Below are 256,315 nucleotides of genomic sequence, written 5' to 3' on the forward strand. Positions count from 1 at the left end.
AGTGTTTTACATAATATTATATAGAATATAGGAACAAGACTTTCAGTACAAGTTTATCTAATGCGGTTGCTGGTTTAAAACGAAGATACACACAAAATGCTCGAGAGTTACTCGCTGAGTTACTCCAGCATTTTGTGCCTATCTTAAGTTTATCTAATACTTAGACTTCACCTAAGCTTCTTCCAAAATAAAAACAGAAAATGTTGGAAATACCCTGCAGGTCAGTCCGCATCTGCAGGAAGAAAAACAGAGTTAACACTTAGAACTGGGAAGGAGAGAAAACAAAAGTGTTAACCTGCAGGGAGGGGGGCGGGGAGGGAATATCTCCGACAGGGTAAAGCTAATGGGACCATGGGAAAAAGGTGTAAATAAGGTTTCTGGTCAATAAGTGAATGGGTGCAGTTAGCGAATCAGAACCTAGACAAAATAATGTGGGAGTCGCAAAATGCAGAGCAGGAAGACATGCCTGGCAGGTCAGGCAGGGTGCTCACTCCAGTCACAGAGGTAAAAAATAAAAACAATGTCTATTAATTTTTTTCTCTGTATAAATTTTATTTTCTCTGTATTAGTCATCCATCTGTGATTTCGACTTAGCTTATTTGTTTCCTTTCCCTTTTTGTTCTTCTCAGCTGATCGACGGACACCCAAGTTTTACTCCATCAGAGGTAGCCCCTTCCCCACCCACCCTGCAGCTGAACAAGTTTCTTTACTCTCTTTCCCGGTTCTGATGAAGGGTCTTCGACCCAAACTGTTAACGCTGATTCTCTTCCTACATGCACGACTTAATTAGCTAAATATTTCCTGCATTTTCTGTTTTGTTTTAGATTTCCAGTATCTATGGCTTTTTCTTTCCATCTTTTATCTCCAACTCTAAAAGCACAATCGCCTTTCTCCTTCCCCCTTATCAAATATCCCTTTAAATGCATCCATTCTATTCCGCTCAACTACTCCCCATGGAAGAAAGTCAAGCAAGTACTAATGCTGTTAATCTGAAATAAAAGTAGAAAGTAGAATGTTCAGCAAGTCAGGCAGCATCTGTGGAGAGAGATGCGTGTTACATCAAAATTGTTTCTCTTACCATAGATATGCCCAGACCTGTTGAGTATTCCCAGCATTTCTTGTTTTCTCTCTCTGTAATAAAGAAATCCACATTCTCAACATTCTCTGGTAAAGTGTTTATATCTGAATTCCATCCTTTCTTAAAAACTGCAGCAAGACACCTTTTACTCTATGAAAACCTTGTACATTTTTCTATGTCTCTAGTCTGTTACCCCTCAGGCTTACTTTCCTAATGAAAAGAGAACCAACCTGCTCAATATTTCTCCATAAGCATACTCTCGCAGATCTGGTTTCACAATATGTGGATTAGTTTTTGAAACCTAGGTTTGATTAGTTTAACATTACATTTAACTTCTATTCCTCTAGAAAAAAGGATAATACAGGTAGTTCTGCTAGAATGAGATAGTTGTGATCCTAAGAAACCTCGCGCTATAGAAAAACACTTTATATAAACAATTGTGTCAATTGGGAAAAGGGGTTTACGGGAGGGAAAGTTTTAGACTTGCAATAACAGTTATTTTTTTCTGCAGGATTTTCATAATTAAATGGCTTTTTAATAGCTTGATTCTATTTTGGCAATACTAAAGGATGTATGTTACATTCTTTAATAGAGTATCACTGCATAATTGTCAATGGAAATGATCATTTGTCAATTTCAATTGGCCGCCCCTGGTGTAGGTAATAGCTGTGTTCTTAAGAAACAATAGGGACAATATTTACAACAGGGAAGCTACATAGAAACAGTCCCCCCCCCCCCCCCCCCCCCCCAAGACAGCTGCCAATTTATAAAGTATGTGGTTCTCTAGTTCCCAATGAAATTGCATTATAACAAATTTGGCTCATTTAATCCAAAAAGTGCTCCCTAATTCATCAATTGCCTTATATCCAATTTGCTTCATAGAAACACATGCCATAGCAGAACTACTTGTCATGAGATCCAAATATTGTTTACTAGAGTGTATGCGTTGAACATTGTAACAACATAAGTTGACAAGCAACAACTGGTAAGGTGAGCTGACTGTCTCAAATAAGAGTATGACAGTAATGCTAAAAATAATACAAAATTCAGATGTTTTTGGTGAAGGAGAGGGTAGATCCGTTGATGCCCAGCAAACTGTCCAAGCTCGCCAATCTCCTTTTTCTTGGGTATTTTCTCAGAATTACGAGCGACTTGCTTCCAGTCTAGTTTTGTGGGCTCTCAGGTGGCTGATGAGGTCAAATGTAGGAACCACATTCTCTTCCACATATGAGGCAGGTGGTGGCTGATGTACAATTGAGTGAGCAGTTTGTGAGGTCATAGAGTCTTACAGTGTGGAAACAGGCCCATCGGCCCGACTTTCCCACACCGGCCAACATGTCCCAACTACATGCGTTTGGCCAATATCCTTCTAAACCTGCCCTCTCCATGTAGGTGCTTGACTCTTTCTACCACATACGCAGGGTTTCTATGTGCTCTCAAGCTAAAGGAAAAAGCTGGAGGGGGGAGAGGCTGGAAATCCGAAGTTAAAGAAAACTAGAGAGACTGGATGACTGAGATTGGTTGAGATCAGAAGGGCTTCCTTACCCATCTGGGAACTGGTTTAATGGTTCCTCACTGTATCTAATGTATGGATCATGATAACGATGAGACACTAGTAACATTCAGTTTCTCGAGCCAATGCAAGTCTGCAGGTTAAAGTATAAGATTATTCACGTAATTAAATCACGTAAGTATAAGACAATTCACGTAATTAAATTCAGCTTCGCAAAACCAGATGGGCCACCCACCATCCAGCAGACTAGCTGCTCCAACTCATGTCAACACAGCCTGGATTATCCATAGCAGAACATGGAAATTACACAACCTCTACTACTACTAGCTCTATGGAGGCTGCAATGAGATCTCCAGAGAAATGGCAAGAGATGGGAAAACAGCCACAGGCGCATTTACCACTGTTAACAGAACCAACTTTCAGAAGCGGAGTGAACACAAGATTAAGCATTTAGCGCATGCAATTGAGAGTGAATTTTAGTCTTCACATGTTCTATTTTCAACAGTCTGCCACATTTCTTACTTAAAATATCAACATCAGTTGTTGACAACAGCTATTCTCAATGGCAAAGGTTTAGGAAGTTCTCAGGGGAAGAATTTATGAAAAGCACGATCTGTTCCTACAGCATTAAATCTTTGGAAATTGCTACTTTTCAGTTCCAAGGCTGGATTTGGTCCAAACTGTGTTTTTTTGTTAATGGTCGCAACACCGACCTAGGTTCCGAACCAAACAAGGTTCAGTTTGGTTCCAAAAATAAAAGTAGCATTATCTCACCCGATCTTACTGGATGTAACACCGACCAAATATGGTGCCCATCCGGAGCTACATCTGTAGAGATTGAACATTACCTTTGTGTATTAAGGAAGGGAACATGATTGATTCAGCATTTCCTTAGAGTACTAGACCCATGGAGTTCTAGTATTGTAGAGCACAAAAATGAGTTTTGTATCCATGCTGATTTTTTTGCTCGTCTACTACAATCCCATTAGCTTTCAGTAGGTCCATCCCATTCCGTGCATTACTCTCGGTGTAAGAAACTTTGCTTTTGAATTTCCTTTAAAACTTGTTCCTCTCACATTAAACCTATGCCTTCTTGTTGTTGATATTCCTATGGGATAAAGATTCTGACTATCTACCCCATCTATGCCTCTTATATGCTTCTGGCTAGTCCAGAGAAAATAAGCCCAATTTATCCAAGTTCTCCCCGTCACTAAAGTCTACCAATCCAGGCAACATCCTGGTGAATCTCATCTGCACTAACCATATAACAATTACAGCACGGAAACAGGCCATCTCGGCCCTACAAGTCCGTGCCGTGTCCTGCACTCTCTGCAGGACAACAACATCCTTCTGACGATGGGACAACTAGAACTGTACTCAATACTCCAGGTACAGTCTAACCAGTATTTTGTAATGTTGCAAGATAACATCCCAAACATCTGAATTCTCTGGGGTGGAACCCTCTCCAAGACAGACGTGAAGCTCACCGTTTGACCTGTTTATACAAAATGTTAAATGGTCAGCTCGACATAGATTACAAGACCTACACCAAACCCAAACCAATTAGGAGCAGACGAGGGCATTCGATCCAATTTGTGATCCCAGCTACAAAGACAGATGTGTACAACAATTCGTTCTTCCCCCGCACAATTAAAGCATGGAATAATCTCCACCCTACTATAGTTACCCAACCAGATGCAACTAAATTTAAAGTAGCTCTTTCTTCTCAATAACCCTTTCTGGCTTAAGTCCTCCCTCCACCACCTCCAGTTTAAATTCCATTTGGAATATTTTGGAGGACCAAGAAACCAAGAACCAAGAACTTCTATATTCCTGGGATTCTTCACTACCCTATCTAACGGTGTTGCAACATTCAGGAAACTATAGATTTGAACCCGAAGATCACCCTGTTATTTACTGTATGTGTCCTATCCCGATTTGACTTCCCAAAATTCTCACTTCATATTGTTGGGGTTAATTTCCATTAGCCAACGCGCCACTCAACTTTCCATCTGACCTATATCCTGTTGTTGCCATATGCAACATTTCTTTTACTATCCACAACACCATCATTTTTTGGGTCATTAGCAAACTTACTCATCATGCCTATTACGGTCACAACCATGTTATGAATATATATGAAAAAAAGAAAGGTTTCTAGCACCAATCCCTGCGGTACACCACTGGTCATAGACTTGCAACCAGAAAAGCATTCTGCTACCACTATCCTCTGCCTTATATCCAATTTCGGATCCAATTACCCAGAGCATCCCATGTGTCTTAATGTTCTACCTACCATGCCTACCATGTAGGACTTTGTTAAATGCAGGAAGTCCAGAAAGACAATGTCAACAGCCCTGCCTTATGAGTCACCTCATCAATAAAAGTCAATCACAGTTGTGAGGCAGGATTTACCCTACACAAAGCCTGATCAACCTCCACTTTTCGAAATGTGTATGAATGCCATCCCTTGGGATTTTCTATAATAATTCCCCTACCACTGATGTCTTATCAGCCTGCGGTCTGGCTTATCTCTGCTGCTCTTCTGAAATAAAGGAACAACATTAACTATCCTTCAGACTTTTGCCACTTCAACTGTTGTGACCAAGGTGCCCGAGTGCAGTTCAGAGCCAGGTGCAGGCCAGAGTCCAAACATACTGAACTAAGGGGCCAGATACATATCGCTCTCTTGTCGTCACATCAAGTATGGGTGTGATTTGTAGCACAATTCCATTCCTTTATTCCTTTATTGCTTGAAGAAATATGACCGATAATGTGATTTGCTTTTATTTTACTCAGTCCAAGTGTTTGTAGTTCCTTTTGCATTTGAATGTGCTTTGAAATGCACTTACATAGAAACATAGAAGGTAGATGCAGGAATACTTGTTACTGTTTTCAAACATTTTAAATTATTTAAATATTTTTGTACTGTTTTTAATGACAGTTCATCAGAGGCATATAAAAGCAACACTAATGCTTTTGAAATCTACAATCTATCAAAAGCCCATCAGGTGGTTTGTAGGCAGGACATCAGGCCTCACAACCAATGAAAGTTCATTTATCTGAAATATTAACTCTGTTCCTCTCTCTACAGATGTTGCCTGACCTGTTGATTATCTCCAGAGATTTTGTTGATTAATAAAGAAGGAATATTAGATTGGTGAAAGGCTGGGTAAGGACAGCTCTTTGCAAACCATAAGAAGATTTTATGAACAGTTTCCTTGTGTGCTTATTTGGTTGTCTATATTTGGACCATTCAAAGGCCATCATCCAAGTAGGCTGATGTTTTAAGGAGTTCAAATGACTTGAGTTTGCACATTTACTATCCACAAGAGATCTTGCCGCTGCCGGGAACATTAACAGGAGCTCAGATTGAAGTGAAGGACAGTAACAGCTATTTGGATTTACTTGATGCTATCCATATGGAAATATAATTGAGCATGCTCTAAATAATTGAGTTGGGCCCTGAAGAATTTGAAATATAAATGATCCTTCCTAGCGTTTGTCTGTGCTAGGTTAACACACCTTCATAAGGGCAGTGTAAGTGCACCACAGTGGATATCAGTATCCTTCAACTGACGCATTAGAGCAAGAACCTTCATGCTGCTCATCCAGTACACTATAAAAAATCACATCAACGTGTGTCTTTATTTAGTTGTGGAATTTGGGATTGTTGCAGCCAAGCCCAGCATTTATTGCCCATACATAATTGCTACCTTTTGTGAACCAGGAGACTCCCATGTGACTGCTGCATATCCCAAGCAAGCTTTGCATTGATATCTTCTCTGGTCAATATTCAAGGCTCTGACATAGAGAATGTCCACTTGATAAAGGTACTGGAGACACATTTGAAAAACTGTTCATAGAATGATAAGGCATGAAACAGGCCCTTCAGCCTACTGAGTCTGCACTCACCAGCACTCACCAGCAATAATCCCATATGATGCTCCCCACATTCCATTCAACTCTCCTCAGATTCTATCACTTGCACACACAAAGTGACAAGCTACAATGGCCACTTTATCTAACAACCTGCATTTCTTTGAATGTGTTACAGAAATCAAAACACCCAGAGGAAGACCATGTAATCACAGGGAGAACATGCAAACTCCAGACTGAAAGCAATGGAGAATGATATAGAGAGCTAGAGTAACATAGCGGTTAAGGCAGCATTTCTGAAGAAAGTGGATATGTGACATTTCAGGACGGGACCCTTCTTCAGAGGTCTCAAGGTGAATATGCAAATTCCGTACAGACAGCACTGATGGTCAGAATTAGGGGCTGAACCTGAATCGGACCTGAGTCACTGGAAATGTGCACGCAAACTGCTGTGCTACCCGACAAGTAATGAGAGAGTAATTGTCATTATAGAATGAGATAATTAAGAAATATGAAAAAAAATAATCAGAGGTATTATTTTATTTTGATTAGCACTGAAGTAGCTTTCAATATCCCAAAATGTTAAATTGAATAGATTATGGCTCTGAAACTCTTGGAGTGCAACTCCAATGTACAAAGCTCTTAGATAGACACAAAATGCTGGCGTAACTCAGCAGGACGGGCAGCTTCTCTGGAGAGATGGAACAGGTGACATTTCGGGTCGAGACCCTTCTCGACCCGAAACGTCACCCGTTCCTTCTCTTTAGAGATGCTGCCTGTCTCGCTGAGTTAATCCAGCATTTTGTGTCTATCTTCAGCCGTTCCTTCCTGTACAAAGCTCTTAGTTGCACACATCTTAGGTATGTCACATCCCAAGGTGGGAGGCATTTGCTTTATCAAAAGGGCTGCTTGCCACTAAAAGTGGTGCCTTTGCTAAAATGCATGTTGGAATAACAGAGTTGGACCATTCCACACCATTGACAAATAGGTCTGAGGGTCTGTGCCACTCCATTGGTTCTAAGGGATTCAGTTACTTGAATGACGGAGTAGTCATTGGGACCCCCATGACAGAGCAGGGACATACCAGGGGCTCAAAAATACTCCTAAGTCTGCAATTTCAGCCGCCGATTTGAAGACTCCAATTTGAGCCTATAATTCTGCTACTGGGATTAGGCAGGCTGGTTTAATGCCTTAAATCACAGAAAGCCAGTCACGAATACCAGTTTCCTAGAAATCGACAAGCAAGCATTAGTTTATGAACCCCAATTAACCTATACTCTCCACAACTGTCTCTTAAACTGCTTCAGGTCTGTTTGCATCCATCAACCTCTCTGGAAGGCCACTGCAAAGCTTAATTGTACATTTCTGCTTCTCGGTAATGTTGATTTTGGAAGGTATCCAAAAGTATGTTGTAATGAGGAGGGTATTGTATAAGAGATTTTTTTCTCCCTGCAGTGGTGAGAGAGACATAAACAGTGTGTGTTAAAGGGCTTTGTGTACCATCAGGGGCCACGTAAGAAGAAGGTGTTGTAATTCCCCAGAAACTGAGAGAGACATAAGCCGTGTGTTTTTGCAACAGATGGAATGATGTGTGAAGGATTGTGACTATCTATACTGAGTTCCTGTTCCATGATAATATCAGTAGAAATGAAAGATCTTGCAATACTCAATTGTCTGCTCGGCCAGCTTTGAAAACCATTGATTTTAGTTATGGTAACAGCAGTTTTACTGAGCTTCTGAAGTACGGAAGTACCCCGAAGCCTCAATAAAATGGTTTACACATCTGAGTACAAGTTGTACAGAGGAAGTGAGTAAAAAAGAAGGGTCTACTCAATTACCCAAATATCACAGTAAAATCATACCATTGTAAAAATATTTAGACATTCTGATGTAGGAATGTTTTCCTGAGGTTTTATTTTACTCCAGTGGAAATGACTGTTTTTACTGGAAGGAAAACAATTATATGAATAGGGTTTTAGCACAGTTTTGGAATGCACGTTTTCCTTAAGGGTTTAATTTCTACTGCTTAACAAGATTGAGTAAAATACCTTTGTGTGCTTATTTAACAGTTGTTATCCCATTTATTTTCAAATAGCTGGCAACTCCTTTAAAATTGTGCATGGGGGAATATTTGACTAAATTCATCAATCACAACCACTGAATAAGAAGAGCCCTCAAACCCCATTTTGTTGCAACTGTTTCGTAGTTTACAAACATCCCCCAGACTTTCAATTGCTCTAATCTTTTCTGCCACCAATCTTTCAGACATATTTTTTCTCTCTTGGGGAACAAGTCCAAAGGAAAAGAGACAAAGTAAATTGGTTGATGAAGATTCCACTTGCACTTTTTCTTCTTAATGTGTAGAATTTATAAATATAGGTTTTGGATAAAACTGAACTAGGAGAAAGAACAGATTGTGGCTCAAAGCGCAATTACACAGCACTCTCAAACTCTTGAATAAACATTCGAGATTTGGATTACCTATAGCATGCTTCTCAAAACACCTCCAATGCCGTCCCTGCTAAATCCTCCAGATTCACTGGATGGATGCAGATTGGTTATTTCCTACTAACCAATTGTAGTGCTTGTTAGTAGTTGCTCCGCCTAATATGTGATTCATATTACCAAGAGCTTGCTTACGTAAGTCAGTCTGAGTAGCTGCTAGTTACTGTAATGTCCTGCAGACCGATGCTGTAAGTGGACTTTAATAAACATGTGTTGTATCTTGATGTATGTCTGACTCGACTCATTACATGGTGTCAGAAGTGGAATCAATAGCAATGTGGTACTTGAGGGGCAGCTTGCCAAGCTCGTTGTTAAATAGTTCTCTGTATTGAGAAAGTATTTGCTGAGTGGGGCCCTCAGCGAGAAAGAGTTGATGGACTGCGCGGCCAAAATATACTAGGCCCAGATCGTGGCATGCATTGATACCGAGCACAATCTCAGAATCCCCCTTGATGATATAAAACTTTAGGGATGAGACTGCAAGTCGATGGTGCAGTTTAAATCAGTCTGTCCGAGGGGGTGTAGAACATCTCCCCTATAGGCCCGAAGCGTGGCTGAGGCCTTTTCAACATGTTCAGCATTATTAATTTTTTTAAACTCAGATAACGAGATGACGTTGCATTTCGCGCCCGTATCAACCTTTGCGATCACAGGCTTGTTATTCACAAACATGGTTACCTCAGGGTCAAGTTGCTCATTAGAGGAAGGGAGGAGAGAGTGGATGGCTGAACTGTTATCTGTACTTTCAGAGAGGTGAGCGGAGGATTTATTTTTGCGGAGTCTGTGATTATAGAAACAGACCACTGGTCACTATCTTGAATAAACCCATTCACGCTGCTCCGGCCCGCCCTCAACGGATGATGATGCAGCTGGCAAGGACATGCACATAGCTGACACGCTATCAAGGGCCCCACGCAAAACCAGCGAACAACAACTCTCTGAATAGGACCAGTTCTCAATAATGAAGGTATCGTATGTTCATACTGATTGCCTAAGCAGCCTGGCAGAGCACACGGCTGCTGATGAGATTTTACAATTGCTGTCCGCAGTCTGGCATGGCTGGCCGGATAAACAACACAACACCCCGCTCGCAATCCGCCCATACTTCCTGGTTCACGACGAACTGGTGTTACAAGACAGGATTATAGTCAAGGGCCACAAGGCAGTTGTCCCAGCTGTCCTCACGGTAACAAATACTTCGACACCGTCCACAGGGGCCACCCCGGTGTGGAGGCAACTTTACAACGGGCACAAAGCATGTTTTACTGGCCTGGTATGACCAAGTACATACGTGACAAAACTGAAGTCTGCACCATCTGCAAAAGCCTGACGCCACATCAGCAGAAGCAGGCCTTACTGTCACACCCGGTTCCTCCACTACCATGGTCCACGGTAGCCACCGACATATTTGAATGGCATGGGAAGCACTATCTGGTTCTTGTCGACTCTTATTTGGGCTGGTTTGACATCGATCTACTCCAAATCATCACATCGGAAGCAGTTATCCAGAAATTGCAGCACCATTTCTCCAAACCCGTGCTCCCCTGCCTGTTTCCCAGCAGCTCTTGCAGCCACAAGTTCGTTCTCTGTCTGTGGTCCGGAAACAACTACAATTCAAGCGCGATACACAAAAACGTTTTTTCGACAAATCCAGTAAGCCACTTAAACCTCTCACCAGTGGGCAGGTGGTTCGTCTCCAGACCAACAAGGGCTATGACCATCTGGGTCACATCTACAGCCCTGCCAAAGAACCGCGCTCCTATCTGGTTAACGCGGACGGAGCCATTTATAGACGCAACCATCAACATCTCCTACCAGTGAAGGAACCTCGTCCTGCACCTCCACATCCAGAGGTTTCACGTTTTGTATACCCACCCACTGCCGGACCGGCTGCTCCACTATCAGAGACTGTATCCCCCGCGGCCTCCCCGCGACGTTCGGCGCCTAGCTCGCCTACTTCACCACCTCCCCTCCCCGGCGGGTCCCCGGTGACATCCCCGGTTCCCTCCCTGGTAACTTCTCCGGTAAAAGGAGGAGATGCGGACTCAAAACCGCACGTGCTGGGCGGGTTAGCAGGCCATCCATTATACACAGTGATTTTGTGTAACTATCTATACTTCCCCATATGCGTTATTAACATTCCGGCTCCTATATTGTGTAGCCATTATGTTCCCACGTATCTATGTTTTCTTTTGTTTCTACAAGGAAAGATGTAGATTGGTTATTTCCTACTAACCAATTGTAGTGCTTGTTAGTAGTTGCTCCGCCTAATATGCGATTCATATTACCAAGAGCTTGCTTACATAAGTCAGTCTGAGTAGCTGCTAGTTACTGTAATGTCCTGCAGACCGACACTGTAAGTGGACTTTAATAAATATGTGTTGTATCTTGATGTGTGTCCGACTCGACTCATTACAATGGATAAACAAATTAACGTCAGTGCCCTCTCCCAGGTCAGTATTGAGGCCAAAGTTACATTCAGTTGGCCATGCTAGGCTGGCAATTTATCTCCTATAGTGGATAGCGGATTCTCAAAAGAGACACTCTAGTCTGAGTTCTGTCATGACTCATGGGTAAAGTGCACCAGGCAGACAGAGAGAAAGATGCAAGGTTGTGTTCAAGACTTTCTTGAAGAAACACAGCATCTGTGGCACTTGACAGCTTAAAATGGAGGAGCATTTGCAATGGTATTGAGAAGTTTGAGGGCATGCATCAGATGCAGAGACCTTGCATAAACAGTAAAAGGAGCAGACCATCTACCAAACCTCACTGGTCACCATTTGCCACAGCAGCCAAAGACGCTGCAATTGCCAGACTGGCCTCATGAGAATGCACAAATACTTCATCCTCGACCCTAACGGATTACCTCGCTAGAAGAAAAAGAAAATCACACTGCAGCAAATAACTGACCTACTTGTTCTGCTTTTAAAAACAGTAATGGTCCACAAACACTTCTGTGTAATAATCCACATTCAGACATCGTCTCATATCCTGCCAAAACAGTGCCACAGTACATCAATTCACAGCTCATTTACTAAATCCTGTTCTTGTAGAGCACTGGTGCTGAGACTCAGTGGCTAAATGTACAGCAATCTGAGTGACTAGCTCCAGAGAACTTATTAATGGGGGAAAAGGCGACACAAATATTTTGGACAGTGATGTCTTTGCAAATGGAATCTGTGGGGGTGTGGAGGAAAGGGGTAGAAATGTTTTGGGCTAACATTATATTTTCACGCATCCCACGTTCATCATATACTTCTTGGTCATTCATGTTCCCAACTACAATCCCTGAATTAACCCATTTTCTAACACAAATCTTTCATGACCAACGATAGACACAAAAAGCTGGAGTAACTCGGCGGGCCAGGCAGCGTCTCTGGAGAAAAGGAATAGATGACGTTTCGGGTCGAAATCATTCTTCAGACTCTGGAGCTCTCCAGAGGTGTTGCCTGACCCGCTGAGTTACTCCAGCATTTTGTGTCTCTCTTCGGTGTAAACCAGCATCTGTAGTTCCTTCCTACACACTCTATAATAACTGCCCCTCCAAATCATGAACCCCCATAATTTTAATGTCCTACCCTTATTGCTAAGAGCCTCAGGAACTTCCTTTAAACCCAGGAGGAAGGGTTGGGAATTCTGACAGCCAAAACCAAATGCTAGCATCTTTCTCGCCTGGTACACAACAGTTTTGGCTGTCACCTTCGACATGGCTAAAGTTCCTGCTCACGGATGGCACAGTGGCGCAGCAGTAGAGCTGCTGCCTTACAGTGCCAGAGACCTGGATTCGATCCTGACCATGGGTGCTGTCTGTACGGAGTTTGCCCATTCTCCCTGTGACCATGTTGCTCTGGTTTCCTCCCACATTACAAAAACGTGCAGGTTTGTAGGTTAATTGGCATCTGTAAATTGTCCCTAGGGTACAATAGGATAGAACTCGTTTATGGGTGAATGCAGTTGGCGCAAACTGGGTGGGCCAAAGGGCCTGTTTCCACGCTGTATTTCTAAACTAAACTAAATTATGCCATCCCAGCCTCGCCTGATGGCCAAGTTGTATCTGATGGGGTTTTTTTCACTCATTCAAAAGACTAGATCAGAAATGCATCCCTTGGGTGGGCAGCAAGATCAAGTAATGAAGTAGCATGATAGCAATGTGGTTCAATTGAATTAGATTGAATGGCAGAGTGTACATGATGGCCTAATTCTGTTCCTATAACTTATGAACATGAACTTATTGTTTTTTAACGGCCTACTCAAATCAGAGCCATTAGGAATGGGCAATGCATTGCCAATGATATCCACATCCTGAGAATAAATAAATGAGAGAAACAATCCCGGGAGTAAGTCTCTTTGGCCTTTCTTAAGAGATTATGTACTCGATACTGCTGGGCAAGTGTGTCAATATTTGACTTTCAGTTTTAAATCATGGTAGCATAATTAATCCAATTATTGAGATAAGTATTTCAAACTCTCGTCTGTTGGATAAAACATCTTTCCCTTTGTTTCAGCAAATATTTATGTTGCAACACTGGGAAAAACATCAAATCCCATTGTTGGGAAAATACTTGTTCTCCTGTAGGTTTCAGTCCACGGGGAATTTATATCAACAATGATCAAGGAACTTGTTATAATTTGAAATCGTAATAATCATTGGAGAAATAATTTCCAATAAATATCATCAGCTTGAATAAAAGGGTTTATAATGGCACTCACAGTTTTTAGCATTTAAGAACAAATTAAAGGAAGCAACAAAATCCACATGGCAAAAAAATATACATCCATTGGAAAATCAAGACAAGAAATGCTGCTACATTAACTCTGCACTCAGAATTGTGGCCACAGTGATGCATTTTTGAAGAAATACAAAAAGTTAAAAAATGACCAAGTGCTGAAAATACTGTACATTTTCAGTGGGATACAAAATTACCTCAGATGTGCATGAACATAAAATCACGCCAATCTTCTGAAGCCAACACAATCATGGGAATGAACACAATCTTGAGGTAGCACAGTAGCACAGCAGAAGACTTGCTGCCTTACAGCATCAAAGACCCAGGTTCGATCCTGACCAAGGGTGCTATCTGTATGGAGTTTGTATGTTCTCCCTGTGACCGCATGGGTTTTCTCCAGGTGCACCAGTTTGCTACGACACTCCAAAGATGTACAGGTTTGTAGGTTAATTGGCGTTGGCAAAAAAATATTATTTCTCCCTAGTGTGTCGGATAGTGTTAGTGTACGGGGTGATCGCTGGTCGGAAAGGACAAAGGGCCTGTTTCGTCGCTATATCTCTAAAATAAAGAGGTTTATCCAGATCTGTTCATATCTCATAAAATAAATAAAAACAATAGGGAATTCAGGAAAAGTGTCCTCAATCAGATTGTGGTTAGGACGTGGAATTTCTAATCACATTGAGGTGAATAAGATGGAGGTGACCTCTGCGCAGAGAAAGTACTATGTTCTCTCCACAGATATTGCCTGTGACATGTTGAATATTTGTAGCTTTAGACTTTAGAGGTACAGCATGGAAACAGGCCAGCAATACTGCCCAACTTCGATTTGCAGTCGACAATAGCATGCAAACCTTGCTACAATCGATGGGTTAGTCTAGAACTCTAGCTTAGTCTGGTACTGTCTCTTGGCATCGCCAAAGGCCTTATGAAGCGCATACAGGTCAGTGTCACCTGACTTGAATGTCTCAGACTTGGACTTCAACAGAGAGTGGAGTTCACGGTTTATCCATGGTTTCACGTTGGGGGCCAACTTGGATTTACTTCTTTGTCATGCAGTCCTCTATACACTTGCTGATCAATTCTGTGATGGTAGTAGCATATTCATTCAAGCTGGCCACTGTGTCCTTGAATATAGACTAATGCACTGACTCAAAGCAGTTATGTAGAAATCAGTTAAGTAGGAGCACAGGAAGGATGCGGAGATTTTGGAGAGGGTGAAAAATGGGTCCACCAGCATATTTCCTGGATTAGAGAGTATTAACTATAAGGAAGAAGTTGGACAAACTTGAAATGTTTTCTCTGGAGTGTCAGAGGCTGAGGGCAGACCTAATAGAAGCTTATAAAATTGAGATTTAATATTTTTCCCTTGTTGCCTTATTATTTATTTTAAAGATTCTGACTCTTCCTTTTTATTGGCGAAATAATCTCCATAACCTTTCATAAGAACTTCGTTAACATTTTTTGTCAAGAGTTCTTTGTGGAAACATGCATCCAGTTGTTTTGTGACACCAAATACAAAGGATTGGCAGTGTAGAGTGCCTTAAATTTTATTGCCCATGAGTTAGTTATGAGCCCTTGTACTCATGCTTATTTTCTATTCTCTGGTTTGAATGTGAATGTCGAAGTTTGAACCATAGAAACATAGAAACATAGAAATTAGGTGCAGGAGTAGGCCATTCGGCCCTTCGAGCCTGCACCGCCATTCAATATGATCATGGCTGATCATCCAACTCAGTATCCTGTACCTGCCTTCTCTCCATACCCTCTGATCCCCTTAGCCACAAGGGCCACATCTAACTCCCTCTTAAATATAGCCAATGAACTGGCCTTGACTACCCTCTGTGGCAGAGTTCCAGAGATTCACCACTCTCTGTGTGAAAAAAGTTCTTCTCATCTCGGTTTTAAAGGATTTCCCCCTTATCCTTAAGCTGTGACCCCTTGTCCTGGACTTCCCCAACATCGGGAGCAATCTTCCTGCATCTAGCCTGTCCAACCCCTTAAGAATTTTGTAAGTTTCTATAAGATCCCCTCTCAATCTCCTAAATTCTAGAGAGTATAAACCAAGTCTATCCAGTCTTTCTTCATAAGACAGTCCTGACATCCCAGGAATCAGTCTGGTGAACCTTTTCTGCACTCCCTCTATGGCAATAATGTCCTTCCTCAGATTTGGAGACCAAAACTGTACGCAATACTCCAGGTGTGGTCTCACCAAGACCCTGTACAACTGCAGTAGAACCTCCCTGCTCCTATACTCAAATCCTTTTGCTATGAAAGCTAACTCTCTTTAACTTCAAACTTTCACACTGTTCATTGCCAGTGGTTTCTACTTCTTTCAAACATATTCATCTACAGAACACTACTTCCGTATGGTCCTTTGTCATACACCTCAGTCCTCCCACCATCTCTACTTTGGAAAGTCATGCCACTTCCCTCTTCCTAAAGTTCTGAGGAAAAGTCCCTGACCCAAAAGTCAACTGGTTATTCTTTCCACAGATGCGGCTTGACTGGCTGAGTTTTCCAGCATTTCCGCCTTTGCTTATGCCACCTGTGCTTCACTAACAGACAAATCAAAATGCAAATAAATTGGAATTAATTTTTTCCTTTGGCCATTGTAATGCAGCTTTATAAGCCAAAAATTATTGTGCACTTGATGAGGGAACTGAACTTTCCATTGTAGCTCTTCTCAGTTCAACAACACTAGTATCAACATGACTGAAAACCCATAGCCCATATGAATTATAATAATATTTGGAAAGTAAAGCTTTCATTTTTGCAAATAAAATACATATATCCATCCCCCCCACATCAAAATCACTCATTTTTCTGAAGAATATATTTAATTTCCTCGTGATCGCTCCCTGATTCTATTACTTCATCCTACTTAATTACTACATTATAATCTTAATTTATTTCACTGAGATTTACAGATTGCTTGAAGGTAGTTTTATTTTCACTGAATATTTTACTCAAATACCAATGAATTAATGCATGACCTACAGAATATAAAGTGGTGATTCATCAGATGTAAACTGCTAAAAATGTTTTCATTGTCTTTTGTTCTATTCTTCTTCCTTTTACCAAAATTCACCACACTGCTGATTTCATAAAACACTTAATACTATTGTCAATCCAAAAATATGGTTAAAAAAAAAATTTGCTGTATTTATCTTTGAGTGCTCATGACTTACCGCAACACCTTCTCAATTGTTGGATAAAATGTTGTGTATTTGATCAAAATAATTCATTAAGAAATCAATGTAATTGGTTAACAGAAGACTTTCCCAGATTCTGCTGTTCAATAATCAATGCTTACAACTTTACTCTTATGTAATTTGGGCCTCTAATCCTGTCCTACAATCACAGTTCACTTGCTACCCCTAGTGGTAAAACAAGATGAAAATTCAGGCTTTCTTTCCTTTCCTGCATGGGATTTTTGTACAGTAATTTTTTCAGTTCGATATAATTTTGTCAGTGATAGGATGGAGACTAAAAGACAATGCTGAAAGATGTTGGTGAAGACTTGTTAATTGTAAATGATCTGGCTCGATGAAATGTATCTGAAAGGGCATGATCAAGGACAGAGGAGAGCGACAAAAGACAAACCGAGACAAAGAACAAAGAGATACAGGCACTCCCTGACTTACGTAATAGGTAATTTACGTAAACCATACCTACATAAACAATTTTTAAGACCGCTGATTTATTTCTGAGTGGCGCGTCTTGGTAGTCAATGTAACAGTGCGTTACTGCAGTCACATGCAGTTTCTGCATGCCAGCCAGTTGTTCTCACCGGTGCACCACATGGTGTCCGCATGGGAGCTCCCACGTGGTCCTCCGACGTACGTAACATGTGACTTACGCAAGGGTACAAGGGACATAACCCTTACATAAGTCGGGGAGTGTCAGTGTAGAATGTAACACTTGCTTGGTATTAAGTAATTCATTCTTCAACTAATACTAAATTACCATATCATAACCAGCATGATGACATCTATCATGCACAGAATATCTATTGAGTTTAGTTTAGAGATAAAGCACGGAAACAGGCACTTCAGCCTACCGTTTCCTCGCTGACTAGTGATCCCCATACACTAGCACTATACTACACACTAAGGGACAATTTACAATTTTTCTTTACCAAAGCCAAATTAACCTACAAACCTCAAAGGTTCAAAGGTTCAAAGGTTATTTTATTGGTCACATACACCTAGGTGTAGTGAAATGCTTCTTGCCAATGCAGCACATAAAGAAAGAATACAGACATAATAGTAATAAAGACATTTAAACATAAAAACATCCACCCACAATGGTTCCCAATATGAGGGAAGGCACAATGTCCAGTCCCCATCCCATGTACATCTGTGGAGTGTGGGAGGAAGCTGGAGAACCCTGGGAAAACCCATACAGTCACAAGGAGATCATACAAACTCTGTACAGACAGCACCGTAGTCAGGATTGAACCCGGGTCTCTGGTGCTGTAAGGCAGCAACTCTACCGCTGCACCACTGTGCCATCCCTGTTGCATTAAAATACATAATAACAAATCCTGAACTTGAAAAGTAATTCATTGTCTATAAAGCACTTTGTGATTGTTCTTGATAAAGATCATTTCATCACTACATTTCAACAAATTCATACATGAAATTGGACACTCGAGAGTTTGTAGATGCTGGGATCTTGAGCAGAAAAACAGACTGAAGTTCAGGCTGAATCTGTGGAGTGAAAAGGATTGACAACATTTCAGGTCGGGTGCCTACTTCGGACTAATGAAATGTCCAGCTGCAAAACATAATCTGTATATTTACTTTGGTATGCTGCCTGACCCACTGAGCTCCAATAGTTTGTTTTTTGATTAAATTGCACAAATCTGTTTCTCTTCTTTGTGGTCTTAAGACTGTGGTTTCACACATGCTGACATACAAAACACAGAAACGCTGGCAACACAAAAAGGCACTTGCGTCAGAGCCTGATTGTAAGCTTTGGTCAAGGCCACTATTTTAAAGAGAGGCATAAGAGACTGCAGGAGGAACTCAACAGGTCAGGCAGGCAGTGTCTGTGGAGATGTTCCTCCAATTTGCATTTGACCTCACTCTGACAGTGAAGCAGGCCCAGGACAGAAAGGTCAGTATGGGAATGGAAGGATGAGTTGATGTGTTTAGCAACTGGGAGATTGCGTATGCCCAGGTAGGTGGACTGAGCGAAGGTGTTCAGCGAAAGGCTTGGTCTCGCCGATATATCGGAGTCCACACCTGGAACAGCAGATACTGTAGATGTGGTTGGAGGAGGTGCAAGTGAACCTCTGCCTCAAAGCAGATTAGGTTCAAAAGTCTACCTCAGCAGCACTTATTTTAATCCTTGTTTAAAGCTACTAAACTTTTCGATCAATTATTTAATTATCATCGCTTTCATTGGCTTGTGGCTAATGTTTCTCTTCTGGGAGACATTTGAAGGATTTTAATAAACATTATTCTAATTTACTGCTTAAAAATGGAGGACATGAGATATTTTCCTTGTAATTGCCAGTGATTAATTAAAAATATGATTAATAATGATACTTTTCTTTTTCTCTGCAGGATTGCTAAAATAAACGCAGTATTCTCAGTATCAGAAGCTATTCTCAGTAGAATCATTTCTGTTCTCAGAAGGCAGACATAGTATAACAGTGAAACGTTCCAGGTCCGTGGATGTGATATGTGTAGGAAATATTTCACTTAATGAAATCCAGCAGGACAGTATTTTATGATCTGCATTCAGTCTTAAGAAATCCAGTGAAACAGGAACCATTAATCTCAGATACATCCCACTACTTCACATTATTCTATTTTTACTAAATGTTACCATTTGAAGTGAGACATACTCAACCATTTATAGACAATAGAATCTTTGCAATTTAGTTTTATTCAAATTAAACCCTGAGATCCGTACTGAGTATTATAGTGACCCAGTACAGAATAAATTACATATTAAACCTGTCGGATTTTAGTGAAATACAAAGCTTCAAGTTAATATTTATTAGATTTATGAGAAAAAAAAATCGATTGTGCTAAAGTAAACAAAACTCAATTGGAATTTCTACATGTAAAGGTAAATTCACCTGGAATCTCCACACATCAATGATTTATCATGCCATGAAGTTACAAGTGGCTGGTTAACTTTTTACGTTGAGTATCAGATTTCATCCCTTTTCTCCTAATCTTTCAAGACAATGGAAATGTTTGGTGACCAAAGCAAGCAATGTATTGAAGCACAAAGAGACACTCAAGAAGACGCAAAGTGATGAAGTAACTCAGCAGGTCAAGCAGCATCTCTGGAGAACACGGATAGGTGACATTTTGGGTCGGGACCCCTCTTCAGTTGTCGGGGGGGGGGGAGGGGGGCGAGGAAGGGGTGGGGTTGGAAGAAAGCTGAGGAGAGGTGGGGAAAAACAAGGCCTGGCAGGTAATAGGTTGATACAGATGAGAAGGGCTTTTTGATAAGCTAATGGTTGTACAGAGCACAAAGATAAAAAGACATAAGGTGTGAGACAAAAGGATTGAAAAGTTGCAAATTGTGAAGCTAGAAGAAGGAATGTAATTAGAGGGGGAGGGGAAATAGGTTAATGTCCAGGTGGGGCACAGGGAAGGGAGGGGGAGTGAAGAGGGGGAAGTGGAGAGAGGTTATATGGGAGAAAAAGTGAGAAGGAGGGGGTTATATAGATACCTAAAATTGGAGAATTCATCGATCATACCATTGGGTTGTAGGCGACTTATGCAGAATATAAGCGTAACCAGCCCCTTCCAAACCCTCTTCCTGCTTTTCATTAATAAGGCTACTTAAAAGCTTAGCTTGCAATCTTAGAGAAAATATGTAAATAAAAGTTCCTCTGCTTACTTCTATCATTTCATTTCAAAGTCACAGATGCACAAATTAGGATGTCACTACCCATTGTGCTTGAGTCGTTATTATATTTCATAATAAACAATCATTACCTTTCTTGTCAGGAAGGATCCTTGGAGTATTGTGCAGGAAGCAACTGCAGATGCTGGTTTAAACCGAAGATAGACACAAAATGTTGGAGTAACTCAGCAGAACAGGCAGCATCTTTGGAGAGAAGGAATGGGTCTGAAGAAGGGTCTCGACCCGAAACGTCACCCATTCTTCCTCTCCAGAGATGCTCCCTGTCCTGCTGAGTTACTCCAGCATTCTGAGTCTATCATTGGAGTATTGTTTTAGTTTAGTTATTTAGTTTAGAAATACAGCATGGAAATAGGTCCTTTGGTCCACTACTATCGGGAAGAAGGTACAGGAGCCTGAAAACTGTAACGTCCAGGCTTAGGAACAGCTTCTTCCCTACAGCCATCAGGTTATTAAACATAACAACAAATAAGCTCTGAACTGCAACAGACTTTTACTATTATTGCACTATATTTGTTTATTTATTGAGTATGTGTGTGTATGTGTATATATACACACTGAACTTTTTTCTTTTTTTCTCCCGTTACGTACTATGTTTACATATTCTGTTGTGCTGCAGCAAGTAAGAATTTCATTGTCCTATCTGGGACATATGACAATATAACACTCTTGACTCTTGGTCCACCGAGTCCAAGCCGAATATCCATCACTCCTTCGTATTAGTACTATGTTATCCTATATATCATCCACTCCCTAAACTTTAGAGGCAATTTACAGAGCCCGATTAATTTACAAACCACGTGTGCCTTAACGATGTGGGAGGAAACCGGAGTGCCTGGAGGAATCACAGATGTGGTAGTAATTCCGGACCTCATATTTTGCTTGGGAAGTTTACAACCCAGCGGTATGAATATTGATTTCTCGAACTTCAAGTAACCCTTGCACCCCCTTCCTCTCTGTCCTACCCCCACCCAAGTCATTGTACTAGTTTCAAAATTGTCCTGTTGAGTCTCATGGTCTTTAATTCATATTCACCTAGCCCACAGCTTACAATGGCCTGTTTCCTTTATCGTCGTTACTTTTTTGCGTTCATTTGTTCTATATCTCTCTATATCACTGTCTATATCTCTTGATTCCCTTTCCTCCTATTCTCCACAGATGCTGTCTGACCCACTGAGTTACTCCAGCTTTTTGTGTCTACCTGGAGGAAACCCGCACGGTCATGAAGAGAATGTGCAAACTCCACATAGACAGCACCCAAGTTCAGGATCAAACCCGGGTCTCTGGCACTTTGAGGCAGCAGCTCTACCAGCTGCGCCACTGTGATGCCCCATTGTTTGTATTTTAAAATGTGATTTTGATTTGAATATGATGCGTACTCATTTGTATTTGCAAAGATGTGAAATGGATTTTATCTTAATAAAAATCCACAGGCAGTGGAGAGATGGAAATAGAAACTTGTAAAACTATAAACTGGCAACAAAAGCTTTTCACCTCGGTACATGTGACAATAAACTAAACTGAACTGAACTGAACTTCCAACTTTTCCAGCCAGTTTACAATTGGTCATAACTTGCAGCCTATTCTTTTTAAGACTCATGAATGTGAACTGAAGAAACAGCAGACAGTTGGTAGCTGTGAAGAATGTGGGAAGGATTATGACAAATTTGGTGTTTTGAGGGGAGACTGCTCATTTCCCACCAACAGTAAATTTTGTGTAATAGAACAGGTATTTGGGGTATAAAACAGGCATCTACGTTCATTGAGGTATCTTTTGATGGCATGGCCTTCATTTCAGGCTGGTCTCTTTTGTGTCACTGATTTCATCGTCAAATAAACAAAGTGATAGAAGAACAATCTTTACTAAAGTCAGTAACTCACAGCTAAACTGCAATGTCTGGGTACAAGAAGAATTATAGCACATGTTATGTACTATTTGAGGGTACACAATAACATACTTTTGCTTTAGAAAGTAAACAAATCCATACAATTAAACTAAGTATGCATATAAAAATATAACATTGGATACTGTGTATATTAAAAAGTTATAATTTCATACAATCATAACTTAATTCTATGTGTTGGTCTCCCCTCAAAACACCAAACTCTTTCAATAGACAATAGACAATAGGCGCAGGAGTAGGCCATTTGGCCCTTCGAGCCAGCACCGCCATTCAATGTGATCATGGCTGATCATCCTCAATCAGTACCCCATTCCTGCCTTCTCCCCATATCCCCTGGCTCCGCTATCTTTAAGAGCCCTATCTAGCTCTCTCTTGAAAGTGTCCAGAGAACCTGCCTCCACCTCCCTCTGAGGCAGAGAATTCCACAGACTCACAACTCTCTGTGAGAAAAAGTGTTTCCTCGTCTGTTCTAAATGGCTTACCTTATTCTTAAACTGTGGCCCCTGGTTCTGGACTCCCCCAACATCGGGAACATGTTTCCTGCCTCTAGCGTGTCTTAACCCTTAATAATCTTATGTGTTTCAATAAGATCCCCTCTCATGCTTCTAAACTCCAGAGTATACAAGACCAGCCACTCCATTCTCTCAGCATATGACAGTCCCGCCATCCTGGGAATTAACCATGTAAACCTACGCTGCACTCCCTCCATAGCAAGAATGTCCTTCCTCAAATTAGGGGACCAAAACTGCACACAATACTCCAGGTGCGGTCTCGCTAGGGCCCAATACAATTGCAGAAGGACCTCTTTGCCCCTATACTCAACTCCTCTTGTTACAAAGACCAACATGCCATTCGCTTTCTTCACTGCCTGCTGTACCTGCATGCTTACTTTCATTGACTGATGAACAAGGAACCCAAGATCCCGTTGGACTTCCCCTTTTCCCAACTTGACACCATTTAGATAGTAATCTGCCATCCTGTTTTTGCTACCAAAGTGGATAACTTCACATTTATCCACATTAAACTGCATATGTCATGCATCTGCCCACTCACCCAACCTGTCCAAGTCACCCTGCATTCTCATAGCATCCTCCTCACAGTTAACACTGCCACCTAGCTTTGTGTCATCTGCAATTTTGCTCATGTTACTTTGAATCCCTTCATCTAAATCATTGTAAATAGCTGCGGTCCCAGCACCAAGCCTTGCAGTAACCCACTAGTCACTGCAAGCTACACGACCTCTGAAGTATTCTTTCCAGACACTATTAATTTAAATGAATTACTTTCCCAAAGGCACGGTTTTTAAATCTTAAGCATCCTAAACTGAGTGAAATTATACAAGGCTCTGGTGAATCTGTATCATTTTCTTCTTAGTGTCATTGGTTTTTCCTACACTGTCCACATAAAACTTAACACAGACTCTAATAAGTCTTAACAGTAGGGGGAGACATAATTGTAACCATTGCAACAATAACTACAGCAGTTGCAATTATGCTTTATGAAGAAGTGTGAGAAAATATCAATTATGTATGATTTTTGACCTGAAATTTTAAACTATTTTCTCCCTCCACACTGCAGTTTTCAAACACTTTCAAAAAAAGAATGGGCTTCATGGTAGGAAGAGCAGAGTGTTGGTGAAAAGTTGTTTATCGATCTGGAGGCCTGTGACTGTTGGGGTACCTCGAGGAATCGGTGCTGGACCCATTGCTGTCTACAATCTATATCAGCGGTTTGGATGAGTATTTACATGATCAGGGCGTTTGAGGATGACACTAAAATAGGTGCTATCAAAGATGGTGAGGATGGTTATCACGAATTACAGCGGGATCAAGGACCAGAAGACATAGGTTTAAGGTGAAGGGGAAAAGATTTCATAGGAATCTGAGGAGTAACGTTTTCACACAAAGGGTGGTGGGTATATGGAACAAGCTGCCAGAGGAGGTAGTTGAGGCAATAAACAATAGACAATAGACAATAGGTGCAGGACCTGTCCAAGTCACCCTGCATTCTCAGAGCATCCTCCTCACAGTTCACACTTGCACCCAGCCCTAATGTGCCCTAATTTTGCCCACTAATCTCCTATGTGGGACCTTATCAAATGCTTTCTGGAAGTCCAGGTACACTACATCCACTGACTCTCCCTTGTCCATTTTCCTAGTTACATCTTCAAAAAATTCCAGAAGATTAGTCAAGCATGATTTCCCCTTTGTAAATCCATGCTGACTCAGACCGATCCTGTTACTGCTATCCAAATGTTCGGCTATCTCATCTTTTATAATGGACTCCAACATCTTCCCCACCACCGATGTCAGGCTAACTGGTCTATAATTCCCTGTTTTCTCTCTCCCGCCTTTCTTAAAAAGTGGAATAACATTAACTACCCTCCAATCCACAGGAACAGATCCTGAGTCTATAGAACATTGGAAAATTATCACCAATGCATCCACGATTTCTAGAGCCACTTCCTTAAGTACCCTGGGATGTAGACCATCAGGCCCTGGGGATTTATCAGCCTTCAGTCCCATCAGTCTATCCAACACCATTTCCTGCCTAATGTAGATTTCCTTCAGTTCCTCCGTCATCGCAGATCATCTGGTCACTACTATATCAGGAAGATTGTTTGTGTCCTCCTTAGTGAAGACAGATCCAAAGTACCTGTTCAACCCATCTGCCATTTCCTTGTTCCCCATAATAAATAAGAGGCAGGGACTATCCCGACTGGTGGCCGACTAGGAAAAGGGGAGATGCAGCGAGACCTGGGTGTCATGGTACACCAGTCATTGAAAGTGGGCATGCAGGTGCAGCAAGCAGTGAAGAAGGCGAATGGTATGTTAGCTTTCATAGCAAAAGGATTTGAGTATAGGAGCAGGGAGGTTCTACTGCAGTTGTACAGGGTCTTGGTGAGACCACACCTGGAGTATTGCGTACAGTTTTGGTCTCCAAATCTGAGGAAGGACATTATTGCCATAGAGGGAGTGCAGAGAAGGTTCACCAGACTGATTCCTGGAATGTCAGGACTGTCTTATGAAGAAAGACTGGATAGACTTGGTTTATACTCTCTAGAATTTAGGAGATTGAGAGGGGATCTTATAGAAACTTACAAAATTCTTAAGGGGTTGGACAGGCTAGATGCAGGAAGATTGCTCCCGATGTTGGGGAAGTCCAGGACAAGGGGTCACAGCTTAAGGATAAGGGGGAAATCCTTTAAAACCGAGATGAGAAGAACTTTTTTCACACAGAGAGTGGTGAATCTCTGGAACTCCCTTAAGTACCCTGGGATGTAGACCATCAGGCCCTGGGGATTTATCAGCCTTCAGTCCCATCAGTCTATCCAACACCATTTCCTGCCTAATGTGGATTTCCTTCAGTTCCTCCGTCATCGCAGATCCTCTGGTCACTACTATATCAGGAAGATTGTTTGTGTCCTCCTTAGTGAAGACAGATCCAAAGTACCTGTTCAACCCATCTGCCATTTCCTTGTTCCCCATAATAAATAAGAGGCAGGGACTATCCCAACATTTAAGAATGTTAGACAGGTGCATGGTTAGGCAGGTGTGGAGGCATATGGACCAAACGTGGGCAGGTGGGACTAGTGCAGCTGGGATATGTTGGGCAATGTGTGGGCAAGTTGATACCAAAGTGCTTGTTTACATGCTGTATCTCACTTGACATATTCTGTTGTGCTGCTGCAAGTAAGAATTTCATTGTTCTATCTGGGACATATGACAATAAAACACGCTTGAATCTATCAGCTGGGCCGAGGAATGGCAAATGGAGTTTAATTCAGGTAACTCAAATTTTACTGTACCTTAATTGGTTAAATGGCAATAAACGCAAACTTGAACGTGAAGTGTGAATATGATAAGAAAACTTGAATAGCATAAGAAAATATTAATCATGTAGGATCCTTGACTTGAAATGTCAAACATGTTTCTCTCTCTCTGCTGCACCCTCTGTGATTCAAACACAACCCTCCATTCACAATCCCAACACCTGCTTGGACGGTCCACAGCGCGCATGCGCCAAGGCTGTCCCGCCACGAGGAGGTGGGGTCTCGGCGCCGCACATGCGCACTAACTCGGCGGGAACTGTTGGGACGCGAGCTGGCGCCAAATTTTAGAACTTTCCGCCGTCAGCGGATGAGGCGCCTGAGGGGGAGAGAGACTTCAATTGTTGAATCATTTAATAAATGGAACAGTAGAGGATAGTTAGTGATTATTAAATAACTTGCAGTTGAGGCGCCTGAAAGTTGCCGCCGTGCTCCTGTGTCGGAGCTACTTTCCATCCCCGTCCGTTCCCCCTTCACAAGATGTCAGCTGAGCAAGTGGCCGGCTACTCGCCCAGCTTTAGGAAGCCGTCCGAGGTGCTGAGGTTGAGGAGGAAACGAGCCCGCAGCGCGGCCGGGCAGCTTCCATCGGGCGGCTTCAGCTTGCCCGAGCAGCCGACCATCGCCACGGTTTCCCCGGCCGACAAGGATGAGCACGGCGGCCCGAGGCAGCGGCCGCAGCAGCAGCAGCAACAACAACAGCGTAAGAAGTGCAGGAGGAACCCGTTCGCCGATGTCGCCAACACCCGCGGGCTGTCGGCGGAGAGTTCGTCTCCTGCAGCCGAGGAGAAGCCGCAGAGCGAAGGGGACCCTCAGGTACGTGCGCCTTGCAACCCCCTCTGTGTAGGAAGGAACTGTAGATAGAGTCGTACAGCGTGGACACAGGCCCTTCTGGTTTGTCAAATTGTCAAAGATCGGGGTTGTCAAAATAAAACCTTGATTTGTCATTAATAGTTCGATGATCACTGTGGAGCCAGTGACCTGGCTTAAAAAACACAGAAATACCCCTAGATCTGAGTTAGATTTATGTAATTTATTTGTATACAAGCCTCTATTTGTCACCCGATTGTGTGTTTTTAATGTCACTTAAGGTTTTATTTTTCTAATATTACCTATGTATTTCTAGGTGTCATCTAAAGGAGGTGAAGATTCCATTTGGGAAGGAAAGTTTATTTCCCACGAACTGCCATTTCCTGTGCCAGTTAAAGTAAGATTTTTTTGCAAAAAGCAGAATTACATATCTCTTTGATTTCATCTTGCAGCATCATATTACTTTATGAACAAATAAATTCCAAAGGGAGTAATGAAGGCTGATAAAAACTTGACTGTTTAGAAATAACAGGCATCTATGAGGTACAACCATTACAACCTGTAATTTATTGGCCCAGTATATCCCTTGCTCTTCCATTACTATCGTCAGGGAGGTCAACTTTGGTTCAGTGAGGAGTGCAGAAGGACATGCTGCAAGCAGCAACAGGCATGTCTTAAAACGGTTCCAGCCTAGTAAAGCTGCATCACAGGACCATGTGACTGAATCCTATGCAATACAGATACCTAAATGATCTCACAATTAACTGATCAGATTGAAATTCTGGAGTCCTATAACATCTAGTTATGAACAAGGGGACCATTAAATGGCTAATTGTAAGTGAGAGCCCAATACAGGTAGCATTACTTAATGTATTTTCCTGCATAGTTCACTGGATAGCTAACAATACTGTACCAGGCAAGCTATTCCTTTCAAGGGTGCCCCCTCAGTACCCTGCAGCTCTGCCCTTGCTCTCCGTCTTCGTCGCAACAGGGACAGAGTCCCCCTAGTTCTTGCCTTTCACCTCATCAGCTGTCGCATACAACACATAATCCTCCAACATTTTTGCCACCTCCAATGGGATCCCACCATTAGTCATATCTTCCCATCTCCATCCCTTTCCGCCTTCCGAGGAGACCGTTCCCTCTGCAACTCCCTGGTTAACTCATCCCTTCCCACCCAAACCACTCCAGATACCTTCCCCTACAATCGCAGGAGATGCAACACCAGACTCTGCCCAGGGATCCCAACAGTCCTTTCAGGTCAGGCAGAGGTTCACTTGCACCTCCTCCAACCTCATGTACTATCCATCGTTCAAGATGTGGACTCTCATACATCGGCGAGACCAAATGTAGATTGGACGATCGTTTTGCTGAACACCTTAGCTAAGCTGCTTGGACCTACCTGATCTCCCGGTTGCCAAACACTTTAATTCCCATTCCCACACTGACCTTTCCGTCCTAGGCCTCCTCCATTGTCAGAGTGAGGCTAAACACATTGGAGGAACAGCCTCTCATATCTCGCTTGGGCAGCTTACAACCCAGTGGTGTGAGTTGTGATTTCTCTAACTCAGTAATTCCTGCATTCCCCTTTCTCTCTCCACCCCTCTCCCACCCAAGTTGCACCAGCTTTTTGTTCTCACCTAGCAAATGGCTAACAATGGCCTGTTTCCTTTATCATCGTTAGTTTTTTTGCATATCATCCATTCAATTGTTCTATATCTCTCTACATCACCGTCCATATCTCTTGTTTCCCTTTCCCCTGACACTAGTCTGAAGAAGAGTCTCGACCCAAAACATCACCTGTTCCTTCTCTCCAGAGATGGAATAGGAATACTTTATTGACACGTGACTAGGCACAGTGAGATTCTTTGCTTGCATACACAATTGCGTACAAATAGCAGCCACCTACGGCGCTGACAAAGTTACAAAGCAGGCCGGCTTCTCGTTCAGTCCACCACCACCACCCCCACCCCAACAGTTCCCCGGGCCCTTTGTCCATTGTTCTCCCTCACGGCGGTCCCCCCACGCCAGGTCCTCCATAGTTCTTCCGCAGCCCCCCCCCGATGCTTTCAAGAGAGAGCAGGATAGGGCTCTGAAAAATAGCGGAGTCAGGGGATATAGGGAGAAGGCAGGAACGGGGTACATTGAATGGCGGTGCTGGCTCAAAGGGCCGAAAGGCCTACTCCTGCACCTATTGTCTATGCCAGGTCCTCCATTGCTCTTACTGTCCCACTGAGTTACTCCAGCATTTTGTGTCTATCTTCGGTTTAAACCTGCATCTGCAATTACTTCCTACACAAGCTTTTTTTTTCATTTCACATGACATTACCAAGACTAATTGTTACACGCTAACAAGTAGGTAATTTAGCACCAATTTAGGAATTGAACTTCAAATATTCAGATTTATGTGTTACTGCATTAAGCTCTTTATCTAGCCAACTGGGACCCATTTGATGAAACAAACATTGAGTATCGTAGAATGATTTTCTTTCCAATTTCTCTCAGCAGATCTACTTCAGGGTGCAAAAAGGGGAACCTACAGTTTTAACACTTTTTTGAAAGTTCTTTAATTTTTCTGATTTTGTTTTTGCAGAATTTACAGTACTCTGGAGCACTGCCTGAATTCACTTCTTTGCCTGCAGACTTCCCTGCTGACTGGAGTGTCAAAACATGGGTTCTTTTCACGTCCCCTCGTCCTTTTACTTGGACAGGTCAGCTAAAAGCATCAGAAGAAGCCAAAGGATTAATTCAACACTGTCGTTCCTCAGTAGTTGATTTCCCTTTGTACATAGAGGTATTTGATTAGTTTAAAAAGTATCTTACATTTTCATAGTGAAATTGGAATTCTTAAACATTTAAAGATGATAAAATTTGGTATTCAGTTTGAAGCTAATCATGTTTCTTCTCCTTGATGTAGCGGGTGGGAAGAACAACTCAGTCAGATTTTACGTTTGAGAGATGAAATTGATTGTTCAAGTGTTCAAGTTCAATTGAGTTTATTGTCATGTGTCCCTGTATAGGACAATGAAATTCTTGCTTTGCTTAAGCACACAGAAAATAGTAGGCATTTACTACAAAAGAGATAAATGCGTCCATATACCATGATATAAATATATACACACATGAATAAATAAACTGGTAAAGTGCAAATAACAGAAAGTGGTTATTAATAATCAGAGTTTTGTCCGAGCCAGGTTTAATAGCCTGATGGCTGTGGGGAAGTAGCTATTCCTGAACCTGGTTGTTGCAGTCTTCAGGCTCCTGTACCTTCTACCTGAAGGTAGCGGGGAGATGAGTGTGTGGCCAGGATGGTATGGGTCCTTGATGATGCTGCCAGCCTTTTTAAGGCAGCGACTGCGATAAATCCCCTCGATGGAAGGAAAGTCAGAGCCGATGATGGACTGGGCAGTGTTTACTACTTTTTGTAGTCTTTTCCTCTCCAGGGCGCTCAAATTGCCGAACCAAGCCACGATGCAACCGGTCAGTATGCTCTCGACTGTGCACCTGTAGAAGTTAGAGAGAGTCTTCCTTGACAATCCGACTCTCCGTAATCTTCTCAGGAAGTAGAGGCGCTGATGAGCTTTTTTGATAATTGCGTTAGTGTTCTCGGACCAGGAAAGATCTTCAGAGATGTGCACGCCCAGGAATTTGAAGTTCTTGACCCTTTCAACCATCGACCCGTTGATATAAATGGGGCTGTGGGTCCCCCTCCTACTCCTTCCAAAGTCCACAATCAGTTCCTTGGTTTTGCTGGTGTTGAGGGCCAGGTTATTGCGCTGGCACCATATGGACAGTTGCTCGATCTCTCTTCTGTATTCTGACTCATCCCCATCAGTGATACGCCCCACAATAGTGGTGTCGTCAGCGAACTTGATGATAGAGTTCGCACTGTGGTTCGCTACGCAGTCATGGGTATAGAGTGAGTACAGCAGGGGGCTGAGCACGCAGCCTTGAGCTGCTCCCGTGCTGATTGTTATCGAGGCTGACACATTTCCACCAATACGAACAGTCTGTGGATGAGGAAGTCGAGGATCCAGTTGCAGAAGGATGCGCAGAGACCCAGTTCTGCGAGTTTGGTAACCATTTTGGAGGGGATGATTGTGTTAAATGCTGAGCTGTAATCAATGAATAACAGCCTGACATATGAGTTTTTGTTGTCCAAGTGGTCCAGTGCGGAGTGGAGGGCCAATGAGATAGCATCCACCGTTGATCTGTTGTGGCTGTACGCGAACTGCAGTGGGTCCAGGTTTTTGTCGAGGTAGGAGTTGATTTGCTCCATGATCAACCTCTCAAAGCACTTCATCACCACCGGCGTTAGTGCCACTGGTCGATAGTCATTGAGGCACGTCACCGTACTCTTCTTGGGCACCGATATAATTGATGCCCTTTTAAAGCAGGTGGGGACCTCAGACCTCAGAAGTGAGAGGTTGAAAATGTCCGTAAAAACTCCCGCCAGTTGGTCCGCACAGGTTTTTAGAACACGACCGGGTATACCATCAGGACCAGGTGCTTTTCGGGGGTTCACCCTCTGAAAGATTTCCTGACATCGGCCTCTGTGACTGAGACTGAAATGCCATCACAGCGAATGGGGGATCGGGAAGGCACATCAGTATTCTCCCTGTCAAAGCGTGCGTAAAACGCATTGAGCTCATCAGGGAGTGATGTTACACCGACATTCGAGCTGCCTCCTGGTTTTGCCTTGTAGGAGGTGATTGCATTCAGGCCCTGCCACAGCTGCCGAACATCTGTCTTGTCCTCCAGTTTGGAGCAGAAGTCCCTTTTGGCCTTTTTGATGGCCTTACCAAGGTCGTATCTGGTCTTCATGTAGGCCACTGTATCATTGGAGGTGAATGCCCTGTGTCTGGACTTCAGGAGAGTGCGGATCTCAAAGTTCATCCAAGGTTTCTGATTGGGAAACACTCGGAAGGTTTTTGTAGGGATGCAGTCCTCCACACATTTCTTTATGAAGTCTGTAACGACTGTGGCATATTCGTTCAAGTCCGTTGCCGAGTCCTTGAACATTGACCAGTCTACAGACTCCAAGCAATCCTGGAGTTCTTCTGCGCCCCCCAACCAGCTCTGTACTGTCCTCATTTCTTGGGGTGCGCTCTTTAATTGTTGCCTGTAGGCAGGAAGAAGCAGCACCGCGGTATGGTCGGACTTACCGAAGTGAGGGCGAGGGATAGAACGATAGGCATTCTTAATGGTGGTGTAGCAGTGGTCGAGGGTGTTAGGTCCTCTGATGCAGCAGGAAACATGTTGGTGGAAGTTGGGGAGTGATTTCTTGAGGTTCGCCTTATTGAAGTCCCCAGCAATGGTGGTAAATGCCTCGGGGTAAGACGTCTGGTGTTTGTTGACCACGGCGTGCAGCTCCTCCAGTGCCAGACGGACGTCTGTCTGGGGTGGGATGTAGACCGCGGTCAGGATAACGGAGGTGAATTCTCTCGGGAGGTAGAAGGGACGGCACTTCACTGCCAGATGTTCGAGGTGTGGAGAGCTGGAGTTGGACAGAACTGCCACGTCTGAACACCACGCAGAGTTGACCATGAGGCAGACGCCCCCTCCTCTCCCTTTCCCAGATGCCAGGGTACGGTCCATGCGGTGGATGGAGAACCCTTCAGGCTGGACCGCTGAGTCTGGGGAGCTGGGGGTGAGCCATGTCTCTGAAACAGAGCACAGAGCATTCCCTCAGCTCCCTTTGATAAAGCAGTCTTGCCCTTAAGTCCTCCACTTTGTTTTCAAGGGACTGTACATTAGCCAATAGGATAGTAGGGAGAGGGGGCCGAAGGCCCCTGCGCTTCATTCTGACCTGAAGTCCTGCCCGACGGCCACGTTTCCGGACACAATGGAGGCTTCCCCTTTGTTTCCAGGTACTGTACTTGCTGTACCTGCTGTTTCTGCGGACCTGCGCTGAAACGGGGATTCCCTCACAGACGGCAGCTCCAGCTCCGTAACGAACGGGTTCCCTCAAAGTCGGCAGCTCCAGCTCCGTTGTTCCTGGAAGATCCAGCCCGTCGGCTCTGGGGGTCATCCCGGGGTTTCAAGGTACAGTACCTGTGATCCACAGTCGGGTCGGGAGTTCCACAGCCAGCGTGGAAAAATTTAAAGTCCGGGGTTCCCGCAGCGGGAGATCGCGAAATTGCGAGAGCCTTGAGGTGCTCCAGCAGCTTGTCCGAAACGGCACCGATTTCTGCTGTTTTTCTGATCCAGGTAAGTTGTTGGAAGTTGTAGTTGAGCCTTTTCTTTTCCGGAGCTCCGCAAAAGTCGCCGCAGGCAGGCGCCATCTTGCTTTGTTGTGATAATTTGTGTAAAATCAAGTCAATTTGCCAACATTCTTTGTAGGCAATAATCACTTCAGATAAAATGTAATGGGGCAAATGTTGACCTGAACTTTACACATTTTTTAAAAAATGGATTAAAGGATTAGAGTGGGAAATCCATGGAATAACATATCATTGAATTGGGCTAATTCAATGATAGGGTGTTTCATAGATTCTTAAAGTTAAGGTGTTGAGCATGATCTAATTCCTCAATGACAATACAAAACTTTTATTTTCTGTAGGATCCAATATCGTGTACAGATTTACGCTGTGCCTTCCAGCAGAATCTTGTATACTGGCTTCATCCTTCGCTGCCATGGCTATCACTGTTCCCTCGTATAGGTGCAGAACGGAAAATGGCTGGCAAAAATAATCCATGGGCACAAGATGAAGAGCTCCAACAAGTGCTAATGGGTGAATGGTATATTCCTTATTTTTTGTTTTCACCTTTTTACAAAAAACTTAGTTGATCAAGGATTAAGATGCAAATGATAGAAATTTTCCCATCAATTTGGTAAAATATGAATTGCTTTTATTGCACTTCATATGCAAGACAATACTTTCATTATTTGCCCAGTTTTCCATTTTTAAAAGGCACAATCTTTTAGAAATTACATTTCAATGCTGAATGATATTATCTTCAGTACTGAAGAGGTACACTGTTTTTGTGAGTTTTTAAACATGATTGTGTTTGTGGAAACCATGACTCAGGATAAAAAATTCTATCTTGGTCAACATCATTCTTTCCACATTAACAAAATAAAATGTTATCTTGATCTTTTGATTATTTGCTACCTGTAAGATTTGTCCAAATTAACAGCACTGTTTAGGTAATGCCATTGTAAGCTTGTGCTTGACTGTCTTTTGAAGTAATGCTATATGAATCCAACTCCTAGAAAATTTGAACTCTGCTTTAGTGTTTTCAGCAAACGCTAAGATGTTCACACAATGTAACAATGCAGCTCGCTTCAAATGATTATTTTTTTTGTTGATTCTTTTCCAGGTCACTCAGTTTTAGTTCTCTGTATAATTTATTGCGAGCCAAACTTTGCCCTTATTTCTACTTCTGCACATATCAATTCACTGTGCTGTTCCGGGCAGCTGGAATAGCAGGAAGTGATGTCCCTACAGCTGTTATTTCCCCAACGACAAGGGGTCTTCGAGAAGCCATGAAAGATGAAGGTAAATTATTTCATACATTTTTTAATTTAATATTGCCATCATGAGGATGGTTGTCAGAAGCAGGGAATTTGTAGTAATACAGATTTGACCTACTGCTTGCAAAAAAAGAATCAAAAATGTTTTGCATCGGGATGTATTAGGTGATTTTTAACAGACCCAATATTACTTTATGTTGCTTCTGTCTGCCAGTCCTTGTACAACTTGATCCTAAGTCTATTTTCTTATTGATTCAGTTATTCTATCATAATGCAGAACGTATAACCTGTCTGAATAAAAATGTTGGCATTTTCATTAGATTCCTGTTTTTGGTGGTATCCTTGTGGTAATGATAATTTTATCTTTGTACAGGGATTACATTTTCCATGCCCTTACTGGAAGATGGTAGAAATGGAGAGACCAAAAAAAGTGAGACTACAGATGTGGGCACGCACATTCCAAATGTTGAAGCACAGGAGAAAAACTCAGATGTTCAGAAGTAAGTCTGCTTTATGAGAAGAATACTATGTGGATATTTTGGGGAAAGTGGGTTTTGTGAAACCAGGAGAACTTAATGCTTCCTTTCAAATAAAGCCATGGGATTTTTTTTAATTATTAAAGGGCACCCATGGCATGGATGCTCTTGACATTAACATGGGATCAAAAGGGTATTAATTAGGTGCAGAAAAAGGCATTTTTGAGGCAAAAATTCTGAGTTATTACTCAGTCCCTTAGTTTATTTTTGCATGCAAATTATTAGAACTTTAATATGCCTTTATAATTGCTTCAGTCGAAACATTTACGTTAACTAACTAATTTAACAAAATGGCTAGAGAAAATGGATCTGCAGAGGCTCAAAAAAAAAAGAACAATTGCAAATAGGGAGTCCAGCCATATGAATGCAGATGCATAAAAAACCTTATTAACACCAATATTTGTATTTATTTTCATCGTAAATGAAAACCGAAAAACAGTTTAATTCTATGAAAGTAATCTTATTTATAATTCCATATATTTTACCATCATGAATGGTTAACAGAAAACAAACCATTTTTTAACATAGAGAACATGCTGGCAGTAGTGAAGAGGATGACGACGATGATGATGATGGGGCCTCCTGGCTGAAATATATGGGTGTACAGGACAACGTTCGAAAACTTAACTCTATGTCCATTAAACTGTATCCTTTTAAAACCAGTTTTATGATGAATGAAGAAGTAACAGATTCAGGTTAAGCGATTGAATGATGGCATAGCTATTTCGTTTTCATTTTTGTTAGTTCCTTCTGAATTGTTAGCTAAATGTCCATCGTGTTATTGTAGCAATTACGTCGTCTGCCCTAAATGAACACTTTGGTTTCTAAAGAGGTAGCAGGGAAAGGTTTGTGACTTAATTTTCCATGTGTTATATTTATAGGAGAAAAGTGCATTACTGCTTTAGAGTAATGCTGACACCCACTTTAATTGCATTGCTATTTTCACATCCTTGATTTTTATTAGGCAGTTTAGGCTAGTGACCTTCTATGTATAAATGAGATCTATTCTAGAGGAGAAAAAAGGTTAACTTTGTGTTAGCAGATACATCAAATACTACCGAAAAGGCTGAGTGTTTATTTCAGACATAGTCATTTATTTTAGTGCAGATTAGTTTGTGCACTAGTAATGGCCTACAGAATTTCATTATACAAATAGTTGGATCCCTGATAAGTACACAAACAGCAATGTTGCAGGGGAATGTTGAGTTGTGAATTATCTAAGAGTTGGGTCCATAACATTTAAGATGGGATTGTCATGCACTATGTTATAGTATTGGTGTACAAAAATTCACTTAATTTCCAGTGTTTTGAATAGGCAACAGATGGCCATAGGAGAGTGGCATAGGTAAATATTTGGAAATGTACCATCCTCCTCCATCTCATATAACCTCAAAAGTAGTTGAGGCAGGAACTATCTAAACAGTTAAGAAACAATTAGACAGGTACATGGATAGAACTGGTTTGGAGGGATATGGACCAAACGTGGGCAGGTGAGACTAGTGTAGCTGGGATATGTGGGCCTGTGTGAGCAAGTTGGGCCGAAGGGCCTGTTTCCACACTGAATCACTCTAAATTTTCTAACTAATGCCATGGAGGAGGGAATATTAACGCCCAAAGGAAGGATGTAAAACGGATTTATATCTGGAGGGTGAAAACTGAAGAGACTGTCAGGATGCCTAGATAATAATAATAATAATAATAATACATTTTATTTATGGGCGCCTTTCAAGAGTCTCAAGGTCACCTTACAAAAATTTAGCAAGTAGAGGAAAAACATGTAAGCGGAATGAAATAAATAGTAGAGACATGACTAGTACACAAATTAAAGACAGAATTCAGTTCAAAACACAATATGAGGCAATTCAAGCACAGATGAAAAGGGAGATCAAAGAAGAATTGAGGAAATGGACCAGAAACGGGAGAGGTGGCAGGGGTAGAGGGATAGTGATAGTCCTTTTATATAAATTTGCATTGTGCCAATGCACTCTGCCTTTACTATATGAATATCTCTCAATATTGAAAGGAATGTTAATGTAACTTACAGATTGTACTTTTGCCACAAAAAAAAAGCATAATGTACAGGTGTCAAATGAAATACGATATGGAAAGGTTTTAAGTGCTAAAAATTATTAGTTATAAATTTAATTGTAGTTATTTGTAGAGATTTGTTGAAAGATACTACAGATAATTTGAAATGGGTTTTCCTTCATGCTAAAATCCAGTCGTAAGGAACACAACCTTGTGCAAATGGACCATAAGCCTGAATCAGCTGTGCTAGTGAAAGGCCTGCACACATTTACTTTGCTGAACTTCCTTATGAACAATAAGAGCATAGTAGCTGTAGCTGGACCACAAGCAGGACTCCCACCTACACTTTTGGCACCTGTTGCATTCAGAGGAGCCTCGATGCAGACGTTAAAGGTGAGGTTTAATGTACTAAAATGTATTTTTCTAAAACCACAGGAAACTATGTATGTTATGAAATATGTTGTAAAGCTTGCTTTCTATTTGGCCAATTTAGATTTACTTTTTAGCTTGTTTATTTATCACACTTTATGTCCCGTGTTATAATCGGTTTGCCTGTAGTTGTCCAAGAAAACATTTTTTTGTTTATCTTCAGAACTTTACCTGTCTATTATCAAATTATTAATCAAAATGGACTCCTTTGGCATTCTTAAATCTGCTACCTGTCATTGCCTCGAATGTAAAATGACCCATTATTATTCTTTTGGTTTCTGTATTTTTTATCTCGTTACCCATCTTGTGTGGGGCCTATGTAAAAATGACTCTGGAATTTCTATGTAGTATCTTGTGATTTCCTTAATTTCAATTAAATTAGCCTTGCAGGACCTGCTGGTTTAATGATATTTTGCTTAATCAAGTTTGTCTCAATCGATGCCTTGTGAAAATGTAATAACTATGCCACGAAACAGGTAGATAATTTAGTTTGAGAAAATAGTGAAAACAAATATAACCAATAACAATGTTAAAATAAAAAGACTAGCAAATGTGCAGAGTCCATATTGCCAGTTGCATGAGAAATTATTATAGGAAATGTTATGTCAAAGAAAGATAACTTGTTAAACCACACAGTAGAAGACACAATATAGTACAAATTAATATGAATCAGATCTTGTGATAGTAAATATAAAATTATATAATTAGAGGAAATACAGGAAATTAAGAGAATAAAAGTTTGACAAGTCCCCCTGTCATACCCTGCATCATAAGTCGGCTGCAGTCAAACCCTCTGCAACCCAGAGGATTCTAGTTATTGTATTTAACACTGCAACTTGAAGGAAGAGTGGACAAAATAGGAAAATGTGCAATTAGTTTGTCATCTGGTTAGATTGCTAGGAAGAACTATCACGCCCCACAAAAACTTTTATTTTAATTGGAAAAATCTAGGCAGCTCATACCAGTGTATGTTATACCTTCCTCCTTGGAGCTCAATTTACCACAAAACCAAATGATTTCCATGCTTGGAGATATTGCATCTTTTTTAAAATATGTAACTTGAATATATTGGATCCGCTGCTGATTCTGGGATGCAGAAACTAGATTTAGTACCAGGCCCTTTGGCCCACCAAGTCCATGCTGACCAGCGATCACCCATACACTAGTTCTACACACCTACATACTAGGGACCATTTACGGAAGCCAATTAACCTACAAACCTACACGTCTTTGGAATATGGGAGGAAACCGGAGCACCCAGAGAAAACCCACGTGATCACAAGGAGAATGTATAAACTCTGTACAGACAGCACCCGTAATCAGGCTCAAGCCTGGGAATCGGGCTGTAAGGCAGCACCTCTACCCCTGCGTCACTGTGCTGCCGTGCCAGTGGTAGATATGCAAGTAAAGCCAGCAACTACAAAGTCATTGTATATATTGTACTTTATTACATGGGTTTACAATAGTGAGGCAGCCTTGCTGAGGTTGCATAGGGATTTGAGATTATGCAAATAATCTGAAAGTATTGGATGAAAAGTACAATGGATAAAGCTTTCCCCTTTTGCTTTATCCCAGCTTTACAATTTACACTAAAACCAATGGAATCTTGTATCCTGTGCCATGTGTAATCTGGCACCAGGGCAGTTATAGTCATAGTCATGTAGCCTCTCGACCCAACTTGCCCATGCTGACCAAGATGCCTCATCTACACTAGTTGCAGCTGCCCACATTTGGCTCGTATCCCTCTAAACCTTTCCTATCCGTGTACCTGTCCAAATGTCTTTTAAATATCCCCACAAGTTTCCTCATGTTATTGGAGAGTCCGGTGGCAGAATGAGCTGACATATAGAATGTTGAATCTGCTAGCAAGTCTGGGGCTTGTACATTTGGAACGACATGTCTGAACCTCTGTTTCAGTGGCTGAACCTTCATGGTTCCATTCAGAATTTGTGGCAATATGCAATGAGAGGCGGTCTGTTGTATTTTCTTTGGAGATTGTGTAATTCAATTCGGGGTGAGGAAAAAATTTATATTAAGAATAAAATGCAGAAAATGCCAGTTCAAGCCAAACCTATGGAGATGGAAATATTTAATGGTTCCATTTGATGACTTTTCTGAAGGGTCAGCAATGTGAAATATCACATTTTTCTCTCCAGTTACTGCTGGACCTACCAGGCATGTAGCGGTTTTCTTTCATCAGATTACCAGTAAATGTAATATTTTGCCTTCATGGAGTTTTGTACACGAGTAATCATTTGCATCATTTATTCAGGCAAGAAGTATTAACATAAAGGCACATCATCCCTCTGGGATGAAGGAATCTCACAGCCTTGAGATCACTGGTCCTATCATGCCTCACACCATCCACAGCCTGACACTGATGCTGAAATCGGCTCAGAAAGGAAACTTTGCAGCCAACTTTCACACGCATGAACCAACATCAGTGTTTAACATACCCCTCAAACTGGAACATCAGGAAGATAAGGTAAAGTAGGACAAATTTATACCATCAAAATTTAAGTTTTTCTGAGTGGATGGGTTTCTGAAGTCTGAATGCAAACAGTATTTGGGGGGAAAGATGTATTGTTGTAACATTGCACAGGATATGAGAACAGTTAATGAGCAAAGCTGGTATTCTGGCTTGTCATTAAATTCCAGGTTGAAGTCCCACCCTGTGACAAAACTAAATCTGAATATCTACGATAAAATAAAATTATGACATTTATCACTGGAATAATTGACATATTACATTCCTGGAGATCCCAATTCTTTAAACGAGATGCTAAGCTAATATTTTTTCCCTCAGCTGCGGATGAAAGAGCTAACATTTTGTAACACACAATAGTTCTCGGCAGTGTTAGGCTCAATGCTTGTGTTTTATTTCAACGCATATAATTGAAAGAGTTTGTGTTCAAGAAGGAACTGCAGATGCTGGAAGATCGAAGGTACACAAAAATGCTGTAGAAACTCAGCGGGTGCAGCAGCATCTATGGAGCGAAGGAAATAGGCGACGTTTCGGGCCGAAACCCTTCTTCAAACCCTAATTGAAAGAGTTTTTCTGGTAGTATCATATTCTATGATTGGGGAGGAGGGGGAGCATGAAATCTTCCCTATACTGCAATGGTCAAAAGTTCCAAATATACTGGAAAGCATGATGTCCTGAAGTCCAGAGTATAATTAATAGAACGGAGTCAAATTTAGCCAATACTTTTAATGAGGAGAGAAAACTGAATATTGAGAAAAGCTAAGGGAGGAACTCCATTGCCAGAGTGAAGCCACATGCAAACAGTGGAGAGGATGTTTCCACTAGTGGGAGATTCTAGGACTCGAGGTCATAGCCTCAGAATTAAAGGACATTCTTTTGGGGAGGAGATGAGGAATTTCTTTATTCAGATGGTGGTGAATGTGTGGAATTCTTTACCACAGACGGCTGTGGAGGCCAGGTTGGTGGATATATTTAAGGCAGAGATAGATAGATTCTTGATTAGGATGCGTGTTGGAGGTAATGGGGAGAAAGCAGAAGAATTGGGTTAGGGGGGGGATAGATTAGCTGTTGGCCTAATTCTGCTCCTATCACATGATCTTATGAACAGCACCTCGTATTCTGTTTGGGTAGATTACAACCTAGTGGTATGAACATCGAATTCTCTCATTTTTGGTAACTGACCTAGAGGTAGCAGGGTGAAGGCCACGGTCGCCTACAGAATTAACAAACATATCGGGAGCAACATTGATTAACAAGCCTAATTTCTACCCTTCACTCGCACCTTTGGCCTTTATCCAATCTGTCCATCAAAACCTCCACTCACCTGTATTTATCTACATCACCAGGCTTTGTCCTCCCCTCTCTTCCAGCTATTCCACCCCCCCCCCCCCACCCAATATCACAATCGGTCTGAAGAAAGGTCCTGACCCAACACATCCATGTTCTCCGGAACCGGACCTGCTGAGCAGCATTGGCTACTCGCCAATCTTCAAGGACCTCATCCGTGGCTGCAGAGGATAAAAAGATTGAGGCCTCAGTAATCTCCCTTCTTGCATCTCTATAATCTGGGATAGACACTGGGGCCCAATGGATTTATTTCCCATCAAGAGACACAACACCACTACCACTTGATTCAAAATGCCCGGTTGGTATACCCCAGATCTCACCTCTTCCATGTGCTTCGTGAATACCCATGCAAAGGACTAGTTTGGTGCCTCGTCTGCATTTGACTCCTAGCATAAATTTCCTCCTTTATCTTTGATTGGTCCCATCTCTCCCTAGTTACCCTCGTTTTTAATTTGTGTATAAAAAGCATTGGAAATGTTTTAAATCCAATTAGCCAGTGACATTTTATGACCCTTCTAATTTCCTGCTTGAGTTCTGCCTACTTTCTTTGTTTCCAATGGCCCGGTCTGGCTTCATCTTGGTGATAGTAATGCTGTTGAATGTCACGGTGGGTGTTTACTCTTATTGGAGATGGTCATTGGCTGCCACGTTTACACAAAGTGGCACTTCCGACCGACATCCACTATAAACCCACTGACTCCCATGGCTATCTAGACTATACTTCTTCCCACCCTGCTTCCTATAAGGACTCCATCCCCTACTCCCAATTCCACCTTCTACGTCGCATCTGCTCCCAGGATGAGGTGTTCCACACCAGGGAATCGGAAATGTCCTAATTCTTCAGGTAACTGGTTCCCCTCCCCTACTATAGATGAGGCTCTCACCAGGGTCTCTTCAATACCCCGCAACACTGCTCTCTCTCTTCCCCCCCCCCCCCCCATTCAGAACAAGGGCAGAGTCCCCCTGGTCCTCACCTTCCACCCCACTAGCCTTCACATACAACAAATAGCCCTCCATCATTGTCGCCACCTCCAACGTGACCCCCATCACTCGCCACATCTTCCGTCTCCCCCCCCCCCCCCCCCGTCTGCTTTCCGCAAAGACCGCTCCCTCCGTAACTCCCTGGTCAATTCTTCCCTTCCCACCCACACCACCCCCTCCCCGGGCACTTTCCCTTGCAACCGCAGGAGTTGCTACACTTGTCGCTTTACTTCCCCCCTCGACTCCATTCAAGGACCCAAGCAGTTGTTCCAGGTGCGACAGAGGTTCACCTGCACTTCCTCCAACCTCATCTATTGCATCCGCTGCTCTAGATGTCAGCTGATCTGCATCGGTGAGACCAAGCGTGGGCTTGGCGATCGTTTCGCTGAGCTCGGTCCGCATTAACCAACCTGTTCTCCCTGTGGCTCAGCACTTCAACTCCCCCTCCCATTCCGAATCCGACCTTTCTGTCCTGGGCCTCCTCCATGGCCAGAGTGAGCACCACCGGAAATTGGAGGAGCAGCACCTCCTCCGCTTGGGCAGTCTGCACCCCAGCGACTTGAACATTGACTTCTCCAATTTCCGGTCGCCCTTGCTGTCTCCTCAGCTCTCCCTCAGCCCTCTGGCTCCTCCTCTTCATTTCTTCTTCCTCTCCACCCTACATCAGTCTGAAGAAGGGTTTCGGCCCGAAACGTTGCCTATTTCCTTCGCTCCATAGATGCTGCCTCGCCCGCTGAGTTTCTCCAGCACTTGTCTACCTTCGATTTTCCAGCATCTGCAGTTCCTTCTTGAACACTTTGGCACAAATGCTCCTTTCCACAAATAAGCCCAGGCCTGAATGTTATCTGTGTCATACTGCGTGTGGCACGGGCTGCTCTTTGCTGAGGAAATGGGAATGAAGTTGAACATGGTACAATCATCAACCTATATATCCCAGGTTATAAGAGGGACAGAGCATCAGCAGTTGGCATTTATAAAACATCCTTGTATAAAGTTGCCATATGCATTTCACGGAACTCGTTGGAGCTTTGTAGTTATAATTAACAGAACCACATACAGTGTCCCAGCTGTGAAATGTTCCCTGGACTGAATCACGAAGAAACATACACAACTGTAAGCAGGTGGAGGAAGATACTACATCTAATGTTTTCATTTTGGTGTAATTCACATGCTGAACATTCAAATTCCTTTTCATTTAAAACAGGATCACTCTTCAGGTGAGCTGTCTAATTATGGTCTACACCCAGAAACACTGACTCAACTAATGCAACAGCCAACCATTGGAAAATCCTCCATAAAGCATATAGAAATGGACAACTATAAATATACATGGAAGTTGTGATTGCTGAAATTCAGTAGATGCTATGATTTACTTTTAAAAAGTTTTAAGTATTCACATATTGTAGATGTTGAATGAAATGCAACTGAATTCTGGGGAAAACTAGATAGTTTTTTTAACAATGAACATTAATTAAAGTAATTAGAGGCCAAATAACATTAGACATTAAGTGACTAAATACCCATGCTTTTAAGTTAATATTCTACATTAGTATTACCAATATTATTTGAAATTGGGTTTATTTTAAATGCATATGATAAATGCATTTCATATTTTAATCATGTGAAGATGAGTCGGTAGGAGCTACTTGAAAAATCCATTTAATCATTTTGTCTAAAGGAATTATTTTGTCTGCTGACCCACTCTATGATCTTTGCTCTTGAAAGACACAGACCGGGCAGTGAATGCCATGCAATGTCACCCAGCGCAGCAAGTGAGGCCATGTCCTGCTCCTGGCGGCAGTCGGAATTTAAGGGTTTGCAGGAAGCGGCTGACATGAGCGAGGCCAGCGAGCGGCAGGAGAGAGGTGTTCAGCAGAGAGCACTGCCAGAGGAGAGTGGGCCGGCAGAAGGCGCTGAGGTGGTTGCCGGTTCCGCTGTCCGGTCCCGGTGGCTACTTCCCTCCCCGGCCACAATGCGGTGGCTCTGCACCCAGAGCGCCACGGCAGCGGTGAGTGAGTTGCTGGCATGATCCCCAACCCCCTTCTTCTCAATGCTCCAGCCCGTGCTGACGCGGGCCAGACTCTCCATATGCTGTGAAAGGAACTCTTCCCCCTGCCCCAGCGGCGCTGTACTTTTACAACCGCTTTCCATCAGCTGCCAGCAATGAGGGATAGACTTGGCTATCCCTCAGTACAACATCATTCTTGATGTTGCTGTACTGAGGGATAGCCAAGTCTATCTTTCTTGGCTAACAACCTAACCTTTGGCCTCCAAGTTGCAGGTAAATTTTCGCACCTTATTTTTGGGTGAAAAATAGCGTCTTCGTTGCTGAGAAATATGGTAGTTCTGTACCCACATCTACCTGCTACTGTGCATTCTGCCATCTATTTGCATGGGGTCCTTCAGAGGGTTATGCTAGTCAAAAAATATAACTTTACTATTAATATGTAGAAATCAACTTTATCAAATAATGAAACTGATACAATACAATTTGTAGATCAACTCCATAGTTTACTGGAATATTCGTGCTCTCCAATTCACTATCAATGACAATGTTTAGTGTTTATACATCAGGATGTACTATAGGGGAATTGTAGTTGTGTTATGTTACTTGACCTGGCACAGCAATGTCTGAAAATGTAAATAAACTCTCGAGCAACAGTTAAGGTGGTTTTAGGTTTGTGTTACTCTAATTAGAAATGTGTTTTATCTAAATTTTAGCTGTGATAAATACGACGTCCCAGACCTATGAGAATGAACTAGATACGACCTATTAACTGATAAAGCATAAGACATGGGCACATTTTAGTTTGTAGTTATCTGCCTTTGGTTTAACCATCAAACCATTTACAGAAGAAAAAAGTAAAGCCATTGTAAATCTCAATGTAGTAAAAGATGTATTTTATCAGATTTTATTTTGCCAGTCTACATTCAACATTGGACAGATATTTTGTTCAGAAGCTCTAAGATTTATAGGCAAAGTATTAGCTTCAGAATAAATCATTTTGTTATTGCACTTTCAGTATTCACTGCCATTTGAATGTCTGATATGACTATTTATTAAGTATTAAATATACCAGTTGAGCCTTGTTCGAGTCTTTTCTTCAACTTGCACATTTCGGCACTTTCTCACCTTGTTTCTACTTATTCAATTCAATTCAACTTTAATGTCATTGCACAAATACTGAGTATGGGTACAACGAAATGCAGTTTTGCGTCAGTCCGTAGTAGTGCAATATAGAAATTTTAAAAAAAAGAGGATACAGAATAATAAAAAATACAGAATAATTAAACAATGGGGACGGAGGGACCGGAGGAATCTATCGGCGGGACTCCGAGTTCAGCAATGCGACGGTATGATTGTAGAAGCTGTTCCTCATCCTACTGGTATGAGGTATCATCCAAATGTACAAGCTAGTTATTTCCATTTCAACTGAACACATGTTTTGAATTTTATTTTTCTCATTGCTTTCACTGGCCAAGTGCTAAATGTGCATTGTTGTGAGCTGAGGTGGGTGGTTTAAGGTTTGGTTATGGTTGTAGCTGAGAGATAACAATGAGTTAACAGTAGCAGTAAGAATCTGAGATTTAGAAATGCCGCACTTAAATGTCTACCCACATCTTGTATGTTACTGAATGCACACCTGTTCACCACTCACAAAGAAAGATGAAATGCCAACCTAGCTTCCAACAATTTGGTTTCTGTTTTTTTTTTTTTTTCCCCATTTTATATTAATCGAATGGAGGTCATGTGCAATAAATCCTGTCACTTTTCCACTGCCACTGCATAAATAGACGGGTGCAATATTTCGCATAACTGAGCCCCGGCTGATGATACAGCAAATACCAGCCCTTCTAGTCATTTGTGTGAGAAAACATTTTCTATTATGTGTACACCTTGATATCAGAGTTTATAAACCCAGATTCTATCGTGGATTTTGGTGCCTGTGACTAGACAATCAACTATGGTAAAAAACTCTTTAGGGGAGTGAACAAAACCAGAGAGTAAGTGTGCAGGAAAGAACTGCAGATGCTAGCTTATATCGAAGGAAGACACAAAATGCTGGAGTGACTCAGCAAGACAGGCAGCATCTCTGGAGAAAAGGAATGGGTGAGATTTCGGGTTGAGACCCTTCTTCGGACAGAAGCAGGGACTCGACCTAAAACGTCACCCATTCCTTCTCTCCCGAGATGCTGCCTGTCCAGCTGAGTTATTCCAGCATTTTGTGTCTACCAAAAAGTAAGTATTGGATATCGTTCATAAAACTTCAATAATTCAGTAGTCATTTTCAAAATAATTTGCAAGGAAATGCTAATATAATACATCTTTATTTACAGAATCATTGAACAATTTTACAGTAGTGGGAGGTCATTTATGTGGTGGCATCTGAGGCATTCTTAAAATTTGTGGTTGAAATAACACTCTCCTTTGGAACAAGTCCTAGGGCCTGCAGAGCAGTAGTAGCTGCTGAGGCCTTAGCATGCTTCTTGTTGGGACTGGCGTGGTTGGGCTTGTACTCTGTACCATTGATCAGCACCTGTCACAGAAATGTACATCTAAGTGAGATGGTCGGAACTTTTAACAATTTACTTTAATGTAATATTTGAGCATTAAACATTAATCACTATACAAAATTACTAAACCTATCAATGAGTAACACTTACACATTTGTCTGCAACGATGACATTGTTGACACTTGTTAAAAAATTAAATACCATTATGAACTTGAATGAAGCAAGGTAGTATTCATTCTACAAGTGAGAAGTCACTATCATTGTAGAGAGCTGATCTATAATTAAAGAAGACATCAACGTGTTTTTGTCTATAAAATTGTTAATGGAATTATCTATTTTTTCCAGGAGGCTAGTTTTGAATTCCATTTTCACTGTTCCTGGATTTTATTTAAATACATTTATAGAAAGTGAGTCCAGACAATTGTGTCTAGTTTGATGTTACTTCATTCTTGCTAACTACCCAGTACAGTCAATAGCTATTTGGGGTCAAATGTCAAATGTGTGCATTCTATTATGTGCATATCAAGAAATTAAGGAGCTCATTATTTTTCATTTACAAAGTCACATTTTAATTCGCTGGAATTTATTTCTACATTAAATTAAAGGAAAACACAATTTACGGAGAAAATTACAGATGTATGTCAAGGCAATATTACTTTTGCCAATTACATATTTAAGTTACCACATTTAATTTTGTTTGATCATTCCTGAACATGACTGCGTAAACATTTCGACTGATTTCTATTTAATTTTGGCTGAACTTAACCATGTTCCTATAGTATACAAGGATCGAAACCATTTAATGGCACCCTAATTCAAAAATTCTCCCATTAGGTAATTGCTGGCAATCTATTGTTCTATAGGCATGTATTTGTGTCTCGCACTGATTTGATTGTATAAACAAGAAATATTAACAGACTTGTGAAAATATTGCTAACAATGACCTTGAGTTAAATAACGACTGCATTAATATACTCACCTTAAATAGAAAATGTTTGCAATGATCTGGGCCACTGTCACGAATCATCAAAAAATCAGGTGGGGCCCATTTTCTCTTGTTACAAATTTCCATTAAAGCAGAAACTGGGTGTTTTCCTAAGGATTATACAAACAAAAGAATAGCATTGAATCATCCAATCGTAATATTTGTAATTAAAGTATTACCTTCTTTAAATTCAAAAGATTGTTTATAACCATGCTACGTATGGGGTGGGGGTAAAATTCAGAATGTCAACACTAGCAATATGTGATTTTTAGAAAATACATTGACTACTAAGGAAATTGCATTTGTATTATAGTATCCCTGTTTGAGTAACTACTACTTAAATTCAGCAGCAAAATATAAAGATGGGTGTATTTATACCTGATAAGTCCTTCAGTGCTGGGAAATTTCCAGATTTCTTCTGTGCTTTCTCTCCTTCTGCTACCAGACCTAAATGGCAATAATGTTTGCTGTAAATTTGTGAAAGGAATAAACAGCTTACTTTAATATAAACCAGAAGATGCCATTACTTTTTTCTCTGAACTTGCCCAAGTATTTGTGATGTTAAAATGGAGACACAAGGAACTGTAGATGTTACAATATTAAGATGAGTTCTAATAAAACAGCAACACTGCGTGTTCACGCGAATGATCATGTGTAGCCCTAAGAGACCAAGGAGATCTATCTCTGATTAATAGCATTTAAGAAAGGTTGCAGCATACAGGAAGCCATTTGATCTATCAAGCCAGTGACAACACTGCAAGAGTAAACCAGCCAGTCAGTCTACCATCCCGAGTTTAGAATGTTCTTCTCACCCAAGTCTCTTGCCCTGCAATCCAAAACCAAGATTTCTCATTCTAAAAAACATAGCCACATCCAGTCTGCCTCGACCTGTCACAATGTAAATTTTAATTAGATTTCCCCCCCTCCCCTCGTTCTCCTTGGCACTGATGAATACAAACTTAGTTAAATTAATCTCTTACATTGGTGGGGCCAAGTTTAGACCAGGCATCTATTTTGTTGAACACTTGCATGTGGTCCATCAAGACCTGCTGGATCCTCTGGTTATTAACTACTTTCACTCCTATTCCTATACTGACCTTTCTGTCCTGTGCCTCCTCCATTGCCAGAGTGAGACCACATGCAATCTGGAGGAACAGCACCTCATATTCCACTTAGGTGGCTTACAACCTAACAGCATGAACATTGAATTCTCCAATTTCAGGTAACTAACCCACAAACAATGCATCCCACCCTCCTTTTTCCCCCCGTTTCTTCCCTCTGCCCCACTTGGATTTGACTCAATTTCTCCCCTCCCTGTTACCTTCTGCCTAAATAGAAACATAGAAATTAGGTGCAGGAGTAGGCCATTCGGCCCTTCGAGCCTGCACCGCCATTCAATATGATCATGGCTGATCATCCAACTCAGTATCCCGTACCTGCCTTCTCTCCATACCCTCTGATCCCCTTAGCCACAAGGGCCACATCTAACTCCCTCTTAAATATAGCCAATGAACTGGCCTCGACTACCCTCTGTGGCAGAGAGTTCCAGAGATTCACCACGCTCTGTGTGAAAAAAGTTCTTCTCATCTCGGTTTTAAAGGATTTCCCCCTTATCCTTAAGCTGTGACCCCTTGTCCTGGACTTCCCCAACATCGGGAGCAATCTTCCTGCATCTAGCCTGTCCAACCCCTTAAGAATTTTGTAAGTTTCTATAAGATCCCCTCTCAATCTCCTAAATTCTAGAGAGTATAAACCAAGTCTATCCAGTCTTTCTTCATAAGACAGTCCTGACATCCCAGGAATCAGTCTGGTGAACCTTCTCTGCACTCCCTCTATGGCAATAATGTCCTTCCTCAGATTTGGAGACCAAAACTGCACGCAATACTCCAGGTGTGGTCTCACCAAGACCCTGTACAACAGCAGTCGAACCTCCCTGCTCCTATACTGAAATCCTTTTGCTATGAAAGCTAACATACCATTCGCTGCCTGCTGCACCTGCATGCCTACTTTCAATGACTGGTGTACCAACTCTTTTATCCTATTTCTCTTTTTTTTGTCTTTTCATCTCTGGGCCTTCACCAACCATCCTCCAATCAACCCCCCTTGCCTATATCCACCTATTACTTGCCAGGCTTTGTCCTACTTCCAGCTTTATCTCCATACACCTGAATCAGCCTGAGGAAGGGTCTTGACCCAAAATGTCACCCATCCATGTACTTTAGAGATACTGTCTGACCTGCTGAGTTACTCCAGCACTTTGTGTCTTTTTTCTCAACCCGGGTGAATCTTTGTTGCACTCCTTCTTTGCAAGTCTATCCTTTCCAAGTAAAGAGATTAAAACTGCACATAATTCTCTAAGCATGGCCTCATCAAGGCCCTGTACTCTAACCCTCTTGCTAAGAATTGCCTTCTTAATTGTTTTCAGTAACTGATGTGCAACTATATCCATTTGTAACTGATGTGCAACAAGTCCATTTGTAAATCAGCACAACTAAATCTACCATTGTTTAATTAAAACACAGCTTTTCTGGTTTTTCTACTGAAGTGGATAACCACATGTATTCACATTATACTGCAGCTGCCATGCTTTTTCCCACTCATTCAATCTAAATCACCTTGAAACCTCTTTCCATCCACCTCACAATTCATAATCACACCGAGTTTTGTGTCATCTGCTGTCTTTAGACAATAGGTGCCGGTGTAGGCCCTTCGAGCCAGCACTGCCATTCACTGTGATCATGGCTGATCATCCACAATCAATACCCCGTTCCCGCCTTCTCCCCATATCCCTTGATTCTGCTATCTTTAAGAGCTCTATTTAACTCTCTTGAAAGCGTCCTGAGAATTGGCCTCCACTGCCTTCTGAGGCAGAGAATTCCACAGATCTGGGTGAAAGAGGTTTTCCTCATCTCTGTTCTAAATGGCCTACCCCTTATTCTTAAACTGTGTACCATGGTTCTGGACTCCCCCAACATCAGGAACATGTTTCCTGCCTCTAGCGTGTCCAATCCCTTAATAATCTTATATGTTTCAATAAGATTCCCTCTCATCCTTCTAAATTTCAATGTATTCAAGCCCAGTCGCTCCATTCTTTCAACATATGACAGTCCAGCCATCCTGGGAATTAACCTCGCGAACCTACGCTGCACTCTCTCAATAGCAAGAATGTCCTTCCTCAAATTGGGAGACCAAAACTGCACACAATACTCCGTGGTCACACTAGGGCCCTGTACAACTGCGCAACTCTTTGCTCCTATACTCAACTCCTCTTGTTATGAAGGCCAAAATGCCATTTGAAATATATCAAAGGTAAACAAAAATGCTGGAGAAACTCAGCGGGTGCGGCAGCATCTATGGAGCGAAGGAAATAGCCAACGTTTCGGGCCGAAACCCTTCTTCAGACTGATGCAGGGTGGGAAGAAGAAAGAAAGAGGAGGAGCCAGAGGGCTGAGGGAGAGCTGAGACGGGGCGAAGTCAATGTTCAGGCCACTGGGGTGCAGACTGCCCAAGCGGAATATGAGGTGCTGCTCCTCTAATTTCCGGTGGTGCTCACTCTGGCAATGGAGGAAGCCCAGGACAGAAAGGTCAGATTCGGAATGGGAGGGGGAGTTGAAATGTTGAGCCACAGGGAGATCATGTTGGTTAATGCGGACTGAGCGGAGGTGTTCGGCAAAACGATTGCCAAGCCTACGCTTGGTCTCACCGATGTAGATCAGTTGACATCTAGAACAACGGATGCAATAGATGAGGTTGGAGGAGATGCAGGTGAATCTCTGTTGCACCTGGAATGACTGCTTGGGTCCTTGAATGGAGTCGAGGGGGGGAGGTAAAGCGACACGTGTGGCATCTCTTGCGGTTGCAAGGGAAAGTGCCTGGGGAGGGGGTGGGAAGGGAAGAATTGACCAGGGAGTTACGGAGGGAGTGGTCTTTGCGGAAAGCAGACGGGGGGAGATGGGAAGATGTGGCGAGTGGTGGGGTCACGTTGGAGGTGGCGAAAATGATGGAGGACTATTTGTTGTATGTGACGGCAAGTGGGGTGGAAGGTGAGGACTAGGACTCTGCCCTTGTTCCGAGTGGGGGGGATGGGGAGAGAGAGCAGTGTTGCGGGGTATTAAAGAGACCTTGGTGAGAGCCTCATCTATGGTAGGGGAGGGGAACCCCCATTCCTTGAAGAATGAGGACAATTCCGATGCCCTGGTGTGGAACACCTCATCCTGGGAGCAGATGCGGCATAGACGGAGGAATTGGGAGTAGGGGATGGAGTCCTTACAGGAAGCAGGGTGGGAAGAAGTGTAGACTAGATAGCCATGGGAGTCAGTGGGTTTATTGTGGATGTCGGTCGTAAGTCTGTCCCCTGCGATGGAGATAATGAGGTCAAGAAATGGTAGGGAAGTGTCGGAAATGGTCCAGGTGTATTTGAGTGCCGGATGGAAGTTAGGGAAGTCTCCTCCCTGTCTAAGTTCTCCCTCAGCCCTCTGGCTCCTCCTCTTCCTTTTTTCTTCCCACCCCCTCACCCGGCATCAGTCTAAAGAAGGGTTTTGGCCCGAAACGTTGCCTATTTCCTTCGCTACATACATGCTGTCGCACCCGCTGAGTTTCTCCAGCATTTTTGTCGACCTTTGATTTTCCAGCATCTTCAATTCCTTCTTGAACATTTGAAATATACCACTAGGTTCCCCCATTCAAAGCACTGATATATGTTACGAATTGCTGTTTGAATAAAGACATGAAATACACATTTTTATATTACCAATATATCTCTAAGTAACTGGGATAATAACCTAAGAGATTCAGAATGGCATTCACTCCATTGAGCAGGAATGATTGGAAATTAAACTGTTAAGTACTAGATAAAGAGTTATAGAGTTAACTAGCAAATAAGAGTTACCTTGAGTACACCAGACTATACGTTTTTTTTTAAATGTTTTGGCTTCTACAGATTAGTGCACATTACTGAGCAGGAATGAGTGGAAATATGATGTGAAGAGGACATTGTGATTCTGAAGCACGATATAGACAGATTGAATGATTGGGTGAAAACGTGGCAAGTGGCAGTTTAACATGGAGAAGTGACAAGTCAAGCACTTCGGTAAGAGAAATCAAAAGGCAAATTATTTAAATGGAAACACAAGCAAATTAGTGAAATTCAGTGCATGAATTACAAAAGGTTGTCAGGCAGGTTCAACAAGTATTGAAGTTTAAGAATATGTTATATTGTGTGAGGCCACACCTAGAATACTATGCAGTTTTGGGTCTTAAAAAAATATTTTTGTATGTTCGTGTGTTACGCCCTTGTGAGGCATGTTTGCTGATCATTTCCCTTCCCCCACCAACATGCACAATCTGAACACCACTCCCCACCAACAACAATCTTACCCAAAACCACCACTAGTTACATTTTCAGTATTCCCATTGCAACGCGCTCTCTGTAGCAGCCACACACATAGGAGAACAAATTATAAACTGACCACACATTTCTACCTATTTTTGGTGATAGATGAAAAATTGTGGACACCTGATTTATTTATCAACCTTTTGGCTTCAATCTTCATGATTAGAATAGAAAACTAACATTAACTTTCTCAGAGAGATTATCACTTTTTTGATTCTGCTATATTAATGAGAAAAAGCCAAAAGGTAATGAGCATCTTCACCTTTACGGTCAGTCTTGAAGTCAACAACTATAGGCTCTACCGTTCCATTTTTGTTTTTTCCCAGTCCTTCTCCTTCTCTCCATCCCATTTTTTGCATCAATTGTGCTCCCATTCCTCCAGTTAAAGGGGCAGCTTTCAGGAACTGATCCTGTTCGTAAGCAGACAGGTTTAATGAAAACAAATCTTCCAAGATGTCAATGTCATCTTTACAGCTATACAGATCTGAATTTTCTGAATGCATCATTACACAACACATCTTAAATATGAATCAAATAATCCAAATTAAAAATGTAAATAATTAAATCACTGTTTAAAGAGCTTTCGGGAAACATGCTTCAAAAAGACAGTGTAGTTGTGATCATAAATGGAAATGAGCAGAAGGGCCTTGAGCAGGATGTAAATTTAGTCAGAGTGGGAATAAGTAGTAGATAAGTTGGTTTGAAAATTACATTAACTTAATATTTAGTATTTAACTTGAAATATTATTAAAGTAAAAGACAATGTAAACTTGGCAACAATTAACCAAATGGCCTGGCAGAATAGTTGCGACTAAAGGGACACACAGTGGCTGAAAAGGAACAAATTAAAATAAGTAGGAAGCTAGGTTAATACTTGTAACTTGGATGCATATAAAGAGTTTAAAAGCAGTTTCTGCTGACAGACTGGTCATAAATGGAGTGCATCGTAAAGGGTGCAAAACTGAACATTTGGTGAGTGTGAATCAAATGCAATAGAAAGCTGCAGAAAGTGAAGCTGGCATAATTCATCTAAGCTTAGGCCGTCCGTAATTTCAATACTATCCGGTGATTTAGCCCTTAATCCATGCTCTGTAACAAAAAAAAAAATCCTTTCACTGGTAAAACAAAATATAGAAATAATATTATCTAAGATATGCAAAGTAAGCTGTGTAGATTGCAGTAGGTAGGACTTTGTGGAGAAAAACATTATTTAGTGTAGATATGTATGTTTCAAATCTCCCTGCCTCAGCATCATTCTCAAATAAAAATTTGTGATATTCCAACATGGGAGGATTGGGGAGGATTACCTGGACTGTTTGCTCCAGACTTCATTCATACAGAGATGCACAATCATAACAGGCTTGGTATAGAGTATAGGAAAATGGGAAGACATTTTTGATAGAAATTCTGCAAAGATCCATCCCATGAAACAAAAGTGAATTACTTACTACCTGTGACAGTTTAAATTGTATTCTACAAATAACAATTGACCTTCAATCAAATGTTAATTATAAATATGGGGGAAAAGGCCGATATATGGAGTTTGAATACATTGCAAACGGTTGAAGAGGGCTAGCGTATAATTTGCTATGCCTGCTGTTTAGATATTTGGAGTGCAGATGAAAGCTATGCATTTGAAAGCCAAGGAAAAAGTGTACACAGCTAGGCCTCCATTGAGACTGCACACGGCAACAAGGCAGCTAAAAGGATTTAACTAGTCTACGGAGAAGGGGAAGTTTTCAGCTCAGTTATGAACCATCGCTTCCCTTTGTCCCTCCTCACTCTCTCTGCCAACTCAACACCAGCCATTGTTGAATATCATAGCTCAACAAAATGTCAAATTTTGTAGGGATAAGTGACTATTAATACCCTATGGGGAAACCCGATCCAGCAGTCAAATGCTAATAGTTATACGATTTGCATGGTCAATTTAATAGTTAATGGTTATTAAAGTGTGATAATGAGGCAAACCATGTAATATTACAGGCAATATAAGTTTCATTATATTGCATCCACTTAAAAAAAAAAAGGGGAAGATAATTGTACCATTGACCTGAATATCGAGGTGCTACTCTGGACTATTATTAAAAGGTATTTTGCTCATGAATATATTAAATATCTGTAGTTAGTAATCCACCCAGAATTAAATAAATCATCATAGCTAAAGTGGCAAAAAAAAGCTATTTTAACTTTTAATCAGCAGCCGTGTTCAGCTGTAAAGAAACCCCAGAGTTTTGAGGTTACCCACTGACAAAATGTGATATCACAGTAAACACATTTACTGTTAGGCTTTATTTTTGGAAAAAGTAAAACTATAAAATCTAATTAAAATGTTAAACCATGCAAATACAAGTTATTTTAGTACAGTCATTGTTTTTAAATTTAAAACAACTCATGCATGAGCGCCAAATGTATGTTGAATCGTGAATATAAAGCATCAGATTCATAAAGGACTGAGATTAAGAAAATTATAGTTAATATATAGAATTCAATTAGTTTAGTAGGTTATTTAATTAAGACTTTAACTGTTTTCATACTGCTGTCTTCAATTATTGTTTTAAGCAAACCATAGAATTCAAAGTTCATTACAATTAATCAGAAACATCTTTGAAACTTAAAAGTTTTCTTTCTTTAACGACGTACTGGAACACATGCAGAAACTGTCTAAACAGCATAGAGTAACGCTTCAAATAAACCAATGATGTGGAATACCAGGAGACTCATCCCAAAAACCTGGATGGTTTTTACTTACTTCCGTTTCCTTCTTACCCTGTTTTTCGAGGAACCTCAGAAAAGAAAGAGGCAACCATGCAGAGAATGATACAAACCCCAGCCAATGTCGCCCAGGGTTCCGTCCTGCTTTTGCACCTGCTTTGCAATGATAGAATTTTTTTATCATCAACATCTGTTTCAGTATCTCCAATATGTATTCAGTTCACAAATCCAATTTCACTACGTTATTAACTGCACACAATTTACATAGAAAAGAGACATAAAACAAATAATTTATTACAAAGTATTTTCTTTCCATATGTTCTACTATAAAGGTCTGGAATGCATTAACTCCGTATATAATTACTAATATACTAAGTGACACAAAATCTTGTTCATGCTTCTTTCTCAATCAAATTTGTGCATTGAAAACAAGAAGGTTCTGTAGTAAAATGAAAGACCCTGTTGTTCAAAACTAATGTCTTTGGGGAAAGAACACTTAACAATAATATCCTCTGAGAAAGTCATACTTAGTATTCAGTAACTTCCAAATTTTTGAAATATATAAATAATATTCATCATATTGCATTCTGAAGATTTAGGCGGACACAAAAGGGCATTAAATAATTATTTTTTAAATCAGACATGGGGAGCTGGACAATTTTAATTTATGCTTTAAAATTTATGTTTGATAGATAAAGAAAAGCTTACAAGAAATTTATGTAAGGATAGCAGATATGCTTGTTGAGTTTGCTTTATCAGCTTGGTTTATAGAGCTAGATAATATCCCAGTGCATTCTACTGGGCTGGAAGGAAAGGGGGATGTGCTTTTAAAGAAGAACCCTAAATGTCAAGGAGACTGATTGTTTGAATCAGTAAAGTAAGCAGCCAGGAAGATTCTTGCCATTTTACCCAACCCTTACCACTACTGTAGATGGAACTTGGAAAGAATGTAAAATATAGATATTAAAACAGGAAAATTATGCAAGTGGGATAAGTAGAGCAGCAGGCAAGACGCAAATTACCATATATTTGTAGGAGTTATGCCATTATGCGGTAGGACTGTATTGTAGAATACTACCTCTGCAATAGAACGGTATGGACCACTTAGCGCACTATTATGGACTTGTTTTCTAATAGCAATTTGCACTAATCTGTTTTATGCACACTTTTACTGTCTTGCAGAATTTATCTTGTGTGCTGGTTGAGGCTATGTGCCTGTGATGCTGCTGCAAGCAGGATTTTCATTGCATCTGTTTCTCACCATACGATATGACAATAAACTCGACTTGAAATTCAGAGCAGAGTTTGTTAAGAGCAGAAGGGAAATAAAATACTTAATTTTCAATGAACACCAAATGTATGAAAGATTTATGTCAAATCAAATTGTATGACTTTGAAAGACAAAAGCTTTTGATGGTACACATAATATAAAAGATATATGAAACAATTGTTTTTGTACCAATTTTAATTTGGGCTCCAGTTAAATTCTCTTTGCAAAACTGCATATTTTATTTGTGAACTGGATACACCACTGAACATGAACTGAAACAGACATTAGTTTTATTTTGTTCCTCAAATAGATTGACTATAGAAATGAAGCACCAACCATGTAACATTCAACAGTTTGTAAAAAGAAATATAAAAACACAAAGCATTACTTTTCCTTTTATTATTTCTTTCTTGTTTAAACTGAAAGCAGCTTGCAATGCCAGTTGAAAATATTGTGACAACTGCTACAATTTATGTAAATATATAGCACTTGGTTAGGCTAAAGACAGCTTTAAAACATTACAATTTTATGAAAGGCCCATTAAATATGATTTAAAAAACAGTTTTTGCAATGTCTATGTACAGTTACACTGAATATCTATATGGTTCTTATTAATATCAGTTTGAAGCACCGAGTGATATAAGAATCAAGGAAAATGCTGTTTCCTATTTTTCCCTTCTGAGGATTCTTATCCAAACCCTTAGAGGCCTTGACTATTGTAATGAAACATTTTGTCCAGGACTCATTTATGCTGTCTTCCATTGTTTTCACCCATTTCTGTCCAATCTTGAATCAGAGCATTTGACTTACATGATATCCTAGAATATATGTAAGAATTAAATGCAGTGGCACCAAGTGCTCTAGCCCAGTCCAAGAGCTCTTACATTGATTAGACTATGAGCGTAGATAGATGCTTTCTAGAATGCTGCTAGGAGTGGAAAGCATCTATTTTCTCTTCTATCCTTACCGTAACTTTATGTAAGAGCAAATGAAATCAATAAAAAGATAAACACGTCTACAGAGAGTATCACCAGCTCGGTCTGATGGTCACACTCAATGTCGGATGTACATATATGATGGCACCACATAATGCAGAAAGTCAATCAACATAAAACAAGCAGGAAGATCTCTTCTTTTTCAAGTACTTGAAATTTGATTGAGATTATCAGCCAATTAGAAAAGAACAATCAAGTCAGAGAAATATGCTTGTTTTTGCAGAGAAAGATGAAACGGACTCTGTTGATAAGACATCCTTCTGGACTTCATCCTTACTGACCCATAACACATTCTTAGCTTGTCTCATGCTTTTAAAGATGGTAACAGAAATTAGTCCATAAATATGTCCATTACCTTCCTGATCCAGGCTTGAGGACCACTATGTGTTAATTCCTCATAGGTCAAGACTTGAGCTCCAGTACTACCTGTGAACTGACCAGGCAGAGAGTTTGCCTGAGCCCACACATCAATCTGATGGAAAGAGAATATATTGGAACCATGTTAGCTGTTATCAGGCAACTGAACCATCCTACCAACAACTAGCGAGCAGTCCTGAGCTACTATCTACCTCATTGGAGACCCCCAGACTATCTTTAATCAGACTTTACTGAACTTTATCTTGCACTAAACGTTATTCACGTTATTCCCTTTATCATAATGACTCGATTGTAATCATGTATTGTCTTTATGCTAACTGGTTAGCACGCAACAAAAGCTTTTCATTGTACCTCGGTACATGTGACAATAAGCTAAACTAAAACAAACTAAAAAAACTTTACAAAACTAAACCATTCAAACTATTGAATATTTGATGTAAATCCAATTAAATAAAAATCACTTGAAGAAGGGAGACAAAGTGAATGCACAGAGTCAACTAGCGAGCATGGGTTTAAGAGGGGAAAGGTTTAATAGAACCCTGTGGAGGAACTTTGTCACGCAGAGGGTGATGTGTATATGGAACAAGCTGCCAGAGGATACGAGAGAGGCAGGTAAAATAACAACATGTAAAAGCCATTTGGATAGATACATGGATAGGAAGTTTTGTAAGCACATGTGCCAAATGCAGACAGATGGGATTAGCAAGATGGGGCATCTTGAAAGTCATGGACGAGTTGGGTTGATGGGCCTGATTCTGAACTATAAAACACTTTGAGTATGGAAAAATCCCAAATTTGTCAATCTTTCGTCCAACGGATCTGCAGGTTAACAATGATACATTTATCCGTACTGAGAAAGCCTGATCAATCATGAATAATGCCCTTGCAACAACAAGCATGAGTTTCAGCTCTTCCTTTAAAGATCTACCAAGGCAAATGCAATGTTAGCATTTATTTCGAGAGGACAAGAACATATAAACAGGGATGCAATGCTGAGGCTTTATAAGGCACTGGTCAGATCGCATTTGGAGTATTGTGAGCCATTTTGGGCCCCATATCTGAGGAAGGATGTGCTGGCGTTGGAGAGGGTCCAGAGGAGGTTTATGAGAATGATCCCAGGGATGACTGGGTTAACATATGATGAACGTTTGATGGCACTGGGCCTGTATTCACTGGAGCTTAGCAGGATGAGGGGGAATCTAATTGAAACTTACCAAATAGTGAAAGGCCTGAATAGAGTGGATCTGGAGAGGAAGTTTCCACTAGTAGGAAAATCTAGAATCAGAGGACATAGCCTCAGAATAAAAAGATGTACCTTTAGAAAGGAGATAAGGAGGAATTTATTTCATCAGAGGGTGGTAAATCTGTGGAATTCATTGCCACAGACGGCTGTGGAGGTCATGTCATTAAGTATCTTTAAAGCGGAGATGGACTGATAACTCGATTGGTAAGGTTGTCAAGGGTTATGGGGAGTAGGCAGGAGAATGGGGTTGTGAGGGAAAGATAGATCAGCCATGAATGAATAGCAGAGTAGACTTGATGGGCCAATGGCCTACTTCTGCTCCTGTGACTCATGAACTTATGAACCCCCGACTCCTTCTGATCCTCCCAGCGTGCTCTTGATTTTCTATTCCCTTTCAAATGCCCACCACCTGCACTCCATCACCCGCTTTTGCCCCCTCCTCTTTCTGTCTCCATCCACCTACATTTCACACAGAGGTTCTCCCCCTCAATCTGGTTCGAATTCTAGTTCCATCGGCCATTCACCTCTTCCCTAATGACTCCCATTTTCAGCTTCCTAACTTAGATTCCAGCATTGGCAGTCTTTGTGTTCGTGCTTATTACCTTTCAACAGCTGTCCCCACCTTCACAAACCACTCCCCCTACCTGGCTCCATCTGCCTTCTTTTATTTTCTTCTATTTTTCCCTTTTTCTTCCATTTTTCTCCTGTATGCCTCCATCCGTCATTTTCCTGCCTCTACTTCCCACTTCAATCCCTCCCCCTCTCTTACTTGGCTCCATATGTCCTTCATCCTCCATCAATCACCTCTTGTTTCTGACCCAACACCGCCCCTACTCCCCACCTCCTCGTTATACTGACTATCTCCTCCCTCCGCTTTGATGCAGGGTCTTGACCCAAAACGTCAACCATTAATTTCCATCCATAGATGCTGTACGACCCGCCGAGGTCCTCTAGCAGATTGTTCGTTGCTTCACATTCCAGCATCGGCATTCTTTTATGTCTCTATTTTATAACTAGCACAGGTAAACTATTTGACAACTTATGCTGTAAAGAACTGAGTACATTAAATTTGTTTGGAGATGCAGCTTGGAAACAGGCCCTTCGGCCCACCAAGTCCACGTCGATCATCGATCCCCCATTCACCCAGGTTCTATGTTATCCCACTTTCCCATCCACTTCCTACACACTATGGTGAATTTTATAGAGGCCAACCTACAAATTCGCACATCTTTGGGGTGTGGAAGGAAACCAGAGCACTTGGAGGACACCCACACAGTCATATGGCGAACGTGCACACTCCGCACAGACTGCACCCGAGATCAGGATCGAACCCCAGTCTCTGGCGCTGTGAAGCAGCAGCTCTACCAGCTGCACCACTGTGCTGCCCTAAGTAGGTCCTAAGGATGACTAGCAAACATGGAGCATTCCTCAGAGGAGATAGAATCAGAAAAGGGGAATTTAGTAGACAGAAAATAAACTGGTTTTAAAACAGGCCCTTCGGCCCATCGAGTCCACGCTGACCAGCAATCACTAACACAATCCTACATATAGGGACAATTTTTTTACAACTTACCAAAGCCAATTAACCTACAAATCTATACATCTTTGGAGTATTCGAGGAAACTGGAGCACACGCAGAAAACCCACGCAGTCACAGGGAGAACATACAAACTCCATACAGACAGTACATATCGCCGACGAAACCAGGTCTCAGGCGCTGTGAGGCAGCAACTCTAACGTGGCGCCACTGTGTCGCCCCTTAAGCTAGAAATAGCTTTACAGAAAGCAAATGGAGAAACTAGTTGCCATTACACTGGAGTTTAAAAAAAAACTAACTGCTGGAGGAACTCAGTGGACCAAGCAGCATCTTTGGCGTGAAATGAACCGATGATGTTTTGGATCAAGGCCCTTCCACACTCTGGAATTTCCAGGAACTGCAATCCCTTGTGTCCACATCAAGTAAGTAACCTGGGATTCGTCTTACACACGACAAGGACCTCAATGCGATGGTGTTGGATCAGTGACCTGCTCGTGAAATAATTGCTGCCATTCTTCCAACTGTGGCATGGAGAGCATTTCTGATGATCTGCACTGCGATATTCTGCCTTCACTGGAATATATTGCCCAGAGTTGGGATGAACCCCCAGCCTCCACAATATTCCCAATCTTTCATTTCTGAAAGAGGACACAGTCATGAATCTATTTTTCCATTGAGTCAGGCCTAGCCGATGACCATATCCCACATACCTGTTCCTGTGTCCTGAGTATCATTGACATTGCCTCCACATCGTATGGATTCTTAACAAGGCGTTTCTGTGCTGTTGACCTCTCAGTCATTGTTGTAGAGATATCCACGGCCTAGAACACAAGAAGCTAACATTGCCATATGGAGAGATATAACTGCAGATTTTTTTCTTCTCTGCAATTTTAGGCTGGGTTTCCTGAACCCTTGGCTCATGTTGAGAGCTCACATTCTGTGATTTGATGATGGCACCACAGTGTATATCACAAGAAATGGACTAATAATCCAGAGTTGGACACAAAGTGCTGAATGGTATAACTCAGCGGGTCAGGCAGTATCGCTGGAGAAAAAGGATGGATGGCTTTAAAGGGTCAGGACCCTTCTTTAGTGTGTTCAGAATGTACCATGTATGGGGGACTTGAACATCTATCACTCAGAGTGGCTTGGTAGCATTGCCGTGGACTGAGCTAGCTGCGTTCTGAAGGACATCTGCAGCATGTAATGAATAGGTGGGATTAACTTACTTGACTTCACCCTCATCCAATCCATCTGTGGCAGCTGCATCTGTCTATAACAGCATGATCATGATGGCCATCTCACGAGCTCTTTTGGTGACAAAGCCTCATCTTCATATGGTGGACACCCTACACAGTGTTGAGTGGTCCTACTAAGCACTAAATGGGACTCAGGACCTATCTGACAGTTGAGAAAGTATATTAGTGAGGCTCTCTGCACTATTAATAGCAGCAGAAATAAATACTGACATAATATTTAGCTTGTGTACGAAAGAACTGCAGATGCTGGTTTAAATCGAAGATAGCCACAAAATGTTGGCGTAACTCTGCAGGACAGACTGCATCTCGCCTGTCCCGCTGAGTTGCCCCAGCATTTTGTGTCTCTCACCTTTAGCTTCATGGCCTAGCATATTCCTCACTCTATCATTACTACACAATCAGTGGATCAATCCTCTTCACTGAGAAGTGCAAGAAGATCTTCCTTGGGGTTAGCACCAAGCATACCTAAACACGATGAGCTAACAGCTATTCACTGGCGTTTAGAAGGATGAGGGGGTACCCTATAGAAACATATAAAATTATAAAAGGACTGGACAAGCTGGATGCAGGAAACATATTCCCAATGTTGGGCGAGTCCAGAACCAGGGGCCACAGTCTTAGAATAAAGGGGAGGTCATTTAAGACTGAGGTGAGAAAACACTTTTTCACCCAGAGAGTTGTGAATTTATGGAATTCCCTGCCACAGAGGGCAGTGGAGGCCAAGTCACTGGATGGATTTAAGAGAGAGTTAGATAGAGCTCTAGTGGCTAGTGGAGTCAAGGGATATGGGGAGAAGGCAGGCACGGGTTATTGATAGGGGACAATCAGCCATGATCACCATGAAGGGCCGAATGGCCTCCTCCTGCGCCTATTTTCTATGTTTCTATGTAACAGCCCACTGAAGCAACACAGGACTACTTCTGTAATAAAACGCAAACACAGCTAACAATGGACGAAGCAAAGCAATCTAACAACCATCAGATTAGTTCGAAGCCTTGCAGCCCGTCATATCACTGTATGGCTGGTGGTGGCCAAGTAAACAGGAGGAGCATCCCCATCCTCAACTACGGCGGGGCCCAGCACGTGAAAGCTAAATAAAAGGTTGAAGCATTCAGCACCAGGTTCAGCCTGAAGTGCCAAACAGATGACCAAGTCTGTCTCCCTCCTGAGATTCCCACCATCACAGAAGTCAGTCTCCAGCCAATTTGATTTCATCTTCGTGACAGCAAGAAAACTGTTGACATCACTGCACACAAAAAAGGCTATGTTCAGTCAAAATCCCAGTGGTAGTAATCTGCAGTATCTTTTTTAATAAAATAAAATTTCTACCAGCTCGTTGGGCTGGGTCTGTTGGATAGTGTTTTACAGTGACTTGAGACCCATAAAAAACAAATGAAGAATGCAAACTCGGCAATGCACTGTAAATATGCAATGGCACAATTCTCACCTCAGTACAGACATCTGGAAAGACATCATCATCAGTGGTTTCTTTACTACTTTTTTCCACAGGAACCCATTGTCCATAAACATTCAGCACCTCCTTCTTCCTGTGCTGTGAACCAGAGGAAACTGGAAACTCCTTAGTCAAAGCCACCTGGGTTTTTGCAGCTGGTTTCACTGTGGCATTCTGGTAATAAAGGGACAGTCAGCACTCACTTAAACATTACTGCTAACAATCTTCTTCTAAACAGAGGTACTTTGCTGTAGATCGTGACGGTATCTCCATTTTAGCAGGATTGAACAGCTAAATGTAACCCTACCTTGCAGGACAACTATCAGGGAATTAAACTGTGATGCCAAATTGTGATATTCTCAGATTACCATCCTCCAAGGATTAAGAAATACTGCAACGGACAGATAGATGTTCATGTGAAAGTGTGTTTTAATTAAAATGTGTTTAATATAAAACAAAACCAAAAAAATGTAATATTTAGCAGATCAGGCACCACCTGCTGAGAGAGAGAGAAAGAGAGAGAGAATAGGGGAGAGAGAGAGAGAATACCTTCTATCATAACTGGAAAATATTAATTTGTTTTCTCCCTATCTAACAATTAACAGTATGTTTTGCTTCCATTTCAGTTTTCAGCATCTGCAGTATCTTATCTTTCTAGTATAATTAGGGTATTGCAGAAGTGCTTCATCGTTTCTTTCAGTAGAATAACCAACAGTTAACTTTCAAATACAGATCGAAGCCTAACATCAAATTCTGTTTATGTAACCACAAAAATAGATGCACCCTTTTGCTAAAATTGATTAATATTAAAGTAATGGAGTCACTGAGTTGGACAGCACAGAAACAGACCTTTCAGCCCACTGCATCTATGCCGATCACCATGCCTATCTATACTGATCCCATTTGCCTGCATTAATCCCATTTCCCTCCATGCCCTGCTCTTTCAGGTAACTGTCCAGATGCCTCTTAAATGTTATTGATCCTCACCACCTCCACTGGCAGCTCATTCCAGATACCAACGACTCTTTGTGTGGAATATTTATCCCTCAGAACCCCTTTAAAACTCCTCCCTCTCACCTTAAACGTATGCCCTTGAAAAATAAACTCTGACCAGCTATCCTCTATACCCTATTTATATTTTACAGCTTAGCAATTAAAAAATGTCAGTGAATAATTCCTCATCTGTTCGTCAGAATTGAAAAAATAGTTGTTATAGTAAGCATAACATATTAGCTTTTTAGAATTATCTAGTTTACAATTTTGAACTTAATTCCAGTATGCATAGAACAGGGACATATAAACCCCTGGTCTTAGTTGCAAAAAATTTGGATTGTCACCTATCATAGATTTTAAAAAATGATAAAGGACCAAATGCAAAGAAAAGATAAAACTGCTTTTAGCCAAGCGAAATGAGATCTATTCTATGACCAAAACACATTAGAGCCCTTTCCTTCTCAGCCTAAGACAAACTATTGAGAAACTTTGCATTTGCTTTGCTTCACAGTCGCCAGGTTCCTTTTCAAATGCAGCGCGTGGCATGAAGTTCCTCTTCTTGCATTGTAATTACAGGCTAAACTCACGGCCAGAAGCTGTCAAGTCATTTCAAGTCCTTTTAATGGCATGCTGTTTTAATTACTGTCTGTCAATCCTAGTAAACTAGGAGTAAACTATCTATTATAAATTTTAGACAATTTTCTTTTAAATTTTAAGTTTTATAGTAATGTTTATAACATAGATTTTTCTTACTGTTGTTTGCTCACTCTTAATCCAGTCTATTTGTCCCTTATTTTAGTTTGCTTTCTGTACATGCTTTGAAATTGAATCAACTAAACTATTTTGCTTTTTCTTTCTTCAGGCTCTTGTCGCTCATTAACATTTCTTCTCTTTTCTTGGTAGTGGAGACTCTACAGCATAGAGTGCCAGTAAAAGAACATGGCTTTGGAATTGCACAGTACACAGAAATGCAGCCTGATGTCGGTGGGATAGCAAAATGGAGGGGTGCAAAAGAGATAGGGAAAGAAGGTGGAAATGTTTAGGTCCGGTAGTAAGCAAATAGGATTTGAGGCTTGGGTAGATTGTTTGGAATGGGGCTAAGACTAATTGGTGGGAGGAGGTAATACCATTGGGAGAGGATGAGGAAATCAAAGGTAAAATGTGGATACAAAGCATAGTTGAAGCTGCACAGTGAAAACACATTAACATGAAACACATGCCCCATGAAGGACAATCCTGGGAAAAAGTGGACATATTTATCCCCACAACAGTTTAAAAGGGGTATCGTACAGTGATATATGAACATAACATTCAACTTTAATTTGATGCTGAAATTGTATCTAATTTGCAGACACCACGCATTGCTCAGTCAAATTGCAGTGCAAAAAGGGATCTTCTCACATTTCACTCTGAGGTATGAATATTTTCACTTTGATAACGTTTAAATAAATGGAGCCACATTCACATTTCTAGGCTGTTAGCACCTGACTCTCGCTACAGTTCTTGGTTGTCCTGTAGAGGGAGCTGCATAGCGTCCATCTTGTACTAACTATAATCTACTGTGCATTAACCCATGGAAATAGAACAGCCAAGGACGTGTCCAACAGAGGGCATCTGCAATAAATGCTGGCCCATTGTTAAAACACTTTTGATGAAGATTTCATAGAAGCATGAGGAGAAGGCAGCAGAATGGGGTTAGGAGGGAGATGGATCAGCCATGATTGAATGATGGAGTAGATTTGATGGGCCGAATGGCCTAATTCTACACTTATCACTTATGACCTTAAGTAAGAATTGAGGATGTAAGCGATGTTGCCTCTCAAGTTTTTCCACTGTTCAATAAAATTATGACTAATCTTTTACTTTACAATCCCAAATTAAATGTAATCAATGTTTGCTATGCCCATTGTGTAGTTTCTTAATTTGTATGGATAATGAGACTGCTGATCAATTACTGGTAACAACATACCGTTCCATCCCCATTCATTCTCACTCCTCTCCGTACATTCCTTTTAAGAGTGGCCATTATGATTTACAATGGCACCATGGAATATTGTCACAAAAATGCCCTTTAAACCATGTTAACCAATGATTGGGGACAAATATTCAGAATCAGAGGGCGTTTGATTACAGGGTTTATTCTTTGCCTTCAAATAGACAACTGATCAATGCTGCAGATTAAAAATCGTATTTGTTCTCATTTCCCAACTATTCCGGGTACTATCACGTCATTCTCTTCTGAAAAAGAGCAACTTCTCTTTCTCTAGACCATTTAATGTGGCAGAGTGTCTCAAGGCATTTCATATGAGTGTTAGGAGATAAGTCAAATGTGGGAGGTAAACACAAAACGCTATGGTAACTCAGTGGTTCAGGCAGCATCCCTGGAGAACATGGATAGACGAAGTTTCGGGCTGGAACCCTTCTAAAGACTTGAGTTACCTGCATTTTGTGTCTACCTTTGGTACTAACCAGCCTCTGCAGTTCCTTGTTATCTCCAAAGTGTGAGGTATTGAGAAGAAAGCAAGTTAGTTGACTAAGAATTAGGGAACAAATTCCAGAAGTAGGGACCTTCTCAGCTAAAACAAAAACTGACCAATTTCAAGGATGAACAAGTTAGCATATTTGGAGTGCAGATGTACAGGGCAGTTGTAGATCTGGAAGAGATGACAGCGATAGGGAGGACTAAGAACAGAAGGATTTGAAAGAACCTTTGATTAATAAAATCAAACCTTGGCGTAAACATGAGACAATGTGAGTTTTACAGGGTTGGGTGAGCAGGATGCGCAAAATGAAGAAAATAATTTTGGATGAAATGCATGGTGGGTTGAATAAGGGAGACCAAGCAGAAATGCAGTTAAGTCCAAAGGTAACAATGTGTTTCCGCAACAGATAAACAAAGGCATTAAACATGGAACTAGGACATGCCTTAGTGATGCTGCAGGTTGTGCTCTGAAGTCTATACAGAGGTCAAATATGGCAAGTGGCTATAATTTGGTCCAGTTACACGGTTGCCAAGGAGGTTGACTGAGATAGGAGTTAATGAATTGAGTAGGTGGCAGGGTCCGATGCAATACAAAGTGATCAAAAAGATCTGGAGTAAATTGGGAGAGAACGGAGAAAGGGAGAAAGCAAGGAGTAAAACCATGAAACACAAACAACCATGGCTAAACATCAAAAATATAGACTATGAATTTCATTATTTTATATTAGCTGTAATTTAATTTGGAGATGAGTGTGAATATTATTTTAAAAATTTTAAAGGCAAGAGCATCCTATTTTGCCAAATGGAAGAAAATAAACCCCCCCTGTGTACTGAACCACATATTTCAAGTCCTGGTTATATGCCAGAGCTCAGATTAAAACAGAAACATTGCAGATCCAAAGGAAATTACAGAAATAGCAATGGGCAAGACATCTGATAGCAATAGATATGGATGTCATGGATGAGAATTAAATAATGATATTGAAGTAAAAGGAAGCACTCTGAGATGCAGTTGATTGAGATTAACAAAGAGAGAACGTGCATTTAAACAGTGCCTTTAATGATCATTTTACATCTCATAAATTTTCATATTGAAGTGTAATGACTGGTAGCTTACGTAAATCAAGCAGCTAATTACTACATGTGTTTAACAGCATTGAACGAACAGCAAATTACAAAAATGAACTGGTTAATCTCTTTGATTGCGATGGATGATGGATAAATTTTAACCAGGAACCAGGGGATATTCCCCTTTCTTCATAGTACCATGGAATCATTTTCCTCCATCAGAACACATTGACTCATGGTTTCATGTTTTATTCAAAAGATTCACCTCCAATAACGCAGCAAACTCAGCTGTGCTGCAACACCACCTTAGATTACCGGCACAAATTCAGGAACAAGGCTTGAATCCAAAGTTTTTTAAGAAATTCACATCACCATAAATGGATATACAGTGCAGACATGACAGGGTGGAATTGAGGGTGAAAACTAAAACAGTATTGCAGATGATGACCTGGTGTGGACAAAGTAGTAAATTTAATCTGCATCCGAGAGGTTCTGATTGCATCATGTTTTGATGCCATTTTGCTAGGTTTCAACTTGTTACAATAATCAAGGTGTGGCTGACTTGTTAACTGCAGTTTATACACCACCTCCATTAATTCCTATTCTACTATTGCACCAATGCAAGTAAACTTTGTATTGATTGCTGAAGCAGAGCAATAATGGTATTCATTGCTGACTGATACAAGTTGAAAAACATGCTGAATCAATTAGTCCTTAACCATTCCAATAATTTGAATCTCTAAACTGTTCAAAGATACATTTATACCCATTTACAATAACATTCAACTGTCCTTTCCTTTTTTTTTTTTTAAAAGCCATTTCAGTCTGTACTGATTCCTTCCATCATCTCTCCCTGTTTAGGTAACATTTGCAAAATTGCTTTAAAAAAAATCAAATTCATTGATACAAATTAGAAAAAAGTATCCACACATCTTTCCTCCAAACCCGAAGAAAATATCTAATTTTCACCTACCCACCAATATTATTTGCTTACTGTCATAACGGATAACTTATAAATAATTCCAGTTAGTTCTCTGCAGCCAGGAGACAGTTGTTATATATACCTCGGACAATGTAATTAACAACAGAGATTAGTGGAAACGGTAAAAGTTAGGAAATGCTATTTAACCTGCCTGATACAAGTGCAGAGAGAAATCAAGTTAATGTTTCAGCTCTTACGAAAGGTAACATGAAACAAGTTTGCTTTTCTCTGCATGGGCTATTTCACCTGCCAAACATTTGCAGTAATTTGTTTATACTTCAGATTTACGCATTATTCAACATGTGTATTAACTGTTTGCTAATGTGTTTGATTTTATTGCAATATCCATTACATGAAGTGAATTTCTTTTGCAGATTATCAATATTTAAATATACCAAAAGTAATGCAAATATATATTTTCAATGAAAGAATAGTTCAAATGTGAAATACAATAAATTGGCACGTTTACAATAACTGAAAATTTGTGCAGGGTCTATGTAACATTTAAGCAAAAGTGCAATCAACTAATTTTTTCAACATACTGTTAAATTATTGTTGAAAAGTATATTTGACAGGTTAGTGCGCTAAATATATGTGTAGCACTTTTAAACCTTTTAATTCAGGTCATGCTTCATTCATAGTTTGCATTAGCTCACTCAACATCAACAAGACCAAGGAACTAATCGTGACTTCGGAAAGGGGAAGTTGGGAGACCATGCACCAGTTTTCATCAGCGGGTTGCTGGTAGAGAGTTAGCTGCTTTAGTTGCCTGGTTATTAATATCGCCAATGACCTGTCCTGGGCCCAGCACATGTGTGATCATGAAGGTGATGCACCAGTGCCTCTACTTTCTTAGAAGTTTAAAGAGATTTGGTGTGTCTCCAAATGCTCTAACAAACCTCCACAGATGCACTAGAAATATCCTGACAAGTTGCATATCGGCTTCATGTGGCAATTTCACTGCACAGAAACTCCAACGGCTGCAGACTGGTATACTGAACTTGGTGCATCACAGGTACAACCCCCCCCCCCCCCATGAAAAGCACTTCAAGATAGCATCTATCGTCAAGGACTCCCAATATCTGGGCCATGTCCTCTTCACAGAGATACCAACAGGCAAGAGGGTCAAAAGCCCAACGTTGTACACCAGTACACCATGTTCAGGAACAGCTACTTTCCTACAGCTATCGGGTTCTTGAACCAACTCGCACAACCCTACAACAACCTCAACAACAGAGCACTACAGAATATCTCATGCGCTACAATGGACTTGGGTTTTTTTCTGATTATGTTGTGCACTCTTCTCCCCACCCCCATCTTCTTTCTTTTATAAATGGTGTGATTTATGTACAATTTGTTTGTGTTTGCCAATGTGCCTTTGATGATACTGCAAGCATGATTTTCACTGTACCTGTACCTCACCGTACCTGTGCACATGACAATAAACTCTACTTGACCTGAATTGTATTGAAATTATCTCAGACATGCAAGAAGTAAAAGGCTATGTATAATTTTATTCTTTCCAAACCAGAATTTTATAAAAAAAACAAAAAAGGATCTGAATAGGAAAATAACAAATACAGATGCCAGAAATCTGAGATAAACACAAAGTGTTGGATATACTCAGGAGTTCAGTCAGCATCTGTGGAAAAAGAAAATGCATTAATGATTCGTCAATAATCATTTATCAGAATTTCATCAGTTTTGATGAAAAATCATCAATCTGAAACTTTAAATTTATTTCCTTACGGATGATGAAGGAGGGTTTTTATTCAGTTCCCTGCTCGGTCAAATTTGTTGAAAAGGTCAAAAACTGTGGGAATAGAATCAAACTTGCCATAGATGCGTTTCATGCTCAAATGGAATATTGCATTTAGCATTCAGACATGGAATGCCACAAAATTCAGCCAAAATAGTCTGGTCTCAGACACATTTGAATGAAGGAACAATAACATGCTGGAACTGCTCTGGTCGGGCAACATCTATGCACAGGGAACAGTACACATCTCACGTTGAAGGCAATTCATAGATCTGAAGCATTAACTTGTTTTGCTCTCCAGATGCCACATAACCCATTGTAAATTTCCAGCATTTTCTGTTTATAATTCTAGATTGCCAACATTTTGTTTTTCACACATGTTTAAGTGCGTTGGTACATTTAGAATACGTTTATATGTATCAGGTAGATGGACATCAACGTCATTAAAAATTGTAATTCTTTCAAAGTGAATTAATACTTTGATAACCACTCGTCGCATTTATCTCTTCTCTACCCCAAAGAGAATGATGCCAGCTGAAGTTGACGTTCTATGAACATATTGATAAGATGACCCAAATTAGAATATGCTTACTGATTTATGAAGCTTAAAATTGTAAGCCCAAGAAAACTTGAATCATTCACATAAGACAAGATGTAAAGGGTTTCTCAGGTGGGAAATCGACTGACACAAAGAATGGAATGGGTAGGGAAGAGTTTAATATATGCTTGGATTTCATGCACATAATCATATCTAAATGCCCAGATGAGATTTTTCTAGCAATTGATTGTAAAATATTGGGGGGGAAAAAGTTCATCAGTTTGAAATTGTGGCAGATATTCTGTAACTGATCTGAAATACAAAATATGACCACATTCTTCAACTTCTGAAATTGAATAGTCCAAGCTCTGGTGATTTATTTATGAGGAACATTTGTTGATATGGCATTCAGCAGGATGTTGATGTGGTACACAGCAGGATGTTCCACAGACACACCCTAGATTTTAGTTAATCCTACAATAAAATGACAAAAGTGGCATAACAATTGGCAATTACCTCAGCAAAGCCATGGTCCACTACTGACTATTGTCCGTGCACTTTAAATCATGCTATGGGTAAAGCATTGGACTTATAAGCAGAGGCAGCAATATGGTGAAGATCATGCCTAGGTTTAGAATGTGGAGCTATGGCACAACAGGAGTCAGGCTTTTATTTATTTATTTTTTTAAAGGAGTTAAGGGGAATTTTTTAAATGGGGCAAAGAAAGAGTGTTATTTTAATGAATATTACTTTATAGAATTAATAACTGCTTTATGTAGATTTCTACTGTGTAAACCAAACATACTTCAAAGGAACTCAATCATACCCCTTGGTGCACAATGAAAGCATGATACTAAAGCCACTTTTTAAAAAAGATCAAAGGAAATACAAATTTTGCAAAGCGCAGCAGATTAAAAATAATATCTTAAAAAGGAATACAGTCTACAATTTAAAATTCTTTATTACTAAATAACGTGGTATATTTCTGAAACAGTTTGAAGAGGGTAGCATTGTTTAAATACAACTTCAGACTCTCATAGTTGAGTAAGTGCTTGATATGGTATATTTTATTGAAGGTAGATTAACTGCAAAAGTGGCTGGGTCAAAAAAGTGAATCTCAACAAAAGGAAGGTGATGTTTTAGTCTTAACAAAATAAAAAGTGGGCAAACGTGGACATTGGTCAAACAAACAAGAAACCCCACTGTAGATTTGATCTTCATACGTGCTCTACACTGAATTGACAAATCTTAGCTGGAACAAAATAGGGTCTAGCATTTCTAGACTCCTCACAGATAATTCTAGACTCTATACAGATTGGGATTGGGCTGTGGAACACCAATGGCCTTTTCTGGTCTCAAATTTATATATACCCATGACTGCTGACTTGTGGACCATATACCAACCTGGAATAGCACTTTTGAAGAGGTGGGGTAGGAGTGATGAGAAAATTAAAACTATATTCACAAGATATTAGTGTAATAATTTTATTACAGAGATGACAGCAAATGATGTTCTGGAATGAAAGACACACAAAACTAAAAACTAGCAGTATCAAACAATCACTAAAATGTATTACATATTGAAGAATATGCAAAAATTATTTTTTTCCTCCAGCAGCAGGAATAAAGCACAAACACACACCTGGAAACTATAGATCATATCATGTAATGTTTCTAGCTGAAGCAATATGTCTTTATCAGAAACATGAAATTAATTCTTCTGATGTTAGCTGAACTGCAATGCCACGTTTTCTGCATCAACATTGGTGAGCAATGCAGAGTCTTACAAACAGGGAGGAATCTACACCGATCCTTCCTGGGAAACGGGGCAACTTCAACTGTTGTGCTTGGAATAAGCTACTTCTACTTATTCCATTCTAAATGGGAAGTAATGAATAAACATCTGAAGAAGGGTTCAGTTTTGGACGATTTTTCCGACCTTGAGGGAAACATGCCTGAAGTAGTCGATCCATTGCTCCGTCATAATAGAAGGAGTACTTTCAGAAATGTAAATAACGAGTATCAGGTGCTTCAGGTGGACTTCTCTGAAACTACACACCCCAGTATCAAAATGAATTTCAATGTGCTCACTGGAACCAAGCTTGGACCACAATCTTCATTGCTGCAGACATAGCACCTGCAAAAGGTTTCTACTGTGGGTAGCTGGACAATGGTTTAAATACTGGAGTCTGGGGGATGGCAGAAAAACATATTAAGAAACAATTTTGATTCAAGATTACACGTTTTATTCCTCCCACCATTATTATCCCAGAGCTAACATAATTTTCAGTCCTAGTATTTTCATCTAAATGACAAATCTGTACAGGTATCCAGGAGGAGGAATCTCATTGATAACCTGCCTCAAAACAACATTCACACTTTCCAGTTGTCCCAAGCCCGTAAAGTGTGATGAACAGGTTTCCTTCCTTATCCCAGGAATTATGAGCTGTTACATATATCCCACTGCTATTCAAACTCAAAACAGCTAATTTACCAGGGGACTGGAAATCAGCCATGATCTTCCTGGTCCATATGGATCTTTAAGCAATAACTGATTATAAATCCTAAAAAACATTGTTAAAATCTTCAGTTACTGTTTAACTCCTCCCTCCCCTCCACCCTCACTGGAAACCAGTCCATGAGAAAATAGAAATGCAACACAAGTGTTTGTGTGAATTGATAGACTGCACGTAATGCAGTTTATCTGAGTAGCTGTAATTCTGGAGAATCCAAGCTTGCTCAACTGGATATGGACCAGCTCTAGAACATATAGATGGGAAGCAACACTAAGAAAGCAAAAGGAAGTCTTGATAACTAACTGGCAATTATTAGTGTTGAAGCTCATCCAGCTCACAAGCCTTCGTAGCCAAGTGAGATTGTGCTAGGTAGACTCAAGTTGAAACCCCAATCCAGCAGGCTCGTGGAATGGAGCGCTGAAGAAAATGGGTCGGAGAGCAAAGATGTAGAGCGGGAGGAGGTCATTAAGGAGGAATCATCTTAACAACACATCACAACATTTCCGACTTTAAATCTGTTATCAGTTATTTAATTACTGAATGCTAATTAAAACTTGGGGAATAAGTAGCATTTGAACTAGTTGGCAAGAATCCTTCCACCAAGTGACAACATTAAGCAGGCTGATCTAATTTTAAATATGTTGTAGGATTTTGTAATGGAAGTGACAAGTGTGACAAAACCATAACAGGAAGTCAAGAGTATATAAAGAAGTGAATGCAGACATAAAATTGACATATAACCAATCTTAAAGAATTGTTCTGTTTTCCTTGGAAAGGATTCAACACCATCAGATCAATGTTTTTTTGTTTTTTTGGAAAATTTCTTGCATAGCTAACTGAACTTCATGTATTGAATCCTATTTGTGTACCATCTGCCACAACCTCAATAATTGTCACAGTTCAGTGTGTATTGGCCTCCAACAGCAGTTTTGGAAAAGTTAGAATACACTAATGCAAAAAAATGTACACGTAGCAAACGTAGGGTGCATTTAACAGAGGGTAAAGAGGGGTCAGGAGAAGGAAAAAGAGGCCACATATCCTGGACTGGAATACAGACACTAGTTCATGTTTGTAAAAGGACACTTATTCTGCTCATTTACTGAGTCTTTCTGAAACAATAACCAAATCACTCTTCAGACCAGCCATATCATAAATACACCCTCATGCTACTCCTTCTTTACACTTATCTTTGTTGACCAAGTAGCTTCTAATGCCCTGGAACCATTATTGCCACAGCAAAGTGCAATGAGGTGCAATAAGCAGCAACAAGGTTTAAGGCTGTGGAATGTCCTGATAATCTTTGATAGCTTATGCTGTCACGTCTTTCCCATCTCTAAATATCTTTGACGAACCGGGACGTTCAGAAAACAGTTCAAATACATTTAATTGAAAAATTGTCCACATTTAATTAAAATCAATATTAATTAAAATAACAGATCATAAACAAACCACTTTACCATTTGCCTCACTTACCATTTTAAAGCAAATCTATGTTTCTCGTCAAATAAACACCCATTTTGTAAAAGTTAGGGGCCAGATAGAAAGGGCATCTAGTTCCTTAGCTCAGTTTAATTAAAACTACTCCTGGACACAGTCCAGGGAAGGAGCACAAATTTGGATATGAGCATATCTGACTTCCAGCACATGCCATACTTCAGTGATGCAGTGTGCAAGAACAGGTCAGAATTTGTTGACAGTGTGCAGTAGCTGGGCAATGAGTCCCTATAAAACTATCAGTCACCATCAGTGCAGTCTAGCCCATTATTCTTAGAAATAACAAGGAAATAGGACACATTGTCATATTTAGTAATGAACCACGGTTAGTTCGCAGTCTAAAATATATTGCTAACATTTCCCCAATTACAATCTTAATACAAGGCAGAGTCTGAATGGAAACACACAGCAACAGCTAAGATTTTAGAATTGGTTGAGGCCGACAATGTGATGACACAAAGGTAATGGCAATCTGGAGGAATTTGTGCATGGTTAAAGCCACAGCAGAACAGTTGGGGGTATTAAAAAAAATAACATAATACACAACCAGCTTACACCCTAAAAAGAAGGAAGTGTTCTATTTCAAAATGAAGCAATGGACAATGAAAGGGGCAAAAGACAAATAAACTAAAATTAAAGAGTTAAAAAGACAGTAACTAGCACAGATCCATAAGATAGGGATATGCATATTGAACAGCAAAGGTTGACAAAGCAGATAATAAGAACTACCAAAAATGTATTAAAAGAAACAGGCAAGGTAAATCAACTACAAATTTAGATGGTTATGAGGCGATTCAATTAACATTTTCAAGTTATTAAGATGGGAACGGATAGAATGGAAAGTGAAATGTTTTGCTCGTTTAGAATTACTTGACAGCTGGGCCCAGATCTTTCAGAAGTGAGAAGTTATCTCTACGAAGAGGAGTAGCAAAAATTTGGAACTCTTCCATAAAAGCAAATTAATACTCAATCAAATGTTAATCTTAAACTCAACATTGAGAGATGTTTAATAAATATGAAGGGAATTGGGGAAAAGAAAGGTACTTTGTAAGGCCACTGTTCAGTCGTAACCTACCAAACAGCAAAGAGGCTTATGGGGATATATAGCACCTCCCTTATTTCAATGTCATCATGGTCACCATTAGGATAAAATGTCAAATTGGAGTATTTATATATCGTATGCTAAGATTCTCATAAATAGCGGGTTGCATCATTCTATTCCTGGACCTCCTCAATTTATACTTGACTTACAGTCAATACTTAACATAGTCAATTGACTATAATTCATACTTAATTTATAGTCAATTGACTTAGTCACCCCAAGTTTTCTAAGCTTACTGGAGATATCAAATTTTGATAAGCTTTGCTCATCAAAGCTTTACTTTGCTTTTGATATCAATTGGCTAGGGCTGAATTAAAGTACCATTAATGAAACTCTTAATTTCATTCAAGTCCATGAAAGCAGCAGCAGACCAGTTAACCATGGATGGCAGTAGACCTAGGCCAAGGGCAATTGCTTTCTCACATCATTCTGCGTCCACTTTTCAATGGAAACATAAAACAATGATTAGGATTGAGAACAATTTTTTGATAATACCACAGGTCCCTTGAAACCACTCTTTAAAATTCTAATTGTTATTTTGCCTGAGAATACCCTATAACATTGAATTAGAATTGATCCCAAGATGCCATTGTGTACAGATTTGTGCTAATCTGATGTTACATTTAAGCTATTGGGCATCCATTTAAACTTAATCCAGACATATAATAAAGAAAACAAATTAAATCACCCATGACTGGGTTCTATTAATGTATTTAATGTACTTACATTCAAGCTGAAAGAAATGGGTTTCAGTTCATTAACTTTAATTGGTTGATTACTGAATGGTTCATCCTCTGGAGGGGCACGAGGTTTGCTACCCGATTCGTTATCATCATTGCTTTCCACTATTTTCTTGCATTTCTGAGAAGGAAGTAGCCAAATAATTTATAAAAAGCCAAATAGACACATTGAATGAAAACACAATGTAGATGCTACCATTAAATCAATGCTACCAGTATAAACTTCAAGATGAGTAAAGGTATTTGAAGTTTATCCTGCAAACAAATCTTCTAATTGTTTAATTGCTACATTTCTTATTTTTTTCACAGGTCTTCACCAAAGACTCCAGGCCTTGCCAGCTTCTCTTCCTGGATTGATAAGGGATCGATGAAAATAGCCAATGTTCCTTCTAATAGCTATCTAGTATTTGTGTCGTCATATTAAATGCAAATCAGAATAGGGGAAACATAGGCCCAGATGTCAATGTGCAGCTTAACTATCTTTATATAGTATTCAAAAAGGAATATGTCTGGATGAAAGCCTCCTGCACTCAACCAGTAAACCCTGTGCTATTCCTCCAGTTTGTATGTGGCCTCACCCTGGTAAGAGACGACCCAGGACAGAAAGGTCGTTATGGATATGGGAATTTTCACCAAACAAATTTGGACATGGCTCCATGCTGAAGCATCAAATATAAAATTACCCACATGGTTTTCTGGACTTGCAATTTATTACTAAACCTTCTTTCCCCTCTCCCATTTCCATGTATTGTAATGCAGACAGTAGCTGCCTTCCTGTACCCTGGTCACACCGCACACTTAATTCTAGTTGATGAGAGTAGAGTTCCAAATCTCAAATGGTTATGGAGAATAAAGGTCAAACTTGGAATGGTACTGTCTTACAAGCTCAAATAAAAGGGAACCCTGACAAAAATCTAGCCAAATTTCTTATATCTTACAACCTCTGGTCTTTAAAAATTAGGAACCCTGTAGCAAAATAAGACACTACTAAGCATTACAAGGAAATCAATATATTATTTACCTCTGTGAATTCTTGTATTGATGAACAACCCATTTTTTTGGAGATCACTTTTTTAATAAGAGGCACAACAGGTTTCAAGTTTGCTGGCAGAGGCATTCCAGCTTTGGCACACATGGCTGCAGCATTGGCTTTTGCTATCTCTAGCAACTGTGCTTTATCTGTAAAAATCAAACCATAAATCCTCAGTTAATTATTTTGATTCTGCAGTGGGGCAACAGACAATTATTTTTTACTCTGTTCTCTCTAGAAATGACCTTCTGCTATGGAAGTGGCCCTATAGCAAAAAAATAGACCATATCACAAAATGGCTCTTTAGCAAAAGGGTGAGACAATATTGATTCCATTTTCAGATATCAAATGTCATCACTATTATCAGCACATTTTCCCTCAAGAATTGCAGTTGACGTTATAGGTCCCTTTTTCGACACTTCTGGCTTATTTGATGAATCCAGATGTGAATGGAATAAGTCCCTTTTTACTGAAGTGATTCTAGGCAACATCAATTAAATTACCTTTAAACTATAGTTAATCAAATCAAGTCCTTAAAAAAGGATATAAAAAATATTAAAAAGGATATTAAAAAATCGCTTATTTGCAGAAAGGGAAGTGGGGTCAAGGAAAGAGCATTCACGTCGTGGCCCTGTTTCCACTAATCTTCCCACCATCACGCACAAGAAGCACAAGACAGACACCATTGCATGCAGATGCCGAGAAGTGTGTTCAGCTCTGGCTGAACAACTTCTAATCTTGTGTGTGGACTCGACAAGAAGAAGAAAGGGAAGTAGCTTAAGCAGCTGTCCACAACGAAGAATTACAGAGAAATGAAGTGAAACAGGTAGTAAAACAGTTAATTGACTTCTTCTATCCTGCCCAGCCTTTTTCTCTTTGATCATGGTCTTTCATATTTATTGATTTTTCATAAATTCATAAGTTTTAGGAGGAGAATTAGGCCATTTGACCCATTATGTCAACTCTGCCATTCAATCATGGCTGATCTATCTTTCACTCTCAACAGCATTCTCCTGCCTTTCCCCATAACCTCGGACACCCGTACTAATCAAGAATCTATCAATCTCCGCCTTAAAAATATCCATTCACTTGTCCTGCACAGCCTTCTGTGGCAATGAATTCCAGAGATTCATCACCCTCTGACTAAAGAATTTCCTCATCTCATAAGACCATGTGAAAGGAGATGAATTAGGCCATTCGGCCCATCACGTCTCTTCCGCCATTCAATCATGACTGATCTAACTCTCCCTCCTAACCCAATTCTCCTGCCTTCTCCCCATAACCTCTGACACCATACTAATCAATAATCTATCTATCTCTGTCTTAAATATATCCACTGGTATTGCCTCCAGTCTTCTATGGGAAAGAATTCCACAGATTCACCACCCTCTGACTAAACAGATTCCTCCTCATCTCCTTCCTAAAAGAACGTCCTTTAATTCTGAGGCTATGAACCCTAGTCTTAGACTCTCCCACTAGTGGAAACATCCTCTCCACATCCACTCCACATCCTTGTGGCATTTTAGCCAGTTCTTAGAGCATTCCCATTCCCCACAACTCCGCAGATTATACAGCACCCCGGATCAGGGTTGAATCCAGGAGTTTTCTGAAGGTATGTGATAGCACCACTATCTGAACTTAAAACTGATTCTGCAGCCGATAACCTTCGATAATAAAAAAAAAGGCAGCTTTGATGAAATCCACTATACATGCTGAAAATAAAGCTGTCTCTTACCCAAATCAGTGAGACGTTCAGGCGTTCTACTGTTACTTTTTCTCCTCAAAGGAGATCTGGATCTCCTTCGCCAATCAGGTGACCTCCGTGTCCTCACAAGTCTACTAAGGTATCCTCTCGAAGCTGATGGACGAACTACCCGCTCATTGGACCTTGACCTGGGTCTTGGCGAACGTGATCGTTTTACTCCAGATTTTGATCGCCGGGGAGAACCTGATCTAGTCCTACTCCTGCGTTTTGAACGTGAGCAAGATCTAGAATAGCGTCGTGATTTTGACTGGCCTTTGGACCTTGTTATAGAGTTTGATCTTGATTTATGGCGTATCCGTAAAGGTGAACGAGATTTCGATTTTGACCGTTGTTCTTTTTTTGCGATAGAACGAGATCTAGATGATTTCCTTTTGGACTTTGGGGATGATTCTGTGTGTTTTTTCCTTTCCCTTGAAGTTGATTTTGATCTCTGTCGAGTTGGCGATGGCCTTTTCCTGGAAGATGAACTCTGTGATGTATGTCGTCTAGTAATGGAGCTGGCACATGATTTCTTTACAGGAGAATGTTGAGAGTGGGAATGCGGCTGCGATTTGTGATGTTTTATTGATTTTGACGGAGATCTTGACCGACTTCGTTTCGCTCTCTTTCCTTCAGATTGTTCATGTTTATTTTTATCTTCAATAGTCTGAGTAGATCTTGACTGTAAATTGTCTGAACTTCTATCAGGGATCAATCTATTTGCCTCGTCCTGATCACAAGCTGATACTGCAGCCAATAATTCAGGAACATTTCCAGTAGTAGCACATTCAATACCATTATTTGTGTCATCAGCAATGTTCTCTTTTGCATTTTCATCTATGTTACATTTTTCCTGTGGCAATGGCTTAATTTCAGCCACTGAGCACTCTTTCTCAACTCCTATTGGTTCAACCGTATTCACATCAATTGTTTCTAATGTATTTTTATTTAATTCAGTGCTGCCCGATTCCATCAAAAGGGAGCAATTTTTACTCTCTTCGTTACCACATTCAGTGCGCAGCGGCGATTTGGAGTGTGATTTTGATTGCGATTCTAATTTTAAGTCAGGCTCTGACTTCAGACTTATCTGAGATTTTGACCGAGACCTTTCGCGGTCTCTTTTCTTGTCATCTTTTTTCTTCTTCTTTTTCTTTTTCTTCTTACTCTTGTGGTGATGCTTATGTTTATGTTTTTTGCTTTTTTTTGATGGAGTTGAACTATCTTCTTTGTTATCCAACGCCGGGCAATTAACTGGTTCTGTTGTTATGCTGTCTACAGTCATATTCTCTTTATTATCTGAATAAAAAGAATAATGATAAACAACTGCCAAGGTACACGCAAATCATAACAAATCAATTATCTTTTGAATCAAAAATTAATGTACATGTCATTTTCAATAATAATCACAAAAAAAATTCATAGATAGAAAACTACAGAAATAAAACTATTAAAAACAAAATGTATTAAACGTCCTGAATTGTCCTTTTACCAACTGACATGACAAATAACCGTTATTGGTTTTACTTTTGATGGTTAAAATTCTTCTTGTAGACATCAGAAAGTTAAAAAATATCAGATGTTACAGTAATGGCATCACAAATACAGAAAGATGTAGATTGTTGTGATGCAATGGGCTTAGTGCACTTGGAAAGAGGGAAAGGTGGAGGATAATGGCTAACCTCCAAGATTTACTTAATAAATTGTTCCAGAACATTAAATGGATGGTATCACAACATTCAACCAATGCAATTGAAAATGCAAGAATATTCTGATCAGTTTTCATTTGAGATTCAATGCCACCAGTCAATTCCATTAAACTTCAGAATTCAGTCTGTTAATAGTTTAATGGGCAGACATAAATAAATTACGTTTATCTGTGCAAAAACTTCAAAACATTGGCATTTATGAGATATTCGCTTGCATATCTAATAGGGAATCCGGAAGGATATACTTGCTACATTAAAGCACTACATAAATGTAAACTGCTGTTATGTCCACCGGCAGCATTGGCCCGTTTGGAATACATTTGAGAATTGTGTTCTAGTCTAGGCACAACACTGGAAAAGCAGAGAGTGGCAATGGCTTCTAATGTAATGAAGTTTTTATACAACAACGTTTTGTCGTAGAACACAATACAATTTTGCCCCTTCCAAATAAGATGCAAAAAGTTAATAATCTTGATCGTGCTCATGCTGAAATGAGAGATGTAGAATTGCACATTCATACTTTGAACCACAAATTATAGATAACTGGAAGTCCAGAAGAGAATGGAGAATACTTGTCAGAAAAAAATAATAATCAACAAAGAAAGCCTTAGAGAGTGAGGAACAGATTTATTGAGGAATGATAAACTTTAGTTATACAGATTGACTGCAAAATCTGAAGTTGTTCTCTGTGGGATTCAGAGGCAAAGCAGAATTTGATTGGTTCCTGAACCGGAAGAGGAGAATAAAGGCAATGGCAAAGGAATAAAAACTGTTCTTTCTAACATCACTTTTTAGGCAGCAAGTGGCTAGGATCTGCAATGCACTACCAAAGAGGATAGTGTCAGGGGACTGGGATTAGTTGCATTACCCTTCCATGGCCTCGTTCCATACTCTAACAGCAATTCAATTAAGACTCAGAAAATCATGAATTTTGATATTGTACGATATCCAGTTCAAACTTTAAATAATGTTATTTAACAATCGAGAATAGGAGAGAAAGACCATCTATACTCACCAGGATTATCACTTTGCTTTTCATCCAAGCTAGATAATGCATTTTCATTATTGTTTACAATCTGCTCTTCCTGTGTGTCCTCTGTGGTAGCAACCACAACTTCAGACTCCTTCGGCTCCATCTCCGTTTTAATTTCACCATTTGCTTCATTGCTCACCTTTCCACTGAAATAGTAAAGAAAACTTGTAATGTACAAATTAAATCTGTAAATATTTCCATAGTTGAAATCTTACTTCACAATTGGGACCAAATGTTATCAATTAATTTATTGTAACGTTTTAACCTTTTATTTATATACATAATGCAACATATATTGTGAATACTAAAGTGAGATCTGTTGAACTCTTTACTGTCCACAAAAGTGGCAAGATCTATTACTCATTTACAAGCCTCAGATGTGATTGCTAGCAAATAATCAATTACAGGGAGCAATTCTGTCCTCACTCTAACCTATATATTCTCATATTTCAGATGTTACTAGGTATAGAATAGCATAGTTATTCAAACAATTGGAAGAACTCAAAATAATGCAGTTACTTCCAAATGTTACAGAAATTTCAAATCCTTCCAGGACTGTGATATTAAATGTCTTTACTCATGAAAGATTGCTCTGAACAGCATTCATCGTCTTGCCATGGCCCAATAATAAGCATAATCGTATGCCTGTGCCATTATGATAAAGACATCAAAAAGGAAATACCTTAGTAATATGGCAAGATCATGAAAAGCACTGTGGATTCCCAACGCAAAAAAACTTGGTCAACAAATAGTGAAAGTACCACCAACATGCAATTGGCAAGTGAAATGGAAATGCAGGGTCATGAACAGCAGGTACCCTCATGTATGTTGACCCAGTGTACACTGATGAATAAATTGTGCTGATGCAACTACCACAGTTTCATGCAAACTGGAATAAAAAACAAAGTGCTGGAAATACTCAGCAGCCCAGTCAGGATAATAGAAAGAAAAATGGAGTTGACATTCTAGATAGTAAGTTTGTTTTTATTTCAGATTTCCAGCATTTGCAGTTATTATATTCAATTAATGTAAACTGGCCCTGATTTATTGCCATACTAGAAAAGAATCCATAAAATAATCCATGATTTAAAAAAAATGATTTTGGATTAAATCATAATTAACAACCAACTATCTGTTCGCTAATTCAGGAGCTCTTGGAAATCAGTACCAAGGAAGGTGCATTTTAATCTCAGTGTTACTTTCAGAAAAAAAGTGATGAAATTGTAATTTCAGCAGAACTAGTACAGAGTACAGATATTCCTCCACTAGCAAACATTGGATTCACTAGTTTGCGCTACAGCACCATCGTTTCTTGAGTGCACACTTCCCCAATTTACGAACCTGTAGATTGGCTATAGCATTTTCCACTCTACAAATAATGCATTGCAAGTCATCCAAATATTTCAATTCACAACATTTTGCTTAATGAAACATTTTCTTGGAATGAAAAACCCTTTTGTAAATCAAAGAATACTCACGTAGATTTATTTAAAAAAATGGAATTGATTAATTATTTGAATTATCATGAAAATGCTGGATTAAACCTGATTTATCTTTCCAAGGATCAGAACAGGGACTACAGGGAGCTTTTCTCGGCAATGTAAAGTTACAATGATTTTATGTAAAGATTATTAATAGATTTAACCGCAGCCTACATCAGCTTGAATTAACAGATTTTTGGAGCTGTCTAAAACCCTCTCCACCCAGTCTGCCACCCCTAATCCACCTACAAATCTCTCTTTTGCCTTCTGATTTGATTTAATATGGAACAGTTTAAAACCAAGTCAACTGTAATTATTATACATAATTAAAGAAAACTGGATCTCCCTTTTGCAGGCCATTTTAACATTAGAAATAAACAATGATTTCTCCAATTTCAGATAACCCACACCTGGCCCTTTTCGCTTTACTCCCAATTCTACCTCATCCTCTCTCCAACCCTTTTGTTTCCACCTTATCTCCCAGCCCCTATCACCCTCTCTGCTCCCTCACCCGCTTAGTTACTCCAGCTTTTTTGTCTACCCTATCACCCTGTTCCTTCCATCCCACTCACACAAGCAACCCCACTGGATCTTGTTCTGCCTTATTGCTTACTCCTTCCCTCCCTCTGTTGTAGTCATCTAACACCACCCTCATTCACTTTCAATCTTTACCTTCCTCTCTTTCTTTATCAGAATGCAGAATCTGCAACCTTTTATGCTCCACTTACCACCTCCCAGCCTCTGTTGCTATCTCCCCCACCTGGCTGTTATCTGCCAATCAACCCTTTACCTGTATCTACCTATTGCTTGCTAGCTCTTGCCCTCTCCCTCTCCCCTCTCTCTGAGTTTCTCCAACTACTCTCCCTTTTTTAGCTGCAGATTCTGGAACCTGCAATCTCCTCCACCCTATTGTTGGATAAACACTGGCAAGATTGAACATGCTTCCATGTTATTTTGGAACATTATACTACTTCTTTCATAAAGCTATCCTGTTATAGTTGAAATTGTTACTTCAGTATCCCTCCTTTCCTTGAAGGCTTTCCTGAAACCTACCTCACTGGTCAAGCATTTAGTCACATCCCAATAGGTCCTCCATTTGCTCACTGCCAACATTTGTCTGATTATGTTCCGGTGAAGAGCCTTGGAATGTTTTCCTATGTTGAAGGCACAACATGAACGTCGCTAATTATAAGACTGATGTGTAACACCAAAAATGCATTCTTTCAACAAGACGTGAAAGAACAGCTTTGCTGAATAAAATACATGACAATTAATTCCACTGCCAAAAATAAATGCTTAAGGGCCTGTCCCACTTTCCCGAGTTATTCACGAATTCTCCAGAGTTATTCACGAATTCTCCCGAGTTTTCAAACTTGCAGAATGTTCGTAAATAGGCCGTAGGAGTCCGTGGATATATCGTAGCGGCTCGTTATGCCAGCCGTAGGTACTCGGGGCTATTTGTTTTACTCATGGACATTTTTCATCAGGCTGGAAAAAATGTCCCGACTTACCTGATGCCCCAATTTCATACCTACGGCTGGCATAACGGGCCGCTATGATATATCCACGGACTCCTACGGCCTATTTACGAACATTCTGCAAGTTTGAAAACTCGGGAGAATTCGTGAATAACTCAGGAGAATTTGTGAATAACTCGGGAAAGTGGGACAGGCCCTTTACTAAGATCAGGTACAGTGAACCAAAAACCTATTACTTTACTGCATGCTATCATGAAAAAAAAGAACAGATTGCTTCATTAAATTTCCTTATAATATGGGATGATACTTACACTATTAAATGAGCAATTCAGACATGATCAGCAATGAAACCTCAAGTACTAATTACATTTTCATGAAATCGCATGAACCAAATGTGCCGTCCTAATATTTCACGTCCTCTACTGAACTCGTGACAACACTGCATCATCCTGTCACCCAATGTATCAAGTTGCTACAATCATGATCTGTAAGCTCGGTCTATTAATTCAGCTAGCTGTAACTCACAATGCATATTACAATCACACATTCACGTTGAAATTCGAGGCTAATTCCAACAATGACGAAAGCTTTAATTATAGGCAAAGGTTTTCTCAAATTATTTTCCATTTGTATTCTCTTTGTACATTTTGTCCAACACATTGAGTTGCTTCCAATTTATTGGTATGGAAGAGGAAAAATATTAAAACAACTTTAACTACTGGGGATTATTAATACATAATCCCAAACAGTTCAAAGTGCCATTGCCAACAGTGGGGAAACTTGGAATCACCCACATCAAGTGTAATATAGCTTGAATTAAATTAGCTTGGATTTTATGCTAAAACTAACAATTAAACCTAGTATTCACTGTATTATGGACTACTATTTTTCAGTAATTACTTTTTATTTCTTGGAATGTCTTTAAAAAAAATGGTGTAATTTATGTTTTGTGTTTAAGTTATGTGTTTGTGTATATGACCTGGCGTTCAACAACTTTTGTTACAAGAAGCACTTCATTACTGGATACAGCTTCAAAATGTATGACAGGTGTAACTTGCCCATAAGTTACATGATAATCACACTAATACAATATTCCAAGTCTCAACTACATCTAAATACTAAGGTACACAGTCCCTGGGTTATTCAAGGTTCTGTTCCTGAGAACAGACCATTAAAACTGATTTTCTTCAGGTCAGAATCATCCATTTTCTATAGGTATCATATCAAATGACTCTGAATACACTTCCTAGAATTCTTTCATTTCATTCTATACTGATCCTAACACTTAACACAACACAATATTCCTTAAACTATATTCCTTAATTCCATATTCATGAATACTACAAAACATTTAATCAATATTTTTTATTAAAACATATGGAAGAATAAATAGATAAAGTTGATATTCCATAAATCAGGTCTTCAGTAACCCATGGAGCACCTGTACTGGAAAAAAACCTTTAAATGTATATAGCCTAATTTCTTCACTTTTATTTTTAATCATTTAATTTAAAAACATTAACATTACTCTTAATCCCATCTTTCCTGCCTTTTAATCTTTATAGATAAGATTTGATATTGATTTAATAACTTGCACATTCGTAACTTATATTGACTTAATAACTTGCACTTTAGTGATTGCATGCCTCCAGTGAAGATTCTTCAATTTGACTCACTGAAGAGACACATTTTCCACAATATATACCATGCAGATTTACAGCAGGAAACATTATGTAAATGATCGCGAAATACGGTATTGCAATTTGCCACCAAAAAGCCTCTGTGGGAAGCTGTAAGCATTTGAACGGCAAGGGCAGTTTCTTTGCAACTCAGCATAAAATGTCAGCAAAATATTTCATTCATTCCCAAGCACAAATGCAAATAGATCAAATCAAATTTAAATACCCAGCATTAAGTTGTATACAGTAGAAATTAAACATATTAAACTAAATGTACAATGGAGTTCAGGTTATATTACCACAAAATCTATCAAGCAATAGCAGACTAATATCTTACAAGCAACTGTAGCAATTATCCTATAATAGGTCTAACTCATGAAGTCACATTATGACCAGAGCCCCAACGTTAATTGAGTCCAATTTCCAAATCTCTGCCATGCTGCTAATTAGGAAAATTTGAAGAAATTCTAACCATTCCACATGAGACAGAAGACAGGGAGCAGCAAGAGCATAGTCCATTATAAACATAGAAAATAGGTGCAGGAGTACCTGCAGGAGTACAGTGCTGGGATGTAATGTTAAATTGTACAAGGCATTGGTGAGACGAAATCTGGAGTATGGTGTACAATTTTGGTCACCCAATTATAGGAAGGATGTCAACAAAATAGAGAGAGTACAGAGGAGATTTACTAGAATGTTGCCTGGGTTTCAACAACTAAGTTACAGAGAAAGGTTGAATAAGTTAGGTCTTTATTCTCTGGAGCGCAGAAGGTTAAGGGGGGACTTGATAGAGGTCTTTAAAATGATGAGAGGGATAGACAGAGTTGATGTGGACAAGCTTTTCCCTTTGAGAATAGGGAAGATTCAAACAAGAGGACATGACTTCAGAATTAAGGGACAGAAGTTTAGGGGTAACATGAGGGGGAACTTCTTTACTCAGAGAGTGGTAGCGGTGTGGAATGAGCTTCCAGTGGAAGTGGTGGAGGCAGGTTCGTTGGTATCATTTAAAAATAAATTGGATAGGCATATGGATGAGAAGGGAATGGAGGGTTATGGTATGAGTGCAGGCAGGTGGGACTAAGGGAAAATAATTGTTCGGCACGGACTTGTAGGGCCGAGATGGCCTGTTTCCGTTCTGTAATTGTTATATGGTTATATGGTTATAGGAGTAGGCCATTCGGCCCTTCGAGCCAGCACTCAAAATGTTCATGGCTAGTCATCCAAAATCAGTAACCTGTTCCCGCTTTTTCCCCATATCCCTTGATTGCGTTACCCTTAAGAGCTAAATCTAACTCTCTCTTGAAAACATCCAGTGAATTGACCTCCACTGACTTTTGTGGCAGAGAATTCCACAGATTCACAACTCTTTGGGTGAAAACGTTTCTCTTCATCTCAGTCCTAAATGGCCTACCCCATATTTGTATACTGTGACTCCTGGTTCTGGACTCCCCCAAGATCGGGAACATTTTTCCTGCATCTAGCCTGTCCAATCCCTTAAGAATTTTATATGTTTCTATAAGATATCCTCTCATCCTTCTAAATTCCAGTCGACCCATTCTTTCATCATAGATCAGTCCCGCCATCCCGGGAATTAACCTGGTGAACCTACACTTAATTAGAAGAGACATGAATAAAGTTACAGGGAGAAATATTAACATCGAACTATATTTTTTTCTTACAGTTCTTTCCTGAACCAAACTATATACAGAAACTTTCCTGAACTGAACTATATATTTCAAAACAAATGTGTGAGCTACAAATGCCCAAACTGACAAAATAGGTCAGTACCAAACCCGTACTCAAATCTTGTAGCCCTTTCCCCCCCCCAGATTAGCTGATAACCCACCGCCCCATCTGATCTCTCAGATGGACATACAAGATCGCTACTTTGAGAGTAATTTCCAATGATTACTGGTCAATATTCATTGTCCAAGCAGCATTTTAAATATATGTTAATGTCATTAGCATTTTACAATTACAGAAGACTCTTTTAGTCAAATTGGTTACAGCATATCTCACATTCATAGAGCAGCCTCTTGGGCTACCTGATAGGAACCCCAGGATGAGCACTCAGCACTGCTTAATTGATTATTGCCCAGCTTGCTGAACTACGCCCTCTGGACCACTGGTCAGGGTCCTGCTGGTCTGTTTATGCTCGGCATGCATCCACTGAGCCAACTTTGGCCTGCAAATGTTCTGCCAGACTGGGTGCCCCAGCCTTCCTCCTCCCAGTTAGTCCGGCTGCCTGCAACCCACAAACATCTGCCCCTGGTGCCTGCCACACCCACTACCCTGCTGCAACAACAGGCTGCAACCACCATTCCACCCAGATCCCACCACTTTGGACTCAACCTACTCCTCCTCCAATCACCTCCTCAGTGCAAGCTCCCAGACAGCCCATCCTTCCACACTGGGTGCCTGGGCTGCCCAGACACCCCCGCACCCCATCATCGATTCAATAATAGGCTTCACCACCCCGCCTCCCACTACCAACACCAGACTGTTGTTCCCCTCTCCCCTAAACCAGGCTATTTCTTTTACCCGCACTTACAAAGCAGACTATTTCCCCATCTATTTCCAACGCTGAGTTCTCCCAGTCCCAACCCATTACCCATACTTGTTTCTGCCCGAGCCCCTGTGATTTCCCAAACTGAACTCTCCTACCCAGTCTCTCCACCGAAACTCCCCTTATCAACCCAGGCTTTCTCCCCCCCCCCCCCCCCCTTTTCCAACTCTGCCCCTCCCAACTTTTACCCTCCACCTCCTCTCCACTTTTTCCCCCTTCTCTACTTTTCCCCCCACCCCCTCTCTCTCCCCCCCCCATTTCCCCACACCCCTTCCCCTTTCTCCCCAACCCCTCCCCTTCTTCCCCTTCCCCCCCACCCCTCCCCCTTTTTTTCCCCCACCCCTCCCCACTTCCTCCCTCTCCCCCCCACCCCCTTTCCTCATACCTCCTCCTTTCCACCCACCCCCCCATCTTTTCCCCCCTCCCTTCCTTTTCCCCCTCCCCCCTTCCTTTTCCCCAATCAACGTTTCTCCCATCCCCTCCCCGTTTCCCCCCACCACCACCCGTTTCCTCCAACTCCTGTATTATCCCCCCCTCCCTCCCTTTTTCTCCCTCCACATTTCCCTCTCTCTTTCCCCCTCCCCTCCTCCTCCACTTCTTTTTCCCGCCCCCCTCCCCTTGCCCCCCCAGCCGGGCTCCACCCCTGCTCCCTCCAGCTCCACGCTCATCGACCACCCGCCGGGCTGGACGACCGGACGTCAATAACAAACTCCGTCAATTTTTTTGCCGCCATGAGACAGACTGCACGGGGTGCAGGTCAATCCCCAGGCTGTGAGCGCGGCCCGGGCTTGTATCTGGGCCCACGGCCGTGGGGACAGGGCTGTGACCGGGCCGGGCCGGGCCGCTGGGGCTGAGGCCGAGGTCGGGCCGCTGGGGCCGATCCAGCCGAGACGCCTCAAGCCCAGGCGACGGGAATCCGCACCATCGCCGCCGTCCTTGCTCGTCCCCGCCTCCAGCTCTGTCGCTAACTCGCTCCGTCGACCTGTCGTGCCGTTACCTCTGGTGCTTCTCGTCCTCGATCTCCTTGATCTTCTTCACCACGAACGAGCGGAAGATCTCCTCGATGTTGGTCGCCATGGTAGTTGTCGGGCCTGCGGCCTAGGGCTTCCCACAATGCAGCTGATCCCGCTGCTGCCGTCGTCGTCGCCGCCACCAGGGGGAGCAGCGAGGCCCCAGCGCGGCGCAATCAGGCGGCAGAGCACAGGCCAGCTGCCCAGCTATCTATATGTTTACATGGGACAAGGCTACACAGCACAGCACAGGCCAGGTTCCTGGGATATATGTAGGCAGAGGGCACGGCTACACAGCACAGGCACGGTACCTTGTGGTCATCACTTCCGAAGAGTCCACCAGGGACTATATGGCACTCATCACTCTCTTGACTCTTGCTGCACAGGACAGGTATCTGGGATATACGTAGGCACTTTTTCTCTTTTATTATATTGCTTTCATATTCTGTTGCCCTGTTGCAAATAACAATGTCATTTTTCTATCTGGGACATATGACAATAAAACACTTGACTTGCTGCTCAGCATTGACCATGTACCTGGGATATATGTAGGCATGGGGCAAGGCTGCACAGTGTGAGCATGTTACACATAAATATGTGCATGCAATACAAAGGCAAAGTACTGAAGACGCTTAAGAGTGTTTTATTGTCATATGTCCCGATTTGTTTATAAAGTTGCATTGGTCTAATCTCCCTGTTCTTACATAAAGCATATGCAATTAACTTGCGTAAAATTAACTGTCATCCTTGCTCTGCAGAGTAATTCTTGTGGTTGAATCACTTGTCATTTTTAAGTAATCGGTTGGAAATGATTTAATTAAATCAAATGTGAAACAGCCGCTGAATTTATGAGATTGATGGACTCAGATATCCCTTCCAGCTTAAGGTTATTGGAGCACGTCAAGATAAATTGGAAATCCTTTCTCTAATTGCCAATGCAGGGGCGCTGAGAAGAAAATGTTGATCAGATTTGTAAAACAAATAAAAGAATAGTTATGAGGAAAAAATATTGGGAATGAAATATATACCTATTTAGTCACCTCCTACACTATTGAGCATTTTTAAGCAACAGCTTTGATCTTCTCATTCCACCCCCTGACACTGCATCTCCCCAAACTACCATTATATCGATCAGGCCCATTTTGGATCTAACTTTTTGTTATTCAGCATGAGAGGCAAAGCATAGGGAGCTGTGTTAAATTGCTATATCCAATTAAAACATTTCAAGATTCAATGCAGGTTTTGAAAAATATATTACTGGATTATTTATCATTGCTAACTGCAGAATGGATAAAATGAATTGGATAAAACAGAATTTACAACTAGATTCTTTTGGTTTATGAAAACATTATTATGAGGTGACCCGATTCTGTTTGTAAAAGTCAATGAAAGATTTTTATTAATTTGTGTTTTGGGGATCTGAGCATCTCTGCCATAAGCCCATCAGTTCTATGAACAGAAAAGGGGGCGCAGTGTTGGAGTTGCTGCCTTACAGCACTTGCGGCGCCGGAGATCCGGGTTCGATCCCGACTACGGGTGCTGTCTGTACGGAGTTTGTGTGTTCTCTCCATGACCAAGTGGGTTTTCACCAGAATCTTTGGTTTCCTTCCACACTCCAAAGACGTTCAGGTATGTAGGTAAAATTGGCTTGGTAAATGTAAACATTGACTCCAGTGTGTGTAGGATCGTATTAATGTGCGGGAATCGCTGGTCAGCGAGGTCTGAAGGGCCTGTTTCTTCACTGTATCTCCAAACTAAACTAAAACCAAATAAGGCCATTTGCCCATTAAGCCTGCTCCCCGATTCAATCATGGCTGATCTATCTTTCCCTCTCAACCCCATTCTCCTGCCTTTGCCCCATAATCCCTGACACCCTTACTAATCAGAAATCTTTCAATCTTCACCTTAAAAATATCCATTGACTTGGCCTCCACAGCAGTCTGTGCCAACAAATTCCACAGATTCACCACCCTCTGACTAAAGAAATTCCTTCTCATCTCCTTTCTAAAGGTACATCCTTTTATTCTGATGCTATGACCTCTGGTCCTAAACTCTCCCACCAGTAAAAACATCCTCTCCACATTCACTCTAACCAGGCCTTTCACTATTCAATGCTGGGACACCAGCTATTTACAATATATATTAATGATTTGGACGAGGGAATTGAATGCAACATCTCCAAGTTTGCAGATGACACGAAGCTGGGGGGCAGTGTTAGCTGTGATGAGGATGCTAGGAGGCTGCAAGATGACTTAGATAGGCTGGGTGAGTGGGCAAATGCATGGCAGATGCAGTATAATGGGGATAAATGTGAGGTTATCCACTTTGGTGGCAAAAACAGGAAAGTAGACTATTACCTGAATGGTGGCTGATTAGGAAAAGGGGAGATGCAACGAGACCTGGGTGTCATGGTACACCAGTCATTGAAAGTAGGCATGCAGGTGCAGCAGGCAGTGAAGAAAACGAATGGTATGTTAGCAATCATAGCAAAAGGATTTGAGTATAGGAGCAGGGAGATTCTACTGCAGTTGTACAGGGTCTTGGTGAGACCACACCTGGAGTATTGCGTACCGTTTTGGTCTCCTAATCTGAGGAGGGACATTCTTGCCATAGAGGGAGTACAGAGGTTCACCAGACTGATTCCTGGGATGACAGGACTTTCATATGAAGAAAGACTGGATAGACTCGGCTTGTACTCGCTAGAATTTAGAAGATTGAGGGGGGATCTTATAGAAACTTACAAAATTCTTAAGGGGTTGGACAGGCTAGATGCAGGAAGATTGTTCCCGATGTTGGGGAAGTCCAGAACAAGGGGTCACAGTTTAAGGATAAAGGGGAAATCTTTTAGGACTGAGATGAGAAAAACATTTTTTACACAGAGAGTGATGAATCTCTGGAATTCTCTGCCACAGAAGGTAGTTGTGGCCAGTTCATTGGCTATATTTAAGAGGGAGTTAGATGTGGCCCTTGTGGCTAAAGGGATCAGGAGGTATGGAGAGAAAGCAGGTACAGGATACTGAGTTGGATGATCAGCCATGATCATATTGAATGGCGGTGCAGGCTCAAAGGGCCGAATGGCCTACTCCTGCACCTATTTTCTGTTTCTATTCACTAGACATTGTGCCCTTTTCTAATTGCTCCAGAAACCATTGGGAAGTCACCTTGTCGAGCAGCTGCTGCTCAACCATATAATTGAGCGCTGGCCAGGCCATTTCCATTAGTCCACCACATATAGACCCGACCGAGTAAAAGTGAAAGCATTATGAACCCAGACAGGCTTTTCTAGCAATCTCGTTGTTTCATTGCCATTTTTACAATTGTTTTTAAATTCTAGATTATCAATCTGGTTTTAAAGTTCACATTTGCAGTTCTGATTGCTGGACAACTTTAACCACTTCATCCACCATTGTGCCCAGTTGTGATCTTCAATATTGGGGCTCACCAGCCACAGTCATCAGATTTTCTTGCGTAACATCACCAGTGCTCCATTGACCTATTGCAAGTTCTCACAGCTGCTGCCATTTTGTCTTCTAGCTACTGCGTAGTATCACTACTTAATCGGGATGCATCACAGCACTGTTTGGGAACTGCTCGAACCAAGACCGCAAGAAATTGCAGAGAATTGTGGACACAGCCCAGACCATCACACAAACCAACCTCTTGTTGAGTCTCACTAGACTCTTGTTGAGTCTCTTGTTGAGTCTCATTGTCTAACACGTTCTCACCTAACACACAGCTAACAATGGCTCATTTCCTTTATCATTGTTACCTTTTTGCATATGTTTCATTCATTAGTTCTATATCTCTACATCACTGTCATCTCTCATTTCCTTTTCCCCTGACTCTCAGTCTGAGGGTCTTGACCCGAAACGTCAACTATTCCTTTTCCCCAGAGCTGCTGTCTGACCCACTGAGTTACTCCAGCTTTTTGTGACTATCTCCCGTCCACCGACTCCATTTACACCTCACGCTGGCTCCGCAAGACCACCAGCATGATCAAGGACAAGTCGCACCCCGGCCATTCCTTCGTCTCCCCTCTCCCATAAGGCAAAACGTACAGACGTGTGAAAACACACACCTCCAGATTCACGGACAGTTTTTTCCCAGCTGTTAACAGGTAACTGAACCACCCTACCAACAACCATAGAGCAGTCCTGAGCTTCTATCTACTTCATTGGAAACTCTCGGACTATCTTTGATCGGATTTTTATCTTGCACTAAACATTATCATTATTCATGTTATTCCCTTTATCATGCATCTGTACACTGTGGATGGCTCGATTATAATAATGCATTGTTTTTTTGCTGACTGGTTAGCACGCAACAGAAGCTTGTCACTGTACCTTGGTACACGTGACAATAAACTAAACTAAATAGCTGCTATGGTGGGATAGAGAGAGCCGAACAGGTGAGTGAAGATCTAATAAGTGCATGGGGCATGTTCTTTGTGCCTGGTGCTATACGTGATCCTCCCCTCCAGGATTATAACTTGGTGCTCCTGATAGAAGGTTGCCTGGGAAGTCTTAGCAACACACTAAATCAGTGCAGCCTGTGAATAGCTGCATTCTGCGTAAACCGCTAATCCAGGCAAATCCCTATGCGCACTGCCAGCTCTAGTGACAGGAATATACTTGCAAATCAATGTCTAATTAGTCTTAATTCACCAGTGTACTTCAGACACTGAAATTAGTAGGTCACCAGGAACAGCCTCAAATTATACTAAGATAACCAACTGCTTTGCCTATGGACAGTTTGTTTATTGATGCAGAGAATAGAACTTGCTGAAGATTGCAGTTTGGGTATTGGCACTTCAAATTGCGTGGTATCAGGGAAAATTGTTACGAAGAAAGATGAGAGCAAAACCATCATTTTTCTAATCATTAAATTGTCTATCATCTGGAGGTGAAGTTATGGCATCGCACTTCTAACATTCGGGCGGAGAGAAAGAAACAGCAAAATATCTCACTGGGAGATTAGTGGTAAGATTTCCTGATGGGTGTTAAAATACCCAGAAATGTGCACAATATTGTTTTTACAGAAGCCAATTAACGTACAAACCTGCATGTCTTTGGAATATGGGAGGAAACCAGAAAACCAAGTTGTTTTTGATACCACACCATGGGGAAAAAAGATTTCTACCTTCACTATGCCCTTTATCGGGAAAACAAACCCAACCCCACGGTGGCACAACAGTAGAGTTGCTGCCTTACAATGCTTGCGGCGCTGGAGACCCAGGTTCGATCACGACTAAGGGTGCTCTCTGTACGGAGTTTGTAGGTTCTCCCAGTGACCGCTTGGGTTTTCTCCGAGATCTTCGGTTTCCTCCCACACTCCAAAGACGTACAGGTATGTAGGTTAATTGGCTTTGTGCAAGTGTAAATTGTCCCTCGTGTGTGTGAGGTAGCGTTAGTGTGTGGGGATCGCTGGTCGACGCAGACTCGGTGGGCCGAAGGGCCCGTTTCTGTGTTGTATCTTGAAACTTACTACTCATGCAATCCAGGCCACAACCTGATGAATCTTCTCTGCACTCTCTCTGGCTCAGTGACATCGGTTCCCAAGTGTGGTGACCAGTACTTTATTAATTTAGAAGGATATGCGTCAAATGGGACGAGCTTAGGAAGGCATCCTTGGTGTCGTGAGCGAATTGGGTGTAAGGGCACGTTTCCATGCTGTACGAGTATGTAAGAACATAATAAACCTGAAATATCCAGCATCTTCATGAATTTTGTGCCAGATATTTGTACGGATTTTCTAGATTATTGGACACTGCTTCTATTAATACCCCAGTGGACTTTTAAGTCACATTGTGTTTCGATGCTATATAAGTATAAAGCATTTCACTGAACCCATTAAGTTTAAAGAGAATAAGGGAATGAGAGAATAGGATTAGAGTCTAATGAGTACAAAAGGAGATATGGAAACAGAACCCACGTGAGCCAAGACATCAAACCATTTTCACACAATTGGACAGCAGATCATACAAGTTTTACTGCGCATTTGTTTCAGGCTGCACGCAGTTCATGGCCATAAAGATAAAGGATTGTTTACTTATGACAGAGATTTTGGGGCATCTAGCCATCCTTGTTTGGTTGTAGGTTAAACAGAGTAAAATTGCATTCAATTCTTCCCGAGTTCTACACAGCACAGCTTGGAAACAACCTTTATTGTGTGTACTCACCAGGTAGTTTACATGAGAGCTCAAGAATTGCTAGAGGAAACAGTGATCTGTTTTTGCCTCTGTGACTTTTATTCCTTACATGTTACTTTAGTCTAACCTTCTGCACTGGGGCCATCAAATTAAAGGCACTTGCTGCAATTAATACCTAGTATGCAATTATTGAGAAATACCACACATAATAATAATAATGGATGGGATTTATATAGCGCCTTTCTAATACTCAAGGCGCTTTACATCGCATTATTCATTCACTCCTCAGTCACACTCGGTGGTGGTAAGCTACTTCTGTAGCCACAGCTGCCCTGGGGCAGACTGACGGAAGCGTGGCTGCCAATCTGCTCCTACGGCCCCTCCGACCACCACCAATCACTCACACACATTCACACACAGGCAAAGGTGGGTGAAGTGTCTTGCCCAAGAACACAACGACAGTATGCACTCCAAGCGGGATTCGAACCGGCTACCTGTTGCCAGCCGAACACTTAGCCCATTGTGCCATCTGTCGTCCCATAGCTGCTCTTATTTCTCTAAGGCTTGGATTGTAAACTTCCCCCTTTCCTGAACTTTTAAATCTCTTACAAAATTACAAACCGAAGCAGAATTAATCTTTAGAAAGGTTTTATTAACACAAAAAAATGTACAAATTTTCTTCTTCTCTGCAGTTTTGTGGCGGTCTATGGAAGTTCTGTTGGAATGGCATGGCACTCTTTTAATAACCTACTTAAGTTATAATATCAAAATGAGTAATAGTTAATACAAAGGGAGTTAGTGGGATTCACAGCTGGTGTGGGACGCACGCACGACAAGAGAGACTGAAAGCAGACTAAATGTGGACTTATGTTGGGTACAGTTTGCAAAACATCCATGCCTTTTGCAGCAAATCCCAATGAGCCCCTGGTGCCTGGCTTCAAGTGGAATTATGTACTTTCCAGCTAATCTTCCCATCTTCTCCGCAATATAGTGCTCCGCTGGCCACCAGATGAATAGCAGCTGGATATGCCACATGCTCTGCTTCTTTCACTCTTTCCGATAGTGTTTCTTCTGTATCCCCCACCTTTACTGGCACCACTTTCTGTACAATGATTGCACCAGCATCAACTTCTTCCTGAAATGGCCAATGAAATAAGAGTCGCCATTAGAAACAAAAGTTGGCCGACATCAGCTTGAAGTCAGAATCAGGCCTAAAATTTTACAAAAATATGTGGAAATTGGTATTAAACTTGGTGTCACTTTTATACGTACATTGGTGAGGAGCATCACAATTATTTTTGCTAATATTTTGATGGCATTCAGCCCACAATTTATTTTTCACATGTCACTAAAAAGTTTCCAATTCCTGAGGTAATTCATGGTTTACATTTTCACCAAGATGCCAGACTGTTTTGAAATGGCACAACCACATCCCTACCAAGAAAATGTGGCCAAGACTATGAAGGTGCCGATCCAAATGGGTAAATCCCAAAGCATGTTTGGATACAGAGAGGGATATCAAAAGTGAGAATAGAGTCCACACAGATAGACACAGGAACATTAATTAGATGCAATGTTTCTGGAATGACTTGACAGGTACATGTTAAAGAACCAAACGCCATCAACAAGAACAAGCTCCAAGAGGCAATTGGACTGTGGAAGCAGCACAACTTCCAAATGTAACACATGGAAATATGGTACTAAACCAAATGTTCATGCTTCAAGCTGTACAGAACAGTGAACTAGTTCTGTATTTGTTGACTTTATTCAAGAGCCAAATCATCGGAACAATCTTAGTTTCAGCTCAAATTTTCAACAATTTAAATATCGCACCGTTTGTACATCAAGCTCAAACAATATACGAATAATTGAGAGACACAAAATGCTGGAGTAACACAGCGGGTCAGGCAGCATCTTTGAAGAAAATAGATAGACGAGGGTCACAGTCCAAACCTTAACCTGTCCATTTTCTCCAGAGATGCTGCCTGACCAGCTGTTACTACAGCATTTTGTGTCTATGGTGTAAACCAGCATCTGCATGTCATTTTTATTACATGAATAATTGTGTTAATTGACAAGTGCAAATTCGCCAGTGTTGGTTAAAGACACGAGGATCAGAGTTGTTGACAAGCAGGCGAGTAAACAGCTAATAAACAGGATGTGGGGGGACCTCATTGAAATGTACTGAATAGTGAAAGGCTTGGATAGAGTGGATGTGGAGAGGATGTTTCCACTAGTGGGAGAGTCTAGGACAAGAGGTCTCAGAATTCCACTTTAGTCAGAGGGTGGTGAATCTGTGGAATTCTTTGCCACAAAAGACTGGAGGCCAGGTTAATGGATATTTTTAAGGCAGAGATAGATAGATTCTTGATCAGTACGTGTGTCGGGGGTTATGGGGAGAAAGCAGGAGAATAGGGTTAGGAGGGAGAAATAGATCAGCCTTGATTGAATGGCTGAGTTGACCTGCTCCTATCACTTATTACCTTATAAATGAATAAAAATGTAGAATCAAAGAACTGCAGATGCTGGTTTATACCAAAGATAGACACAAAGTGCTGGAGTAACTCAGACTGAAGAAAGGTCCCGACCCAAAACGGCATCTATCCTTTTTCGCCAAAGATGCCTGGCCCGCTGAGTTACTCCAGCACTTTGTGTCTAATAAATGAATCAAGGCTGCCACAACATAATGGGATAAAGAAAACTGTAGGAAAAATATGGAAACCAATAAACTGGAACTTGGTGGAATACTTACAGCCACAAAATGCACAGTGCAGCCAGTCACCTGTACTCCAGCCTGTAGCACCTGTTTGTGAGCATTAATTCCCTTGAAGGATGGTAGCAGTGATGGATGGACATTCAACACTTTCCCTAAAAGACAGTTTACAATTACAGATTGTCTCATTGCCCTTGGAGGAAAAATAAAAGGTTAGTTACTACTACTAGCTGGAGTGAAAGTAATCCAGCCACAGAAGAAGTCTCTTCCCCTGGGGAGTAATCAAATATATATTTAACACAAGGTCAATGGGGAAATCAGAGGCACAATGATTGGATGTGGAGAAGATGTTTCCACTAGATGGAGAGTCTAGGACTAGAGGTCATAGCTTCAGAATTAAAGGACGTTCTTTTAAGAAGGAAATTAGAAATTTCTTCAGTTAGAGCGTGGTGAATTTGTGGAATTCTTTTCACAGAAATTGTGGAGGCCAAGTCAGTGGATATTTTTAAAGCAGAGATAGGTAGATTCTTGATAGTACAGGTGTCAGAGGTTACGGGGAGAAGGCAGGAGAATGGGGTGGAAGATTGCAAGCTTCACATGGTACGCCCTGTTTCAACAAATGCAATCAACCCGGCATGCACAATGAAATAAGATCAAATAGAGCAAGTTGTCCTACAACTTAAGGCTGTGCACGCCATATGCAAGAAGAAGAAGAAGGCAGTAGAATGGGGTTAGGAGAGATAGATCAGCCATAAATGAATGGCGGATTAGGCTTGATGGGCCGAATGGCCTAATTCTACTCCTATCCCTTATGAGTATGACCTTATTGGGTGGAGAAGTTGAGAGAGATAGACACAGTTATAATATGACTGAATAGATTAACTGACTCAAGAGGCCCAACTCCTGATTCTCTATTTATAAGGTTTAAAATTATTTGATTTTTAAGTTACAAAATGTTGTTGTAAATCTGCCGCCTTGCATGTATGTCCAAGTCTACTGAGAACACCTGTTATTGAAGTTACAAATCTTAAATTGGACCAAAACTTGCATGTAATTCTGCAGCCTCGAAATATCTTCTCACCATATTATTCATGCTCCTATAAAATTATTTTTTTCAGATCCATACTTAAGCAGGTAATGACAGCTGCAGTCAATCTAGTTCGGAAGAGGTAACAACTTAAGATAGAGGACAATTATATATTTTCAAGATTTCAATGCAAATACCGTTGCAAAATGTAGGTTTCTACATGTGCAGATTTGAGATCCCAAAAGACCATCTACTTTTATTGTAGAATCACTGCTCAGATCACATGGGACAAATAAAGGGGAAAAAAAATCAAGTATTTACCATTCCACTTTCTGACAAAGGGACCAGAGAGGATTCTCATAAATCCGGCAAGGCAAATCAGTTCAACAGAGAATTCCTGAAGCACCTGATCGACAGTGTTGTCAAATTCAGAACGACTTCCAAATAATTTGTGGTCAATAACCTAAAGGTTTTGCAATGTTAACAAAAAAATCAAATCAGATACATTATAAAAAATGTTTGAAATATAGAAAAACTGCAGCTCATATTTAACTGATTTTGTTTATCTTCCGTACTGTTTCTCAGACAGTACAGTACAGCCAGCTAATAACATAGTTCTGTTTGCTCTTGCATGCTTTCAGAAAACCCAGACAATCTTACAATGTCCACCATCATGGACTAATGCTTTCAGATCGACTAAAGTTTAATTGTTATTAGTATACCCGAGTAAGAATTTCCTGCTACTCAGATTTAACAGTGAATAACTCAAGGGATTCTATCCCAGTCCCTCCTGAAGAAGGGTCTCGTCCCGAAACGTCACCTATTCCTTCAATCCAGAGACACTGCCTGTCCCGCTGAGCTATTCCAGCATTTTGTGTATATCTTCAGTGTAAACCAGCATCTGCAGTTCCTTCCTGCACCCCTTCCAAATGACTACCACTTTGTCTATTTAACCCAGAATCCTTCCAAGATTCAGATTCCTGAACCAAATCACATCTTCCTGGAGACACTGCCATGTATTCCTAATTTAGCTCAGTTTAGAGATACAGCGCGGAAACAGGCCCTACAGCATAACGAGTCCGCGCCGGCCAGTGATGCCCATACACTAACTTTTTCATTGTACAGCTCTATAATATTGTACAATAGGGACAATTTACAATTTTTACCAAAGCCAATTAACCTACAAACCTGTACGTCTTTGGAGAGTGGAAGGAAACCGAAGCACCCGGAGAAAACCCACACGGTTACGAGGAAAACCTACAGACAGTACCCATAGTCAGGTTCAAACCCAGACATCTAGCGCTGTAAGGCAGCAACTTTACCACTGTGCCACCGTGCCTCCCCTATTCTTATCGCTAACTCATTTAGTTATTCTTTTGCAGATTTTTAATATTTTATTTGTAATACTGCAGATTGCATTACAACCTTTGCACTCTTCTGCTGTTTATATTGTTGAATGTATTGTTGAATCAGTCAAACCATCATTGTATCTATCATAACTCTGAGTCTTCAAGCAAGCAAGAAATGTATGACTGGTGTGTATGACAATAAACTGATCTAATCCACATATCACCGTTTTAACATTACAAGTCTGGTCATTTACTTTTGCCCTTTCATGCAACAACTACTGACTACATCTTTTGCACAAGCCCATACTACCAAAATGCGGAAGTGTTCTCACCCTTGTAGGAATGCCAGCTCGGGTTGATTTCTTCAGTCCCTCTACACCAGTTTTGTTGGAAATAACAATGACTATTTCTGCAAGACTGGCAGGATCCTTTGTGTGTTCTATGATGGCTTGAAGGTTTGTCCCTTAAAAGGCAAAGAGTGTGCAAGACTTGTCAAAAAAAAACTTACACAATTCCAAATTAAAAGAAATCAGTACTTTTCCCCAGTTACACATAGCTGTCAACTCCCAGCACTACAGCACCCACCTAATGCTGGAATAAGAGTCGCAAATGTGGCAGAACAGTGGATATTCAAACGCAAGACGATACGATATGATAGAACTTTATTTATCCACGGAGGGAAATTGATCTGCCAACAGTCATAAAAAAACAAAATACATGAAACACAAAATTAAAGTGACAAGTGGAAAGGCTTGGGAGATGTGCAAAGATTGGGGGGAGGCAGTCAGTCTCAGTCTACCCCATGACAGAAGGGGGAGGAGTTGTAAAGTTTGAAGAAGGATCTCCTGTGGCATTCTGTCCCGCATCTTGGTGGAACCAGTCTGTTACTGATTGTACTCCAGCAATTTTTGCTGAAGACCATCACCTGGCAGCAAATAATGAACAGGTTTAAGATCACACAAAGACCTATGTGGTTTTTTTCTGGAGTCCACCACTCACTCATATTGTTGATATGCAAAGCAAGACAACTGCCTTTTTTCTTTTCGCCAGGATATAAGAAATCATGAAAAGTGCAGGAGTAGACCACCTGGCTCACCATTCAATACGATCATCGCTGCTCTGCCCCAGGTCTCAACTTTTCTATGCCAGTTCCACAGAGCTCTCTATTCCCAAGTCCTTCAAAAATGTATCTACTCAATCATTAAATATTCTATGCACCTCTTATTTCAAATAACAACTCTTATCTTTTAACTATTCAACATTACCCCTCATTCTTCCAAACTCCACAGAATTCACTTTTCTAACTAACTTTTTTAGTCATCTGTTATAGAACAACCATTTCATCCCACCTCCCGTGAGATGTATAAGATCACAAGAGGGATAGGTGCACAGTCTCTTGCCCAGAGTAGGTGAATCGAGGACCAGAGGACATAGGTTTAAGGTGAAGGGGAAACGATTTAACAGGAATCTGAGGGGTAACTTTTTCACACAAAGAATGGTGGATGTATGCAACAAGCTGTCAGAGGAGGTAGTTGAGGCAGGGACTATCCCAACATTTAAGAAACAGACAGGTACATGGATAGGACAGGTTTGGAGGTAATAGATTAAATGCAGGCAGGTGGGACTAATGTAGCTGGGACATGTTGACCAGTGTGGACAAGTTCAAGTTTGCATTTATTGTCACTACCAATTGGTACAGCAAGATTTGGGTTGGGCCGAAGGGCCGATTTCCACACTATATCACTCTATGACTCAACAAGCAGCCATGGTGTACATCAACCTGAGCAAGGTTCAGGAATGAAGAAAGTGTCAAACAATCACTTTAATTTTATTCAGGGTGTAAGTGAATAGCGTGTTCTCTTTTCTGTATGTATTTTTATTTGACATTGGAACAACTCACCTGTTCCAGAGATAAGAACACCCAATCTCATTTTCCGAGTCTGCCCTTGACATTGTGATACGTCACCACCTCCAGCACTTTCATCCACCGGTTGGCTTAGATGAAGTGTCTTCATGAGATTTTTAATAGCTACCCTTTCACAGCCTATTGAAAGGAGAATGAAGTAATTTTAAAAAACCTTTTTAAGAAAATGTTCCCAAAAAATTGGATATTAGACAAACAGGCATCGACTGATAATATTTTCCACTACACTTCACATTTTAATGAAAGGTTACAATTGGCTGCTTTTCATACAAAAGGGAAAAAGAATTTGAACATTTCCATAAGAATGGCACAGGTACAGGGAGCACTGCCTCAATATTCTCTTCCTCAACAGATTTTAAACAGCAAACTCCATAGTGAAAAGGGCAAAACACTACAAATAAAGTGAATGTAGTAGGAAGGAACTGCAGATGCTGGTTTAAACCAAAGATATACACAAAAAGAGAAGGGTCTCGACCCAAAACGTCACCCATTCCATCTCTCCAGAGATGCTGCCTGTCCCGCTGAGTTACTCCAGCTTCGTGTCTCAAAGTAAATGTAGGTTGTCCTTTACATTAACCGTTTGTCATCTCTCCTGTAGCAATTAGCAATGGAGATTGAGTAGTAAGGGCGTCAAAGATTATGGGAGGAAGGCAGTAGAATGGGGTTGAGAGGGGAAAAAATGATTAAAGGGCAGAGCAGCCTAGATGGGCCAAAAGGCCAAATTCTGCTCCTACGTCTTATGGTTAAGATCTTGATAGGACACAATCATGTGCAGTGATCTGGTGGGAAAGCCCAAACGACAACAATCTTGCATACAGACATGATCCCAAACTGTTCTCACATGACAGTCAAAGTTATTCCTACATGGCAACCTTAAAGTATGGAAAGACTGGCCTAAAAATTGGATTAGATAAAAAGTTCAGCCCAAATCATAGATCAAAGTGTTTGGCTCCAATTCTGTTAGATATTCCTCTGTACAACTGGCTTGGATACTTCCTGTTGTGATACACCCTCAAGTAATTTCTCTTTCATATTTTATGAAGGTGATATCCTTAATATGTGCAGCCATTTCCAACCTATCAACCAAAATTAATCAAAAGGCTGAGACCTAAAGCCTTTATCATTCACTGATGCAAATCATCATCGTCATCGTTGACAACATCAACGGGCACCGTGACTTCCAATGCTATGTACAACAGTGATCGCAACTTCTATTGAAGTGTGGATGGCCATTGGCTCGCTAGGAGCTCATCTGCCCTTTGACAGGTCTTGTTTTTGGTCCTGCTGGGGGTCCACAGCCTCCTCCTCACCTGGCAAACCAGGTGGGGGAGATGGTTTAGTCGCCGACCATCCGACCATGGAGCAGGTAGCACGGGATTACATGGTACCCGTGGTGGTGGGAACTCCCCCCGGCCTGACCTGATGCAAAACAAGTACATCATGCTGAAAGTTCAGGAATCATACTCGAATTAAAGAATCTCAACCAAGACAATGTTTTAACTTTACTATTTCCTCACTGATTCGCTTGTGCTGCAGCACTGTCCACCAACACCGATCTGTGCACTGGTTGCTGCAATCTGATGCTTGAGGCCTGTGGCAGCTGCAGGGCATCGGCAGAGGGGGGGGGGGGGGAGGGGGGGGTAGTGAGGAGATACGGGGGTATGGAGGGGAGTGCTGGTAAGTAGCACTGAACTTAATTTCCGGGCTTTACAGAGAATAGAGGAATATGGAAAGAGTGCTGGAAAAAGGCACTGGAGGTAAAAGTTCAGCATCTTGATAATTGGTACAGGATGCTTCAAGGGCTGGATTATTGTACTCCTGCTACTACTATGTTCTTAACCAACACAGGGTTGTTTAACTTACAATATCCCAATGTCACAACTAGATATCTTCTAACAGCAGTTACAAGAAGGAATCAAAAACTTTGTTGGTCTCCTTAACCCCAAACATGAAAATAAACACTAGCAGCCTTCTTACACGTTTCCTCATGAGAATAGGTACATTTAAACAGGCAAAGGAAAAAAAAAAAAAAAAGATTCCTGGTCACTTTCAACACCACATTAATGATTTAGCGTGGCTTGGTGGTGCAGCTGTAGAGTTGCTGCATTACAGCACTAGAGACCTGGGTTCGATCCTGACTACGACTGCTGTCTGTATGGAGTTTGTACGTTCGTATGGGTTTTCTCCAGGTATTCCGGTTTCCTCCCACACTCCAAAGACGTACGGATTTGTAGGTTAATTCACTTCTGTAAATTGACCCCAGCGTACAGGAAGGATAGCATTGGTGTACGTGTGATCATAGGTCAGCTCGGACTCAGTGGGCCGAAGGACTCGTTTCTAGTCCAGAACAAGGGGTCACAGTTTAAGGATAAGGGGGAAATCTTTTAGGACCGAGATGAGAAAAACATTTTTCACACAGAGAGTGGCGAATCTCTGGAATTCTCTGCCACAGAAGGTAGTTGAGGCCAGGTCATTGGCTATATTTAAGAGGGAGTTAGATGTGGCCCTTGTGGCTAAAGGGATCAGGGGGTATGGAGAGAAGGCAGGTACAGGATACCGAGTTGGATGATCAGCCATGATCATATTGAATGATACCGAGTTGGATACAGGATACCGAGTTGGATGAATCAGCCATGATCATATTCGGCTCGAAGGGCCGAATGGCCTACTCCTGCACCTATGTTTCTATGTTTCTACTCTGTATCTCGAAAGTCTAAAGATTTCCAACATAAAAGGTAGCAAATAACTAGTTTAGATTAGCACTGAGTTTTTTCATTAATCCTACTCAGTAATTGAAAATAGACAGGAATTCCAATAACCGACATTGTCTGCACCTCCCCCTGGTGTCCACAAATTTAACAGATAGTAAGAAACCTGTCTTGTGCGGCACAACAGTTCCAATGATCCACGCCTCACAGCGGCTTTGTACATTTCCCAGGACGTCTGCAGCATTCTCCTTGTCCACTATCAGCACAGCTCCAACTCCACAATTAAAGGTGCGAGCCATTTCCTCTTCAGAAAGGGCACCAGTTCTTTGCAGCCACGAAAATATTTCAGGAATCTTCCAAAGCGATGCATCTTTTAAATATCAACAGAAGTAACACAGTAAGTTTTTAAAAAAAATATAAATCTTTAGCACAGTGTTTCGCTTTGCTTATATGACCTTCCCTGAATATTTAGGCGAGGGATGTATGTCATTTCACTGTAAAAGATGATACAATATTTAAGAGCTTAGGTTGTATAATATCAGGGATTAACTGCGTCAGAAGTTAATCTCCAACACTGACTGTATTGAAACACAAATTCATCCCCAGAATTAGAATCAATGCCTATAGTAGAGTTCTTGAAGTTGGTCCAGTGAATCAAGTCAAGTTTCATGTGATTTAACAAGCCTTTCAACCTTCTGGACTTAAGCCATGATTAGCACCATCCAATGGGAATTTTATCATCAAACTTGTTAGATACCCAAAGTGATGGACAATTTAATAAATCCAGTAAGATTGGGATTTAAATCACAATCCCAGAATTCCACATTCTCCTAGAGCGGTTATTACTAACATACATAATGTAAGTGCCTTATCTCCTTTTCTACAAAATTAGCTTTACATTAAGCTTAGTAATTTCTCTTGCCATGGAAATGACATTGAACAAGATACAGAAAATGATGGGACGAATGGACTGCTTCTATTACACACCACACTGTAGTATATCTTACCTAATGCAACACCAAGTTTTTCAGGAAGGACTCTGGGAATATTTTCCAGCAGTCCACCTCCAGTAATATGAGCGTAGGCTTTCACATGCCCCTGACGCAGAATAGGCAGCAAGGTCTTGGCATAAATTCTAGTTGGTGTGAGCAGCACTTCTCCTACAAACAAGGTTAACAGAAAAAAAAAAAATTACAAATAGATATTCTATTGTCAAGTGCTATAAATGACTTAAAACCCAACTTTAAAACAGTTGACCAATAATTCACAGGAAAAAAATGCTGCATACTCATAACAGTATGGAAACAGGCCCTTCAGCCCAACTCATGCATGCCGACCAAGATGCCCCATCTAGGCTAGTCCCTCCCTCCACCACCACCCCCCCACACCCCCAAGTTAAACCCATATCCCACTAAATCTTTCCTATCCATGTACAGATGTTATAAATCTGAAATAAACCAGGAAAGTTGGAAATACTTCATCTTAGTTCCAAAGGTCACTAACCAAATCTACACTCTCCATAGATGCTACCCCTCCTGATATTTCCATCACTTGTAGCTTCAGTTTGAGAGTTGAATTCCAGTAAATATCAATTTCTAATTGACTTCGAAAAGCTCAGGAAATTAGAAAAAGGCATAGTTTTTCAATGTAATTAGACATATCAGAAACCAAAGAGAGAATAAGCAATATTTCACGTGAAATCACCAAATTTGAAGTCAAAGAATTCAAAAGTATTTTAAATTTAAAAACACCAACATGCCTTGTTCAACAGATGTACAAATTAATGTTTCTGTTGTTCAACTGGAAGTCAGAGCAAAAATTGTTTAATATTCTGGCATACGATCCCTAGAGTGCTTCTCAGAATATTTCCCATATTTTCTTACAACACAGAAAGAGGCCATTTGGCCCAGCAAGTCTGTGCCAGTCTTAGACCACTCCAACCATTCTGATGTAATGACAACCTTTTGGATGAAGGTTGCATCTAGTGGTGTGTTGCTTGCAGTCTGCCTTGATAAACCAGTCTAAGGCGCCGTCATGAATGTATTTAAATCAGAACAGCAATATTAGTACACCACTTCATCTAACAGGGCAAGGGGCTTAGATGAAGTTGTATCATAGAAACATAGAAAATAGGTGCAGGAGTAGGCCATTCGGGCCTTCGAGCCTGCGCCACCATTCAATATGATCATGGCTGATCATCCAACTCAGTATCCTGTAACCTGCCTTCTCTCCATACCCCCTGATCCCTTTAGCCACAAGGGCCACATCTAACTCCCTCTTAAATCTAGCCAATGAACTGGGCTCAACTACCTTCTGTGGCAGAGAATTCCAGAGATTCACCACTCTCTGTGTGAAAAATGTTTTCCTCATCTCGGTCCTAAAAGATTTCCCCCTTATCCTTAAACTGTGACCACTTGTTCTAGACTTCCCCAACATCGGGAACAATCTTCCTGCATCTAGCCTGTCCAACCCCTTAAGAATTTTGTAAGTTTCTATAAGATCCCCCCTCAATCTTCTAAATTCTAGCGAGTACAAACCGAGTATCCCAAGAACCAACTCTGATCTGCTGTCTCAATTAGTTTCCCCGATGTAAACGGATTCATAAAAAATGAAGACACTGACACAGGGTGACATGGTAACGCAGCGGTACAGTTGCTGCCTCACAGCACCAGAGACCAGGGTTCGATCCTGACTACCGTCTGTATGGAGTTTGTACATTCTCTCCGTGGGTTTTCCCCGGGTGCTCCGGTTTCCTCCCACACTCCAAAGACATACAGGTTTGTAGGTTAATTAGCTTTGGTAAAGATTGTAAATTGTCCCTAGTGTGTAGGATAGTGCAAGTGTACAGGGATCGCTGGTCAGGTCAGCGCTGACTCGATGGGCCGAAGGGCCCGTTTCTGTGCTGTATTTTTAAACTAAACCAAATCAAACCCCCCAGAAAGTCTTCACACCACCATATTTTCACATCAATTCTTACCTAGTGTCTGAGAACCATAGCTGGGTGGTGCTGGGGAGGAACAATGTGAAGACGACTTCTCCAGGATTGCTCGAACAAGACTAAACCCGTTACTGTGGAGACCAGATGAAGCAACGCCAATGACAACGTCACCAGCACAGATACGCTCCAGCTTTGGGAGCATCTGTCCACGTTCTACTGCTCCCACCGCAAAGCCTGCCAGATCGTACTGCCCCGAGGAATACATTCCCGGCATCTCTGCGGTTTCTCCCCCTATAGAACAGGCAGATATGTGAGAATAAAATCCTGCTGCTAACAATGCAAACAGAACTGGTAGCAACACACAGGGGAGAAAAAAAAAAAACTTGTCAAAGACATTTTTATTAAAAGCAAAAGCTTTTCATTGTATCTCTGTACACGTGGCATTAATAAATAATCTCCTTTAGTACTGTTCCGGAGCACCAGTCAAGATTACATTCCCAAATTTTGAATGGTTTGTAAAACTATAATTATCTCACTTGGCATTCAATTTATTCAGTTCATAATTACCAGTATATTTACTGATGTCTAACTCTCCCGCCATTAGGTTATGTGCTCACTCACAAGTTCACTGACGCAAAGCAGATCCAATACAAGCTTCATTCACTGGGCTTGTATTGTGCCGACATAGACCAAAGTCCCAGAATTATGGCTGTCTTGACCTGTATTCATTTGGCAGTACAGACACCATGACTTAAGCAATTATGTAAACTCGCACTTATGTAAACAGTTCTGTCCCTAGTGCAGTCAAGGAAGTTCGCAATTTCTACAACTACGATCACTCAAGTTTACATTGGAAACAAGTCGGCAATGCTGCTTACGGAGAAGGCTGTGTGCTGCAGAAAGTGCCCCAATGGCTAGATGGAACTCAAGCTGGCAATGCTTACTCAAAGGGGACGCGCCACAGAAAGGGCCCGGGACACAGCTGGATGCCACCTAGATAGTTAACACGCTCAGCGAGTTATTTCAAGAAGGAGATGGTGTTTCCGAATAACATAAAATCTGACATACAAGGGTTCAGGGACTGACGATAGTCTTACCTACTAGTGCACATCCTGCCATTTTACAGGCCTCTGCAATGCCAGCAATCACAGTCTGTGCCACGCTTACATCCAGTTTACCACAGGAGAAGTAATCGAGGAAGAAAAGTGGCTCCGCTCCTTGTGCCAGGATATCGTTCACGCACATCGCCACCAAGTCCTGGCCCAACGTGTCGTGTCTGTTGCACATCTGCGCAATCTGCTCATAGAAAACGTGGAGTAAGAATAGAATGAGAATTAGGCTGTGGGCCGAGCATCAAAAATGTGTCTAGAAATAGGATTTCGTGACCCAAGTCACCAAACTACATGAAATTTTCACATATTGTGTAAATAAATTTATATAAATCACCCCTGAAACTCGATATGAAGAAAACTTGCACATTTACAGGTGCACAACCTTTTATCCGAAAGCCTTGGGACCAGACACTTTTCGTAATTCAGAATTTGTCGGTCTTCGGAATGGAAATTTTTTAGCGTAGATTTTAATGGCTGGCTCAGTGGTAGAGTGCTCGGCTCATATCCGCAAGGTCGCGAGTTTGCGCCTTGATCCCGGCAGTTACTCGGTCGCGAGTTTGCGTCTTCAATGTAGTTTTTTTCTAGCAGAATAAATGTCTGTATGAAATGCAGTGTAGGAGAGGTGTACTGACTGTGTGGGCAGAACTTTGGAAGTGATTGCCCACCAGTCTAAAAAGCCGCTGTGTCTCCGTCCCTGGGATAGCAGGGGGCGATCAAACAGCACAATACCCTCCTCCCCCTCCAATTCCAGAGGAATCCGCTCCCCGATGGGCCGCTACGGCGACAAGTGGCAGTTTGCCCACAGCCCGAGCTGCGCCCCCTCATCCGCCACCCCAAGAACAAGACGTACCTTGCACACCATCAGCTTCTGCCCCTACGTGTTCCTCTGGAGTTGGAGCGGGGCTGGGCTGGAGTTGCTGCTGGCTGTGGGTCTCTGGGATCTCCGTGCTTGCAGTGGGTCTGGGGGTCGGTGTCCCGTTGGTCCTGACGTCTCCGGCCACCCCCCTGGACAGGAGCTGAGACGGGGAACTGTACCGCCCTTGCCCCCTCCCTCTGCAACTGCAAACAACCCCACTCTCCTGCAAGGGCGGTACAGTTCCCGGAGGAGGGCAGGTGGCCGGAGACGTCAGGACCAACAGGAACCCGCTCCCCGATGGGCCCCTACGACGCCCCGAGCTGCGCCCCGTCATCCGCAACCCAGGTTCCTCTGTAGTTGGAGCGGGGCTGGGCTGGGCTGCTGTTGGCTGAGGGTCTCTGGGATCTCCGTGCTTGCAGTGGGCCTGGGGGCCGGTGTCCCGATGAGGGGGCGCAACTCGGGGAACGGCTTCTGGTGGTCCTGACGTCTCCGGCCAGTTTGCAGTTTTCCTCTGGAGTTGGAACGGGGCTGGGCTGGGCTGCTGCTGGCTGTGGGTCTCTGGGATCTCCGTGCTTGCGGTGGGCCTGGGGGTCGGTGTCCCGTTGGTCCTGACGTCTCCGGTGACTGGCACGGTCCTGCTCAAAGATCCTATAGCGGAGCTATAAGATCTTTGGTCCTGCTGGCATCGCCGACTTGAAGACAGTGCAAAGCCCCCGCGCCGGTGCAATGGGCGGGGAGCTGGAGAGGGGAGGGAAGGGGTCACACACATGGCCGGGAAGCAGAGGGGTGTAGGTGGGGTGATACTGAAGGGAGCGACAATCTGCTGCTGCCTGCCCCGCTGAGTTAAAAAGTTCCCACGCAAGACTCACGAAACACTGTGTATCGTGAGTCTACCGTGGGAACTTTTTAACTCAGCGGGCAGGCAGCAGCATATTGTCAATTATTAACCCTCCCGCGCAATATACCCTCGCCTTCTCTTTTATGAATGGGGATTTAGTTCCCCTTTCTTCGAGGACCGACCGGAGGTTCCGCTGTCACCTCTGCGGGCCGCCCTCGGTGAACGTTTTCAAGGACCTTTCTTCAAGGACCGAAAAAATGGCCGCTATTCGGAGATTTTCGTTATTTGGATCTTCGGATAAAAGGTTGTGCACCTGTATTATTAAATTAGAGAAAAACCGGAAAAATTTAGGGGATTTTTTAGTCCAATCAAAGCACATTTAACATTGAGTTGTCTGCCAGTTGGCCAATCACGCGCTTTGTTTCAGGCTAGCACACAACATGGCTGAGGGGGCTTCACAGATGCCTGTTTTACTGGAGATTCCGATGTGTTGTTCTGTGGAATAAATGTCGTGGAAACTTGCAGCAGGTAATTGTATTTAGTGGGAAAAGCATTAAAAAGGCTGAAGAAAGTGCTGCGAATTGGATTAAAGTGCAAGAAAGCCTTCAAAGTCCCTGCTGATGTGCTGGAACACAAAGAAGGCCCCCCCATGAATCAACTAATTGAAAGGTAAGACTAAAGTCTGAATTTATGAAAATCTATCTGAATGGAGTTTAATTAATTTAATTGCACCCTTTTATAATGTGAATAAATTCATTCATTCATTCCTTATTCATTCATTCATTCACTCACTCACTTACTCATTCATTCATTCATTCATTCATGAAATTGAGGGCATAAACTATAACACAGTAAATTAAACATTGTCACTAATGCCAGCTTGTAGTAGAGTAATAAGTCTTTAACAACTAATCTCGGAGCTGCCTGCGAAAACTTACCGGGAAAAAGTGCTCCGATCGCGGGGCCTAGGTACTCGCGGTAAAGTGAAGCCGCGGTCTCAATTAATAAGCGGCCGATTCGCGATCACGGAGCCACGGATCATCTCCGCGGGCGGGGGGGGGAGGCTGTACATAGTGCCGTCTGTAGCGGTCGTTTTCAGACCCCGATAACGGGAGAAAAAACGGAGGGATATCGATCGCTCTTTACCGCGAGTACCTAGGCCCCGCGGTTGGAGCACTTTTTCTCGGTAAGTTTTCGCAGGCAGCTCCGAGATTAGTTGTTAAAGACTTATTACTCTACTACAAGCTGGCATTAGTGACAATGTTTAATTGACTGTGTTATAGTTTAGGCCCTCAATTTCATGAATGAATGAATGAGTAAGTGAGTGAGTGAATGAATGAATAAGGAATGAATGAATGAATGGATTTATTCACATTATAAAAGGGTGCAATTAAATTAATTAAACTCCATACAGATAGATTTTCATAAATTCAGACTTTAGTCTTACCTTTCAATCTTTGTGTTCCAGCACATCAGCAGGGACTTTGAAGGCTTTCTTGCACTTTAATCCACTTCGCAGCACTTTCTTCAGCCTTTTTAATTCTTTTCCCACTAAATACAATTACCTGCTGCAAGTTTCCACGACATTTATTCCACAGAACACATCGGAATCTCCAGTAAAACAGGCATCTGTGAAGCCCCCTCAGCCATGTTGTGTGCTAGCCTGAAACAAAGCGCGTGATTGGCCAACTGGCAGACAACTCAATGTTAAATGTGCTTTGATTGGACTAAAAAATCCCCTAAATGTTTCCGGTTTTTCTCTAATTTAATTAAAAAATGTGCAAATCTTCTTCATATCGAGTTTCAGGGGTGATTTATATAAATTCTTTTACACAATATGTGAACATTTCATGTAGTTTGGTGACTTGGGTCACGAAACTGCAGAATAAAGCTCCTCGGCCCACGGCCTAAATATAAACATGAACAACACTGTGACTGGGGCCAAGTAGAATTCTATTTCAGTTATAGTGCAACTGACACCTTAAGTTTGGTTCCAACTCCATCAGTTCCAGAGACTAGGATTGGATCAGAGTATCCAGCTGCCTTTAAGTCAAAGCTGCCAGCAAATCCTCCAAGATCAGCGTTACAGCCTAGGAAGAAAGAAAGAAAAAAACTTCTCATTATTGGAAATTTCAATTTCCACTTTGGCCCACTTCACATCAATGCCTAAACAGAGCATTAAAATGTGTCTTCATTACTTTGCCTTTTCATAAGTAACTTAGTTACAAAAGCTTGAGAAGGAACTGTAGATGCTGGAAAATCGAAGGTAGACAAAAATGCTGGAGAAACTCAGCGGGTGAGGCAGCATCTATGGAGTGAAGGAAATAGGTGACGTTTCAGGTCGAGACCCTTCTTCAGTCTGAAGAAGGAATATAGAAGGATGAGAGGATATCTTATAGAAACGTGTAATATTCTTAAGGGATTGGACAGGAAAAATGTTCCCCATGTTGGGAGAATCCAGAACCAGGGATGAGGAAAAATGTTTTCACCCAGAGAATTATGAATCTGTGGAATTCTCTGCCACAGAAGGCAGTGGAGGCCAATTCACTGGATGTTTTCAAGAGAGATAGATTTAGCTCTTAGGGCTAACGGAATCAAGGGATATGAGGGAAAAAACAGGAACGGGGTTCTGAATTTGGATGATCAGCCATGGTCACATTGATTGACAGTGCTGGCTCGAAGGGCCAAATGGCCTACTCCTGCACCTATTTTCTATTACCTTCCGGGAGAAGATTTGTCACAGAGGGGTCACATGAAATCTGCGTCCATATTCAACACCTTGGAACTCATTAGATCTCCCCTATGAAACACGGGCACATGTTCACTCAAATAGCAAAGTGACTTTTATTCCTCATCAATATAAATTATCATAATTTCCTCCAATCTCTCCTCAACAGAACTACTGTTTTCCACTGCTGGCCTGCAGTATCACAGCATTACAGCGGCAGAGACCCGGGTTCAATCCTGACCCCAGGTGCTGTCTGTGTGGAGTTTGCATGTTCTCTCTGTAACTGCGTGGGTTTCCTCCGCGTGCTCCGGTTTCCGCCTACATCCCAAAGATTGCCGGTTTGTAGGTTAATTGGCCTCTGTAAATTGCCCCTAGTCTGGAGGGATTGGATGCAAAAGTAGGATAACATAGAACTAGTATGAATGGGTGGTTGATGGTCAGCATGGACTTGGTGAGCCAAAGAACCTGTTTGCACACTGCATCTCTAAACTAAACTCTGCCATTTTCAGAGCTTTCTATATATTCATTTGCCGATCCTCAGAAAATGACTGTATTTCATTTTTCAAAAAAAGCAATCAAATCATATAAACATACTGATTTCCCCATTGATGTCATCCTTTTCTCAGCATTTGTACTTGAGATGGCTATAATGCAATCTTGAAATTGTTCCATTTAATGGTTTAAATCTAAAATATTATTCAAATACTGGGGCGGCACGGTGGCGCACAGGTAGAGTTGTTGCCTTAAGCGCTTGCAGCAACGGAGACCCGGGTTCGATCATGACTACGGGTGCTGTTTGTACGGAGTTTGTACATTCTCCCTGTGACCTGTGTGGGTTTTCTCAGAGATCTTCGGTTTCCTCCCACACTCCTAAGACGTACATGTATATAGGTAAATTAGCTCTGTAAATGTATAAATTGCCCCTAATGTGTGTAGGATAGTGTTAACGTGCGGGGATCGCTGGTCAGCGTGGATCTGGTGGGCCGAAGGGCCTGCTTCCGCGCAGTATCTTTAAGCGAAACAAAATACATTTGCCACTCACACAGCAGTTTATGGTGTGTAAGAAGGAACTGCAGATGCTGGTTTAAATAGAAGATAGACACAAAAAGCTGGAGTAACTCAGTGGGACAGGCAGCATCTCTGGAGAGAAGGAAGTGGTGACGTTTCTGGACGAGACCCTTCTTCAGTCTCGACACAAAACGTCACCCATCCCTTCTCTCCAGAGAGGCTGCCTGTCCCGCTGAGTTACTCCAGCTTTTTGTGTCGATTTCTGAAGTTGATGGTGATGTTCGATTCATGTCGAGACACAAGCTTACCTGGTCGGGACGTCGCTGCAGCAAGTGGTTTAATTGAATGGACTAATGCATTTCCAGCCACAATATCAACTCCACTGTCTTTGTACGTCAATCCTCTGTAGAGAGAAGTTGGTACATTTAAAGGGCAAGTTCAGCAGGTTATACAGAGAAGTATAAACCATTTCAAAATTCATCCTTTATTGACATGAAGTTATATCTGCAGAGATATCTGCAGCGTTTAATCCATAAAGCTCTACGCTGCCACTTCACGCATCCCATCCACCACAAGAGATTATAGGCAAGAAACAACAAATTTCTCCTGTTTATTCAGGAGTTCTGCAGCCAAATGCAGCAGCTTCACAACTGGTCTGACCAGATTCAGCTAACTCAAAAAGGTTGGAGAAATTCTCAGGTTAGTTTAGTCAGCAGAGCTCAAAAGCACATAACATGCCCACATTATATAATTTATAAAATACCTACTGTTAAATCATCTTTTGAATTAAATAGTCTTCAGTTTTGCATTCCTTTCATTTCCAAAAAACCTTGGAAACATAGAAAAATAGGTGCAGGAGTAGGCTATTTGGCCCTTCGAGCCAGCACTGTCATTCAATATGATCGTGGCTGATCATCTAAAATCGGTACCCCGTTCCTACTTTTTTCCCCCAATCCCTTGATTCCTTTAGCCCCAAGAGCTAAATCTAACCCTCTAACCTTGCATTGATGTACACTTCTAAGCACCATAGCGAGTTGTGTTGAATTGGAAAGAATGTTTGCGTAATTTACAGAGCAAACTTCTCTTTAATGCAACATGAAGCAGATGTTCTACTGAGAAAGTATTTATTTCCATTTAGTCACAAACCTGGATTGTTTTATGAAGGCAATCGCTCGATGTGCAATATCCTTTCTGTAAACAGCATCCTGGAACTGAATAATTTCTACCCCTTTATTGGCTTCTTCTACTGCTCTGATCAGGTCCTTATTGATTGCAGTTACAGCAAGAACTCGACCACCACTGGTGACAACTTTCCCATCCTTTTGTGCTGTACCTGCATGGAACACTTGCAGGCCCAGATCCTTTGCAAGTGATAAACCTTAAAAATAAATAAATACAGTCTTAGGTCAAAGTAGAACGTTGCTGTTCATTGGCACAAACTATATATGTGGCACTCTCTTCGTATTCCCCTTGTGCCAAGCCCAAGACTCCTCCTTCTCTAGGAAACTAAACTTCTCCCTTCCATCAGTCTTGCCTTTCCCCATCTTGCAAATATTATTTTTAATCTTCCATCCACTTAGTGTCGTAGAGTTACAAAGCGTGGAAACAGTACCTCCCGCCCAACTTATCCATGCCAACCAAGTTATCCAACCAAGTCAGTCCCATTTGCCCGCGCCTGGTCAATATCCATCCAGACCTTCCCTGTCCATGTAAGTGTCCACGTATCTTTTAAATAGTACTCGCCTCTCGTCCAATATACACACCACCCTCCAGATGAAACAGTTGCCCCTCAGGTCCCTTTTAACCTTTCCCCTCTCACAAACCTATGCCCACTAGTTTTGGACCCCCTACCCTGGGGCAAGACTGTGGTTATTCACCTTATCTATACTCCTTGTGATTTTCTATACATGTATAAAAATCATCCCTTAACCCCTTACATTCAAAGGAAAAAAGACCTAGCCTATGCAGTCTCCTCTTATAACTGAAATTTTCCAGTCCCGGTAACATCCTTATTTATTTTGCACAACGTCCAGCTTAGTGACATTATCCTATTCCTGGCTGATCAGAACTGTACACTAAATGTGACCTTACTAACATCTTGTATAGCTGTAGCATGATGTCCCCACTGCTCTATTCAATACCCTGACCAATGAAGGCAAGCATTCCAAGTACCTTCTTCACCACTCTGTCTACCTGCAACCCAACTTTCAAGGAATTATGTAATAATAATAATAATGGATGGGATTTTATATAGCGCCTTTCTAATACTCAAGGCGCTTTACATCGCATTATTCATTCACTCCTCAGTCACACTCGGTGGTGGTAAGCTACTTCTGTAGCCACAGCTGCCCTGGGGCAGACTGACGGAAGCGTGGCTGCCAATCTGCGCCTACGGCCCCTCCGACCACCACCAATCACTCACACACATTCACACACAGGCAAAGGTGGGTGAAGTGTCTTGCCCAAGGACACAACGGCAGTATGCACTCTAAGCGGGATTCGAACCGGCTACCTTCCGGTCGCCAGCCGAACACTTAGCCCATTGCTCCATCTGTCGTCCCGATGTACTTGTATCCATAGGTATCTCTGTCTTACAATAATCCCCAGGTCCCTACCATTTACTTTGTCCTGTCGTGGTTTGCCTTACCAAAATGCAATCCAAATTGAAGTCCATCTGCCATTAAATAGTACATAGCACACTTCAAATCAAACTATTGGGTCTAAGTCAAGAATAGTTAATTCTGCTCTTCTACATTCAGGAAAAAAAAGTGGTAAGAGATGGTATTTTGTGTCTATCTTCAGCAAGAGACAGTAACTAAGATCAGCAGATTATGCTTAGTGATCAAGCCCGATTGATACATAGCTTGTGTGACACAGTTCATCATGCTTTCTCTATAGCAGGGGTTGGCAACCTTGTTCTGCGTCGGGGCCAGGACACGTCTGTGAGCGGATGACGGGCCACATCCATCACGTGTACACATGGATCCCGCCCCAATCCCGCCCCGGATGGCAGGCATCAAATCACGTGTTCACAGAAGGTAGACAAAAATGCTGGAGAAACTCAGCGGGTGAGGCAGCCTCATGCAATCCTTGCATGTCTCACCCGCTTTTTCTCCAGCATTTTTGTCTACCTTCGATTTTTCCAGCATCTGCAGTTCTTTCTTAAACGTGTTCACAGAAGGTGAGCGGCGGCCGTGCCGGCGGCTTTGCGCAGGATGCGGTACAGCTAGAGCTCGGCTGCGATTGGACGACTGGATGATTACGGGGAAAAAAAATCCGCCTGCAGGTCAGATAATTTCGGGTTACGGGCCGCATTCGGCCCAGGGGCCGTAGGTTGCCGACCCCTGCTCTATAGCATGATAGTCAGATTGCTGTAGCAGAAAGGCATATAGTTAATGACCTTTAAGAGAAAGGGGTTGGCAGTCCCTCCACTTTCCACCATTATCTCTCCCTTGGATTGCTCATTTATCCAGTAAATAGCTGAGTCATTAGGACTAATCTTCTGATAAAGATGATATGGGCAAAATCCAAAAGGTATCTGTGGAGCTTTACAGACACCAGTCCTTAAGGAATAATTGAAACGACAACTGAAACTCAAATAATATTTTTGCTTCACCAGAAGTCCATCTTAATTTATGTTAGAATTTTTTCTTTTCATCCATACATTAAATGAAAATGATTAATTAATTGAAAATATAATGTAAATAAAGCAGACTAATTTGGAGAAACACAAAGCGTTTTGAAACGTGAACCTATTACACCGACTTCAAATATATATATTTGACATACAAGTAAAAAGCTTTGTAACATAACCATAGTTTTTTGTCCCATATTATACACAGATCTTTCCCTCCAGTTCATTCCCCAAAGAGCTACGATATCATAGCTGAAAAGAGGAGAGGGTGCAACATTTTTTTTACTGGTCATAGCACAGACTTTTTAGTGGTTTTACCTGTGATCTCACGGCCCTTTGAGTAGCTGCCTGGATATCCACCGCTGGCCATAACCACAGTCACGGCTGTACTGGTTCCCAACCAAGAAGGCATGGCTTTAGAGAGCTTGCCATCTAAAGTCGCTTGTATCAATTCATATAAATCACTGTTTAATAAAGGAAGAATGACCTAAAACACAAAGATCAAATAGGAGAATTTCAGACAAGAATAATTGTATATTGAAACAACATTCCACATGCGTCAAAGAATGATCTTCACAAAGAGACAAGATAACCGAAACATAACCTGACATTCTGGATCACCAAAGCGACAATTGAATTCCAGCACTTTAGGTCCTTCTTGTGTCAACATCAACCCTGCATACAGTATCCCTGTAAACAAAGGTGGAAAAGAAGTGGTTTGGTTTAGAAGATCTTTTCGTTAAATCTAATTGGTACCCCAGTAGGCCTGATCACCTCAGAACATCACTACTGAAATAATTATGAAGTGCCAATAATGGTTGGAGGAAGCTTGCAATGGAGTCGTACTTGTTAGCATTTTTACAGCTAAAACATTTTGGAAGATTGAACCATTCACAATATAAAAGGCCAAAAATTAACATGCAACCTCATTAACTATATAGATTGATTCTCCACAGTTATGAGACAGCTTTGTTTGCAAAATTGCAAGAGCTTTACCACAATAACATCTGTAAGGGAAACCGGTCCAAACTAACTTTGAAAGTTAGTCCAAAAGAAACGAAGGGTGTAAATTAGGATTGTCGTAACAAGGGTCTGAAGAAAGGACCCGACCAGAAATGTCACCTGTCCATATTTTCCAGGGATGCTGCCTGACTGTTGGGTTATACCAGCTCTTCCGTTTTAAAATCTTGACAAGAGTTCAGTGCCATATAACAAATGCAAAAATAAGTGATTTGGTTCTGGCTCACACTGTTCAATGTTATTGACAATGACAACTGAAACTCAAAAATAATTTTGGCTTCATCAGTTCAACTTATTTTATGTTCCAATTTATTCCTTTCATTCATACATTAAATGAAAATGTCTCATTAATTGAAAATATAATGTAAATAAAGCAGGCTAATTTAGAGATAAACACAAAGATTTTTGAAACGTGAATCTATTACATTATGTTCTACTTGTTGCCTGAACATTGGCGGAAGTTCCATTGGTTGCGGTTGTGGGCGTAGTGGCCGATTGTCCTTGCTCCAGCTCATGAACAAGCCAATACCTGAGGCACCATGTGATGCAAGATCAGCTTAATCAGCACAACGCGCAATAAAATTCAGACCCTTTTAGCTCATTCATATAAAAGGGAAGTGGCTTTACTTGCTGTGAACTTCAATGCACACCAGTGAACAAATTAAAGTGACGCTCACCAGTGTAAGGAATTCTTTCTCGTCTCATGCCATCAATTGTTTTCTGAAGAATATTTTCCTTGATGTTCTGAAGAATATTTTTGGAAACCTAAAAAGCCACACCCAAACAAAGAACAATTTTTTTTAAATCTAAAAATATAAGAAGGAATAAGAGGATGGTCAGCTACCAATTAATATTCCAGGTGTAAGCCCTCAAAGCCCACTGCCCCTTTGAACCCCACAAATAACGGTAAATATAGTCAATAGTGTGCAGGAATAGGCAAGTTTATGTCATAACATTCAGAAACTGAACTCAATTCCACTCTACACTAGATAATTAAATAACTAGCCAATATCACCGCATCCTCATGGAAGACTGGTGAACGAATGGTGCAGAAGAATTAATTTTGGGGAAAGTTATTTCAACTTAAAACACAACTGTGATTGGCAGCATCTTTCTTTAATTGATAACATATGAAGAAAATAAACTAAGTGTATCACTTAAGGCAGGGGAAAGGTGTGCAAAAATCAGTTGAGGGAAATCAGGGTTGGATTTTAATAGACTTGCACTTACTGAAGGGAATTTTAGAAGGGAATGACAGTAAATATTTTGCACAAGTAACTAAGGACACGCTTACCTATTTATGTGCTAGGCGCAAAGGAAAATAAACCAAAGCCTACAAACTGGTGTCTGTTATAAAAAAGTGCAGATGATTTTGTAGTTGGCACCAAAGACCATTTTGGTTGTAGGTCTACCATTAGGGAATTTAAGAACACCCAGGGCCTATGAGATGACTCAACCGATTGCCGATTGAATACTTTCCAAATATGCCAAGTGTAGAACTGGGGCAGATTCTGAGGGATTATAGTGAGCAAGAAGGGTTGGCCATCTGATTACAGAGTCTGGAAATTGAGATGAGAGGTCAACTGCGATCTATTTCAGAAGTAAGCAACCATCAGAGGCAAGGCACACAAAAACAGAGCATCATATCTAACTTTAAGATCCCAGGAAAGAATACAGGAAAGAAGGTTCACCAGACTGATTCCTGGGATGGCAGGACTTTCATATGAAGAAAGACTGGATAGACTCGGCTTGTACACACTATAATTTAGAAGATTGAGAGGGGATAGAAACATAGAAACATAGAAATTAGGTGCAGGAGTAGGCCATTCGGCCCTTCGAGCCTGCACCGCCATTCAATATGATCATGGCTGATCATCCAACTCAGTATCCCGTACCTGCCTTCTCTCCATACCCTCTGATCCCCTGAGCCACAATGGCCACATCTAACTCCCTCTTAAATATAGCCAATGAACTGGCCTCGACCACCCTCTGTGGCAGAGAGTTCCAGAGATTCACCACTCTCTGTGTGAAAAAAGTTCTTCTCATCTCGGTTTTAAAGGATTTCCCCCTTATCCTTAAGCTGTGACCCCTTGTCCTGGACTTCCCCAACATCGGGAGCAATCTTCCTGCATCTAGCCTGTCCAACCCCTTAAGAATTTTATAAGTTTCTATAAGATCCCCTCTCAATCTCCTAAATTCTAGAGAGTATAAACCAAGTCTATCCAGTCTTTCTTCATAAGACAGTCCTGACATCCCAGGAATCAGTCTGGTGAACCTTCTCTGCACTCCCTCTATGGCAATAATGTCCTTCCTCAGATTTGGAGACCAAAACTGTACGCGATACTCCAGGTGTGGTCTCACCAAGACCTTGTACAACTGCGGTAGTACCTCCCTGCTCCTATACTCAAATCCTTTTGCTATGAAAGCTAACATACCATTCGCTTTCTTCACTGCCTGCTGCACCTGCATGCCTACTTTCAATGACTGGTGTACCATGACACCCAGGTATCGCTGCATCTCCCCTTTTCCTAGTCGGCCACCATTTAGATAATAGTCTGCTTTCCTGTTTTTGCCACCAAAATGGATAACCTCACATTTATCCACATTATACTGCATCTGCCAAACATTTGCCCACTCACCCAGCCTATCCAAGTCACCTTGCAGTCTCCTAGCATCCTCCTCACAGCTAACACTGCCCCCCAGCTTAGTGTCATCTGCAAACTTGGAGATATTGCCTTCAATTCCCTCATCCAGATCATTAATATACATTGTAAATAGCTGGGGTCCCAGCACTGAGCCTTGCGGTACCCCACTAGTCACTGCCCGCCATTGTGAAAAGGACCCGTTTACTCCTACTCTTTGCTTCCTGTTTGCCAGCCAGTTCTCTATCCACATCAATACTGAACCCCCAATGCCGTGTGCTTTAAGTTTGTATACTAATCTCTTATGTGGGACCTTGTCGAAAGCCTTCTGGAAGTCCAGATACACCACATCCACTGGTTCTCCCCTATCCACGCTACTAGTTACATCCTCGAAAAATTCTATAAGATTCGTCAGACATGATTTACCTTTTGTAAATCCATGCTGACTTTGTCCAATGATTTCACCACTTTCCAAATGTGCTGCTATCCCATCTTTAATAACTGACTCTAGCAGTTTCCCCACTACCGATGTTAGACTAACTGGTCTGTAATTCCCCGTTTTCTCTCTCCCTCCCTTCTTAAAAAGTGGGGTTACGTTTGCTACCCGCCAATCCTCAGGAACTACTCCAGAATCTAAAGAGTTTTGAAAGATTATTACTAATGCATCCACTATTTCTGGAGCTACTTCCTTAAGTACTCTGGGATGCAGCCTATCTGGCCCTGGGGATTTATCGGCCTTTAATCCATTCAATTTACCCAACACCACTTTCCGGCTAACCTGGATTTCACTCAATTCCTCCAACTCCTTTGACCCGCGGTCCCCTGCTATTTCCGGCAGATTATTTATGTCTTCCTTAGTGAAGACTGAACCAAAGTAGTTATTCAATTGGTCTGCCATATCCTTGTTCCCCATGATCAACTCACCTGTTTCTGACTGCAAGGGACCTACATTTGTTTTAACTTATCTCTTTCTTTTCACATATCTATAAAAACTTTTGCAGTCAGTTTTTATGTTCCCTGCCAGTTTTCTTTCATAATCTATTTTTCCTTTCCTAATTAAGCCCTTTGTCCTCCTCTGCTGGTCTCTGAATTTCTCCCAGTCCTCCGGTATGCTGCTTTTTCTGGCTAATTTGTACGCATCATCCTTCGCTTTGATACTATCCCTGATTTCCCTTGTTATCCACGGATGCACTACCTTCCCTGATTTATTCTTTTGCCAAACTGGGATGAACAATTTTTGTAGTTCATCCATGCAGTCTTTAAATGTCTTCCATTGCATATCCACCGTCAACCCTTTTAGAATTAATTGCCAGTCAATCTTGGCCAATTCACGTCTCATACCCTCAAAGTTACCCTTCTTATGGAAACTTACAAAATTCTTAAGGGGTTGGACAGGCTAGATGCAGGAAGATTGTTCCCGATGTTGGGGAAGTCCAGAACAAGGGGACACAGTTTAAGGATAAGAGGGAAGTCTTTTAGGACCGAGATGAGAAAATCATTTTTTACACAGAGAGTGGTGAATCTGTGGAATTCTCTGCCGCAGAAGGTGGTTGAGGCCAGTTCATTGGCTAGATTTAAGAGGGAGTTAGATGTGGCCCTTGTGGCTAAAGGGATCAGGGGGTATGGAGAGAAGGCAGGTATGGGATATTGATTTGGATGATCAGCCATGATCATATTGAATGGTGGTGCAGGTTCGAAGGGCCGAATGGCCTACTCCTGCACCTATTTTCTATGTTTCTATGTTTCTATGCGTTAGAACAGAAATCAATGTAATTGGCCTAAACTAGGCAGTAATCACCAATGAGCAGGAGGATTTCTGATGACATTCAAAGTTGGTGATGGTGATAAACAGTTTGAACGTCATCACTATAGAGGAAAGGTTGAGGGAGAAGATCCTTAGTTCACCCCATGATCTAGACTGGCAGGGCAGGGAAGCACACCATCTTAAATATACAAGCATGCTGTTAGAAATGTTATAATCTAGCACTCCCTGTTTAATGTACTTTCCAGTAATTGTTTACCTACGATCAAAGCACCAGGCTAAGATTGCAAGCCACGATAAATAGTAAGATTAAACGAGAACTTACCAGTTTGAAGTTTGGTCTGTATTTTATGAGTTACGATGAGGGATTACGTGAAGAAGCCCGCCAGGACGCATGCGTGTCATTCTTCAAAGCAGCGGTGTGAAATCACAGATAACTGTAATGACTAAACATAGTAAGATTAGAGAAGAGGTACCATTTAAGTATATGATCAGGGTGGGAGCGGAGGGCACGTAATCCCTCATCGTAACTCCTCATAAAATACAGATCAAACTTCAAACTGGTAAGTTCTCGTTTAATCTTACTATTTTACTTCGGAGTCACGTGAGTGACTACGTGAAGATTTTAAAGCTCTGTGATTTCATGCCGTGGAACGAGTCCATGCATCACGTCTGCCTTGACTGTGGGAGGAATTGTGTTAACATAATTTGGACATGAATTCGACCTTGAAATCATAAAAATGTTTAACACAAGTTTATAACCCCTTTTTATGGGTTTAAATTAATTTACAGAACTTAAATTGTTTCTGCAAACGTTCCAGGTTTCATTACTGGTTTATTACAAAATAATTGGAATGTTTCCCCTCCAGACCATCCTGCTGCCTTGAGGATTTGGTCCATTGGTACATCCAACTGTATGCTGCCGATGTAGCTGCAGCCCTGGTGGAAAGAGATTTTTAAAATTTAGTATCCACCCCAGCCTGTGTTAGCAACTGTTTCAGCCATCTTGAGATGGTCTGGACTGTCACTCTTGGTGTGGTTAGATTAGATTAGATTAGATTAGATTCGTTTTATTGTCATTCAGACCTTTCGGTCTGAACGAAATTTTGTTTCCCTGCAGTCATACATATAATTTTTAAAAATGGCAAAAACACACAATCAACACAAATTTAACATCCACCACAGTGAGTTCACCAAACACCTCCTCACTGTGGTGGAAGGCAAAATCTTAAAGTCTCTGTCTCTTCCCCCTTTGTTCTCCCTCTGCGCCGAGGCGACGGTTCAAACTCCGCGGGTGGTTGCTGCCTCCGCCACAACTCCAGGGCCGAGTCGGGTCTCCGCCGCTGCTGCTGCTGCCGCCGCCACAGCTTCTGTGCCGAGCCGGGTCTCCGCTGCTGCTGCTGCCGCCGCTACAGCTTCGGGGCCGAGTCAGGTCTCCGCTGCTGCTGCTGCCGCCGCTAGAGCTTCGGGGCCGAGTCAGGTCTCCGCTGCTGCTGCTGCCGCCGCCGCAGCTTCTGTGCCGAGCCGGGTCTCCGCTGCTGCTGCTGCCGCCGCCACAGCCTCGGGGCCGAGTCAGGTCTCCGCTGCTGCTGCTGTTGCTGCTACAGCTCCAGGGCCGAGCCGGGTCTCCGCTGCCGCTGCTGTTGCTGCTACAGCCCCAGGGCCGAGCCGGGTCTCCGCTGCCGCTGCTGCCGCCGCCACAGTTTCGGGGCCGAGTCAGGTCTCCGCTGCCGCTGCTGCCGCTGCTACAGCTTCGGTGCCGAGTCCGGTCTCCGCTGCTGCCGCCGCCGCCGCCACAGTTTCGGGGCCGAGTCCGGTCTCCGCTGCTGCCGCCGCCGCCGCCACAGTTTCGGGGCCGAGTCAGGTCTCCGCTGCCGCCGCTGCTGCTGCTACAGCTCCGATGTCGCCAGCTCCGCCATTAGGCCTCGGCGCAGACGGAGACGGGGAATACGACCGAAGAAAAAGTCGCATCCCCCGAAGGAAGAGACCAAAACATGTTTCTCCCACCCCACCCACACACATACACAACTTAATAAAACAAAATTAACTAAAACATGACAATGAACAAAACGAAAGAAAAAAAAACAGACGGACTGCAGGTGGGCCGCAGCTGTTAAGCCAGCGCCGCCATCTTGGTTGCTAGTGGCTGACCAAAAGTGCCTTTTCATTGCCTCTTAGGATATTCGTTTTCTTCATGTATAACGACAGATGTCTTGTTATACACAGACGGTCATCTGTTTGGTATGACCTAATTGTATATTGAGGCCTGCTGATCCCTTTTCTGTTCTGCTTACTATCTCATAAATATGAAACTTAATATTTTCTGTTGAGGAAGTCATGTTGTCCAGTCTAGTTTTTGCGGTGACTGTATCCTCTGTGCCGTGACCAATACCATTAGCATGACTGTTTAATGTCAGTCTGTGTAGGGACAGAACTGTTGCTGGAGACCAATTCCTGAGCATCTTCAGGATTATTCTCACATCCCATATTAGGGAGTATCTGGTTCCCCTCATAGGTTTTGTACCAGTGGGTGAGTCCCAACAGTGTAATGGTCTGTCCCCTGCCATAGGTAAGTCGATAGGGCACTTCTGGCGCAGTTGATGGCACTGTAACTGAGCCCCTCATCATAGTGGAGGCCTGCCAGATATTCCAGAACAGATTGGATGTTCATGTCTCTGATTTCATGTTTGATACCACTGGGAACCATGGTTGTGTAGGCCAATCGGGTACTATCAATACCAGATGCAGAGTCTTGTTGTATTTCCTTAATGCCCGACTGATGAGGCAGGAAAAGGCAGGAATGCGTAAAATAAGTTGATAACTGGTGGTTAAGTCTGGATGCGAATAAATCGATATCTGGTGTTCCATGTTTGCTGTGATATCAGCAAATACTATTTTATTCAACATCCATTTGGTGTTTTTCATTAAATTTACGTGACCTGGCCACTGAATTTAGTCTTCCTGGTAGGTAAGTGGCTGATATCCAAATATCTCTCTGGATACACCATTGCCGATTTGTATAGCCAGATTGTCACATGATGTCGATTTGTTTCCACCCTGTGGTTAATGTATGCTACCACGGTGGTATGGTATTGGTGGCTCCGCACCCAAGTGCACTAGCATCAGTTTGTAGTACCATGGAAAGGTTACTGACAATGCTTGGATAGGAACAAGGCCAGATGTTGTCTATCCACCATTTTAGTTCAATTTTAGCTTGCTTGGTAGTTTCACAGATCTGTCAAAGTGACCTGCATAGTTTAGAGTGCTTCCAAATTGTGTGGCTGGAAAGGCAGCCATCATTATGCCAATTGCTTTAGCTACCAATCTGATGGATGGTTGGCTGATGTCAGTGAGGTTATTGCAAGCCTCTATTAAATCTCTAGCCTTTCCCTTAGGCAGAGTCACCGACATGTGAACTGAGTCAATGGTGAAACCCCAGGTAGTCCATAGTAGTGGAAGACGTTAGTTTAGATTTAACTAGATGAAAAATGAATCCCAGTTTTCCAAATAACTTTTTTGTGGCTGTTACAGTTTGTTTGGCCAATTCCAAAGTTTTGCCCATAATGAGTATGTCATCTAAATATGCCATGACCATGTGTATACGTTTCCGTAGAAACGCTTGGGCTGGTTTCAAAATTTTTTGTGAACAGCCTGGGCTGATGATAACCCATTTGGCAGTACTTTATACTGTCAGAGTTGTCCCATCCAGTTAAATTTTGAGTAACATCTGTGGTCACCTCGTATAGGCACTGAATGGTAAGCATCTTTTAAATCGGTGCTGGCCATTGAAGTAACCTTAGGGAATTAATTGTTAAGCAGTAACAAAGGTATCTATTTTGTCAGATCTATGATGATGCGATGGCCATCATCTTGTTTGTTTTGATAAATATGTTGGACACGAATTCTAATGGTTCGTGTTGAGTTTTCTCAATTACACCTTTTACGTGAAGCCGCTTCAGTTCAGCTTGCGCTTTTGATTTCCCTTTATCAGAAAGCACGAACATTCGGTTCAGTATATGTTGAACTGGAGGGCTGTACTTGTGTATAAACTCTGTTGTATATCCCTGGATACTGCTTAATCATGCTTCATGCATTCAGAAAAGAGTGTAATCTCCACCCAATCTCCGTGCCCACTGTATATTGTAGGGAACCAGACCCACCTACCTCTATAGTTACCAGTGGCAGGTTTACTTTTTGTAGGTTCTTCGCTGTTGTTGTAGTGCTGGGGTCTGGATTTTTGGTTTGGTTGGCGTTGGAGGTCCCGCATCTTCCAAGAAGGCCGGCCTGGGCCATGGCCTAAAAGACTCATGTTTGTGGGTACCGGTCCTTCGAGCTTTCACCAGTTCTGCTGGTGGGTGCGTGGGGGTGCTGTCGTTGGCCGTAGTGGGTTCCAGTAGGTTCTCTTGTTCCTGCACCACCTGCACACTTGTCTTTTCTTCTGCGGACCCCTCTTCCAGGTCAGCCCAGAACTGACCCGCAGTGCTCCCCTCTGATGAGGTAGAAGCACTGTGCAGCCCTGAAAGAGGTACTGCTGTGGGTTTATCATAGGGCCCACAGTGACCCGACTCCATCTCCCGGAGTCTGTCACGGTGGAGCAAAGCTCCATACACCGCTTCTTCCCGCTCCAGCGCTCTCGGGCGCTGGCCGCCGGCGGTTATTCAAAGTCGGACTCCTCTGAGTCCACGACCTTGTTTGTTTTGTGTCTAGCCTTTCCGCCCGGCCGCGTGGATCTGGCCAGTGCGGAGGCGACATCGGGCACAGCTGATCCCACTACGGGTGATCCGAGTGCCGCTGGCTGCTGCTGGCTGCCCGCTGCTCCACGGTCCTCCTTCTCCAGTTTTGTCCTTACTGTCCTTCCGTGGAGTGGATATGGCCGGTGTGGAGGACATCTGGCACAGCTGATTCCATCTAGCCCACCAGCTTTGTCGCAGCCCGTTGTTTCTGCACCTGCAATCAGCATGGAAATACAAAAAAGACCGCAGCTCTTACCTGCAGGTCCAGGTTAAAATTGTTGCTACGGGTGAATGTCGTTCCATCCCGTTTGCTGCCGTTATTGACTGGTCAAAAGTCAACGGCCCCATTTGAATGGTCTCCCGCCCGGCCGTGGTGTTCTGGCCGGCGTGGGACCAAAAGTTGGCACTGATCTTCCTATTACGGGAGATAAACGTGCCTTCAGCTGCTGCCGGCTGCCTGCGACTCCGCTGTCTTCCCCAGCCAGCTTCACTAGCAGCACTTGTGGACACTCCTTTGTCCAGCTTCCCCTCCTGTACAGACCCAGCGCGTGGAAACATTAGTTTTGCTCCCTCTCCCGCCCGGCCTGGTGCGGGAGCGAGTCGGGAGAGAAAGTCGGTCACAGCTATTCCTATTATGGGAGATAGCGTGCCTTTGGTTGCTGCTGCCGGTGCTTTTCTCCTTTTGTCCCCTAATTTTAAAAAGGGGACAGAACACAAATACAACCCACTGTCTTTGTGGGTTGTTGGTTCCGATTTCCTCCACCCGTTTGGGGTGAAGTTTGGCACTCGCTCCCGTTATGGGAGATAGTGGTGCCGACGTCCGTTGCTGGCTGCCTGCTGCTGTTCAGCGGCAGCTCGGCAGCCTTTCTGCAATCAAGAAAAAAGGTAAGGAAAATTTCTCTTACCTGTTGTTGCTGGTTGTCAACCTGCCGTTCGGGAGGAACGTCCTGCCTCCCGCTGTGATTTCCGCAGCCCCACGGACCCATCGAGCGTAGGTCCTTGGGGCTGTTGTCCGAGTTTGTCGGACTGACGGCTCCGGAGTACTTCCTTGTCGGTGTTTTCTCCCCGGAGCTAAAGTCGCACGAACTCCCGCTAAGGGAGACTGTCGTGCCACCGGCCGTTGCTGGCTGCCTGCTGCTTGCAGACTCCTCCCCCGCCAGCTTTCAACAGCCTTCCTGTAGAAAAAAGGTAAGTAAAGAAAACGACGTTCCCTTACCTACTGTTGCAGGTTCAAAAATCCTGCCATTTGGGAGGAACGTCCTTCCTCCCGACAATGACGAGTTGCAATGCGTGTAGCGCAATGACACGCATGCGTCCTGGCAGGCTTCTTCACGTAGTCACTCACGTGACTCCGAAGTAAAATCAATGTTAATGTACACTGGACATTTTAAACAGGGATTCATTGTCTAAATCATTTTAATTAATTTTCTTCTCCGAGGAGAAGTTTCTATGAATATTGGTAATGCATTTCACAGAACACTCTTTCAGAAGAACAATCAAATAGTCAAAACTATTGTAAAGTACTAAAGAAGAATGAACAAAAACTATGGTAAAATTACCTGAGGAACTGGACAATAAGCTCCCATTCCACCAGTGTTAGGCCCCTGGTCTCCATTCAATAAGCGCTTGTGATCTTGACTTGGTGGCATGCAGGCGATTGTAACACCATCACTAAAACACAGGCACTGCAAAACATAATCAGAATTGCATTTTAAGTACCGGAGAACAAGATTTCAACTATCTGGAAAAACAACCTGCTACACAAAATCCTAGTCAACTGGCTGTGTTGTCAAAGAAATCACTCATTTGTAATGCAAAGAGAAAAATCTCAGTGTTGCTTCAATCTATTTTTCAACTTTGTGGAGCAGAGGGAGCAAGGATTAATCACAAAAGCGGTTTTTATCTATTTTCAATCATGTCTGTTATAATCAAAAACTGAACACTTAATGAAATCAATGGATCCTGGATGGATTTTCTCGAGTTTTTTTCTGCTCATTCGATATCCATATTAGTTTTTGTATAGCCAAACAGTATTAAGTAGAGGTGTGTCTTCAGGTATTTAGATCCAAGTAGCAACAACCACCTCATGCGAAGTGGCCTCAATGTAGAGCAACAAACCTCTGGTTTGTACCTCTCCACACTGATCTCCCAGAAATCAGCAATTTATCATCTAGAGCATCTCTGGCAAGGTTATTCTGTCTAGCACCACAGATGTATTGGACCATTTCGCATTCTGACATGTGTTTGGGTTGGGCCTTCCAAATGTACATTGGCCAATGATACAAAGAAATTTAACAGTGTGTCTTCCAACCCAATGTTAATTAAACATAGGAGCACAACAATATGATGAACTCATCAAAAATGCTGAAAGTAAATGTCCTTTAATTTACTCATGATGACTTGGATAGAACTAATAAGCAAGTGTATTCAACGATGAGATCAAATGAAGCTTTGTATATTATGCAATATTATTTAGAAAGTCAGATTCAGAAGTGGAAGCTACATCTTGAAAGACAGCCAAAAATATCCAGGACAGCTCCACAAATCCCACTTATTGGTAGCAAACTTAAATAATTTCACAGTAATCCCCGTCAAATAAATGTCATTTCAGATTCTTAAGTGAGTGATCTTCAACTAGTAGATCAATATAGATCCAAAGGAAGCAGGCAGTGAGAGGATACAACTTAAGCTCCAGCTTAGGGGGACCGCTGAAAGCATTGGGGGACCCATGTCGCCGAGAACGAAGAGGGCTGCCGAGAACAAAGGGGGACTCAGTGGGGGCTGCTTACGACCACCTGCGGCGGCAGGCCTGGTTTACCGCTGCGAGAAGATAAGACTGCACCAAGAACATCTGAAAGGTTGTCGGTGCCAGAAACATGACGGCTCTTTACCTAATGCCTAGGTGAAGTCTGCTGTATGATTTTACCAGATTCTTTGTCTACCAAAGAATTTCACTGTACCTTGGTACATGTGACAATGAAGCATCATTGAATTTGGACGGACAACTGGATTAAACTTGGTAGCAAGAACATAAAAATGATTTTAAACAACTGGCTGGTGACAAAAGATGCAAGCTTTACTCACTGATACTTCTTCTCCCTCAAGCAGCTCTTCCACAACTACAGTTTCACCCGCAGAACCAAACGCCTTTTCCTTTTGGAGAGAAAAACTTCAGTTACAATTAGCAAGACTGAAAAATTAACATACAGATAAATGCCCAAGAGAAGATCACAAAAGGAATATTTAGTCAGGATTGTTATTTTCAGTCACTGAAAGACAGCTATGTAGAAGGATAAAACCTAATACAAACGTCAATAGTTACATACTTGCATAATATCCTTGACTGCTTTGCAAGCCTCTTCTTTGTTAGCTGCGACAATAACACCTTTCCCAGCTGCCAGCCCACTAGCTTTCACTACCAGAGCAGGGAATTTGGCACTAAAAGAAAAGTAACAATCATTTCATTGCAAGACATGGGGTGAAGATTTTTCTCTGCTCCGTTCACAATTTTCCCTGTGTAAGTAGTGATAGGAAAGTATTATATTACACATTAATATGGAAAAATGAAAGCTAAAGCGCATCATCCATTGATCACTGAGACTTTTGACGAGGCTAGTTTCATTGCAATGTATTAGTATAGTAATTTAATTGTCACGTGTACCAAGGTACAGTGAAATTCATTTTTGTATACAGTTTAGTACAAGTATCACTATGCATAAGCACTTAGATACATATTAGATAAGCATCCCAGCTACAGTACAAGTGTATAGCAGTAGTACACTGAGACTATTGGAACTTCAAACAATTTCCTTCAATGTGTTTATTAATTAAAACTTGTTTCTAAACACTGACAAAATGCTGGAGGCAAGCATTCAGATCAATGTACGCACTGTTATTTGATGCACTGAGCTTGCCCTGGTACAGCATCCACTAAATGGTAGAGGGTCAGTCACATGCCATATTAACAGTAAAATCTTATTCATGCTCCCACCACTTGAACAAAGGACACTCTTACCGCTGGATGAAGCTACATGCTTCCCCAGAGTCAGTAAATGCTTCCCATCTAGCAGTAGGAATATCGTGTCGATCCAAGAAGTCTTTAGCAAAATGCTTGCTGGCTTCCAATTGTGTTGCCTTTGCCGAGGGGCCAAAACATCTCACTCCAGCAGCCGTCAAGTCGTCCACGATTCCTGAAGAACACAAGGGATCAGGAAAGAAAGAGATGGTGAGCACTGCTATCTGAAAGATATCAAACAAGCGTTTAAATATTATTCTTCAATGGTTTTGTTCTCCTCCTCCAAATAGACCAACTTTGACCCGAAACGTCACCCATTCCTTCTCTCCAGAGATGCTGCCTGTCCTCCAGCTTTTTGTGTCTATCTTCAGACCAACTTATACTTATGTGGGGTAGGGGTAGAGCGGGTGAAGGGACATCCAACGTCTATACTTCTCTGTGTAGGAAGGAACTGCAGATGGTGGTTTACACTGAAGATAGACACAAAATGCTGGAGTAACTCAGCGGGACAGGCAGCATCACTGGATAGAAGGAATGAGTGATGTTTCGGGTCGAGATCCTTCTTCAGAAATATACTTTGCTTCCTGTTCACTTTCATGCAATATAAACATCAGTGGCTCGGCCAGCTTTAATGCCCATCATTAATTCCCATTGTTCAGTCATGCTTTAGAGCAGATAAGCATGTTAAATTCTCATCCTTAAAAAAAACTTTTCTGATCCAGAATTTGAATTTACAGTGCTCACCACAATATTTGGGACAAAGACCCATCATTTATTTATTTGCCTCTGTACTCCACAATTTGAGATTTGTAATAGAAAAAAAACATGTGGTTAAAGTGAACATTGTCAGATTTTAATAAAGGCCACTTTTATACATTTTGGGTTCACCATATAAATTACAGCTGTGTTTATAAATCATTTTTTACACAGAGAGTGGTGAATCTCTGGAATTCTCTGCCACAGAAGGTAGTTGAGGCCAGTTCATTGGCTATATTTAAGAGGGAGTTAGATGTGGCCCTTGTGGCTAAAGGGATCAGGGGGTATGGAGAGAAGGCAGGGATGGGATACCGAGTTGGATGATCAGCCATGATCATATCGAATGGCGGTGCAGGCTCGAAGGGCCAAATGGCCTACTCCTGCACCTATTTTCTATGTTTCTATGTTTCTATACGTAGTCCCCCCATTTCAGGGCACCATAAAGTTTGGGACACAGCAATGTGATGTAAATGAAAGTAGTCATGTTTAGTATTTTGTTGCAAATCCTTTGCATGCAATGACTGCTTGAAGTCTGCGATTCATGGATATCACCAGTTGCTGGGTGTCTTCTCTGATGATGCTCTGCCAGGCCTGTATTGCAGCCATCTTTAGCTTATGCTTGTTTTGGGGGCTGGTCCGCTTCAGTTTTCTCTTCAGCATATAAAAGGCATGCTCAATTGGGTTCAGATCGGGTCATTGACTTGGCCACTCAAGAATTAACCATTTTTTTAGCTTTGAAAAACTCCTTAGTTGCTTTAGCAGAATGTTTGGGATCATTGTCTTGCTGTAAAATAAATTGCCGGCCAATGAATTTTGAGGCATTTGTCTGAACTTGAGCAGATAGGATGTGTCTATACACTTCAGAACTCATTATGCTACCACCATCAGCAGTTGTATCATCAATGAAGTTAAGTGAGCCAGTATTTTCAGCAGCCATACATGCCCAGGCCATAACACCCCCACCACCATGTTTTCACAGATGAGGTGGTATGCTTTGGATCATGGGCAGTTCCTTCTCTCCTCCATACTTTGCTCTTGCCATCACTCTGATATAATTTAATCTTCGTCTCATCTGGCCACAAGACCTTTTTCTAGAACTGTGGTTGCTCTTTTAAGTACTTCTGGGCAAACTGTAACCCTCAAGGGGTTATTTTAACCAGTTAAAACAAATATATTAAAAAACTCAAACCTGATCCTGACTTGCCCCTAATCCACACACGTCTGCTTTCAGTGGAAGTGAGGGAGAAGTGGTTGGGATTAGAATCTGCTATCCAACTAGTGAACCCATGTGCCTCAGATTTAACCTGGGTTCCAAGTTGAACCCCGAGTAAGCTTCCTAGAAAATCAAATAAGGGAGGCAAGTGCATCTTTGCATAGAGATTTAGTGCCAATACAGCAAGTATTTGGGGCCAGGAGGAATTGAAGGATTACCCGACTACCAATGCCATTATCCCATCCCTTATCTCACCCACAGCCCAGATTATTTTTTACCATCGAACAGATTGTCCCAAAAAAGAATTATGGTGACCAACCATTGCTCCTCTCCACCCCGCATCTTGTTCATATACAAGGCAAATGTGGAGATCATTGTATCAGCCTTGAAGAACAAACTGGTTTACCTGGTTGAAAAACTCTAAAGATAAAAAAGTCTTATTTTTTGTTAAACCTAGTAATCAGATTGCCTAAAAACAGGGCTGGAAGATAATCAATACCAAAATAAAAATTGCATGTCAGTAAATAAAAACTCAGCAGCAATTACTCATCGTGCAGGATATTATTTGTATTCTACTATTCCACAATATTTTCAGTACAAACCTATGAAAATTTCAAGAAACTCAGAATAGAGCAATGATATTCAGCAGATCTAACAGAGATTATTTCAACACTAATTGACAATTGAACAGCGTTGCAAGCTATGCGGCAGATAGCAAAACCATATCACAATGGCCTATTGCTCTTGCTCAAGTGACCAGCTTTTCCTGAAGGTGATACTGCTCACAATCAATTGTGTACCTTCACAGTAACTAGGTACAAGAGCACACATGCTATGATAATGTAGGGCAGCCATACATTGTTTCAACTCTCAAAAGTTGCCATTGTGACTTTTAGGAATTGTTAAGTGGCCCTAGCCTCCAATCTGCCTTGCTGGAGACCTTTGAACTATCTTTAATCGGACGTTATCGGACCAATGTTATATCTTGCACTAAATGCTTCACCCTTTAGGGGCTGTCCCACTTGGGCGACCTAATTGGCGAGTTTAGAAGAGTTTGAAAAAATGACATGTAGAAGACCTCCTTCGACCATGTTGAAGACCAGCTTCGACTAGCTACGACTAACTTCGGGAAAATTGGACACCGAATAGTAGAGAATGAAGGCGACCTCCTTCAATCTCCTTCGACCATGTTGAAGACTATCTACGACTACCTTCGACTACCCTCGATTACCTACGACTAACATGCCGACCTACTACGACTAAACCTACGAGTAAAAAAAGTATCGATTTTTTCCATGGCGACTTTTTTTACTCGCGGGCATTTTTTAACATATTGAAAAAAACGCCACGAACTAGCTGAGGCATCGAGTACGCAGAGACCACTCTTGAGCATGAAGGAGAGGTACGAAGACCTCCTACGACCTCGTGTCGACCGTGCTGCAGGTACGAGTCGAGGGCAAACTCATCAGAACTCGCGGATTAGGTTGCCCAAGTGGCACAGCGCGCTAAAATAGAGGGACTTCAGTCAAATGCTACTCTCCTCAAGCTCAATTCCAGAGAGATTATGCTTACCTGCTGCAAGGGGAGCTTCCGGCCCAACCACCACCAGGCCAATGTTGTGGTCTTTGCAGTATTGGGCAAGAATCGCATGATTGCTGACAGAAACAGCTGCAATGATAAAACAAAAGACAGTTTGCACAATGCATGGGGAAATATAACCTTTTGGAGAAACCTTTTGCAAAGTTGATCCTTTGAGTGTACAACTTACTGAATTAAAACTGTGCATCATTCTACTCCCTTCATATAGTCCCAATCTTTGATTTCAAACAAATTGATATGAAAAGATACCAAAGGTCACATGGACAGCTGCAAATCTTGTATGTTTGCATCTTATAACATTGATTGATTATTCAAACTTCATTGTGCAAAGCCATTTCTAATGCAATGTGTTACATTTTAATATTGAAAATGACATTTTGGTGGTAACATTGGTTCAGTTTGTCACATCGAGTCATATAGTCATTCAGCATAATTTGCGATATTACCAAAGATTTATGAAATGCACTTTGCCTCACAACAAGTGGCCGGCATGCTTAAATCAACTGGGTCATTTGCTCTCTCGTGTGAACTTAGATCATCAAATCAGAAAGGTTATCTCCAGTCAACAGATAACCACAACTTCTATAAAAACTAATGCATTGATTGAAAGGAGGTCTGGCGAACAAAAGTAATAAATTCAATGCTTTGTAAATGTCACATGAATCCTTAGATTAGACTATACTCTCTAAATATAATTAACAGGATATCTAAATTAACTTAAAATATCAGAACACAAAAAAATAATAGGAAATACAGAAAATAATAAGCCCACATTTCAGCATCGTTCATCCCTACGGATTTTTTAATTTTTCCTTTGTTTAGTTTTAGTTTAGTTAGGAGATTAAACGCGGAAACAGGCCCTTTGAGTCTGTGCCGACCAGTAATCCCCGCACAATAACACTATCCTAAACACACTAGGGACAATTTGCAATTTTACGGAAACCAATTAACCTCCAAACCTGAATGTAGACAAAAATGCTGGAGAAACTCAGCGGGTGAGGCAGCATCTATGGAGCGAAGGAATAGGTGACATTTCGGGACACCCTTCTTCAGCCGGCACACGGTGAAAACCCATGCAGGTCGCGGGGAGACACAAAAAACTCCATACAGACAGCACCCGCAGTCAGGATTGAACCCGGGTCCCTGGTGTTGTAAGGCAGCAACTCTATCGCTGCTCTATTAATACTTTTTTTTAGAAGAATGAAATCATTCTAAATTGTTCAAGGATAGATCCCCAACTCAGTGTATTTAAACTGTTTGCTTTGTACTAAACACTCAAGATTAAGATTCCAACATGCCTTTGGCTATCATTATTCATCTTAAATACACCCCACATGGCAAAATTAGCTCTAGATTGGGGGTGATAATATCTTCACTAAATACTGGCTCACTTAACCCTACCACCATTTGTAGCCCCATACAAAAAGAATGCTGAACCACTGTGAAGGGCAGTCAAGGTGGCGCAGCGGTAGAGTTGCTGCCTTACAGCGAATGCAGCGCTGGGTTCGATCCCGATTACGGGTGCTGTCTGTACAGAGTTTGTACGTTCTCCCCGTGACCTGTGTGGGTTTTCTCCGAGATCTTCGGTTTCCTCCCACATTCCAAAGACGTACAGGTTTGTAGGTTAATTGGCTTGGTAAATGTAAAAATTGTCCCTAGTGGGTGTAGGATAGTGTCAATGTGCGGGGATCGCTGGTCGGCGTGGGCCCGGTTGGCTGAAGGGCCTGTTTCTGTGCTGTATCTCTAAACTAAACTAAAGCAGGCTTGACATCAGTAATGCAAGTAGTAGTTTCATCTGACTACAATCCATTTTGTACAAAACACCAAGTGCTGGAGGAACTCAGCAGATCAGGCAGCATCTGTAGAAGGAATGGACGGTGATGTTTTGGTTTGGGACTCTTCTTCAGTTGTAGTTGGATTATCAGAAAATTCCAAAGAATAAACCCACTGCCTGTCTTTACGCCATCAAAATTTCACTTTTATCAAAACTAGTGGTGTTCACTCATGCCCCTTTCGCCATGCCAAAGCAGTATAGTGGAGCATCTGGTAGAACTGCTGCCTCACAACGCCAGAGACCCGGATTCAATCCTGACTTTGGGTGCTGTCAGTGTAGAGTTTGCACATTCTCCCTCCGGGGTATTCCAGTTTCCTCCCATGTCCCAAAGACGTTCGGGTTTGTAGGTTAATTGGCTACTGTAAAATATCCCCATGTATAGGACGTGGATAAAAAAAAGCGGGATAACGTACAATTAGTGTGAACTGGTGATGGACAGTCAGCGTGGACTCGGTGGCCCTAGGGACCCATTACCACGCTGTATCTCAAAATTAAACCAAGCTATTATGAATTCCTTGTGCATCGCTGCAACTTTGATATTTTGCTTATATTTGATCAAGGATAGATCCCCAACTCAGTGTATTTAAACTGGTTGCTTTGTACTAAACACTCAAGATTAACTATGAAAACCATACACAATAAATACATATAGACAAAATAGCGTAGGATAATACTGTAATACCAAAATCACCTACATACATTTCCATTAACACAAGGAAAAGAATAACAGTGTAATTTTAAACAACTAAACAGAAACAGAATCCAGCAGCCTCTCACCTGAATTAGAGATCTTCCCACTCTCTGCTGTTCCGGCATTCCCTGGAGCAACCAAAACCTGCAGGACAAGTGGTGACTGGGCCAGTTTCCATGCCAGGGCATGCTCACGACCTCCACTGCCAATGATAAGCACCCGTTCTGCCATTGTCCTAAACATTAACACAGTTCTGCCAGTTACAATAAGTTAACACTTCTTGATTTCATACCATATTCCCAGCCACTGATCTACAACACAGCTTTATCTGTGCACTCTGCTTGAAAGAGGTATATTAGCAGTCCAATACTAAATGACGAGAGATAAACATCGGTTTTTCTGCATAACTTACATATTTTCTAACCTACTTTAGTTATCAACAGGCACATGGACAACACGTTAAAATGTTAGACTCCTCCCACCCACCTTTGGAAAAAAAAGCAAACTATAAAATATGGTCAATAATTCAACACAGCAGCCTATAAAAATCAAGAGATATCGGGTCCCGATGTAACAGCAAAGAGACATGTTAATTAAAAATTGATCTCATTAATGTTACTCTCCAATCTGACCTTTTAAAGTAACTCTTGAAATAAAGCAGTGTATTGAAAGGCCTGGAGAGAGTGAACGTGGAGAGGATGTTTCCACTAGTGTGAGAGTTTAAGACCAGAGGCCATAGCCTCAGAATAAAAGGACGTACTTTTAGAAAGGAGGATTTTCTTTCGTCAGAGGGTGGTAAATCTGTGGAATTCATTGCCACAGACGGCTATGGAGGCCAAGTCAATGGATATTTTTAAGGCGGAGATTGACAGATTCTTGATTGGTAAGGATGTTAGTGGTTATGGAGAGATTTACGAAGGGAAAATCATCTATCTATATATTACTTAAACGCTCATCTTGACCACTTCCTGTCTGCGATGTAATTCAATGCGCACAAAAACGATCCCCCATAGTGCTACGATTTTTCGCCACCTTACTCACCATTCTCCTCTGCTGCAAGTCAAATAAGTTTTGTTCTGATCGGTAAAATAGTACAAAAGTTATGAAGATTTTGAAGGTTCCCCCTCCCCCACCTCTTCCTCCCGCTTTTCAGGGCTCCCGCAACGGCGACTTCTCCCGCCCGAGTTGCGGGGTTGAAGAGCTCCTGGAGCGGTGCCTACATCACCGCCCCGCGCGGCTTGGAATGGCCGCGGGTCTCTGCGAGCGCACGCCGGGGGCTCTAACACCAAGACCCGGTGTGCGACCTTGCATCACCCGGCGTGGCTTTAATGGCCACGGGACAATTCGCCATCGCCCGCCGGGGGCTTTGACTTTGACTCTGACATCGGGGGGGAGAGTGCAGTGGAGAGATAAGTTTTTTTGGCCTTCCATCACAGCGATGTGATGGATGTTTATGTAAATTATGTTGTGTCTTGAGTCTATTTGTTTGTAATGTATGGCTGCAGAAACGGCATTTCGTTTGGACCTCAAGGGGTCCAAATGACAATAAATTGAATTGTATTGTATTGTATTGTATTGTATTTAGAACGGAGATGAGGAAACACTTTTTCCACACACAGAGAGTTGTGAGTCTGCGGAAATCTCTGCCTCAGAGGACGGTGGAGGCCTGTTCTCTGGAGAGAGAGAGCGCTAGATAGGGCTCTTGAAGATAGAGGAGTCATTGGATATGAGGAGAAGGCAGGAACAGGGTACTGACTGTGGATGATCAGCCATGATCACATCGAAAGGCGGTGCTGACTTGAAGGGCCGAATGGCCTACTCCTGCACCTATTGTCAAAAGGAGGTGAATGGGTTTGAGAGGGAAAGATAGATCAGCCATGATTGAATGGCGGAGTAGACTTGGTGGGTTGAATGGCCTAATGCTGCTCCTGGAGCTTATGAACATTGCAGAGTAGCCACGTGAAAGGAAATTTGAAAGTAAACCGTTTCAATCAAATCTTCAAAAATATTTCAAAATTTACAAATTGAAAAGAATTCAAAAGAATTGTAAAAAAAATATTCTATGAGCAGATATAAATGAAGATGAATGATAATAAAAGGACTCGGATAATGTAATGTAATATATTCCACGAGGTCTGCATGCAGTCTGACCTCATGATCTGCTCATGCTCTCCAATCACTCAGAGTAATAAGATCTCATTAACAAAATAGCTCAGCCTCACATTGTATATATGGAACAAGAGTAAAGAAAAAATGTATAACTCACAATACAACTGTGGACGGGAAGACCACTCACACCTTCTTAGTTCTTTGCAACAAGAAGATAATAGAAACATAGAAAATAGGTGCAGGAGTAGGCCATTCGTCCCTTCGAGCCTGTACCGCCATTCAATATGATCATGGCTGATCATCTAATAGTATCTTCAAAAAGTTTCCAGGGCACTCACCTTACTTCTAGTTGGCAATTCAGGTAGGAAGCGTGCACGTGAATTAAGGAATTGATTATGAAATGCTCTTTTTAAACTGCGCCTTGGAAAGAATATCGCATGCATCCGATTCGGAAGTGACATGGACAGGGGGAATGGCTTTTTCATAGCTTCTTCGTGCACAGCACCTTTTCTATTGATATGATAACCAACAGCCTTTATCTTGTTAATAAGAGGGAATAATCATTTGCTTAACGTCATGGGAGTCCATGGGGACCGCAAGCATGGAATATAAATTGCAATTTCAAATGCTGGCAAGTGCAGAACTATTATTTCCAGTTACTACCTCTTTGCCATGGATACTTTGGTGATGGGTTTGCTGAAGGTGGGTCTCAGAAGTGGATGACAAAATCTGAATGCAACCCAGGACTATCAGAGAAACTTGGAGGAGAAGTGTAACCTCTAAAGGCCATGTACCAAGGGTCCATGTTCCTATCTCCAACTCTAATGGAGCAAAGACCCCCTGAGCTAAAGTTGTTCAAGTCGTTGCTAACGCGGTTCAGAGTGTGAGCGAGCTCATGTCAACAATGCAATTTTAGGGATTCAAGGAACTGCAGATGACAGTCTACAAAAAAAAGACACAGTGCTGGAGTAACTGTGTGGGTCAGGTAGCATCGGGTGGCGCCACCTGCGGTGGCTGCTTCGCCAACAGTCTGTCTGTCCTTTCTTCATATTGTTATTTTTGGTATGTATTAAAAGTATGTTTTAGTGTTCCTTAGTGTGGGGGCTGGGGGAGGGGGTTGGGGAAACATTTTTTCAATCCCTGACCCAGACAGAGATGCGATTTTTTTCCCGTATCGAATCTCTGTCCACGCTGCGGCCCAACATCGTGGAGTTGGCGGCCTTTCCTGGAGACCGACTCGACTCTCCAAGCCGCAGGAGTCTGCGGGACTTTAACATCGCGGAGCGTGCGATCCCTTTGCCGGGTATCGAAGCTCCAACCGCGGGGCCTGTGGACTTTAACATTGTGAAGCCCTGCAGTCTCTGATAAGAAGAGGCCAACTCGAGAGCCCCATGCCCCGGAGAAAGTTTCAACTGCCCCACCGCGGGAGTTTGAAAGTTTCAACTGCCCCACCGACGGGGACTTCGATCGTCGGCCGCGGGGGCTTTGATCGCCCCAACTGCGGATAGTTTGACTGCCCGGACCATAGGAGAACAAAGAAGAAGATTGAATTTTATTGCCTTCCATCACAGTGAGGAGTGTGGAATCCACTGTGATGGATGTTTATGTTAACTTTTATGTGGTTGTGTGTCTTGTTGCTTTTCACTTAGTATGGCTGTATGGTAACCCAAATTTCACTGTACCTTAATTGGTACACGTGACAATAAACTGACCTTGAAACCTTGATCTCTGGAAAGCATGGATAGGTGACATTTCGGGTCGGGACCCTTCTTCAGAGAATTTTAATTTTGGTCGAAGCAAATCGAAACATTATCAATGCAGTGGTAATGACATCACTTTCTAAACTCCCCAATCCTCATCATTCTATCACGGAGGTGCACATTTGCAATGCAGCACAAACACATTAGGGGTTATAGGGAGAAGGCAGGAGAATGGGATAGAGAGGGATAAATAGAAAATTAATGATCCATGATTGAATGGCAGAGTAGACTTGATGGGGCGAATGGCCTAATTCTGCTCCTATAACTTATGAACCTTGACAATTCTCAAAGGCACAGAAGAAAGCTCTGCACCAGTCTCCAAGAAGGCAGCTCCCACGAGAAAGAACAATAGTAGGAAAGCAGTGGCCTCCATGATCTCTGCTCTTACCAGAAAGAAGATTCACATCAACCAACTAGACTGTGCTGCTTAAAAACAAAACTGCACGAGAGCATCTCTTGTGTCACTGCAGCCCATCATTCATTCACTCCATTGTATTGCTGCTATTAGCCAAATCGAGTAAAGCTTATTCCAAGTACAGTGAGGTATAGGTATTATAAAAATCTCCCTTGCAGCAGTAGTCAATCGGGCTCAGACAACACACAAATATACATAATGCTGTTCAGAATGTTTGTCAATAGAGTTAGACTACACACAAAAATATATCAAAATATTCAGAAAGTTAACGACACGATAGAACCTTATTTATCGCAAGAGGCAAATTGCATCAATGCAGACCACGTCATCAAGAAAGGTCAACAACGTCTATATTTCCTCAGACAGCTCAAAAAGTTCAGAGTTGATAAACACCTCCTGGTCCGTTTCTATCAATCAATCATTGAAAGCATCATCACCTCCTCAATCACAGTCTGGTACGGTAACACTGATAGTCACTCACTACACAGAATACAACGCATTGTCTCCAAGGCCTCCAGGATCATCAACTCCCCCCTCCCCTCAATCCATTCCAGTTATCTCCAACGTACCTCACAATGGGCAATAAAGATCATCTCGGACCACTCCCATCCAGCAAATCACCTTTTTCAGTCTCTCCCTTCGGGGAGGCGCCTCAGGTCACTTGCTACTAAAACCACCCGCTTTAAAAACAGTTTCTTCCCCTCAGCAATAAGAACTCTCAATTCCGTCCAATAATCAGACAATAATATGACTTTTGATGTATACAGTGTCTTGTCTATGGTCTTTGTTTGTTCTTTTGCACTATGTATTGTTGGTGAGATTTGTGATTTGTGATGTGGTATGGATGCACTTTATTACGGTGATCTGCGTTATTAGTGGTATGTAACAAAAGCAGTGTACCATCATGTACCGAACCCAAATACCACCAACCCTGGTTGCGTGGCAATTAAAGATTCTATTCTATTCTATTCTATCTGCCAACAGTCTTAAAACACAAAAAAGTACAATAAACCAATAGTACTGGACCATTACTGCCCCCCCCCCCCTTTAATCTGTCCTCAAATGAATCAATTACACTATCAAAAATATCTGTGAAAGTGAGTTTTAACTGCCACATATATTTTCAAAGTCATTTTAGTTCTTGCAATCTGCCAGGGAAAGATTATGAAAATACACACCAAGTATAGAATATTAAACTAATACCTTTATATAGTAGACACAAGGAACTACAGATGCTAGAATCTAGAACAAAATCAAAGTCGCCTATCCTGTTCTCCAGAGATGCCTCCTGACACGAGTTACTTCTGAGCTTTGTGTTTTTTGCATTTATATAGCAAAATGTACTGCAGTAAAATATTCAAAATCACTTTACAGGAACATCAGAAAAAGTACGTCCATAAAAAGGAATATTGGCTTTAAAGGTCAAGGAATATTTTAAGGAATATAGGCTTTAAAAGTCAAAAGGCAATGTTTATGGGGGGGAATCTTGCAACTTGGAACATAGGCAATTGAGCAGTTACCATTGTAGGGGTAAGGAAACCAACACTGCTTGAGAGACATAATTGGAGGAATGGAATGGCTGGATGTGTTTACAGAGAGGAATGAGAGGTTAAGAAATGATCACTGGATCACATGTAATTTATATTCAGTTGAATTTGAGCATATGCCAAATGCAATTCAAGAGCCAAAAGTGTATATTTACCAGTGAACAAACCATTATGAATGTTTTAGAACAAATATTATATGTCTTGGTTAAAATAGGGTGAATACATTTTGATCATATCAGTGTAAGTAAATGACACTCATCTTTTTAATGAAACAGCAATTGTTGCAAGCAAGCTTTAGCAGGGCAGGGTTTTTTTTTACAGTTCAATTTTACTTCAATAAGGCAAGCAGAATCATTATAAATCTTTACAAATAACAAGTTAAAGAAAAAAAGGTAATGAGAGATAAACTCTTGCTTTAAATAAAAACAGAAACATCTGAAAAACCACAGCACCCAGGTACTACTATCTGTAGAAAGAGTTAACATTTCAATTCGAAGCATTATCTCTTTTTATATCCAAATATACTACTGGCCTGTGGAGTGCTTCAACAATTTATTGTTTTATTCTAGATCTTCAACATCAACATTTTGGATTTTCAATCACCTGTTGCCCAAGTGGAAAAAACTACAGCTTGTGTTTCAAAGCCAACTTGTGGTCTCTTTCCTTAGCCTCACCTTTTAACTACAGTTATTTTTGCGACCACATTGAGCACTTATACTTGTGTCATTAATAAGCAGAAACAATTTCACTCCACAAAAAACAAATATTAAATACAATCTCAAAATGCTGGAGTAACTCAGCGGATGAGACAGCATCTCTGGAAGGGTGTCGACCCGAAACGTTGCCTATTTCTTCTCTCCACAGATGCTGCCTCACCCGCTGAGATACTCCAGCATTTGGTGTCGGCCTTCGGTTTAACCAGCATCTGCAGTTCTTTCTTGCACATTAAATACAATCACGCTATACAATCGGGTTAACTCTTAACCATATCAGCTGTGATTACAAAAAAAAACACATTTTAAGTCAAGATGAATAATTGCAACATTTTTACAATGCTTTTAAAGCTTTCCTCAGACGGAGAGTCACATCGAGTTGCTGGTCAAGGCTGTTATATTACTGCATGAAAACGCCTCCGTTCTGAAGGCAGCATATACGATTATTATTTTTGCAAACCAACATCTGCATTTCCTTGCATCGCCAACAAGATTTCCTGACCTGACAGCCCCGTCACTCTTTACAATGCAATTTTAAAAAATGAGGAGAGAAGTGTTTTACAATAATCAAAAGTAACGGCAAGCTCACCAACGCGTCTTAGAAACACAGATGTAAACACGTGCTGCTCCAGGGGCCAAAGTGAATACGTCTTTAACTTGCACAAATGGCGCTGCAATGCATTGCTTGAGAGGGCGGTGAAGTTACCGCGACTTGTGCAGCAGCCAATCAGTAAATTGACTGAACGCTAGGATTTTTTTTTTTTTGGGGGGGGGGGGGGGTTGAGCATTGTTACTTGTACTAACTAAACTATGCAAACTAGGGCGGGGTAACTAATACTATTTTTTTAATATCAATTTGGATATTTGAAAAAAAAGTTGTGAATGGAAGGAATTGTGGGGGTTGTAGTTCCTTTTTGGCTGTTATTGAATGGAATTGAATTGAATACATGTTATTACCCAAGTCTGTATACATACAAGGAATTTGCCTTGGTGCTTTGCTCACAAGTAACAACACGATATACAGTAGACAATTAAAAATAAATCAGTATAATTTAAACATGTGAAGAATGAAATAAAATACCAGAGCAAAAGGAGGCTACAGAGCTTTGGCTGCTGAGTAGAGGTAGTGCTCGTTGGGGGGGGAAGCTGTTTTTAAGTCTGGCTGTGGCAGTTTTGACCGTCCGGAGTCGCTTTCCAGAGGGAAGTGCTTCAAAGAGTTTGTGACCAGGGTGAGAGATGTCAGAGATGATCTTACCCGCTCGCTTCCTGGCCCTTGCAGTGTACAGTGCGTCGATGGGGGAAGGTTGCAGCCAACAACCTTCTCGGCTGATCGAATGAGGCACTGCAGCCTCCGGATTTTATGCTTGGTGGCTGAGCCAAACCAGAACATTATGGAGGGTGAAGACAGACTCTATGATGGCAGTATAAAACTGGACAGTATCTGCCTGTGGCAGATTGTGTTTTCTCAGCTGCCGCAAGTAGTACATCCTCTGCTGGGCCTTTTTTCAAGTTTTCATGCTTGCAGTATGTGGGAGGTCAAGGACACCGCTGGTGCCTCTGGCTGCTACAAATGCGAGAAGTGCATCCAGGTAGAGCTCCTGAAGGGCCGTGTTGGGGAACTTGAGAAGCAAGTGGATGACCTCCGGTTCGTCCGAGAAACGGAGTCGTTCCTCGACAAGTCCTACAGTACGATTGTTACACCTAAGGTACTGGAAGAGAGAAGGTGGGAGACAGTGAGAACGGGAGGGAAGCATGGAATGCCAACTTCCCCGGGTGTTGTACCTCTTGTGAACAGGTTCACCCACTTAGAAGCTGTCGGGACAGAAGAGGTGTTTACACTGGGCGGCGGACTGGCTTGTGATGCGAATAGGGCTGTTGAGCCAAAACCAAAAAGGCCTAAGGCAGGCAATGCCATTGTAGTGGGAGACTCCATTGTGAGAGGTACGGACAGGGGTTTCTGCGGCAACAGACGGGATGCGAGGATGGTGTGCTGCCTTCCTGGTGCCAGGATCCAGGATGTCACGGACAGAGTGCAGAAAATCCTCAAGGGCGAAGGTGAACATCCGGAAGCGGTAGTGCATGTCGGCACAAACGATGTCGGAAAGAAGGGGATGAATATTCTGCAGCGTGACTTTAGAGAGCTCGGAAAAATGCTGAAAAGCAGGACCTCCAGGGTTGTTATCTCTGGTTTGCTTCCAGTTCCTCGTGCTGGCGAGAGCAGGAACAGGGAGATACGGGACCTGAACGTGTGGCTGAGGAACTGGTGCACGGGGCAGGGATTTAGATTCTTAGATCACTGGGATCTGTTTTGGGGTAAGGGGGAACTGTACAAAAGGGACGGATTGCATCTTAACAGGTGTGGGACCAGCATTCTGGCAAGCAGGTTTGCCACTGCTACACGGGTGGTTTTAAACTGAATAAGGGAGGTGGGGTGTCGAATGGGATAGTGGAGGATGGAGTTAAAGGGAAACGGCTTCTTAAATGTGTGAGCGTAGAGACAGAGGGGTGTAAAATGAGGGTAGAAGCAATAGGTAGCAAGGTGAAAAGTAAAAGTGGCAGGCAGACAAAACCAGGGCAAAAATCAAAAAGGGCCACTTTTCAACATAATTGTATAAGGGGTAAGAGTGTTGTAAAAACAAGCCTGAAGGCTTTGTGTCTCAATGCAAGGAGCATTCATAATAAGGTGGATGAGTTGAATGTGCAGATAGCTATTAATGACTATGATATAGTTGGGATCACGGAGACATGGCTCCAGGGTGACCAAGGCTGGGAGCTGAACATCCAGGGATATTCAATATTCAGGAGGGATAGAGAGAAAGGAAAAGGAGGTGGGGTAGCGTTGCTGATTAGAGAGGAGATTAACGCAATGGAAAGGAAGGACATTAGTTTGGAGGATGTGGAATCGGTATGGGTAGAGCTGAGAAACACTAAGGGGCAGAAAACGCTGGTGGGTGTTGTGTACAGGCCACCTAACAGTAGTAGTGAAGTTGGAGATGGTATCAAACAGGAAATTAGAAATGCGTGCGACAAAGGCAAAACCGTTATAATGGGTGACTTCAATCTACATATAGATTGGGTGAATCAAATTGGCAGGGGTGCTGAGGAAGAGGATTTCTTGGAATGTATGCGGGATAGTTATCTAAATTCCTCTAAATCTAGAGGAACCAACGAGAGAGCAGGCTATTTTAGACTGGATATTGAGTAATGAGGAAGGGTTAGTTAGCAGTCTTGTTGTACGTGCCCCCTTGGGCAAGAGTGACCATAATATGGTTGAGTTCTTCATTAGGATGGAGAGTGACATTGTTAATTCAGAAACAATGGTTCTGAACTTAAAGAAAGGTAACTTTGAGGGTATGAGACGTGAATTGGCCAAGATTGACTGGCAATTAATTCTAAAAGGGTTGACGGTGGATATGCAATGGAAGACATTTAAAGACTGCATGGATGAACTACAAAAATTGTTCATCCCAGTTTGGCAAAAGAATAAATCAGGGAAGGTAGTGCATCCGTGGATAATAAGGGAAATCAGGGATAGTATCAAAGCGAAGGATGATGCGTACAAATTAGCCAGAAAAAGCAGCATACCGGAGGACTGGGAGAAATTCAGAGACCAGCAGAGGAGGACAAAGGGCTTAATTAGGAAAGGAAAAATAGATTATGAAAGAAAACTGGCAGGGAACATAAAAACTGACTGCAAAAGTTTTTATAGATATGTGAAAAGAAAGAGATTAGTTAAAACAAATGTAGGTCCCTTGCAGTCAGAAACGGGTGAGTTGATCATGGGGAACAAGGATATGGCGGACCAATTGAATAACTACTTTGGTTCCGTCTTCACTAAGGAAGACATAAATAATCTGCCGGAAATAGCAGGGGACCGCGGGTCAAAGGAGTTGGAGGAATTGAGTGAAATCCAGGTTAGCCGGGAAGTGGTGTTGGGTAAATTAAATGGATTAAAGGCCGATAAATCCCCAGGGCCAGATAGGCTGCATCCCAGAGTACTTAAGGAAGTAGCTCCAGAAATAGTGGATGCATTAGTAATAATCTTTCAAAACTCTTTAGATTCTGGAGTAGTTCCTGAGGATTGGCGGGTAGCAAACGTAACCCCACTTTTTAAGAAGGGAGGGAGAGAGAAAACGGGGAATTACAGACCAGTTAGTCTAACATCGGTAGTGGGGAAACTGCTAGAGTCAGTTATTAAAGATGGGATAGCAGCACATTTGGAAAGTGGTGAAATCATTGGACAAAGTCAGCATGGATTTACAAAAGGTAAATCATGTCTGACGAATCTTATAGAATTTTTCGAGGATGTAACTAGTAGCGTGGATAGGGGAGAACCAGTGGATGTGGTGTATCTGGACTTCCAGAAGGCTTTCGACAAGGTCCCACATAAGAGATTAGTTTACAAACTTAAAGCACACGGCATTGGGGGTTCAGTATTGATGTGGATAGAGAACTGGCTGTCAAACAGGAAGCAAAGAGTAGGAGTAAACGGGTCCTTTTCACAATGGCAGGCAGTGACTAGTGGGGTACCGCAAGGCTCAGTGCTGGGACCCCAGCTATTTACAATATATATTAATGATCTGGATGAGGGAATTGAAGGCAATATCTCCAAGTTTGCGGATGACACGAAGCTGGGGGGCAGTGTTAGCTGTGAGGAGGATGCTAGGAGACTGCAAGGTGACTTGGATAGGCTGGGTGAGTGGGCAAATGTTTGGCAGATGCAGTATAATGTGGATAAATGTGAGGTTATCCATTTTGGTGGCAAAAACAGGAAAGCAGACTATTATCTAAATGGTGGCCGACTAGGAAAAGGGGAGATGCAGCGAGACCTGGGTGTCATGGTACACCAGTCATTGAAAGTGGGCATGCAGGTGCAGCAGGCAGTGAAGAAAGCGAATGGTATGTTAGCTTTCATAGCAAAAGGATTTGAGTATAGGAGCAGGGAGGTTCTACTGCAGTTGTACAGGGTCTTGGTGAGACCACACCTGGAGTATTGCGTACAGTTTTGGTCTCCAAATCTGAGGAAGGACATTATTGCCATAGAGGGAGTGCAGAGAAGGTTCACCAGACTGATTCCTGGGATGTCAGGACTGTCTTATGAAGAAAGACTGGATAGACTTGGTTTATACTCTCTAGAATTTAGGAGATTGAGAGGGGATCTTATAGAAACTTACAAAATTCTTAAGGGGTTGGACAGGCTAGATGCAGGAAGATTGCTCCCGATGTTGGGGAAGTCCAGGACAAGGGGTCACAGCTTAAGGATAAGGGGGAAATCCTTTAAAACCGAGATGAGAAGAACTTTTTTCACACAGAGAGTGGTGAATCTCTGGAACTCCCTGCCACAGAGGGTAGTCGAGGCCAGTTCATTGGCTATATTTAAGAGGGAGTTAGATGTGGCCCTTGTGGCTAAGGGGATCAGAGGGTATGGAGAGAAGGCAGGTACGGGATACTGAGTTGGATGATCAGCCATGATCATATTGAATGGCGGTGCAGGCTCGAAGGGCCGAATGGCCTACTCCTGCACCTAATTTCTATGTTTCTATGTTTCTAAGTTCAAGTGAGTTTATTGTCATGTGTCCCTGTATAGGACAATGAAATTCTTGCTTTGCTTAAGCACACAGAAAATAGTAGGCATTTACTACAAAACAGATAAATGTGTCCATATACCATGATATAAATATATACACACATGAATAAATAAACTGATATAGTGCAAATAGCAAAAAGTGGTTATTAATAATCAGAGTTTTGTCCGAGCCAGGTTTAATAGCCTAATGGCTGTGGGGAAGTAGCTATTCCTGAACCTGGTTGTTGCAGTCTTCAGGCTCCTGTACCTTCTACCTGAAGGTAGCAGGGAGATGAGTGTGGGGCCAGGATGGTGTGGGTCTTTGATGATACTGCCAGCCTTTTTGAGGCAGCGCCTTTTGGCTGTGGAGTTGATGGTGGCCCCGCATTTAAGATCCCTGGAGATGATTGGTTCCAAGGAACTTAAATGACTCCACAGATGTGACTGTGGTGTTGTTGTTGGTGAGTGGGGGGAGGGGGAACTCTGCTAAAGTCTGCAATCAATTCCACTGTCTTAAGAGCATAGAGCTCCAGGTTGTTGCAATGGCACCAGGACGCCAGCTGTGTCACTTCCTGTCTGTAGGCAAATTCCTCCCCATCCTGGATCAGTCCAATAAGGCTAGAAGACAGAGGTCAGGCGCAGCTGTAATCACAGATCTGTTGTAGAGGCATTATTAATGCGTTATGGCCAAAGGTTGTCACAGTCTGCCCTCTCCTCATTCTCATCCACTTCACCTCCCAGTACTTTTCCACCGGTCCCTCCTTCTCCTCACCTGCCTACCTGCCTGCCTGCCACTCCCCTCTCATCAGCCCAACTCTCCTCACCTGTTGCACTCAGTTGCCTCTGATCACCAATTAACCCGGTATATAGACTCTCCTCACCGCTCACACAGTGCCAGATTGTTCTCAGCATTCATGCAAGACTCTCCAGCGATTTCCCGACTTCCTGCCTGGCTTCGACTCTCCTTTCGTCTGTCTCTCGCTGGTTTGTTTGCATCATGTGTTGGATCTCCTGGTGACCGGACCTTCCGCTACCCCGACTACGTCTCCTGCCTGCCCCTCTTCGGAACCCTCGCTCAATCCTGAGCTTCTGTGTGAGTACGGTGTACCCATTCCTGTGTTACTACTCTGTGTTACAGTATCGTAATAAAGTTCGTTACCAACTATACCTGCCTGATTCTGTGCTGCTATTGGGTCCTAGCTATACCCGTTACAGTACAATCTGGCCAACAATGGACTCAGCGCACACAACGTCTCCGTCAAACCGCTTCGCGAGGATTGAGCACACGCTCCTGCAGCACGAAGCTATGCTCACTGCCTCCAACTCCGAGGTTCGACAGGCTGTGTCAAACCAGGAGCAAGCATTGGTTGCACTAGCCACCCAGGTCCAACAGCTGACGACCACCCTCGCCCAGGCTACACCCCATGCTTCGCTTCCGGCTCCGACAGCACCAGCTCCCGGTCCTCCAGGACCATCACCTGAGCCTCGGGTGGGAACCCCGGAGCGCTACGCTGGAGACCCAGAGGGCTGCAACCCATTCATCACAAACTGTTCCATTCTCTTTGCACTACAGCCCTACACCTTCGCCCAGGAAGTGGCGAGAGTGGCGTTTACCATTAATCACCTGACTGGCAGAGCTCGGCTGTGGGGAACGGCTGAATGGGAGCGACGCACGCCGGCTTGCTCCTCTTTCCAGGCCTTCGCCGCGGAGCTTCGCAAGGTGTTCGGTGAGGTTTCGATGGGGCCGGACGCTGCGGGAGGTCTGCTGGGGTTGAGCCAGGGGAACCAGAGTGTCGCTGACTTCACCATCGACTTTCGCACCAGGGCCAGTCAGAGTGATTGGAACGCCCCGGCCCAGTGTGACGCTTTCTTGCTGGGCTTGAATGACTATATCAAGGATGAGTTGGTGTCCCACGACCTTCCTTCTTCTCTGGATGGGCTTATCGAGCTAATGACCCGTCTGGACCGACGCATCCTGGCGAGACGTCGGGAGAGGCGACAGGGACAGGTGGACCGCCAGCTATCCACCCAAGCTCGTTTTCCTCCGGAGACTGGACTACCCTCGTCGGGGCAACCGTCGAGGCAACCTGAACCCATGCAGGTGGGTCGCACCAGTCTCACCCCCGGGGAACGTCGGCGTCGGGGGAACCTCTGTCTCTACAGTGGCCTGGCGGGTCATTACATCTCCAAGTGTCCAGTAAAAGGCCAGACTCACCAGTAGCGGAGGAATTACTGGTGAGTCAAACCTCTGAACTTTCCTCTGCCCGACGCCCTCTTTGTCATGCCCGTCTGCTGTTGTCTGATGGTTCTCACACCCTCGCCACCTTCATAGACTCTGGTTGTGACATTAATCTTATGGACAAGGAACTAGCCCGCCAGCTTGGCATCAGTTGTGTTCCCCTGCCTGAACCTGTTCCCGCCAACGCCCTCGACGGCCATCTCCTGGAGACTGTTTCTCACCAGACGGTCCCAGTGCGCATGCTCCTGTCTGGTAATCACCATGAGACCATCCAGTTCCACATCCTGCAGTCTCCCCGTCTTCCCCTCATCCTGGGTTACCCCTGGCTTCGGCGACAAAACCCCAACATTGACTGGAGGACGGGGGTCATCTTGGGTTGGAGCCCTTCCTGCCACCAAGTGTGCCTGAAGCAAGCCTCAGCTCCTCAACCGGCCACCTGCTCCAGTTCTGCTCCAGATCTGACGGGGGTCCCAGCCGAGTACCATGACTTTGGGGAGGTTTTTAGCAAGTCTAGAGCCACCTCCCTTCCTCCTCATCGGCCCTATGACTGCGCCATAGACCTCCTGCCTGGTTCTGCTCCTCCTAGGGGTCGCCTTTACTCCCTGTCCGCCCCTGAGAGAGGCGCCATGGAGAAATACATAAACGACTCCTTGGCTGCTGGTCTCATCCGTCCCTCCTCGTCTCCTGCTGGGGGCGGGAGCTGTTCTGTCCCAGCGGGCTGCCGGGGACCAGAAGCTCCATCCATGCGCCTTCTTCTCCCGATGCCTGACCCCTGCTGAAAGGAATTATGACATTGGCAACCGAGAACTGTTGGCGGTTAAGTTGGCGTTGGAGGAATGGCGTCACTGGCTGGAGGGAACCGAGCAGCCTTTCTTGGTTTGGACTGACCACAAGAACCTTGAATACCTCCAGTCAGCCAAGAGGCTCAACTCTCGTCAGGCCCGCTGGTCTCTCTTCCTCACCCGCTTCAACTTCTCCCTCTCCTACCGACCTGGGTCCCGCAACGTGAACCCCGATGCCCTCTCTCGACAGTTCTTGGCGAAGGAAGAGCCTGCCTCTGGCCCCAACACCATCCTCCCGTCCTCGCACAGGGTTGCCTCCCTCACCTGGGAAGTGGAGGAGAGGGTCAAGGCGGCCTTGGAGAACCAGCCGGGACCCAGCGCATGCCCTCCTGATCGCCTGTTTGTGGTTTCTGCCCTGCGGTCCGACGTCCTTCAGTGGGCCCACAGCTCTCGACTCGCCTGTCATCCCGGCATTCAGCGGACCAAGGAGATGGTGCTACGGAGGTTCTGGTGGGCATCGCTAGAGAAGGACACTCGGGAGTTTGTCAACGCCTGTCCCGTTTGCAACCAGCACAAGGTCTCACACCAAGCTCCTGCGGGTCATCTGCTTCCACTGCCTGTACCCCATCGACCATGGTCCCACATCTCCCTGGACTAAGTTACCGGCCTGCCCCCATCCCGTGGTCACACCACCATCCTGACCGTGGTCGATAGATTTAGCAAGATAGCTCACTTCGTGCCCCTGCCCACGCTTCCGTCAGCCAAGGAAACTGCCGAGCTCATGTTACTCCACATCTTCAGGCTCCATGGTCTCCCCGTCGATGTGGTCTCCGACCGGGGACCCCAGTTTGCCTCTGTGTTCTGGAGGGAGTTCTGCACGCTTGTGGGGGCCACCGTGAGTCTGACGTCCGGATTTCATCCCCAGTCCAACGGCCAAACTGAAAGGAAGAATCAGGAGATGGAGACGGCGCTGCGGTGTATGGCGTCCAAGCATCTCTCCTCCTGGTCCCAGCAGTTGTCGTGGGTGGAGTACGCCCACAACACCCTGACAAGCTCGGCCACTGGGCTCTCCCCTTTCCAGTGTGCCTACGGGTTCCAGCCTCCACTTTTCCCGGCGCTGGAGAAAGAGGTTTCCTGCCCGTCCGTCCAGGCCTTCATTCGTCGCTGCCGCAGGACGTGGACCCAAGCCAGGGCGGCTCTTCTCCTCTCCGTGGACCGTTACGCCACGGCTGCCAACCGTCACTGCACCCAGGCCCCCACCTACCTCGCGGGCCAGAAGGTGTGGCTGTCGTCCCGGGACCTTCCCTTGAGGGTGGAGTCCAAGAAGTTGGCACCCAAGTTCATCGGTCCCTTTGAGATCCAGAAGGTCATCAACCCAGCGGCTGTGAGGCTCAAGTTGCCTCGTTCCATGCGGGTCCATCCTACGTTCCACGTGTCCAGAGTAAAGCCAGTCCGGGAGAGCTCCCTGGTCCCCGCAGTCCCTCCTCCTCCACCTCCTCGTCTCATCGACGGAGGCCCCGCCTTTACGGTGCACCGCCTCCTGCGCTCCCGCCGTCGCGGGAGGGGTCTACAATACCTGGTCGATTGGGAGGGTTACGGTCCAGAGGAGAGGTCCTGGGTTCCTGCTCGACACATCCTGGACGCCTCCCTCATCAGGGAGTTTCACCGGCGTCATCCCGACCAGCCGTCCAAGTCCGCCACTCCTAGAGGGGTCGCCGCCCCTGAGACTCTGTCCCCTCTTCCGTCTGAGGCGCCCAGTGATGACGAGACGGAGCTTTCCTCTGATGCAATGGAGGAGGATGCGGACATGGATGTCTCGGACGAATATTAGCCCTCCTCCATCATCCTTGTGTTCAAATTCTTCCATAGCGATGTCATTCCTGTCAGGAATTGCCCTAGATTCCTCCCTTTCTCTGTAATTGCCCCCATGTTCTCATTTCATTATGACTTCTTGAACATCCCTGAGTTTAACGGATCCTCTGGACTCAAGTAGCCAAGGTTCTAGAATTCTCTCTCTAAAGATTTTTATTTCTCTACCTTTCTCATCGCTCCATGATGTTGCTTAAAATTTACCTCTTCAACCTGGCACAATGAAAGGCCTAGTTGGTGTAGATGTGGAGAGGATGTTTCCAGTAGTGGGAGAGTCTCGAACCAGTGGGCGCATCCTCGGAATAAAAGGACGTACCTTTAGAATGGAGGTGAGGAGGAATTTATTTTGCCACACGTGGTGAAACTGTGGAATTTCATAGATGGCAGTGGTGGATAAGTCATTGGGTAATTTTAAAATGGTGATTGATAGGTTCTTGATTAGTAGAAGCATCAAAGGTTACAGGGGTAAGAATGGAGAATGGGGTTGAGAGGGGAAAATAGATAATCCATGATCGAATGGCGGAGCAAAGTCAATGGGCCAAATGGCCTAATTCTGCTCCTATGTCTCGTGGTGTCATGGCCTTTTAGTTATCTCCCATTTCTTGTTAATTCTGCTGTGAAGGGCAAAGTTTGCTTTAATCTAAATGTGTTTGTTCATGATGTTGTTGGAGGATAAGTAGTTTAGAGGTGTTGCGCAGAAAAGTGTCACAACCAACCATTTTCAATCGCTTCATTAATGTCCTTCCTTCAATCATAATTCCAGAAATGAGGAAGGTCAGTAATGTTTTCACAGTTCAATTCCATTTTCAATTCTGCAGTGAAGAGAGAAGCCTATGCCTGCATATACATAATTACAATCAAGCTCTGTACAGGATAACGGGCATTTGTGGAAAGCGGCATCATTAGAAAGCTGTTACCGAGAGTTAGCATAAACATGATGAATCAAGTCATCTCCTCCGTGCCATATGTTGGCATATTTGATGTAAAGGGTGTTTCTTTTATATTGTCTTGCTTTTTTAAGGTTGGAAGCTTCTGTAAACTCTAAATTTCCACAGTCTGACCTCTCCCGTTAGATCATAAGCTTTTTTTAAAACCAGATTGCACGGTAATTCGTTGGGAATAATTATTTGGTATTGTGAGTTCAGTCCCTTTTAAGAGTATTTTAATACACTTCGAAGTATTTCTTGGTTACTTGTTTATTGTATGAGTGCCATTGCATTAATTTGACTGTGAATCTGTATCAAGTAAGAATTTCATTGGTCCTTTCTAGGTGCATACGACAATTAAATATTAATTGACTCTTGACAAAATACAAATATATATGTTTTGTTTTAATCCATGGCAAACACAAATTTCTGTACAGGAAAGAACTGCAGATGCTGGTTTTAATCGAAGGTAGACACAAAATGCTGGAGGACAGCAGGACAGGCATGAAGAATAAGGATCGCGACCAGAAACGTCACCCATCCCTTCTCTCCAGAGATGCTGCCTGCCCCCCTGAATTACTCCAGCATTTTGTGTCTACCACCAATTTCTGTATTATCTTTCGTCCAATAATATTTGCAGCCAAACGTTTGACAAAGGGATTTAAAATTTTAAATTACCGGTTCTGGAATGCAACAGTTTGAAATGGTTGTCTTGAGTGCGCCGCGTCGTTATTCCGTCCACACGAGTGCGCTCTGCCGTGGAGTTTTGAGCAAAGTTTGAATAGACTACAGCTCCCAGGAGCCAATCTACACAAACAGCTCTGTCAGAGCTGATCTCTCTCTCGGCCTGTTGGTGGTTTCCGCATACAATTTTGCTCTGCTGATAGATAATATGTCCTAAATACTTTCTTTTACGTGGAGGGTGCAAGAAGAATTCAACAGATTAAAAAGCAATGCACGGAAATGCCAGCTGATTTATTCCCTTTGCAAAATGTAACGCGATTCCGTGTGGTAAAACAAAGAAGGGGGATTTCGTTTACTTTTTAGTACCAATGGGTTTATGTCGCATAAGAGCTAACATCGGGAACCGTTCAAGTGGTTCTCTTCGTGATTGTATTGTCCATTGAAGGCATCATTCTAGAGAGAACATGTTAGCTGCAAAGAAAACCTGGGTTATGACTTGCCTTCGCGGTGCTAGGATGTTCTCGGGTCACGGACCAAGATGCAAAAGCCTCCAGGACTGTTACAACTTGCTTAATGTACAGGAAAATTGCAACCACAATGAAGCAAAGGAGGCTTATGTCAAACTTGTCAAGTTGTATCATCCGGATAGTGGCTCTGATGGCGGAGATCCTCTAAAATTCATGCAAGTGGAAGAAGCTTACAAGGCTGTTGTTAAGCATTTAGCAGAGAAAGGAAAGACAGAGTCTGATCAAGGATTGAATGATGAAGAAGAAGAAGAATCCAAATACCTGGCACCTCAGCACAGACAGTACCTGAGCTTTGAGGGTGTTGGCATTGGAACACCTAGTCAAAGAGAGAAACAATACAGAACGTTCAGGGTCAATCGTGCAACAGATCAGGTGTTGGATTATAGAAAACAGAAACTAGAGGCTCAGGATCAGCAAAATACAATGATGGCGATGGATATACAGCAGAGCAAAAAGATAATAATAACCCAAGCAGTGGAACGGTTGGTGGAAGACCTCATACAAGAGTCGATGGCCAGAGGCGATTTTGATAACCTTAGTGGTAAAGGAAAACCACTGCAAAAGTTTTTACAATACCCATACATTGATCCCATGACACACAATCTGAACAGGATACTCATAGACAATGGATATCAACCAGAATGGATTGTCCGGCAAAAAGAAATAAATGAAACAATTGAGAAGCTAAGAAATGACATACTGGGTTACAGGAAAAAGCTCGGTCAACCCCTGACTCACTACACTCTGGAACATTGGAACCTAAACTGTGAGCAATTCAGAAATGATATCAAAGAACTTAATAAAACTGTAGATAAGTTCAATTTAATCGTGCCTCTGTTGAACAGACAGATGCTACACTTTGACCAAGATAAAGAACTTGCTGTCATATTGAAAAAATATGATGTGTTAATGGAAGCAAACAAAGCCAATTCAGATATTATTGGACAACCAACTAAGGAAAGTAGTACACAAAATAGCCTGTTTAATTGGATTAAACATTTCCTGAAATATAATCAGAGGGTGAGGTGAAAGTCCGTAACCTTCATTATCAGAATATTAATTTAATGATTTATTTTTTGAATTGCACAATGGATGACCACATTACTTACAGCAGGAGCTGGCCTGCTGTAGATTATGGTAGATTTTAGTTCAATGCCTGTTCATCTGAAATTTCTCCATACCACAGGCCTTTGCCCATCTAAAATCAATCAATTTCAGTGTATTTCCCTAATTATCTTTTTTAGGAATAAGGGGATCACAGAAATCTGAGGTGGAAATGTGCTTCAGCATTTCCTTTTATTATATCTTTTTCTTCCATTTGCCATCAAAAAATAAGTACTGTATTGGGCAAGTAGATTTGTAACTGTACATACAATGCACTTTGTAACAGTGTATGCAATAATTGTGTCTGCAATAATACTGTCTGCAAGAAAAACAACAGAATGCTGTTTGTTAATTTACTTAGTACTGTACTTTTTTGTTTATTGAGTGGGTGAAATATTCAAGAAAACATTAAATGGAAGTTGAGACTACATTTTGTTAAAATAATAGCTAAATAGGCCCTTATTTTTGTGGCATAAAATACATTGTACTTCATTAAAAAAATGAAATGGTTAGAAATCATTGGTATTACACAAATAGTATTCTGTATAAACCCTGAATTTCCAAGAACTTGTTCACTTTAATCCTTCCTGTTTTATTTAAATTGTCAACAAATAAAACCTGAATGTCTGATATTTCTTTCCTATTGTTCAGCGTGGCTTTGTAGAGGGAGATCACAATGGCCAATTTAACTGAATTCTTTGAAAAGATGATGTATTGATGAGGGCAGTGCAGATCATGCAACCTTTGTGGACATCAGTAAAATTCTTGACAATGTTCTACATGGTACCTGACCGCTAAGTTACTACAGCATCTTGTATGTTTTTTTTTGTAAACCACTATCTGCAGTTCCTTGTGTCTGCACCAGGATAGTGCCTGGAATGGAGTGTTTATTATTGAAAGATTGTAGAATCTAGGTGGACTGGGTTTGTTTTCCTTGTAGTGGGAGGACATTAAGGGGGGACCTGCTAAAGATATACCAAATCAAGAGGGCCATGAATAAGGTAAATAGTAGGAAGCTTTTCTCCAGATCAGAAAATAAACTTATAGGACATAGGTTTAGGATAAGGAGCTTGGAGAGAGGTCTGAGGAAGACCTTTTTTACCCAGAGGGTGAATCTGGAAATCATTGCCAAAGTGGTGAAGACAGAAAGCTTTCATACTATTTAGTATATCTAGACAAGAATGTGAATCATTAAGATGAATCTTCCAACATCTTTAGAGTGAAATGGGCAGACATGATTTCCGTTCAAGACCCTTCATCAGTCTGAAGAATGGTCCCAACCCAAAATGTCATCTGCCTATTTCCCTCCACAGATGCTGCCTGCCTCCAGTTCTTCCAACAGTTTGCTCAAGATTCCAGCTTCTGCACTCTCTAGTGTCTCGATGAATTACTGCTGTAGGACACTGCATTTCCAGGTAACTGACCCAATGACACTCGTTACCTTTTTAAGAATTTCTTTTTGGGATTTCTATCTGTACGAAAGATGACCCAATTCGCGATTTAATTTCTTTATGCTTATCAGGAAGTTAAAACACAAAGAAGTAATGTTGTTATTTTAAAACATCAATTGGCAAAATACTGTCTTTTTTCTGCAAATGTTGTATTTTCTTTTTCATCATCATTTTCTCACACTAGTCTTCAGAATTTTTGAGAAAATTAGGATAGACTTATCTTTTAAATCAATGAGGATGCAGTGATGGTTGGCATGTTTGTGGTTGGCCGAAGGGTCAGTACAACTCCACAACTCTATAACTATTTTTGTAATATTGATGATGCTGTCTGTCTTTTTGAAGCAGTGCCTCCTGTAGATCCCTTCGATGGTGGGGAGGTCCACCTTGCTTATTCATCCCTCCGTGCCATTTGGCCTCCTTTTTTTGTTGTTGCCTCAAACAAACCCCAGTGCTTGCGAATTAGCAGCTGCCTCCCAAGGACTGCACATTAAACTGTAAACAATTAATTTCTCATGCACCCTCATTAATCATGAGAGGAATAGATCGGGTAGATGCACAGAGTCTCTTGGTCATAGTAGGGGGATCGAGGACCAGAGGGCATAGGTTTAAGGTGAAGGGGAAAAGATTTAATAGGAATCTGAGCGGTTAACTTTTTTCACACAAAGGGTGGAGGGTGTATGGAGGAGGTAGGTGAGGCAGGGACTATCCCAACATTTAAGAAACAGTTGGACAGATACATGGATAGATACATTGGAGGGAAGTGGGTTAAACGCAAGCAGTTGGGACTAGAGCAGTTGGGACTAGAGCAGGTGGGACTAGTGTAGCTGGGACATGTTGGCCGGTGTTGACAAGTTAGGCCGAAGGGTCTGCTTCCACGCTACATGACTCAAGTTGTTTTTGCCCAAACCCCAGTGATTGCAATTTAGTAGCTGGACGTGCATGGACTGCGTATTTTAAACAGCAAACAATTAATACCTCACTCACTCTCCCGCTTGCGCCGCATCGCCTCAAGGCGAATGAAGGCGCTGCCAGGCGACAACACGCGGCGCAGCCAATCACAGCGCCTGTTCCATCCAGCGTGGCCCAGGATAACAAACGTGTCTGAGAAGCGGCAACTGATTGGCGCCGGGCGTGAAGGACGCTTTCTATTGGTGAAGGGTGCCGTCAATCACACAGAGGGGGTTGGGCTTGGGTTTGATGCGGAGGCGGGACTTCAGGTGGACAGGAAGGTGCCGAGGAGCTGGTTCGATGTGGGCTTCGCCTTCAGGAGGCCGAGGTCAGGTCCGTACAATTACCTTAACACTATTACAAATATACATTTGAGTGGCTGTAACGTATTTCTAAATGGTAGTTGCTTAAGATTTGAGAGGAGAGATGCCGAGTGTAGCCTTGCGGTTGGTGACTGTCAGGGAAGCTGCAGCACTGCCTGCAGTAACCTTGTGTGGGAAGGAACTGCAGGTGCTGCTTTACACCGAGGATAGACGCTAAATGCGAGAGTAACTCAGCGGGACAGGCTGCATCTCCGGAGAGAACGAATGGGGGACGTTTCGGGTCGAGATCCTTCTTCAGACTGAGAGTCAGGGGGGGGGGGGGGGTGGAGACTAGAGATGAGGTGTGAAAACGACCGATCAAAGCAGACGATGACCAAGGAAATGTAGAAGGGTAACCATGTGCCTCTTCTGTGGCCAGAAGCACCCCTCAGTGTGAAGTTATTAGTATTAGCTTTTATTTTCTCATTTATTACATTGTTAACAGTGTACTATGTTGACATATTCTGTTGTGCTGCTGCAAGTAAGAATTATAACACTATTATAACAATTGTAACATTCTTCACTCTGGCCACCTTCACTGGATGAGAAGAGATGGCTGCTGAGCTGAGAACCAACTATTGGAGGAATTCAGGAGAGTCGGGCAGCATCTGTGGAGGGAGATTAGATTAAATTTTGGGTCGAGATCGTTCATCTGAAGGAAGGTGTAGACCTGAAATGTTATCTTCCATCCACAGATGCTGCCTGGCCTGCTGAGTTTTTCCAACAGTTTGTTCTTTGATCATAATTCCAGATTCTGCAGTCTCGATGAATGACTGCTGTTGGACGTCACATTTCTATGTAACCGGCCCAATGACAATATTGCTTCTTCAATTGCTACTTTTTTTAGAATTTGTGTTTAAGATTTCTTTCTGGATGAAAGATGATCTGATTGGCAATTTAATTTCTTCATGCTTATCAGGAAGTCAAAACAAAAAGAAGGAAGTAATGTTACTTTAAAACATCAATTTTCACAATACCATCATGCTATCTTTTTTCGCAAATGTTTTATTTTCCTTTTGACACTTTTTTCTCACACTGGTTTGCAGCATTTATGAGCACATTAGGATGGACTTATATTTTACATCAATGAGGATGACTAACTAATAAGTGAAGTGCAGTAATAGCAAGTGTCTGTTTGACTTGCTACTGTTCTTGCGTAGACCACAAATACATTAGTGTATTATTAAGGGAGTGTGGTGTCATCAGGGATGAAAACATTTTGGATGAAAAATTAGCCCATTGTCAAATGCTTATCATATAGTATCATCAGTATGCAGACAAAAATCTTTAAACACAACGTTGAAGGAGCTGCTCCAAATCACAGTTGTCTTGTTCACTGAAGGGTATTAAGTGATGGGACTTGTATTCAATAACCACAAGACAAAGGCCTTCTGCCAACCTGTCCCAATGTACAATGCCCTGTGATAATAAAGATACCTTCTGTCCCATCTGTGGAACAGTTTATGGTTCTCTCAGTCATCTAGAGCCCGTAGAACTGAAATGGATGCAGGTCAGTTTCCACGCTGAGCCACTGCCTTAGAAGAAATAAGATGAAGATATAGTAGAGCAGGAGGGGCTGGATGGCAGGAACTCAAAGAGTGGAAGAAAGTTACAAACATTGTCGCTTAAGTATAGCATTGTTTCCTAATTTTGCTCCTCGGGTAAACCCAGGGCTGGATTTACGTACAAGCTTCACAAGCTTAAGCTTAGGGCCTCGAGATCTAGGGGGGGCCTCGACAGGGCTGGATTTAATTACAGGCTCCATAGGCTGAAGCCTAGGGCCTCAAAATCCAGGGGGGCCTCCGACCACGGTGGGTTTTTTTCCGAGAGTAAAAAAAATCCCAAGAGAAAAAAATTGGAGCGCTATCACCGTTTCCACTTTGACGGAAATTACCCGAAATTCTGGTTCCGGCCCGCTGTAAGTTTTGGGGGGGAAAATTGCGATCATACGCGCCTGCGCAGTTGGGGGAAGCCGGTGATGCAGTAACGACGCAAAATTACGCTGTCTCTCCGCGAGTGCGCAATGGGCCCGTTGAGTTGAGACAGAGGGGGAGTGTACAGAGGCGGGAGAGAGGGGAGAGGGAGGGAGAAAGAGAGAGGGGGGATGTGAGAGGGGGAGAGGATGAGGAGGGAGGTGGGGTGAGGGGGGATTGAGAGGGGGATTGATGTGAGGGTGCAATGTGGGGGTTTGATACAGAGGGAAGGGGGTGTAGAGACGAGGGGAAGGGGAGGGATGGGGAGGGAGAGTTCGGTTGAGGGAGGGGTGCGGAGAGGGGAGAGGGAAAGGGGATTATCTTTGTGGATTACAATATGTAGGTAGGTTTAGGGCAATTGGTATTTTCTCCTCCATATGAATAATATCAAACATTTGGAACTGCTTTCATTTCCTTGATAACAATACTGAAAAATATGAATTCCATAGTTTGCAACTTTCATTGCAGCATATTTTTAATGTGCACACACTAACACAGTCGAACAGTAACAGGCAATCAAATCAACAAACAAAACATTTTCTAAAAAAAGGTTTTATTTACTGCAAAAACGTGCAGTATTTTATTTGCAGTGTTTGCATGCTCCTTTATACCATTTTACATAACATTTTTCAATACAACTTGATTATTAAAACAAGGACTGCTTCAATTCTTGATTTTAAATAATGTATACAACAATGATCCCAATCATCCCATTCCAACCACTCATTACTCTTGACCCAACCAAAATTATTTCTGAAATATTCGTCATAAATTTGGTGCAAAAGTGATCCAAAATTAGGCTCAGAATGTACCAGAGAGCATCTAAAACCCCAGAGCTTCCAGGGCCTTTAAGCAGGCCTTGGACCCCGGCCGCAAGGGACTTTGAGCTTCGCACTTGTGATATGCGCTGCATGTAATTATTTCACATAAAATTCTTGTAATCCTGCCATGCCACCCCCCTTTTTGAAAAGCTTCGTACGGGCCTGGTTTATAATATTTTTGACACTGTCATAGGCCTTTCTTACATATGCTGTCACAACGCAATGTAGTCTCTAAACAACATCAGTAATTTTCCTTGCCCTCCATTTCAGAGTAGTGTTTTAAGCCGATAACTCGACACTAGCACTGGCAATAAATAAAAAGTGCAGCTTTCCAGCCCTCATCTCATTGGCCACACCCGGCTACACATCGGTGTCAATCTGGTGGACTCTTCCATCTTCCTCTCGTCGTGGGGGTGGGGGTTGTGAGGGGCCTCACAAGTGGAATAGCCTAGGGCCTCTCTTCATCTAAATCTGGCCCTGGGTAAACTGCATCCAGATTTTTGAATTTGTCCCCGGGAACATAATGAGAGGGAAGAAGGGAATAAAACAAAGATAGTTGCCCAATTTGATAGCATGTCTTCTAGTTGGTGATGACTGATGACCAACAGGAAAGCTTTGAATTTACTATGGAGAAATTCAATTGGGGAGAAATTGGGGAGGGAGGATAATGGTGCAGGGGAATAAGGGACTGAAGAGGGAGAGTGAGATGCGTTCTTAGTAAGAGTAAGATGATCTTATATGTTACATGTTGCCATTTTTTACTTTTTTTAAATTGCCGTCGGGCTCCCACTTGCCGGCCGCGCCTGTGCGATTGGGGGAGGATTTCCATGACTCGTGGGAATCTCTGGTGTCACAACGGGAGCCCGTCAGCCGCATCTGTGCAGTTATGGGTTATGGGTCAGTGGTGGAATATTGCCTCGGGGGAACGGGCCTAACGGCTCCGCACCTGGTCTAGTGTATATATATATTACTAAAACTTTCATCCTTTTTGTTTGTATGCATGCATGTGCGTGAGTTCCGGAAACGCCGCAAAAACGGTACACGGTAGCGCTACAATTTTTGGCCCACCTTACTCACCATTGTCCTGCGATGTTCAGTACCAACTTTCGTTCAGATTGATTTATATTTTACAGATTACTGACATTTTAAACTTTACAAAAAACACTTTTCAAACCACTTTTCCACTTGTCCTGCCCGGTAGCCGCCTTTGACGTCAAAATGAGGGCACAATGGGATCACAAATTTCATTTACATAAAAAATCTCGATTTTCATTGACATTGATTTTATTCCAAAAAAAACTCAGTTTTAATCAAATTCTTCCTTTTCATTAACAGCTAACATTGTGTATAGGTTATTTTAAAGAAAAAACGCGATTTCCATTGAGAATTTCATTTTGTTTTAAATCAAAATTTTCATTGTGGGGAGCAGGGGGTAGAGGGAGAGGAGGATAGGGTGGGGAAAGTGGGGGTGAGATGGGAGAGTGGGGAGGGGGGTAGGGAAGGTAGGGAGTGGGGGATAGAGGGAGAGAAGGGCAGTGGAGAGGTGAGGAGGGAGTGTGGGGGGTGCGATAGGGCGAAGGTGAGGAGTGGGGAGCAGGGGGATAGAGGAGGGGGGTAGGGAGGGGAGAGAGGTGAGGGAGGGAGGGAGTGACTGACTTGGGGGTAGGGGAAAGGAGAGGGAGGGAGGGAGTGGGGGAGGAGGAGAGAGGAAAGAAGAAGGAGGGTGAAGAGGAGGGGGAGGGAGTGCTGGGGAGGGTAATGGAGGAGGATAGGGGTAGGAAGAGGGATGGTGAGGTAATGGAGGAGGGGAGGGGGAAGAGGGAGGAGGAGAGTGAGGGGGATAAGGGGAGGAAGCAGAGGAGGTTTGGTGGAGGGTGGGGAGAGGGAGGATAATGGAGATGGGGAATAGGGAACTGAAGAGGGAGAGTGAGATGCGTTCACATTGATCTTATATTTTACAGGTTATTGCCATTTTGAACTTTAAAAACGTCACAGTCGCGCTCCCACTTTCAGGCCATACCTGCGCAAGTTGGGGAGGGTAACCGTGACTCGTGTCACAACAGGGATCTCTGGCGTCAGAACAGGAACCCGTCAGCCAGGCCTGCGCAGTTGGGGGCTATGGGTGAGTAATGGAATATTGTCTTGGAGGACGGGCCCAACGGGTCCGCACCTGGTCTAGTTTTGAATAGAAATCAACAAAATTAAATAGAACCCATCGGTTGTAACAATTTGAATCAAATTTAAAATTTGCTTACATTTGTTAATATTTAGATTAACACAATTAAACAATGCACTAACCTTATCTCAGTTAGGTGATTCATTAAACTTTTTGCGTTTGTTAATAGTCCCACTAAATGCTGGCTTGCCTATGAATGGATGGGCTCGGAATCCACCTGGAATTCTCTGTGACCAGGTAGGTGGGGGAGTAGAGAGATGGAGGTGTTTTTTTTTTTAAAGCAGGGCACCATCGGTATGCATTGCAGGATTTGCCTGTACAAACCATCCCCAGGTTAAGAATACTGACTAATGGATACCTATACTTACAAACAAGCTCCCTTGATATTATTAAATTTAAATGGTTGATGTAAACGTTAATTCCTATAAAAGCAGGACTAGTTTCTACTCTTCCCCAACTTTGAATAATAGTTCATTCTTATCAGTTTTGAGTGCTTTTGATAATATTAATTAAAATACTATGAAGATATCGTTAGCCTTAAGAGTTGAGATGAGATACAGCACTGAAACAGGCCCTTCGGCTCACCACGTCTGCGCTACTAGTACTATCCTACACACACTAGGGACAATTTATGAACTTATAACAATTTACAATTTTACTGAAGTCAATTAACCCACGAACCTGCACATCTTTTGAATGTGGGAGAAAGCCGGAGCACCCGGAAAAAAGTCACGCGGTCGCAGGGAGAATGTGCAAACTCTGTACAGACAGCACCCAAGGTCAGATTCAAACCAGCTGTCTGGCGCTGAAAGGCAGCAATGCTACCCTGTGCCAATGTGTTGTGGTTACTATATCAGGTATTTTTTGTTAATCTTCTGACTATTGAACAAAATTGACTTTTGGATGTCTGCAACACTAGGCCTGTACTAGAATGGCCTGTACTAGAATGGTATTTAATCAAATATAATTTTAGCTTCAGCAAACCCTTTAAACCTAGCATGTATTTCAAGCAGTTTGTTTTGAACTTGAATGAAAGGTGGGTATCATGAGAATGCAATGTCTATCCACATTGGTAACTCAAAATCAATGTCTTCTCCACTTAATGAGGCATGCACGATGGCGCAGTGGTAGATTTGCTGCCTGCCAGAGATCCGGGTTCTATCAAGTTCAAGTTCAAGTGAGTTTATTGTCATGTGTCCCTGTATAGGACAATGAAATTCTTGCTTTGCTTAAGCACACAGAAAATAGTAGGCATTTACGACAAAACAGATAAATGTGTCCATATACCATGATATAAATATATACACACATGAATAAATAAACTGGTAAAGTGCAAATAACAGAAAGTGGTTATTAATAATCAGAGTTTTGTCTGAGCCAGGTTTAATAGCCTGATGGCTGTGGGGAAGTAGCTATTCCTGAACCTGGTTGTTGCAGTCTTCAGGCTCCTGTACCTTCTACCTGAAGGTAGCAGGGAGATGAGTGTGTGGCCAGGATGGTGTGGGTCTTTGATGATACTGCCAGCCTTTTTGAGGCAGCGACTACGATAAATCCCCTCGATGGAAGGAAGGTCAGAGCCGATGATGGACTGGGCAGTGTTTACTACCCTTTGTAGTCTTTTCCTCTCCAGGGCGCTCAAATTGCCGAACCAAGCCACGATGCAACCAGTCAGTATGCTCTCGACTGTGCACCTGTAGAAGTTAGAGAGAGTCTTCCTTGACAATCTGACTCCGTAATCTTCTCAGGAAGTAGAGGCGCTGATGAGCTTTTTTGATAATTGCGTTAGTGTTCTCGGACCAGGAAAGATCTTCAGAGATGTGCGCGCCCAGGAATTTGAAGTTCTTGACCCTTTCAACCATCGACCCGCTGATATAAATGGGGCTGTGGGTCCCCCTCCTACTCCTTCCAAAGTCCACAATCAGTTCCTTGGTTTTGCTGGTGTTGAGGGTCAGGTTATTGCGCTGGCACCATATGGACAGTTGCTCGATCTCTCTTCTGTATTCTGACTCATCCCCATCAGTGATACGCCCCACAATAGTGGTGTCGTCAGCGAACTTGATGATGGAGTTCGCACTGTGGTTCGCTACGCAGTCATGGGTATAGAGTGAGTACAGCAGGAGGCTGAGCACGCAGCCTTGAGGTGCTCCCGTGCTGATTGTTATCGAGGCTGACACATTTCCACCAATACGAACAGACTGTGGTCTGTGGATGAGGAAGTCGAGGATCCAGTTGCAGAGGGATGCGCAGAGACCCAGTTCTGCGAGTTTGGTAACCAGTTTGGAGGGGCTGATTGTGTTAAATGCCGAGCTGTAATCAATGAATAACAGCCTGACATATGAGTTTTTGTGGTCCAGTGCGGAGTGGAGGGCCAGTGAGATCACATCCACCGTTGATCTGTTGTGGCTGTACGCGAACTGCAGTGGGTCCAGGTTTTTGTTGAGGTAGGAGTTGATTTGCTCCATGATCAACCTCTCAAAGCACTTCATCACCACCGGCGTTAGTGCCACTGGTCGATAGTCATTGAGGCACGTCACCTTACTCTTCTTGGGCACCGGTATAATTGATGCCCTTTTAAAGCAGGTGGGGACCTCAGACCTCAGAAGTGAGAGGTTGAAAATGTCCGTAAAAACTCCCGCCAGTTGGTCCGCACATGTTTTTAGAACACGACCGGGTATACCATCAGGACCAGGTGCTTTTCGGGGGTTCACCCCTCTGAAGGATTTCCTGACATCGGCCTCTGTGACTGAGACTGAAATGCCATCACAGCGAATGGGGGATCGGGAAGGCACATCAGAATTCTCCCTGTCAAAGCGTGCGTAAAACGCATTGAGCTCGTCAGGGAGTGATGTTATACCGACATTCGAGCTGCCTCCTGGTTTTGCCTTGTAGGAGGTGATTGCATTCAGGCCCTGCCACAGCTGCCGAACATCTGTCTCGTCCTCCAGTTTGGAGCAGAAGTCCCTTTTGGCCTTTTTGATGGCCTTACCAAGGTCGTATCTGGTCTTCATGTAGGCCACTGTATCATTGGAGGTGAATGCCCTGTGTCTGGACTTCAGGAGAGTGCGGATCTCAAAGTTCATCCAAGGTTTCTGATTGGGAAACACTCGGAAGGTTTTTGTAGGGATGCAGTCCTCCACACATTTCTTTATGAAGTCTGTAACGACTGTGGCATATTCGTTCAAGTCCGTTGCCGAGTCCTTGAACATTGCCCAGTCTACAGACTCCAAACAGTCCTGGAGTTGTTCCTTCTGCCCCCCCCCCCCCCCCCCCCCCCTGACCAGCTCTGTACTGTCCTCACTTCTGGGGGTGCGCTCTTTAATTGCTGCCTGTAGGCAGGAAGAAGCAGCACCGCGGTATGGTCGGATTTACCGAAGTGAGGGCGAGGGATAGAACGATAGGCATTCTTGATGGTGGTGTAGCAGTGGTCGAGGGTGTTAGGTCCTCTGGTGCAGCAGGAGACATGTTGGTGGAAGTTGGGGAGTGATTTCTTGAGGTTCGCCTTATTGAAGTCCCCAGCAATGGTGGTAAATGCCTCGGGGTAAGACGTCTGGTGTTTGTTGACCACGGCGTGCAGCTCCTCCAGTGCCAGACGGACGTCTGCCTGGAGTGGGATGTAGACCGCGGTCAGGATAACGGAGGTGAATTCTCTCGGGAGGTAGAAGGGACGGCACTTCATCGCCAGATGTTCCAGGTGTGGAGAGCAGGAGTTGGACAGGACTGCCACGTCGGAACACCACGCAGAGTTGACCATGAGGCAGACGCCCCCTCTCCCTTTCCCAGATGCCAGGGTACGGTCCATGCGGTGGATGGAGAACCCTTCAGGCTGGACCGCTGAGTCTGGGGAGCTGGGGGTGATCCTGACTACGGGTACTGTTTGTACAAAGTTTGTACATTCTTCCCGTGACCTGTGTGGATTTTCACCGGTTTCCTCCCACACTTCACAGATGGTACAGGCTAATTGGCCTGTTAAAATTGTAAATTGCCCCTTGTGTGTGTAGGATTGTGTTAGTGTGCAGGACTTGGTGGGCCAAAGGGCCTATTTCTGCGCTGTATCTATAAACTATAATAGTGATCTGGTGGATTAGGTTCTCTTGAGGCTTTTGTTTTCCATCCATGTGCATTATACCTTGGCTACACATATCCCATTGATGAAATGAAGTAACATTAAATGATTGTAAACAGTCCTGTACTCAGACTATGACTTCTTCTTTCATCACTCCACCAGGCTGCTGGATCTTTCCACTGATGTGCACAATGGTGTTAACTCTGAATGATGGTGGCAGGATCAGTGAACGGAAGGGCTCCCTGGGCCGGGCCGTTATGTGGAAGTGCCTGCTGTGGCCACTATTTGCATTTAATACTTGCTGACAATGTATCATTATAATCCCAACCTAGAGGGTCTCCAGATATTTAAACATAGAGAAAAGGACCCTTCACTAGTCCCACTTGCACACAAATCATTCCGCCGAGCTCCACCTCGTACAGTTAGCATTTTGTATATATATCTTTAGCCAGAGGAAGCAGTGACAGGTAACAACTGAATTAAGGAATTTTCAGAAGATCATAAGAGAACTGCATTATGATGATGCATTTAGAGGTATCAACTTTGACTGCAACCATGAGTTTAAAAAAATCACACAGTGGCGCATAGTTTAACGTGCAGTATGCGGACAGTGTCCTTCATCCTAATTGTGTGGTTAATTAAAAAACAAAATGTTAAATATTTTTTATGTAGTATGATGTGGTAAGCTGGAGTTATGGTACTGGATATGTAGGGCTGAGTAAAGAAGTTTATTTTCTGCAGGGGTAGGGATACAGATACCCAGTTTTTGTATTCAAGGCTGAGATAAATTTCATAAATTTCTGAGGAAGTCGGGGGATGTGAGGATTAGTCAAAGTTTCGACACTTATTAAATACTATGGCAGGAAAAAGATGCTGTGTTCATTTTAGCATGTGCTTGTATGTTTTTGCTTTCCTGTATTGCAAACAAATAAAGGAAAACTGCTTACAAATGTAGTCATGTGTATAGATTTCTTCATTAGTGTATTAGTTTTGTGATAAAACCAAGTTTTGAAGTTTTTTGTCTCTTTCATTTCTACCTGATCTGAATATATCATGTATTAAAAAAATGCTTCTTTGTAAGACATTTTTCATGTCCAAAATTCACAGGTCTGAACAGGAGTTACATATTTCTGTGCCCGGCCTGTTCTTTGTTGTCACTTCCTCTGGTTACTCATCCTTTCCATGTGATGACTAACAACTTAAGGCATCTTCCAGAACTGGTTTAATAGTGCGTCACTGACTGTCAATGGGTGTTTCCTGCAAGATGTATCAAACTACTGCAATAATGTTTTGAACATAAGCAACTGGAATTATTACACGGATATTTGTATTTTGCTCTGCCTCTTCCTCTTTCCTCCATTAAATTATTCACGCTTTCTTAGCAATAAAAATAACTATAACATTCTTTATTTGCATTTTTCCACGCATTTTCAATATTTCTGAAGAAGTGTAAAAGTAATGTTGAAGAAATGCAAGTGCTTTTAAAATTCACTTTGATTCAGACTTTTAAAGCAGTTATCTCTCGTGAATAATACAATATAGTATATTTATTAAATCTTATGCTTAATAGAGAGAAAAAACATCCTCCATCTGAACTTTGAGGACATTACCAACACGTACATGAAGTAGCTGCTGGTACCTTCAGTTCAGTAATAATTGAATTGAAATACCATAAGCATTTGGGGCATACATGTGCTGATCTTGCCCATCTGTAAGGCTATTGGGGAGAAAATCGAGTATTAGCCAACAGACTCTATAATGTAAAAGCAGGTTCCTTTTTCATTTGGGACTCATGAGCTCAAAACAGTATATTCTCAATGGTACACAAAATTGCTGGGGAAACTCAGCGGGTGCAGCAGCATCTATGGAGCGAAAGAAATAGGCGACGTTTCAGGCCGAAACCCTTCCCCGAAACGTCGCCTATTTCCTTCGCTCCATAGATGCTGCTGCACCCGCTGAGTTTCCCCAGCAATTTTGTGTACCTTCGATATTCCAGCATCTGCAGTTCCCTTTTGAACAGTATATTCTCAATGTTTTGTGGTACATTTTGTGAGACCATGTATTTTTGCATAAATGCTTTTGGGAGTGTCTGAGATCATCTGTGCAATTCATCATTTGTATTTTGTATCTGTTTTCCTAAGAATGTTGTATTTACAATACACAGCTGCTATTATTGCCTACTTTCACAGTGACTATACTTCAAAAATATTTGATGGTCAAGGTCCATTAATATATTCCAAACTGGCATTAAAAAACATCTTGATTTATTTAATATAAGACTGCAGAGCAAGTACCTTTACTTGGGAATGGAATGTCACAATATTCTTCATATATGGCGGTAGTGGTTGGCCGAATCGTATTTTTGGTCTGCACTATTCTACATAGTTTCTGGTTAGAATAAACCCTAATTGTCTTTGTTGGAATGCAATCATCAACATGACTAAGTTTACTCTTTTACGCTGGATGAAGTGATTTTGAACATGTTCCAGTCCACCGACTCAAGGCAGACCCTTGGTCTCCACAGACCACTCTTTTTGTTGATGCCTTATGTTTCAGTCTCTGTCTTTAAGCCAGCAGGAGCAGTACCAACAGCTGCTCAGAATGGCAGAAATTAGTGCAATGGATGGAGTGATAACGTGCAGAATGGTGGTGTTGCAGTGGTCAAGAGTGTTAGCACCCTGCGTGTAACAAGCAACATGCTGATGGTGTTTAGAGTGATAGAGTGTGGAAACAGGCCCTTCGGCCCAACTTGCCCACTCTGGCCAACATGTCCCAGCTACACTAGTCCCACCTGTTCCTGTTTGGTCTAAATGCCTCCAAACCTGTCCTATCCATGTGTTTGGTTAATACATTCCTGAAGTTAGCTTGATTGAAGTTGCCAGCGCTGATTAACAGGGCATCAGGGTTTGCTGTCTCAAGAGAGTTGATAATTAAATATAATCCGTCCAGTGTCATCGTGGCATTGGCTTAGGGTGGTGGTATGCAGACTGCAGACAGAATGGTGGAGTTGATGTTCCTCATTAAATAAACGAGATGGCATTTTATAAATAGATATGGCAGGTTAATGGAGCAGAATTGAGCTATGACCTTCAGATCAGTGCCTCACAAAGTATTGACCAAAAAGCAGACGCCACTGCTTTTCACCTTGCATGGGGTCCCTTACAGTCCTTGCTATACCTTGATGTATTGGGTCAGGTAAGTTGTGAGAGCCATTTTCAGTGGAACAAAGAAGAGAGCAGTCCCTGATCTCCTTTGAAACCTCAACCTTCCTCTAAATTCTTCAGGCTGGAGTGGTTGGGATGCAAATCCCCATAGTTTCAACCACATCTAGAACTCTCCCCCCCCCCCTCCCCTCCCCCCCCCCCCAGCCCCCTCCCCCCTCAGCCCCCTCCCCCCTTGACTGCCTTGCTTCCTAGTTTTGGTTTTACTTGCAGCTGTATAGTATTTTGAATCTATTAAGGATTGGTAGTTCAGAGAGTTCCTTTGAAATAGCAATGGTTGTTTTAGCAATTGTTCTTTCAATAGCAATTATTTGAATGAGGAATATTTAAATGTTTTTGTGGACATCGTAATCTACCAGCTGATGTGGAGCTTATTATGGATATTTGGTTAGTTTGCTAGAATCAGAGCGTAGAACAGGAAAGATGTGGTCACTTTCTTTCTGCCGTTGCCCACAATTCTCATTGTGAGTCCGACCATTGTTATTTTCAACGTCATTATGACCTCAGAGGGACAACATGACCATTGTGAGTAAAATATACTCCATTCACCATTTTAAACTGCTGCCATGCATTATTATCTCCAGGTTCAACATCTCTGTAATGGTCAGCATCAAAGTGAAGCATGCACTTAATTACTGAAAACACTCAGTTGGTCATTATATATTTGTATGAAGAGAAACAATTAAGGTTTTAAGTCAAACATTAACTGTTTCTCTTTCCACAGATGCTGCCTAACCTGATGGGTGTTTTCAGAATTTTCTGTTTTTATTTCAGTTTTCTAGCATCTGCATTCTTTTGTTTTTCATTTATTTGTCTGTCTCCATCATTTATGAATGTTGAGTGCAGTCCCTAAAAGAGGGGTAAGATTTAATAGGAACCTGATTGGCAATTATTTTCTCTCAGAGGGTGGTGGGTATATAGAACAAGCTGCCAGAGGAGGTAGTTGAGGCAGATACGATAACAGCACTTAAAAGACCCTTAGGATAGGTACATGGAAAACAATGATATAGAGGGTTACGGGCCTAACGGGCCAATGAGACTAGTTTAGATGTGGTATCTTGGTCAGCATGCACGAGTTAGGCCGAATGCACGAATGTTCTGTATGACTATGAAATGGGGTAGGCTGTTTGGAAAAGCAATAAGAATTGTTTATCTTTCTTTCAGTTAGATTCTAAAAAGGTTTTGAAAGCTGAAGACATCTTTAACATCCAGTGGAAGGGCTCAAGAACAACTTCAGGATGGCAGGGTTCCTGGACAATTTTCGCTGGCCGGAATTTGAATGTATTGATTGGGGAGAGAGCAGAAATACTGTCACGTCTATAGTTGCCGGAGTGCTGGTAAGCTTTGAAAATAAATTAAATTGTAATCATTTTTGATTTGTTTTCAGCCCTACAATGGTTAGATGCTGTTTATCATCTAGAAAGAGAAAATTAGAATGTTCTTGATTTTTATATAAGGCTGCCAGGGGTTATGGGGAGAAGGCAGGAGAATGAGCTGTGAGGGAAAGATTTAGTTCAACAAAGAAACTGACAAGTTACTAAATAACTTTATGATTGAATGGTGGGGTAGACATGATGGGCCGAATGGCTTAATACTGCTACTTTAACTTATGAAATTAAAGCAGGATAATATCTGATTCAAGCCAATCAACTCATACATGTGAGCAAGACATCCCAATTATTTTCACCTGTCCTATTATAAAATGTATTCTTCAAATACAGATCATGATATCCTGATATTTATGAACCAGTGAGTTGAATTTATCGTGAAAAAATCTTGTAATGACGGTGCCATAAGATGCAATCAAGACAATATAAACCACTTGTATTAATATAGTATTTTAACATAGCAACCCGTTCCAAGGCTTTTAACAGGTGTGTTCATTAATTTAAACAGTATAAGATTAAGGGGTAAGCCATTTAGAACAGAGAACTTTTTCTCACAGAGAGTTGTGAGTCTGCAATGCTCTGCCTCAGAGGGCGGTGGAGGCCGGTTCTCTGGATACTTTCAAGAGAGAGCTAGATAGGGCTCTTAAAGATAGCAGAGTCAGGGGATATGGGGAGAAGGCAGGAACGGGGTACTGATTGGGGATGATCAGCCATGATCACATTGAATGGCGGTGCTGGCTCGAAGGGCTGAATGGCCTACTCCTGCACCTATTGTCTATTGTCTATAAAATGCTCAGAATCTCTGAATAAAAGAGATGGGTGATGTTTCGGATCGAGGCCCGTCTTCAGAATGAGTTATATGAGCCTGACCTACAAATGAATACGACCATAATGATCCTTTATGTTTTTCAGTTTACTCCCTTATCCCTATTTCCCTTGATCCCCTTATGCTCAAAACATCTAACCACTTCAGTCTTGAATGCCTTTTTCTTTTGTATCAGATGGACTGGGTAATTGTGCACTCCTTTTACCACTTATGTTGGCCTTTTCTGTGCCCTCTTAATGAATGGACTTTGTTCTTCATGGTGCAAATTAGCCTCTCTTTTTGAGCTGTCACGGGCTGGGCATTCCCACAAATCTGTAGGCACATAACAGTTAATTTTCTAGGATGCTTTGAGAACATCCTTAAATATTTTCCTTTGTCTACCGGGAAATTTCTTGCTGTGATGGAGCTCAGAATAGTGAGGTCTTTTGATTCTAGCTATGGACATGGAACTGATATGCCTTCCCATCAGAGTTGACTGAATGTAATTAAGGTCTCAGTGCTGGGCATGTTAGCCTCGAAGAGCATGCTGACTGACATGTTCACATCTTGCCAATAGATTTTGAGGCTTTTGCAGCCTTGCATGACTTGCATCGAGCTGTCTGGGGCAGAGAATTGGCAAAACATAATTTATCCAAGTGAAGACATTTCTCATTAATCTAAAGGACTGGTTCTGCATCTTTTCAATATAGTCCTTGCTCCCCGAATAGCCGCACTGAGGAAACTATCTCACATGGTCAGCCCAGTAAATCCCTACAGTGATCTTGTATGACTGAATTAGAGTCCGTCCACCATATTATAGTTTAGAAATAAATTATTTTAGTTTGTTTAATTTATTTAATTTGTCTGCAGGTAATTTGAACTTGGGGTGAAATTGAACAAAAAAATCTTGAGGAAGTTATTTAGCTCTATAGCCAATAGATGGAGCCAAAAGACACAAAAGAAAAGTAATTTTCTTCCATGCCATGTTTTGAATGAATTGTGCTCTGTTTTAAGTTTCCTGTTAAGAGGAAACTTTTCTAGGTTTTCTTGGTTTGAGAGTTACGTAATCTATATTCCTCACCCTTAATTTAGTCCTGTTAGTTTTCAGTTCAGTGTTTCTCTTAAATTCCCCTCAGAATATAGTTGAAAATCAATTTCAAAATTGTAAAGTTATACTTGGCAGGTAATTTTATGTATAAATCAAAAACACGATTTTCCTTTTACACAAAGTTTAAATAGATTTAACATTTCCTTTTTTTTTGTATAATATTTTTTTATTAGAAGCATATACATATCGTAATCAAAACACATTTTGTTTATCAATTACATATTGTTAGTAGCTGGGGTCCCAGCTATCAAAATAGCTGGGGTCCTCGTTTATCAATTACATATTAATTGCTTCTAATTGTTTATTTTTGTTTATAGATAGAAAGAAAGTTTAAAATAAGATGAAAAAATAGAATAAATGACCAATAATGCAGCTTAGGAGATAGGTCCGTAGATTATAAAACGTAACTATTCATCTAATCTTGGATTCAAGTTTCAGTCAGGCTTCCGTGCTGGACCAATTTACCCTTTCAGAAAATCTATAAATGGAGACCATATTCTCGCAAATCTGTCTGAAGAAGGGTTTCGGCCCGAAACGTCACCCATTTCCTTTGCTCCATAGATGCTGCTGCACCCGCTGAGTTTCTCCAGCATTTTTGTGTACCTTCTCACAAATAATTCTGGTTTGACAAACCAGAATTATTTGCGAGAATATGGTCTCCATTTATAGATTAAGACAAGTCTAATTTTTTCCAAATGTAAGGTCTCTGACATCTCCATAATCCACATTTTAATTGTGGGGGTTGTTGGGCTTTTCCAAAATTTTAATATTATTTTTTTCCCAATTATTATACTATAATGAAGGACATTTCTTTGGCTTGTTGCAAGTTTTAGGCTTTGTTCTGATATTCCTAATATTATTAGTTTTGGGTCGGGATCCAATTGGATATTAACAACTTCAGAAATAATTTTTAAAATATCCGTCCAGAAATTTTTAATTTTTATACAATTTACAAAAGTATGAGTTAAATTGAATATTGGCATTTGTCGATATTTCCATTCTGTTGAAACATTAAGATTACCCAAAGAAAACCATGACTTTTCCTTTGCTATTACTCTTTTTTGTAACATTTCAAATGCTGTATCAAAGTCATTGACAGATACAGCACAGAAATAGGCGTTTCAGGTTCAAGTTCAAGTGAGTTTATTGTCATGTGCCCCTGTATAGGACAATGAAATTCTTGCTTTGCTTTATTGAGCCCATTGAGCTCTGCCGATAGATCATCCATACAGATTTTTTTCCTTCTGAGGCACGTTGAGAATAACCTGCTTCTATTTCTGTTCTTGGGTAACTAATGAGTACTATTAGTCTCTACCAGAGGTGGGACAAATGAGGGAGTTTGGCACAGAGGGGAGGTTTGATTGGTTTGTTGCAACTTCTTTCTACTATTTGCATGACCTCCACTTGCTCCCTAAGAAAGGCTAGAAGTGCTCAACATCTTCCAGGACATTCCCTGCCAGTTAGAGTGATCTCAAATCAGGGATTTCCAGATTGCTGAGGGACATTTTGAGGATGTTCCCGGACAAACTTTCTTCATCTTCCTGGATATCACTTGTCATTATTGCAGTAGGTTGCTCTGCTCAGGAAATTTGGCGTGTGCGCCATGCCCTGGTGACAATTAGGGGACACTATTCAGCTGCATTGATATTTTTGATACAAATAGGCTATTTCAGATTTTCCATTAGTGTCGGATATAGTGTATAATAATTGCTAAAGTGTTGACAGAACTATTTTGTGCAATGCAGTAAATACTGTATGAGTTTGCAGTAGCTGTCATCTTGTATTCTGGTCACACTTACAGCTGCTAATTGTATTGCTCAGCTAATTGTAAGGACTTGTGACAAAGCCTTAGCATTTATGCTAGGTAATGGACATGAAAGTCTATGCCAATTTAGACCTCTTGACAGCTTGGCAGGAACAGGGTCTCTGTTCATTTGAACCGAGAAAACTTGCAGCAAAGAAATAAGGTATGCACGTGAATTGATTGCGGTTGGTTTCTTTGTGTCCAGAAGTGCTTACCTTTTATTAAATTGATAGTTTTGAGTGTGTTGAACATTCAAAACCTAGTCTGAAAAAGGGTTTCGGCCCGAAAGGTCACCCATTTCCTTCGCTCCATAGATGCTGCTGCACCCGCTGAGTTTCTCCAGCATTTTTGTGTACCAAAGACTTAGACTGGCCAGTTAAGCAATTCTGGAATTGAACCCCTTCCTAAAAACAAAACAATGTTCTTGTACGTGCCTGGAGAACCCCACAGAAGATCTGCGTACCAGAATCCAAGATTGACTCCATGCACATAAAAGTTAGAATGTAAGATGGAGAATACAAATTTTCAGTATAAGTATTAGCGTACAAGAAAATAGGAGCATGAATAAACTGCCTGCTCTGCTAACCAAAATGATCATGGCTTATCTGCCCCTGGGCTCATTTCCGTTCTGTGTCAGTTCTCCATAGCCTCTGATCATTCAAAGATGTGTATTCTCTTTAAATACTTCAGTGATCTATGCTCCACAACCCTTGGGTAGAGAATTCCAGTGATTCAACACTTCAATTTTAAATTCTCCCCTCCAAGACCAACTCCTATGAATTCAACTCCACCCCAAGGACGGAGCCAGCCTTCTTGATGAGCTTGTTAATCCTGTTGGCGCCCGCAGCCTTCGCCTTGCTGCCTAGCACACGACAGCGAAGAAGATGGCACTGGCCACCACCGATTGGTAGAATATCTGCAGCATCTTGCTGCAGATGTTGAAGGAGCAGAGCCTTCTCAAAAGGTGCAGCAGGCTCTGTCTCTTGTTGTACAGGGCCTCAGTGTTCCTGGACCAGTCCAGTTACTGTCTAGGTAAACTCCAAGGTATTTGTACTCCACATCACAACTGCACATCCACACCATTGATGGAGATGGACAGGGGTGTTCCTCTCCTCCTAAAGTCCACAACTAACTCCTTGGTCTTGGTGTTGAGCTGCAGGTGATTCAGCCCACACCACTCAACAAAGTCGTAGACTCTATATTCAGCTTCCCTCCCCTCAGTGATGCAGCCCACATTTGCAGAGTCATCTGAAAACTTCTGCAGGTGGCAGGATTCCGAATTATATCTGAAGTCCGAGGTGTAGATGGTGAACAGGAAGGGAGCGATCTAATTAGTACACACGAAGATGGATGCAAAAAGAGAAGGAACACTATTTCCGTGGTAAACATGCACATTTGTTCGAAGGACAAATTTAGTTGTTTGTTCCATTTCTAAGAGGTAACAGTGTCAGGATCATGGAAATAATGCACCTACAAGCTTTTCTTTACACCTTGAGCATGAAGTCTTTCTCAAAGATCAAGTCATAACTGTGCCCCATTGATCTCTCCAAACATCTTAGCAAGAATGGCTAAAAATAGCTTGCTACTCTTGTAAAATCTATGTTGTGGGACCAAACTTTTACTATATTTAAAAACCCACCATATTTATTGACTAATTATATTGGTATTTTTTTCCTGAACAAATTGATGACCACAAATGTCTGACTTGAGGTGAAAATGCCACTACTTAGTCAAGAGAGCATCTGTGGTAAATGGCTGTTGTCTCCAAGTCATGAAGTTGTGAGTTGAATATTTAAGTTTGCACCTCTGCTCTGAGAGACTATGCAGCGTCTGATTAATTATATGGACATGAAGAGGCAGAAGAATTCAAGTGCCCTGTTATTACCTAATCTGCAGGAGTAACAGATCACCTGTTTGTTTTGCTTCATTCTAGCTGTGGACAATGATTAAAGGAATCTACCTTTTCCCTGTGATGTAAATGTAATGACTGTTTATTTTAGCAATGATTTTGAACTTCTTTGAGTCACCCTAACAATACAGAAGAAATTTTCATTTTTTATAACACATGAAAAAAATAGGATTAGAATTGGACCAATCATTTTAAAGGGGATTTAGGCCAAGCTGTATGTTTATATTGTAAAGAGATTTATTTTCTGTACGGATGAATCATGGGGAAAATTGAGTTTTTGGGAAAAAAATGTGATTGCCTTCCACCATGTGTATTAGCTGCAGTCCAAGAACCAACTTCATTGTAGAAGCGAAAAAGTAAGATTTATTAAACTTCTGACTCTTGATGCCAGACTTTGGGTGTGGATTCATCTTGTACAACACGGCCTAATTATTCAATTATAATTTCAATAAATTACTTAAAGTGTAAATGACTCTCTTTGCCTGGGCTCTTTTACTCGCGTTAAACGCTTTCCTCCCCCCAGGCAGTTGCTTGGTTGCTTTCACCAGTTCTATGGGTTGTGAGGAGGCAGATTAAGCTAATGTGGGATTCGCTGATTCTGCCACATGCTAGACAAGATGGGAGATGGTGTATAGCTTCGGTTTTTGATGACTTTCTAGATGTTCTTGTTAAAGCGAGTAACAATTCTCAGTGCCACTGATTCTAGATATTCCTTTATTTTTGAGTGGTCATGGCTAATTGAAGTCAATATCTTTCTTTCCATCTTCCCCCCCACCCCCCCCCCCCCCCCGCTATTTTTTTCAGTCGTCATCTTTTTTCATTAGGTACACTAGCTGAGTGCAAAGGATGGCAAAAAGATCTAGAGATTACAGTGGAATGTTGGCAGATTATTTGACTATTTGGAAATTTTAATTTAACTAAACACATCACACTAAAGTACTTGCTTTGATAAGGAACACTGGATTACAATATGAGCATTGTGAGCATTGATCCTACATGATTGTAGGATCACAGCATGAGAACTGGGGTGGGGGTATTGTGATCCCAGGTGAGCAGTGAGCAGCGAGTTGATGGGAATGTGTGGAGAACAGGTTTCTGGGAAAATTTGTGAGGGAATGTGAGGGAATATTTCAAACCGAACAATGAATTTGTTACTTAGATTTTAGGTAAATTTTTTTAACTTTTAATCTAGACTTGTAATTTTACCCAATGTTGTAAATGATTGCAATTGATGCCATTTAACTGACTAGGACTAATAGGTCATTTGGGTGCTTGGATCTCTTAATATGCTATATTTTTGTTTGTAGTTTTTTACAGGTTGGTGGATTATCATAGATGCTGCAATTGTTTATCCAACAAACAAAGATATGAATCATGCTTTTCACACATGTGGAGTCATGTCAACCATAGCTTTTTTCATGTAAGTTTCCAATGAAATACCATGCTTTGCCACTTGTCTTAGCTTTCATTATGTGCTTTATGAATTTATTTTTTCCAGGTTAACAACCCAAGTCTGAACACAACTGTGTTGATGTCATGTACAGCATTATAGCTGTGCTTCTGCTATAGAGTAAGAAGCTTATGGATATAAAACATGCTCCAGGCAATGAGCGGAAAATTTAGGTTGCCATTTGATGTCATGAAGGCGTAATTTTTGAACAAGATTTCAAACTGAGGATGTGTCTACACTCCTAGATATAAAACTTTTTTAATATCATTATTGTAAGTAATAGGAATTCCATTCCAGTGCCCTGGCCAACTTTTATCCATCCTAAACAACATTACCAAATAGTCAGATAATTTCCTTCCATAATCGAGAGTGCTGTTCGATTCACCTCCTCCCATTGAGAACATTAGACTTAGTCAGTGGAACAAATATGCTACAATATTGACAACTATAACTATATGCACCATGTATTTTCCCCTTTGCCCCATCTATTGTACTTGAGTTTGAACTAATTTGAATCTAAGATAGACACAAAAAGCTGGGGTATCTCAGCGGGACAGGCAACATCTCTGGAGAGAAGGAATGGGTGATGTTTCGGGTCGAGATCTTTCTTCAGACTACGTATGATGTATCTGATCTGTTGAGATAGCATGTAAAGCAAAGCTTTTCACTGTGCATTGGTACATGTCACAATAATAACCTAAGCCATGAACTTTTACCGGGGATAATTATATACAAATTGGCATGTGCGTTTCCTGACATCTATCAGTTATTAAATTAGGGGAGGAAAGGATGCTAAAGGCTTTTTGGGATATTCCTGGTTGAGATTGGTGCTATAAACTAGTTTCTTCCTGAATTGCTTCTGGACAAATCTACCAGACGTGTTCAGATCAGAGGTAGCCACAAGTAAAACAGTAAACTGTTTTTGGTAAGTCCTGGAGCCATGTCTAGAGAAAAATCTTTAGTTGTCGGAAGGTATGATGAAAGATTGGAAAACAATAACCATCAGTTTTTAAAAGGTGTCAAATAGTAGCTACATGACAAATTAATTTATAGTCTTTAAAGTTAACTATTCCAGCACAATTGCAGGCTGTTTGCAAATAGGCTGTGGGCCGAGCATCAAAAATGTGTTGAGAAATCAACTTTCATGACCCACGTCTTGGAACTACGTGAAATTTTGCACAGATTTAGATAAAATATAATTGAGAAAGAAGTCATAACTTGTCAGTGCCAAAAGTTGCACATTAATTAATTAGAAAATGAGATCAAAAAAGTAAGCGCCATCTAGTGTCCAGTGCCCATATTACACCATGGGGAGCCTATTTCCATGTTGCAGTCTATTTAAACTATATATTATTATACTATATATATATATATATATATATTGTGAATATGACTGTAATCATATATAATTATGTATAATTATATTACATTAAAATAATATAATTAATATAATTGTGTGTTTTTTGAATGAGACTGCCGCAGAGGTCTTGCTCCTGAACCAGTCTAATTAATGGGTGAGACCGACCCTTCGCATCATCCACTGGCGGGCCGGCAGCCCGACCGATCCCTCGCAGCACTCGCAGGCCTTCCGACCACTCTCACCATCCACCGGCAGACCGACTGCCCGATCGATCCTCCACAGCATCCATCGGCCTACCGACAAGCCCGACCAACTGACCCTGACCTTGACCCTGACCCTAATCCTAACCCTAGCTGTACATTTGTTATTTATTATTTTTATTTAATAGTTCACATCACATCATTACTTTATAAAGATAAATCAATTGAAAAACAAAATGATCAGCAAGGTTAGCATTACCTTTATCCTTGGAAACCTTGCAATTGCTATTGATGTAATGAGGAGGTAGCCATGATCCCAGAGTACTTGCTGCCTAGTGACCATAAAACAACGCGCGCGATAGGTCATTTTTCGTCCGACCTCAATGTCAAACGTGCATTGATTGGACAATCACTACTCGGAAAATTGGAAGTTTTCTACTTATTTAAACAAAATGTGCAGGTTTTGTTCTTGACGAGTTTCAGGTATGATTTATATAATATTTTTACACAATATATTAAAAACTCAGGTAGTTCCGTGAGTTGGGTCACGAACCTGAACAAAAAAGCTCCTCGACCCACAGCCTAAAAGGCTCAAAATATTTAAAATCAAGTGCTGGATTTATTCCTAACTCTTAACCTAAAAAATATCTTGCATGGCCTTAATAGATAACCAAATGCGCTGGGTTCATTTAAAAGGTAGATGGAGACAGTAATTTTGCATATAAGAATAAACTGTGTTTTAGATCATCTGTGCTACACCTCTAGCTCTCTGATACGATTTTTTGCACATGGTTTTCCTGCATGAATTGTTTCACTCATCTGTCATATACTGAAATGTATTACTAGCCAAGCCACCATTTATTGTTCATCCTTGGCCTACTAAGGCCATTCATTTAAGAGTTGACCACATTGTTTTGGGAGTGACTTTGTAAAAGGATTGTCAGTTTCATTCCCAAAGAATTTTAGTGCACCCGATGTACATGTTTTTTTATAGTTGTTCTAAAAAACAAGATATTAGCTTGTAACTTTCCCATTACTGTTAGTGGATCTGTACTTGAGTTTCTGGGTCGTCAGTTCAGACCGAAGATAGACACAAAAAGCTGGAGTAACTCAGCGGGACAGGCAGCATCTCTGGAGAGAAGGAATGGGGGAAGTTTAGGTCGAGACCCTTCGAAACGTCACCCATTCCTCTCTCCAGCGATGCTGCCTGTCTTGCTGAGTTACTCCAGCTTTTTGTGTCTATCTTTGGTTTAAATCTACAGTTCAGTTCAGACCTCTTGATTAACCACTTTGCTACCATAACTCTCGATCTGGCAATGTGGATTGCCAAATTTCTGATAAAATAAACTGTGTATATGCATATTACACTTTATCATTACACTCCACATTTGTAATTTGTTTCTAATTTAGGATAAATGCTGTCTCTAATGGGCAAGTCCGAGGAGATGGATACAGTGAAGGATGTTTGGGAAGAACAGGTATGTTGTATGAAGCTAGTTACCTTTTTAGATTACTGTACTTAATATTAAAAAATAAAAGTACCTAACAAAGAACAAATCATTTGTATATTGCAAATGGGTATCCTGATTCACTGCACAGAGCATAGCTAAATTTACTGCAAATAAATTGCTAAGAACAGCTGTGTAATTGAAGCATGAACTTGCGTGGGAATAAAAATATACCTCCAGTTAAAACATAGATTTCTGCTTCAGTAGTTCTTTTAGATTAGATTTCCTTTATTGTCGAAATGCTGTTGCCTGCAGCCATACATGTAATAATAACAACACACAATAAACACAAATTAACATCCACCACAGTGAGTTCACCAAACACCTCCTCACTGTGATGGAGGCAAAAGTCCTAGAGTTACTGTCTCTTCCCTCTTCTCCCTCTGCGCCGAGGCGATACCCCACCGGGCGATGGTATCAGTCCCGCGGTTCAAGCTCCGCGGCCCGGGGGTGGCCGAAGCTGCCGCCCTCCAGTCCAGCGGACGCAGCTGTTGCAACGGGAGCTCTGGAAAACAGGCACTAGCCTGTGACCTGCGAGTTCCCGACATTGTCATCCACTGTCCCGCGGCCGAGCCCCGGATCCAGGTCGCCGTCGCCTCAGCCACCGGAGCACCGTCTCCGCCCCGCACCGGGCCGCCTACGCGGCAGCGTCCAGCTGTACCGTTAACTGGAGATCTTAAAGAGAGTAGTATTTTTCCCGTCAGTTCATTGGTGGAAAAGGGAGTAATGAAATATTAGTATTTTTCAATGGCTAGGGAACAGGGGAAAAAAAATGGAAATAACATCTTGCTTTGGAGGACGAACAGAAAGAGTGCAGAGAAGATAAAAAGAAGAAATTATATAAAATGGAAGAAATGTTTGCATATTGTTTATAATTTCCCAGATAAAGAGAGAATGGAACATTGCAATTTTTGGATTGTCAAAGCAAATCTAAAGCACCTGGCCCTAATTTTCATGGGTAAATGTCACAAAATGAGACTGTCGACCAAGAGTGCATATGTATCTTTAGAAAAGAAGTGTTCAACATGTCAGATCGCTAACTAGATTGCCTAGTCTGATATATTGCTGATGCAGCTATAGGCTGACAAGTAGTGTCCATCTCTTGTCATATCTGTATGCACCACTCTTGAATAGTTAAAGGCCAAAATTGTTCCTATACAGAATTTGAAGAGGTATTGAAAGTAAGTTGCATTTGTTCTCACTAAGGAAACCATAGGCTTTTTTTAGCTGTTTCCTTTGCTAATCTGTTTTGCAAGTTAAACACTGAAGATCAAATAGGAGGGGGTCAGAGGGTTGTATATATATGGAACGAGCTTCCAGAGAAACTGGTTGAGGCAAGATCAATAACAACATTTAAGGAACATTTGGACAAGTGCAAACAATGGCGGAATGGCCAGGGTGTCAGCTTGCCCGATCGCAAGTGGGCCCCTGATGAAGTGATAGCAAGTGATGGCAAGTGGGCCTCTGCTAAATTATAGCATTGTAGTTGTGGGTGGGCCCTCTTTGTCTCCTGGCAACCAATATTTTTAGACCCAGTCCGCCAATGAGTGCAAGGATAGGAAAGGTTTAGAGGGGTATGGTTCAAACTCGGGCAAATTGGATTAATGTGGATGGGTATCATGGGCAAATTGGCTCAAATAGCCTGGGTCCGTGTCGTATGACTATAATAGCTTTACCTTTAGAAATATTAATCTCTTTTAAAATCTTTTCCCTTCTTATTGAGGGTGATGATATGTATATCACTGTGATGTTGAATTGCATATAATGTTGATGTTAATAGAAAACGTACAGGTGGACTTGGCTCATTGTCTTCTAAATGAATGTTCAAATTTTAAAATTAATACCAGAAAACCATCAAGCAGTGACTGAGAATATGTATTTTCATTCCCTTTCTGTGAAGTACAAATCTATCAGCATCAGGAAAGAAGTGCTTTAATATGATGACTGGTTAACATTTTAGAATGAGACCACACTCTTCAAATTTTAGTTTAGTTTAGAGATGTTGACAAATATGACCCTGAAGCAACTTCTCATGAGAGGAAATGTATTTACTCTGGGTACTGTTTTGTGGGAACTGTGACTCAAACACAAGAAGTTTATATTTAAGGAGACTATTGAAGTCCATCTCGCTGGTGTCCTGTTGTGATAACAACCATATGTGCATTTTTTTCCCGCATAAATTGTCAAATTCATTTTAATTCTCTTTGCAGTTTGTTGAAACATTCATACATTGTACTATAACGTACACTGAACATTATGTAGATCTGCCTTTTAGAAATATAAAGCAATTACCACCAGGTCCCAAGATGTAGTCATTAATTAAGGAGAATGACATGAAGAACAGTGAGGTCACCATGGAGAATACTAACATGAAAGGACAGTTAAAATTTGAGACGGTGATGGTGTTGTGGCTCTGGAAAGGTATTAAGATGAATCTCCCGGAGGACTAGCGAGTAGCCAGTTTCATTCCTTTGTTTAAAAAGGGAAGTAGAGAGAATCCAGGGATCTATAGGCCATTGAGCCTCACATCAGTGGTAGGGAAAGTATTGGAGAGGATTCTTCAAGCTAGGATTCACTCCCATTTGCAAGAGGATGGGTTAATTGGTGACAGTCAGCATGGCTTTGTACGCAACAGGTCATGTCTTACAATGTTGTTTGAGGTTTTTGAAGAGGTGACAAGAGCGATCAAGGAGGGGAGGGTAGACAAAAAATGCTGGAGAAACTCAGTGGGTGAGGCAGCATCTATGGAGAGAAGGAATAGGCGACGTTTCGGGTCGAGACCCTTCTTCAGTCTGAAGAAATGGCATACAGGTTTGTGGTGGAAGGGCATTATTCAGTTGGAGGTCCGTGACCAGTGGGGTTCTGCGGAGATCTGTGCGACTTGATAAATGACTTGGCATTATGTTTGGAACATGATTCCAAGCGTTGGCTGAAGGGCCTATTCCTGTCCTGTTTTACATTATGTTCTAAAAGTTTCCTCAATAGTTACATATACACAACTTCCATTCAATGAAAGTCTCCATCTGTATAAAAGCCAGTTCTTGCTATTGATGTTGCAACCAGAAGTAAATTGTTTTGATGATCGCTATTTATTTAAACATTGTGCAGTCTCAATGAGATGAATACTACCATTTGAAGTGTAAACCCCTGTGTGTTTGCGTCATTGTAACCACATAAAAAAAGTACCAAGCGTCATCCAAGTGGACACTTGCGCAAGCCATTACTTATCATGAAAGTTGACATGAAATTTATACAGATCAGTTAGCATTTCAGATTTGGACCATCATCATATTACAATTAAATATTTTTCTAGACTCTCATGATCATCTTTGTTTTTCAGCATCAAGCATTTGCCACAAGTTTCATTTTATCTTTTGACTCTCATTTTAATCCCCTGCTTTCTTTCTCAAACCCTTTTTTATCCTAACCATATTCATCTCATCTTAAATCTTCATTGTAAACTTTATAAACCAATTAAACTGCTTTCATATACTCCTGAACTAAGATGTCTGCTCTGAATCAAACAGTACTCTGCCTCCCTGTCTGTCTTCGTGGACATTTCACATACTAGATTAGAAATAAGCCTTGCACAGAATTGTAGAAAGCTCTAGGTGTGTGGCTGACACGATCTGCATTTATTGCCCACTCCCAACTACTCTGTAACCAGGTAGGCAGCTTAGCTATTTCTCAGGGCGTTTAAAAGTCAAATGTATTACAGTGGATTTGGTCTTTCAAATAGCATATATTTGTTAATAATTGCAGATTTCCTTCCCTAAAAACGATATTGGAGCAGATAGATCTCCACCACTCTCATTTGTCCGGTGTTTAAGAAGGAACAGCAGATGCTGGTTTACACCAAAGATAGATACAAAATGTTGGGGTAACTCATCAGGTTAATTTGTTTGCTGTTCCTTCCTGATGGTGTAATAACATGTGCCATTTAGCTACCAGTTCTAACTAACTTCATTAGAACTAGTAACTATATGTTGCAGTTTAGGTATGCAGCAGTGTTTAAGCTGTTTGAATAAGAACTATTTCCTCGCTATGGATATGGTCGCGAGTTGCCTTTTTTACTTTGGATTTTGGTTGCATTGCTGTGACAACTTTTATCTTTTAACGATTGCCCTATCAATTTTATAATCAAATCTGCATCTGACAGTTTGTTACTCCATGTTCTCTAATCGGCCAAACTTTTATTCTGTTCCTGAGCAAATATAAATAGAGCTAAAATCAGCACATCAAAGATGATGTCACAATATACAGCATACATTCATGATCTTATTGAAATGTTGTAGATGTGGAAATTGTGCATTTTGTGGATAATTTTATTTTAAGTTGCAACAGGATATGACAACAATTTCCAATTAAGTTAAACAATATTCCAGACAAAGCAAATGTCAGGCTATTTTCTCCTTTCAGTTAAATAAATAAAACTGATGGAGTGCAGCCATTGCAAATTCTAAGAATTGTAAGGAACATTTATACAAAGCAGGAGTAACTCAGCAAGAGGGGGCAGCTGTAGTGGAGAACGACATTTCAGCAGCATGCCAAATCCCATCAAAACACTGAGCAGTGGAGGACGATGCAATCCTAAAGAAATTCCATTAATGTGCAGGGCCCAGGACTGATCATTAGAGTGGTGCATACCCAAGAACTTGAAACTGTAGACTCTCTTCCTCCGTCATCCCACCGATGAAGATAGGTTCATGGATTCTCAGTTTTCGTTCTTGGTCAACTAGCAGCTCCTTAGTCTTGTTAATGTACATAGGTTCATGTGATAGGAGCAGAATTAAGATCTTTTGGCCCTTCTAGTCTATCCTGCCAATCAATCATGGCTGATCTATCTTTCCCTCTCAACCCCATTCTCCTGCCTTCTCCCCATAAACCGTAGCACCCTTACTAATCAAATACCTCTCAATCTATGCTTTAAAAATATCCATTGACTTGGGGTCCACAGCTGTCTGTGGCAATGAATTCCATAGATTCACCAACCTCAGCCTAAAGAAATTCCTCCTCATCTTCTTTCTAAAGTTACAATAGACAATAGGTGCAGGAGTAGGCCATTTGGCCCTTCGAGCCAGCATCTCCATTCAATGTGATCATGGCTGATTATCCCCAATCAGTACCCCGTTCCTGCCTTGTCCCCATATCCCCTGACTCCGCTATCTTTAAGAGCCCATTCTAGCTCTCTCTTGAAAGTATCCAGAGATCCGGCCTCCACCGCCCTCTGAGGCTGAGAATTCCACAGACTCACAACTCTGTGTGAAAATGTGTTTCCTCATCTCTGTTCTAAATGGTTTATCCCTTATTCTTAAACAGTGGCCCCTGGTTCTGGACTCCCCCAACATTGGGAACATGTTTCCTGCCTCTATCGTGTCCAAGCCCTTAATAATCTTATATGTTTCAATAAGAATCCCTTTCATCCTTCTAAACTCCAGTGTACAAGCCCAGCCGCTCCATTTTCTCAGCATTTGACAGTCCCGCCATCCCGGGAATTAAACTTGTAAACCTTACTCCAGGTGTGGTCTCACTAGGGCCCTATACAACTGCAGACGGACCTCTTTGCTCCTATACTCAACTTCTCTTGTTATGAAGGCCAACATGCCATTCACTTTCTTCACTGCCTGCTGTACTTGCATGCTTTCATTGACTGAAGAGCAAGGACCCCCAGATCCCGTTGTACTTTCCCTTTTGTACTACGTCCTTTTATTCTGAGGTTATGGCCTCTGGTCCTCGACTCTCCCATTTCCAGATATGGGGCCCAAAACTGCTCACAGTGTTGAGAGAAAGATTATTGTTCTAGCACCATTCGACCAGATTATTAATCTGCCTCCTGTCTTTTGACTCATTGTGCCCTGCACAACAATGATGGTGTTGCAATGAATTTAAAGATGGCACTGAGCTGTGTCTGGCTGCACATTCATGGATCTAGAGAGAATATTCGGGAGACTGCGCACACATTCCTAAGTGCCCCCATGCTGATGTCAGTGAGGAGAAGATGTTGTTGCCAATGCATCACTCTTAATAGTGGAAGCCACACATAACTCGCAAAATATGTTTGTACCTCTCAGTCCCAATAATTCATTATCGGGAATTCCACAGGGCTGTGTCTGTGGCACCATCACCTTTTGCTGCTTCATTATTGACCTTTCTTCCATCCTGAGGTCCAAAGTGGGAGTGTTAACTGATGATGTGGCAACGCTCTGTTCCATTCAGAAGCCCTCAGCAAATGAAACTGTGGAATTCTGTGGAATATTCTGCCTCAGAAGGCAGTGGAGGCCAATTCTCTGGATGCTTTCAAGAGCGAGTTAGATAGAGCTCTTAAAGATAGCTGAGTCAAGGGATATGTGGAGAAGGCAGGAACGGGGTACTGATGAGCAGCCATGATCACAGTGAATGGCAGAGCTGGCCCGAAGGGCCTGAATGGCCTACTCCTGCACCTATTGTCTATTGAAGCAGCCCATGTCTACAGGCAGTATAAATGTTTATGAAGGGAAGTCGAGATAGTCCAGGAAATTATAGGCAGGTAAGCTTCATCTCAGTGATAGGGAAACTATTGTCGTTGATTCTTCAGGAAAGGATTTCCTTTCATTTGGAAGAGAATGGGCTAATTAGGGACAGTCAGCAAAGCTTTGTGTGCAGCACTTCATATCTTACGACTTGATTGAGTTTTTTTTAAGGTGACAAATGTGATTGATGTGGATAGGGCAGTGATGTTGCCTACATGGATTTTAGAAAGACATTTGATAAAGTACCGCATGGTAGGCTGATCCAGGCTAACCCTGGAGCTCCCCACCCAGCAGTACTGTGGAAGTACCGTCGACTAGAATGACTGCAGTCATTCTGGAAGGTGGCTCTCCACCATGTTCTCGAGGGCATTTCGGGATGGACAATTGATCTTCGCATTGCCAGCAATGACCAGTTCCCCAAAATATATTGAAATAAATAACGTTGTTTCTGTTAAAGTTAAACTGTTAAAGTTGAATTGAATTGAATTGAATTGAATTGAATTGAAATCCACCTGAAATATTAACTGGTCCTTCAAGGGCCTTTCCCACTGTACGACGTAAATCAAGAGTTCTCCCAAGTTTCCCCTGATTCGAACTCGGAGAATTACGGTAATAGCCGCTCGTAGGTACTTGAGGCTCTCGTGGACATTTTACAACGTTGAAAAATCTTCACGAGTCTTCACGAGCTTACCGAGTACCTGCCGTTAGGTTTACGAGCCGCTAAGAGACGCCCCGAGCTCCGACGTACCCGCTACGTACATTCTACGTGTTTACCACGAGTTTGATTTTTTTTTTAAACTAGGAAGAGCTCTTGAATTACCTCGTACAGGCCCTTTATTTTCTCCAGTCTGTGGGGTTTCAATTGTGAATCTCATTTGAGGAAACAACGGCATTGCATGCAATGTGGTAAAAAATATAGTTATTTCTACTTCGCCAGATGTGCATGGTAGTGATGCTATCTATATCCTAAATCATTAGGCTCTACACTAGTTCTGCTTTAAAAAAAAAAACTAGAACAAGGAACTATTAATGAGATTTGAAAGCATATGAAACATGAGGTTGACTGGGGAGAAAAGGATGTGGTTTGAAAATCTCGATATACACGGATGATTCTTTCACTTCACCCACATCTCTTTAGCCAGAGACAAAGTGCTGGAGGAACTCAACTGGGCAAGCAGCATCTGTGGAGGGAATAGACAGGTGATGTTTGGGGTTGGTGTGTCTTGAAGAGGATGTTGCCAGGATTTGAGGGCCTGAGTTAGAGCAAAGGGTTGGATGGACTTGGACTTTATTTATTGGAGCACAGGAGGCTGTGGGGTGATCTTATAGAGATGAATAAAATCATGAGGGGAGTAGATGAGATGAATACACCGTCTTTTATCCAGGGAAGGGAAATCAAGAAGCAGTAGACTTGGGCTAAAGGTGAGAGGGACAAGATTTAATAGGAACCTGAGGAGTAACCTTTCACTCAGAATGGTGGTGGGTGCACGGAAGCCTTTCCAGGCTCAGGTTGAAGATATGTTGGAGTACTCCGCACAACTAGCTGGCACATGCCTTGAGTACCCTAGGGTTGACACCATCAGAACCCATGACGTTGCCTGGGCGGAGTCTGCTCAGCCCCTGTGGGGCCGGTTTCTATGCTCTATGTCTATGAAACATCATCTGCCCATTTCCTCCACAGATGCTGCCCGACACGCTGAAAAACTTTGTGTTTTACACAAGATTCCAGCTGATGCAATTCCTTGTGTATCCATGTCCCTTTTCATGGACACTCAACCACCACCTTAACCTGTCCTTTGTGTCGGCTGTTGTTGTCCCTCCCAAATCTCCTTTGAGATGTGCTCCATCTACCCACTGAATCAATTCATTCTAATATTTTTCTACCCTGATGTGCTTTTCATCATTCAGCCATTCCTGCTTATCACAATGCCCTTCAACAAACTTTTTCCAAACTTAGGGAGAGTTTATTTGTGTGCAATTTGTTTAAACTGAACAGTTTCATTGCAGCCTTGGAAAACGATTTTCAAACCCAAGAAGAGCTCCCTGCATCCATACATTTTTTATGTTTTTTCACAGGTGCAAGGATTTGGCTTTTCATTGGCTTCATGCTGATGTTTGGATCTCTAATAGCTTCCATGTGGATCCTATTTGGGGCGTATGTTGTACCAAGTAAGTTTTTTTTCTTGACCCATGAATGATTCATATTTTAAGTTTGGCTGCTGTTATGATATGCAATGTTCTGTCAATCTATGAATGGCTGGACATAGTGTGTGCAATTTTATTTTGGTTTGCTTTAAATTGCCATGTCAACAGATTTATTGTATGTCAAAAGCATGAGGAGTATGATATCGATAATTTGGTAGATTTAATGTGCCCCATTCCCTTGGGTATTAGTAAAAAGGTTCAAAGGTTCAAAGGTTATTTATTGGTCACATACACCTAGGTGTAGTGAAATGCTTCTTGCCAATGCAGCACATAAAGAAAGAATACAGACATAACATTAATAAGAGATTTAAACATAAAGAACATCCCCCCACAATGGCTCCCACCATGAGGGAAGGCACAAAGTCCAGTCCCCAACCCCAGTTCACCCATAGTCGGGCCTATTGAGGCCTCCACAGTTGCCTCTACGGAGGCCCGATGTTCCTGGCCGTTCTCGCCTGGTGATGTTGCTCCGGCGTCGGGAGAATCCTCGCAGCGGCTTGGGACACCTGGAACGGCCGCTTCCGTACTGGAGGCCGCGGCTTCCAAAGCCAACAAGGCCGCGCCGGTTGGAGCTCCACTACTGGCGATCTCGTCGCGAGATCCCAGGCTCCCGGTGTACAGTTCGGCGCCGCCGCCCGCAGCTGGCCGCTCCTCAGACCCGCAGCTCCGCGATGTTGTTCCCGACGGTCTTCAGCTCACCGGAGCTCCAGCGCGGCGACCCAGGCAAGGCATCGCCCGCTCCACGATAGCGCTTCAGGAAACACCGCTCCAGGCCGGCTATAATGCCATGGTCTTCAGTGGATGGATGAACTGGAGCAATTGTTTTGTTGTTTTTGGCACAAGGACAAAATAGGAAGGTTGGTTCAATTGTGTCAAATGTGAATAAGAGACTGAAGCTGGCAGATGTTAAAAACCTTAATTCATCATGACAAGCGGGAATTCTCATGGAGACACTCTCAGTAGAATCTCCCTAAACTCAAAGTACATTGAGATTTTATACCCTTAAGAGCAAAGCTAACAGCAGGTGATCCAGTACAGTTTCAAAAGCATAGTTCACTTCAATATATTTCAGTCTGGGCCCTTCTTCAGACTCGCACACACAATGTTTCTGGTTGGAACCCTTCTGGTCTTAAGGAAGGTCCCGACCCAAAACATCACTTGTCCCTTCCTTCCACTGATGCTCCCCAGCACTGTTCCTCCAGCACTTTGTGTTTCACCCATAATTAATGTTGACTCTCATAGTACATAAATATCTCACCTAGTAGCTACTTTAAAATACATTCGGGCAGGTACATGAATCGGAAATATCTAGAGGGATATGGACCAAATGCAGGTAGGTGGGACTAGTGTATATGAGGCATATTGGTCAAGTTGGGTGGATGGCCGTGTTTCCGTGCTGTATGATTCTATGATTCTTTGTAAACAACAACTAGTAATCAGTTGTGAAATTAAAAGAATAGCTTTGTAAATAAACAATACTGTCCACAGAGTACAGGCAGCTGGCTCACAGCAGAAGGTCGCTCATGATACTGTTGGTAAACTGACATGACCTTGAAATGTTCTTGGATATATTGGCCAAACTCTAGACACTGAGGGTTTATTAATAGGCTGACATCAAAACTAGGTATCAGAAACCTTTATGTAGAGGAAGGGTTCTGATCCAAAACATCATCTAACCATGTTCTCCAGTTATGCCTGACCAACTGATTTACTCCAGCATTTTGTGTCTATCATCTGAAATCTTCAGTTATTCATATTTTGCAAAATTGTGATAGAACTCAAGGTAGATTCCAGGCTAGATTTGTTTTGTCATTTAGCACATCAAGCAGAGTCATACAGCATAGTAACAGATCCTTCGGCCCAACTTGCCCATGCCTAAGCAGGCCCCATTTCCCTACGTCCTATATCCCTCTAAACCTGACAGACACAGTCAAAGAATTATTTTAATCCCACAGTCTGAAATGTATTTACTGATTCATCTTCCTTAATACTGCAATGCGTTGCATTTCCTTTGAACTTTAAACATTTTATTTATTGGAAACTGGTTCTCATTCGTATTAATCTATATCCACATATTGCAATTCATAGGATGTCCTGAATCTAACAATCCCAAATATTCTCCTTTGCACCTGTCAGCCTCTGGACAGAAATCTATCTGAGGGTTGCCATGGTCTGATAGGGGTTTATCATTAAAAAGGGAAAGCAAAAGGCCCTTCACTAAAGATCTCCTAGTCAAACCCCTTGGCTGCAATGTCTATGCTCGCTTTGACCGGGACAACAAAACTCCAGCCATCAAAGTTGCTCCACCCCCGAACGAACAACCCCTCAGTCTCTCCACCTCTGCTGTACAAGATGCACTGAGCAAGGTGAATGAGCACAAATCTGCCGGCCCCGATGGCATCCCCGGCGGGTGCTCAGGGCATGTGCTGGACAACTATCCCTGGTCTTCACTGACATTTTCAATCTGTCACTCTCCCAGGGTGTCGTCCCCACTTGCCTCAAGACATCAACCATTGTGCCAGTGCCCAAACAATCAGCTACAGGGAGTCTCAACGACTTCCGCCCAGTGGCACTCACCCCTGTCATTGCAAAGTGCTTTGAGCGGCTGATCCTGGCTCACCTCAAAGCCAGCCTCCCCCCCCCCCACACTGGACCCCCATCAGTTTGCCTACCGGACCAACAGGTCTGCAGAGGACGCCATATCGGCGGCCCTACACTCTGCCCTGACCCACCTGGACAGCAATAACACCTACATCAGGTTGCTGTTCATCGATTTCAGCTCCGCCTTTAACACTGTCATCCCCGCTAGCTTGATCACCAAACTCAGCGGACTTGGCATCTCCACCTCCCTCTGCAATTGGACACTGGATTTCCTCACCAACAGACCACAGTCTGTTAGGGTCAACAACCTCACCTCCTCCACTATAACACTGAACACCGGCGTGCCACAGGGCTGTGTGCTCAGCCCTCTCCTCTACTCCCTCTTCACCCATGACTGCATCCCTAAGAATGGCTCCAACGCCATCATAAAATTTGCCGACGACACCACGGTGGTAGGACTGATCAGTGACAACGACGAGTCAGCCTACAGGGAGGAGGTCCAGCACCTGGCAGCCTGGTGTGCCAACAATAACCTCGTCCTCAACTCCAAGAAGACGGTCTGAAGAAGGGTTTCGGCCCGAAACGTCGCCTATTTCCTTCGCTCCATAGATGCTGCTGCACCCGCTGAGTTCCTCCAGCAATTTTGTGTACCACCGAAGGAAATTATTGTTGACTTCAGGAAGAACAGAGGGGGCAGACATACCCCCATCCATATAAACGGGACTGAGGTGGAGCGCGTCTCCAACTACAAATTCCTCGGGGTACACATCTCGGAGGATCTGTCCTGGTCCCTCAATACCTCCAAACTGATCAAAAAGGCGCAGCAGCGCCTTTACTTCCTGAGGAGGCTCAAGAAAGCTCACCTGTCCCCCCAGATCCTGACCAACTTTTACCGCTGTACCATCGAAAGCATCCTGACCACCTGCTTCACGGTATGGTACAGCAGTTGCACCGTAGCTGACGGGAAGGCACTACAACGGGTGGTGAAAACCGCTCAGTACATCATCGGTGCCCCGCTCCCTGCCATGGATGCCCTCCACCAAAAACGGTGTCTGAGACGGGCCGGGAAGATCATCAAAGACCCCTCCCACCCTAACCATGGACTGTTTGCCCTCCTCCCATCAGGGAGGTGGTACAGGAGCCTCAGGTCTCGTACAAGTAGGATGAGGAACAGCTTCTTCAACAACACTATCACATTGCTGAACTCGGAGTCCCGTCGATAGATTTCTCCAGTCTCTCCGTCCACATTGTTTGCTTATTCTGTATTTTTATTTCTATATTGCACTATTACTACGAACAGACGCTAAACTGCATTTCGTTGTACCCATACTTGTATCTGTGCAATGACAATAAAGTTGAATTGAATTGAATGTCCCTATATGGACGCACAACGGCGTTATTTATTGATCCTAACCTGCCATCTGCATGAATCCAGCAGCAATGTCAATATAATGCTATTCCAAGCATTTGATCACATCCTCTCTTGGCTACAAATTATTCTCCCAATGATTTCAGTAATTTGTTTAAAGATGGTGGCATCGACCTTCATGGCACTTTAATACCTCTTCTCCTGCTGCCCCATTGTAGCATGTTACATTCTTATCTTTGCTCATTTGCTCCCAGTATAACTTTGGGACTATCAACCGTGGTTGTCAGTAGTTACTAGGTGGGCAAGGAGCACCATCTGGGTAATTTAATTTGTCTCCGTTAAAGATCATGGGCAACAGTTCATGTTCCATGCCATGTCAGAGGATGGGTCTAAAGATCCTGTGTTGTGTTATTTAGACCAATCATGAGATGAGTCTAAATAACACAAATCTCACGGTAGGGTTAGGAGTGATTTATAATCCGAATGGCTGTGAGTGAGTTGCTTCAATGGCATCCACTCCTCGTATGTTCTTTCACAAATTAAACTAAACACATCACTAGAAGGGGCCAAAATATGGCACAACGCCCATTTGCAGTCTAAGACTCGTGATGGGGAGGAGGAGAGAGCGAGAGTGGGTGGGAGGAGAAGAACTGAATCCTGGCTGACATGTTGCATTTTACAACACAAATGCATTACTCTAAAATATTTCCAAAATTCTAGAAGTCAAAAACACAAAAATCTCTCATTGATAAAATGCAATACTTTTTTAACCTTTTGGGAAAAACATTCTTAAGGTCAGTGCGGGCCTTCTATATTCATGATTTTAGTCCAAAGAAAGTTCATTCACATTTAACAAGAGAAAATATTGTCATAACTGCATCAAGCAATTAAAAAATGTTGGCCACAGTAATAATAAGCCACACAAAGATGTGGGTTAGATCCCTAGCACCAGCTTGATGATTTCTGTTTTATACGGTGATTGGCTAGTGTCCTTGTTTCACAAAACTGTGTTGCTCATAGAAAACTTAAGGGAGATGTTACAAACCAGAAAAGCATTAGTCATAGAGTGATACGGCGTAGAAACAGGCCCTTCGGTCCAACTTGCCCACACCGGCCAACATGCCCAGCAACACTAGTCTCACCTGCCTGCATTTGGTCCATATCTGTCCTATCCATGTACCTGTCTAACTATTTCTTAAACGTTGGGATAGTCCCAGCCTCAACTACCTCCTCTGGCGGCTTGACCCATATACCCACCACCCTTAGTGTGAAAAATCTCTCAGATTCCTGTTAAAACTTGTACCTTTCACCTTAAACCTATGTCCTCTAGTCCTTGATTCACCTACTCTGGGTAAATGACTCTGTGCATCTACCCGATCTATTCCTCTCATGATTTTATACACCTCTATAAGAATGCCCTTCATCATCCTGCACTCCAGGGAATTGAGTCCCAACCTACACAACCTCTCCCTATAGCTCAGACCCTCTAGTCTTGGCAACATCTTTGAAATCTTCTCTGTAACCTTCCCAGCTTGAGAACATCTTTCCTATAACATGGTGCCCAGAACTGAACACAATACTCCAAATGCGGTCTCACCAACGTCTTATACAACTGCAACATGGCCTCCCAACTTCCATACATAATACTCTGACTGATGAAGGCCAAAAAGCCTTTTTCATCACAATTTAATGATGCTTTCTGTAAACTCGTATATAATCTAATGATTATCAACACAATGTTGCAGGATAAGCTGACTTAGCACTTTCCTCGCTCATTGGGACACTACCACCAATGTGCATTAAATGTAATGTTCTTTTGTTAATTTTCTGTTCATTTTTTTTACAGAGAATGATGTGTATCCAGGCCTGGCTGTGTTCTTTCAGAATGCATTGATATTTTTTAGGTAAGCAAATTCATTTCGAAAATGCAGCTACTCCATGGTTTGTCAGAACGTTAAGTTAGGTTCCTATTATTTATTTAAGGCCAAAATAGCAAATTGCATGAGCAAGAGGTTGTGGGCTGACCTTAGAGGGTGATTAGGTAGATAAAAATGCTGAAGAAACTCAGCGGGTGAGGCAGCATCTATGGAGCGAAGGAATAGGTGACGTTTCGGGTCGAGACCCTTCTTAGAGGTTGATAAAATCATGAGGGTATATGCAGGGTGAATAGCCAGCCTTTTTGCTATGGTGGGGGGGGGGGGGGGGGGTCTAACACTAGAGGGCATGGGTTTAAGGCGAGTTGGGACAGATTTAATGGGGAACTGGGGGACAGGTTTTTCTCACAGAAGGTGATGGGACAAGCTGTCAGAAGTAGTTAAGGCAGGAACAATGGCACAATTTAAAAGATATTTGGACGGATGTATGGATAGGAAAGGTTTAAAGAGATCTGGGCCAAATGCAGGGAAATTGGACTGACTCCAACAAGCATCTTGGTCAACATGGATGAGCTGGGCTGAAGGTCCTGTTTCTATGCTATAAAACCGATTCAATTATCATTCCCCTTCACTTTTCCTTGTCATTTATATCATTTTATCTTTCAAATGAACAAGTTAGCATTTTTGTAGGTGGCTTTTTCATTCCTTCCAGATAAATCAAAGCACTTCATAGAAGTACTTTTGAGAAGTAGGTGGATTTTTCACAAATGGAAATGTGCCATCTGGTTCACCTGGACCAGCAAATGGAGACTTTACCTGACATCTCAAAGGAAGCATGCTTGAAAGTGTAACATTTGAATAATCATCCCAAAACTGATGACTATTGATAGGATCTGCCAGATCTGGGAAAGTACTAGCAGCTTGTCCCGTAGCTAGTATTCATGTTTGATCTTCAACATTGTGTAAATAATCATTAGATTATAGATGAGTTTACAGAAACCACTATTAACCTATGACAGTCCAGTTTGTACCATTTTCCTTAAGTTTTATGTGCTAGACAGTTTTGTGAAACAATGGGATTTGCCCATCAAAAATGGAAATTATCCTGCTAATGCTGGAGATCTACCCCACATCCTTGTGTGACATCACATTATTATTGTGGCCAACATTTTTAATTGGTTGATGCAGTTATATTTTGTCTTGTTAAACGTGAATAAATCATGATTTTAGAAGTCTATTAAACATCGTGTCTTGTTTTGTTTTTGCAGCAGCCTGATCTATAAATTTGGGAGAACAGAGGAACTTTGGGCATAAAAGCTGCTCCGTATCAGCACTGAGATGACTCGGGATATTCTGCACTTAAACAAAAGCTACAGATACACATTGCTTTGTACTTTTGGCCAAATTGTAATTTAAGTAATTTTAGTGATACGATCCATATTTAAAATAATCCTTGAAAAACTCATCTTTTTATTTTATTAACATCTCTGCTTAGAAATTCATCCCATGATGTTGGGGAGAAAGCATTGTGTATTGTACAGTCAGCATATTAGTTTTCTCTCAAAATTCATTCCATTGAAATCAATGGAATGAATTGTACAATGCAGCACATTTTGTGCTATTTTCGAGGGATGAATTTCTGGGCCTTAATTTTGTAATATGTTACCTGCACTCTTAATAATTGTCATGAGTTATATTAACAGAGAATGATGCACTGATTGGGCTGAGAACTGTAATATGACTTCTAATTGAGTTCATTGAAGAAAACCTGGATTATATGTCTGATGTGTTATTATTGTTACCCTATATTTTAAAGGAAAAAAGAGATCTGCATCCTTAAACATTGTACATTTTAGATTCAGGCAAAATTAATGCCTGTTGTATCATTTTATATTTGAAGAAATTAATGCCTGTTGTATCATTTAAAATTTTAACTGTGCTAAAAGCATTATTGACCCAGAATGTTTGCTCCAACCTTTTTAGATCTTAAGAAAGAATGCCACTATTAAGTAACAGCTTGACTAAAATTTTTCCGATGAGAATATTTATGAAATAAACCCTGTGTTATATTTTCTTGTGGCGAAGTTCTCTGTTAGCAAATCTTGTGAAATAAATTTATTTTGTGGAACTGGAGAAAATTTTCTACCACTCATTACCTAGTGTCAAGCGAATTCTAGATATTGATTGTTTTGTATGAAAACAATGCGTCATATTTCAGACTGAATAGATTAGCTTTAATGCTGGTCGAGAAAAGGTTTTTCATTCTCTATCAAATTCTTGATATCATAATTAAATCAACCTTATTCAAGTATATTTTCACCTTAATTCTACTTTCCTGGACACATAACTAAACTGATGAATCTGCATAGCAGCCCATCAAAGCCCAATATATTTCTTCATTCCTGTGCCGACATAGGAACGTAATATCCAGGCCCTGATTTGTTCTGGCCTTTACTCACCTCCAATTCCCCCACCTCCCAAACTCTTATCTTTCAGTCTGAAGAAGGTTACCTTCATAACAGACACCATCTCTCAAAGATGAGTTACAGTAATTATATATGGTTTATGTTAGTCTGCCCCTGGAATATTTTGCACACTTTTAGTCGTCTTGGAAAGATACACCTGCCTGCCAGTCTGATGAAAATATGATGTGTAGGAAAGAACTGCAGATGTTGGTTTAAATCGAAGGTAGACTCAAAATGCTGGAGTAACTCAGCGGGACAGTATCTCACCCAATTCCTTCTCTCCAGAAATGCTACCTGTCAAATAGAGTTACTCCAGCATTTTGTGTCTAACTTTGATGAAAATATGAGACTGGTTCCTGGGGAGAGACTGTGTAGATATTGTCTGTACGCTGAATGAAAGGCGATCTCATTGAAGCTTGCAACATTCTTATAGGCCTCTTGCCAGGATGGATACAGTGAAGACATTTCCCCACAAAGGGAACCAGATATCTCAGATATCACAATCTCAGAAAAACGGGTAGACTTTTTGGTACAGATGAACAGAGGATGTTAAATCTTTGTGCAGGAGGGCTGTTGAACCCACCACTGAATTCATTCAGAACACTGGCTAATAGACCTGGATATAAAGGGACAAGATGGATAGCAGCAGATTACAGGAAAAGGGATTATGGTCAGCCATAGAGAAAAGTGAGATGTTGAATTTTGGAAAATCTAAAATCGACAGGGGCTGGGCAATGAATGGTACCACTCTGGGAAGTGTACTAAAGAAGTGGAAGCAGTTTCTCACAGAAAATGCGGAAATTATTAATTTAGGTTAAGATCACCAACACAATGGCTGGAAACACTTTGTTTGCATATGGAGAAAGAGATGGCAGAGAGAAAATAACAGAAGGAAATGGTGCAACTTTTCAGGATACACATCTATCTATCTGTCTGTCTGTCTGTCTGTCTGTCTGTCTGTCTGTCTGTCTGTCTGTCTGTCTGTCTGTCTGTCTGTCTGTCTGTCTATCTATCTATCTCTGCCGCCTTCCGGCTGCGGCTGCCTTTCTTCCTTTTGATTCGTTCCATCATGTGATGTCACAATGCCCGATGTTCACATATGTCCAATCGGAATGTATCCATTTACATATGCCTTTGCAGGAGCCCCAGCCCATGGTGAACGTTCCATTGTGTGATGTCACAATGCCCAATGCTCAAAGACATTCTTGCCATAGAGGGAGTACAGAGAAGGTTCACCAGACTGATTCCTGAGATGTCAGGACTTTCATATGAAGAAAGACTGGATAGGCTCGGCTTGTACTCGCTAGATTTTAGAAGATTGAGGGGGATCTTATAGAAACCGATGTTGGGGAAGTCCAGAACAAGGGGTCACAGTTTAAGGATAAGGGGGAAATCTTCTAGGACCGAGATGAGAGAAACATTTTTCACACAGAGTGGTGAATCTCTGGAATTCACTGCCACAGAAGGTAGTTGAGGCCTGTTCATTGGCTATATTTAAGAGGGAGTTAGATGTGGCCCTTGTGGCTAAAGGGATCAGGGGGTGTGGATCCCTCCCCACTCTTTCCCCCCTCTCCCCCCACCTCTCTCCCCCTCCCTCCACACTCTTCCCCCTCCCTCCACACTCTTACCCCTCCTCCTCTCCGTCCCCATCCCTCCCCACCACATCTCTCTCCCCTCCCCATCCCTCTCTTCCACTTCACTTCTCTTCCCCCTTCCCCCTCCACTCTCCCTCCCCACTCTTTCCCCTCTCCACCCACCCCTCTCCCCTTCCCTCCCTCCTCCCCTCCCTCCCCATCTTCCCTCACCCACATCTCTCTCCCCATCCCCCTCTCTCACCCCCTACCCTGCTCTCCTTTCCCTCCCAAATCAGTCCCGTTTCCTCCTCCTCCTCTCCCCTCCCTCCCCTCTTCTCACCCCCCTCCCCCCACCTGTGTGTTTGGGGGGTGGTTAATGTGAGTGTGATGCCTCAGCCCCCCCCACCCACCCACACAAACGCCATTGGGGAAACAGACCCAACGGGTCTGCACTTGGTCTAGTTATATATTAAAACTGTGTGCCTGCCGGCGTCCGGCTACCGGCCGATTTTCTTTTTTTGATTCCTTGCTACTCCAAAACCAGACGCAGAATCGCCGAGATCTTTTCCATTTCGGTAGAGATTTCACTTTTCTTTCTAAGTATCCGCTCCTCATTACATTTCGTCGTGTTTAAGTACACATTTTTAATCAAATCCTTCTCCCCCCCCCCCCCCCAAATATTTCAAAAATAAACTGGTTTCTCACCCATAGAAGCAGCACCAGCCCCAGCCCCTGATTAACATTCCATCGTGTGATGTCACAATGCCCAATGCTCACAGATGTCCAATCGGAATGGATTCATTTACATATGCCTTTGCAGGAGCCCCAGCCCCTGGTGAACGTTCCATCGTGTGATGTCACAATGCCCAATGCTGAAAGACATTCTTGCCATAGAGGGAGTACAGAGAATGTTCACCAGACTGATTCCTGGGATGTCAGGACTTTCATATGAAGAAAGACTGGATAGACTCGGCTTGTACTCGCTAGATTTTAGAAGATTGAGGGGGGGTCTCATAGAAACTCCTGATTACATTTCATCGTGTTTATGTACACATTTTTAATCAAATCTTTCTCCCCCCCCCCCCCCCCAATATTTCGGTAGAGATTTCACTTTTCTTTCAAAGTATCCACTCCTGATTACATTTCGTCGTGTTTATGTACAGGTACAGGGTACTGAGTTGGATGATCAGCCATGATCATATTGAATGGTGGTACAGGCATTTTTAATCAAATCCTTCTCCCCCCCCCCCCCCCCCCCCCCCCAATATTTCAAAAATAAACTAGCTTCTCATGCATAGAAGCAGCCCCAGCCCCTGGTGAACGTTCCATCGTGTGATGTCACAATGCCCGATGCTCACAGATGTCCAATCGGAATGGATTCATTTACATATGCCTTTGCAGGAGCACAAGCACTTGGTGAACGTACCATCGTATGATGTCACAATGCCCAATGCTCAAATACATTGTTGCCATAGAGGGAGTACAGAGAATGTTCACCAGACTGATTCCTGGGATGTCAGGACTTTCATATGAAGAAAGACTGGATAGACTCGGCTTGTACATGCTAGATTTTAGAAGATTGAGGGCGGATCTTATAGAAACGTACAAAATTCTTAAGAGGTTGGACAGGCTAGATGCAGGAAGATTGTTCCAGATGTTGGGGAAGTCCAGAACAAGGGGTCACAGTTTAAAGATAAGGGGGAAATCCTTTAGGACAGAGATGAGAAAAACATTTTTCACACAGAGAGTGGTGAATCTCTGGAATTCACTGGCACAGAAGGTAGTTGAGGCCAGTTCATTGGCTATATTTAAGAGGGAGTTAGATGTGGCCCTTGTGGCTAAAGGGATCAGGGGGTATGGAGAGAAGGCAGGTACAGGATACTGAGTTGGATGATCAGCCATGATCATATTGAATGGTGGTGCAGGCTCAAAGGGCCGAATGGCCTACTCCTGCACTTAATTTCTATGTTTCTATGTTTCCCTCTCCTCACCCCTCTCCCTCTCTCCCTTCCCTCTCTACCTCACCCCCTTCCCTCTCTCCAACCGCCCCCTTCCTCCTACCCCTGTCCCTCTTCCATCATTCACCCTACCCCTCTCCTCCTCCCTCCCCACTCTTCCACCTCTCCTCCCTTCCCCCTCCACTCTCCCTCCCCACTCTCCCCCCACCCCTCTCCCTCCCTCCCCACATCTCTCTCCCCATCCCCCTCTCACCCCCTACCCCGCTCTCCTTTCCCTCCCAAATCTGTCCCGTTTCCTCCTCCTCCTCTCCCCTCCCTCCCCTCTTCTCACCCCCCCCCCACCAGTGTGTTTGGGGGGTGGTTAATGTGAGTGTGATGCCGCAGCCCCCCCCCCCCCCCCCCCGCAAACGCCGTTGGGGAAACAGACCCAACGGGTCTGCACTTGGTCTAGTAGCTCTTAAAATCCAGGTGTAAAACTTCCTATTAAATATTGGGAAAATAAATGTTCTAGAAATAATGCCACTTTATTGTTCCAGCTACATTGTTTTTGACAAACGTCACTAATGTAAAATCCCAATCCGCCCAACACAAGATCCAACAAAAAATCTAAATTTTCTATAACATTGTATAGAAAAGCATTTTATTTTCAATTTCAAAGCTAATTTCACATTCATAAAAACAAGACTGTATTTGCACAGCTCACACAAAACAGAAATAGTAAAACTAAAGATGTTTGCAAGTATCAACACAAAATTAATCTATGCATCATATAATCAATAAACCATCTGGAGCATTGACAAGTTAACAGCATAATAAGTGGTTTTGCCACTTGGTGGAATCTGATATAATGGGATTGCGCAGGTTCCCCATACATATCATAAACAAGCCAGGTAACGATCTGCCAAAGGTCATTCATTACTTTAATCATTGTATCTTTTATTAATTTGTAAAATGACACAAGTCTATTTCCTGTTAACAGATACCTCTGTAAATCATTAATCCAGGCAATTTGGGTGATGACAAATCGTTACCTGGCTTGTTTATATGTACGGGGAACCTGCACAATCCCATTATATCAGATTCCACCAAGTGGCAAAACCACTTGCAGCTCTTTTCTTACATGGAAACGTGGAAAGTTGGGGGTTGGCTTTGTTACGACTGAATTACTGCTGCTTCATAAAGTTGTATTAATAAAAATTCTGTAGATCACATCAGGACTTACTCAACAAGGCCAAGTATACAACAAAATATTCTCTTCCTGATGGCCAAGACAATTATTAATGATCGTACTGATTATTGTCTCTGTGACACAACTATGAAGGACATTTGCCATTTCAGTCCGGGTAGTTCGAAAACCTCCATTTAACCATTATGATCAGGAACTAACAACCAACAGTATCAATGTTGTTGAATATACTTCTCCACAATTTTATAATCACAGGATATATACAGAAGACCAAATGAACCCTTGTGCATGGGCACAGTCTCCTTAAAGTCAAATACAAGATGTTGCTTGTCAAAAGTGGAGTCACTTTCTTCTTGTTATATTGAATTGCACTGTACAAAACCACAAAGGAATTTTAAAGTGCACAGTACCATTGAGCAAACCAATTTACATTCAAGTTGAATTTACATTAAAGTTGAACAAGTTGAATTGTCACATTAACTGAGCTATTGTTTGTCCAATATTTCCTGTTTGAAGAGAACTAAATTGGACAAATCTGTCAAGTCTTTCTCTGCGACAAAATAACCATCTTGAAGGCAAATACTTTCAGACAGAAAATTCATCAGGGACTTGGCTGTGCACGTCCAACTATTCAAAATGTCAGCTGTCTGATGGTACTTATGTCAATTCATAAATGCACTTTACTATGCAATGAAAATATTGTAGAATCCAACAGTACCCAGTTCTAATTCCTTTAATGCATGTGTGTACACCTAGTGCATCACAAAGTCAACTTCAGGAAGCAAAGGGAATGTTCATGATATTCCGCCAAACATTTTTCAATCCTACGATTTAGATGTGTCATCTATGCTTTGTGGATTTCCATGGGAAGAATCCTGTGTACCATTTGAATAATGTCCAGAATCTACACTTGATTGACTGCTTTGCAGATCATCGTCTTCATTAGGAATCTCCACGACAGACTCAGTGGGGTCTCGGACCACCTTTGTTTTATTCGCTTTAGTTGAATTTAGTAGCACTGATGTAATTTCTGTTTGTGACACAATGGAAAGCTTGTCCCAGTGATCCTCCTGAAGATCATTTTTATGCACCACTGGAAATGCAGGCTGATGAGATGGTTCAGTCAAGTACTGTAAAAGAAACACAATTAATGACACTTGTTTAGTATATATATCAATTTATTTTTGGACTGCTAGTTTAAATAAACTTTCTCCCAACTAATTTTATTTGCAGGATCTACCAGCCTAGACAACTGTAATTTTCAGTTTTAACATATAGCCACTGCACTTTGTCAATTGAAAGCCTCAGTGTAGATGCCCAGCCATAATCTAATGCTTGCAGCTTAACAATAGTGCAATTCAAAAATGTTTGGATATCGCAGGAATCAAGGGATCGGGAGTTCGGACAGGAAGATGATGATGAGGTAAAAGACCAGTTGTGATTTTATTAAGTGGCGCAGCCGACATCAGAGTCTGAATGTCGTACTCTTTATTTATTATATTATATTCACCCAACCCTTCTGTGTCTGTGGGGTAAAGGAGTGGAGCGATTGTAATGTGTGATTGCGGCTCCCCTTCTAGGACCAGCATATAGCAAGTCACCTGGCTTGGGCTCGAATCTTGGGTGTGAATGAAGACTGAGGAACTTGGGACAGTTGATGGAGATGTTGTGAGGACAGTCTGCATTCCAGTCGAGGAGGCGCTGGACATGTTAAGGTGCATCAAGGTAGATAAATATCCTGGGCCTGATCAGATATATCCCAGGATACTGTGGGAAGCTAGGGAAGAAATTGCAAGCACTCTGGCTATGTGCGAATCATCGTTAGTCACAGACTGAAGAGTGGCTAACGTTGGGTCTCTTATTTAAGGAGGACTGAAAGGAAAAGCCTGAGACCTGTTGACCAGTGAGCTCAACATCTGTGGTAGGCATTTACTGGAGAGAATTCTGAGGGATAAGAGATATATTTATATATACATTTGAATACACATGGGCTGATTAGGGATAGTCAGGATGGCTTTGTACATGGGTGATAGTGTCTTCTGAATCTGAGCTTTTAAAAAAAAATCAAAAAGGTTGATGAGGGCAAAGGCACAGATGATGTCTATATGAATTTTTGCAAAGTATTTGACAAAGTTCCACATGCTCTGGAAGGTTAAATCGTGTGGGGATCCAGGGAGAGCTATCTGACAGAATAGTAAATTGGCTTCATGGCAGGAAGTAGAGTGTGATGGGGAAATGTTTTTCATATTGGATGCCTGTGACTAGTGTTATGCCTCGGGGATCAGTGCTGGGCCCATTGCTATTTGTGGTTTATATCAATGATTTGGATGAGAATGTAGGAGTGATTAATAAGTTTGCAGATGATACCAAAGTGAATGGTATCAGACTGCAAAGATGGTTGTCAAAAATCACAGCAATTAGTTGGGTAAGTGGCCTGAGGAAAGGTTAATGCAGTTTAATGCAGATAATGCAAATAAGCGTGAGGAGTTGCATTTTGCGAAGTCAAACCAGGGCAGGATCTTCACAGTGAATTGCAGGGCCTTGGGGAGTGATGTTGAGCAGAAGGATCTAGGAGTGCAGGTACATAGTACCCATAGAGTAGCATCACAAGTAAATAAGATGGTCAAGAAAGCTTTTGGCACATTGGCCTTTATCAGTCAAGGTATAGAAGTTGAGATGTTATGTTACAGTTGTACAAGACATTGGTGTGATCGCATTTGGAGTATTGCATTCAGTTTTGGTCATCCTGCTATAGGAAGGATGTCATTAAGCTGGAAAGAGTGCAGAGAAGATTTAAGAGGGCGTTGCCAGGACCTGAGGGCCTGAGCTATAGGGAGAAGTTGGGCAGGCTTGGACTTTATTCATTGGATCGCAGGAGGCTGAGGGGTGATCTTATGGGGTGTACATAAAGTCATGGGCAGAAAGGCAGAGCGTCTTCTAACAAGAGTTAATTGGAACCTGAGGGACAACCTTTTCACAAAGATGGTGGTGAGTATGTGGAACAAGCTGCCAGAGGAGGTAGTTGGGCAGGTACTATGAAACCATTTAAAATACATGTTTACTGGTACATGAATATGAAAGGTTTAGAGGGATATGTACCAAATGCAGGTAGGTGGGACTAGTATAGATGAGGCACATTGGTTGGCAAGAGCAAGTTGTGTAGAGGGCTCGTTTACATGCAGTATCCCTAAACTAAACTAAACTGGGTTCATCCACAATTTAATGTTTTCTTATTGAAAATGCTTGGCAACAAATCTATAGCTTGAGTTAGAGTAAGATTTAAGGACATGAACTGCCTTGCGAGTAATCCTGTTCATTTATCAATAAAACTTGACATTCATCAGTAATTAACATGATCAGCCAAATTTAAGACCTTCATTCTTAACTGAAATATAAGCCATTGAGATTTAAAATAAAAGTAGTCAAACCTCTTTTATATGATTCGGGAGACTGTAGGATGGATACATTAGGTGTTTGACTACTTTGCGTACATAGCTCACGAAGAAAAAACATCCCAACGTTATCACCAAAACTGCAAACAATGCTATGAAAAGGACCTGGACAACTTCAATCGCTCTTCTTTTAGCTATCAATTAAAAAAAAGCATGTTAATGGGGGACTGAGACACGACACATTACATCAGCCCTGCACAAAATTGCAACATGTCATCAGGACTAGCACCAGCACTTAGACCTCGTAACTCCATAAATTAGGAGCTGATCGCAGGGATGCAGCGAGATTAATAGTCCCTCAGAATTATTTCATTACTGGCATCAATCTGACGCTATCACAGGTTCATCCGTAAATGGGTAGGTAACTAATTCATTACTATTCTGCATGGTTCAGATTTGAGAGCTGCCCAAACACACTGTGTTGAATGTCAGATTAGCAACCACACATATGCACCCATTGTTTGAATATTAATACTGTCAATTATTGTCTGAATAGTTAGAAAGACAATAACGACAATGGATACATCAGAAGATTTTTTTTTTAAATGAGCCACAGATTATAAAAATTAGTGCAGCAACAAAAACAATAGGTTGTGGATTTTCAATGGAGCACCTGCTCAACTCCAGAGATTTAGCTCATTAATTAGGTCACATAGTGACATATGTATCGCACAATTCACAGGTAAGGCACGAATATGAGGGGACAAGCTATCTACTGTATTAGATATTGCATTCTCACCTCCTGATAAACAGTACACAGAGAAACCCAAGATAAATACTCCGAGTTAAAGAGTGACACTGGCATGAGAAATCCAAAGTGAGAATCCAAATCATTAAATACAGGGGAAAATAAAATTGAGTAAAGTTTGGGATGGCACTAACACAAGGGAAGTTAAAACTTTTAGTCATGAATATGGTGTTAAGTAGCGTTGTGTGCAGTGCAGTCATTAAACCAACATTTACCAGACATAAAATGGCTAGGAATTACATTAACAATGTTTACATTTTTGTAAAGGAAAAACTTTTTCATCCAGAGAGTTGTGAATCTGTGGAATTCCCTGCCTCAGAAGGCAATGGAGGCCGATTCTCTGGATGCTTTCAAGAGAGAGTTAGATAGAGCTCTTAAAGATAGCGAAGTGAAGGGATATGGGGAGAAGGCAAGAACGGGGTACTGATTGTGGATGATCAGCCATGATCACAGTGAATGGGGGTGCTGGGTCGAAAGGCCAAATGGCCTACTCCTGCACCTATTGTCTATTATGATATTATCTAATACTATTGTAAAGACAGAAGGATTAATACCTTTCTTTGTACCAATATTTATAAATGTTCTCTATTCTTACATTTCCAGAACCAAATATAGAATTAATCAACATAGTTCAAATCTGTTATATTAATATGAGGGTGTGGATTATTTTCAGAAGCCACCTTAAGTACCAAGCCTACTTTAATGCAGAGATACAAATGGGGCACAGCACCAGAAATGCTGTGGAAAAATAGTCATAACAGAAAAATAATGTTGATGCATTTAATAACACTAAGGGCAATAAGCATTTTTGAGAATGTACAAGGCATGATTAGTAAAGCAGGATTAGTAGATGGTACAAAAATAGGTGGCTCTGTTGACAGTGAAGATAATCAAGAATTTCAGCGGGATTTTGATCAGCTGGCTAGGTGGGCCAAGAAATGGCTGAGAGTTTAATTTAGATACGTGTGAGATGTTGTCATTACACAGAGGTGAGGTGGACACCCACTTCCCAAGATAGACACAAAATGCTGGATTAACTCAGCAGTACAGGCAGCATCGCTGGAGAGAAGGAATGGGCCACGTTTCGGGTAGAGACCCTTCTTCAGTTTTCAAGAGTTAGATTAGATTTAGCTCTTAGGGTTAAGGGAAACAATGGGATATGGGGGAAAAAGTCGGAACGTGGTACTGATTTTGGACGATCAGCCATGATCATATTGAATGGCTTATTCCTGCATCTATTTTCTATGTCTATATCTATGAAACGTCACCCATTCCGTCTCTCCAGAGATGCTGCCTGTCCCGCTGAGTTACTCCAGCATTTTGTGTCTATCTTCGGTGTAAACCAGCATCTGTAGTTCCTTCCAACCCACTTCCCAAGAATGAATAGTTTTACCATATGCTAAAGACACAAGAAAGAACAAGTCTTTGAAAGAGTGCCATGGGATCTTTGGTGAAACCGGGGCCGTGGATCAATGTCTTATCGAAAGCAAACATGTCTAACAATGAGGTGCCCCAATCAGGTATTAAGCATGGGTCATCCCCGGAGCATAGGTTTGTTTTATGAGAGTCACTGGAGGAAATCTGGAATTCTCACCGCAGAGGAAATGTTAAAGAAGATAAAGGCAACAGTAAATAAAAATGTGCATAAAATTGTGAAATGCCCATTCACATCACTTATTAGAATTTGACGTTCTGTTTCACAATGGAGCGAAATAACAGGGATATAATTCTGCCCATATATCAATTTTTTAAATAACATTATAACTTATTTATTAATTCCTAATTTAATAAATTAAGATTTAAGTGAATTCAACCATCTCACCATCAGCGGTGACAGCAGAACAATACACTGGGCTGGCCAGCCCTTGCTTTGTACCGTCCAATAGAGAGGCCTGAATTTCCAGGCAGTATGTGGTCCACGGTTTGAGGTCCAGCAGCACAGTGGATGAAGTGACAGTTAGATTACGCACCTGAGGTATGAGTAAACCAATTAGTTGACATTTCCTTAAGCTTGCTCAATAAAACAAAAAGTGCCTAGACTTAATCACAGGACAAAAAAAAAAATCAATACCGATATAAATTATTTCTTTTGACAGAATTATAGATAATGTTCTTAAAGAGGGTGTTCAGCTCATTGATCCTGGGCTGCCTCTTTGATAGAGCTGTTGAATTATTTGCACTCCTTAGCCTTTCTTCCTTCTTAGACCTGTAATCTCTTTCTATCTAATTCATCATTGATAGTTACTATTAAATCTGCAATCATCATTCTTTCAGGTTCTAGATTGCAATCCTGTATTGTGAAAGAGTATTTCATCTGAGATCTGATTCATTTCCCAATCACTTTGAATCTGTGTGATTTGATGACTGATCCTTCTGCCATCAGACACAAACATTTGCATGCACTCTTCAAACCAAAGCACTACTGTTTAGAGTTTACAGATACAGTGTAGAAACATGCCCTAAAGCCCATGGAGTCCATGCCAACCATTGATCACCTGTTCACACTAGTTCTATGTCCCACACACTGGGGACAATTTACAGAAACCAATTAACCTACAAACCTGCAGATATTTGGAGTGTGGGAGGAAACCAGAGCACCCAGAGAAACCCGGAGGTCACAGGGAGAACATACAAATTCCGTACTGATAGCACCTGTGGTCAGGATCGAACCTGGGTCTCTGGCGCTGTGAAGCAGCAGCACTACTGCTGTGCCATTGTGCATTAAACAAAATGTCTCCAAAGGAGTTCTATCTCTGACTTCTTTGCTCGGGGCGGCACGGTGGTACAGTGGTGGAGTTGCTGCTGTACAGCGCCAGACCCAGGTTTCATCCCGACTACGGGTGCTGTCAGTACGAAGTTTGTATGTTCTCCCCATGACAGCGTGTGTTTTCTCTGAGATCTTTGATTTCCTCCCACATTCCAAAGACGTACAGGTTTGTAGGTTAATTGGCTTGGTATAAATATAAAATTGTCCCTCGTGTGTGTAGGAAAGTGTTAATGTGCGGGGATCGTTGATTGGTGCGGACTGGGTGGGCCGAAGGGCCTGTTTCCTTACTGTATCTCTAAACTAAACTAATTTTTAAACCAAAATCATTACAGGCTGTATCATTTGCAAGAGTAAGGGATAAAATATCGAAAAATGTCTAATTTAAAATGTAACTTAAGTAATGCAAGGTGTGTCGGAAAGAACTGCAAATTATGGTTTAAATTGAAGATGGACACACAATGCTGAAGTAACTCAGCGGGACAGGCAGCATCTCTGGTGAGAAGGAATGGGTGATGTTTTGGGTCGACACCCTTCTTCAGACTGAAACGTTACCCATTCCTTCTCTCCAGAGATGCTGCCTGTCCCGCTGAGTTACTCCAGCATTTTGTGTCTATCTTCTTTAAGTAATGTAAGAATTTTATAATGGTTGTTCTAGGTGAAGCCGACATGGATCTAACGACCCAGCACTTAGAAATCTATGGAAGCCTGGATGGTTCATCACTGCAACACTAACCAAATTGGTTGCCATAGTTTCCACATCAAAACTGTGCCTACACCTCAAAGAAACAGTGTATTGTATGTAAATGAGATCAAAGCCTTTATTAGAAATACTGTTCTTTTTAATAAAAGACAGTGTTATAGATTCAATCAATATTAGTTCAGGATAAATGGAATAATCATTGGGACACCCTAACCATGACCCTTATAATTTTGTCTACCTCAGTCAAATTCTGTCAACCTCCAGTGCTACATGGAAAACAACAAATATTACGTAAATGGCCATGTTGAATGAGTCAGATGAAATAAGTGGAAGGAGTTTGATGTAAAATATAAACTTCTAAACATAAACACCTTGAGCCAAATGACCTCTTTCTGTGAAAATTACTATCTATCCCTTTGAACCATCATCTTTTCCTTCTAGTCATAATAACTTACTTTCATATTTCCATTGTCATTCATTTCCCAGTAATATACTTCATAAGCAATATCCAGATAGTTGTATCGAAGGGATATTCCATCCTCACGGATTGGGTCTGAAATGTGGATATGAAGCACGCCTGCATCTGACAGCACTTCCACCGATGGAGGACCAATCACCGCTTGAAAAGAGAGGAAGATTACTTTTGATTTTACAAACTCAGCGTTTCAGTTTTTATTACAATAATATTCAATGTAGAGTGTTATACACTGTTCATTTATCGGACTTGAAATTACAACAGAAAATTACCACTATCGTTTATTCCTGCTTCCTCCTCACTTTGCCACTTGCCTCTAAAGGTACCAGCTCATATGAGGATACAGTTCTATGAGCCTCAGTACACTCAGACACTTAGAGTGTCTCTAAATATCCAAGCAACTTTACTTCACATGAGAGTTTGATATGTTTAGGCAGATTTGTTTTCTTTATACAGGACACTACAATCTAGATATTATCCAGATTAATTTCTTGGAAAGCATTTCGCCTGAATCCTAGATTCCAATGCAATGGGAGTGTCTCTCATGTTGCACTGGAAGTTATCAATGCAAATGATTAATGCAAAGTACTTTCACGTCGGCAGCAAAAATGTAGGCGAGTACCAAGAACTGTTAGGTTTGCAGAGTTTGCACACCATCCATTTCCACATTGCCAAAATTGCCCCATGTTAAAACAGATCAACTCACAAAAAGTTGGTACTAATAGGTGCACAGGGAAGATTGAAAAGAGCATTCTGCAAAAAAGAGCATTCTGCAAAAAAACAGGACAATTTAACAGCCAACCGTCAGCCTTTTTTAAGGCAACGCCCCGAGAGGTTTAAGCACGTCACCTATCGTAGCTCAGTAGCTCGTAGGTTCTAGTTCCATCCCAGAGGTTTGAACACACTGGGAATTACCCCCTCAGCAAGGACCAAGGCAGTTCTGCACTCATGCAGACACCATCTAATACATGAAACATAAAATGGAAGCAACATCCAGCCACCCCTAGATGGTTCCTCCATTTAACATCTCATGTGCAAGATAGTATCTGCACGTGCAGAACTCCCTCAGTAAGGATTAAAAAAAAACGTGGGGCTTTTTGAAGAACATCAGGGCATCTTCCCAGTGTCCTTCTTAAATGGGATCACATTTTCTGCCGATTTGCATTGTTTATTTGTGGGACCTCGCTCTATCCAAATTGGTTGTTATGAGACATCAAGACCGTGCATGCATATCAAGAATACAGTGTTGGACTCATTGCATTATACAGTCCAGAAACAACTTGTTCATGCTAACCAAGATGCTCTATTAAACTAATCCTATTTGCCTGCACGCGACCCATTTGACCATAAAACACAGGAGCAGAATTTGGCCATTCAGCCATATTGAGTCTACTCTGCCATGGCTGATCTATATTTCCCTCTCAACCCTTCTCCCCGTATCCTTTGATGCCTTTCCTAATCAATCTCCTATCAATCTCCACCTTAAAGATACTCAATGTTGGTCTCCACAGCAGTCTATGGCAATAAATTCCACAAATTCACCATCATATGGCTAAAGAAATTCCACCTCATCTCCATTTTGAAGGCAGTTCATTTTATCCTGAGGCTGTGCCCTCTGGTTCTAAACACTCCCATTACTGGAAATATCCTTTTCATGTCCATATTTAGATATAACTGAGATCATGAAAGGCCTTATGTAACTACTTCTTTTAAACAAAGATGGTTACTAATTTAAGGATCCAATCACTATTCCCTTCAGGACATAGAGAGACCATAGATACCACAGGATTCTATAACAAGATCTCTCAAGCATTTTTAGTTTAGTTTATTTATTGTCACTTGTACCGAGATACAGTGAAAAACCTTTGTTGCATGCCAACTAGTCAGCTGAAAGGCAATACATGATTACAATCGAGCCATTCACAGTATATAGATATATGATAAAGGGATGCAGATACATGATCATGTATTTTCAGGATAGATGCATTTGAGAAAACATGACTAAGATGTGTAAATTTCTTACTGTCTTTGTATGGACAAAAAGGGTTTATTTCAACCCATTCTGACGTTCCACCTTCATACTCCATTCTCACTCTCAGATAATACGTTGCGTAGAACGCAAGGCTGTCCAACAAGTCACATTCCGTCTCATCAGTGCGGGTGCAGTTCAATGCATCTGTCCAGTTCTCTCCATTACTTCTTTCAAAGTTTCTGAGAAAAATAAAAAGATTCCTTCAAAATTATTGCTAAACTGAAAGTTATCTGTACCAAAAACAGATTTTGTATTTTAAAGAAAACAGCTAAATCAGAAGGAGCATTTACAATGAACCCACTTCTAATCCAAATTAGAATAAGATAATGAATAGTGCAAGACAGGCCACTTCATTCTCATGCCTGCTCCATCGTTCAACACTGAAAATCAGATTGATCTGTCTTGAATACATTCAGTGACAGAGCCATCGCAGCTTTCTTGGTTCCTTTCCGAATGCAGCAATTTCTTCTCATATCAGTCCTGAAAGGCCAACCCTTAATTTTGAAACTGTGATTCCTGGTTTCAGACTTGCCAGCAGGGGGAATCTCCAACTCTGCAACTTCCAAGACAAGCCCAACAAGAATTATGTACGTTTCAAAGAGATCTTAACATGTATTTGGCAAAATCACCTGAGAATTAGCTTAATAAGGAGCTGATCTTTAGACTTTACAGGGTGGAAACAGGCCCTTCGGCCCTTTGCACCGACCAATGGTCACCCCGTACACTAGCACTATCTTACACACTAGGGACAATTTACAAAAGCCAATTAACCTAACCATCTAACCCCTTTCTTTCCCCCCCCCCCCCACCCCCCATTAGTCTGAAGAAGGGTTTCGGCCCGAAACGTCGCCTATTTCCTTCACTCCATAGATGCTGCTGCACCCGCTGAGTTTCCCCAGCAATTTTGTGTACCTGCTAACCTGTATGTGTTTGGAGTTTTGGAGGAAACCGGAAAAACTCCACGAGGTCATAGGGAAAACATATAAACTCCGGACAGACGGCATCCATAATCAGGATCAAACCCGGGTCTCTGCCATTGTACAGCAGCAACTCAAACGCTGCACTACTGTGCCGTTTAATATGGAGCTGAGCTCACACAAAAAAATGTAAATCACAAGTTGTTCACAGTGGTTGTGTACAGATGTATAACAACACATTAATATGTGTGCAAGTTGATGCACGAAAAGTTCCGCCTTGTTCATCTATTTTTCAGTGTTAGTGACTAACAACTATGAGCATTATTCATTCATCAGAAAAGTTAGGCATGTTTCACCACGGCCAAAAAAACAAATCTGCTATGAACAAAAGATCAGCAGATTGTGCCAGACGCTTCCTGGGAAGTTTGTCTGATTGGCAGAGAGCCAACAAACAGATTGCTTTAACAAAAAGCCATAACATTTCCTTGAAAATAATCCATGCAAATCCCTGGTGCACATATGCAGGGTAGTGATCCCCCATAGACAGAAAAAGCTGGTGTAACTCAGCGGGTCCGACAGCATCTCTGGAGAAAAGGAATAGGTGATGTTTCGGGGCAAGACCCTTCTTCAGATCATATGGTCATAAGGAATGGGAATAGAATTGGGCGATTCGGCCCATTAAAGTCTACTCTGCCATTCAATCATGGCTGATCTATCTCTCCCTCCTAACCCCATTCTCCTGCCTTCTCCCCATAACCTCTGACACCTGTACTAATCAAGAATCTATCTATCTCTACCTTAAAAATATCTTGGCCTCTACAGCCTTCTGTGGCAAAGAATTCCACAGATTCACCACTGGAGAAACTCAGCGGATGCAGCAGCATCTATGGAGCGAAGGAAATAGGCAACGTTTCGGGCCGAAACCCTTCCTCAGAGGTTTGCATGACTGGCAGGGAGCCACTGAGCAAATTCCTTTAACACAAAGCTACCGAGATCCCTGGAAAAAATCCATGCAAATTTCTGGTGTAGATATCCAAATGTAGTGATCCTACGATTACTCCAATGTAAACGATCGATAGAAGAAGATAAAAACGTTAATGTGCATCTGAAGAAATGGTGCCAGAGGCTGAATTCCAAATTTCCACAGCTTAGGGAGGTTCTGGGCAAGGAACATAGAACATATAAAATAGGTGCAGGAGGAGGCCATTCGGCCCTTCGAGCCAGCACCGCCATTCATTGTGATCATGGCTGATCGTCCCCAATCAATCGCCATAAGTGTCTGCCGTCTCCCCATATCCCTTGATTCCACCAGCCGCTAGAGCTCTATCCAACTCTCTCTTAAATCAATCCAGTGATTTGGTCTCCACTGCCCTCTGTGGCAGGGAATTCCACAAATTCACAACTCTCTGGGTGAAAAAGTTTTTTCTCACCGCAGTCCTAAATGGCCTCCCCTTTATTCTAAGACTGTGGCCCCTGGTTCTGGACTCGCCCAACATTGGGAGCATTTTCCCTGTATCTAGCCTGTCCAGTCCTTTTATAATTTTATATGTTTCTATAAGATAACCCCTCATCCTTCTAAACCCCAGTGAATACAAGCCTAGTCTTTTCAATCTTTCCTCATATGACAGTCCCGCCATCCCAGGGATCAATCTCGTGAACCTACCTCAATCACAAGGATGTCCTTCCTCAAATTAGGAGACCAAAACTGTACACAATACTCCAGATGTGGTCTTACCAGAGCCCTATACAACTGCAGAAGAACCTCTCTACTTCCTATTCTGAAATCCTCTTGTTATGAAGGCCAACATTCCAATAGCTTTCTTCACTGCCTGCTGTACCTGCACGTCAACTTTCAGTGGCCGGTGTACCTCCCCCTTACCCAACCTAACCCTATTGAGATAATAATCTTTCCCCTTGTTTTTGCCACCAAAGTGGATGACCTCACATTTATCTATATTATACTGCACCTGCCATGTCATCTGCCCACTCACTCAACCTGTCCAGGTCACCCTGCAACCTCCTAACATCCTCTTCACAGTTCACACTGCCACCCAGCTTTGTGTCATCCGCAGACTTGCTAGTGTTGCTCCTAATTCCCTCTTCCAAATCATTAATATATATGGTAAACAGTTGCGGCCCCAACACCGAGCCTTGCGGCACTTCACTCGCCATTGCCTGCCATTCAGAAAAGGACCCGTTCACTCCTACTCTTTGCTTCCTGTGTGCCAACCAATTTTGTATCCATGTCAACACCCAACCCCAATACCATGTGCTCTAACTTTAGTCACCAGTCTCCCGTGCGGGACCTTATCAAAGGCTTTACGAAAGTCTATATACACTACATCCACTGGCTCCCCTTCATCCATTTTACTTGCCACATCCTCAAAAAATTCCAGAAGATTAGTCAAGCATGATTTTCCTTTCATAAATCCATGCTGACTTGGACTAATCCTTTTACTGCCATCCAAATACCCCATTATTATAATTGACTGCAGCACAGAAGACCACAATACTCTCAATACTGCATTGGATAAACAAACATACCCAATGGTATAGGCCTTGTGTGCAACTCATAATTTGCAATCTCTTCACAGTGCCTGATTAAATTGGGTTTATTGTTGACTTTGCAGGGAGTGTCAGAATGAAATCTGGAGAGCAATTTACTTGGGAGAAATTACATAATCTATTGTCGTATTTCCAGGAATTTAGGTTAACGTTGTCAGTCCAGTTCAGCTTAGTTTATTGTCACGTGTACCAAGGTATAGTGAAAAGCTTCTGTTGCATGCTAACCAGTCAGCAGAAAGACAATACATTATTACAACCCATCAATTTACAGTGTATACGGGAATAACATTTAGTGCAAGGTCCCAGCAAAGTCCGATCAAGGATAGTCTGAAGGTCACCAAAGAGGTAGATAGTAGTTCAGCGCTGTTCTCTGGTTGTGGTAGGATGATTCAGTTGCCTGATAACAGCTGGGAAGAAACTGTTGCTGAATATGGTGGTGTGCATTTTCACACTTCTATACCTTTTGCCTGATGGGAGAGGGAAGATGGATTGGCCAGGGTGCGACTCGTCCTCGATTATGCTGCAAGCCTTGCCGAGGCATCGTGAGCCATAAATGGAGTCAATAGAAGGGAGGTTGGTTTGTGTGATGGTCTGGACATTTCTTTATTTCTAAATGTGTTATTAGTGAGGAAAACCCAGAAGCCCAGCTTAAATGCCAGAAAGAGCACACCATCTACCAAATTAGCCACCCACCCATCCTATCCCAATGCTAGTTAATGCTCTGTCCCACTTTCCCGAGCTACTCACGAACTCTCCAGAGTATTCCCTTTGATTCGAACACAGAGAATTACGGTAATAGCCATTCGTAGGTACTCGGGCCTATTTTTAACTCGTGGACATTTTTCAACATGTTGAAAAAACGTGCCGACTTACCTGATGCCCCGAGTTCCTACGGCTGGCTTTACGAGCCACTACGAAACATCTATGGATTCCTTCGGCCTTTTACGAGCTCGCTACCGACATTCCCCGAGTTTGAATCAAGGGGAAAACTCGGGAGAGTTTGTGAGTAACTCGGGAAAGTGGGACAGGGCCTTTACATTTACAAGTGCTACAATGACAACACCAGCCATCTCAGAACCCAGAGACCAGAGTGGAAGTAAGTCATCCTGGATCCTGAGAAACTGCCGAAAGGAGGAAATAATGATATTACTGACTCAATAGCATGCATGTTAAGCTAGGTACAAAATGACTGGAACGTCCAGCCGTTCAATAGTGTCCATTATAAAAGAGGAGGTAAATGAAAAGCATTTAGCTTTATTTTGCCATACCAGTAGGTTTTGGACTGCAACTGGGCACAGAACCATACTACTGGCATAGTTCACCACTATCATACGTTCATTATCACTGATAAAATTAGTTTCCATAACAATATTCCAGCTGAAGAGTTTTTTAATTCCCTTACCCTTGAAATTGAACAGAGTAGGTCACCGGACCAAGTTGAAGAACATCTGGATCCCATTTCACAACATGCTTCATATTGTAAGAATTGACGGTCACATTTTTCGGTGTAGACACTAAAAAAAGAATGCAAAAATTACATGTTATTAGGAAGAGAAATGCAAAATATTTTATTTTGCCCACACACGGAAATACATGTTTCTCTAGTTGCTAACATTGAACTCACATCAGCATATCTAGAGTTCAGAGTGTTTTGTTGTCATATGTCCCAAACAAAGCAATGAAATTCTTACTTGTACAATAGTAGTGCACCAGCCAGACGCACAGGCTTCTATCGCTGTATGCTGTGTCTCAGTAAAGTTAATGGAATGGAATTTGCAAAGATGAGTACAATCAAGGACTAATACTCTCATGCATTTAGCATATGATGAAAGATGATTTTCTCTCAATATAGTTTTTTTTTTCCAAATGTCTTGTTTGCCATGCAGAATCATTTGGGTGAGAAATGTATACAAGAGAAAGATCTTCAGTTCCTGGGACTCCTCACCATTACATAAAATTACTTCAGTTACTTAAAAAGACAAAGTCCTGGAATAGCTCAAGCAGGAACTCTGGAGAACATGGATGGGTGACGTTTTGGGTTGGGACCCTTCTTCAGACTTACTCCAGCACATTTAATTATTGTAAACTGGCATCTGCAGTTCCTTGTGTCTACTTTCAGTTATTGAACATGGATGGTGAAAGTCACACATGTAGTCACAGCAAAGGATATAGGATTGTGCCAGTTAAGAAATGTAAGTTCCCACTGTTTAGAACAAGCAGATTCTTAACATAATCTTAGGATTGGAAGTGTAGGGTTTGAAGCCAATAACAGTTACGTGAGAAAAAAAACTTGGGTGCTCACAGTACAACAGTAGATTCTCCTTCTAAGATTTTAATTTATACTTTCTCTGCTGGAGAGGGAAAACCAAAGTCTGTCCCGCTGAGTTACTCCAGCATTTTGTGTCTATATTCAGTTTAAACCAGCATCCGCAGTTGCTTCCTGAACATGGATAGGTGTTGGGAGACTGATTGCAGGGATGGGGGAAAAAAAGAAAACTAGAAGAGTGAAGGGCAGGACAAAGCATGGCAGGTCATGGTAAACCCAGGCGAGGGGTTGTTGGTCAAAGGCCAAAGATGAACACACACAAGGTGTGAGACAAAAGGATTAGAGAGTTGCAAGGTAGACAAAAATGCTGGAGAAACTCAGCGGGTGAGGCAGCATCTATGGAGCGAAGGAAATAGGCAATGTTTCGGGTCAAAACCCTTCTTCAGACTGATGTGAGGGTGGGGGGGGGAGGGGGCGGGAAGAAGAAAGGAAGAGGTGGAGCCAGTGGGCTGAGGGAGAGTTGAGAAGGGGAGGAGAAAGTAGGGACTGCCCGAAATTAGAGAAGTCAATGTTCATACCGCTAGGGTGCAAACTGCTCAAACGAAATAGGAGGTGCTGCTTCTCCAATTTACGGTGGTCCTCACTCTAGCCATGGAGAAGACCCAGGACAGAAAGGCCGGTTTTGAAATGGGAGGGGGAGTTGAAGTGCTGAGCCACCGGGAGATTAGGTTGGTTATTGCGAACCGAGTGGAGGTGTTCGGCGAAGCGATCGCCAAGCCTATGCTTGGTTTCACTGATGTAGAGCAGCTGACATCTAGAGCAGTGGATGCAATAGATGGGGTTGGAGGAGGTGCAAGTCTGCCACACCTTGAAAGGCTGCTTGGGTCCTTGAATGGAGTCAAAGGGGGAGGTAAAGCGACAAGTGTAGCATTTCCTGCGGTTGCAAGGGAAGGTGCCCGGAGAGGGGGTGGTTCGGGTGGGAAGGGACGAATTGACCAGGGAGTTACGGAGGGAACGGTCTTGGCGCAAAGCAGACAGGGGAGGAGATGGGAAGATGTGGCAAGTGGTGGGGTCACGTTGGAGGTGGAGAAAATGTCAGAGGATTATTTGTTGTATGTGACGGCTGGTAGGGTGGAAGGTGAGGACAAGGGGGACTCTGCCCTTGTTATGAGTGGGGGGGATGGGGAGTGAGAGCAGAGTCACGGGGTATAGAAGAGATCCTGGTGAGAGCCTCATCTATAGTAGAAGAGGGGAACCCCCGTTCCCTGGAGAATGAGGACATCTCCGATGACCTGGTGTGGAACACCTCATCCTGGGTGCAGATGCGGCGTAGACGGATAAATTGGGAGTAGGGGATGGAGGAAGCAGAGTGGGAAGAAGCGTAGTCCAGATAGCCATGGGAGTCATTAGAGAGTTGCAAATTGTGTAGCTAGAGGATTGACGAAGTGCGAATTGTTTAGGAATGTAGGCAACATCACATGCAACAACACCAGAATCTCCAGTAAATTAGGTCAATGATGTTGTTATCAGAAAAACAGTTGCATCTGAGTTGGATGATCAGCCATGATCATATTGAATGGCGGTGCAGGCTCGAATGGCCGAATGGCTTACTCCTGCACCTATTTTCTATGTTTCTATGTTTCTATGCATCCCTTCCATTCCAAGTGACATGTCTGCTACCCGAGGCATTTCTTTTTTCTTTCTTGTGTTATGTAAGCAGCAGGTTAGCGTTGTAGATCCATTCAATGCCTTCAGATAAGACTGTGTGAACAGATGCTATGTCTTAGTTAAATGATTGTTTTGGACAAGAATTCACAGCAGTGATCCATAGTCTGTTTAGCAAAAGTGCAGTTCATAACCAGGGCCTTTTGCCTTACAGTCCACATAAAACTAAAGGAATGCTGCAAACAGTTTAATGAGGACTTTTTCCCCCCCATGTAATGTTCAAAAGTTGCAATTCCACTTTTGGATCATTTATGGTCTTGCCTTTGTTATATCCAGTGCCAAGCTGTTGTGCATTGCGTTTTGGTCAGAGAGTCATAAATAGTCTTGACCCCAGGTAAGTATGTCATTTTGCAGGAACTGTAGATACTAGTTTACAAAAAAAATGACACAAAGTGCTGGAGCAACTCAGGGTTAGGCAGCATCTCTGGAGACCATGGGTAGGTGTCATTTCGAGTTAGGACCGTTCTTCAGACTGATTGTATTACTTCAGAAAGCGAAGTCAACCAGATGGTTTTATATTCAATCTATCATTTTAGGTGTTTAAGAAGGAACTGCAGATGCTGGAACATTTTAAGAAATCTCCTTCGCTCCATAGATGCTGCTGCACCCGCTGAGGTTCTCCAGCATTTTTGTGTACCTACCATTTTAGGTACTAGTTTCACTTTTCAATTTTAGTTATGTAATTTAGTTCCAATGCTCCAGTTACACTGGTGGGATGTGAATTAATTTTAGGGAATCTGGGTCTGTGGCTGACTCATTTAGTAACAACAGTATGCAGACCTTGCAAACGATCGTGTCTAAGATGGGAATTGAACCTGCAGCCCGTGCAACACATTGAGATATTAGCAATGGAACACTGGACTGACTGATTACAAATAAATTCTCTACTGCAGGTTGAGCACGAAAAATAGAACCACTTGGGAAACCAGCTTAGAAAACATCAATTATCATTTACATATCTCTCCTACCTGCTTTAACCCAATTTGAAGTTTCATTTCCATATTCTGCTCTCACTCTTAGGTCATATGGAGCATGGAAAGTGAGACTGTCCAACAATAAGCATTCTGTCTCCGTGATGTGCTTACAGGTCTGTTCATCAATCCATGTCCGGTTGGCTCTTCTTTCGAAAGATCTAAAATTAAGATTGCAAAAGACAGTCAGTGTAACATTCTTTTGCACAACAAATCTGTGCAAAAAGAGGAAGTTAGTACTCTGAAGAAAACAAAGTTATTCATGTTTCAGGCCAGGTCTTCTTCAGACTCCCACCCCCCTTGCTGCCCCTCCCTCCCCGCCTTCCTCCACTGAAAGTCAGTTAACAAGATCCACCTATGATCACAAGAGAGCATCAACCTTGCCAGCAAATTTGATAACATATCAAGCTGAGGAAGGGTCCCGACCTGAAACGTCACCTGTCCATTTTCTTCAGAGATGCTGCCAGACCTGCTGAGTTACTCCAGCATTTTGTTTCGATTTAAGCTTTTGACATTCCCTTGTTGCTCAAGTTAAACTTTTGATGTAGCTACTATGAAGGCACCTTGTGATCTTTACTACATTAGAGTAGCTAGATGAATACATAAATGCTGCCGCTATCATTCTTGGTCATTGGCACGAATTATCCATAACATCAGCACTGTGATCAGGAATCTTGGAGGAGTGCCAACAGAGAAGTTCTCCACCCAAGAGAAGCTTTCATCCAAACAGTACCAGACAAAAGTAATTCTGGGAATTACTTAATTATCCCACATACAGGAAAGGTTGCACAACAATGGGCATAAAATCAGAGAAAAAAAGCAAGATTCCTGCAAACGCATCTATTTCTTCATCACTGCTGAAATCACAGGGCAAATATAATGCCAACAAACTGAATATGCACGTCACCCATTTCAGTGTAGGAGATATAGAAAGAAGTAGCAATTCTTAAATGGTGAGGGAGGGGGTGCTCAGAGGAACCTGGATGCCTCTATATATCAATCTCATTCAGGCTGAGCAACCAAATTAGGAAGATAAATAGTATACTGGCCTGTGTTACAAGACGACACAAAGAATATGGCAGAGTCCAGGTGAGATCTGACCTGGAATAGCGTGTATGTTTCTGGTCTCACTACCATAGGGAGGACATGCATGCAATAGAGTAAGCGCAGCAATGGCAGAAATTGATTCCTGAGACAATAGGCATCCACACAAGGAGGCATGACACAGTGTAGCTTGTATTCATAAGAGCCATGACAGGATAGATGTAGGGCTGGCTAGATTACCCACAACGAGGGATCACAGTATAATCGCTTGGCCAATCAAGAAGAAATGTATGTTCATAAGTTGTTGGAGCAGAATTAGGCCATTTGGCCCATCAAGTCTACTCCGCCATTCAATCATGGCTGATCTATCTTTCCCTCTCAACCCCATTCTTCTGACTTCTCCCCATAACCCCCGACACCCATACTAATCAAGAATCTATCAATCTCCACCTTAAAAATATCCATTGACTTGGCCTCCACAGCCTTCTTCGCCTTGCCCTTTGGAATTCAAGAGGGCTATAGACTAAGTCACTCGATATGCTCAAAACTGAGATACGAAGATATTTAGGGAAGCAAGAGAAATAAAGTTAGTGCAGGAAAGATACAGCAAGGATATAATCAGCCACAATCTCAAAGGTGCCAGAGCAGAGCAAACACTCGGGATTGAATTACCTACTTTTCTGTTTGTTGTTGTTAAATATTCCTAACGTAATGGGAAAGCCAGACAATTTCCAACTCACTGCAAAGATTTCGATTGTTCCTGGCTTCTTTGCAAACTTAATGCTCCATTCATTTTCAAAGATGAACGGCTAATTTTCTGGTCGATCATGTTCCCTCTATTCTCTGGCTGCATGTACCCAAATCTCTCTTCAAGTGCTTTGTTCTCTTTTATTTTACCGCGAGCTATATTTTCCAAAATCCTTCATTTCCTATTTGCTTCTTTCTATTCTATTCTCTGGACACACATGGCTGCACCAGTCCCACCCCTGAATGAATAAAAACACTATTTACTGGCTACCCATCAGCTTTTACCATTTTTGTGTATCATTCCACCACTGCGTATGGAGTGAAAGGATATTTTTTGAAGCAATCTCATGGGAGACCTGCTCAGAGTGAAGAGATGAATGAGAAATACAGCCCATCAAAAAACAAAGAGGTGAATAGAGCTAGACAGCAATATTGGGCACAATTGAAATGAGGGAAACTCAAGTAAACCACATGCATTTCTAAAACTAGCATATAGGTCTGGCTTAAGAAAACAGGAGTCATATGAATAGGAAAATGGTCACGAGTTTTATGCAGTTATGGGACAATTGTAGGTCCTCTCAGGAATTGATCACATATTCTCTTTTGATCCCATGCAATCCCATTCCACTGTAGAACTTCATATTGGAATGTCCATCACCTGTTCACTTTATAAAGGTGCACTGTCAGTGAAACCACCACTTTATTTCCTGCAAAAGACCTGTTATACTTGCTGTGTGTCAGGTTCAGACCTCAGATCTCTACTTTTTTTTTTTAAAAGGCATGCGCTCCATGATCTGAGTAAGCATTTTCTAACAAAAAGCAATTATTCTACTGTTTCTGGAAATATTCACCAGGCAGGCAGCATCCCTGTAAATTTAATATTTTAGTTTGATAATACTATACAAAATGCTGTTCTGAGAATAGGTCATTGTCTTGAAGAGTTAACTATTTCTCACTCTGCAGATGGTGCCTGATATGCTGAATGCCTATTAGTACAGTCTGAAGAAGGGTCTCGACCTGAAAAGTCACCAATTCCTGTTCTCCAGAGATGTTGCCTGACCTGCTGAGTTATCCAGCACTTTGTGAGCTACTTGTGAACTCACAAAATTTGAGTGAGCCTTTTCCTCAGTACTCTGAAAAAGGGAGGATTTTCAACCTGATCAATAATGATGCAGGATTTCAGAAGACAGATATAAATTAGACAGGTTGGAAGAGCAAGCTTCAGGTCCTTGAGGAGAGGCAACGATCCAGCAGTTTCAAGAATTGGTGTTTACTTCAGATTTGTTTGATCTAAAATCTCCAGCTGTCATGCTGGAAGTTACAGTTTCTCGATTATTAGTCCAGTAACATGTCGGTATCTTGAGTTCAAAGGCAAATACAATGTGCACTGAGTGTCATTCTTTCACAATGTGCACAGCATTATTCAAGTTTGTTGAAGCTCTCTGTTCAAGTTTTATTTACATGTTTTTCATTTTCTGGTTTAAATTTAAATGATTTTTCATCCTCAAGATGTTTGAATTCTGCTTAATACATGAAAGGAATATTCATAAACTAATAATTTATTTTTCATGAGAAACAATCAAGTAGGAATTAAGGATAGACTTTCTCAGTGTTGGGTTGAAAGGTACAGCTGCCCGAGTTTAACTCATCCTTCATTATAACAGTTGAATTCCTTACCAAATATATTCCTGAAACATACAAATCATTGATAGATTATTGTAGATGTGAAACTACAGTGCAATGACTTTCCCAGTATCACTCCATTGCTATGGCCTTAATTGAATTGAATTTAAAGATATAGCATTGAAACAGGCCTTCGGCCCACTATCCATGCTGGGCATCAATCACCCATTCGTACTAGTTCTGCTATCCCACTTTCGCATCAACTAGGGGCATTTTACAGAGGCCAATTAACTCACATGTCTTTGGGATGCAAGCGAAAATCAGAGCAAAGGAAACCCACATGGTCACAGGGAGAATATGCAGACTGCACACAGACAGCACCCAAGATCAAAATCGAACCCAGTTCTCTGGCAATGTGACCCTTTTATACGTCATGTGCTTGTAACTAGTCACCAACAAAAATTAGGAAACTGTTTTATGTTTAAGATACTATGGAAAGTAAATCTAGAAACAAAGTCCCATGGCAATTTAAACAGCTTACTTGTGGAGGTATTAAAAAACTGAATAAACAGTGTTCTGAAAATTGAATTTCTAGTGCTTTTTTGGTGTTTCATTGCCGTACTGCTTTACAGGTACCTACTTACCTGATCTGAGCCTCCAATGGGATTATGGAATTTGGATGATTGAGAACAGTAAATTAAATTAAATTTCTTTATTTATATAGCACATTTTTAGTCAACTTGCATTATAATATAAGATCCTGCACTAAAATAATTTAAGATAGTTGTTTTAAATTAAAACTCAGACCCTTACCTTTGAACAGAGTATGTCAATGCACCATCTTGGAAAAAGACTGGATTCCATCTGAGGACACGCTTCCACTCGACCAGATTAATAGTCGTGTTTTGTGGGTCAGGGATCTTTCCCAGCACTGTATAAACAGAAAATAACAGTGTTAAAATCTTAATCTGAAGAAAATGCTTTCTTTAATTCAAAAAATGGGAAAGGATATCAGATAGGAAGCTAATAATTACACAATGGGCTCAATTAAGAACGCCCATATTAAGATCCAGTGTTAATTATACATAACCCACTGGGCTCTGACTGGCAATGCAAATTTAAAATGACCTTTCTACACAAAATGGGTGTCAGAAGTAGGGATATGCACAGGTCCACCTTGGCTTTCAAATATCTAATCTTAGGCTCCATGTCATAGGAGAAACTCATATGAGATTTATTAATAATTCCATATAAAGAACAATCTTCACATTTATATTTCCATTTAATTATTTGATGTACCTTGTGGATTAATATCTTGAAATGTATGTTTATATGGTTGACAATGGACAATAGGTGCAGGAGTAGGCCATTCGGCCCTTCGAGCCAGCACCGCCATTCACTGTGATCATGGCTGATCATCCACAATCAGTACCCCATTCCTGCCTTCTCCCCATATCCCTTGACTCCGCTATCTTTAAGAGCTCTATTTAACTCTCTCTCTTGAAAGCATCCAGAGAACCGGCCTCCACAGCCTTCTGAGGCAGAGAATTCCACAGACTCACAACTCTCTGTGTGAAAATGTATCTCCTCATCTCCGTTCCAAATGGCCCAAACCTTATTCTTAAACTGTGACCGCTGGTTCTGGACTCCCCCAACATTGGGAACATGTTTCCTGCCTCGCGCATGCCCAAACCCTTAATAATCCTATATGTTTCAATAAGATGCCCTCTCATCCTTCTAAATTCCATAGTATACAAGCCCAGCCGCTCCATTCTATCAACATATGACTGTCCCACAATCCCGGGATAGATTGTGTATACATTTAAATAGCTCCACTTGCATGCCTTTTTTGGCTTGACAATCGGATTGAATTAGTGTGGGTGGAGATATTTATTTAACTCGATATGCATGCTTTTATATTTTTATGATTGGGTATTAGGAGCTACTCATCATGATTGCAATGGCTCAAAAATTGAATAACGTCCGAGAGCAATGAACTGATCGTACATGATTGCCAATTTATGGAACAGTCATATCATTCCAAGAGATGAAACTGGAACCAGTTATGGGGAAATTCCACACTCACCATTTCTAATTAATGATATACAGGTTCCCTAAAAATTAGGCCATGAACAACTTGACTGGGTATGGAGGCCACTGATTTTCAACTTGTCACATGCTTATTGGATTCCAGATTTCCCACTCGTAAGGCTGGAGAATGGAACAAATTTGTTTTTTAAAAAGTGAAACAATCCCAGCGAGTGGATGATGTTATGGTATCACACTTGTTTTCTGTTCCTGTTGTTGAAGTGAATAAGTTGAGCGTAAGCAGGGAAAATTTAGAAAATTCCCCTTCCCATTCACCTCTGGATTATAAGGTCATGTTTAGCACCACCTCACAGATCTGAACATATAATCAAGATGGCCACCTCTACTGTATGGAGGGAACATCTCTCTCTCTCTCTCTTTATTAGTTATATCCCAAAGTTTCCCTTTCTTTAGTCGACATAAATGATCCCATAGTGGTAGTTAGAGCGCAAGGGAATTTTGCTAAGTTTTCCTCAACCTGTATCTTTGCAATATTTGATCAGGCAGTTTTTTGTGGGATCCTTATCTATTGGCACTGACTGCCAAGAATTCTTATGTCACAAAACCTACACTTTCAAAGAACTTCAATCCTGTAAAACATTTTCGGATTGTGTGGGTTGCAGTTCCTTGTGTCTACTCTATTTGAATGCAAATTTCTGTTTACATGTCAGCAAGATCTGAAAGCACTGTACTGAGAAATTGACCGTCTGAGATGTCTGTTCCAGAAGCTTGAATGCGCGCACCACCAGGCTCAGGAACGGCTTCTTCTGCTCTGTTATCAGGCTACTGAATGGTCCATAAACTTGGGTTCTGTCCAATTCACCTGTACCTCATATACTTTCTGTATGGAGCTGATGCGCTACATTGTTGAGAACTATATTCAGCACTCTGGATCTTGCACTTTGCTATATCTGTGGTACTCGAGTTGGACATGATTGTATAATATTATTTGATCCAATTAGTTGGCATGCAAAACAAAGCTTTCACTGTACCTCAGTGCACGTGACAATAATAAACCTAACGTGCTTCTGGGCATTAGCGAATAAAGAAAGATAAAATAGAAGGGTGGATAGTGGGGGTGTAGCGAGTATTATTTGGTCGGCATGGATACGTGGGGCCGAAGGGCTTGTTACCAGACTGATTCCTGGGATGTCAGGACTTTCATATGAGGAAAGACTGGATAGACTCGGCTTGTACTCGCTAGAATTTAGGAGATTGAGGGGGGATCTTATAGAAACTTACAAAATTCTTAAGGGGTTGGACAGGCTAGATGCAGGAAGATTGTTCCCGATGTTGGGGAAGTCCAGGACAAGGGGTCACAGCTTAAGGATAGAGGGGAAATCCTTTAGGACCGAGATGAGAAAAACATTTTTCACACAGAGAGTGGTGAATCTCTGGAATTCTCTGCCACAGAAGGTAGTTGAGGCCAGTTCATTGGCTATATTTAAGAGGGAGTTAGATGTGGCCCTTGTGGCTAAAGGGATCAGGGGTATGGAGAGAAGGCAGGTACAGGATACTGAGTTGGATGATCAACCATGATCATGTTGAATGGCGGTGCAGGCTCGAAGGGCCGAATGGCCTACTCCTGCACCTATGTTTCTATGTTTTAGGTGCTGTATGGCTCTTATAGCTTACAATAAATATATATGTAAATGTAGAAGGACTCTTACAGCATGGTTACTGGATGACAGTTGCACTGGGTTCTGAACAGGAATCACCTTTTCATTAAATTTTATTTCCCCTTTTAATTTTGTTCCCAGTCCCTGAATTCCCCCCTTAAAATCACGCAACTAATTTTGAGAAGAAAGACATTAATTGACTGCGATGAAATTGCTTTTGTCTTATTTCCAGTTTGTAGCTTTGTTAAAGGAGCAGTTAGAAGTACACAGTACACTCAATGGTTTTTCAACCATGGTGAACTTGATATGAGATTGTGCATGTGATAGCACATGGGGAGTGTGGAAACCATGCTGACATAAACAAGTGTCCTATGAAAAACATCATCATGATCACGGGTAGATACAAAATGCTGGAGTAACTCAGCAGGACAGGCAGCATTTCTGGAGTTTCGGGTCGAAACCCTTCTTCACTCATCATGATCACATTTGGAGATGCTCACTGCGGCACTGGCTGTGCCATGACAAATTGCTGACAAAAATGTCAAAACAAAAATCTAAATGCTATCTTATTTTGCTATGGACACTTAAACTCCAATAACCTGGCACGTTGAGGAACTTTGGTGGTGCCAGACGGGCAGATTTCCCCATATATTGTTGTTATTGCTTTAAGCCAACTTTTAATTTGCCTTTTACAAAAAAACGTTGCACAATGAACCGAGAAAGTTGGAAAGAAGTGTGGGAATGGGAACCATGGTGAGTTGGAAGGGAATGCAGCAAACTTCACTTCTTTTCCAAGCAATTTAAATGCCACACACAAGACATAATATCTTGACTAGAATTCCAAATCCAATTTCCAATGATCTATGTTGCTCCTGAAACCAATTCCTTCAACCAGCTCACCATCCGATTAAGTAATTAATCTTAAACAACACGGCAAACCATGAAAGGGCCTGAACATGGGAAAACACTTCAGAAAGAGTAAGAGCTTTATAAAAAAAACAAGTGAAACACAGTGCAACAACATGAAAGGGAAAAACAATAAATATACAGGAAGGAGAAGGCAGAGAAAAGTAAATTAAACTCTATGGTTCTTTTTCATGTCCCTTAACATATCCTAACAAATTTCACAACCACATTTTAGAAAGTGATTAGTTGGCTAACTTATTGATAACCATGACTTATGCTGATTCTTTAGCATTGTCAAGGTTACCTCACCCCAAAGACACAAAGACCCAATAGAGAGATGCCAAGAGCAGGTGAACTTATCAAGGACAGAGAGGCAGTCAGCACCCACAGCAAGGAATATTTCAATTAACTCCTCAACAGTGACTGTGCCCTTGATGAGAATGCTATGCCTTTATTCCACAGTAACCTGTCCAGTTCTACCTCACTGACAATAAAAAGGCCACATGTCAACGAGGAACAACAAGGCCTCCGGAGCAGACTGCATTTCTATTGACAGATCTGATTGCAGTAACCAGAAAGGAGACTCTGAGCTCAGGTCTCCTCAGCCATCTCTAATGGGTCAAACAAGCTGTTCCAAATCACTGTGGTGATTTCAAAACCACCGAGAGGATACTAAGGAAGTTCAGCGGGATTTACGAGAGGTCTGAGATTTTAATTATGAAGAGATTTGAAAAGTTAGGACCATAATTCATGAAGATAGACACAAAATGTTAGAGTAACTCAGTAGGAATGCCGTTTCGGGTTGAGACCCTTCTTCTGACGTGACCCGAAATGTCACCCATTCCTTCTATCCAGAGATGTTGCCTGTCCCACTGAGTTACTCCAGCATTTTGTGTCTATCTTCGGTGTAAACCAGCATCAGCTGTTCCTTCCTACACCATAATTCAAATATGATCAAGGAACAATCTCATGAAATGTTTTCAAGGATGGTAGAGTACATAAAAATCCCCCAGTGAATAGCACAATCAATAAAATAATTGTTTTTCCAGGTTCTGCCAACAAATTTGCAAAGCTCTAAGGCTTTGTATTATTCACAATTATCTGAATGAGAGATGGGAAATTGAGTTAGTGTTGGCTGTATTTATGTTGCTTTATCTGAAATGGTGGGAGAAGACAATTCTATAAATAATTTTCATGGGGAAATCAGAAAAGTTATTTGAAGATGAAGATTTGGCACGGGATCAAAGCACATCTGCCCTTTTAAAGAAAGAAGTAGAAACAAAGAACTGTAAATGCTGGTTTACACAAAAGGACACAGAGTGTTGGAGTAATTCAGCAGGTCAAGCAGCATCTCTGGAGAAATTGATGAGGTGACATTTCGGGTCGGGACCTCTCTTCAGACTCGTGAATGTCTTCAAAGTAGACGCAGCAGAATCTGAAGAAGGGTCCTGACCCAAAATGTCACCTATCCACGTCCTCCAGAGATGCTGTTTGACCCACTGCATTACTCCAGCACTGTGTCCTTTAGTTCTTTCAATGATTCAGTATGTGCTCGAGGTAAAATAACCTCCTACTGAATTTGGATGGGATAGGCTCCAAGACCATTTGCTCTGAAAAGTAGGCAGGTATGGTTTATATGCTGAATGTAGAGCTACATTGGAAAGTTTATCGTGCCCTGCAGCAGAACTAGCTCACCAAGCCAGAATGTTATCACACTTTCTGGCTAAAACTCACTCTGCAGATAGCCTCCATTTTACTTGTAGATCTTTTCTATTGTCAACACCAATACTCATTTACTCACGACCCAACTCTCCATACACAGAAACAAAACTTAATCTCTCCATCTTTAATTCACACAGAATTGAAAACAAAAGCAGTCTCTGGATGACAACTTCTGCATAAACTGGTTCCCACATTTCCAATCAGCAAAATTTATTTAAAAAACCCAAGTTTACAAAAAAAAAATTTAAAATTTGCAGAACAAAGGTTCCACTTATTTCTCAGAAAGGGTAAAGAGTAAGAATAATTTTCCTTTGATGGGGGTGAGTAAAACAGATGGCTCAGTGGTAGAGCTCTAAAGCACCAGAGACCCAGGTTCGATAGTCTATGGGTGCTGTCCGTGCAGAGTTTGTACGTTCTCACTATGATGACGTGAGTTTTCTGTCAGTCTGATGTCCTCCCACATTATAAAGACACGCAGGTTTACAGGTTAATTGACGACTGTAAATTGCCCCTGGTGTGCAGGAAGTGAAAGTGGGATAACCCATACATAGAACTAGTCTATGGTTAGCGTGGACTCGGTGGGCCAAAGAATCAGTTCGCACACTGTATCTGTTAACTAAAACACGTGAAACAGCTACCTGAGAAGGGCACGATGGCAGAGTGTCTCAATGCATTTAAGCACATTCATAGAAATATGCAGCAGAGAAAATGGCCCTTCTGCCTAACCCTCCCAAGAAACATCGAGACAAGCATTTGAATTCTGAGGTACAGATGGCCACGTCTCAAAAACGTATTAAACGTAAGAAACTTAAAGACTTATTGGCTATTTTACCATCACTATTTATAACCATATAACCATATAACAATTACAGCACGGAAACAGGCCATCTCGGCCCTACAAGTCAGTGCCGAACAACTTTTTTCCCTTAGTCCCACCTGCCTGCACTCATACCATAACCCTCCATTCCCTTCTCATCCATATGCCTATCCAATTTATTTTTAAATGATACCAACGAACCTGCCGCCACCACTTCCACTGGAAGCTCATTCCACACCGCTACCACTCTCTGAGTAAAGAAGTTCCCCCTCATGTTACCCCTAAACTTCTGTCCCTTAATTCTGAAGTCATGTCCTCTTGTTTGAATCTTCCCTATTCTCAAAGGGAAAAGCTTGATCACGTCAACTCTGTCTATCCCTCTCATCATTTTAAAGACCTCTATCAAGTCCCCCCTTAACCTTCTGCGCTCCAGAGAATAAAGACCTAACTTATTCAACCTATCTCTGTAATTTAGTTGTTGAAACCCAGGCAACATTCTAGTAAATCTCCTCTGTACTCTCTCTATTTTGTTGACATCCTTCCTATAATTGGGCGACCAAAATTGTACGCCATACTCCAGATTTGGTCTCACCAATGCCTTGTACAATTTTAACATTACATCCCAGCTTCTATACTCAATGCTCTGATTTATAAAGGCTAGCATACCAAAAGCTTTCTTTACCACCCTATCTATATGAGATTCCACCTTCAAGGAACTATGCACGGTTATTCCCAGATCCCTCTGTTCAACTGTATTCTTCAATTCCCTACCATTTATCATGTACGTCCTATTTTGATTTGTCCTGCCAAGGTGTAACACCTCACATTTATCAGCATTAAACTCCATCTGCCATCTTTCAGCCCATTTTTCCAAATGGCCTAAATCACTCTGTAGACTTTGGAAGTCCTCTTCATTATCCACAACACCCCCTATCTTGGTATCATCTGCATACTTACTAATCCAATTTACCACCCCTTCATCCAGATCATTGATGTACATGACAAACAACAAAGGACCCAACACAGATCCCTGAGGCACCCCACTAGTCACCTGCCTCCAACCCGACAAACAGCCATCCACCATTACCCTCTGGCTTCTCCCATTCAGCCACTGCTGAATCCATCTTGCTATTCCTGCATTTATACCCAACAGTCTAACCTTCTTAACCAACCTTCCATGAGGAACCTTGTCAAAGGCCTTACTAAAGTCCACATTATTTATTCTCCTTTCATAGAATGTTCTGCAATCAAAGATCCTTCATGGAATATTAACTAATCAGCACTTTCTCCATGTAGACATATTAGTCATTAAGTAACATTTTGAATTTACATTTGTAATATAAATGTTAACCCAAATTAATGGCAATATTAAAAAAATACATTAAGCTCTTGATTAGCACAAAGGTAAAAACCATAAATATCTCTTTATATTATAGTGAGGATTCCACAGGAGAATCCACAGGTTTAGTTAAGATATACAGTGCGGAAACAAGCCCTTCGGCCCACTGTGTGCGCACCAACTAGCGATCCCCGCACACTGGCACTATCCTATACACAAAGGATAATTTACAATTATACCAAGCCAATTAACCGACAAAGCTGTAAATCTTTGGAATGTGAGAGGAAACCGGAGATCCCGGAGAAAACCCATGCAGGTCACGGGGAGAATGTACAAACTCCGAATAGACAAGCACCCGTAGTCAGGATCGAGTTCTGTGTAATTTAGGAGATTCCTGTACACTAAGCCACGGTATTCCCCTAACACCAGAGTGACTCTGCAAATTCTCCCTATAACTGAATACTTGCAATTTTTTTAATTACTAGCTAATAGGCAAAGATCTCTGTCGTCTCATGGAAAAATACACAATCTGTTTAAATTCACAGGTTTCGACAGATTGGGTAGAAATTTGTCTTTGGCTTCTAATGTTAACAGGTACTACTGACTGCCCATTGTAGTACCTCTTGACATTAAGTTCCACGGACGATCTTGGGGCTGGAGTGGCTAGAGAGGAGAGGTTAGCTAAAGTGGCAAGAGGAGACAGTGCAGTCTAGGATTTGGTTGGACCGACCACAAAAACTTTGCAAATGTTCAAGTTGGTGGAAGATGGTATCATTAGCCAGATATAGAGCAATGGAAGGTGGGGATGGGAGGTATGACAAACACGTGCATGTGTTTTGTGTTTTGTGAGAAACTGCATTGTATGGTAATGTTTTAATGACTCACTTGTTTTTGTACAACTCTACAGGCTAAGTGGAATTAGGCTCAAGTGTGTTCTCAATCTTCTCTATCAAAGGTACTGCGGTAAGTTGTTCTAGTATGTAGTGCAACCTTATACAAAGTCCTTAGTAGTTCGTGCTGAGGTAGGGCTGTGGTTAGGGTTGTACAGTTGAGGAGTTTGATGGTTAATGATAAAAAGGTTTTCTCAAACATGGAGGGAATGGTTTGGGGTCCTATGCAAAAGGATTTGAGTATAGGAGCAGGGAGGTTCTACTGCAGTTGTACAGGGTCTTGGTGAGACCACACCTGGAGTATTGCGTACAGTTTTGGTCTCCAAATCTGAGGAAAGACATTCTTGCCATAGAGGGAGTACAGAGAAGGTTCACCAGACTGATTCCTGGGATGTCAGGACTTTCTTATGAAGAAAGACTGGATAGACTCGGCTTGTACTCGCTAGAATTTAGGAGATTGAGGGGGGATCTTATAGAAAGTTACAAAATTCTTAAGGGGTTGGACAGGCTAGATGCAGGAAGATTGTTCCCGATGTTGGGGAAGTTCAAGACAAGGAATCACAGTTTAAGGATAAAGGGGAAATCTTTTAGGACCGAGATGAGAAAAACATTTTTCACACAGAGAGTGGTGAATCTCTGGAACTCTCTGCCACATAAGGTAGTTGAGGCCAGTTCATTGGCTATATTTAAGAGGGTTAGATGTGGCCCTTGTGGCTAAAGGGATCAGGGGTATGGAGAGAAGGCAGGTACAGGATACTGAGTTGGATGATCAGCCATGATCATATTGAATGGCGGTGCAGGCTCGAAGGGCCGAATGGCATACTCCTGCACCTATTTTCTATGTTTCTATGCCTTCTTCCCAATAAGAGCAGGGCCAGTGCGGTGTGGGTCTAGCGCACTTCCTGGAGATTTCTTCACTAGTTGGACGGTCCATACTCATGATGGACCAGGCAATGTCCACCACTTTCTGCAGCCTCTTTTTGTTCCTTGGCGTTCAAAATCACTGAACCAGGCAGTGATATAACCAGTCAGCATCCTTTCTACCGTACACTGTAGAAGTTCAATAGAGTATTCGGTGTCATGCTGCATCTCCTCAAACGTCTGAGGAAGAAGAGACACTGGTGAGCTTTTTTTGTAATTACATCAACATGCAAGACCCAGGATAGATCAGGGATATTCATGCCCAGGAACTTGAAGCCCTGTTGTATATTTAGCAATACTAATCACAAACCATGTATTTGACTTTAGTTTAGTTTAGAGATACAGCGCGGAAACAGGCCCTTCGGCCCACCGAGTCCACGCCGACCAGCGATCCCCGCACATTAACACTATCCTACACACACTAGGGACAATTTACACATACACTAAGCATATTAACCTACAAACCTGTACGTCTTTGGAGGGTGGGAGGAAATCGAAGATCTCGGAGAAAACCCATGCGGTCACGGGGGGAACGTACAAACTCTGTACAGACAGCACCCGTAGTCGGGATCTCCACATCCACTCCACTATATCCTGGCCTTTCACTAGTTCCTTGACTGAACACTTTTCAATGAAAAGGGTCATCGAAAGGCTGAAGAAAATTTGACCAGTGTTCAGGTGAGGAATTAAGGAATGGATCTTGCCTACAATTTTCAGTTACTATCATGACTTAAGACCTCACTGACTACATTACATGAGTAAATCCCACATCCACGTCCACCAGTTCTTACACAGAGACAAATGTCTTCTGCCTGGAACTCCTTAACATGTTTATATTGTCACTCTATGATAGAAGAACTAACTGTCCACTTCTACATTTGCAAAGCCGCCGAAGTCGTTACCACGGATTCGGGACCAAATGTCGCCAGCGGTACCTTACAATTGTTTACCCGAGAAAATAATTTGCCTGACAAAAAGTAAAATAATTTCTCCATTCTAAATACTTCTTAAATGCTTTCCTCATAATTGGTACCCACTCCTTGTGAGAGGGCAAGAGAAAGGAAAGGGGTGGTCTTGTCCATCGTTTATCACAAGGCTTATTAGTCACCTGCACTATAACTTGCTTCAACTTGTACATTGGTGTCATAATGAACAAAGAGAGCTCCAGTTGTTAAGTGTTTATCCTTTCATCATAGTTGCTTCATATCCAGTGGGTGTCCTTAATCATCAAACATATATTGCTGTTGTAATATCCGGTTTCATGTGGCACTGCATCATTCTCTGGAATGCCTTTAACTCTACTATGATTTGTGGCATTTGGTACATTTTCCTTCACTTTTTGCAGGTCATGGACATCAACTTGAAAACCAAAGGTAGAGAACTTCTCAGAATAAATGCACTCAGTTGCTTTGACAATAGACAATAGGTGCAGGAGTAGGCCATTTGGCCCTTCGAGCCAGCACCGCCATTCAATGTGATCATGGCTGATCATCCCCAATCAGTACCCCGTTCCTGCCTTCTCCCCATATCCCCTGACTCCGCTATTTTGAAGAGCCCTATCTAGCTCTCTCTTGAAAGTATCCAGAGAACCTGCCTCCTGAGGCAGAGATTTGCTTCAAATTCATGCTGTACTCACACAATCTCTTGAACTTTTCCTACAAAATCAGATTTTCCGTGCTCTTCATCTATAAATCGTCTTGGTTACACAACAATCATCCATACCACTAAAAATGTTTATTCATGATGGCCTGGGACACTTGAAATGTAGACTGCACCATCTGCTTGTAGGCCATCAGTAAAGCTGTAACTTTGAACTTTCAGAACTAGTTCATGTTGTCCTAGCTGGTCCATTCTCAATTTAAAAATTGGCCTTTTTCAGAGTTCGTAAAATGACTGTTAGATGTATGTTGTGTTACACTGTGAACTCCAGAAGACCTTTAGCTCAAAGGAGCCATTGATGCACCAAACATTTTTTCTAAAGTAAATGTCTTTACGCATTACTGAATATTGTGTGTTAACACATGTCAATACATTGGTTATTAATCAACACCATTACCCAATAACGTGTCTGTTATGGTACAGATACTGGACAATTTCTGCTCCTTATTGCTCGAGTGGATTTTCAAACTACGAAATCTCCCATGACAATGTTTGTTCAATTTGCAACCAAGATTGTATTTGTTGCTTGCCTTAATCTGCAGGCTGTCAATCAGCTACACTCCTTTTGATAAATGAAATTCTAGCTTTCAACAACAGTGAGATGAGTTGTGGCATTGCATCAGTAGCAACTGGTGGAAGAGTTCTTGCAAGGAGGCGTCATAGATTGCTTCATAGAATTGGGATTTCTGTCTGTGGATTGCAGTTAAACAAGTTGCTTGCGGTGGTTGAAATTCTCACGCACTCGTGGATAAATAGATCCATAGACAATAGGTGCAGGAGTAGGCCATTCAGCCATTCAATGTGATCATGGCTGATCATCCACAAACAGTACCCCGTTCCTGCCTTCTCCCCATACCTCTTGATTCCGCTAGCCTTAAGAGCTCTAACTCTCTTTTGAATGCAACCAGTGAATCGGCCTCCACTGCCTTCTGCAAAAATTCACAACTGTGTGAAAAAGTTTTTCCTTATCTCAATTCTAATTGGCCTACTCCTTATTCATAAATGGTGGCCCCTGGTTCTCTGGGCTCCCCAACATCAGAAACATGTTTCCTAAACTGAATAAGATCTTTCCAAATGTATCTCCTATTTGTGATACATGTCTCATTCAGGAAGCAACTATAACCCATTCCTTTGCCTCTTGTATAAAGTTACATAATTTCTGGAGACTCATTTTTGATATTTTTTCTAAAACACTAAAAATAAAATTGGATCCTGACATGGAACTGATCACTCTAGGTACTTCAGAAGCCTGTTCTGAGCTCTCACTATTTCAAAGACGTTTCCTTAATTGTGGCCTGATAAAGGCGAAAAAACTAATACTTAAATTTTGGAAACATACATCAGTCCCTACTCTTAAGATGTGGATTATAAATCAAGACTACATCTTGAAAATATTAGACTTGTCTTGGCAGAAAAACCAGATCATTTTTCCAAGACATGGATATCCTTCATTGATTTCTTACAAGGATAGCATGGCGCAACACAACTTTGGATTTAAATCTAATTATGGGTTGGGTGAGGTGGGTGGGGAGGGATGAGAGGCAGGTAGACCTCCACTTTTCTTTCTCTTTTTCTTTTTGTCTTTTTATTTTTTCCTATTCCTCTCTTCTTTCTTTCTTTTATTCACTCTTTGGCTACACTACTTTGGTAGTCTAGGGGTCCTATCTTTGCACATCTCACTTTTTCTCTTTCTTGCTTTTTCTCCTTTCTTCTAATTCAAAGCTAAAAAGTTAAAATTGAAGCTGTACAATAACTGTATAATTTTATATGCCGTTGGTTCTACTCTTGTACATTTGCTTCTAATAAATAAAAAAATAAAAATAAAAACATGTTTCTTGCATCTAGCGTGTCCAATCCCTTAATACTTTTATATGGTTCTATAAGATCCCTTCTTATCCTTCTAAATTCCAGTCAATACAAGACCCAGTCGCTCCATTCTTTCTTCATATGACAGTTCTGCCATCCTGGAAATTAACCTTGTGAACCTGCACTCCCTCAATAGCAAGAATGTCCTTCCTCAAATTGGGAGACGAAAACTGCACACAATACTCCAGGTGTGGTCTCACCAGGGCCCTGTACAACTGCAGAAGGACCTCTTTGCTCCTATACTCAACTCCTCTCGTTATGAAGGCCAACATGCCATTAGCTTTCTTCGCTGCCTGTTGTGCCTGCATGCTTACTTTCAGTGATTGATGTACAAGGACACCCAGGTATCATTGTACTTCCCCTTTTCCTAACCCAACACCATTTCCAAAAAATAAATGTGAGATTGAATGTCAAGTTTAATGTGCTTAAACAGATTTGACTGAATTAGTTTATTTACCAGTCTAGACACAAACCCACAGCATAAGGTGTGATCTAATAAGGGAAAAAAATTGCAAGGAAAGACAAGTTTTTGATAAATGAAACAATCTACCCGCAAATTATTTTGCTTTCCTTGGATCAATACAATCTTACAGTTTCCACAGAACAACTTTAAACAAGACATATTTTATCTCGGGTGGTGTGAGATTCTTTGCCAGCACACACTATTCTTCTCCCAATTCTCTACCGGGAATATTTCTTATTTTATATTTGCACATCATGTAATTTGGGCACCTTCTCCTTCAATCCACAGGACGTTGTGCACTTTAAATAGCATGCCTATTTGTTTCAGACACAAATGGAATGACTTTTGAGTTCAATCATGAAACTTGAGGCATGTAATGTTTAGTTTAGTTTAGAGATACAGCATGGGTCAGGCCCTTCGGCCCACCAAGTCAACCAACCATTTAGATCACCCATTCACACTAGTTCAAGGTTTCAAGTTCAGTTTATTGTCACATGTACCAATTAAGGTACAGTGACATTCGATTTACCATACAGCCATACTAAAAAAAAAGCAACAAAACACACAACTACATAAAAGTTAACATAAACATCCACCACAGTAGATTCTCCACATTCCTCACTGTGATGGAAGGCCATAAAATACTATGTTATCCCACTTTCTCATCTGATCCCTACATACTAGGGGCAATTTACAGAGGCCCATTAATGTACAAGCCCGCACATCTTTAGAAAGTGGGGGAAAACCAGAGCACCCGGAGGAAACCCACACGGTCACAGAGAAAACATGCAAACTCCACACAGACAGCACATAAGGTCAGGATCACACCAAGTCTCTGGTGCTGTGAGGCAACGGCTCTACCAGCCGTGCCACTGTGCCGCCCGTGGTATGTAACAGGTTGGACATGAGCATGCTGTCCCACTGTATTCAACAATGTCATGTTTTGTCCCAATACTCCTTGTCACCAGGGCTTGTCGTGCAATACATTAGACATTAAACTTAGAAGCCATTGGAGTGAAACAGTGCAACAAATAGAGAAAAACAATGAGCTCTATAACAAACCAACCAATCATTCCACTAAGTAAGGGTCAATGTCAATCAACAATCCTGAATGTTAACTACCATCCTCAATGCCAATCTGTAGAGTTTTCAAAGGCACTGAGGCAAGGTAAACACTTAACCTATTTAAAAGTTGAGACTACCTCTTCTTAATGTTGCAAAGCAAGCACTATACATTACTACATAGTGTGAATATATACAAATGTACAGACAGATAAGAGCTAGTCTACATGATAAACCACAAACCTCGATAAACATATACACATAAATTTAAAATGTCAATTCTGAAATCCACATACCAGGACTAACATGGCAACAGTGTCTTTGTGATAGGAAGCAGTGTAATGGTTGAGGGTTATTTATTGATTGGCATTCTATGACCAATGATATATTGCATGGAAAGATGCTGGGAACCTCGATGTTTATTATTTATAGTAAATGATCTGGGTGCGAATCTAGGAGGCAGGATTAGTAATTTTGAGATCACACAAAGATTACTGATAATGAGGAAGGTAGATTTTGACTATTGATCAGTTAGTAATATGGCAGAATTGTGGCAAAGTCATAGAGCATACAACATGGAAACAGGCCCTTCGGCCTAATTTTCCCATCCTGTCCAAGATGCCCATCTACTATAGTTCCACCTGTATGCCTAGGCCCATATTCCTCAAAACCTTTCCTATCCATGTACCTGTCCAAATATATTTTAAATGTTGTTATAGTACCTGTTGCAACTACCTCCTCTAGTAGTTTGTTCCATATACCCACCACCACACAGGTTGAATATAAATCTGAATAATGTGAAGAGTTACATTTTAGAAGAAATAGTGAGACTAGAGTGTCTACAATGCATGGTATTAGCGCAAGATGGAGTGTTGAACAGAGAGAATCTTGTCCAAGGATCCTTCATGGCAACAGAGAGAGATAACGTATACAAATAAGGGGGTTGTGGTACAGTTTTATAAAACATTGACCAGGCCATAGCTGGAGTACTGCACCACATTGCACGCAGCATGCAAAAACAGAAAAAGTCAGAAAAACTCAGTGGGCCAGGCGTCTCTGTAGAAAGAGGAACAGTTATTGTTTCAGGTTCAAGACCATGAAAAATAAATAAGAAAGGGGGAAAATAAATTTGTTTTCAGTTGCTGAGAAGGTCTGGGTAGAACAAAGACAGTATCTCTGACAGATTGAGATGAAATGGGAAGGATTCCATTACACTGGAGGTAGTGCAGAGAAGATTCAACACGACGCTGCCTGGAATGCACTGCTTCAGATTCGAGGAGTTGAAAGGATAATCTGCATTTGTTTTCTGTGGAGCTGTAAAGGCTGAGGAGAACCTGGCTGAGGCAAATAAAATTATAGGGGACATACAGAAGATACTGAGAAACTTTCCCCCTTAGTAGAGGTCATAGGTTTACATAAGGGTTTGAATTTTAGAGGGGATTTGAGGTTTAGTTTTTTTTTTTTTTAAGTTTAGAGATACAGGAAACAGGCCCTTCGGCCTACCGAGTCCATGCTGACCAGTAATCCATGCACATTAACACTACTCTACACACACTACGGACAATTTTGCATTTATACAGAGCCAATTAACGTACATCTTTGGAATGTGGGAAGAAATCGAAGATCTCGGAGCAAGTCACGGGGAGAACGTACAAACTACGTACCGACAGCACCCAGTCATGATCAAACCCGGGTCTCTGGCACTGTAAGGCAGTAGCTCTACTGCTATGCCACCATGCTACTCAGTTATTTTTCTTTTACCCAGAATCTGTAACTCACTGCCTGAGGGGTTGGTAGAGGATTTAATAAATATTTAGATGAATAATTGAAACACCATACATAGCAGTCTAAGAGCAGAATGCTGGGAAATGGGATTGTGATTCACATTGCTTATCATGTACAATGTAAGCTGAAGTGCCTATTTTTATACCAAATAATTTTATGACAAATTGGAAGTTCCAACATAATGACCAAAATATATATGTGCGAATTTACACATCATTAGACGTGCAAGTATCATTTTATCATAAATTATTATTATTGTATTACTATTGTTTGTTTTGAGTATGTATGTATGTGTCTGTGTATATATGTATACACGTGTGTGTGTGTGTGTGTGTACTTGAGAGTATGTGTACACACTGAACATTTTTTTTCTCTCTCGTTTATTATATTGTTTACAGTGTACTACATTTACATATTCTGTTGTGCTGCAGCAAGTAAGAATTTCATTGTTCTATCTAGGACACATGACAATAAAACACTCTTAACTCTTGATCTATTCCTTTAGATTTTTCTGCAAATATGCACATGCCTTAAAATGTTTGTTTTGTGCGCTAACTGGCAGGTAAATGACTGAAATATAATGCTAAATTAACAATTGGCTTGAAAAATACATATGTGATGGGATATCTATTATCATTTTAATTAGCATGTTTATACTGCATTAAGATGTGTTACACACAACTTAGAATAATGAATATCGGATTAACAAGAAATGACTGTACTTAAATTTCTAAAGATCAAAGAATTTAAGTTCTGGGTGGCACAGTGGAGCAGCTGGTACAGCTGCTGCCTCACAGTGCCAGAGACTCAGGTTTGATCCTAACCTTGTGTGCTGTCATTGTGCATTTTCTACGTTCTACCTGTGACTGCATGGGTTACCTACGGGAGCTCTGGGTTCCCACCACATCCCAAAGACATGCACGTTTGTAGGTTAATTGGCCTCTGTAAATTATCCCTAATATGTGTATGAAGTGGATGAGAAAGTGGGATAACATAGAACTAGTGTGATCGATTGTTGGCGTGGACTCGGAGGAATGAAAGATCTGTTTCCATGCTTTATCTCTAAACTACAAGTCTTATTTCACCTTTAACAACAGTTCAAAAGAATTTATGCCCTACAGTGGCTGTGAAAGATGCAGCCAGGTTGAATTCTTATGAAAATTATAAGGAAAAACAGGCAATTGCAAAGCACCCAAACAATTTAACAAATGAAGAATAAACTGAAACGAAAAATTGTGAACAAAGAAATACAACAATTTGCTGATGAACTGAAGTGTATAGCAGTAGTACACGAAGACATTGTTGGTCACCACCGCAGTGAAACCTTCCTGAGGAGGCTCAAGAAAGCCCACCTGTCCCCCCAGATCCTGACCAACTTCTACAGGTGTACCATCGAGAGCATCCTGACCGCCTGCTTCACGGTATGGTACAGCAGCTGCACTGTTGCGGACAGGAAGGCACTACAACGGGTGGTGAAAACCGCGCAGCACATCATCGGCGCCCTGCTCCCTGCCATGGATGCCCTCCACCGAAAACGGTGTCTGAAACGAGCTGGGAAGATCATTAAAGACCCCTCCCACCCCAATCATGGACTGTTTGCCCTCCTCCCATCAGGGAGGCGGTACAGGAGCCTCAGGTCTCGTACCAGTAGGATGAGGAACAGCTTCTACAATCATACCGTCGCATTGCTGAACTCGGAGTCCCGCCGATAGATTCCTCCGGTCCCTCCGTCCCCATTGTTTAATTATTCTGCATTTTTTATTGTTCTGTATCCTCTTTTTTTTTAAATTTCTATATTGCACTACTACGGACTGACGCAAAACTGCATTTCGTTGTACCGATACTCAGTATTTGTGCAATGACATTAAAGTTGAATTGAATTGAATTGAATTCCACCCTCACCATCTCACACAAGCAAGGATGGACAATCAACAATGCTTTCCCTGCATCATATACTGAAAATAGTTTTTTTTAATAAACTTAAATCCACTAGATTCAGAATTATTTTACTTTTAAGGCAGGGATAGATTCTTGATTAGTACGGGTGTCAAGGGTTATGGGAAGAAGGCAGGAGAATGGGGTTAGGAGGGAGAGATAGATCAGCCATGATTGAATGGCAGAGTAGACTTAATGGGCCGAATGGCCTAATTCTGCTCCTATCATTTATGACATGATTTTCCAGAATTTCTGATTTTAAGGCATACTTGGGAGGCTGGGAATGGGTAGAAATTATGACAATACTAGATCTAGATGTAGTATGCTGAAAAGCTCTAGATAGAGCATCACTCAGCACTGGACAATTTTACCCCGGACAATTTTTATTATAATTTTTTTATCAAGAAAATTAATCAAGCCAATTAACCTACAAACCTGTACATCCTTGGAGTGTGGGAGGAAACCGAAGATCTCAGAGAAAACACACGCAGATCACGGAGAGAACATACAAACTCCATACAGACTGCACCTGTAGTCGAGATCGAACCCGGGTCTCTGATGCTGCATTTTGCTGTAAGGCAGCAACTCTACCGCTGCGCCACCGTGACTGCCCTCCGTGACCGCCACCGAATACTGACCTGTAGTGTACCTCAAAACTAATGACAGCAAATCAGCAGCTTGACTTTATAGCCATATATTTTTCACTGATAGCTGATGACGTTGGCTGCACTACACCACTGTAAGCCCCAGCAACCATTTATAATTTGACTCACATACAATAGCAATGATGTTTGTTGAATAATCATTTGTGGAAGATCCTAAGTTAAATACTGTCCTCTCCCAAAATTTAAAATATGTACTTTCAATAGTTTCTCAATCTTGCAAGGGAATGGCATGCCTATTTATTTTTCCTCTTCCTCTGGCTTTTAAATATTAATTTAGCATGCCTAAGAACTGTCTAACTGAGATAACTGTCTAACATGTCTCAGTGAAATAATTTTGGGTCTATGCAAAATTACTTCAAGACTATTTCAATTCAGCCAGCCAGTTAGAACCAATTATTGGAGTAACTCAGCGCGACAAGCAGCATCTCTGGAGAGAAGGAATGGGTGACGTTTTAGGTCGAGGCCCTTTTTCCTCTCTCCAGCCAGCCAATTAATTAATTTTACTCTAATTTCCCTGGTAGATGTACACTGGTAGACTGTAGATGTACACAGTACACTGGTAGATGTACACTGGTAGATGTACACTGTACATGTGAGCGAGACATCCTCTGTAAATATAGATATTAGTTAAATAATGCGGGAGCAGAATCAGAAGGTGAATGATAAACTACGATGTCAAGGCTGCTTAGAATTCATGTCTGAAAACGCATACAAATCGAGACCAAACTACAAATTTTTGAAATAGACTTTGTAGGTGCATAACTGAACCCATTTTAAAAAGTGGGTAATGAGATTGTATTTTTGGATGCATTTGGCAAAATGGACTCATAGGAGCCTCCTTGGCTGTTGTGATCTCATGACATCTAAGAATGAGGAAGTGACTGAAAAAGAATGGCTTTTAGACTTGCTTTTAAACTAGCAAATCATGCAAATTAGTTCCCACACAAGCCTTACTCGAACACTGTTTTATCGATCAGAACCATATTTAATCAACCAGAATTCAAATTTTCCACCAAGAATTGTCCTCACATTATTCCAAAGTTCAGCATGTAAAACACTGGTTGTGTAAGCATGCAACATGATGTTGTTCTATGCATCAAGAAGTCATTGCAGCATGTAAATGTCATTAAGCTTATGCTGTCTTTCTTTAAAACCAAGAAGTCAGCTCGCATCTAGACTCACACAACCAAGGTAAATGTGTACACTCACATCCATGCCATCACAATTTAATTATCCGACTTAAATCTTATTTTTCTGAACTCTACCCCCAAATAATAAAACAAATTTGCCTCAAAAGCTCCTTCTAATTTTGCATTATTCGTGCCTCGGGTCTTCCATTCGGAAGAAAATCCGATTTAGGCTGCTTTCAGTCAAGGCATACCATGGAACCTTTCATTGCTCTCTCGAGGTATCCTTTGGAAGACGTAGGCAAAAATAATTTTATAAAGGCTCTAAATCACTACCAACAGTGTATTTCTCCATCTTCCTCTCCACAGATTATGTCCATTAGACATGGTAAGACTGACATTTACTCTATTCTCTCAATGATCTACAGATGCTGCTATCACAGATTGTCATATGTGGACACCTGCACTGCTGCTTATGCTCAGTGAGCTTGGTGAGCTGGGCAATTCTGCCCACAGCTAAATATCAACAAATACATTCAAAAGGTCATCAACTAAAAATCACTTTAAACTAAAAATAATCTGTCTCTCACTTCACAGTTGTACATTTTAGTGGTCAAGAGACTTGCACATATAAGACCTTTTTGAAAATTCAGATTGTTCCAATGAGGTTTTTTGCTGATGAATGAACAGGTTACATAGGGCATGTCGTAGCCAGTTTATGCAGAATTAATTATTTCAAATTGCAAATATGGTAATAACCAAATAATCTGCTGTTGAATGAAAGACAAACATTGCCCAAGAAATAAAGGATAAGAATCCCTGTTCTTTTTTCAAAACCACACCATGAAATCATTCCCCACCTGAGAAAAACATAAAAGAAAAACTGTATTCTTTCAATATTGCAACAGAACAACACCACAGATCAAACCTTAGACGTGGAACTTAAATTCCCAAACTTGCGATTCAGCAGTGAGATTCTGCCACTTGGCCATAAAGTGAAACACAGCTTAATTTAAGTTGAATAAACATTTTGTATGACAAGCATCACAAAAGTTCCAAAAATAACTCATCAAAACTTATAACTAGAGGTATCTCATTATCTCTATTAAATAAAATAAAACATACATGCATTAGCATATCTTCATAAGTTAAAAGTAAAAGTTCCTTTGTTTTTCATATTTAGAGCCCGTCATGCCTCACAACTAACAAAATGCCAGTAACTAATTATACAAAAGGATTCTTGCATGCTTGGAGAAATTACAACATGTAAATATCTCATATACACATCTGTGTAGTTATGTGTTATAAGAAAGCTTTAGTCAATATATCGCATTCATCATTTTTTTCTGTAAACATGTAAATATTTTCAACACAGATGCGCTCAAGATAGGAAAGTCCTCGTTTGGAGCCCCGCTGATGACAATGGGGGCAAGATGACATTTGTGGTACCTCAGAGGGTCTGGGGCGAGAGTTAAAGGGGCCAGAAGGGGAGGAGTGGGTTACAAAGGGCATGAAATAGAAATAGTGAATCGCATAGACACAAAAAGCTGCATTCACTCCCAAGCGGTCAGGCAGCATATCTGGAGAGAAGGAATGGGTGGCGTTTAGGGTCAAGATCCTTCTTCAGACGCCTATTCCTTCTCTCCAGAGATGCTGCCTCTCCAGCTTTTTGTGTCTATCTCTTTGGTTTAAACCAGCATCTACGGTTCCTTCCTTCACATAGGTCGTTTGAGAGGCACATCGGACCGAATTATTAAACATTAGGTGGGGAATAACATAGAAAACAACTGGGAGAGAGGAGAGATGAGCCCTGCTCTTGTTTCCTCTGTCCCTGACAGTAGATGAAGCTCTGCCCGCTGCCGGCCTGACAGATGGGGAGCGGGGTAGGCGCGGCTCGGGGGATCGCAGGGTCGCTCCGCCGAAGGGGAGCCGGACCGCGCCACACCGACTGACCTGACCCGGCTTAGACTGGGCTCCATTTAAACGTACTCCGGTCCCTCACCGAACGTGGTTACCGGACAAGGGGATGCGGCCCCGGCGCCAAACGCCTCCCTCAAAGACCCTCGCCCCCCCATCCCCATCCACCCGAAAGACCAAACTGTGCTCACCGACGGCCCACAACAAGCCAAGCAAGATGGAACCCCGGCGGCTGACGGCGTTCATGTTTTCGGCTGCTGGTAAATGAGATCGACTTCCTCTTGTCTTCGGGCCAGACGGAGGGGTGGGCCGGGCCGGGGCGGGGCGGGCCACGGGTGGCGGGGGCGTGGGCCGGGTGGCGGGGGCGTGGGCCGGGTGGCGGGGGCGTGGGCCGGGTGGCGGGGGCGTGGGCCGGGTGGCGGGGGCGTGGGCCGAGGGAGCTTGAGCCGGGTCGGGCCGGGCGGCGGGGTCGATAGGCGGGCCGGATCGGAACGGGTAGCTGAGGGGGGTGCGACCGACGTGGGTCGGGTGGAGGGGTCGGCGGGCCGGACCTGGCCTGTTTGGACCGGGCAGCTTGAGGCGAACGGGCCAGGTAGCTGAGGCAGGAGACCGGCGTGGGCCGGGTAGTGGGGTCGGTGGGCCGGACCTGGCCTGTTTAGACCGGGTGGCTTGAAGCGAACGGGCCGAAACAGGATAGTGCTCTCTCTCTCTCTCTCTCCTCCGCCTTTCCGAAAGTCACGCAGCTCCGCCGGGAATGAAGCCAAACCGCAAAGTTTTGAACAAAGTTCCCCCGAAACTTCAGCTCTCAAAGCTGTGTTGTTTCGCACTGGATCCCACCCCCAAAAGAAAGTACACACATTCGATGATTAATTGTTAAAACTTGCAATACTATCATTACGATAAGTCAAGAGAGTTTTATTGTCATGTGTCCCAGATAGGACAATGAAATTCTTACTTGTTGCAACAGAATATGTAAACATAATACAAAACGGAAGATAAAAGTTCAGCATCTTCAGGAAGATAAATTCCAGCATCTTCAGGAAGATAAATTCCAGCATCTTCAGGAAGATAAATTCCAGCATCTGCAGTTCCCTTTTGGACACAGATAAAAGTTCAGTGTGTCTATAGGGTGATTTCACTAAAGGTCACTGGAGCGTAAATCCGCACCGACGTGACCGAAAATTTTAACTGGAGTACATGCGTCACTTCCGGTACATGTCAGTGAATGGGAAAACGCGTTCACACCCGTTAAAAACATCGAAAACGGCCCGTTTTTGAGCTGCAATTTACTGTACCAGTCCGGGTGACCGTGAGGAACAGCTACCTAAATTTACAGTCCAAAAAAAAGATAGAAACTAAGGTAAATTCAAGAGGGAGCTGAAGGTGTGAAAACGGCGGAAGTTGTTATCGGACATTTGCCGTGGAGCTTTAAAGATCCAAAATATCGGGAATTATCGCGTTTGCTCGCTGCATTTCATCAAAAGTAAGGCATTATTGGCTTTTTATCTTTATTCATTTGTTATATGAAAAGTATTAAAAGTTAAAAATCCGTCAGTAAAATTGCAAAATCGCCCATGGTTCTCAGGTGGGTTTTAACATGCAAAATGAAAACGCTTCTGAAGCTCCATTTACCATTTAAATAATCGTAAACTATCAATGTGTTTTGCACAAGAACGCCATGCACGTGCAACAAGAAGAGAGTATTAAAGCAGATTTGGTTGCAGCTCAAGCATCTATAGCTCTGCAAGTTGATGGCGTTCTTGTGCACATTGTCTATCCTGCTCACAGTGGGTGCCCAATCAGGATTGTTGACATCATTCCATGCTGCAGGCTTGTCTGTTATTAGATGATAAATAAATAAATAAGTCGTTTGGGTGATTGTGCAGGCTTTAAACAAGAAACATTGAGAAATATATTTTGGCAAATAATAAAATGTCCTGCTTTTGTCCAACAAACAGCTGACAATTATCCCATTCCTTAGCTTGCATCTCAGTAAAATTTATTTCAAAACGCATTGATAGTTTACGATTATTTAAATGGTAAATGGAGCTTCAGAAGCGTTTTCATTTTGCATGTTAAAACCCACCTGAGAACCATGGGCGATTTTGCAATTTTACTGACGGATTTTTAACTTTTAATACTTTTCATATAACAAATGAATAA

General features: G+C 42.0%; 6 protein-coding genes across 16 annotated transcripts; 3 read left to right on the plus strand and 3 right to left on the minus strand.

Moving 5' to 3' along the window:
- The first annotated feature begins 26,583 nt into the window (after positions 1-26,583).
- donson (DNA replication fork stabilization factor DONSON) lies at positions 26,584-43,854 on the plus strand. The gene is made up of 10 exons (XM_033032544.1): positions 26,584-27,142; positions 27,453-27,533; positions 29,730-29,930; positions 33,699-33,877; positions 34,460-34,638; positions 34,987-35,113; positions 35,678-35,794; positions 37,372-37,570; positions 39,879-40,091; positions 43,624-43,854. The coding sequence occupies exons 1-10, from the start codon at positions 26,810-26,812 to the stop codon at positions 43,759-43,761; spliced, it is 1,767 nt and encodes a 588-aa protein (XP_032888435.1). The 5' UTR covers positions 26,584-26,809; the 3' UTR covers positions 43,762-43,854.
- Positions 43,855-46,729: 2,875 nt separating this feature from the next.
- son (SON DNA and RNA binding protein) lies at positions 46,730-91,682 on the minus strand. 7 transcript variants are annotated; one of them, XM_033032545.1, is made up of 12 exons: positions 91,550-91,682; positions 83,331-83,494; positions 80,601-81,905; positions 78,857-79,014; positions 77,822-77,956; positions 64,156-64,335; positions 62,160-62,270; positions 58,647-58,763; positions 53,574-53,721; positions 48,298-48,366; positions 47,914-48,029; positions 46,730-46,957 (listed from the first exon to the last, which is right to left on the minus strand). In XM_033032545.1, the coding sequence occupies exons 1-12, from the start codon at positions 91,627-91,629 to the stop codon at positions 46,793-46,795; spliced, it is 2,748 nt and encodes a 915-aa protein (XP_032888436.1). In that variant the 5' UTR covers positions 91,630-91,682; the 3' UTR covers positions 46,730-46,792. The 7 variants fall into 7 exon arrangements, 5 of the variants coding, with proteins under 5 accessions (XP_032888436.1, XP_032888440.1, XP_032888438.1 ...); XR_004413952.1 differs by lacking the exon at positions 46,730-46,957 and having other exon boundaries at positions 53,574-56,179; XR_004413951.1 differs by lacking the exon at positions 46,730-46,957 and having other exon boundaries at positions 53,574-56,182.
- Positions 91,683-98,341: 6,659 nt separating this feature from the next.
- Positions 98,342-159,481, minus strand: gart (phosphoribosylglycinamide formyltransferase, phosphoribosylglycinamide synthetase, phosphoribosylaminoimidazole synthetase). Of its 2 annotated transcripts, none has more exons than XM_033032552.1 (22): positions 159,415-159,481; positions 140,897-141,045; positions 138,259-138,354; positions 134,718-134,892; positions 134,029-134,140; positions 133,787-133,855; positions 132,262-132,387; positions 122,243-122,330; positions 121,150-121,235; positions 120,864-121,032; positions 118,058-118,289; positions 117,220-117,314; positions 115,156-115,265; positions 111,467-111,665; positions 110,409-110,660; positions 108,439-108,591; positions 107,598-107,801; positions 104,700-104,843; positions 103,132-103,262; positions 101,772-101,913; positions 100,463-100,578; positions 98,342-98,845 (listed from the first exon to the last, which is right to left on the minus strand). In XM_033032552.1, exons 2-22 carry the CDS (start codon positions 141,039-141,041, stop codon positions 98,648-98,650), a joined length of 3,042 nt encoding a protein of 1,013 aa, XP_032888443.1. In that variant the 5' UTR covers positions 141,042-141,045; positions 159,415-159,481; the 3' UTR covers positions 98,342-98,647. The 2 variants fall into 2 exon arrangements, with proteins under 2 accessions (XP_032888443.1, XP_032888442.1); XM_033032551.1 differs by lacking the exon at positions 159,415-159,481 and adding an exon at positions 147,944-148,066.
- A 43-nt stretch (positions 159,482-159,524) lies between these two features.
- On the plus strand, positions 159,525-161,686 carry dnajc28 (DnaJ heat shock protein family (Hsp40) member C28). Its single transcript, XM_033032553.1, has one exon. The coding sequence runs from the start codon at positions 159,885-159,887 to the stop codon at positions 160,974-160,976; it is 1,092 nt and encodes a 363-aa protein (XP_032888444.1). The 5' UTR covers positions 159,525-159,884; the 3' UTR covers positions 160,977-161,686.
- Positions 161,687-163,666: 1,980 nt separating this feature from the next.
- On the plus strand, positions 163,667-204,235 carry tmem50b (transmembrane protein 50B). 4 transcript variants are annotated; one of them, XM_033032557.1, is made up of 7 exons: positions 163,667-163,783; positions 177,235-177,403; positions 184,388-184,500; positions 187,501-187,568; positions 196,184-196,276; positions 202,129-202,186; positions 203,425-204,235. In XM_033032557.1, the coding sequence occupies exons 2-7, from the start codon at positions 177,305-177,307 to the stop codon at positions 203,468-203,470; spliced, it is 477 nt and encodes a 158-aa protein (XP_032888448.1). In that variant the 5' UTR covers positions 163,667-163,783; positions 177,235-177,304; the 3' UTR covers positions 203,471-204,235. The 4 variants fall into 4 exon arrangements, with proteins under 4 accessions (XP_032888448.1, XP_032888447.1, XP_032888449.1 ...); XM_033032556.1 differs by having other exon boundaries at positions 163,697-163,783; positions 177,231-177,403; XM_033032558.1 differs by having other exon boundaries at positions 163,697-163,778; positions 177,231-177,403.
- Positions 204,236-208,761: 4,526 nt separating this feature from the next.
- Positions 208,762-255,127, minus strand: LOC116980387 (interleukin-10 receptor subunit beta-like). The gene is made up of 10 exons (XM_033032554.1): positions 254,876-255,127; positions 254,344-254,412; positions 232,185-232,302; positions 227,955-228,118; positions 224,398-224,509; positions 219,505-219,692; positions 217,462-217,625; positions 215,362-215,509; positions 212,768-212,925; positions 208,762-210,469 (listed from the first exon to the last, which is right to left on the minus strand). Exons 2-10 carry the CDS (start codon positions 254,396-254,398, stop codon positions 210,164-210,166), a joined length of 1,413 nt encoding a protein of 470 aa, XP_032888445.1. The 5' UTR covers positions 254,399-254,412; positions 254,876-255,127; the 3' UTR covers positions 208,762-210,163.
- Positions 255,128-256,315: the final 1,188 nt, after the last annotated feature.

Source organism: Amblyraja radiata, chromosome 14, assembly GCF_010909765.2.
Source record: "Amblyraja radiata isolate CabotCenter1 chromosome 14, sAmbRad1.1.pri, whole genome shotgun sequence".
Taxonomy (NCBI): Eukaryota; Metazoa; Chordata; class Chondrichthyes; order Rajiformes; family Rajidae; genus Amblyraja; species Amblyraja radiata.

Bases quoted from the DNA above. Each gene is read 5' to 3' on its own strand.
- donson (XM_033032544.1), top strand. From the start codon at position 26,810: ATGTCAGCTGAGCAAGTGGCCGGCTACTCGCCCAGCTTTAGGAAGCCG. The intron at 27,143-27,452 runs GTACGTGCGCCT...ATGTATTTCTAG, and splicing joins AGAGCGAAGGGGACCCTCAG to GTGTCATCTAAAGGAGGTGA. The intron at 34,639-34,986 runs GTAAATTATTTC...ATCTTTGTACAG, and splicing joins AGAAGCCATGAAAGATGAAG to GGATTACATTTTCCATGCCC.
- son (XM_033032545.1), bottom strand. From the start codon at position 91,629: ATGGCGACCAACATCGAGGAGATCTTCCGCTCGTTCGTGGTGAAGAAG. The intron at 83,495-91,549 runs GTAACGGCACGA...TTACTATTTCAG, and splicing joins GAGGACGAGAAGCACCAGAG to TGGAAAGGTGAGCAATGAAG. The intron at 64,336-77,821 runs GTAAGTACATTA...CTTTATTACCAG, and splicing joins CCATTTCTTTCAGCTTGAAT to AATGCCACAGTGAAACCAGC.
- gart (XM_033032552.1), bottom strand. From the start codon at position 141,041: ATGGCAGAACGGGTGCTTATCATTGGCAGTGGAGGTCGTGAGCATGCC. The intron at 118,290-120,863 runs GTAAAACCACTA...TTTATTTTTAAG, and splicing joins AAAGGGCCGTGAGATCACAG to GTTTATCACTTGCAAAGGAT. The intron at 108,592-110,408 runs GTAAGAATTGAT...CCTTGTTTGTAG, and splicing joins CTATGGTTCTCAGACACTAG to GAGAAGTGCTGCTCACACCA.
- tmem50b (XM_033032557.1), top strand. From the start codon at position 177,305: ATGGCAGGGTTCCTGGACAATTTTCGCTGGCCGGAATTTGAATGTATT. The intron at 187,569-196,183 runs GTATGTTGTATG...GTTTTTTCACAG, and splicing joins AGGATGTTTGGGAAGAACAG to GTGCAAGGATTTGGCTTTTC. The intron at 202,187-203,424 runs GTAAGCAAATTC...TTGTTTTTGCAG, and splicing joins AATGCATTGATATTTTTTAG to CAGCCTGATCTATAAATTTG.
- LOC116980387 (XM_033032554.1), bottom strand. From the start codon at position 254,398: ATGAACGCCGTCAGCCGCCGGGGTTCCATCTTGCTTGGCTTGTTGTGG. The intron at 215,510-217,461 runs GTAAGTTATTAT...CTCATACCTCAG, and splicing joins ATGACAATGGAAATATGAAA to GTGCGTAATCTAACTGTCAC. The intron at 210,470-212,767 runs GTTTGACTACTT...TTTCTTTTACAG, and splicing joins TCCCGAATCATATAAAAGAG to TACTTGACTGAACCATCTCA.
- dnajc28 (XM_033032553.1), top strand. From the start codon at position 159,885: ATGTTAGCTGCAAAGAAAACCTGGGTTATGACTTGCCTTCGCGGTGCT.